The 288,358-nt window shown below is 35.8% G+C and overlaps 1 protein-coding gene across 3 annotated transcripts; it reads right to left on the reverse strand.

Annotated features, from left to right (window-relative positions):
- Positions 1–26,373: 26,373 nt before the first annotated feature.
- On the reverse strand, positions 26,374–190,896 carry LOC149787914 (protein O-linked-mannose beta-1,2-N-acetylglucosaminyltransferase 1-like). Of its 3 annotated transcripts, none has more exons than XM_089974161.1 (26): positions 190,814–190,896; positions 188,010–188,099; positions 177,686–177,763; positions 174,589–174,633; positions 172,845–172,947; positions 170,415–170,473; positions 164,854–164,904; positions 162,762–162,846; positions 161,801–161,927; positions 159,611–159,677; positions 147,291–147,474; positions 146,278–146,387; positions 142,495–142,579; positions 138,829–138,955; positions 137,504–137,573; positions 133,817–133,915; positions 132,348–132,446; positions 94,198–94,274; positions 93,099–93,192; positions 91,732–91,781; positions 87,721–87,847; positions 76,921–77,053; positions 42,792–42,941; positions 39,074–39,244; positions 37,201–37,326; positions 26,374–32,412 (listed from the first exon to the last, which is right to left on the reverse strand). In XM_089974161.1, exons 2-26 carry the CDS (start codon positions 188,044–188,046, stop codon positions 32,316–32,318), a joined length of 2,451 nt encoding a protein of 816 aa, XP_089830287.1. In that variant the 5' UTR covers positions 188,047–188,099; positions 190,814–190,896; the 3' UTR covers positions 26,374–32,315. The 3 variants fall into 3 exon arrangements, with proteins under 3 accessions (XP_089830287.1, XP_089830286.1, XP_089830288.1); XM_089974160.1 differs by having other exon boundaries at positions 190,749–190,882; XM_089974162.1 differs by lacking the exon at positions 190,814–190,896 and adding an exon at positions 186,420–186,477 and having other exon boundaries at positions 188,010–188,090.
- Between the last annotated feature and the right edge of the window lie 97,462 nt (positions 190,897–288,358).

Consider the following 288,358-nt stretch of genomic DNA (forward strand, 5'->3'; position numbering starts at 1 on the left):
AGGTTTGTGATAAGGAAGTTCACCTTTATCACAGACAACAGGATTCCAGTAAACCGTATAGGAACGATGCGTCAGGAGGTACGGAAGTTCAGAAGTATATATTCTTGTTTCACAGGTAATGATGAGTAATTAATTCAATCCAAAATGTCCGTCATGTAATTCACTGTACTCCGTGGCAAGAGAGTTTCGATGCGTTGGATCTCCAGAGCCGTCAATAGATGAGAAGAATGGTCACTCAAGTCTTTATTCAACTTCTTCAACATGTTCTCTTCAGATAATAAGCATCATTAAGATACTTTCCAATTTTTCTTACTGGTTCACCATCATACAATTATCGTGTTGAATCTGACTGGATGACCGTTCTGACTTTCAAAACAATGTTCATGGATCAGAGTTGTAATTCTTTCAGCTATGTCGGCAGCAAAAGAGGAGACTAAATGGCATTCGAGTTCTGGTCATCTCGACATCATGACTGTCTCTTTGTCTTTTTATTATGTAGTGTTATTTTTCTTGTTCTTGCTCAAAGACAATAGCATGGACAACACAAGAGATTTTATACTATGAAATACGTTTATTGAATGTTTCAACAAATTGACAAGTATATAAAAACAATAATCTCTAAGACAGAAATTACTATATATATATATATATATATATATATATATATATATATATATATATATATATATATATATATATATATATGGCCTTTTGTTTTTGTCAATGTGAACGAATGTACTGTCCTGAACTTGGGTTTTCTCTGTGTTAGGTTATATACCAATGTTTATAACAGTGGCTTGATTGTCATGTTAAATGTTGGTTTTAAGTCCACTTTTTTTCTTGAATCGAAATGGACAATTCTTTGCAAGCATTGTCAGTCGATAAAGCGTCACAAATATTTTCTTCACACATAGGTAGAGAAGTATTGATCAGAAAGTGCAATATCTTTTAAAAGAATGAGTCTTTCGTGCACATTTAAAGTTGCAGTAACCATGATATCCTTGGAAATACTGTTCATAATTAGGCCACAATGAATATGCTGTTAAACGAAATTCGAAAAATGCAGTCATTAACACACACACACACACACACACACACACACACAATATGAAGTCCTAATTTCAGTGGAAACATATGGTGTAAAACGTTTCGGTAATCCTCCGAGGTCTGAATATGGTCCTTGATTTCCTTCTACGGAATCTGTTACAGCGCTTCCAAACAAAGTTTGGCATAAATGCGTTTGCTACCTACGTCAGCCAGATTCTGAAGGCCCTAAGTTATTCACAGGAACGTCTTTCTCTTGGATGAAACATTCACACCCGTTTCTAAAAAATAAAGTGACCTTGGAAGAGACTAACTTTTGCCTTGTACAGATGAGGGTATCCTTCAAGGATTTTAATGAATTCTTCAAATGTAATCTCTTTAAAGATATATACTCTGAAGAACAGGGTCCTCATCAAGAGATATATAATTTCTTTGTTCAATATCTTCACCTTTCTCTTGAAAATTTCTTTTCTCAAACATTCTACAGTCTAAAATTGAGATTTTTCTCTTGCAAGGCATGTCTAGACTGCATTGTAGAATTTTTCTTGCAATTCTCTTGGCTATCATTGAATATTACTTTTCAAATTTTGCTTAAATGCTAAGCTCCAATGTGTAAATAGTAAAGTCCATATGTTTACTCGTGGCCAGTTTGATTTCGTAAAAATAGTACGAAAAATATCGTAGACATTTACAGTGCTTAGGTCCAACCACAGGAAGGTAGTGACAGCGGGAAGACTATCCAGCATGTTCTAGGTAAGCTGTCTTTCTCTTCCTCTTCGTGAACAGACACACCAACAAATGATGCATGTGGCTTTATCTCCTCCAAAGTAGACAAATCTAGCTCTGGCTAACTGATTGGGTGTATGTCCATTAAAATAGTTAGGTCATTTCCCTTTGACCGTTTGGAATCGAGTTTCGAAGTCATAGTAGCCAGGCAAAACCAAAGACAACTAGTACTTTTTGATGGGTGCATTTGGTAGATGTTGCGGTGACATTCTGAGTTGTTTGCACAGGCATGAATGGGATCGTATGATGGTACACGCACTTTGACCATGAAAGCCAGTAAAGAGGCAAGGAAGACGGTAATAAATGGCATTGATTTTGCTAGGTAGAAGGGTATGGTACACGCACGGCATGACTTCGGCGTCCGTAGGGTGGTAGCATCGCTTTCCGTGGGGAGTAGTAGTTGAGAGGCCATGCCGTATTGCATTGATGATGTCACAGGGTGCGGCATCGATGTGATCGCAAGGCACAGCATCGCACTCAAGTTTTTCACTGAACTGGAACCCCTAACTCGCTTGTGTTTATGTTGAATGATTCATCGTTCTAGTTCTGCATTTGTAATCGTAAGAGAGTGTCGATCTTGGAAACATTTCCTTTCATATACTAGATCGCAGCGCATCCTTATTGCAAAGCGTTGCGGTCTGGAAGCCTCACTCGTTTCTCATACACGATTTGATCGGGTCTTTTCCCCAAAGGGTAGCAGAAGATTTGGTGATTTTGTAACTGTACAATTTTGTGCGATTGCAAGGTGATCGTGCGAAAGTGTTAATCTCCGGACCGTAGAGTTTCTTTCACGTCTATGTTTATCACTTTTCTTCGCTTGATAGTTAAGTGGCCATACTTTGACTTTGCAGTTAGTATGCATTTCTATACTTTTTTGGACAGCCCCTAGCAAAAATCAGGATTTTGTCTTCGATGTGCTCGTGCGTACATGCAACTAAACGATCTCTTCGATGTATGGGCCAGGGGATGTAAGTGTCCGTGTCAAAGTGCAGGACTCAATCTCCTGAAGGTGATAAGGCTTCGTATAATTTTAGCAAACATTGGCTGTCACGTAAGCTGCAATAATGGAATTTCCAAACTCGTCGGGAAGTAAAAACTCTGCTACTTCTTAGTTATTGACCAAAATAAAATCTTCTCGAACGATGTCCACGTTTCTAATTTGTTTTGCATTGTCGCCAACCCGTTCAAAGTAGCGGTATGGATCTACCACGTACTCCGTCGTCGTTAATCACGGCCGTTGCAATTAAGCACAAATTTAGCAAATGGGCGTCTTTCTTCGTTCTTTTCCAATTGGTCTAAAGTCATCATTCGATGGAACGGTACTTTTCTTTGAATCTCACTTGGTTTTCTAGCGTCCGGAGGGATAACTGCTGATTTCTTATTTTAGTTTTAGAATTGAGTTGACGTTATCTGAGAAAATACTTATGTGGGATTCGTCGACCTTTTGGTAGAGTTATTTGTTTAGAAAGTGGCAAAGTTTGTAGACTTTTAACAATCAGTATCCCAGATCGTAAGCAAGAAACAAATTTGACAAGGTTGGTCTTGGTTACAGATTTCTTCACAGGTTCGGCACAATGGAAACATCAGTTTCCTTGGCAATGGTGTGTTAAGATGAGATGGTACACGTCAGTGGGAGGTGAGACTTTACATTTGATCAAGCTTCTGGATTGACGAATGTATTCCAAGCCGATGTGTTCTGTCAGTATTTGGGGATGTCCTGTACTCTATTTGTACACCCAAGTATACATCAAACATACATTGGTATAAATGGGTTCTTCTTCTTGAGATTTGTCTACGTCATAAAGTAAGAGTGTGGCACTAGTTCTCCCTCCATCTAAACTGTCGCGCAGGTCAAGAAGTTCGACGTGCATGGCGTCTTAACATTCAGCGAAACTTAAAAATTCCGGATCGGTTTTGAAACCGCTGATTGTAGTATTTCCTTCATTTCTACCACTCGGGCGTAACTTCAGGCGTCGTTGGTATGTTTTCTTACAATTATTCCATCGTGTCGTTTCAGAACTGATCTTTCACGTATCGTTGAGAGCAACAAGTAGGGCATCTGTGAAATAAGCATCCATGAAATTCGTAGACGATATTGGGGTCTTCTAATCCCAACCATCCACCGAAAGATGTCCAATTTTCTTTTCGCTCCGTTTCTGGCATGTTGGATCCATTAGTCTTCCCTTTTGCACAAATAATGTAACCAATACTTAGCCTTTTCAGAGCATCGACGGCTAACGAACTAGGAAGTTTGAAAGCGTATGCTGACGAGTGTGTTCTTGGTCATGAATTTGTAGCGGTACAGTAAGGAACACATTATGGCGATGTATAACATTCTTTCAAAGGATCGATCCCTCCGCGCTTCAAAAACAATTGTTGAGATTTTTCAAATCAAATGCGTAAAACGTTCACATATAATCGGCAAATGCTTTAACATTATTTCCTGAAAGTCAAAAGGACTGGAATCATTAGGGTGGTACCAAGCTTTGAAGGATTCTTGTTGTTCAGTGGGCGTATTATCGTGGTTGTAGTAGTGAACGTCAGGAGCGTGCACGAGGATAGCGTCTTGATTGGCTCCCGAATTGAAAAAGTGTGCAAAATACCCTTTGGCCATATCTGCCATCCTAACGTTTCAGGGATTCGACTTAACAGCATAGCCAAAAAACTCTTGGAATCTTTAAACTGTACTTGTCTCACTTTAATGTTGATGATTGTGGGTCCGTTCATGACATTGAGACATTCGGTGCCTTGTTCTGAATCGTATTTCAGAAGAAATTGTCCATCGTATCCCAAGAAATTGTGAGCCATCACCGTAGCATAACGATGGCAGTCTCCGTTATGTTGGATGTCCTCAACGCCCGAAGTCTCGTCGATAGGGCCTATGTATGATCCTATCAGGCAAAATCGGAAAGACTGCTGGTTCCTCTAAAGATAATTTCACGCCCTCCCGATATCTTCCTACTGTAGGGGCTACGAGAAAAGGTTCTTGGATGCACATCTTGCAAGCTCGATGATCGACGCAGAAATTAGGAATGTGAATGCAGGCCTCTTCGAAAATAAAACGATGTCTTTTCTTCTTGTGCTGGTCTTCCTCCAGTTCTGGGTTATAATTTTGGATGTAACATTAATGTTCAAAGTCGACTATTAGATCATAAAAACAGCATAGTTTCTTCCCTTGACAAACGTGTGCCTTGGGGTTATTGGTGCGAATAAGATATCCACAGGTACAGCACAATTTCAATAATTGGCAAGCACTTTTCTATTGTTGACCTTGTGGCATGCAATTTCGTTCGTAACACGTAGTACTGCCAAATTTGCAATCAAAGCGATGAATTAGTTCTTTTCCTTCGGAAATGAAATATTTAGATGATAAGCAATCCAGCATCTCTCTGGCAATCAATGTGATGGTGCCGATGCAAAACTATTGATCATATTTTTTTGTAGTAGTGTCCTTATTGGAGAAATCCTGTGTTAGTGGGAATGACATCGAAATGTTCTTGATGATAGACGTGATGCATTTTCCTCTGGGAAACTGGCCCGGTTTAAAGCACCACAAGCCATCTGAGAATACACTTTCAACGTGTAGCGTGGAGCAAAGACATCTTGAAGATTTTGCATTTCATTAATCCTGCACAAAGTGTCTTTCGAGATGCGTGCCTGCTATAACAGGAGTTCTGCTTCATTTTCTGACTGACTCTGCCCGATTGTCGAATGTTCCCTCAGACTCTATTCCATTCTGTTTAGTTCTTGTCGGCATATGTTCGACCCACTATTATGGCTCGGGCTTAACACATGTGGTCTTGGAAATTGTTTATTTGGACGATGTGTTTGGCACTGCTGATGTCATCTACCAATGAAATATCCAAGCGCAGGCTCCCTTTAGATGCAGAAACGTGGGTTGTGCAAAGTGTTGCTTTCCATAGGTGATGCGAAACTCGTCGTAGGATTCTTGGACGTGTTGAACTTTGTCAATGACTTTGGAGGGAGTCCTTTCTGCCGGGGTGCTAAACTAGACCCAGATGGGTGACTTCAAACTGTCGGGATGAATGGAGTCTCAAACGATCGTTGTTGAAGTTGTTGTAAGGGTTTAACGCCATTTTTCAGCACAATATAGGCTATACATAGTGCCAGTATAAATGGTGGAGGAAGAACCTGGGAAACCCGGGAAAGAACCACCGACCAACGAGAAGCTAATGGCAGACAGAATGGATATGATCCATAACAGTGAAAGCTTTGGACCACTCAGCCATTCGGGGCCCCTCAAAGTATCGTATTATTTGGCCTGACACTGTTTCTAACAAGGAACCACCACAAATCGGTAATAAAACTTTCTACTTTCTGTGACAGCACTTCAGTCGTGAACCCTGTAAATTTTACCGTGAAGGAGCAGCAGGGAGGGCGAACAGCCTCTAATTTATTCACTATATATTTGTCAAAATAAGATTTCAACAACAACTGTCGCCGTCTCTGCTGCCTATTTGTCAGGAGACGGTAAAGAGCCTCTAATTGATTCACTTATATTTCTTCCTACAAAAACACAAAAAATCGTTAAAAAAGTGCGTATCCAGCGTAAAACAACTTTGTTTACCTTTATCGCTGGTATGCTTTTTTTTTCTTTGTCGCGTCGAAGGAAAAATGCGCGATTGTCGGTGACAATTTGGAGGCGCGCCCTAACCCCCCACCCCCCAGCTGCTATATTCCAAAATTCGTATCTAACCCGACTCGATACCGTGTTCGAGGATCATGTAAATGTATTGTTATAAATCCGTGCGGGGTTGATTGGGCATGACTAAATAAATTTCTAAACTTATTTATATCCATATCACCACTGCACCAAGTCTGATGTATATTTCGTAACGTGTGTGTATCAACACCGTTAAACACTGCAAGAATATTACAGTTATCCCTGATCACTTTCGGTATCTGGGTGTATCGCTGGGTTACATAAATCACATCTGTGTTTTTGTGTCTGCCTCTGGAAAATATCCTGGCAGGATTTGATTGTTTATCAGGCATCACATCATCGTGCACAACTAAATTATTAATAAATCCATCAGTATCTTCTACACTTGGTGCTTCATCAATGTCAGTTATAAATTCAACAACACCATCACCGTTTTTATTTAATGATTTTGCACTTTCATTAAAATCATTTAACACTTCGTAGCATCGTTGATCGTCTGCACTTGGTGCTATCAAATACAACTTATCCCACTTCATCCACTTCATTATTAAATTAAGTAACAACTGTGTCTTACCACTCCCAGATGGTCCAATTATAATCATACGAACAGAATTTGGTAGCGCTGCGTGATGCTTAACTGGTTCTCGTTTCCTTGTTGCAGAAAAGTCACTGATTTCCATTAGAATATTATAAAATAAATATGGATTTATATCGTGTGAAATGCAGGGCGCGCACGCCAACAAGTGATCTAACAACCATTACAACAAAAAATAATAGATGCGCGGTTTCGGGCAAGTGTGAGCGATGCGGTACAAAGAAATTTAAATTTATCTCTACTAACAAGTCAGTGCAGTCAGCGCCAAATAAAAAAAAACGAGGAGGTGATATTGCCGCCAAGTTAGGAAAATTACCAGGGGCTCCGTGGGCTAAATACCCAGGAGAAAAACATCTCCCAGGATATAATTATTGTGGTCCTGGAACCAGACTTGATATCAGACTTGATGACCAAGATCAACCAAAACCCGGAAAAGAACCAATAAATGCTATCGATAAAGCATGTCATGTTCATGATGTAGCTTATAAAAGTAAAAATCTACAAGATAGGCATCTCGCGGATGTGAAATTAATTCACGCGCTAAATTCCATCACTGATACATCTTTCAAGGAGAGGTTAGCTAGTTGGTTAATAAAATCTGCGATGAAATCTAAGCTTGTATTAGGTGCTGGTAATTAATTATAATGGAGTCGATTTATTATTCCCCAAGAGGATACTGGAAACGTAGCGCAGCAATTAGTAAACTTGCCAGTGCAGCAAAAGTCACACGTGATACTGCAGCAGATTGGTTACCCAAAGAGGCAATATGGCCAATTTATCTACCGTGTCCTAAGAAAATTAATTTTGCACATTTTAATGTTAGTGTGCCAAATGAAGTTCATCAGGCTGATATATTATTTCTACCACATGATACCGTTCGTCGTCGAACATATAAATACACGTTAACTGTAGCTGATGTTGCAAGTAAATACAAAGACGCAGAACCGTTAACGACTAAAACAGCATCTGAGGTTGCTTCTGCTTTTGAACGAATTTATCGACGATGACCTCTACGATGGCTAAATCTATTACAAGTTGATCCTGGCAAAGAATTTCAGGGTGCAGTATCATCGCTAATGAAACAACATAATGTCAACATCAGACGAGGACATACTGAAATTCACCGTGATCAGGCAATTGTTGAACAATTTAATCGAACACTTGCTGAGCGGTTATTTGGATATCAGTACGCGAAGGAATTCATTCAGGACAAGAGATCTCGCGAATGGGTTGCAAGATTACCAAGTGTGATAACTGCATTAAATAATGAAATTACTCGAACAACCAACATGAAACCGATTAATGCAATTACCAAAAAATATACCCGTACAGCGACGTGATTTTTCAACACAACCAATACTGAGCAATGTCACTGTGAGATATTTATAAGAACCAGGTGAACTTGATGGTGGTAAAAAAAGAGCAACTGATCCTATCTGGAGTATTACCACACACATGATATCTAACATAATTAGATCCACTGGTAGACCAGAAATCTACAGGCTGGATTCAACTGCTCCTCAGCGCAGATTCACACGTGAACAATTACAAGTAATTACCGACCAGATCACTTAACTAGCACCCCAACGTCGATTACACTCAAGACATGTCAGCATCACATTTTGTCGTGCATGACCGCAACTACTATCTTTTCCCTCTACGGTGAATTGTCTTGGATTATTACTCGAATACTGCCACAACATTATACAATTACAGCCCGCACAGTGATTATTCTGTTGTTGTTTCAGAGTCATGATAAATTCAACATCAAGATCAAAATCGCGATTATTTGTTGTCACTCTGTTTGTAACCGGCTAATTTTTTTCTTATTATATCAACTTGACATTTATCGTTGTCATCAGCCATTGACTCGTCCAAGACAATTCTCCACAGTTGAGAAAATCTTCTAACTCGAGACACTGCCAAGTAAACTAAGTTTGACCACTCGATTCGATCATCAACGATCCAAACAACTGTATCAGTAATAGTCAGTCCATGAGATGAATGAATCGTCATTGCGTATCCTAGCGTCCACGGTGATTTATCAGTGCGCAGTGCATCTTCAACAACATTGACATCAACTGTGACAATATCATTTAATACTAAATTCTGTTTTGCGGTCTGTCCTGGTATATCAACGTCAATATTTTGTAGTCGTGTATCAGCTGGTCTATAACACAACGGCACTGGCAACATTGGAAATTTCTCCCGTTGTAATTGAAATAACTGCTGTTGAAGTGTCTCTGACTATCTTTCTACTTGCCACTATCAAATCGTTTGGTTTCCACGTTTTCCAAAAGTCGCTCATTGACGTCTCTGAAATTATTTTACGAATAATTTCACATTAAATTTTATTCGGTTGTAATCTGATTAATGTTTAAAATTCCTTTAACGTTGCATGAAGAGATCTGTGATCGGTATCAATTTCTTCACAATAATCAACAAAATCTTTTAACCACAAATGCGGACATGGACCAACAAAAGGTGGTGGCTGACCGTGATCGCCGCACATAACGACTGCAGTATTTTTTGTTAATAGCCAATCAAGAAATATTTTTAATATATCTTACGATACAGTGCCTATTTCATCCCAAATAATAATTCGCGGAATATATTTCTCTCCCATTCCGTCAGGAGTCCACGCACTACCTCTGTATTTGAAAAAGCTGTGATAAGTACAAGAATTAACTCCTCGTTGTTTCATCTCCCTGGCGAGTCTGTGTGTTGGTGTTAGCACAATCATATCTGAATTTCGAAATGATTCAATCGCTCGAGTTGTCTTACCAGAACATCCCGCTCCGTTCAAATAAACGGTTTTGGATCTGGTGATTGGATCATTCACAGACGGATGAAGCTCTTCAGCGTATTCCAACGATGTCACACGAGCAAATCCTGTCAGATCAAAATCGGGTAATGGACCATTAATTGATACTCTAGTCATTTCATGTCAAGGATGACCAAATATTTTAAAATATTCAGTACACTCGCCCATCCCGAGAACACTTCCCGGATAACACGCAATCATGTCTACGGAAATCATCTCGCTGATATTATACTTGGTATTCCACAAACCGCCGTGTCCATATTCGATACAACTTAACTGAACATCTTCAAGGAACTCAGCGCGTGTTGGTCTCCATAAATTTCTCTCTCGAGCGGCGTGGGCAGCAACCGACGGAACTGTAAAACAATTGGTTAATAACTGCTCAGTGTTTTCTGAATACTTCTATGCGAGTTTTTTCATTTCTTCATGCAGAGATTCTTTACGACATAATTCGCTGTTAGGTCTTACAAATTGATCATACTCACCATCTTCGGAACTTTTAAACAACCACACCGACACAGGGTCGTTTTTGATCATCCGGCTGATAGCATCAAACATTCCACTCTCGGAAAATTCCGAGGACGAGTAATATTTCACAACACGATTTCGTGGAAACATTGTTACTGCGTTAGTCCAAGCGTGAGCGTTATGGTCAATAATTTCAATCGGCGCTCCCTTTGATTTATTCGCTGATTCATATAATACCTCTCCGGTTAATGTTTTTACGGTTATTGGAAACTTTAATTTATTTGATAATTCAGCGACATCGTTTATTGACGCTCCTGTATCCTTAACCGATTCAGCCCATTTGTTTATTTTTTCAAGTCGCAGATCGGTTAAACGTTTCCACGCTTCGCATTTGTAAAATATTCCATTACTCGCTCGGCTACATAATTCAGCCTTGACAATCTCATTGGGGCAAGTTTATTGATTTTTGGCTTTTTATCGGATAGATTCCATAAATGACCGCGGTCACAGGATACGCTCAAGCGTAATATGGTTTATCAATCCCAGTCAACATTCCTGGTTTGGAATCTTTTCTTAACAGAGCGGTTTTTCCATTAGCAAGGACAGGGTCACGTTTGTCACGGATAATACATGTATCGGAATCTTCTTGCACAATAAATTTTATTCTGAAAAAATATTTCTGATTATCAAAGTAATCGATTATCGTTTTCGCTCGTGCATCATTCATTGTAGCGTCCTTGACTTCGTCGACATTGACTTCGTCAATGTTGCGCAAATTTTGAATGTAGACCATACGTGAGATGCTCCATCATTACGAAATTCTTTTTTGGCATTCCTGATAATATCAATCAGATCAATCAGGGCTCGTCTGCCCGAGTCAGGGGTTAGTCTGGCAAGATCGAATCTAGAAGCTTTCCAGGGCTAGATTGGAGATAATCTTTCAAATTCCTCCATATTATATTTAAGACAAACATTTAAATAAGAAATATTATATATATATATATATATATATATATATATATATATATATATATATATATATATATATATATATATATTTATATAATGTCTCAAACCAATCAATGCAAGTGGCGTAAAATGGGATCTGTAACCACCTGTAACGAATCCTGCAGGAAAGAATTCTGCGGGGAATATTCCCAAAGCATTCGACATTCGAATGGTGAGTTAGGACCAATGCCGTGTCTGCGATGTGGTGTTGGGGTCAGGAGTAAAACACAGTTATGCGCATGTTTCGGGGGATAAAGATACCGTGAACTTAAAAGATATTATAACAAAAAACATAACAATGATGCGCTAAAATGTGAGCGCGATTATCTAAGTTTTTAGACAAATTATAAATTAGACAAATACATTATTATATAAAATGAATCAAGAATTTGTCCCACACCCCATCATCAAGAATTACAGCGAATCGTGATGGAATAGTTAGGCACTGTAGGTTGAAAAATCCAGTTGGTTTTGTTACTAATACTGGTTATCTTAGTTTTACTGTTGGTAAGAAAATATATTACTGTCATCGTTTCGTGTTTGAGGTATTTGACGGAGAGATCAAAGACGGTCTTGTGATCGATCACATCAACGGTTTAAAACCGATAATTCTTTATCCAATCTGAGAATTGTCACACAAAGTCAGAATTGTAAATTTGGAAACACTGGATGTAACAATAAAAGCACCAAAGTAATTTTATCCTTAAATTTAAACACAAACAAAATAAATATTTCATTCAATAAACGAGGCTGGCAACTATTTTGATATTTGTGCTCCTTCAGTAAGTCGCAGAAAATATATACAAATCCGCTCTGTCTAAAAAATATGATAAGCAAAAGATTGTTTTTCATTATTGTTAGATCCGAGGGGTTTTATATAAATTTAAGGGACATAACTCCGTTAAGCGTATGTCATGCAATTAGTTCCCCCCTTGACTTCGTCAAGGTGACTTTCAAAAGATGTCATTACCTTTTGCGGGTAATATAAGTAGGATTAAATTCAAGTATTATTTTGCAACAACTGATGTCAACAGTTAACTGTAACGATATACACTACAAACGGGTAAACGGTTCTCCGTGTTACCTGACAGGGAAGTAGTTGTTGTTGTGGGGTTTAACACCATTTTTCAGCACGATAGGCTATACATGGCGGCCAGTATTAATGGTGGAGGAAGAACCCGGAAAACCCCGGAAAGAACCACCGACCCACGAGAAGCTACTGGCAGGCTTTCTCACATGCCCACATTGGCTGAATCTTAGACTCGAACCGCCGCAGACAGAGGTGAGATGGCAGTGATCCGTAACGAAGAGCGCTTTAGACCACTCGGCCACTCGGGGCCCCGACAGGGAAGTAAAACATCTCCAATTACTCCCCGTTGATTTTTTCAAGGATTTTATCAAAAACTGTCAACACGGGCGGGCGTACAATAAATAATATCTTTTTTACAGATAAAATCCTTGTTTTATTAAATTCGGTTGGTTTTCTGGTTCATCTGCATTTTTTCCTGCTATTATATTTAAGAAAAAAAGTACGAAAAACCGAGTGAGATATTTTTGAATTTCCAGGTATCAGTCAGTTTATATACTGTAGCGTCCGAATTATGTACGGGGTTTCGAAACCCAACAAAGTTGCACAACTTCCGCGTTATCACCCTGACGCGGCGACATTTTACACCTCACGGGATTGATTTGGGGGAGGGTGTGCAACTTTATTGAGCATAGAATATAACCCCGTATCTGTCTGTGATATCCTACTGTAAATACATGTAAATACTATGTGTTGTGATGTCCTACTGTAAATACATGTAAATACTATGTGTTGTGATGTCTCTGTAAACTTGCTAAGATGCGGTGGTACCTTAGGAGTTTACAGATGTAAATACATGTAAATACTATGTGTTGTGAAGTCCTACTGTAAACTTGCTAAGCTGCGGCACATTAGGAGTTTACAGATGTAAATAGTGTTATGTATACGTTGTACTGTTCTTACTATACGTCAAACCTACTAGAATGTTATAGAACAATCTAGAGGGGGCACGGTGTATATATATCTGTCTGTGCTGTCCTTATATGTATTCCTCTGAACCCGCTAGCATATCATTTGGTAAGCTAGAGGTTCACATGGGGAATGTTTCGTCTTTGACAAACACGCCCTCTGGGCCTTCTAGACTGTTGTTTGACAGGTTAGGAGCTCACATGGGGGTTGTGTTTCCGCTCCTGAGTCTGGTAGGATGTCATAAGACACCCTAGAGGCTGATATGGGGTTGTGTTGTCTCTGTGTTCACCATTCTGGACTTGCTAGACAACCTATAATGGTGTACAATTTTTTTTCCTTTAAATATATATATATATATATATATATATATATATATATATATATATATATATATATATATATATATATGAATTACGAAAATATCAATGATGTGATTGTTGCTATTAAAAAATTAGAAGAAAACGGAATTAATATATCCGATGAACTAAATCCTGAAAAAATCATGTCTGATTTTGAAACACTACATGAGGATAAATGCGCAGGGCGTTATATTTTGCCTGCTCAGTACAGATTTATAAAGAGGATCCAGACGGATTTATATAACTCGCTGGCTACAGTAGAAGAAGCACAAATAAATGAATTTGTTTCGTTGTCTCGTGCAATTGATAAATTTAGGTTGGAATTAGCCCAAGAATATGAAACAAAGAAGGCAATAAATACTCGCGTAAAACAACTAAAAAAATGTATGTCAAATTGTGAAGTGAATACCTAGAAATGATTTCATCAAGGAAGTAGAATGTCAGTGACGGTAAAAAAAAATTTTTTTTTTTACTTCCCTGACTTTGTCAATGTGATACAGATAACTTCCTTGATTTCGTCAATCTGATAATGTTTCCCTTAGTCGATCGGATTTAATGCAAGAATGCGCGTAATTTAGAATCTGGTCTTTATTACACTTGATCATAGAAATACGTTCTTGCTGTAGTTTATCCATCTGTTATTGGGTCAATAAGAAGTCTTCGTTACCGTACACATCAATAACCAAGTCAACTGGGCCGACTATAAACTCTGTAAATATCTTTTTGATGTAGTTTTCAAGTACTTGCTTGTCGTGTATGAAAACCTTTACATGTGGGTACATTATATAATACTCACTTGATTAATTGTCAGTCCACCTTGTGTGGATATATTTTTTTACCTTCCGAAAATCTTCGATTTGGAAGTGGAAATCTACGATTTCCAAGACTTCTAGAATTTCACAAGTAAATTAATATGTAGTGTTTCACCTCGAAAATCAAGAAGGTGACCGGACTGGTCTGTTAGTTTGAAATTTATTCTGGTCAGCCACGGATTATGACATCGTAGACAGACTGGATTGATCGGCTCTTACACGATTAGAAATCCAGGTGGTATATCTTTCGGGGTGAATGAATAAAGAACAAATCCTTGCTGGACTTGATTTGATATTGTCGTGTCCGTGCTGTAACTGCCATCGATTACATCACACACAAGATTGACCGCGACCACTTCGGTTATATTTACGATTTCCGGGGACACATGTCGGCCTTCTCCTTGTGAGTTATTGTTGTATCGGAGAATAGTTGGCTCCGGTAGTGTTTTTCTGTACTATGCGAGTATATCAGGAAAGAACTCATCAATAATATCAGTAGCGGATTTCTTTAGCTCGTCTACACTATACCAAGGAAGTTTAAAATTCGGTAGATTCGCCTCTGATATTCTAAAGAAGTCTAAAAATTGTTGCTTATGTTTGGTTACACCGTCAACATGATCGATTATCGCCTGAATTAATCGCTGGTTAAAATATTCCATATCGTATGCGAGCTGATTTAATCTCTCAATTTGTCTAATAATTTTGCTGCGTAGCGATGTATCAAAAAGATGTTCTTGGAAAAGTTGCCGTAGTCGCTGTAATTGTCTTCTATGCTCTTGATGAGTTTGAAGTAATCATTGATCTCATCTAGGCGTACACTAAAGTATTTAGCTGTTCCTCTTTGGAGATCTTCTTCAGCAAAAAACCATTTAACATTATCACTACTGTGAAATTCAAATATACTTCCCAACGTTGCATTTTTTAGTCGACTTAAATTATCCTCATATAATGGCAAAATTCCGTTGTATGATTGCTTGTCTGTGACATAATCAGACTTTTTAGGTTCTGCTGGTATCGGTGTAGTCTCCGGTGGAGTTTTAGGCCATCCTAACACTGTTCTGATCGAACTATTATATATATCCACGGCGTAGTCAGGAGAGTTTATTTCGATGGCTGAAGACAGTGTTGGCTCATGAACAGTTATTGTTATTTTGGATTCTTTTCCTGTGATATTTTTTATTTGACGTTGTAATTCCTCATTGATTTCTTCGATTTGATGAGACCCGGTTCTTAACCCAATGACGTTCCAATCGGGAGTGCCATCTTGCTTATTTTTATTTGCAAACACAAACGAATTATTCGCTGGCAATCCACCAAATGATTTTGATCTGATATTGGGCCAACTGTAATATACTTGTAATTGTGCTAACGCGATCTCGCTTACTGGAATCGCAGTTGGAAAATTAATACTAAATTCTGGTTTAGTCGAAATTATTGTTATCATCGAAGTCTTCACCGGATTTGTATTCGCGACTGTCTGATTTGTATTTGCAGCTATATCGAGCAGAGCTCGATGAAGTAATTCCGTCATTATTTATCTTTTGTCTTTTCAAATGACTGGTGTAGTCTTCGTATATCTTAACCATTAGCGCGAATTCGGAATCTGATATTGCTGTATCGTCGAGACTTGATGATATCAGCGACGATAATTTCGAGTAGGCGCTCGTGGCCGCGTTGTTTAACTTGTCATACTCGTTTAATTTTACACTCGCGCATGAAGATATTTTTTTCGAGATTATATTAAAGACACCTGCAATTGTCGTTGATGTTGAAACTGTAATTGTTAGGGCGATTGCAGTTGTCACTGGTGTTAACGCTGATAATACTACTCCAGTGGATGCAACTAACGCGGATACTGAGTATACTATAGCATCCAACGCGACTACACGCCGCTTGTATTTGTTTACTTTTATTGTGCATTTGTCAATGGTATTTTTTTTTAACTCTGACTGCCATTCGCGTACTTGATCGTACCTATATTGCTGCGCAGTTGACTCTGACATCGCCATTATTTACATTACGCGGTAACCAATTGAGGTGTTTCAGCTACAAATTCCAAACACCACCAGTAAGATGTTGCGGTTAATTTCTTATCAGCTGCTTCCAGTATAAATGTTTCTTCGGTTCCCTTGTTTAATATGATAGTTACAACCCCGGAATACTTGTCGGTGGAATGTCGCCAGGGATACGTTGTAAATATCTCAAATCGTGCAGCATTGAACACAGACAGTCTGTACACGCCAGTGACTGTTGCGGTATATTTGATAGTATTATTTTGTTTAGACCATGTTGCGAACCCGGATGATACCATGTATACTATGTTGGTAATATGCCCGGGAGTAACTCCACATGGATTTTAATCAAACTTGTTTTGTTAACGATCTCAGGAATCCCACTTACGATATCCTGCTGTGTTTGTTTGATCATGTCAATGTTAGTCTTGATATCAGAAAGTTTCATGTCAACGGTGGACGGAGTACTAAAGAAATTATCTATGGTTTCATCGGCTTTGTGAAAGTTTCTGCGAAGTCTTGAAAACGCGTTTACGTGAACATCATACTCGGCCCGCATCGTGGATAATTTACCGTCAACGGCGTCAACATAATTTTTTGTCGCGGCATCTTCCGGGGACGTTGGATCTCTTAAAACCTCTATTTTGTTACCGTTCATGCTGAGTTCACCTGTCATTGTATCGCCGGTCTTTTTTACGCGTTCCCCTGCAGCTTTCTGCGTATCATCTCTTAACACCGCGATTGATATCAGCGAATCTTTGATTTTTCCACTGTCAGTGAACACAGGGATGTTACCCGGAGTAGCTCCAATAACCCTACGAATTATTTCATGCCATTTGATATCGCTGGTTTTTAGTTTTCCGTGTCGGTCCTGAAAAATAACAACCTCATCTGGGTCTATCCCGGATAACGATAAAAGATTGTCGATTTCATCCTTGGTAGCATATTTTGATAAATCTACATCACCACGTTTTTTTGTCTTTGAGAGAAGAGATCTTCCGTAAATATCAACCATTATTCTTTAACGATTGTTTAAAAGTATACTCGTGTACGACTTTGTGAGGTGGTTTGGTTGATTTTGATATCGCGGTGAGAACATTTAATACTTCACGGTCACATATTGGTGGATCGGTTAGTGTTTGTGTTGGTAGCGTTGAATACCAAACTGTGGATGGAGTTGGAGTGCTTTGTGCGTATTTGAGGAATTCAACTGGCGGTGCTAACCCATACGAATCGAAATAGATAATTCTACGTGAATGTATCGCGTAAGCAACCCAGTGAGTTCCTGGACCATCACTGTTATCAAGATTAATAATTCCAGTTTCTGGATTATTCGGCTGTTGTGGTAACTGATCTATCATAAAGACGCCTCTGAAATGTTTTATATTTAATTGTTTAACAGCATCGAGTAAATCAAAATTTGACATTGGTGTGATGTCTAGAACCGTCTTGGGTACCATGAGGGCGGAGTTCCTGGAAGTCTTAGGCCGCGTCCCTGTTTTTTGTATCCTCGCCCAGTTGCTTTCTTTAATGCCATTCCAGCAGCGGTTCCAACAGCTCCTAACGCGGTTGCTTTTGCGACTGCGGGAGCGGCGGCGGCAATCAGTACTGGTATTGCTGCGAGAAGGGGAAATATACCACCGGTTTTAACCATATACTTGATGGCTTTTGGAGCGAAATCAAGTTGGGTTCCAGTTTTCGCTTGCTTCGCTTTATTGAAATGTTTTAGTTGAGTTTTAGTCAGCGATAACTTGTTTGGGCCACCATTAGCGATTTGATCATCTATTAGTGTTATCGTTGCCCCACATACGCTCGCGTTTTTTGATTGTAATTTTTCGCCTGACCAGGAGTCAGAGTGACATTAACGTGATAATATGACATTTTATTTAATACGAGATTGATCTAATTGTCTACATGTTTTCTACTGGTGCATCAACGATTCTCATTCTGCCACTAATGCCTTCAAGTAACATTGCTTTGTCACTGAGGATGACGGCGATTGCTCTATAGGGACCATAAACAATTGGCGGACCATCTGTAATTTTGGGTAATGCACCTACGCGAGCTCGGAAGTGTATATCAGCGACAGATTGTTTGGATAAATCAAGATGTTCCAGCGAAAAGTAATAAATCGGATACAAATTTGTAAAATCAAACTGTGATATTTGAGTCCCAGTATCTATATTTATATTATGCGACAGAAATGTCAGCCAGCGATTATATGCGCGCGCCACATGATTTTCTGTAAAACTTAATAATATATCCTCAGATGGTTCTTGTTGCACGTTTATTCTCAATGAAACTTCGGTGACGTCGAGTTTGTCAAATATCATATGTGAACTTTCCTGATTGCTAGCCCGATGATTATCTTGCAGCGCAATAAAAATATGTCGTGGCGCAGAAGCCCCTTGTTGTGATGCTATATGCCAAGTAAATATATCTCTGACGGAACTTTGGATGGCGTCTGTGGTTACTGTTAACCACGATAACAGTGATTTACCACCTTGATTCATAAAAGAGAGTAATCGCGGTTCTTCTGTGACCGATGGAGTTAATACTGGCATCCACAATGAAAGTTTAGTTATATTTACCATACCAGTATCGACACCAGCTCTTCGCCAGATCGCATCATTGTCATCAGTTTTTCTTACGAGCACAACTGTGTGTTTAGCTCCAAAGATGACCTTTCTAACATCTCTGCAAAATCCGAAGATGTGAGAGATTGGAATCGCGCAGGAAAAACTTCTTCGTGTTTTTGACAACATTGTTTGGCGTGTTGCAAATCCCAAGTTGTAAGTCGCGTTAACACCCATAACTACCGGCCTCATATCTGCATCTTGAGCAGAGTTAGAGGTTTTTTTGGTGTTCCTATAATATATTGAATATGATCAGCGTTGTCGGTAATATCTTTGGCAAACATCATTGATGGACCAGCTGATATTGTGTAATCATCAGAATATCTTGCTAGACCAATTATTGTTGTGGCAACATCGACATCATTCTGAATCGATTCGATATTTTTTCCATCAATCATATATATGGCGTTACTAAACAGTGCCATAATTCCATTATTGACAAAACCAACTCGTATATTTGGATCGTATGCAGTATTATCCGCCTTTACAAGTTCACCTTCTACTTAATTAAACGCCTCAGCGGGCAAGAAATATCTACTTGTATCATGAACTTGAAGTTCAATACGCCCTCGTTGATTTGGGTTTTTTGCATCATAGGAATAAAATTGATAATCACGCACCGAGTTATCTCGGTGAACCGGCTCATCTATATTGAATGCTGGGTCGGATATGCGTTTGAACATTTTATATAATTGCGTATTTTCCAAATAGTAATCATTATCGTCTCACACGAAGTCCACTTCCTGCTATCAAATTCGCTGTTATATTTCTTTGTGCGTCAGATTCCTCATCTATCAACGCCGCTCGTTTCTGATTTGCAGCTTGATTTATCACCTTACTGACATCCGCTGGCATAATTTCTGTGCTTTGTAATTTCACCGGTGGTGGTTTTCGTCGCATTAATCGCGCTAGTCTTTCTTTGATTGCCACGAATGCCTTACCAGCAGCACTAACAATTGCACCAGGAGCTTTTTCACCAACAACATTAATGGCTTTCATTGATAATTATTTTGCAAAAGGGCCAATTTTTGGTGCTAACCCCGCAAATAAACCCTGAACCACATCGCCGAGTCCATCTCCGTAAGTTGCTCTATAAATTGGTAATCGTGAGTTTACTGCTCTGACCTGCACGGGTGTATAGTGTCTATTGTATATGACCATGTTATGTTATTTACTACTGTTTAATCACTGTAATCGTCAACGAGTTCATCAATGAGTTCTTGGTAAATACTAGCATCCATGATACCACCTTGAAATAATCGCCGACAAATATCAGCGGCTTCATTAATTATTTCTGGTGAGTTATTTCCAGCTCGTTTTCCTCCTATGAGAACTTCTAACCGCGAAACGTCATTGAAAATATTATCAGGGCAGGGAATAAAACCACTCCCCAAACCCTTGCCGGATGTTTTTTTTTTCATGCTAGTCGGCTGTGTTATTATCGGGGGTGCTTTTAATGGTGTTGACAGATCTGCAGTCACAACAGGGCTTGCAACTCTCCTTGCTTCAACATCTTTCTTAAATTGTTTAAAATCATCTTCGTGTTTTGACGTAACCCGACTAATACCTTTATGTGTAAACACCAACCGTTCCCATTGGTCATACTTTAACAATGGCGAACCCGGCTCCAGGTAGTTTTCATGATTATTAAATTCACCTACAAGTTCAACCGCGTTATCGTAATATTTCATCTTAATATTTTTTGCCACACTCTCCTTGATTGTTGCCTTACCAGGTTTGTATTCCAATGGAGCTTCAGCTCCAGGTAGTGTTTCTGACGCATCTACAAAAACTTCTTCGGGTGGCCTTGTTACAACTTCCCTGATAGCAGTGACCGCCTTAGCAGCTGCTTCAGCGGATCGTTCAGCTGCGGCTGCTAGTCGTCTTGTCGCAACGTTTTGTTGTTGAGCAGTATGCGATAATGATGTGGTAACAGGCTTAAACAATAGTTCAGTTGATTCTGTAAAACCTTCCTTAGCTTCTTGCTGTAATTGTAAAAAAAAAATTTGAAATCATCCTTTACAGGGATATATTTCTTAAGTGCTTCTTCTCGCTCTCTAGCTAGTCTAGCTGTGTAAGATTCCGAATGTACCATTATTGGTATAGCAATTTTTTAATTTAAGACAACAGACGCGCGAATGTTGTTTTCTTTGCGTAATCATTTTTTGTCTCAACATAACAAACATTTAGACAAAATCATATACATATATGAACGACAAAATTACAGCATCAATCGAAACAGATCTTGAAAATTTACACAGTAAATACTGTCTCAATTTGATGGACCCGGAAAAATTAACTAGCATGTACGAACGCGTAAAAAGAGTTGCGTGACAATCTCGCAGAAGTAATGCGCGGCTACTACGAGAGAGAGACCGAGCATTATGACTGGAGAGAGAGAGAGAGAGAGGACTTTGTTGTTGCGAACTTGCAAGATTTACACAAACTCGAAAATAAACTTTATGAATTAGAAATGATAGATAAACGTACACGCGATATCATCAAAGAAATAGAAATCTCAAAGTGGGAAATCCTTAAAATGCTTACAACACAGTGCAAAATTATAATTGTTAGATATGATCAAATTCACGAGATTGAGCCGTTATACAAGATACTCGATAAAATCAAACTTAAATTAAGAGATCGTATACGTGTATTTGATAAACGTTTTAAGATAAGATTTTTATCGAGGAGGTCAATGCTCCTAAACATTATGGAAAAATTTAGTGGAATGTGATTCTCCAACATTGATAATTTAAATTTTTAATTTATAGCCGGAAATTTATTTCAGCAGACGCGCAAATATTTTTTTTTTTCGTACATCGATAAAGGCCTTAATTTTCGAAAAGGGACGCAGAAAGCAGCAGGGAGGGAGCGCCTCCAAATTGTCACCGACAATCGCGCATTTTTCCTTCGACGCGACAAAGAAGCGATAAAGGTAAACAAAGTTGTTTTACGCTGGATACGCACTTTTTTAAAACTATTTTTGTGTTTTTGTAGGAAGAAATATGAGTATATCAATTAGAGGCTCTTTACCGTCTCCTGACAAATAGGCAGCAAAGACGGCGACAGTTGTTGTTGAAATCTTATTTTGACAAATATATAGTGAATCAATTAGAGGCCGTTCGCCCTCCCTGCTGCTGAAGGTTTAAGTGGTGGTTCCAAATTTTCTATAGTGCGTTTTTGCGTTTCTCTAATGTGGTAGTAATTTTCGGGAGCTACTAGTCGACTTTCTTTTAGGAGTAGCCTCTCTTGGTCTTCATGCAGATGTGGAGGGTGCTGATTCATGCTAGCTCACAATCGGTAAAGAAAAAGTTCATGTTAAATGGTGTTTCAATGGATGGACACATCTAGCGATAGTGGGATGAATAGACATGATGATCTGAAGACAAGAGGATATAAGTAACAAGTAGCCATGTTTCACAGATCATTACTACAAGCTTTAGTAAGATGATTAAAATCATCCTGTAAGAGATGGTTCTGGATAACTAAACCTTTCAAGTGACATTTTATACTAGATGAATTCAGCTGAATCAATTGCATCATGTTCAAAACATGATTATAACATTGCAAAAAAATATCTAATTTTGTATTAATTTTTCATAACATATATTCAAGAATAAAATAAAATCCTCCTCTAGCCAATTTCAATAACAGATATATTCTGGAACAATATGGTGTCAGGAATGCCTTATTCAATCTCACAACATTTATTAGTTTAAGAAATACAATTTCACATTTTCCTATAGACCACTCAGGTGGCCCAGTGGTTAAAGCAACATCCTCCGATGACGGAGGTCGCAGGTTCAAACCCCAGCCAAGTCATACCAAAGATATATAAAAATATTACCTACAGCTGTCTCACTAGGTGCTCAGCATTAAGAGGTTAGTGTTAGGACTGGTCAGCCTGGTGTCAGGATAATGTGACTGGGTGGGACAAAATGTTACATGTCTGTGGCATGATGCTCCAGTGCTAGACATCACTATCAACTGTCACAGAGCGGATATTGTAGTGATACAAGTAAAAATTTGTTAAAGATATGTTACAAATCCAAAACACTCACACACAATGTTTCACTTCAGATTAGACCTTACTGAACAAAATTTACAGGACAGCTTCCACAAAAAGTGCCCATAGGAGTGAAAATATCCTAGCAGCCCACCACACCTTTCCATGTTCTGTAAGTGGTCCATCCAGTCCACACCTTTCCATGTTCTGTAAGTGGTCCATCCAGTACTGCTGATGGATTGCAAGACCCATTTGGATCAAGAGGATGGCATAAAATAGGAAAATTCAAATTTCTCCTTGACATGTAGTGCTAAAATGTATGACTACACTAGAAAACTTAGATGTATTGTGGCTCATTAAACTATCAGTTACGATTAATGGTACACTGCATTCTCATTTAGACTGGGTTTCATTTGTAAAGGAAATTGTTTATCATTTTGCTATTACTGTTCACTTCCAAGCCAGAATATGAAGTACATACATCATGTGCCAAAAAACTCCCAAAATTTCTTTTTGATGGCTTATCCCTATTTAGCAAGGAAAATATAAGATATATTGTTACTTTTAATCTACTGGAAATGGCCACAAAAAGATTATTAATCCAAGTACAGATTAGAGGAAATCGATGCTTTTAAAGTAAAGTTTTTAAGCAGGTCAATATATCTCTAATTGGTCATGATTAAGTTTTTAAAATGCAATATACTTTTGTTTTTGAACATTAAACTGCCTGCAGGGCACATAATAAAAAGGGTTCGAGTCTCGGATTCAGCCAATGTGGGTATGTGAGAAAGCTTGCCAGTAGCTTCTCGTGGGTCGGTGGTTCTTTCCGGGGTTTTCCCGGGTTCTTCCTTCACCATTAATACTGGCTGCCATGTATAGCCTATCGTGTGCTGAAAAATGGCATTAAACCCTACAACAGCAACAACAACAATAATAAAAAAGTGCAATAGTGAAGAACACTTTGTCACTATTTGTTTATTACAGCACAGATATAGCATTGCATAATACTCTGAAAGGTCAGTCAATGCAACATGGACCCATCCTGACATATCATAGTAAACTAACAGGTTATGGTCTATGCAGCATAAGTTTGGTTTTGTGTGCATTAATGCTAGTTTTCAGCACAATGAGCAGCCAGAATATCTGGTTCTGTAAGACCCCCCATAAAGAACCTCTGCTGCACTACAAGCTCTATGCAGTACAGATCTAGATATAACATTCCATAGTATATTGACAGTTCATGGCCTAAATGTAACAGACCTGGATATGGCATTACATAATACACCAACATATCATGGTTTATACAGCATAGCCCTAAAATAACCGCTGCATAATACACTGTGAGGTTGAGGTCTATACATAAAAGAGCCAGATCTGTCATTGCATCATAACAGGTCATAATATATACAACACAGACCCAGATCTAATACCACATCATACACAACATACACTGAAAGACCATGGTCTATGCCACAAAGACCAATATCTGACATTGCAGCAAACACTTACAACTCATGTTATAAACATCACAAATATTGGCCATTACATTATACAATAGCAGGTTATGTTCCATACTAATAAATTATGGTCTATACAATAGAAACCATATTTACAACTCAGACTGATATGAAAGTGAACTTCTGATCCACATCCTGGGTACTTTATCATGTCTTACGTCAATTAAAATTAGTAAACAAAGATGACAGAAACAAAGTAATCATTGCACTTCTTAAGTTCAGTCTGTGGTACCACTGATGTGTTCAGATATAATTTGAGAGTTACCATTTATTAAAATTATTCATTGGAATTACAAAGTGCTCATTGATATTTTTGGACTAAAATACTACTTTGGGATAATTGTGAATTCATTCAATTATATCATTGTGATATATCAAGACTAAGTACATCAGTATACTCAAGACCATTGGTATATCAGCACATTCAAGATTGTTGAAATTCATTGGGAAAATGTTTAACTTTTTGACTTGTGATACAACATTTTGGGTTCTGTAGGGTTTAATTCACAATACTTTTAGTTCCTCTTAAATTTTAACTTAGAGAAATAAATTTTTTGATTTTACTAAACTTGTTTGTTTACTTCTGTCAGTTACTTAAAACAATTTAGTTGTAACAGTATGATGCAATGCCAGATCTGGGTCTATCCTGCACAGACCATAGCTTGTCACTGTAGTATGTACTGCAAGGTATCATGTATAGGTCACGACTTATCAATGTATTATGCAATGTTAGATCTGGGCCGATCCTGTATTGGATATGACTTTTAAGTGTAGTATGCCAGATTTGGGTGGAGGTCATGCCATGTCAGTGTGTTACACAATGCCAGATCCAGGTATATATAATACAGACCATTATTTGCGAGTTCTGGTTATATAATGTTTACATTTGGGTTTATTATACATGTATATGCATCATTTTTTATTTCAAAACCTTCACTGTAAGGAAATTCAGTAAAAATGAAATGTATTACAATTGATATTTTCCTATATGTTCTGTTAGGTTCAGTTTTGTGATTTTATTACCATTTTTCTGCACACAATAGGCTAAACATGGCAACTGGTAAATTTGGTTGTTGTTGTTGTTGTTGTAGGGTTTTACGTCATTTTTCAGCACATGATAGGCTATACATGGCGGCCAGTATTAATGGTGGAGGAAGAACCCGGGAAAACCCCGGAAAGAACCACCAACCCACGAGAAGCTACTGGCAAGCTTTCTCACATCCCCACATTGGCTGAATCCAAGACTCAAACCCATGCAGACAGAGGTGAGATGGCAGTGATCCGTAATGGAGAGTGCTTTAGACCACTCGGCCACTCGGGGCCCCTGTAAATTTGGTAGAGGAAGAATCGGGGCAAACAGAAGGAAGAACCACTGAACTTAAGAAGCTACTTGCATTGGCAAGCTGTTTCACATACCCAAATTAACAAAGCTCACACTAGAATGCGGACTGACGTGAGATATGATTTGTAAAGGTGAGCACCTCAGACCCCCTGATACCCCTGTAAGTTTTGTATATAAGATAAATTTACAATAACAGAAAATAAGAAGTCATGAATTAATTGTCTTTTTGCAGTATGTTTTATACAAAAGACAAATGTAACAAAAAAAAAAAATACCTCCAATTCTTCTTTGTTTTTTAATTCAGGAATAGTTAATGGTATGAACAATACAATATTTGTGAGTGTTTAACAAAGCTGAATTCTGTAAATACTGCAGATATGGTCTAATGAAGTTGAGGGTTCATTGTTCATTTACTACTGCATAGTGGAATGATCTACATAAAATAGATATAATGTAACAGATGGCTTTGATGATATGTAAAAACACGAAAACAGGTAATATGAACAGTAATACATCAATGACAACATATCCAAAATCTGATATAAAATTATACATGCATGTACAGCAAACCCTCACTATAATGTACCTCAGCATAACACAGTCCCTTTTATAAGGGGAGTATGGTCACAGCTCTCACTTAATTATGCAATGATAAAAAATATAAAATGCTCCTACATATACACTTGCCTTATGGTATACTTGTATGACTCACTCTACCAGTTTTATAATGGGGCACCAATGTACCATGTATAATGTATCTAATAGGTATATACTGACCTCACCTATAACATGGAATACTTGTGTGAATTCCTCAATCAGCTTTAAAACAGGGGATACTTGTATGAATTACTCAATCAGCTTTAAAACAGGGGATACTTGTATGAATTCCTCAATCAGCTTTAAAACTGGGGATCACTTTATTATGTAAAATATACCTGGTACCCATACACTGACTTCACCTATAACAGGGGATACTTGTATGGATTCCTCAATCAGCTTTAAAACTGGGGATCACTTTATTAAGTAAAATATACCTGGTACCTATACACTGACTTCACCTATAACAGGGGATACTTGTATGAATTCCTCAATCAGCTTTAAAACAGGGAATACTTGTATGAATTCCTCAATCAGCTTTAAAACAGGGGATACTTGTATGAATTCCTCAATCAGCTTTAAAACAGGGGATACTTGTACGAATTCCTCAATCAGCTTAAAACAGGGGATACTTGTACGAGTTCCTCAATCAGCTTTAAAACAGGGGATACTTGTATGAATTCCTCAATCAGCTTTAAAACAGGGGATACTTGTATGAATTCCTCAACCAGCTTTACAATGGGATACTTGTATGAATTCCTCAATCAGCTTTAAAACTGGGGATCACTTTATTATGTAAAATATACCTGGTACCTATACACTGACTTCACCTATAACAGGGGATACTTGTATGGATTCCTCAATCAGCTTTAAAACAGGGGATACTTGTATGAATTCCTCAATCAGCTTTAAAACAGGGAATACTTGTATGAATTCCTCAATCAGCTTTAAAACAGGGGATACTTGTATGAATTCCTCAACCCACTTTAAAACAAGGGATCACTTTATTATGTATAATATACCTGGTACCTATATACTGACCTCACCTATAACATGGAATACTTTATGAATTCCTCAATCAGCTTTAAAACAGGGGATACTTGTATGAATTCCTCAATCAGATTTAAAACAGGGGATACTTGTATGAATTCCTCAACCCACTTTAAAACAGGGGATACTTGTATGAATTCCTCAACCCACTTCAAAACAGGGGATCACTGTATTATGTATAATATACCTGGCACCTATACACTGACTTCACCTGTAACATGGAAAACTTAAATGACTCCTCCAACCTGATTAATAATGAGGCATCACTGTACTATTTATAATGTACAAATATGCAATGGTAACCCAAGTGTAAACATAATGTAAAAATGCTCTGGCAGATTAGAGTCTGCTATTTGTTTGAAGTCATTTATTTAATCAACTTCAAAAACTCTGGTCTGCCAGACTAAGTACGATGCTTGCATTGTATCTGCAGGTGGGTGTGATTTTAGACAAGAAATATAATATGTTCTTTAAAATTTAATCAATTGTTACAAAAGAATTATGTTAAACATGGTGGAATATATTAAATAAATGCCTATAACGATAGGAATGTACAAAAATAAATGCATATATGGAATGTCTAAAAAATTAATAAATAAACTCTTTCTAAATATAACTACAATTTACAGAAAATATTCTGATCTTTATCACAATTATAACACTATAAAATCTACTACTTAAAATGATACTATCTAGATACATTTTATCTATACCCTTGCAGAGACAAGTAAAATGTGTGGGATGGGCTGTATAAATGTACAATGTGGATTTCCTTTTGAATTTTGTACAAAAATGATAAAATTATCATTGGTCGAAACAAGATTCTAGAAAAGAAAAAGATGACCTCAAAATAAATATCAACATTCAATTTTTGGACTTAGCATTTATTTAAGTGGATAGTCGGTTCCTAGTAATAATCAGCTCTTTAATTGGTTTGGGTGGCCAACAATGGATCATTGTTTCCTATCACAGATAGGCTTGTAATCTTTACTAATCCGGTTTCAATATGAGAGAGAGACAGAGAAGGACAGAGAGACAGAGACAGACAAAACAAGAGAGAGAGAAAATATTTTGTTGTCATGAGCTAAATCAACCCAAATATTGTTGCGAGGAAGAAACAAATCCACTATCAAATACAAAGTCAGCAAGAAAATTAAAGTAAAAATATTTTGACAGTCTGCTACATGGCAAGAATAAAAATCATCCAATAATTGATTTGATTTATATAACACAGACCAGTATTTACAATTATGCAAATTAACATGCTTTGAACTATTTTATGTTCATCCACTTGTGTCATTAGCTGATTTGACATCATATTTTCTACTTAAACAGTATTGTGTGAGATCAGTTTCCTAAACAAAGAAAATGTGTGCAATTCAAATATAACAGTAAATGTATACCCTAGTGTATACCATTCAGATTTATGACAGGTTTGTTTAACTAGTGTTACATATATTAGATTTAATTTATATTTGATTTAAGTTCTATTTGATTTTATTTGATTGTTTGTCGGTTTTGGAATCTTTTTATTTTCTTTACATGTCAATATAATGTAATTTTGTTTACAAGAATTTGACGAGAGTTTTAACTTAGATACCTAATAATAGAAATACTCGTTTCTATTTTTGACATAGTTCCTGGCCTTGATTGAGGGTCAAGTAAACAACTTTTTTCTAGAAGTAAAATGATTGGTTCTTATCAAGGACATACAGGAGCTATGTGACTTTTACATGTAAACATGATTATGTCATCTTCTATTTTGCAATACATTTCACAATTAGGCATTTCCAAAATTGCAAAATACTTAGTATTAATAGTGATGTTTAGAGAAAGAGATCTCAAGAGTTCAGGGCTTTTAAACACTTGATGTCAAGCTGTTTTCTTCTGTTGTGACCAGAAATGAACTTTTGAGTTTTTGAATTATTGGTTAATTTTTCTCCAACTTATTTGTACTCTAAAAGAGTAATTAGTTTCTCTGGAAATATTAATGTATTCATGCAGAATTCTTGAACAAGGACATTTATTGAAAATTCTGTTTGGATCTACAAGACCAAAGGATAGATTATTATGTTTCTATAAGGAACTGTAGACATCAAAACTGAATAGGCTACAGCATACGTCGTTGCCTTCCATCTTGGATTCTTCATCAGGATTTAAACCTGGAATCATTAGAACATTTCAATCTTAGGACTTCAGAATGTTTATTCGTAGATTATTCTTGTATTATTTTTGGATTTGATTCTGAAAACCGTAAATTCTCATATTTATTTGTTAGTTTTACAGCATTTTTCCGGGGAAATGAATTATTTGTTATATTTTTCAAAGCTTGTTGTTTTCACTCTTTCTTGTGTTACTGTTTATTCGAGCCTAAACACGTAACACTGGATAAAGTTAAAAAAATTGTAGAGACCCTAAATGAAGCTATAGCAAATCTGCATTTAAGCTGTTCAGATTTTGGTACATATTATACATGGATAAATACCTTAATAAGCATTAAAACATTAATCTTCACATATGGTTTTAGAATTCATAGATAAATGAATTAAACCACACTTTTTTTGTTAATTAGTAAATAAATGATCAATGAAAATCATCATATCAATCATTATAAACTGTACAGAACATAATTTACACAAAATTTCATCACGATGCTGAATACGACATTTGTTGCCTATAAATAATATCTGCTACTGGGAGAAATAATAAGAGTTTTCATGCATTCTCTTTGACAAAAAGAAAACAGAGTTTTCCCTCTCTAAATGAAAAGGTAATGCCACAAATAGCACAAAAACTTCAATTAGGAGTATTGATAAAAGAAGATGTTGAAAGATATATTTTCAATTAGCTACGGAATGCTCTAATTATTCTACAATAATTCATTTTGTTCCAAGATACAGAATATCTTTTTTTCCCAATTAACTTGTAAGTGGTATTTATGTTTTAGGCCTGGATAAATTTAAGTGGTAGAGTATCTGGCTGGTGAGTACAAATTAGAGCCTTGATCAAGGTACTCCTTGCCTCATCTTAACTGGTTATGTCTGTTAATTGGCAAAAATCACTGATAAAATATATTTCCTTTTCACAAAAATATAAAGTCACATTATATAAGGATTATTGTTTTATTTATCTATTGATGCTTGAATTGGTATTTATAACAATGTTACCAAGTGGCTTAAAAAATGACAGAGAATAGTATAACAAAAATATTTTCAAAGTTGTACATGCAGTTTACCAGTCTATGGATAAACACTACAAATGACTTCTAACATAAACTGACACGATTAGTAAAACCTGACAAAATTTGAGTACATAAAGTAATAAATACTTTGTAGTTGTTAAAGTTGTAATAAATCTCCCAAAGTAATTTGGTGCTCACATTTTTTAATTTACTGTAAATATGGCCACAATGAAATTGCCAAAATTCATGAAATTAAGCTTAGAACATTTGAGGATCAAGTTTAACTGTAATTCCCAAACGAAATAAAAATCTATAAATCAATAAATACAAAATTGAAAAATAAGTAAATAAGTAAAACTAAATAAATAAATACTCCTAATTGCAAAAGAAGCAATGAGCTATGTAATAACTCAATGACACATTCATTTCACTATTAACTTGCTACTTATTATGTTTCCATGACAACCAACAGATTATTCAAGTTTTTGGGGGGAAAACTAAATCAGATGGTTTGTTCTTTACTGAAGTGTCAGATCAATCATTACACTGCTCAAAGATGTTTACATTTTTTATACAAGTTCCATTGGTAGGAAGAAGATGTACCATGTTTTCCAGTCAAATTAAATAATGGAATGAACAGGTTATATCATTTGGTACCATCAATGGTATTGGATATACATAATATAAAATAAACAGGAAATCAATGTCTAGCTTTGATCTGTAATTTAGAAAAATGAACTTTCATTCTCAAAACCAGTTACATTTGTTCAAAACATCACTGTAACCTGGAACAATGAACATTCGTAAGATCAAGAATGAAGATTAGAAACCATTTGGTGGTCTGTGCAGTTTTTCTATTAAAGAAAATACTGTTCATCTAATGATAAAATATTTTCAAGTTAAATAATGAAGTTTATGAATAAATATCAATCAGTTTTGTCAGTACTATGGTTCTCTGTTCTCATAAACTTTAACTCTTTCCTGTTTTTATCAAAGCCACATACAATATATGACAGCTATCCAATATAATTTAATATTCATGACAATGTCGATAATTTTACTTCGGACAAAACAGAAACCTTGAGTATAGCAACAAATGGTCACTTTACTTTAAAATTGCAGTTTTAAGAAATAGCACAAGTTTCTTAATTTAATATGCAAGAAAAAGTAAACTAATATTCTCAATAAAATGTTTTGTGTCTAAAAAATTAGAGGTATCAAATCTATACAGGTTTTAACATATCGGATGGTGAAGATTCAACCCCTTTTAAAACAAGACATTTTTATTTTTTTTAAAAACCCATAAAATATATTTATTAATTTAATGTATTAATACATTGTTCCTAGGCATACATTGGTCAACAGCCTAAACTGGTGCGTTTTATCACCTCTTGCTTACACAGCTTTAAACACCAAGCTGGTCTTGGCCTTGAGCTGGCTGTACTTGGAAGGATGTCCCACTAGGTACATATCATTTCCAGCATAAACAAACCTAGAATGAGAAAGAAGTCAGATTGATGCATCATCTAGAAATCTGTGATAAATATGCATCAGAATACAAAGTAGATAAAATGATATATATCACAATATTTTTTGGTGTGGAGACTATTATACAATGCAAATTGCAATACTGAACTAGCAATTTGATATGCATCACAATGAAGCAAACTGTGTAGTCTGCATGCATATCAAAATCTTAGTGACCAAGACTAGAGATTTCCACAACATTAGATTGGTGCATAATCTTCAGAGAACAGGTCATACTCCATGCAGAAACTAAAATGGTATATAATCTTCAGAGAGCAGGTTATACTCCACAGACACTAGACTGGTACATAATATTCTGTAGGTCATATACCACACAGACTAGACAAGTAAATCATCTTCAAAGAGCCAGTCATATACCACACATAGTCTAAACTAGTACATCATCTTCAAAGAGCAAAGAGCAGGTCATACACCACATAGAGACTAGACTGGTACATAATCTTCAAAGAGCAGGTCATACAATAGAAAGACCAGACTAGTAAATAATCTTCAAAGAGCAGGTCATATACCACACAGACTAGACTAGTAAATAATCTTCAAAGAGCAGGTCATATACCACACATAGTCTAGACTTGTACATCATTTTCAAAGAGCAGGTCATACACCACATAGAGACTAGACTGGTACATAATCTTCAAAGAGCAGGTCATACAACAGAAAGACCAGACTAGTAAATAATCTTCAAAGAGCAGGTCATATACCACACAGACTAGACTAGTAAATAATCTTCAAAGAGCAGGTCATATACCACACATAGTCTAGACTTGTACATCATTTTCAAAGAGCAGGTCATACACCACATAGAGACTAGACTGGTACATAATCTTCAAAGAGCAGGTCATATACCACATAGAGACTAGACTGGTACATAATCTTCAAAGAGCAGGTCATACAATAGAGAGACTAGACTAGTAAATAATCTTCAAAAAGCAGGTCATATACCACACATAGTCTAAATTAGTACATCATCTTCAAAGAGCAGGTCATATACCACAGAGAGTCTAAACTAGTACATCATCTTCAAAGAGCAGGTCATATACCATATAGAGTCTAGACTGGTACATAATCTTCAAAGATAAGTCATACACCACACAGTGACCTACTCTCGTATCTCACGTAACATTATTTTGATATGTTTCCTGTTTATCAATGTTCTGTTTGTAAATAATTCACTATTGCAAGAAAAAGAGCATAGAAAAAATTCAGCCTGTGGTTATTTCCTTTTCTCTAATTAATATCACGATGTACAATATCTCACGGTACGCAATGTGATGGATCTGAAATTACTAAATTCAGCCAAACCATGCATTGGAGAAATGAATATTGTGCTTCCTGTGTGCACTAATTAACCATTGTACTTCTAAAGAAAATACATCTACTACAAACATAGTAAACCACCATTTCATGATAATAGTAGAAAGAAATTGTATTCCACATCACTGCAACATCTGTTATTAGAAATAACCTGCTCTTTGGAATGATTACTTTGATATCTAAAGTGAATGAAAAAACTATAAATAGGTATAGGGGGCACAGATACCCACACACAAGAATCTTGAAATATCATCATCTGTAAGGTGATAAAAAGAAATATAAACAATGATGTACATCCGTACCACCAAAATCTGTAACAAATTAATGATGGTTACAAATAGCTATATAAACTTCATCCAAAGCCATGATAACATAAAATGTTTCCACCTCACAAATGAAAAATTTCCTAATATATACTCACAAAATGTAGATTTTCTTTCTATTACATATTTTTAAAGGCATTTATACCTATATTCCATGTATTTTTTTCTTCATTCTGTTTCAATGCAATTAATGGCTGCACTACAACATCAATAAAAAGTTCCAAAATTTTAACATTTCAGGACAGCTACTTTTCACAAATTTAGATTATACATAATGATTGAAATTGTGTAATTTGTCATATAATTGACTGTTTTCATACGAAAATTAATCGATTTGTATTTTCATTAACACATAACTTGCTCAGATTGATGGAGTGAACATTGTTGGCGTGGGGTTACTACAGCAACATAACAGAATGATCCAACAGTCTTTAGATTGTTACGTTAAACAGCTGATTTTAAAGACTGTGAGCTTATTTGTATGGAATCTGGCTCCCGTTTTTGTTTATTTTTGCATTCAGACATGAATTTTGGCAGGCTTGCAGTCACTGCACCCAAATTGGGATCGTCACTTAATTTTGGTTTGCAACTGACGCTAATCAATACCTGATTTCTCCAATGATTTCAAGAATTTTTCTTAAGATCAATTCATCCTGATGGAAGAGAAAGAGGAAGGGTGAGAGAGAGAGAGAGAGAGAGAGAGAAGAAAATAATAAAACGAAATACAGAAATAAAAGGTCTGAAGAATATAAATAAGGGGAAAAATACTTCCTAAATGGAAAAAGAAAGTAGATCCATAAGTGATATCTCCACTGTGACAATAAAAGTGGTATCACCAATAGCAATATAATTTTTCTCCGACATATAATACAATATCCCATTATGCATAGTGACTCCTGTGCAATCTTGCTAACAAATTTCTTGGAATGGATGGATAGATGTCCAGAGAGGACCACAATAAACATGCCCCTGCTTCAAGCCAAGTGGACACAAGGAAACGTTTTAGTTGGGTAATTTTGTCTCAAAGACATTTTACCAATTGTTGCTAATGAAACCAAATGGTTTCTACGGAGACCTCTAAAAGGGCAACCTTTTTGGAATATTGATAAAATATTGGATCCTATATAAGCCATACAACTGCTAGGGGTGCAATTCAAACATCAACTTTGTTAGAACATACCCTGAGGAACATTCCTACAAAGAATTCAAACAACAACTTTGTTAGAACATACCCTGAGGAACATTCCTACAAAGCAATTCAAACAACAACTTTGTTAGAACATACCCTGAGGAACATTCCTACAAAGTTTAATCATACCTGCTTTAGTGGTTGCTCTGTAAGCCTATGGTTGCCAGAGAAACCTTAAAAACACTGTTTGGCAGAATATGTTCAAAGAAATATTTACAGAAAGACTGATCAAAATTCACCTGGAAGTTTTTGGAGAAGTAAAAAATACAGACGAGTTAGAAAGACACTCCAGCACATGTGAATTTAAGTACCATTGAGAAGGATTTAGTTCAACAAAACAATGAAAACTGATCACCACAAATATACTAAGTAAAGGAATCTACAGTATTGGTCAGTGTGGCCTATATTTTAAGATACTATACTGATTCGAATCAGGCTCAAGTGTTGCTTTAATAGTAACGGAAATATCAGTATAAAAAAAATTTAAACATAAATATTATACACCTATGTAATTACACCATGGTGTTTCCTTGGGCAAGGCATTTTAATCAAACTGCCTTGGTAACGAAAAATCCATCTCTATCATGAGACTGGAGGAACAGACTGCTCAGGTGGCCTTGTGGAAGTGCGTCTGCCTTGGATGCGGGGAGATCGCGGGTTTGAACCACGATCAAGTCATACCAAAGACTTTTAAAAATGGTACTAGCTCACTTGGCACTCAGCATTAAGAGGTTAGTGTTAGGACTGGTTGGTCTGGTGTCAGGATAATATGACTGGGTGGGACATCATGCTACATGTCTGTGACATGTTGCCCCAGTGCTAAACATCACTATAAACTGTGACACTGCAGACATCATAGCGATATGACTGCAGAATTGTTAAAGCTATGTTAAAAGTCTAAATCACACATACACACACACACCCATTGGAGGAAAAACTACTTCTGAGCCCAGGATAAATTCCAGTGTCTAGTTTGGTAAAAAGTTTGGGTAACTGATGTGTAAAGACATGTTTTTCTATTCTAAATGTTAAGGCATGGATCCAGGATATTTTTGTTCTTGGATCAATTGAGAGAAGAAGATGGTTTTTAAATCGACAGATTGCTCTCTTTTTCACTGAAAAATATGCTACTTTAAGTGGATGTTATTTCAGTCCAACACCCTCAAAATTTGCCATTGCATGCAAATGAGTGCCTTGTGTTCAAGAATTATACAATCAAGTTACCTGTAACCCATGAATCCCCCCCAAGTGCATCTTTGAATGACATATAATCGTAGGTAATAAGAGTTACAGTAAAACCTATCTTGAGACACCACTCCATCTGCCACAAAAAGTGGTACCTTAAAACCGGTCATTTTTCATAATAGATCTGCAGAGAAGGGACAGTTTTCAGGGATGAAATTAACCTGGGTTCAATAATTTGCAAACAATGACTGTACACCTATATTATTGTTTACTTCTGGTTCAAGCCATAACTGCATTCATCACAAAATAATTGTAAACAGCATTAAAAATGTCATAAAACATTCACTGAGATTTATGACTGTCATATTATTCTGTATATTGCTCTGGTAAACTAGCATGCATCAGTGTATATTAGCTTTTGTAGTATTAACTCAAGACAGTACAAGTCTGGGTATGCTTTGTAGTATTAACTCCAGACAGTACAAGTCTGGGTATGCTTTGTAGTATTAACTCCAGACAGTACAAGTCTGGGTATGCTTTGTAGTATTAACTCCAGACAGTACAAGTCTGGGTATGCTTTGACTTTTCCAGAATAAATTTATTCCATCATGTTCAGAATACCAACCAAAACAAAGAAATAGAAGACAGATTCAATGCTTAATTTTAGAGAATTAAATGTTATGTGAGATAGCAAAAAGTGATTCCAAGATGAAACAATTACCTCAGAATCCACCGATGAAGGTTTTTAGGTTTGTGTTTTTCAAGGGCAAATAATCCAAAACAGCGACACAGCAAAAGCAATTCTTTGTAGAAATTTTCATCAATCATGTAATGTATGACATAGGATCTAAAAGAAAGAAGTAACATTACTCATGATCATATCTGTGTGATGATTTTCTAACGTTGACATTAACTCTACTATGTGACACTTTAATTATGATGTACAACCAGTATATTTATAGGATATCATTTTTTATGGTTAATGCAGTCCAAAGAGCCAGTGAACAATAATCCAACAGCGAATACAATAGTGCCCCCTCCCCCAAAATTCATAATAGAGTAAGTACCTCGCTGAGTATAGTGTCTATGTATAGTCTGGATCCATTTGATTGGTTTATCATTGATATTCAATTTATTTCATTCTCTTACAGTTGTAAGCACATTACCATCAATTATAATGTCAATCCACATCATTAAATAATCTATGCCCATGTTTAAATTAATTTCTGTTGACTGTTAGCATCACTTGATGGAACGGTGAGCAATGTTAACAGATTGTCCCAGATATGTGGCAGGTTGTAATTGACCCCATACCTGTTCAGCATCAGTTTGTGCACAAGAATGTAGATCAACTCTTCAAATAAAAAAAAACACTCAAACCAGGCTTGTTCTTGATCTAGGAATTTTACTGAGTTCCAAGTTACAGTATGGCCAGGGCAAATATTGTGGATGTGCTGTGATACTTCAGACAAGCTTGAACTTGGCCTTCTAGGTTCATTAAAACTTGCTTTCGTTTCCCCAATATTGTCATGATGGCACTGTTTTTCATCTCTCGGACTGATTGTGAAATCAAATGATGAAAAGTATTGCCATAGGCAATAGTTTTCCTTGGAAGGTTGCCATGCGTAAGAGTTTCTAAAATAATGGAATATATAAAACACATGCAGAAATTATTACAAGAACTGGTACACAGCCGAGAAATGTTAACAAAAGCCAAGTCTGATGGATATCCATTAAAGCTGGTTTACCAAAAATCATGTTAACAGATACATACAACAAGATTACACAGCAAAAATCATGCTAACAGATCCATACAACAAGATTACACAGCAAAAATCATGCTAACAGATCCATACAACAAGATTACACAGCAAAAATCATGCTAACAGATCCATACAACAAGATTACACAGCAAAAATCATGCTAACAGATCCATACAACAAGATTACACAGCAAAAATCATGCTAACAGATCCATACAACAAGATAACATAGCAAAAATCATGCTAACAGATCCATACAACAAGATTACACAGCAAACATCATGCTAACAGATCCATACAAAAAGATTACACAGCAAAAATCATGCTAACAGATCCATACAACAAGATTACACAACAAACATCATGCTAACAGATACATACAACAAGATTACACAGCAAAAATCATGCTAACAGATCCATACAACAAGATTACACAGCAAATATCATGCTAACAGATCCATACAAGATTCACAGCTAAAATCATACTAACAGATCCATACAACAAGATTACACAGCAAAAATCATGCTAACAGATCCATACAACAAGATTACACAGCAAAAATCATGCTAACAGATCCATACAACAAGATTACGCAGCAAAAATCATGCTAATACAACAAGATTACACAGCAAAAATGTGAGCTAAAGGTGAAACACAAATTTTCAGGCATATTTTTGATATGTGCATCATCTACATCTGACAACTGGTACAAAAGGTGTTGATTCATCAAACTACAATCCAAATCTGAAATCAAAACATTGCTATTTAAGTAAAGGTTAAGAATTAAGAACATTTCTGACAGAAAAAAATTATAAATTTAAAGATACCCACCCAGAATTCTTAGGAAGACTTAGGGCATATTTATCATCTGGAACAGGATTCTGGCAATGAAGGAGAAGATCAGAATTCACTGGGATTGCTTCTTCTAGGCTGACCATGAGCTGTTTTTCATAGTCTTCTTCCACCAGGCTGCCAAGCCCTTTGATCAGAGAAGCGCCATCTCTAAACAAAAGAGCAGATTTATAGAACTGATTATCAGTATTGGAGAAATTCCAATCATAGGTCATAATTCATGGATAGGAATATGGCTTTGGTTCATGAACACAAAATATGTCTTCAAAGATGGAATTTTCTTATACCACACTACACTGGTACCTTTTCCAATAAAAAACAGGGGTTATCAGGAGCAGAACAAATTTCAATAAAGCATAGTTGCCCATCTGAATGAAAAATCTGGTTGCCCAGCCCCATAGAATCTGGTTGTCAGATTAAAAATCTTTCAGGTAATTGCAACGAAAAAGATAATTAATCAATAATTCAATATTAAGCATTTTTTTCAAATTATATGAAAATGAATCCTGAAATTCCAATTTCTACTTTTCATTGTAAGCAGGTAGATCATTTTATTCATTTGCATCATGACACTTTACCCTCAAACACTGGTTGTCTGGCTCTAATTCACAGTTGTTCTGGACTACTGGGTATTGAATTTTTCTATCCCTGGTTATAAACCAAAAGAAGGCTATGAGCACAGGTAATTATGCAATTAAAAGGTCAAACTATCCACAGAGTATATCAAGGTATTCAACAAGAGTATATCAGGGTATTTAACAAGAGTACTGTGAACATCACATTACGTTCACACACTGTCTTTAATATTCCTATATGTAGATAACTGGAAGTTTCTTCAGTAACCTTAATTTTTGACCCCAAAAATAAATAGGCTTCAACATTACCCCTAGCATATAACCCCTCCACAATGATTCAGATCTGTCCTGTGGAACTCTCAAGTGGAACTAATTTATTTTGCAGAGGCCATTGTTCATCTTTCCATCACAGTGGCCTTGACCTTTAGAATCCAAAACTGACAATACAGTAGAACCTGTCTTAAAAAGACCACCTCTTTAGCCAAACAATTATGATCTCTCAAAACAGATGGTCTCTCATAACAAGTCACAATGCTCTACAATCAATAAATTGTGCATTGAGAATGTGGTCCCTCAAGACAGGTGGTCTCACATAGCAGTGGTCTTCCAAGACAGATTATACTGTATTCTTCCTTACCCTAAATGCAAGTCATCCACAACGTTTGGTCCAGGTATGTGATTATAATTACAGTCAGAGTGATCTAGATTTTTGAACTTTTGATCTTATATCAATAGGGCTCTTCCTTACCCCAAGAGCAAACCATCTCCAAGTAGTTGTGGAAAAATCAATGTTTTTGTTTCAGTCACAGTATCCTTGCCGTGCGACTTTTGACCCCAAAGTCACTAGGGTTCTTCCTTACTGCAAATGCAGCCATTCATAAAGTCTGGTAACTCTATATGACAGAGAACTCAAATAATCCTGTGGAAACAATTTTTCTTTATTCTGTCAGAGGGACATTGATTTTTGACCTTTTGACCCTAAATTCTGTGAATTTGTCCTTACCCCAAGTGCAAGTCATCAATAAAGTTAATATCATGTTGCTCTAACATTTTATACTACAGTCTGTTAACTGCGTGGGTTCGAGTCTTGGATTCAGCCAATGTGGGTATGTGAGAAAGCTTGCCAGTAGCTTCTCGTGGGTCGGTGGTTCTTTCCAGGGTTTTCCCGGGTTCTTCCTCCACCATTAATACTGGCTGCCATATATAGCCTATCGTGTGCTGAAAAATGGCATTAAAACCCTACAACAACAACAACAACAACAACAGTCTGATAAAATATCTTTCCAAAGATAGTATAATTAATACATAGACTCCTGCTCATAATCAGTAAAAAATCAAACTTTTTATCCAAGATCTTGATGAAATAAACCTATTTATTAACTTTAATCAAAAAGAAATGTGATCTCAAAAACCCAGATAGCTAGCTAGCTCAGTTAGCTTGATGCAAGAAGATTAATATATGCAAATCTTAATAATTATCAAAATACCTGTCCAAGAAAATCATGATATGAGGCACTTGGTTCTCAGTGTTAAGTTCAAACACACACAAGATTACCTCATAAATATACTTAGACCTTGCTCATAATCAAACTCAATGAACAATTTCATGATGTAAACTTGTTTACCAAGTTTGATCTGATTCCTATCTAAGATAGAGTCTTATCTTGCAGATGTCATATGATAGTCTTATTTTTTCTAAATCACACCTGAGTCGTAGCATTATGCCTTAAAACATGAACCACACTTGCATGCTATTCTGACTACTGCTACCAACCTGACTCTACAGAAGAACAGTCAACAGTCAAGCATTTAATCCTTATGTTACTGTTAATAATCTAAGACTAGGTCATGGACCAACAATACACTCAGTTGCTAGTTTATCTATATTCTTTTGGTTCATAATTTTCAAGGAAATTACAAATTTTGAAAAGCAGAGAAATGTCTACATTTGGAAGTAAATACATGACTGGATCATTGTTTTTCAACTCAAAAAAAGCATCACAAGTCGCTAAACATGGGTGACTTGCTATTCATTGAGCTGACACTTCTATATTTGGCCCAGGTTTCTTTCTTCTGAGACAGGCAACTCCAGCTGCAATATACATGCAGCTAGCTGCCTTGTATTTATAAGCAAATACATACAACATGAGAAAACAGACTGAGAGAAAACTTTAAGAAATCTATGAATGAAACCTTTTACCACCTGAATTTCAGAAGGATAAATTTTACACAGTGAATTCTTTAAAAAGGAAGTTATACCAACTATCAGAAAAATCCACCCCACCATGAAAACAAAAATGGCATTTTTAAGCACAAGTATAATGACTGGAGATTTATTATAGAATAAACTGATTAATTTAAAAAGTATTGGTAACAACAACAAAAAACAACATATAATAATAATAATAATAACTGGTCAATGACATTTGTTCAAAATCCCAAGTTTGAAAGCTGTACCTCCATTCAGAGGTCACTTGTGTTATGAGGTCAGTGTTGGCATTTTTCCACATGTGCCTGATTAAGACAGGTTTGAATGTATAAAAAGTGAAAGTCTCCACAGTTCCTGAGTTATGACTCATGGGTTACAACCCTGTCAATAAGCTATAGATAATGATTTGCTCTCAAAAAAAGTTTGAGAAAGCAGGGTCTAGTCCATAATCACAGCACTGTCTGAGAAAAATAGAAACTATAGTCAACAAAATTAAAAACCATATTTCACATTTACATAACATCAGCAGAAAATATAACTCATCCTGAAATTTTGAAAATTCTATCACTGTTCTGAATATGAATTTCAAATTTTGTGCTCACATGTTCCTTGTCTATACTGATCCAGGTCTAAAAATAACTACAATTATATAAAAATTCTCTCCATTAGCTTATAAATAGGTGGTATATATATTCATGTACAAGCTGGGTCAAATAGCAAACAACACAGATCCAGACAAACCATTGTACAGAGCATATCACATTCGGTATTGTTTGTTTTAATCCTAATAAACAGCAAAGACCCAGATATACCAACACAGCATGTGACTGCATATCTGGGTCTAGATGGATCCAATGTTCAGGGGAGCAAAAACAAAATTGGTATAATTACAGATACTACATACATTACTTACACATTTGTTAGCCGTGGTCTGCGGAAGAATTGAATCAGATCCTGATCCTCAGGCCTGGCACTCTCATAAGGCTGCCTGTAAACTCTGGACACATCAGGTACCAGGACTTCAGCTGCAACTGGGCTGTTAATGTTCCACCCATACCAGGCCCTGAAATATCATAGCGAGGATTTCTTATACCTTATTTATCTCTGTAAAAAACAGACCTACTTGTGAAAAATATTTACAACCACTGCATAATGTGCCTGCAGACAAAGGTCTATACCAGGAGTGGCCAACCAGGCAATCTTTGGGAGCTGCAAAATTGGATGCAGTATTGGAAAGAACTATCCATATAGTTTTTCAAACATCTAGAAAATGTAAATACGACAAGAAAAATAGAGGATTTATGACAGAGTGAGAAGATGTGTATGATTTTGTGGAGAGTAATGATAATATAAATTAATTTTTTTGAACAGTATTCAGTGTTATTCAGCAAATCTTTATATAAATAAAAAATTATACAAACCAATTATTTTAGCTATGTCATAAAAGCTGCACCACAGGCCTGTGGAAGTTGCATGTGTCTCGTGAACTATGATATGGCCACTTCTGGTTAATTACTGATTATTCTCTTCTACTTCAATTGAAAAGGCTAATAACTAATAATGATCACACGTGAAAATGTTGGAGTAGTTTAACTTTGTGAATTGTTTAAATTTTTACTTCTCTAAGGGTCCAAGCAATTCAAAATAACTGAAAAATAAAGAGGTTTACATGCATTTTCTTTCAGTATTCTTTGATGAAAATCTATCTGGAAGTATCATTACATAGAAAAGAACAGGAAGAGGTATGAGGTCACTGAGCGCCCATAAAATTATAACTGAATGAGAATGTTCCAACTTTGAGAGCTAATGAAACTACAAGGAAGTGTGGCACACTAATGACCTATGTGACCTGGGTCTAAGGGGCCTCCTTTATAACTGTATTTTCAATATTTTTGGAAAGAGAAACATTTTGGGGCTAAGGTAAGCAGCAACCATTTTGAAAGCTATGTGATGGAGTCACTGTACCTCTGGGCAAAATAATGTCAGTCAGCAGAATCAACATCAAAAATAAACAGCACAGTGAAATGCCTTAATCCAGGAACCGGTTACTTATTATACTTAAACAACTTCTGGATCTGCTACAGATCTGAGTATGTATTCATTCTATCATGACAACTGAGTTCAAAAATGGGCACGACAGAAAGGTCCTGATGTCTGAAATCAGGGTAAGCTGTGGGTGTTTCTGCCAGTTACACTGACTTCGTGATGACCAACATTGTAGTCATATGTCTCTGTATACTGATGATTTCAAAGATGGAGACAAAATAGAAGCTGCCATAGCAACACACTATGGCACCATATCCCAACTAGTTAATGGATTAAGCTTCAATTTCCACTTAAGAGATTCCAGCCTTACTAAAATCTTCAAAATGCACTGAAATCTCCGTACAATACAACTTCATCATCTTTTCGGATTTCCTGTCCATATTGAAAGCCTCGCAAAACTTTATATCTAAAAACCCATTAACATCCCAGATTTGATGGAAACATGATTTGCTCATAAAATCTGGGAAAGGTATTCTGTAATGTTTACAGCCAAGTCAAATAAAGGTAATTAAATCGTTGATGCAGTAGCCAAAGCAGTCCTGGAGTCACATGTTTCTGAATTAAAGATTCCATATACCGACCCAAAATATATAGTGGTCCCCCTCATGAACGGTCCCCTGACCAGCGATCAGAATCTCTTGGCATCGACGAGTTTGAGTTCAAAAGTACCCCTCAAGAAAGGCCGCCCCTCTAACGCGACCAGCGGCAAACGTATCAGTGCACAAATGTAAAAATTTACCCCTCACAAGCGGCCATATTTTATTACTACTATGTCCAGACCCAATATTTAATTACGGTAAGGTAAGTAAACCGATTATCTTTCACGAACATCCGATGCCTGTTTCCGGATGTCAGGTTTTTGTAACTGAAAGTGTGGACTAAAGCACGGGAGTCTGACGTTTTATCAATAGGGTAATCAGGTCATATTCCGACCATTGAGGTCGTTGACGTGAGATCGACAACTTCATCATCGAAGCCTACTACTGTGCGCCTAACTACGATACGGGAAGGATATTTTTCCTATTTTTTTTCTTAGAAGTTCAATACAAACTAATCCAAATTCTACATTTTATTTAATCTTATGTTCTTGGTTAGAATTTCCCTCTTATGAAAAAATAACCTGGGGTACATTAGGCCACTATACAGAACATTGCATACTATTGTAATTGGTCATAAAACTGGTACAATTTTTACTTTTTTTGCTAGATAAAGCATTATTTTAAAGCTACGATAACATAACTATTATATACAAATCTTTGATGACTGATGACTGACTTGGGTACTGAATACATTTTTTTATGAATGCCGCGTCTGAACTCGCGCGGAAGAGAGAATTCTCAGGCGATTACGTCATTTTGCCAAGCTATGGCCTCGTCGCATGGAAACATCTTTACGCATGTGCACAAATAAGAACAAAGAACACAGCAAGTAATTTGAATATCTTCATTGTAAACAGCAGGACGTACATCCATGGTCGGAATTACCCTACTGGTCGCAATATCTTTGACAACTCTAAGCTCTAAATTATAAAAGCACAGTTACCTATACTCTTTTTTTTCTTTGTTTTTTTTCTTCTTTCTTTCTTTCCCTTTCCTTTCTAACCAACACACAAAAAGGACTAACAGGGTCACTAAATTCGATTAGGAATACTAATATAACAAAACTTATTATTAAAATGACAAAGCATACGGCAACAGGGGACCTTCATGTGGATGAATTTAAGATACATAGACGTCGCAGGGATACCTCACAAGGCGCCAAGCGAAGTGAACAGGCTTGCGATAGAGTGTCAGAAAACCCCCACACAAAGCATATGGACAAACAAACACCAAAACGGGAACTAACAAAAGGTTACCCAATCTAACTTAAGGATTAACCCAATACTTACACCGTGAGCTGATTAAGATAAAAAAATAAAAAGAGAAGGCCTAACCCGAGAAAGGTGAAACATAACGAAATAAATTGTGGACCCATATTCGGGCACAGCCTATCTCAATTATGATAGAAATAGTTTAACGAGGAACGACACAGAATTGAACATACACATAAAACACTAGGTTTTCTTTTCTTTTAATGCCTAAGTACCCTGTTCTCTCGTTGAAATTATAAATTGATAATAATCATAACGATCATCTTTAGATTCATGAAGGAGATCTTTGAAACAAGGGAAGGAACTCTGATATGGGAGATCAAACTCTTTAGCGGACGAACAACCCTTTAGAATACACTTGGGAACCCAAAAAATACCCCATCAAAATTGAGCTTTAAACTAAAATTTTGATCTAAATCATTTTTTCTAAATAAAACAAACATACACACATTTGGGGGTAACACTAATACATAAATTTTTTTGTTAAGTGGAGGGATCTGTCTGGTGCCCCCACCCCCCAAAAAAGAGAAATCTCTGCCAACATGAAATTACCTTATTTGGTACTATAAATGTGTTCATTTATAGTACCGATAAGGTGATTTCATTCTGTCAGAGCTTTCGTCGTACTTTATTCATAAAACGTCAGACTCGTGGCTAAAGTACATATACCACCAAGGTTATTATTATATTAATGCCGACGTTTGCAGGAAACGGGGACAGTAATGTTTTGATAAAGCCTTCGGCTTCACGCAGCGGATTTTTTATTTTAACTGACGATTATGACCGGACGACATTTTCAAAGATCATACATGGATAAAGATTGAGCTTTGGGCTTCACACCATGTTTTTTAAATTGACAATTAAGACCATCCAAGATCATAACATGATCAGATAGACTAAAAGAAGATTTTGTGGATTTTCACACACACACACACACACACACACACACACACACACACACACACAATTAACCTTGAATGAAACGGTACCAGACAAAGACCGAAAAATCATGTGACACTTCTTTTTAACAAGGTATACCATTTTCAAAAGTTTCATCTTCAAAATCAAATTACAATACTGTACAATTTGCAACATAGGAATAAATCATTGCAACACTTTAACATGTCTCCATGTAAATGAAGAAATAATATTTTAGAAGAAAAAGTAAAAAGTTATTCGACCTGACAATGGGGCGAGTTCACTTGCCTAAAAGTTTTATGTTGGGAAGACTCAAAAAAACAAGATCATAAAAGATGAGAAGACTATTCTGCAGCAGTTGGAAATTGGTTTAAATGGAAAGAGAATTAGTTCAAATACAATAAAAATGTATGTACCAAGATTTAAATAACGTTTCTGAATGGTTTCTTAATGCGCATGATAACAATACCCAACTCAAATTTCACTCCTAAGAATAAGAACCAATAATCTATGTTACCTTGAAATAACTCGGCTTTTAAGACAAGAGGATCATTTTAATAATTATTGCTACTTTTAAATAAAGATATTAACTGCTTTAAGTTACATATAGCTCCCTACTATATACACATACATATACATAAGTGCCTCACCATAGTCTTGGAAAGTAACATTTTTTCAAGGTGTGTCTGTGTGTGAATTATAACTTCACCATAATACGAATATAAACAAGTTATGAGTTAGTACTGGAAAGCAAGATTGGCTGTTCCTTAACTGACTGTTAGTAATTATGTGAAATACCACAAATCAAGTTTCTTGTTGAAATTATTAAAGGAAAGTAGTGCTTCATCAAGCAACTAAAATGTCATTGCTTACCTTGATGAGCATTTCCTCATCATGTATAGCACAATACATTTATTTATTACAACCTTCTACTTCAAAAAGGAAATATGTAGGAAGCTTAAGTCTGTATGGATTCTAGCACTTCCATTACACAATGAAACAACAATTTTCGTCATAGTTTTGCACCTGGGCATGTTCACTGATGCAACTGCTATTGCACATGCCTAGTTTAGAATCAGTATCTACCTAATGACTTGGGGTCTTATAAATAAAATAAATTCTAATGGTCTATAATATGAGATTGCTGTAATTTGCATGAGCTTATACACTTTGGCTCTCCAGCCAGACCCTGACGGGCTTGTGTACTGACAAAAGGGAAAAGCTTAGTTACCTTTTAGTTCTCATCCCTCAATTGTATGATGAAGTGCAGTTACACAAAAAATGTACCTTGGCTTGTAACAGTTTTCTTCTCTGAATTACTGGTCATACTGTTCCTGATCTGACCATTTCACCCACTACTAGCTCTCATTTTCTGGAGTTTTCATGTAATGGAAGCATATTATCTTGTCATGCATGCACTCCACCAACCAGGAAACCCAATAACAGGTCAGATTTATTTGGATGTACAGTACTGCATTTCTCAAGTCATGGCAACATAAGGTGGTATATTAGAGTAAAGCAGAATGCTTACTTGGTATATTATAGTAAAGCAGAATGCTTACTTGATTGACCCTTGCCTCTGCCCTTAGAGGCCATATAAGATTAAAAGCATGGGCTATGTAACATTCCAAACAGAGGCCATATAAGATTAAAAGCATGGGCTATGTAACATTCCAAACAGAGGCCATATAAGGTTCAAAATTAACAGGTTCCACTTAGTCAAAACCTGTTCCTTAAAGTCAGGAGACATACTGAAAATGAAGTATGGTGGTGGATTACTGCCATAATTCTATGCCCATATTTTCATTATATGCTTGGATTTTCTATCAATTATTGCTGTATATTCTATTTTGTATTATCCAATTTTGTATATCTGAATGAAAATAGTGATGTAGATTAGATAAAATGCATACTGTAATTAAGGAGGATGTCACTACAGAGCTGAATTGCTTCGTTTGGAGTAATTTTTTCAAAACTGATTTAAATCTCATTCTACAGGTGAAGAAACCACTCATCACTATTGCTATTTATTTGTAGTTCTAGTATAATCTCTGTTTTTATTATTCATGAACTATTACTTTTGAAAAATATAAAAGTCACTTAATCATCAAATAATAGGTCACATTGACTTAGTTGTGGTATTGGAGGTGAATCATGGTACAAAGATATTGAGGGTGTAATGAAAGAACAGCTGCAAATAGTAAAGTCACTTAAGCGTTCAAAATTGGTCATAGTAACCTAGTTTTTGCATGATAATGTTATATTCAATGAAATTAATTAATACACCAAGTTTCACAAGTATAGGTGAAATACAGTCAAATGTATTCAGTCTGCAATGAATAAACTGCTTGAAATACAAGAGTTAATCATCTGAGTGAATTATGTTGTAGTGACAAGGTTTTTAGTATAGCTAAATTAATTACCTGCATCTAAAAGCAAACTTTCATAAGTGTAGGAGAGATTGTGTCTAATACCAGGAGTGTAAGAAACAAATGAACAAATGAATGAATTAATGACTGAACAAACAAGAGTCCCATGAAGGGACTGATGCTCTATTTGCCAAAAAGAATTTACAGGAATTCAAGATGAGACCATTTCTTCCTTTTAAGTACTGAGTGTTGAAACTGTATCTGATATTATTTAGCAATAAGATTTTAAATCTGTTGTTGCTGATGTCAGATTGACATCATTTTCATTAAGGACCAACAAGACATCATTTAGGACCTTAATAACTTGTGCACAACAGGATTGAAAATATAGACCACACGCTATAAGTGAGGGTGCGACTTAATGAGGAACTTCGTGAAAAGGAAGGGGGTGCCTTCACAGCTAGACATAAAGAAGACTGGACAGTGAGATCAGCAATGCTATTAAATGGTTGAGTATTCATTTTATAATCGCAGTGGGAATAGTTGTCAATATGCTTCTTTCTCTAATGAAACTACTCCCTGTCAGTATAAATTACTTTTATTTTCATGACAGCCAATCTTTGAATGATAATGAAAAACATAATGCCAAGAGTTTTCTACACAATCCTATACATATGTGCATTGCTGAATACCTGGAAAATAGTGTGTATTACATCACTACATTTCGTACAACAAAACAAGATTCCTTTTGTTCAAGAATTAGGTATTTGTTTCATGCAGAAACCATAAACGCTGAACTCAGTTTTGTTTAAAATCATTTTACTAGTAAAATACTGATGTCATGATTTCTTTGCAAGGAACCAATTTGTTCTAGTAAAATACGATTCTTCAATAATATTTATTCTATCAAAATACCTTAGGAGAATTACTACTACCATGTAAATCCAGCCGTCCCAGATTAAAACTGTTAGCTAAAAAAGCTGAAAGTTATCATCCCATCTAGGTGGCAGTTAGCTAGAGTGAACTCCCTTTTCAGTACCTACTGGAGTGGAAACCATGCTCTCTATATGAATGTAACTAAAGGGATGCTGGGAGGGTGTATGTTTGTTATCAGGTAAGTATCATCAAAGAAACAAATCTTGCAAGAAACAATTGATTTCTTCTTCAAATATATTACCTAATCATAATACCTTAGGAGAATAGGTAAGAGGTGCTGGGAGATACATCCCCTCACGCTGGAGAGATCCTCTCTCCCCTAAGGTATTTGAGACTGCTTCTAGATATCCTGACTGAAGAATATGTGCCATATGATAGAAAATAGCTTGAAAAGGGTACATTTTCCCTCCTGCAAATCCAGCAGAAGCTGTTGAATGACCTGGTAACATGACTTGTTGCACCATGGCTATAGGTCACATCAAATCAAGCTGAGCCCTTTGGGATGAAAGATCTCTCAGAAAAATGCTGGAGAATGTGGATTTCGATCTCCAATCGACAGCATGGATAATGTCAGCTATGGAACAGTTTCACTCAAATACTATGCTTGTGGCAACTGCTCCAACCCTGTGAGCCAAAATGCTAGTAAATTCATTTGATCTGGGGTCTGAATAACCCACTATATCCAGGACAGAAGTGTTGTGCTGATATATCATCCTGTTCCTTTTTGAGAGGTAAGATTCATGATCTCTCTTGATGCAATGGCTCAGTCCATTTTAAATATCACTTCTGATTTTGCACTGGGTCCTGACAGGGTCTTTGAGCTGAAGTGTGTAGAGTAAACAGTGATTTCATAATCATTACAAAAGTCTGCTTCCCCACTGATAGCAGCCTGTTCTTAGCGATGAAAGCCAGTACAATCACAAGTCAAACTGACCTTTCATGCTGGAACTGCATGTCATTCAGGTTCATTAATAGGGCATGTATTTCTGCCTGCCATCTCTAATGCATTGATAAAAAGCAAGTCTTATATGAATGGTGAACCAATGACATGGTTCAAATGGTGTCTTGTTCAACCAGGTTAGTACCCATGATAGGTTCTATTTTGCACACAGTGCCAACAATTTGGGCTGCGTATAATCAAAGTTGGACAGTAGACTGTCTGATATCCTCCCTTCCGTGACGATGCAAGGTGTCAGCGATCATGAAACAATAACCATTGATTGTATGAGGTAGTAACTTTTTCTAGTCGATGAGACAGAGGAGGGAGTTAGCTATATAACGTATTGATACCTGCAAAATTGTTATTAGGACCAGAAAAAAGCCAATGTCAATATGACATATTTCTAGTAGGAGTAGTGATGACAAAAAGTTTAAAAAAATGACCACCTTATTGTTCTGTTGTTTTAAGTTTGCATCATTCTACTATTTATATCAAGCAGCTTTTGTCTGTTTTGCTTGGGACTGGTTTTATTTGAAAATTATCATTGTGCCTGAACCCGGACCTTTTATCTGGGTATTTGTTTTAATATTTTATCGTGCTTCATTTCAAATGTACTTTTTTGCATTAATTTCATATTTTTTGCACTGACGGCTTTCCATAGGCTCACAGATGTACCAAACTAAACGAAGGAATGAGCGAATGTACAGTCATTACTACTAACTTGCAAAATGCCAAATTTCCCTCAAAATACAACTGACAAAGGGTTAACATACATCAAAAGAAACTAATGTTTCAAATTTTTTTAATCCAGAAGCATTGAACTAAATATATTTTCATGATTTTCCTACGATATCCACTTGGTAAGATGGTACAAAATATAATCTGGATGTATGTAATAAATCAATTTCTACCATGATTGTTTTCAGCAATTTATAACTGGTTACTCATAGTTTTATGTAATTTAATAATCCAGCTTTTTCTGTAAATGTTGTAAGGAATGCAAAAATCTTCATATTTATTATTATTCTTAGGTGAATATACTCAGCTTGGTTATTGTGTAGCTCCCATCTGAAATATGTTGACAAAATGAATTATAGATACAAACTTTCTTTTGCACAATTCAGTTTGTTACCATAAAACAGAAAAGTACAAACAAGAATCCCTTAAAGGGCTTGTTTTAGTGGTTCAGATCTAAGCAATTAAAATTATCTGCAAAGGAAACTAGACTAATATGCCTTGCCTGAGCTTGGCTGGGTTGATATGAGTGAAGAATTTCCTCGAAAGGACCGAAGCTCTACTGGGCTAAAAGAATTAAACCAAGGAAAGACCACTTCTTTTAAACTGCTTAATATTCAAACCACCTTGGATATTCCTGAGAAACTCCAACATAGTAAATTTGGAAACAAAAATGTTTAGTTAAATAATGAATTAACAAGTTCACAAGATATGTGTAAGTAAGACACAAAATTCTTTGCCGTGGCTGCAAATAGCAACATGGCACTATTGATAGAAAATCATTCAGTTTGTCTCAACCAATATCAGGGTATGCAACACTGAGATAAGTTTCATGAGATCTACAACTATTTTCGATTACTGTTTATACTCATTGTGATATTCATTGTAGGATCTTCAAAAAGAGCCAACTCCGAAAAGGAAACTTAAAAAGAAGGTGTCAAACCTGCAAATAAATGGATAAAATATTTTCATGACTTAGGCTAGATTTTGGTAAAAATAAAATTCATAAATACTCAATGCCCAACTTGGTAATATTATACCATATCACTTACATATATTACATTATCCAAGTCATTATTTAACAAATCAAGGTATATCTGATCTCAAACCTTCATATGTCTTTAAAGTCTATGGCATACAAATCGTAATCTGACAATAATTTGTCTTCATTGTTTTTCACACTGACCACCAGTAAGTAACATTATATATTGTCAAATCTGTCTTTTTCTTTTGTCCCTACTTTATGTTTTTCATTTTTTGCATGAGTTTTCTTTTTCTTATATTATCTATTTTCTCAAAACCAATGCTTAAATTTTCATTATTTTATTTTGTTCACAGTACATCTAAAGAAAAATCAAGATGTATGTATATTAATGCAATGTGGACTGTTTGCTATGATTTTGGTGGCAAACCCTTGTCTCTGCTTGACCATAATGGCACCAACATCACTACTAAAGCCTTTTAGTTTACCCAAACATCAACCCTCATGAGGAAATTTCACAATAAAGATGTAAACAACCTCAGACTTGGACTTTGCATTGGAAATGTCAATATTTTTCTGGATGTATTTGTAAGCAGAGTTAAGTCTGGTTTATTATCACACACAACCATTTGTTTTGAAACTAACACTGAAAATATATCTAACTCTCATATTTTACTGATTACATCTACATGAATATTATTTTGAAAATCTTCTAGTACCACTAGAAGTGAAAGAAGAATTTTTGGCAACACAGATGTCTGATAATGATTTGAAAATTCATTTAAATTCTATATTTTTATCAAACTAGTATATTACTTAATGGGTATATCTTCTGTTACCATCCAGTAAAATCCTTGGCAATATAGAGCCAAGCAAATAAAGACATTAAAGTCAGATTTATGTATACAAACTAAACCAGATATGGCAACTCCCCAAGATATGTAAACTGCTAATACATAAACTCGCCAATACATAAATGAACTGCCTGGTCTAGGCTTAATCTTTTTGTCATCTTGGAATTGAGTGCAACCATAGGATATAGTTTACCTTCTTCTCTCATGTACATTTGTAAATAATTTCTGTTGAATTTTTCATCATCTTAAGGGTTTTTCTTGTGTATTTTTTAAAGTTACCCTTTACCTAGATGTCAAACTGTAAGAAAAATGGTAAAACCCAACTTACATAAAAGCGACTTATGTAGAGGTCCCAGAATGTAACCCTTATGTATCTAGTGGTGTAATACAGGAATGTAACCCTTATGTATCTTGTGGTGTAATACAGGAATGTAACCCTTATGTATCTAGTGGTGTAATACAGGAATGTAACCCTTATTTATCTAGTGGTGTAATACAGGAATGTAACCCTTATGTATCTAGTGGTGTAATACAGGAATGTAACCCTTATGTATCTAGTGCTGTAATACAGGAATGTAACCCTTATGTATCTAGTGCTGTAATACAGGAATGTAACCCTTATGTATCTAGTGGTGTAATACAGGAATGTAACCCTTATGTATCTAGTGGTGTAATACAGGAATGTAACCCTTATGTATCTAGTGGTGTAATACAGGAATGTAACCCTTATGTATCTAGTGGTGTAATACAGGAATGTAACCCTTATGTATCTAGTGGTGTAATACAGGAATGTAACCCTTATGTATCTAGTGGTGTAATACAGGAATGTAACCCTTATGTATCTAGTGGTGTAATAAGATGGCCAAGACCTTCTCAGTGTGAACATCATCAAGGAATGCATGACAGGTGAACAATATGTACCACCATTGGTCTTGACAATAACATGGTCTACAGGTAGGGTTTATATTTCTTGTAACTGCCCCTCACCCACCCCATTCCAAAAAATGGTGGTAATTTTCTGAATATAGAAGATATTTTTGGAAATAAATGTAGGACTTGAAAATATAATGTTAAAGTTTAGTGCATCTGGCAAATTTTCTCCACAGTTGTTCTGATATGAGTGTGAATAATGCATCCAAGAATATAACCTGCTAAAAGGGTACATATATTATCCTACAGGAACTAACTTTAAAAAAATTATTATAACTAGATTTATTTGTTATAACTGTCTGATTTGAAAATGTCTGAATGGAAAATATCAAGCTAAATGTAGATGTAGAATAAAGAATTTTAAATTTGATAGAACATAGTATTAAAAAATTACCTTAACAAACAGCAAAGACCCAGATCTGCCAGCATATTATATGATGAAAAATCTGGGTCTGTGCAGTTTGCAGTTGAGTCCAACTTACAAGTGAGTATATATGGTAGCATATTTCCCCATTTATGTGTACACACAACTGAAAAAAACATATACCCAGGCCCTGTATTCTTGAAAATTGTTAAAGTGTGAATTTCAGGATCAGTTTGAAAATTGTTTAAACATGAAACTCGGGCTCAGATTAAATATCCCAATATTAGATGCGACTGACAGAGTATGACCAGGTAACATTAATGTTGCACAATGGAAACCAAAGTAAAAAAAATCTTGATAGATGAAATCAACATTACTGAATGTTTCCAAACATGAACTTGAGCATGAATTACATATTCAAAAAGTTTTCAGAATATGAGACCTGATCTGTCAACTATATAATGTGTTGAAAAAAAGAAGTCTTATGTTATCTGCTTTACTTATGATTCCTGATCAATAGTGTTCCCCTTGATCTGCCAGCATATAAACTTACATCAATACTGAGCAGCAAAGCAGACAAGGTTCTGGAAAATCACAGGTAACTTTAGAAAATTTCACACAAGAAATAAGAGCAGTGTCAAAAATCTTATGTTAGTTTAGAATTTTTTAAATTTTGCACACGTTTTATTTTATACATTGATTTTAGAAGACCTGGATGCTAGGAGCAAATTTTCTTCATCTATATTAATAATCTGCTTATGATGGGGTTCGTAAATACTGATTGCAGCATAAGCAAGACGAGAACTTGTGAGGGAGACAAATTTGGTTAGCATAAAAACTGTCACTAATTCTTAAGAAAAATAACCTCCATTGTCCTACAAAGGAATATTCATCAAATGAATTTTAAATTTTAATAATCTTAGATATCAAATTTCAAGAATTCAATTAAAGTTTTTAATTTCTTTTTATAGACTTTTAATATAAATCAAGCTGATATACAGTAGTCACAAATTCAAGCATCAGTAAAGTTGGTGATGCCTTCCTTTCAAGGTCAGACTACATAATTCAATAATAAGCAGATACTAATGAACTCAAGGTTCATAAGAAAAATAGTACTCATAAACAAATACAGCTAACCCTGTAAATACGTTTAAATTAGTTGATTCCTCAACACAGAAATCTTAAATGTAAGCATACACTTCTTTGTCAACAGCACATGACAACAATGACCAAGTAAAACTTGTTTGCATTATTAACCAAGTTGGCACACGGCAATCATATGGTCAAAGAAAACTATCTGAATAAAAAATAAATTATCAACCTCCCAGAAACAGAAAATGGAATATGCATTTTATGAGGATTTAAATTTTTAAATATAACACTGCAAATTTCAAAGAACAAAGTGCAGAATAGTCAAAATCATGCAAGCTGTCTACAGTCTTATTTTAACAAGAGATCAGGCTGACCCTATTCTCAGATGTTACTGTGATAGTAGACACATTATTAAAATCAGCTGGAGATGTACAAATTAGTTAGTTATCTTGAATGTGTTATCATGTCAAGAACTATTAAGGCATGCCCTTGATATATGTCTAAATAAAGCCTGTAAGGAGAGTATTTACAAAACCTTTAATCCATTTGATTCAACCAAGTTCTCAATGCCCAAGGCACTTGACACGAGATTCAGATGTCTCGTGCTAGTAAAGTTAACACTTTCATTCTTACATGCTAATGTCCTTCTCTTTTATTGCCATAAATATCAACAATAAATGGTCATTTTAACATGTAAGATGTGCAAATATTGTATGTTCAGCATTGCTGGACATCTACAAAACAGAGTCTATGTCATCATCCAGTTCTTTAATTTTCTTGTCAAGTTCAATAAAAGATGTGATCCACAGACCTTACTGCATGAAACTTTAGGTCAATGAAACAATCTATAAGAGAACAATACATGACCGTTGCCATCAGTACACAGAAAACTGACTTGATAGTTACATGTTTGCTACATTGTACATGTACGATGTCTATGAACGGAACAACATACCGCTCACTGACAGTATCCCAATATAGATGGATGGGAAAAACTCTGCATTGGCATAAGGAATATTCAAAAATATCAAATTTGATATCTATTGTGCCTATTGCCTCTGTCTAAAGTATAAAATGATAAACAGCACCATCCTTGTATATCAAGCAAAGACTTCCTAGTTTGTGTTCTATAATTAGCAATGTTGGGCTTCAAAATAACTTTGGCTAGATCAGTGACATATCTGTGGAGTTCATTTAGGCTATCTTTGTTCTTTTTTCTTTATCAAACAGTTTTTCATGATTACTTACAAGATTTGGAAATAACTTTATTTCTCAAAATTTTTCTGATGGTCTGGATTCCATGATTCTATTGGCAAAGAAAGCAACAGCCATAAGCATTTTGTGGGAATTTCTGACTGGCTGTATATGATTCGCTGACTTGCATTCTTAGCATGAATCTAACATACTGGCATGTGCTATTACATCCAAGAATGCCCCTGCTTTACTAATGGGGATATTTCCATCAGATGGTACTATAAACTGACCATGTAAATAGTGGTTGTTTAACAGGGATGTTCTGAATGCACTTGTATGAAGCATGCCAACTGTGGGATTTACAATTTATCAATGGAATTTCACAACCATAAATATGCTGGTATTGGATGGGGTAAAATGTACTACACGTTAGCAAATAAATAAAATTGCAATATTACATGTAATTTCACCACAAAACACAAAACTAAAAATTTGTCTTGCAAGAAATGATACTGATATTCATTATGCTAAGTACCAATAACTTATGGTACAGGAGTGAAGTCCTCCTCCTAAGAACTACTTCAAATCAAAGAAAATTCTCCCAAACTATAAGAATAATAATATTATCAACAAGATTAAATCTGAGAAATAAAAAATGTTTCATTAATATCACAGTTGCTCTTCAACTCTCGAGAAGATGTGTTTTATCAACTGTAGCACTTAGATAACCAAAGAATATAAATAGACTGATAAGAAAAATAAAAAAGTATCTGCTGTGCACTACAAAGAAATCAACATAAAGATTGCTTACTCTGGTTCCACTCCCATTGTATATTTTGCATAAGGTTGAATTTTTAAACAAAGCTGGATATCGATATTTGATGTGTTATTTAAAGGAGAATCAGGAATGTTAATGCTAAGATAAATCAGTTTTGTTTAAGCATTCAACATGTGCTTGCTAGTATGGTGGGTATCTAGCTCAGTATGATTACCTCAGGTTTCTAGTGCAAAACTTGGCACTCTCAGTGAGTGATAAAAAAAAAAGAAACAAGAGAATCATGAATAGTGCAGTGTTTAAAAGCCCTCTGTGGAGGCATCAGTAGAGTACAGTTCACTTGGGGGATTACTGACCAATTGGTTTTGATAATCTCCATACCTTTGGTCAAGATACTCAGTTGACTTGGGGGATTACTGACCAATTGGTTTTGATAATCTCCATACCTTTGGTCAAGATACTCAGTTGACTTGGGGGATTACTGACCAATTGGTTTTGATAATCTCCAAACCTTTGGTCAAGATATTCATTTGTAACTAAACATAATGTGCAGAAACCATTATTTTATATCAGACTTGCCAGGACTATGACATGTTAACTTTAGTTCCCAAAATCTATGGCTTTCTGAAGCTAGCCATCCACAAATGTTTGGTAAAGGAAATTACTATACAGTAAAATGTGTTCTGCAAAATGCCTTTCAGCCACAATGACAATGACCTTGGATCTTTTAACTCCAAAACCAACAGACCTCTTCCATACCTGAATGCAAGCTATCCACAAGCTTTGGTGATGATACATGTAAATGGTCAAGAACAGACCTTTTTGTGCAGAAACCATTTTCCATATTTCAGTTACATTGACTTTGATCTTTGACCTTTCTGACCCCAAAATTAATAAGCTTCTTTTCTCACTCTATGTATAAGTCATTCATAAACTTTGGTGAAATACTGATTGAAAACTGAAATTTTAGTGCAGAAACCATTTTTCTTCTTTCAGTGCCAGTGACCTTGACATGGATCATTGACACCAAAAGTAATAGGCGTCTTTCTAATCTAATGGGTAAGTCCTTCACAAATTTACGAGACAAGATGGTACATGGTCAATAACTTATATTTTTTTTGCTGAAACTGTTTTTCTTCTCTCAGTCGGTGACCTTGAGCTTGAACCTTTGTATCCAAAATCTATAATCTTCTGCTTTAATCCATGTGTAAGTCACCCAAAAAGTTTTGTCCAGATCCTCAGTGATAAACTAATGCTACTGTACAGAAACCAATTTTTTTCTCTTAGTCTCAGTGACCTTGATCTTTGATTTTTTGATCCCAACATTAAAAGTAATTCACAAATGTTATGTGAGGTACATAATCAATAACTGAAATACTTTTGCAGAAAACATTTAAAACATACAGTCAGTGATCCTTATCTCTTCAAACTTTCGACCACGAAATCAATATGCTTCCTTGCCCCAAACACATGCTATAAATAAAATTTTGTACTTGTCTGCAATGAAGAACTAATGTTATTATGCAGAAACTATATTTTCTTCCAGTCGATGATATTAACCTTTGACCCCCAAATTGATAGGCTTCATGCTCACTCCAAATGCAAGCCATGCATACAATCTGGTCCATGCATGTGATGTAAAAATGAAGATTATTGTGCAGAAATTTTTTCTTATTTCAGTCACAATGCCTTGACTTTGATCTTTTTATCCCCACATTTATAGCTGTCTGTCTTTTTATGCATGGAAGAACTTACCTGTGAAATTGGTGAAGACAGGTGAAGATATGTTGTGGAAAATGAAAAGTTAATGGATAGACATAAACATACAGATGGATAAACAATCTGGATCAGTACAAATTTTAGAAGTCGTAATATATACTAACTTTAAAAAAATGAAATAAAACAAGTTTAGCTAGTCAGACTGTTTTTAATGGTTTCCTTGAAATAAGCAAATTCAGGAACTTAGTATCCATAAAAACTAGTTTAGGAAAAATATTTGTCACAACAGGACAAAAACAGAATTTTAGCCATTTCTGAAGATTTTTCTTGTTAGTTCACAAGCTAGAATTAAGTGAGTGCTCAATAATTTTGACTGAAAAATATGATAAAACCATCAGCTAGCACTGAGATATGTATTTGTATTACAACAAGATAAAATCAAAGCAATGGTAAACAGTTACTTTCATCCAGATTTCCAGATATATCCAATACATGTAATCAGTTTCCCCAGTGAAATATAAATAATCAAACTATAATGAATGAACAGCTCGAAATACAAAAGTCTCTCAACCATAAATATTGGCTCACACTGACCTTGTTTAGGTATGGTTGAGTTACTTTTATCTGAATGTTATGCACATACTGCTTTTAAAAAGTGAAGGTGAAATACAGTCCAAGACATTCAGGGTGTAAGAGACTGCAGCAGAAAATACAGAAAAAAGTAAAGTGTGGAAACTCAGTCCCATTTGACCTAATTCTTGTAAGACTTGATAACTCTCCCTGAGAGCCATTCCCATACAAAAGTTTTTTAAGTGTAGATGAAATAGGGTCCAAAGTATTCAGGGCACAAGAAATGAATGAACAAATAAACCCAAAAGGAACAAATCAATGAACAAAACATGGAAGCAAATTAATACAAAAATGAATGTGGTCAAAATAAATAGTCCCCTCCCAAGTTCATTGGCAAGTTGATAAAAAGTTATATAACACAGAAGTACGATTACAACCATAACTTCCTATACATTTTATTTCAATATGCACAACAGAGCTTAATTTGAACAAAAATACAGAAATAAGATGAAATACTTGAGTCCTGTATCAAGGAAATAATTTGTTTTACCCAACTGGGTCTAGAAACATTAACGCTAAGTAATGTAAAAAGTGTGTGTGTGTTATTTGGATTTTTAACATGTTTAAAAAAAAAGTCATATCACCATGCTGTCTGCAGTGTGGCAGGTTATAGTGATGCCTAGTACTGGGGCATCATGCTGCAGAAATGTAGCATGATGTCCCACCCAGTCACATTATCTTGACACCAGTCCTAACACTAACCTCTTAATGCTGAGTGGTTTATGAGGTAGCTGTTAGTACAAATTTTAGAAGTCTCTGGTATGACTCAGTCAGGGTTTGAACCCGTGACTTCTTGCATATGAGGCAGACGCTCTAACCTTTAGACCACTGAAGCAGTCTATGTTAAGTGAAAAAGTAACACACAATATAAGGGTTTATAATTAATAACCAAGCACTATAATGTCCATTCTTTTTTAACTTTTATGATTACGGTACGTTATCATGCATTAGTAAAATTTTGCAATATGTGAATTCCCTGACTTAAAACTGAACTGAGGACGTATGGATGGATGGGGAAGGATGGGGGTATGGAAATTTAGACAAGGATAATGATTTTACATTTTGTTTTGGGCACAGAAACAAGGTTCATTAAAAATGTCTGAAAACAATCAACCAGGGGACAGAAGCATTCAAATAAAAATAGGCAACAAACCAATGACTATGCATACACTCACCCATAAGTTGAGTCCAACTGCAAACAATAAAGATCCTGATCTACCATACCATAATGCATCTGCAGATCAGGGTCTATGTTGTTTGTTATACTGATAACTTCTAACAAACTGCACAGACTCAGATCTGCTGGCACATTATGCAATGGCAGATATGGTTCTGTGCAGTTTGCATTTGGACTCGTAAGCGATATACAGTACACCGTAATCCCAATTTTGACTGGAAACATGGTCAATTAAAAATCAGATTAATTAGTAAATCTGACAGTCAATCAGAAACAGTTAAAAGTAATGCAAAGTCCTCGTGATTAAAGGCAGAGGTTCAAAACTGGTTGGTCACTAGTAAGATGTAGGCAAAATGTTACTCATAACTGTGATTGGTGGAAATAAGTTACCTACCCCTTGTCATGTGATGCAGAGAACGGTACCATAATATGTTCATTACAGTTCTGATAATGCAAATATTATGCAAAAAAAATTCTATATATGTATCATTATTATATATTCTGAGTCCCACTGGTTTAACACAGGAAGTAATCCAATAAAATTTCTTGCACAAATTGTTATCAAAGTGTACATATTATGAATGAAGTTGAGTCAAAAATAAAATAAACATACCTGCTGCAATACTTATAGATTTTCCCCCACTGCAAATAAATTTGATTCTACATACTGATGCTAACTACAAGTTAGAGTATGTAAAAAAATAAGCTGCTGGCTATTTTGGGTGAACTGATTGTTTTGCCATAGCAAACATGCCAATTTATTAACCACATATCAATCAAACCTGTTCACCTAAGATACCGGACACTATATGTGCAATAACTGTGACAGATTTTAATTTGTTCTTTTGTGGCGTTTTAATCCATTTTTCATAAGCTGTATATGGCAGCCATTATATCTGATGGAGGAAGGACTTGGAAAGACCCTAGATAGAACCAATGACCCTTGGAGAGCTACTGGCAAGCTTTCTCACATACCCCATAATGTTGGTCCAGCTGAGACTCAAACACAAGCAGATAAAGGTGAGATGAGTGTGATCTGTAAAGGAAAGCACCTTAGACCACTCTGCCACCTGGGACCTGTAAACTCACCTTAGACCACTCTGCCACCTGGGACCTCTAAACTCACCTTAGACCACTCTGCCACATGGGACCCTTAAACTCACCTTAGACCACTCTGCCACCTGGGACCTCTAAACTCACCTTAGACCACTCTGCCACCTGGGACCCTTAAACTCACCTTAGACCACTCTGCCACCTGGACCTCTAAACTCACCTTAGATCACTCTGCCACCTGGGACCTCTAAGCTCACCTTAGACCACTCTGCCACCTGGGACCTCTAAACTCACCTTAGACCACTCTGCCACCTGGGACCCCTAAACTCACCTTAGACCACTCTGCCACCTGGGACCACATCTAGACTTAGAAATATTAGTCACAAATAACTAAAAGAAAATCATACCACAGCAAGGTTTTAAAGGAAAATGGCTGAACAGAACATAAAATAGAATGCTGACAAAAAGTTTTATTTCTTCTGTCTTCTATTATGTTATGTAAGAACTTAAAGCTCTGTGATATGAATGTGACGTGAATGCTTTGAGGTCAGGAATACTTCATAAATATTTCCCCATGTGTAACTTAAATAACAAATGTATTCATAATTTATAGACAGAAATCTTATTAGATGAAACTTAAAGACACATTCATTCTATACAACTGTAATAGTTCATAACTGACATATGTTTTATAATGTAACTGGCATAACCGTGACTTCCTTGTTTTGTTGGCTACAAAAATAATATTTAGTGCCAATGAAACAAAAATACAGACCTTACAATTACTGAACCAAAATTCTGAGGAACTTACGTGCCAAAAAATCATAAACTAATAAAACAGGACAGGCATTAATGTGTTACTATAATTCGCCTTCTTTATACCATAGCATAATTTGATTGACCCATATCCTTTTCTAATTTATTGTACTTAAATTTCATAATCTGTGCCTCAGGCAATAATCTATCATTATCAGATTCACTTAATAATCAGTGATTGCTCAGAAAATAGTAAGCATAATGAAAATGATTCAATCCTCTGCTCCTTCCTCGAAAGAAGTTAATTTATCAAATGGTATTCAGACACTTGCAGATAATTATCTTGTATTATAATCTGATTTTTACTAAAGACTGGGAAAATAAATGAAACTAAATTATAGCTTTCACTGTTATATGTTTATGTGCATGATACTATAGCTTCTGCACTTTATTATTCCATGGATTTTACACAAATTTAAGAATAATCAAGCTGCTAGAAAGGAAATTTGTAATTCTGTACTGCTGGTGCGTGTGTGTGATTTGGATTTTTAATGTAGCTTTAACAATTTTTCAGTCATATTGCTACGATGTCTGCAGTGTGGCAGTTTATAGTGATGCCTAGCACAGGGGCATCATATCGCAGACATGTAGCATGATGTCCCACCAAGTCACATTATCCTGACACCAGGCCGACCAGTCCTAACACTAAACTCTTAATGCTGAGTGCCTAGCGAGGCAGCTGTTAGTACCATTTTTGTAAGTCTTTGGTACGACTCAGGTGGGGATCGAACCCAAAACCTCCTGCATCCAAGGTAGACACTCTAACCACTAGGCCACCAGAAAGGTCATCTGTACCTCTGGTCATATCTTAAAGAGTTAAATTTAAACATACTAAACTCCCTCTGTATAATGATCTTCATTATAACAGTTCCTGTTACAAGGTATGAATGATTACAGATCCCATTTTATTAAGTCTGGTTTGTTTTTGTGAGGTTTCGTGCCATTTCCAGCACATAACAGACTACACATGGTGGGCAGACTATCTGGTAGAAGAACTTGGAAAGACCCTGCAAAGAACCAATGACCTACGGGAAGCTACTGGTCAGCTTTCTCACATACCCACAATGTGGAGCCAAGACTCAAACTCAAGTGAACAGATGTGAGATGTGTGAGTGATTTGTAAAGGTGAGAGTATTAGACCACTTTGCCACCTGTGTCCTGTACTTTATTCAGACATGATTTTTCTTCGTTTTAAAGTGGAATTCCACTTTTCTCTAACTTGAATCAGATTTTTCTCGATATAGTCCATTTTTATTATCATCTCTGATCCAGTTTTTTAAAAACGGTCTGTTCGGTCCTATTCCACAACGACCCTTGTAACGTATTTGTTCCATATATTAGTTAGCCCACAACTCTCGTAAAGAGTATTCTGACTGGTCAAAAGTTTAAATCTTTGTGTAATGGAAACTGATGGCAATGGAAAGAAGAAGCGTGCTTGCAAAAAATGGCATCCCGAGTTGTTGAGAAAATCCATGACACGAGAAGTTTATATAAAGGTTTAAAAAATGTATGGAAATGAGAATGACTGGAGCAAAAAATAGACGGAAATTTAGTTGGTCAGTTTATAAGAAAACTGAACATTAGAGGACTGGTATTTTGTGACCTCTGCTCTACGGTAATCGTGGTTGAAAGTGTTTGGAACAGCACCTACAAAAGAAGCTGCATGCGGAAAAATCTGAGCTCAGAATGCATCTGGAAATAGTGCAATTAATTGCTATAAGAAGAAAGATTTATTGCATGAGAGAACAGATGTAGCTCTGTCAGAATATGTGCACTGCACGTCGCCAAGCACCAGCTTGAAAGGAAAAAGGCTCTCATTGAGAAGGAAAAGAAACGATTGCACATGGAGCCAAAAAATTCAGTCAAGAAGGAAGGCTAAAGAAATCTTTGCCAAAGCTGCAAAAAGAGCTCCACTGGCATATCAACAGGTTGTGTCCATTGGAGAAAAAGACAAGTGAATGTATGGGATTATTTGTATATAGTTGATGTACTTGGGTGTTTATTTTACAGATTTGTTATGAAAAGAGATTTGCTGCAAAAAGTGAGAAATTACTTTGACTTAATTACAATGTGAACACTGACATGCACATGAAATGACTTCAGCATCAACAGTATTGAAGAAATTCATGTGACAAAAAATATTGTGAAATTATTCAAGTTGAAAATTTTTGGTAAGTTTGTTAGATTTTCAAATGATTATTTTGTTATATATTAGGATATATTATGATCATAAGTTGCACCAGGAGCATTTATGTTTGTGAAATGCATTTTTGACCCCCTGGACCCCCAGATCAGAGGCACTGTCCCTCGAGACCCTGCAGACATTTAGCATCATGACCCACCCATTCACGTTATCCTGACACTTGGTCTACCAGTCCTAACACCTTTAGAGCTACTTTTATGGTTCCCCATGATAAATCTATTGCTAAAGTCAATGAAGTACTTATAGTGCGAACCCAGACTAGAACACAATTAAACACCTACAATGCAGACCCACACTAGGGCTACTTTCATGATTCCCAATGGTAAATCTATTGTTGATGTCAATAAAGTACATACAATGCAAACTGACACTAAAGCAAATTTCTCAGGGTTCCCTATGGTAAATTACATTGTTGATGCCAATGAAGTAATTTCAATGCAGATCCACACTAGAGCTACTTTCATGGTTCCCAATGGCAAATCCATTGTTGATGCCAATGAAGTACCTACAATGGAGACCCACACTAGAGCAAATTTCTTACGGTTCCCCATGATAAATTACATTGTTGATGCCAATGAAGCACCTACACTGCAGACCCACAGTAGAGCTACTTTCATGGTTCCACACAGTAAATGGATTCTTGATACCAATTAAGTACCTACAATGCAGATCCACAATGGAGCACAATGAAGTCCCTACAATGCAGACCCACACTAGAGCTACTATCATGGTTCCCCATGGTAAATCCATTGTTGTTGCCAATTAAGTACCTACAATGCAGACCCACAATAGCACTAAATCCATGGGTCCCGATAGTAAATCCCCATGCTTATGTTGCATATTCTCACACCATTAACACTACATTCATTATGTATCCTCCCACTGTGAGTGACTGTATAAGTTTGTAAAAGAAAATTAAATTGTGACTGTAATGGAAATTTTTGTATATATGACCTCTGAACCCCTCCACTCAAAGGGACCAACTAGTATACTACTGTCGCAGAATGACTTTTAAATGCATGGGCAAACATACATCATGTTTGGTGAGTTTCTATTCAGTGTTTACTAGAAGGAAACAGAATTATGGACAGATGATAATCGATGATAAATCAATGGGAAAATAGAATCATGGACAGATGATAACCAATGAATGGATGGGACATAGAATTGTGGGCAGATTATAATGGATGAATGGATGGGCAGACAGACAAGTAGACAGACAGACAGGCAGAAGGTATCATAATATTCTGCCACTTAAGAATGGGGATAAAGATGGCAGAGACCTTTATATGCCAATAAGGTAAATCTGACTGAAACCGAATGTGTCAATTATTTATGAAATATGCACTAACTCTTCACTGCAATGAATGCTAACTGTTTATTTTTTTTCTTTAACCTTGAACTGGCACAGGTATTTTAAAAGTAGTTATTTTGTTTCTGTAAAATAATTTCACAAAATTAACTTTCCAAGTAATGAAATTTCTGGATATCACCATTAAATGTGTATATTTGGTAAGTTTATTTTGGACCACTGTCAGGCGATCATCTCACCTTCAACAAAATTTGTTTAAGTTATTTTATAAATGTGTTCATGGAAAATGGATTTCCACAATGGTGTCTGAAAAATGAACAAAACACAAAACTTTACCATGGTACGATGGATTATGGATGAATGGATGGGTAAATGGACAAAGGTAACAATATGTGAGGCAGGCACTTTGAGGCATAAATACAAAAATAAATTAAAATAATTTCTCATCAATAAGGTCATCTTTCTTCAAGGGTAATATGAAACATTCAATTGTCTATGCCTCTGTCTTTCAGCCAATTCATTTGTAATTTCATGGTTTAATTAGTTGCCATATCTGACCATTCATAATATACATTGAACTACAACTAGTGTAAAGCCAGATATGCTATACATCATGTGATGCACTGGTAGATTAGGTCTACACTATTCATGGCAAATCAGGGTCTACATTGTTCATGGCAAATCATGGTCTACACTCTTCAAGGCAAATCAGGATCTACACTCTTCAAGGCAAACTGGGGTCTACACTCTTCGAGGCAAATCAGGATCTACACTCTTCAAGGCAAATCAGGATCAACACTCTTCAAGGCAAATTGGGGTCCACACTCTTTGAGGCAAATCAGGATCTACACTCTTCAAGGCAAATCAGGATCTACACTCTTCGAGGCAAATCAGGATCTACACTCTTCAAGGCAAATCAGGATCTACACTCTTCAAGGCAAATCAGGATCTACACTCTTCAAGGCAATTTGGGGTCTACACCCTTCAAGGCAAATCAGGACCTACACTCTTCAAGGCAAATCAGGATCTGCACTGTTCATCGCAGATCAGGATCTACACAGTTCATGACAGATCAGGTGTGACACGGTTCATGGCAAATAAGGGTTTACACTGTTCATAGCAAATCAGGGTCTACACTGTTCATGGCAAATAAGGGTTTACACTGTTCATGGCAAATCAGGTCTGCACTATTCACTGCAGATCAGGATCTACACAGTTCATGACAGATCAGGGTTGACATGGTTCATGGCAAATAAGGGTTTACACTGTTCATAGCAAATCAGGGTCTACACTGTTCACAGAAAATAAGGGTCTACACTGTTCATGGGAAACAAGATGGCCACTATCACTTAACCGGCTTGAAGCAGCTGTTCCATTTTTTATTGCCGTTTTCATTGATATTTGTGCTTGTTGACTGTTTTCATCTACGTTATTGTGTTCATTATGTATTGGCTGTTAAATTCATATGTGTTTCTTCATCTCCTTGTTTTGGAAATGAGAGCAATTAGACTTTTTCTCAGCTGTCTTGCTCCACTGTTTTTGAACAAACCACCATCACGTGATACTCGCCAGTCAACCCGTTTATGCTACAATGGACCCTCATTAATTGCTTTAAATGATCACTCTTTGGCTCTCCACACTACATTGTGCTCTAGACTAAACGAACTGGGACTACATTCATCATTACCTAAATGTAAACAGAAGCAAAAAAAGAAACGTTGTTTCAAAGCTGGCCAGCGTAGAACAGGAAGAAGAATTCCAGTTATCTCCCTTATTTTGGCTCACCAATTTTAAAATAAATCGACCGTTAATTTAGATAATCTAATTCAAATCCCTATTAATTAGTCAACCTTTGTGTCAACTATCCAGGAGATACCTCTGCGTACTGTATTATTCAATGCCCAGTCAGTAGGACCACTGGAAAAGCGCACAGAAATAGTTAATTTTATAAACGACCAGAATATTGACCTATTTTTCCTGACAGAAACATGACTAAAAACATCAGGTGATGAGCCCAAGTGTGCGGATCTAACACCCACTGGTTACTCCACCAAGTCGTTCTCCTTTAATTCTTGCAGAGGTGGAATTGCTGTCATCACAAAGAACACCATGATAAAACGTCTTAACCACACCACAACATTCAATTTCGACCACACATCGTTTGAACTAGTCCAAACCACACTCACAATGGAGCAAAGGTCAGTCCATTTTTACTGCCTATACTGCCCTCCTCCTAGTACAAAAAACAAGCTGGCTGACTCTCTCTTTTTGGAGCAATTTCTGAATCTCCTGGACTATGGAAATTAAATAGGTGGCAACCTGGTTATGCTTGGAGATTTCAACTTTCACTTTGACTGTCCCCGAAACCCAAATACATCAAAACTCATAGATTCCATTAATGTTTTCAACCTGAAACAGTCAGTTAACCAACCCACCCACAAACACGGTCAGATTTTAGACTGGATTCTTCATAGACCTGATGATAACATTCTACGGTCCTCCCTGGTATCCCATGATCTTGCATCAGATCACCTCTGCATTATATGCCATCTTGACTTATCAGTCTCTAACCGTCCACCTTTATCTGCTACTAAGAGAAACCTCCGTATGATAAATAGAACCAAACTAATGCATGACATCCAAGCTAACTTAACAACTTGCTTACCTCCTACCACAGAACAACTCGATAACTGCCTGCGTTCATTGCTTGACAAACATGCACCAGCTACCAAGTGCAGAGTATCAATTCAAAAGTGTTCTCCATGGTATAGCATTGTTAGGGACCAGCTTTGCACTGCTAAAAGAGACCGCCATAAAGCTGAAAGGCTTTGGCTTCCACCAGACTCACTATTCATAAGCAAATCTATGAAGCCTCTGAGAAGAATGTCACAAATATAGTCCATGCAGCGAAATAAGCCCACTACACAAATAAGATCATGGAAAGTTCCAGCTGCAAAGAGCTCTTCGAGATTACTAACAAGCTAATGTCAAGGAACAAATCTACACCACTTCAACTACCTTCTCTCCAGTCGACCTTCTGGACATGTTTGCAAATTTCTTCTGTGACAAAGTACAAACCATTAGAGATAAGCTTGACACCACAATTTCAATTGACGCGTTGTCACCATACAGTTGGGATACAGAATTTGAGCAACAAGTATTAGCAGCATTTGAACCTGTCTCTATGGATTTCGTACGTACAATCCTGATGAAGAGTGCACCAAAGTCATGTGAACTTGATCCAATTCCAACATCACTGCTGCTTGAGTGCTTAGATCCAGTATTGCCATCACTAACTGATGTTATTAATACCTCTCTCTCATCTGGGGAATTTCCATCATTTTTCAAAACTGCCATTGTAAAGCCTCTGCTGAAGAAACCAACACTAGACCATAACGATTTAAAGAACTACCGCCCAGTTTCTAATCTCCCATTCATATCAAAAATCTTAGAAAAGGTTGTTCTATCCCAGCTTGTATCTCATCTAAATTCAAACAGTCTTTTTAGCAATGTACAATCTGCATATCGCCCTTGCCACAGTACTGAAACTACTCTTCTAAAAGTAGTTAATGACATTCTCTCTGCATTGGATAGCGGAAAGATTACAGTCCTCACCCTCCTTGATTTGTCTGCAGCATTTGACAAATAGACCATGATATATTACTTCACCGTCTCCAGCATGTATTTGGCATTCATGATACAGCCTTACTGTGGATCAAGTCCTACTCAATCAACAGGACACAAATTATATCTGCAAAAGGAATACACTCCAGCCCAGTTGATCTATGTTGTGGTGTCCCACAGGGGCCTGTTCTTGGACCTGTTCTCTTCATTATGTACACTCAGTCGCTCTCAAGTGTCACAGATCATCATCCAGTGTCTCACCAATTGTACGCTGATGACACCCAAATATACAAATCTAGCCACCCAAATGAAGTTGATGCTACCATCCAAGGTGTAGAGAGGTGCATTTCTGATGTGAAATCATGGATGACATGTAACAAGCTGCAGATGAATGATGATAAAACTGAGGCTATTCTGATCACAACACAAAGACTTTCTCATTCACATCCTTTACCTCAAGTAATAAATATCAGCAGCAGTAACATTAAATTCACATAATCAGTACGAAACCTAGGTGTTACTCTGGACAGTACTTTCACACTGCACCAACATGTCATGAACATATGCAAGGCTGCATATCTTGAGATGAGACGCATCAGCTCAATTCGCAAATATCTTTCAGTTGATGCCACTAAAACACTTGTGTGTTCATTAGTACTTTCAAGACTGGACTATTGTAACTCAATTCTGTCTGGTTCATCTCAATATCTGCTCCAGAAACTTCAAAAAGTTCAAAACACAGCTGCTCGGATCATACTTAGAGTACCACGATCAGAGCACACCTCCCCACTGATCTGTACCCTACACTGGCTATCCATTCGATCCAGAATCAAACACAAATTTTTTTCTCTGTGCTATGTTTCACTGTTGGACTCTAGTCCAACATACCTATCCGACCTCACCCATGTGTACACACCAGCAAGATACTTACGCTCCTCTTCTGACAATCATATACTCATTACTCCCACTATGAAAACAAAGTCATATGGACAGCGTTCTTTTGCATACCAGGGCCCAGCAACGTGGAATGAATTGCCCACTGAACTTAGACACAAAGACACAGTGATCACATTCAAGAGGGCTCTCAAAACTCATTTATTTCGACTGCAAGAACAAACGTAAAGACCTAATAATGTTTCCTACCTTAAATATTCTCAGCATGTTTTTTTAATGTTTTCTAATTTCATGGTGTTTGTTTTTGTAATCATATCATTATATGTTTTTTATCTTACAGGTGTTGTCTAATGTTGTAAAGCGCTTAGAGCTTCTAAAGATTATGCGCTATACAAAGTCCTCATTATTATTATTATTATTATTCATAGGAACTCATGGTCTACACTTTCATAGCAACTCACGTTCTACACTGTTCATAGCAACTCATGGTCTACACTGTTCATAACAAATCAGGGTCTACACCGTTCATGGCAAACCAGGTCTGCATTATTCACTGCAGATCAGGCTCTATACAGTCCATGGCAAATGAGGCTCTACACTGTTCATGGCAAATCAGGCTCTACACTGTTCATAGAAACTCATGGTCTACACTGTTCATGGCAAATCAGATCTACACTACATTCCTTAGCAAATCTGGCTCTACACTGTTCACAGTAAATCAGGGTCTACACTATTCATGGCAAATCAATTCTGCACTATTCACTGCAGATCTACAGACATGATTTTGGTGTTCCATCAAAAAAGCTGAAAGGGAGGTTTGGGGGTCCTCCCCCAATGGGGTATCAAGGGGCAGTGACCCCGATCCAGGGGTCCAAAGTCACCCAGCCAAAAATGCATTTAAACTCATAAAAAACTGCTCCTGGTGTAACTTATGATCATAAATTAAACCAAAATAATCATTTGAAAAACTAATAAACTTACCAAAAATGTTCAATTTGACTTCAATAATTTCACAATATTTACTGTCACATGAATTTCTTCTCCAATACTATTGATGCTAAAGTCATTTCATGTGCATGTCAGTGTTCACATCGTAATTAAGTCACAATAATTTGTCCATTTTTGCAGCAAAATACATTATACTTCTCTCTTGTCATAACAAATCTGTAAAATAAACACCCAAGTACATCAACTATATACAAATAATCACATACATTCACTTGTCTTTTTCTCCACTGGACACAGCCTGTTGATATGCCAGTCGAGTTCTTTTTGCGGCTTTGGCAAAGATTTCTTTAGCCTTCCTTTTTGTCACCACTGACTTATTTGGCTCAATGTGCAATCATTTCCTTTCCTTCTCAACGACAGCCTTTTTCCTTTCTAGCTGGTACTTGTATTGGCGACATGCAGTACCAATATTCTGACGGAGGGTTACATCTGTTCTCTCATATAAGAAATCTTTCTTCTTATAGTAATTAACTGCACCTTTTCCAGATGCATTCTGAGCTTAAATTTTTTCCTTATGTAGCTTCTTTCGTAGGTGCTGTTCCAAACTCTTCCAACCGCAATTAACGTAATTCAGATCTTTCTTGCAGAGGTCTCAAAATGCCAGTCCTCTAGCACTCAGTTTTCTTATAAACTGTACAACTAAATTTTCTGTCAACTTTTCACTCCAGCCATTCCCATTTCCATATGTTTTTTAAACCTTTATCTAAACGTTTCATGTCATGGTCTCTGTCAACAACTCATGACACCATGCTTTGCAAGCATGCTTCTTTTTTCTATTACCATCAGTTTCCATTACATTGGATGAATTTAAACTTTTGACCAATCAGAATACTCTTTATGAGAGTCATGTGCTAACTAATATATGGAATGAATAATTTACAAGGGTCATTGTGAAATGGGACTGGACAGACCGTTTATAAAACCCCGTTAAAAGATGATATAAAAAACAGACTATATCAAGAAAAAACTGATTCAAGTCAGGAGAAAAGCGGAATTCCGCTTTAAAACGGAGAAAAATCATGTCTGAGATCAGGCTCTATACAGTCCATGGCAAATGAGGCTCAACACTATTCATGGCAGGCCATACACTTTTTCATGGCAAATAAGGCTCAACACTATTCATGGCAGGCCATACACTTTTTCATGGCAAATCAGGTTCTACATAGTTCATGGCAAATCAGGCTCTACACAGTCCATGGCAAATCAGGGTCTACACAGTCCATGGCAAATCAGGCTCTACACAGTCCACGGCAAAAAAGGCTCTATACTATTCATGACAAATCAGGCTCTACACAGTTCATGGCAAATCAGGCTCTACACAGTCCATGGCAAATCAGGCTCTACACAGTTCATGGCAAATCAGGTTTTACACTATTCATGGCATATCAGACTCTACACAGTTCATGGCAAATCAGGGTCTACACAGTCCATGGCAAATCAGGGTCTACACAGTTCATGGCAAATCAGGCTCTACACAGTCCATGGCAAATCAGGCTCTACACAGTTCATGGCAAATCAGGCTCTACACTATTCATGGCAAATCAGGTTTTACACTATTCATGGCATATCAGACTCTACACAGTTCATGGCAAATCAGGCTCTACACAGTCCATGGCAAATCATACTCTACACTATTCAGGGCAAATCAGGCTCTACACACTTCATGGCAAATCAGGTTCTACATTATTCATGGCAAATCAGGCTCTACACAGTTCATGGCAAATCAGGCTCTACACAATCCATGGCACATCAGGCGCTACACTATTCATGGCAAATCAGGCTCTACACAGTTCATGGCAAATCAGGCTCTACATAGTCCATGATAAATCATACTCTACACTATTCATGGCAAATCATACTCTACACTATTCATGGTAAATTAGGCTCTACACAGTTCATGGAAAATCAGGCTGTACACTATTCATGGCAAATCAGGCTCTACACAGTCCATGGCAAATCATACTCTACACTATTCGTGGCAAATCAGGCTCTACTGTTAAGTATATTTGGTTTAATGTATATCTGATTTAATTGTTTGTAAGTTTTAAAATCTTTCTTTTTTTTAAACTTTATTACATGTCAAAATAATGTAGTTCTGTTTAATAGGAACTCGTACTTTTTCCAGAAAATAGTTTGACCTTGACTGTTCATTTCTGTAAACATAAGGCTGACCTGGTTCCCGACCTTAATTCAAATTTAGTAACAGTGATGTCAACAAGTCCTTTTTTATTTATTTTTATTGTGGGAGTAATAAGAGTGAGATCAAGGCTGTATTCGATACATGACCCTAGGCTTGTAAATAGTTTTTAGTGAAGTAAACAAGTTTTTTTATTTTTTATTCTTAGAGTAAAATGATTGGTTTTTATCAAAATCATACTGGGGCTACATGATTTCTTATATGTAAACATGATCACATGATCCTGTTTCGTAATTCAGGCATTTCCGAAACTACACATTAGTCAGTGTTAATAAGTGATGCTTAGAGAGAATTTAGTCAGTCTGGGCTTAAAAACGCTTGATGTCAAGTCGTTTCATTCTGTTGAAGCCAGTTTTCGAGTTATATGTTAATTTTTCTTCAGATTATTTGGATTCAAAAGGATTAATTCTTTTTGCCTGGAAATATACATGTGCTCATACAGAATTCTTGAACAAAGACATTTCTTAAAAATTTTATTTGGATTTCCAAAACTGGAGGATTAATCATTGTGTTTTACAAGGAACTGTAGACAACCACACTATACAGGATACAGCATACGTCGTCTTCCATCTTGGATTATTTGTCAGGACTCAAACTTGAATTCATTAGAACATTTCAATATTAGGACTTCTAAAATTTTATTTGTGGATTATTTTTGGATTTGATTCTTAAAACTGTAAGTTCTTATTTTTTTTTATTTTTACAGTATTTTTCCAGGGAAATAAATAATTTGTTAAATATTTCAAAGCTTGTTTGTTTTCACTCTTTCTTGTGTTGCTGTTTATTCAAGCCTAAACATATAACATAAGACTACATAGTTCATGGCAAATCAGCCTCTACACAGTTCGTGGCAAATTAGGCCCAACACTATTCATGGCAAATCAGGCTCTACACAGTCCATTGCAAATCAGGCTCTACATTATTCATGGCAAATCAGGTTCTACACAGTTTATGGCAAATCAGGCACTACACAGTTCATGGCAAATCGGGCTCTACACAGTTCATGGCAAATCAGGCTCTACACAGTTTATGGCAAATCATGCTCTACACTATTCATGGCAAATCAGGCTCTACACATTTCATGGCAAATTAGTCTCTACACTATACATTCAACTGATAACTTTAAGGTAGTCTCTTTATTTCAAAATCAACTATGATGTCACTTTTTATATACATGTATTATTGTAGCACTATGAACTTGAGGGCACAATTGTGGCAAAATCACATTGATGTGCCCTTCTGTCTCTTATTAAATCAAAAAAATAAAATGTACTTATATGGTTCTAATAATCATGTGTAACAAAATGATAAAGTCAATGAAAAGGATAAATAACCTTTAGGAAAGCTTCAGTGACTTATGATCAGTGTCATAACTGTGTCATGTTGAAAACTCTTCACTCACCAACATACCATTTCTTTGTAAAATTACAAAGAAAAAAGTCTGACATTCAATCAGTGAGCAAATTTGATAAATTTTATTTACTCAGCTATTATTTTGTGGGTAAATTATTTTCCCATACTTTTCTATATAAATACCCTTACCTGGGGACAGGTATTCAACTGAGCGAAGTGCAAGAAAATGCACAGCAACCTATAAGTTGTAAGTAATTTAGGATTGCTTGGACCCTTTCCTATGTTAAAAATATAATTTTTTAAAAAAACATTTAATACTCAACATTTCCGCAATCATCTTTTTGTGAACTGGATTGACTCTGATCTGCAGACATACTCAAGGCAATAACATTCTCCCTCAACAGTGATGAAAGTAATGACTACCACCCACCTTCTATACAATGTTTCTTTATACACACTGTAATATTGTTGCAGGTAATAAATACCTCAATCAATGGAAGTTTTGTGACTGTATGCATGGGGATGAAGAAGATAGAAATATATAGGATCAGAGAGATCTGAATCATAATGGAAGGGATTCGCAATGGAGGTGGATGATGAAAGGGGGTTATAAGTCTACATAAATATGACAAGGCAGGAAACATGCCAAGACACTATGCCATATTCCTGCCATTTTAAAGTTTTCATTCCAACAAATACAAAATGTTATGCCAGCCATGACTTGAACTAACAGATTCCTTATTTCTGTTATCAATAACTAGGATTTTATCTTGCCTGCAATGTGTAATTCTTGCTTGTTACAGTTGAGCTCCCCTTCAATAATTAAGTTCCATGAAGCCTGTACCTAAGTACTGTCCACAGCTAGCCTACTCAAGGATGATAGGATACATGAATACTTTTAATAGAATATAAATTGTAATGAACTAAATATACACACTTACATCTTTCCCTATTGATTCTTAGTAGATAGGCTGGTAAAATGTGTTGACACATTGACAACCAATCTGAATTTTATAACAGGTTAAAAAAGTCCAATTAATTATTTACTCACCTGTCTGAACAACAGGCCTTCATCTTGCCCTTCATATATTTGTCAAACACTGATTTTTTCAGCATAAAGGCCAGGCCAGGAAAATCCTCAACCCTGTATACAAGGCTCCTGTTACCAGAGGATGTCTCAAAACCTGCAATGCAATGACTACATCAAATATTCATTTTCCAGCCTCTTTCTACATTGAACAGTCATTCTCCAGTGTGTTTCTACAGAGAATATTCATTCTCCAGTGTGTTTCTACAGTGAATATTCATTCTCCAGTGTGTTTCTACACTGAATATTTATCAGTGTCTTTCTTTCGATAATAAATTACCAAATCAGTCTTTAGAAATCTATCCAAAATTTACCATTTGAAACTCACATACTTATCTTACTAAATTCATCCAGAAAAGTGTGTGTAGGTGTGAAAACCATCTACTTTAGTACTTTATTAAAATCAGAAGAAAAAAGATGCAAATGAGGGGTGGTCAATACAGTTATGTATATTTCTACAACTTTCATATGTATTTGCCTGCCTTAGCAGGGGATGCTGAGATACCCTCTGTCTGCCCAGCAGTCTGTATGTACATTACTATCTATCCTCCTAAGCTAGTGATTATTCATTTTTGTAGTTCTATCCCACTTGGGACAACTGTCTGTGAAATTGTGGGGGTACATTATTGGCTCCTTAGGTTACAAGTAGGGTTTTTTTAAAGGTAAGATATACCAAAATTTCAATTACAATTACATTTTTCAATATTTTCCAATCATGCTTTACATATGCAATTACTGCATTAAGATGCCTCATATATGTCATGAAGTTCACACTAAGACCCCTTGGTCACTGTCTTTGTGTTCGGTAAAGTGGAGGAGGGAGCGAAATATGGTGATGGGGTGGTAGATTATGTGATAAAAAGCATCAAGGTTTATCATGGCAAACAACTGCAACTGCTCTAGTTTCTTATTCTTTAAGTTGATAATTTGTTTTCTCTACAGAAGTGCTATATTTGTTGTGTACAGTACAATCCAGTTAATCAGGACACTTTTATTCCTAATGCTTTCATTCTGGATTACCATGGTCCCCCTCATGAATGGCACCCCTGACCAGTGGCTACCCACTCTTTAAGTCCCGAATCCCTTGGCACCCACAAGTTTGTTTTCAAAAGTACCCATGAAGAAGGACCACTCCTCAAACGCGACCAGTGGCAAACATATAGCTACACAAATGTAAAATTTACCCCTCACAAGTGGACACATTTTATTATTAATATGTGTCCAGAGCCAATATTTAATTATGGTAAGGTAAGTAATCTGATTATCTTTCATGATGTCTGTTCCTGGGTGTCAGGTTATCGTTATTGAAAGAAGTGTTGGCTACAGTACATGTACCACTAAGGTTATTATTGTATCATTAATAGTGACATTTGCTGGAAATAGGGTCAGCAGTGTTTTGATAGAGCTTTGGGCTTTTTTTAAACTTACAATTACAACCGACGTAATTGTCAAGATCATAAAATAGTCAAGACAGGCTCAAAATAGATTTTGTGGATTAACACACACACACACACACACACACTATAGAAACAATTAACCTTGAACAAACAGCGTACCAGATAAAGACCGAAAAATCATGTATCACTTATTTTATAACAAGGAATTTCATTTACAGAAGTTTAGTCTGCAAAATTAAATAACAGTACTGTGCAATTCGCAACATAGGAATAAATCATTAAAACACTTTAATATGTCACCACTAAATGAAGAAACAATACTTTAGAAGGAAACGTAAAAGTTACTTGACAAAAACATTTTATATTGGGAAGACTCAAATAAACAAGATCGTAAAAGATTAGAATATTCTATAGCAGTGGGAAAATGAAGTAAATGGAAATCAAAATTATTATAAATATGGAACAATGTATGTACCAAGATTTAAATGTTACTGAATGATTTTGCAATGCGCATGACAACAATACCCCACTCACATTTCAAACCTGAGAATAAGAACTATTAATTCATGTCACCTTGAAAAAACTCAGATTTTAAGACAGGAAGAACGTTTTAATAATTAATGCTACTTTCAAATGAAGATTTTATAATAAATGCTTTAAGTTATATGTAGCTTTCCTACTATATACACAAATACACATGTCACAAATATAGTCCCCCACTGGAAAGGCTACCTGTCTTATAAGGCCACTTTCCAGGTGCAGAAGGGTTGGTCGTATAAGAGAGAGACCACTGTAATAAGGAATCCATATTAAAGAATCATTTTGACAATCACGGAAAATAATATAATCCATTATGTGCAATGAAGAGGGCTGGTGAAACCCATGGGTTGAAATTTGTGTGCAACAATGAGGCTCTACAGATTTCAAATTTTGACCCAGAGGGTGAGATTTCCCTATCTCACAACAATTAATATAATCTGTTTCTTTTAATTTATTTCTCATGGGAAAAGTGTTGAAAAGAAAAGGATGGCAAATCTTTGGTATAAATATAACTTTAAAAATTATTTTTAAAAAAAATGTATTTTAATTAGTGAAAGCAAAATAAGTTTAGGTAACAATTTCTAGCAAACATAAAAAGTGACTGCTTTCAGTATGCAAAATTTGTCTTTCCAAAAATATAGAAGCAAGAAACACTGCACATGTTCATGGCATCATAAGCATAATCAGTGAGTGCTCTCATATGGGTTAAGAGTATCCTACACGCCTTTCTCACATACTAGGTAAATTGAATGACACACAAATATGTATGAAAGAAAATCTGTTCCCAATTACACTGTACTAGACTTTTTGTATTTGCATCATATTTAGTAACCTACACTTCGCAGTAACCTGCGCACCTGATTTTGTCTTATTTCAGTATGCTGTCTTATTTCAGTATGCTGTGAGCCCAGTTTATATGATCTCAGTATGCTGCATGACTCATTTGTCTTATTTCAGTACGCTATGTGCCTGATTTGTCTTATTTCAGTATGCTGCATGCCTGATTTGTCTTATTTCAGTATGCTATGTGCCTGATTTGTCTTAGTTCAGTATGCTGCATGCCTGACTTGTCTTATTTCAGTATGCTATGTGCCTGTTTGTCTTATATCAGTATGCTATGTGCCTGATTTGTTTTATTTCAGTACACTATGTGCCTGATTTGTCTTTAATCAGTATGCTATGTGTCTGTCTTATATCAGTATGCTACGTGCCTGATTTGTCTTATTTCAGTATGCTGTGAGCCCAATTTATCTTATCTCAGTAAGATGCATGCCTGAATAGTCTTATTTCAGTATGATATGTGCCTAATTTGTCTTTCTTCAGCATGATATGTGCCTAATTTGTCTTACTTCAGCATGCTGCATGCCTGATTTGTCTTATTTCAGTATGCTATGTGCCTGATTTGTCTTAGTTCAGTATGCTGCATGCCTGATTTGTCTTATTTCAGTATGCTATGTGATGTTGTTGTGGGGTTTAACACCATTTTTCAGCACACGAAAGGCTATATATGGCGGCCAGTATGAATGGTGGAGGAAGAACCTGGAAAACCGCAGAAATAACCACCAACCCACAAGAAGCTACTGGCAAGCTTTCTTACATACCCACATTGGCATAAGCCGAGACTCGAACCGGCGCAGACAGAGGTGAGATGGCAGTGATCCGTAAAGGAGAGCGCTTTAGACCACTCGGCCACTCAGGGCCCCGGTATGCTATGTGCCTGATTTGTTTTATTTCAGTATGCTATGTGCCTGAATTGTCTTATTTCAGTATGCTATGTGTCTGATTTGTCTTATATCAGTATGCTGTGAGCCCAATTTATCTTATCTCAGTAAGATGCATGCCTGAATAGTCTTATTTCAGTATGATATGTGCCTAATTTGTCTTTCTTCAGCATGCATGATATGTGCCTAATTTGTCTTACTTCAGCATGCTGCATGCCTGATTTGTCTTATTTCAGTATGCTATGTGCCTGATTTGTCTTAGTTCAGTATGCTGCATGCCTGATTTGTCTTATTTCAGTATGCTATGTGATGTTGTTGTTGTGGGGTTTAACGCCATTTTTCAGCACACGAAAGGCTATATATGGCGGCCAGTATGAATGGTGGAGGAAGAACCCGGGAAAACCCCGGAAATAACCACCGACCCACAAGAAGCTACTGGCAAGCTTTCTCACATACCCACATTGGAATAATCCGAGACTCGAACCGGCGCAGACAGAGGTGAGATGGCAGTGATCCGTAAAGGAGAGCACTTTAGACCACTCGGCCACTCGGGGCCCCGGTATGCTATGTGCCTGATTTGTTTTATTTCAGTATGCTATGTGCCTGATTTGTCTTATTTCAGTATGCTATGTGTCTGATTTGTCTTAGTTCAGTATGCTACGTGCCTGATTTGTCTTATTTCAGTATGCTGTGAGCCCAATTTATCTTATCTCAGTAAGATGCATGCCTGAATGGTCTTATTTCAGTATGATATGTGCCTAATTTGTCTTTCTTCAGCATGATATGTGCCTAATTTGTCTTACTTCAGCATGCTGCATGCCTGATTTGTCTTATTTCAGTATGCTATGTGCCTGATTTGTTTTAGTTCAGTATGCTGCATGCCTGATTTGTCTTATTTCAGTATGCCATGTGATGTTGTTGATGCTGTTGTTGTGGGGTTTAACGCCATTTTTCAGCACACGAAAGGCTATATATGGCGGCCAGTATGAATGGTGGAGGAAGAACCCGAGAAAACCCCGGAAATAACCACCAACCCACAAGAAGCTACTGACAAGCTTTCTCACATACCCACATTGGCATAATCCGAGACTTGAACCGGCACAGACAGAGGTGAGATGGCAGTGATCCGTAAAGGAGAGCGCTTTAGACCACTCAGCCACTTGGGGCCCCGGTATGCTATGTGCCTGATTTGTTTTATTTCAGTATGCTATGTGCCTGATTTGTCTTATTTCAGTATACTATGTGCCTGTTTGTCTTATTTCAGTATACTATGTGCCTGATTTGTCTTATTTCAGTATGCTGTATGTCTGATTTTGTCTTATTTCAGTAAGCTGAGTGCCTAATTTGATTTGTCTTATTTCAGTTTTCTGCATACCTGATTTGTCTTATTTCAGTATGCTATGTGCCTATTTGTTTTATTTCAGTATGTTGTTTACCTGATTTGTCTTATTTCAGTATGCTGTGTGCCTGATTTGTTTTATTTCAGTATGCTGCATGCCTGATTTGTCTTATTTCAGTATGCTATGTGCCTGATTTGTCTTATTTCAGTATGATATGTGCCTGATTTGTCTTAGTTCTGTATGCTGCATGCCTGATTTGTCTTATTTCAATATGCTATGTGCCAGATTTGTTTTATTTCAGTATGCTATGTGCCTGATTTGTCTTATTTCAGTATGCTATGTGCCTGATTTGTCTTATTTCAGTATGCTGTATGTCTGATTTTGTCTTATTTCAGTAAGCTGTGTGCCTAATTTGATTTATCTTATTTCAGGTTTCTGCATGCCTGATTTGTCTTATCTCAGTATGATATGTGCCTGATTTGTCTTATATCAGCATGCCATGTGCCTGATTTGTCTTATTTCAGTTTGCTATGTGCCTGTTTGTCTTATTTCAGTATGCTATGTGCCTGATTTGTCTTATTTCAGTATGATATGTGCCTGATTTGTCTTATTTCATTTTTCTGCATGCCTGATTTGTCTTATTTCAGTATGCTGAATGTCTGATTTTGTCTTATTTCAGTAAGCTGTGTGCCTAATTTGATTTGTCTTATTTCATTTTTTCTGCATGCCTGATTTGTCTTATTTCAGTATGCTGAATGTCTGATTTTGTCTTATTTCAGTAAGCTGTGTGCCTAATTTGATTTGTCTTATTTCATTTTTCTGCATGCCTGATTTGTCTTATTTCAGTATGCTATGTGCCTAATTTGTCTTATTTCAGTACGCTGAATGTCTGATTTTGTCTTATTTCAGTAAGCTGTGTGCCTAATTTGATTTGTCTTATTTCAGTTTGCTATGTGCCTGTTTGTCTTATTTCAGTATGCTATGTGCCTGATTTGTCTTATTTCAGTATGCTATGTGCCTAATTTGTCTTATTTCAGTATGCTGAATGTCTGATTTTGTCTTATTTCAGTAAGCTGTGTGCCCAATTTGATTTGTCTTATTTCATTTTTCTGCATGCCTGATTTGTCTTATTTCAGTATGCTATGTGCCTGATTTGTCTTATTTCAGTATGCTATGTGCCTGATTTGTCTCATTTCAGTATGCTGTATGTCTGATTTTGTCTTATTACAGTAAGCTGTGTGCCTAATTTGATTTGTCTGATTTCATTTTTCTGCACGTTTTATTTGTCTTGTCTCAGTATGATATGTGCCTGATTTGTTTTATTTCAGTATGCTGCATGCCTGATTTGTCTTATTTCAGTATGCTGTGTGCCTGATTTGTTTTATTTCAGTATGCTATGTGACTAATTTGTCTTATTTCAACTGATATTTTGTGATTTTTTTCTTCTTTTTATTCCTTTAAACCAGGTGTGTGAAACTTGCAGCCCATATGCAACCCAGTCCTTCACATTGTGCAGCCTGTGGCCATGTAGGCAGTCCTTTTGAAAATATGCATTTTAACTAACAATTATTCCCTTTTTCTGCATTGTTCTCTAATGATGTTTTATGTATCTATCACAATATCAACTATCTTATTTAACAATATTATAACAACCATGTAATAATAATGTTATTAGACTGTAATATAATAATTGTGTTGGTCTTTCAGATTTAATTATTAAACTGATTTTGCTCATGCAGCTCACAACCTTAAACATTTTATCTGTTTTGGCCACCAGCCAAAAAAGTTTGGACACCCCTACTATAAACTGTCTTTAACACAAAAAGTCATACAGATATCTGTCATAAAGAATATATGTCACTATAAAATCAAGAAGTAATTTATAGAAATCAGAAATGATTTAAGTAAAAAAAATTAAGTTTAGGTATAAAAAGAAATGACACACTGGCATTTACAATTATCTGATATTTTATGTCTTAGATTTATTTAAAAATTCAGCTATAAATTATGATGTCTCAAAGAGCCTAACTATTGCATTATTAGGAATACCAAGAAAACTGATGGAAGATCTCTGCATTTTCTGTTCATAACATTATGAAGCAATAATTTCAATTAAATTAAACTATTATTTGTTGCAGAAGCATAAACATAAATGGATAACTCCTAGCTCTTGGAAAAAAATTTTAAAAAATGAATAAAAACACTTTTAACATTAAGTTGTTGACAGAAAATAATCTGATGCAGAAAAAATTAATAAATTAAACATTTATCTCTGCTCAATGTGATTTTAGTTTCAGCCAAGCAATTTAATGAATGACATGCTACAGAATATTGTCTTAACACAAAAATCACTTTGTGGTTAAATTAAAGCAGTTTCTAAATATATTTACTAGACTGATTCATTTTCAAAGTAAAATTACCAGTAGATAAACAAGAAATCAATTCTATGCTTGTATTATTTACAATGATATTTTTTTGTTTGGCTCATTTTTTTAATAATATACAATGTGAAAATGGTTCCTAAGTACTAAAATTATGCATAAAGCATGCAACAATTAATTTAAAAGAACTTTAAATCTATACCTTTAAAATTGTTGCATATTTTAGATTTAATTTATATTTGATTTAAGTTGTATTTGATTTGATTTGATTGTGGGTTTTGGAATCTTTTTATTTTCTTTACATGTCAATATAAAGTAATTTTGTTTACAAGGAATTTGATATTTTCCAGAAAAGTCAGTTTGACCTGAATCTTTCTATAAATACCTAAAAACAGAAACAATTGTTTCTATTTTTGGCTTAGTTCCTGGCCTTGATTGAGCGTCAAGTAAATAACTTTTTTCAAGGAGTAAAATGATTGGTTATTATCAAAGACATACAGGAGCTATGTGACTTTTACATGTCAACATGATCACGTCATCGTCTATTTTGCAATTAGGCATTTCCAAAATTGCAAAATACACCTCTCCCTCAATAAATCATACACAACAGGGTCCACAAACATAGACTACACTATAAAAGAGTTACCGCGGGACCTCCAAAAATTGAAAAAAAATCGCTTTGACATAGAAAACACCGTAAGGAGGGGGGAAACCAGCGTTCGGGAACTGGGCTGTTTAATGACTGAATCCTCATTTTACAATCACATTGATAATAATTTTTAATAATGCACTTTTTCTAATGAAGTTGTTCATTATTATGTTAAAAAAACAATTTTTCATCAAAATATCCAACATATGAAAGATCGTTCCAACTGGTTTGAACAACCATCAAGTGTACACGAAAATCTGTGCATTACGTCACTGCTTTTTGTTTTCTTTATGAATCTGGTTCCCATAGTGGTGTTTAATAGTATCTTGCCACATCAGTAGTCCATAATTTGGGAACTAGACTAACTGTTGATACACCACCAAACAAGATTCCTTTTTATCAAAAACACACGACATTTTTTCGTGACAGTTAGTACAATGTTAAGGTTGTGATTTCACTGGGAGTAATAATGAAATTTCTTATCACCCCTGAGGATATCTCTAAATGCCAGTTCAAGAATTCTCTGAACCTCGCTTGCCCACAATGGTCCACATCTGTGAAATCAAGCTTGATATTTTACGAAGTATTCATTTCACTTGGCTGCCTTGTTATCTATGATCACAGTTATGAAAGAGTCGGTTAATTTATGGTAGTTTCTCTTACATACACAATAACGTTTACTACAGTGTTCGACTGATCAAATGAAGTGAGTTCACCCGACATATGACCGAGGCCGCTAGATTTTAAGTTAGTCCAATTTTTCTGCCTTTTAACTTTTCTTTTATTCCACCTCCTTTTTTTAATTCAAAATTAACATGATAATACAAAGGAGGCCAGCTTTCAATTCAGTGCAACAATACAATAAATACTTCCACAATTCAGTTATCAAAACATGGTCAGCACTTAATTAGGTTCTCAGAGAAACGCTCATGGACATAGCTGTTACGGTAGATTGACGCATTGTATGTTTAATTACAAGAGGACATACTGCATTTATGATGATTACACTTAAAAGGAACTAAAAGATGGAACTAGAACAAAAATTTCAATTGATAAAAAATTATTTAATTTGTATTTATTTATTAAAGTACTGCCTCCACTCTGTGTAAGTGACATTTTCATTTATCTAAATTTCCTTACATATCGTTAAGTGTGGTGTACTAGGAATGTTGTTTGGAAAGAAAATGTAAAAAATTGTATGAGCTATTTTTAAATTTAATATTTCATAGTGTTCATTAAAATTTCCAGGTCCTATCTAACGTTTTCAACAATAAAACGAGCGATACATCAAAGTTTCCGTTACCAATTTTGATCACGATTTTCTTCAAGTTCAACAAATAGGGATACATTTTTGGTTTTTTTTCGGGTTTAAAAAATGGGAGCCACGGCTGACAGGGCACGAGTTATTGAAGGATTGGTGTACTTAGTATTAATAGTGATGTTTAGAGAGAGAGATCTCAGAGTCCGGGCTTTTAAACATTTGGTGTCAAGTTGTTTTCTTCTGTTGTGACCAGTAAAGAAGTATTTAAATTTTGGAGTTTTTGAGTTATATGTTAATTCTTCTTCTGATTACTTAGGCTCTAGAAGATTAATTCATTTCTTTGGAAATATTATTGTATTCATACAGAACTCTTGAACAAGGATATTTCTTGAAAATTTTATTTGGATTTCCAAAACTGGAGGATAAATTATTGTGTTTTTACAAGGTACTGTAGACTTCAACACAGTACAGACTACAGCATATGTCATCACCTTCCATCTCGAATTCTTTGTCGGGACTCAAACTTGGAATCATTAGAACATTTCAGTATTAGGACTTCAAAAACTTTATTCGTGGATTATTCTTGTATTATTCTTGGATTCAATTCTGCAAACTGTAAGTTCTCATATTTACAGTATTTTTCCAGGGAAATAAATTATGTCATATTTTTCAAAGCTTGTTGTTTTCACTCTTTCTTGTGTTACTGTTTATTCTAGCCTAAACAAGTAACAAAATGTAACTTAAAATTACTTATGCATATAGCATATGAGATTAAAAGTATTTGTAAATCTATACTATTAAAATGTAACATTAATAAGACATTTTTATTCTATTATATTAAGTTATATATGATGGTACAAGAATGTAACTTTGATAAGAATATTTTTATTCGATTATAAAATTTAAATATGATTTTACAATTAGATTTTAACATATAATTTGAGTATCAGTGTTTCTTTAATTGAGACACTTGTTTCTATGCTTTCCATGTTAACTTATAAGCATACAAAATATGAAGTAAATATATTAGGTGGTTAATTATAGGAATTGAATGGCTTATGTTTGAGACTTGCTTAGGAAAGTAAAAGTGCATGTTTATTTTTTAGACCTGCTTCTGAAAGCAAAAGGGCACAGGCATTAAATGGCTTCATTCTGAACCTACTATGAAAGCAAAAGGTCGTGGGAATTGTATGGCTTATTTTTTAGACTTACTTTGAGTGCAAAAGGTTATAGGAACTGAATGCTTTTGTCTTATTTTTGAGACAAACTCTAAAAAGCAAAAGGTCATATTAACAGCTTATATGTCAGACTTACTTCTGAAAGCTAAATGTCATAGGAATTGAATGGCATATTTTCAAGATAGGTTTATCTTTGAGGTCAGCTTAGCACTTGCATTTTTTGAGTATAACAAACTATCTGAGATTAAATAACACAACAAAAAGCTAAGATAGTGACACAAGACAAAAAGAACTTACCATTATAATTGAAAGCTGAGATGGCAAACAAAGTTTCATCCCTTTCAAAGATAGGGGCACACTGTGCCATGAAATAGAGGAAATCCGAGGCAAGAAGAAGTTCCTCTTCCAGTACTATCACGTGTGCCTGTCAATTCATTAATATATAATGCTACGTAAAAGCTCACTAAATACTTGAACATATTTTTATTCTTAAGTGAAAAATCCATATGAAATTAACCAACTGTTATGTGTTTGCTTACCTTCCCATTTGATGTGCCCTCTTACTGATTTAAAAAAATAAAAAGCATCAAGGATATAAAAAATGCACAAAACGTAGTAATTTCATTCATGAATTTATAACTCTGATTTGTCATCAGAGGGTCCAAACAGTCATCTTGTTTGCTTTTTAACCCAACAAACCACTCAGTGACCTTTTCTGATTTCTAAAACTCCATTTTTAGTAAATATTTTAAAGTCTGCATCCAATATATACAATGTTTAGTTTTAACATTCTAAAACCAATGAACAAATAAAAAAGAGCAACTTTTGTATATATGTATTCCAACTAAATCACTTCTGCTGTCTTACTAAACAGATTTGACCACACAACTATGGCAACCATAATATTAAAGAAACTCCAATTTTGTTCGCAAAGCCAACAAGTTGACATTGTTAGGGACCCTCTGCAGACAATCAGGTTAGCATTGACAAAGTGTTCATTTTTTTTATGTCCTGATGATTTTCATATCAAAAATCGGTATAAGGTATAAACAAACAAGAGGGTAAGTGAATACTATAGATTCTAGTTATCACTTGACATCAAAATGCAATATTTTGTTTAATAATTCACTCAGATATGTTCAAAAGTATGACTTACATTACATTATGATACCCTGACAATATATTCATGCTCATACTTTGTGTTATGTTGATTATGCTCATACCTTGTGTTATGTTGATTATGCTCATACCTTGTGTTATGTTGATTATGCTCATACCTTGTGTTATGTTGATTATGCCCATACCTTGTGTTATGTTGATTATGCTCATACCTTGTGTTATGTTGATTATGCTCATACCTTGTGTTATGTTGATTATGCCCATACCTTGTGTTATGTTGATTATGCTCATACCTTGTATTATGCTGAATATGCTTATTATGCTCATAATTGGTGTTATGTTGATTATGCTCAAAACGTTACATTATTGTGCTCATACTCTGTGATTATTCATATATCTTCTGTCATATTATTCTCATACATTGTGTTATATTGTGCTGACACCTTGTATGATTTTATTATGCTCATAATTTGTGTGGTATTATTTGTGTAATAGCAAAAATATGAGAGAAGTATACAAAACCTCATAATAACGAACCAAGTCAATAATTATGATTTGGTCTGCATGTAGGTTGTATCTGGAAATGATTATGAAATATTTCTTTCTACAATAATGATTATTCTCACTATTTCAGATGGTTTCAGAAACAACAATATTCAATCAAGAAGTTCCTTTCCTATGTCAATAAATAGTCTTATTTTTTGTAAGACTGTAAGTTTTCAACAACAGAACTACAACAACTTGATCAGCTAATGGAACTACAACAACCTGTACAGCAATGGAACCTGTACAGCTAATGAAACTACAACAACCTGTACAGCAATGAAGCCTGTACAGCAATGGAACTATAACCTGTACAGTAATGGAACTACAACAACCTGTACAGCAATGGAACTACAACAACCTGTACAGCAATGGAACCTGTACAACTAATGGAACTACAACAACCTGTGCAGCAATGGAACTACAACAACCTATACAGCATTGGAACTACCACAACCTGTACAGCTAATGGAACTACAACAACCTGTATAGCTAATGGATCTACAACAACCTGTACAGATAATGGAACTACAACAACCTGTTCAGCAATGGAACTATAACAACCTGTACAGCAAAGGAACTACAACAACCTGTACAGCTAATGGAACTACAATGACCTGTACAGGTAATGGAATTACAACAACCTGTACAGCAATGGAACTAGAACAGCCTATACAGTAATGGAACCTGTACAGATAATGGAACAACAACAACCTGTACAGCTAATGTCATTACAACATGTACAGCTAATGGAACTACAACAACCTGTACAGCTAATGGAACTACAACAACCTGTACAGCAATGGAACTACAACAACCTGTATAGCTAATAAATCTACAACAACCTGTTTAGCAATGGAACTACAACTACCTGTACAACTAATGGAACTACTAAGACAACGATCTCATAAAATTTAAGCTGACAGTTATTCTACAGGCCTGTGAAGAATGCTACAATGTGTATGACATGATTTCCATAACTTTAATTCAAAATGTTCACTATTGATAAAAAGTACCAAACATTTTTACAAAGTCATAATATCATCACTGCCATCACTGCTGATAAAGTGAATGTGCTTTTATCCAGCTAACTGCTAATAATGTGCATGTGCTTATGTCCATCTAAATGCTAATAATGTATCCATGCTTATATCCAGCTAAATGCTAATAATGTGCCTGTGCTTATATCCAGCTAAATGATAATAATGTGACTGTGCTTATATCCAGCTAAATGATAATAATGTGCCTTTGATTATATCAGCTAACTGCTGATAAAGTGTCTGTGCTTATATCCAGCTAACTGCTAATAATGTGCCTGTGCTTATATCCAGCTAAATGCTAATAATGTGCCTGTGCTTATATCCAATTGACTGCTGATAAAGTGTAAGTGCTTATATCCAGCTAACTGCTAATAATGTGTACATGCTTATATCCAGCTAACTGCTAATGTGCCTGTGCTTATATCCAGCTAAATGCTAATAATATGCCTGTGCTTATATCCAGCTAACTGCTGATAAAGTGGATGTGCTTATATCCAGCTAACTGCTGATGAAGTGGATGTGCTTATATCCAGCTAACTGCTAATAATGTGCCTGTGCTTGTATCCAGCTAAATGCTATTAACGTGCCTGTGCTTATATCCAGTTGAGTGCTGATTAAGTGTCTGTGATTATATCCAGATAACTGCTAATAATGTGTCCATGCTTATATCCAGCTAACTGCTAATAATGTGTCCATGCTTATATCCAGCTAACTGCTGATAAAGTGATGTGCTTATATCCAGCTAAATGCTGATAAAGTGGATGTGCTTATATCCAGCTAATTGCTGATAAAGTGGATGTGCTTATATCCAGCTAAATGCTAATAAAGTGTCTGTGCTTATATCCAGCTAAATGCTGATAAAGTGGATGTGCTTATATCCAGCTAAATGCTAATAATGTGCCTGTACTTATATCCAGCTAAATGCTAATAATGTGCCTGTGCTTATATCCAGCTAAATGCTAATAATGTGCCTGTGCTTATATCCAGCTAAATGCTAATAATGTGCCTGTGCTTATATCCAGCTAACTGCTGATAAAGTGGATGTGCTTATATCCAGCTAAATGCTAATAATGTGCCTGTACTTATATCCAGCTAAATGCTAATAATGTGCCTGTGCTTATATCCAGCTAAATGCTAATAATGTGCCTGTGCTTATATCCAGCTAAATGCTAATAATGTGCCTGTGCTTATATCCAGCTAACTGCTGATAAAGTGGATGTGCTTATATCCAGCTAACTGCTAATGTGCCTGTGCTTATATCCAGCTAAATGATAATAATGTGCCTGTGCTTATATCCAGCTAAATGCTAATAATAATATGCCTGTGCTTATATCAAGCTAAATGCTAATAAAGTGTCTGTGCTTATATCCAGCTAACTGCTGATAAAGTGGATGTGCTTATATCCAGCTAACTGCTGATAAAGTGGATGTGCTTATATCCAGCTAACTGCTAAAGTAGGCAGAACAAACTCTATAACAACTTAGTATTCAAAGACTTTTTTGAATTTTTAAAATGGATTGTTTATTGAAGATTTATCTGTAAGCTATCCTTAAGCTGTGAGGGTTTGACACCAAATGTTTACATGTACATAACAACTGCTACTTACAGCTAATGGATATAGTGTCCAAACTGCTTCTAAAGCTTTGTTCATTTGCTCTGAAAATTTAAGTGGTTAAATATGTTTAATGTCCTGTCCATTATTACTATAATACACACTGTCTGACTCAAAAGATGTCCAAATGATATTAGAGAAAAAAAATTGGTTGAACTGACAATACTAAATCATGATTGTAGCTCTGTTGTTTACAGATAACAACAAAATGATCAAAAAACAAAAGACTGAGTTAATATGATGAGTTACAGGCAATAGCTATAGAATGATCAAAAATCAAAAGGCTGAGTTAACATGAGCTACAGGCAAGAGCTACAGAAAGAACCAAAACCAAAATACTGGGTTAATATGATGAGTTACAGGCAAGAGCTATAGAATGATCAAAGCAGGATTAGTATTCTATTGATAAATTAACTCGGTAATAGGAAGATTTGATGATTTATGAATTTATGCTGTTATGGATAGCACATATTCTTCTTTTAAAATATATGAAAGAATTAGCTGATATACCGATAATCAAATTCAACAGGATACATTTTCATTAGACAATAAAAGTCTTTATAAAATTTCCCAAGATGCTCTATCATCCAAGATTTTAATCGTGAATATTTAGAAATATGAAACATATAACTTAATGCAATCTGACTGATGAAGGCATCAATAGTTCACCCTAGTTTAGACTTAAGAGTCAAAATCAAAGGGACAGAATTCATTTTACCCTAAATATGGCCCAGAAATCCCTTGGTCAGATTTGAAATTTGTAAATACATTTTAACATTCATATAATAAATGGAAGAAAAATGATTTCAAAGTTTTGCAGTTTGATCCACGGTCACAGAGACTGATATAGAAAACTGTAAACTACATAAAAAGAAATAATTTAACAAAGGGGCAAATGAATTGTAGGACATAATCATAAATTCAAAGTCTTTGAAATCTGATATGAACAGAAAAGAAATTATAAAAAAAATTATACACCACTCAAGCTTAAATGATTTAACATTCATTTTGCCTGGTGGAAACAAATCTACTGTAGTTTCTTTTATCATCAAGAGCAAATTTTATAAAACTAACAAAACTGATAGCGAACTAATACCATCATATAAAAATCTATTATGTTCATACACATCTATCACAGCTTAATATTAAATTATTGCAGTATGATTTGCAGATGGAGTGACTGAGCTGAATGAAAGCATGGCAGACATATTTTGACTGTCTGGACTGGTTCATGACTTTGTACATACTTCATTGCAGAAGCTGAATAATGAACCAGAAATGACCGTGAACAAATGCCTGTTACCTGAATATGTGATGCTACTATGGAGAGAATGGTTTCTGATACCAAAGAGACCTGTTACCTGAATATGTGATGCTACTAGGGAGAGAATGGTTTCTGATACCAAAGAGACCTGCTAGTTCTGCATGTTCTGGGAACTTATCATCAAATGCAACCTGTAATAAAGAACAAGTTACTTGACTTCTACGGAAGAAAATTTTATAAATCAAACTGAAAAAAATACAATAAACACTACATCATCGAACTGTCATATCAAAATATATTTTGAAAGTCCCTTTCACTTGTTGTGACCTTGACATTTGAGCTATTGACCCCAAAATATATAGGTGATTTTCTTGTCTCAAAGACAAGCAATTTAGAAACTTATGTTTAGTCATGGTCTGTGGCTATTTTAAAGAAAGAGTTTTCTTTCCTGCAGTGCCTCTATTCTTGACCTTTGAAACCCCAAATCAAAAGGTGTCTTTCTTGTCTGAAAAGCATGCCATCTACAAGTTTATTCATGTCATGTGGTACAGTACGTAGCTTTGTTGAAATAATTTTTCATTTTTTTCTGTCTCTGTGACCTTCAGCTTTGACCTTTCGACCCCTAAATGAACAGGTATTTTACTTGCCTCAAATTCAAGCCATCTACAACGTTTCATCAAAGCTGGTGATATAGTCCTTAAGATATTGCACAAAGCCATTTTTCTAACAGCCATTGTGACCTTGATATTTGACCTTTTATACCCCAAAACAAAACATATCTATTTTATCTCAAATGCAAACCATTTAAAAAGTTTGGTCAAGGTGTCTAGAATACAAGTCAATTTATTGTATGGAAAGATTTTCCTTCATAAAGTCCCTGCAATATTGATCTTTCAATATTTTGAGCTAAAATAGTGCTCTTCCTTGCCCCAAAATGCAATATACTTACAAAGTTTGGTAACAGTAGATGGTGAACAACTCGAGTCATTGATTGGAAATGAACGGGAACATAGTTACAGACATATGGTATCAGTGTGTAAAACAATAATGATGAACATAATTACTTAACTGTCACTTACAACATGGATTATAATAGTTAAGAAAAATAATGGAATCAGTAAGTTTCTTTTCACTCAGATCTAAATAAACTTGAAAAGATTAACGGCCTAGTAAATAGTAAGTTTAAAAATACTTACCACAATATATTTTGGGTCAACCCCTGGTTGCATTAGTGTTGTCTCTAATAATTTGACCAAAGCATTGTGGTTCATACCTGCAAGGGAAGTAATTAAATCTTGCAGTCCTGTCAGTGTTAGAGTGTCATTAAACTGTACAAGGTATTGACCCCACGTTCATTTTACTGATATACTCACAAATATATTGATCATGTATGGTTTGCCTAAAGAAAATTATTGCAGGAAAGGAAATTCTGTTTCTTTGAGAATACCCATCCAGTCATAGTAAAATACTGTCTCTGAATGCAGCTGTCTTTGATTGATGCAAAAAACCTTTTCGGATTGTATGTCAAACACATGAAGGGAAGTAACTCTACATACTACCTCCCCCCAGGTGAGCACCTGAAGCCCAGAAGTTTACCAATTTAAGCTTGAGCACATTCTATAGGATGCTTGCTTTTGCATGGAAGGATGGGAGGGACAGATATTAATATGACTAGGGAACCATAAAAATTAATTTCTCCATCAAATATATTACTCAATTATATTAACATTGGCAGAATAAGCATGAGGATGAAACACTTGAGCACAAAACCTCTACTCACCTCACCCTGTAGAAGCATGATGACTGCTCTGCTGAAAGGATGAATGTAGTACAAACAAAGGCCATTTGTTTATATTAGTGCAAAGGAGATCACTGTGGGGTCCAGCAGCTGGCTATTGCCTAATATGCAAATTCTTCCCCAACAAATCTATGAGGTCATGCCTTGGAAACAAGGTTATGCTTTCAAGGAACATGGCATGATAACTGACTGGGCAGCAACCAGTGACCCAGTGAAATTCAGCTCTTTCCTTTACAAGGGCATGACCATTAAATAACAGCTTGGAGAACAAGGTGAATGAATTGGGCCAGGATAGGTCAAAACTGTAAAAGTTGGACAGACCTTTGTTGTAACCAATATCTTTCCTTGATGTTTGAACATGCACAAAATCATGTCATCATATACCTTGATGATGTCAGGGGCTAACCTTATTCCTCAAAGTGCAAAAGAAACAAGCTGATCAAATGGGGAATGGAAGCTATGAGTGGTGTAATGTGGTAACTGTGACAACAGTAGGTGAAAATCCACCAATTTCTGTCATTCTTTTAAACTGGAGTTCCTTCTAGCTGTTGAGATCTTATCCAAGAATGATGATATGTTGTTGTTATTATGGATTTAATACCATTTTTCAGCACAATATAGGCTATACATGGCAACCAGTATGTTTGGTGGAGGAAGAACCAATGAAAAAAGGGAAGCTACTGGCAACATTTTCTCACACAGATTCAGCCCAAGACTCAAACCCCTGTAGACAGTGATGAGATATCAGTGATCTGTAAAGGCGTGCCCCTTAGACCACTTGGAGGGGGGGGGATGCAAAACTTCTTTGTACATAAGGTGTACCTGACAAGGTCCAAGCATTAAGGAGAACTTTCTCAAAACATGGAGTGGATAATGCTACCTCAGCTGCTTGAGCATTGTGAGAGTTGCTATGACTTTCCTGGGTACATCTTGTATACGTTTGAGTAGATCAGTGACCCAGGATCTATCCCATCAAAACATGTAACAAAAACTAATTGCAAGCCTTGATCCTCATCTTCTGGATTAGTTTTGGTATTAAATGCATTGGGGGTAAAAAAAAAAGAGACTGGCCCATATAATCTCACAGCCGATTGACATAGCATTTATAGCCTTGCCCTCAAGGTCCTAGGATGAGGAGACCAAGGCAGTGTACTTACAGATAATGACATGCAGTTGGACATTTTCCAAAGACATTCACTCCCTGTCTTGCTTTTTTGCTACTGAGGCAAGAAGAAGAGGAATTCAGTTGGGATCATATCTGATGATATAAGTGACCTAAGATCAGGTGCCTATAATGTGAGGATGCATATTAGGGTAACTAAGACTGGGCATGTCCACCTCTGTATTGAGCAGGCAGAAGAGTTTACGAAACTCCCTTGCTGTCATGTATGTCCTGGTGGACAGCCTCAACACATGATGACACAGTTGATATATCTGGGAGGAAGATGAACCTGGATGAGGTGAATTTGAGACCTTGATGAATGAAAAGGTCTGACTATTCCACATCCACTATCAACTCTCATATCCTGAACCAAAACCAAACTTATACAGGCAGAATGCAAACTAAATAATGTGATGTGATGTGATGTGATTTTTGATTTTTAACGTAGCTTTAACAATTTTTCAGTCATATTGCTACGATGTCTGCAATGTGGCAGTTTATAGTGATGTCTAGCACTGGGGCATCATGCCGCAGACATGTAGCACGATGTCCCACCCAGTCACATTATCCTGACACCAGGCCGACCAGTCCTAACACTAGCCTCTTAATGCTGAACGCCAAGTGAGGCAGCTGTTAGTACCATTTTTTAAGTCTCTGGTATGACTCGGCCGGGGATCGAAAACCCACGACCTCCCACATCCGAGGCGGACGCTCTAACCACTAGGCCACCGGAGCGGTCAAACTAAATAATGACAAAACTTATAAATACAAAAAGCAGTCATCTTAGTTTATAACAATTTATTGACACAGTAATTTAACAAGAATTTGTAATTCTACGTGACCTGTTTTTGATTATTCCGATTATAAAGCAATTTTAATAGCATACCGGGTACCATAATTCATATACAAGTCGATGCAATTTCAATGACATAATCCATATATAAGCCGATTTGGAGTATAAGATGAAGACCTGACTTTCAAGTCAAAAAGTATTGACTTATAGGCCGGAAAATACTGTATGGTCTGAGGCCACATGGTTGGTAACCTGGCAGGGGCAAGGAGAGGTACTCTGTAAATAGTTACTTCTCTTTGTCTAGATTATAGATGGAAAGGTTTTATTTTTGTCTTTTAGTGAGGGCTGAATTTAGAAGTCACAGAGATTGTTTCCTAATGCTAATGTGATCGGGCAGTTTATTCAACTGAGAAACAGGAGGGCTTAGTTTCACCTTTGGTTCAATTTCTTTCCAGAATGTACCAGCAAAGATATGAAACATGCAAATCCTTTATGATTATCACTCTTATGTAATTAATCACCACAATGAATACAATGAAAAGAAATACATCTGAAAAATAGAGTTTTCCTTACAATTTGAATACCCTTAAATTATTCACCGAGTTTTACAAATTTACTGTTTTGGATCATGTATTAGTCCAGGTTTCCTCCAACCTTCTCCGTCCTTTGCTTCATATTTGGACATTTATGTTGTGGTCAAAGGTTCCAGTGCATCCCCTAACGAAATACGGAATTGGCCAAAATCATGCATGGGTAGCTGCTTACTACTGGGTTTAGCAAATTAAACCTACAGTGGAATAAAATACACCTCGTGGTTTGGCAATCATGTGAGCAGAATCTGTTCCTAAATACTTAATTGGTTGATATGTTCACTTATTAAAATTACAAATGATGCTGTCAGATTTTATAATGTTGCTGTTATAGGATTTAATGCCATTTTTCAGCACAATCTAGGCTATACATGAGTTGTTATTATGGGGTATAATGTCCTTTTTTGGCACAAGACAGGCTATACATGACGGCCAGTATAAATGGTAGAGGAAGAACCCTGGAAAACCCCGGAAAGAACCATCCACTAACATGAAGCTACTGACAAGCTTTCTCACATATCCACATTAGCCGAGCCTGAGACTCAAACCCACTCATATAGCAGAGGCGAGATGACAGTGATCCGGAATGGTGACTGCTTTATACCACTTGGCCACTCAGGACCCTGATTTTATAATTACAAACAGTTTAAACAGTTATGTCTGAGAACACTGATTTCAAAAAGGTTGTGTCTGAAACAAGGTTACCTAATTATGCAAGCCCTATGTAAAGTGACCACCCTATGTTGCAAGTACTGATTCAGCAAATTTCAATATTTACAATGGTGACGCACTTTATCTTAGAGCACCAATATAACCCATTCAAATATCAAAAACAGTTTGGAAAGATTAGAGGAAACATGGACCATTCGTTTACCATGAATTCATTTATTTTCAAGGGTAAGAATTTCCATGGCAGACCTGCCACCCCTGACGAGTCAATCTCAGTAAGGCAGTTGATTTTTTCCGCAAGATTGACCAGTTTTCAGTAAGGTGTAATAAAAAATCAATAACTGCTATTGTAAAGCTGGAAAACATAATTAAAAATTTGATGCAGTGGCGATAAACATTATGTTCAACTGAAAAGTTTGTGAAGTATGTGTATACTTTATTTACCCCTAGTACAGTTGCACAGACTCTATTTCCAAATCATATGCAACTCATGGCTTGTTCCTATCTCTCAACTTGACGTAATTCTTGGAAATTGTTTTTCCATTTCACATGATGACGGTAATCATATCTAACACCATGAGACATATAAAAATTAGCATGTGATTTCAATAAACATAATTGTGTCCTTTCCAGCTTTTATTCACAAGAATCTGAATACTCCTTTTTATTCTTATGTGTTGATTATTAACACTTTTTAGAAGCTTATTTTCCCTTTCATCTTAAACATGCATCGTTTTCTGGATGCAATTTTTAAAAATTTAATATGCAGACACTTTGCATGAACAAATAGGTGCAGTTGAAAGTGTCTGGGTTGCTGCTGTAAAGTTAGTCTGGTTCCCTGACTAATTTCACAAATTCTAATATGAAACCCAGATGCAGATTAAACAAGGATGAACCAACTATCCAGATTTTTGTCAACAATAATTTTTCCGTTGTTTTTACTAGCATGCCATCAGTCCGTATTTTAAGGGTAATTTTCATAAGACCCATGGCAAAATCGTAAGGGTTGGCAGGTCTGCCATGGTCGTAGAAAATGTTTTAGCAGCATCAATACTTAGATGTGTGAATCAAGGACAGGTGCTATTCTTTGCAAAGAAGAATCACATTTTTTAATTTGTTGTAAGTAGCCACCATAAGAATCCCAAAAATTGGTACAACACAAAAGATAATTAATTTACAACAATGTAAATGTGCATGCACAACTTTACACTGATTGATGTCCAATTTGAATGGTTTGCTACTTAGATTACATTACACAACCCTAATTTGCAAGTTAAATAACAGTTGCGTTCAAGTGGCATGTGAAATTATCATCATAATTAGGAGTTATGCTTGTGATTGGCAAAATAAATAAAATAGTGCAAAGGCATACATACAGTGGAAGTAAAGCTCTATGGAGCGATCAATCAAATGTTGAAAAACTTCAATGTTTTGGCTTTTGAATACAACACTATACCATGTCTGCTGATGTCACCTATTGAGGAATGAATGCCAAATCTCTTAATATTACCTATAGAGATTTGAATGCCATGTCTGTTGATATTACCTATAGAGATTTTATTGCCATGCCTGTTGGTGTCACCCATAGAGATTTGAATGCCATGTCTGTTGATATTACCTACAGAGATGTGAATGTCATGTCTGTTGATATTACCTATTGAGATATAAATGCCATGTCTGTTGATATTACCTATAGATATTTTATTGCCATGTCTGTTGATGTCACCTATAGAGATCTGAATGCTATGTCTGTTGATATTACCGATAGAGATTTGAATGCCATGTCTGTTGATATTACCTATAGAGATTTGAATGCCATGTCTGTTGATATTACCTATAGAGATTTGAATGCCATGTCTATTGATACTGCCTTGGAGAGTTGAATGCCATGTCTGTTGATATCACCTACAGAGATTTGAATGCCATGTCTGTTGATATTACCTATAGATATTTTATTGCCATGTCTGTTGATATCACCTATAGAGATCTGAATGCTATGTTTGTTGATATTACCTATAGAGATTTGAATGCTATGTCGTTGATATTACCTATAGAGATCTGAATGCCATGTCTGTTGATATTACCTATAGAGATCTGAATGCCATGTCTGTTAATATTGCCTTAGAGAGTTGAATGCCATGTCTGTTGATACTACCTAAAGAGACTTCAATGTCATGTCTGTTGATATGACCTTAAAGAGTTGAATACCATGTCCGTTGATATTACCTATAGAGATCTGACTGCCATGTCTGTTGATATATTACCTATAGAGATTTGAATGCCATGTCTGTTGATATTACCTTAGAGAGTTGAATGCCATGTCTGTTGATATTACATATAGAGATCTGAATGCCATGTCTGTTGATATATTACCTATAGAGATTTGAATGCCATGTCTGTTGATATATTACCTATAGAGATTTGAATGCCATGTCTGTTGATATTGCCTTAGAGATTTATTGCCATGTCTGTTGATGTCACCCATAGAGATTTGAATGCCATGTCTGTTGATATTACCTATACAGATTTGAATCCCATGTCTGTTGATATTACCTTAGAGAGTTGAATGCCATGTCTGCTGATATCACCTTAGAGAGTTGAATACCATGTCTAATCATATTACCTACAGATTTCAATACCATGTCTGTTGATATTACCTTAGAGAGTTGAATGCCATGTCTGTTGATATTACCTACAGAAATGTGAATGTCATGTCTGTTGATATTACCTATTGAGATATAAATGCCATGTCAGTTGATATTATCCATAGAGGTATGAATGTCATGTCTGTTGATATTACCTATAGAGATCTGAATGCCATATCTGTTGATATTGCCTTAGAGAGTTGAATGCCATGTCTGTTGATATCACCTTAAAGAGTTGAATACCATGTCTAATGATATTACCTTAGAGAGCTGAATGCCATGTCTGTTGATATTACCTATAGAGATTTGAATGCCATGTCTGTTGATATTACCTATAGAGATTTTATTGCCATGTCTGTTGGTGTCACCCATAGAGATTTGAATGCCATGTCTGTTGATATTACCTATAGAGGTTTTATTGCCATGTCTGTTGATGTCACCCATAGAGATTTGAATGCCATGTCTGTTGATATTACCTATACAGATTTGAATGCCATGTCTGTTATTACCTATAGAGATCTGAATGCCATGTCTGTTGATATTACCTATAGATATTTTATTGCCATGTCTGTTGATGTCACCTATAGAGATCTGAATGCTATGTCTGTTGATATTACCTATAGAGATTTGAATGCCATGTCTGTTGATATTACCTATAGAGATTTGAATGCCATGTCTGTTGAAACTGCCTTAGAGAGTTGAATGCCATGTCTGTTGATATCACCTACAGAGATCTGAATGCCATGTCTGTTGATATTACCTATAGATATTTTATTGCCATGTCTGTTGATATCACCTATAGAGATCTGAATGCTATGTCTGTTGATATTACCTATAGAGATCTGAATGCTATGCCTGCTGATATTACCTATAGAGATCTGAATGCCATGTCTGTTGATATTACCTGTAGAGATCCGAATGCCATGTCTGTTAATATTGCCTTAGAGAGTTGAATGCCATGTCTGTTGATATTACCTATAGAGATTTGAATGTCATGTCTGTTGATATCACCTTAGAGAGTTGAATACCATGTCTAATGATATTACCTAGAGATTTGCATACCATGTCTGTTGATATTACCTTAGAGAGTTGAATGCCATGTCTGTTGATATTATCAACAGAGATGTGAAAGTCATGTCTGTTGATATTACCTATTGTGATATAAATGCCATGTCAGTTGATATTACCTATAGAGATCTGAATGCCATATCTGTTGATATTGCCTTAGAGAGTTGAATGCCATGTCTGTTGATATTACCTATAGAGATGTGAATGCCATATCTGTTGATATTCCCTATAGAGATCTGAATGCCATGTCTGTTGATATTACCAATAGAGGTATGAATGCCATGTCTGTTGATATCACCTATAAAGATCTGAATGCTATGTCTGTTGATATTACCTATAGAGATCTGAATGCCATGTCTGTTGATAATACCTATAGAGATCTGAATGCCATGTCTGTTCATATTGCCTTAGAGAATTGAATGCCATGTCTGTTGATATTACCTATAGAGATTTGAATGACATGACTGTTGATATCACCTTAGAGATTTGAATGTCATGTCTGTTGATATCACCTTAGAGAATTCAATACCATGTCTATTGATATTACCCAGAGATATGAATACCATGTCTGTTGATATTACCTTAGAGAGTTGAATGCCATGTCTGTTGATATTAACTATAGAGATCTTAATGTCATGTCTGATGATATTACCTATAGAGATTTGAATACCATGTCTGTTGATATTGCCTTAGAGAGTTGAATGCCATGTCTGTTGATATTACCTATAGAGATCTGAATGCCATGTCTGTTGATATTACCAATAGAGGTATGAATGCCATGTCTGTTGATATCACCTATAGAGATCTGAATGCTATGTCTGTTGATATTAACTATGGAGATCTGAATGCCATGTCTGTTAATATTGCCTTAGAGAGCTGAATGCCATGTCTGTTGATATTACCTATAGAGATTTGAATGTCATGTCTGTTGATATCACCTTAGAGAGTTGAATACCTTGTCTGTTGATATTACCTATAGAGATTTGAATGTCATGTCTGTTGATATCACCTTAGAGAGTTGAATACCATGTCTGTTGATATTACCTATAGAGATTTGAATGTCATGTCTGTTGATATTACCTTAGAGAGTTGAATGACATGTCTGTTGATATTACCTATAGAGATTTGAATACCATGTCTGTTGATATTACCTTAGAGAGTTGAATGCCATGTCTGTTGATATTACCTACGGAGATGTGAATGTCATGTCTGTTGATATTACCTATTGAGATATAAATACCATGTCAGTTGATATTACCTATAGAGGTATGAATGTCATGTCTGTTGATATTACCTATAGAGATCTGAATGCCATATCTGTTGATATTGCCTTAGAGAGCTGAATGCCATGTCTGTTGATATTACCTATAGAGATCTGAATGCCATGTCTGTTGATATTACCATTAGAGGTATGAATGCCATGTCTGTTGATATTACCTATAGAGATTTTAATGCCATGTCCGTTGATATCACCTATAGAGAGTTGAATGTCATGTCTGTTGATAATACCTTAGAGAGCTGAATGCCATGTCTGTTGATATTACCTACAGAGATGTGAATGCCATGTCTGTTGATACTACCTATAGAGATGTGAATGCCATGTCTGTTGATATTACCAATAGAGATTTTAATGCCATGTCTGTTGATATTACCTTAGAGAGTTGAATGCCATGTCTGTTGATATTACCTACAGAGAGTTGAATGTCATGTTTGTTGATATTACCTATTGAGATATAAAAGCCATGTCAGTTGATATTATCTATAGAGGTATGAATGTCATGTCTGTTGATATTACCTATAGAGATCTGAATGCCATATCTGTTGATATTGCCTTAGAGAGTTGAATGCCATGTCTGTTGATATTACCTATAGAGATGTGAATGCCATATCTGTTGATATTACCTATAGAGATCTGAATGCCATGTCTGTTGATATTACCATTAGAGGTATGAATGCCATGCCTGTTGATATTACCTATACAGATTTTAATGCCATGTCCGTTGATATTACCTATAGAGAGTTGAATGTCATGTCTGTTGATATTACCTTAGAGAGCTGAATGCCATGTCTGTTGATATTACCTACAGAGATGTGAATGCCATGTCTGTTGATATTACCTATAGAGATGTGAATGCCATGTCTGTTGATATTACCTATAGAGATTTTAATGCCATGTCTGTTGATATTACCTTAGAGAGTTGAATGCCATGTATGTTGATATTACCTACAGAGAGTTGAATGCCATGTCTGTTGATATTACCTACAGAGATGTGAATGCCATGTCTGTTGATATTACCTATAGAGATGTGAATGCCATGTCTGCTGATATTACCCATAGAGATTTTAATGCCATGTCTGTTGATATTAACTATAGAGATCTCAATGCCATGTCTGTTGATATTACCTATAGAGATCTGAATGCCGTGTCTCTTGATATTACCTACAGAGATGTGAATGCCATGTCTGTTGATATTACCTATAGAGATTTTAATGCCATGTCTGTTGATATTACCTATAGAGATCTGAATGCCATGTCTGTTGATATTACCTACAGAGATGTGAATGCCATGTCTGTTGATATTACCTATAAAGATTTGAATGCCATGTCAGCTGATATTACCAATAGAGATGTGAATGCCATGTCCGTTGATATTACCTAAAGAGATTTGAATGCTATGTCTGTTGATGTTACCAATAGAGATTTGAATGCCATGTCTGTTGATATTACCTTAGAGAGCTGAATGCCATGTCTGTTGATATTACCTATAGAGATGTGAATGCCATGTCTGTTGATATTACATATAGCGATTTGAATGTTATGTCTGTTGATATTACCTACAGAGATGTGAATGCCATGTCCATTGATATTACCTAGAGATTTGAATGTCATGTCTGTTGATATTACCTATAGGGATCTGAATGCCATGTCTGTTAATATTGCCTTAGAGAGTTGAATGCCATGTCTGTTGATATTACCTACAGAGATTTGAATGTCATGTCTGTTGATATCACCTTAGAGAGTTGAATACCATGTCTAATGATATTACCTAGAGATTTGAATACCATGTCTGTTGATATTACCTTAGAGAGTTGAATGCCATGTCTGTTGATATTATCTACAGAGATGTGAAAGTCATGTCTGTTGATATTACCTATTGTGATATAAATGCCATGTCAGTTGATATTACCTATAGAGATCTGAATGCCATATCTGTTGATATTGCCTTAGAGAGTTGAATGCCATGTCTGTTGATATTACCTATAGAGATGTGAATGCCATATCTGTTGATATTACCTATAGAGATCTGAATGCCATGTCTGTTGATATTACCAATAGAGGTATGAATGCCATGTCTGTTGATATCACCTATAAAGATCTGAATGCTATGTCTGTTGATATTACCTATAGAGATCTGAATGCCACGTCTGTTGATAATACCTATAGAGATCTGAATGCCATGTCTGTTAATATTGCCTTAGAGAGTTGAATGCCATGTCTGTTGATATTACCTATAGAGATTTGAATGACATGTCTGTTGATATCACCTTAGAGATTTGAATGTCATGTCTGTTGATATCACCTTAGAGAGTTGAATACCATGTCTATTGATATTACCTAGAGATATGAATACCATGTCTGTTGATATTACCTTAGAGAGTTGAATGCCATGTCTGTTGATATTACCTATAGAGATCTTAATGTCATGTCTGATAATATTACCTATAGAGATTTGAATACCATCTCTGTTGATATTGCCTTAGAGAGTTGAATGCCACGTCTGTTGATATTGCCTATAGAGATCTGAATGCCATGTCTGTTGATATTACCAATAGAGGTATGAATGCCATGTCTGTTGATATCACCTATAGAGATCTGAATGCTATGTCTGTTGATATTACCTATAGAGATTTGAATGCTATGTCTGTTGATATTACCTATAGAGATCTGAATGCCATGTCTGTTGATATTAACTATGGAGATCTGAATGCCATGTCTGTTAATATTGCCTTAGAGAGCTGAACGCCATGTCTGTTGATATTACCTATAGAGATTTGAATGTCATGTCTGTTGATATCACCTTAGAGAGTTGAATACCATGTCTGTTGATATTACCTATAGAGATTTGAATGCCATGTCTGTTGATATTACCTACGGAGATGTGAATGTCATGTCTGTTGATATTACCTATTGAGATATAAATGCCATGTCAGTTGATATTACCTATAGAGGTATGAATGTCATGTCTGTTGATATTACCTATAGAGATCTGAATGCCATATCTGTTGATATTGCCTTAGACAGCTGAATGCCATGTCTGTTGATATTACCTATAGAGATGTGAATGCCATATCTGTTGATATTACCTATAGAGATCTGAATGCCATGTCTGTTGATATTACCATTAGAGGTATGAATGCCATGTCTGTTGATATTACCTATAGGGATTTTAATGCCATGTCCGTTGATATTACCTATAGAGAGTTGAATGTCATGTCTGTTGATATTACCTTAGAGAGCTGAATGCCATGTCTGTTGATATTACCTACAGAGATGTGAATGCCATGTCTGTTGATATTACCTATAGAGATGTGAATGCCATGTCTGTTGATATTACCTACAGAGAGTTGAATGTCATGTCTGTTGATATTACCTTAGAGAGCTGAATGCCATGTCTGTTGATATTACCTACAGAGATGTGAATGCCATGTCTGTTGATATTTCCTATAGAGATGTGAATGCCATGTCTGTTGATATTACCTATAGAGATTTTAATGCCATGTCTGTTGATATTACCTTAGAGAGTTGAATGCCATGTCTGTTGATATTACCTACGGAGATGTGAATGTCATGTCTGTTGATATTACCTATTGAGATATAAATGCCATGTCAGTTGATATTACCTATAGAGGTATGAATGTCATGTCTGTTGATATTACCTATAGAGATCTGAATGCCATATCTGTTGATATTGCCTTAGAGAGTTGAACGCCATGTCTGTTGATATTACCTATAGAGATGTGAATGCCATATCTGTTGATATTACCTATAGAGATCTGAATGCCATGTCTGTTGATATTACCATTAGAGGTATGAATGCCATGTCTGTTGATATTACCTATAGAGATTTTAATGCCATGTCCGTTGATATTACCTATAGAGAGTTGAATGTCATGTCTGTTGATATTACCTTAGAGAGCTGAATGCCATGTCTGTTGATATTACCTACAGAGATGTGAATGCCATGTCTGTTGATATTACCTATAGATATGTGAATGCCATGTCTGTTGATATTACCTATAGAGATTTTAATGCCATGTCTGTTGATATTACCTTAGAGAGTTGAATGCCATGTATGTTGATATTACCTACAGAGAGTTGAATGCCATGTCTGTTGATATTACCTACAGAGATGTGAATGCCATGTCTGTTGATATTACCTATAGAGATGTGAATGCCATGTCTGCTGATATTACCTATAGAGATTTTAATGCCATGTCTGTTGATATTAACTATAGAGATCTGAATGCCATGTCTGTTGATATTACCTATAGAGATCTGAATGCCGTGTCTCTTGATATTACCTACAGAGATGTGAATGCCATGTCTGTTGATATTACATATAGAGATTTTAATGCCATGTCTGTTGATATTACCTAAATAGATCTGAATGCCATGTCTGTTGATATTACCAACAGAGATGTGAATGCCATGTCTGTTGATATTACCTATAAAGATTTGAATGCCATGTCAGCTGATATTACCTATAGAGATGTGAATGCCATGTCCGTTGATATTACCTAAAGAGATTTGAATGCTATGTCTGTTGATGTTACCAATAGAGATTTGAATGCCATGTCTGTTGATATTACCTTAGAGAGCTGAATGCCATGTCTGTTGATATTACCTATAGAGATGTGAATGCCATGTCTGTTGATATTACCTATAGCGATTTGAATGTTATGTCTGTTGATATTACCTACAGAGATGTGAATGCCATGTCCATTGATATTACCTAGAGATTTGAATGTCATGTCTGTTGATATTACCTATAGGGATCTGAATGCCATGTCTGTCAATATTGCCTTAGAGAGTTGAATGCCATGTCTGTTGATATTACCTATAGAGATTTGAATGTCATGTCTGTTGATATCACCTTAGAGAGTTGAATGCCATATCTAATGATATTGCCTAGAGATTTGAATACCATGTCTGTTGATATTACCTTAGAGAGTTGAATGCCATGTCTGTTGATATTATCTACAGAGATGTGAAAGTCATGTGTTTTGATATTACCTATTGTGATATAAATGCCATGTCAGTTGATATTACCTGTAGAGATCTGAATGCCATATCTGTTGATATTGCCTTAGAGAGTTGAATGCCATGTCTGTTGTTATTACCTATAGAGATGTGAATGCCATATCTGTTGATATTACCTATAGAGATCTGAATGCCATGTCTGTTGATATTACCAATAGAGGTATGAATGCCATGTCTGTTGATATCACCTATAAAGATCTGAATGCTATGTCTGTTGATATTACCTATAGAGATCTGAATGCCATGTCTGTTGATAATACCTATAGAGATCTGAATGCCATGTCTGTTAATATTGCCTTAGAGAGTTGAATGCCATGTCTGTTGATATTACCTACAGAGATTTGAATGACATGTCTGTTGATATCACCTTAGAGATTTGAATGTCATGTCTGTTGATATCACCTTAGAGAGTTGAATACCATGTCTATTGATATTACCTAGAGATATGAATACCATGTCTGTTGATATTACCTTAGAGAGTTGAATGCCATGTCTGTTGATATTACCTATAGAGATCTTAATGTCATGTCTGATGATATTACCTATAGAGATTTGAATACCATGTCTGTTGATATTGCCTTAGAGAGTTGAATGCCACGTCTGTTGATATTACCTATAGAGATCTGAATGCCATGTCTGTTGATATTACCAATAGAGGTATGAATGCCATGTCTGTTGATATCACCTATAGAGATCTGAATGCTATGTCTGTTGATATTACCTATAGAGAGTTGAATGTCATGTCTGTTGATATTACCTTAGAGAGCTGAATGCCATGTCTGTTGATATTACCTACAGAGATGTGAATGCCATGTCTGTTGATATTACCTATAGAGATGTGAATGCCATGTCTGTTGATATTACCTATAGAGATTTTAATGCCATGTCTGTTGATATTACCTTAGAGAGTTGAATGCCATGTCTGTTGATATTACCTACGGAGATGTGAATGTCATGTCTGTTGATATTACCTATTGAGATATAAATGCCATGTCAGTTGATATTACCTATAGAGGTATGAATGTCATGTCTGTTGATATTACCTATAGAGATCTGAATGCCATATCTGTTGATATTACCTATAGAGATTTGAATGCCATGTCTGTTGATATTACCATTAGAGGTATGAATGCCATATCTGTTGATATTACCTACAGAAATGTGAATACCATGTCTGTTGATATTACCTATAGAGAGTTGAATGTCATGTCTGTTGATATTACCTTAGAGAGCTGAATGCCATGTCTGTTGATATTACCTACAGAGATGTGAATGCCATGTCTGTTGATATTACCTATAGAGATGTGAATGCCATGTCTGTTGATATTACCTATAGAGATTTTAATGCCATGTCTGTTGATATTACCTTAGAGAGTTGAATGCCATGTCTGTTGATATTACCTACGGAGATGTGAATGTCATGTCTGTTGATATTACCTATTGAGATGTGAATGCCATATCTGTTGATATTACCTATAGAGATCTGAATGCCATGTCTGTTGATATTACCAATAGAGGTATGAATGCCATGTCTGTTGATATCACCTATAAAGATCTGAATGCTATGTCTGTTGATATTACCTATAGAGATCTGAATGCCATGTCTGTTGATAATACCTATAGAGATCTGAATGCCATGTCTGTTAATATTGCCTTAGAGAGTTGAATGCCATGTCTGTTGATATTACCTATAGAGATTTGAATGACATGTCTGTTGATATCACCTTAGAGATTTGAATGTCATGTCTGTTGATATCACCTTAGAGAGTTGAATACCATGTTTATTGATATTACCTAGAGATATGAATACCATGTCTGTTGATATTACCTTAGAGAGTTGAATGCCATGTCTGTTGATATTACCTATAGAGATCTTAATGTCATGTCTGATGATATTACCTATAGAGATTTGAATACCATGTCTGTTGATATTGCCTTAGAGAGTTGAATGCCACGTCTGTTGATATTACCTATAGAGATCTGAATGCCATGTCTGTTGATATTACCAATAGAGGTATGAATGCCATGTCTGTTGATATCACCTATAGAGATCTGAATGCTATGTCTGTTGATATTACCTATAGAGATTTGAATGTTATGTCTGTTGATATTACCTATAGAGATCTGAATGCCATGTCTGTTGATATTAACTATGGAGATCTGAATGCCATGTCTGTTAATATTGCCTTAGAGAGCTGAATGCCATGTCTGTTGATATTACCTATAGAGATTTGAATGTCATGTCTGTTGATATCACCTTAGAGAGTTGAATACCATGTCTGTTGATATTACCTATAGAGATTTGAATGTCATGTCTGTTGATATCACCTTAGAGAGTTGAATACCATGTCTGTTGATATTACCTATAGAGATTTGAATGCCATATCTCTTGATATTACCTACGGAGATGTGAATGTCATGTCTGTTGATATTACCTATTGAGATATAAATGCCATGTCAGTTGATATTACCTATAGAGGTATGAATGTCATGTCTGTTGATATTACCTATAGAGATCTGAATGCCATATCTGTTGATATTGCCTTAGACAGCTGAATGCCATGTCTGTTGATATTACCTATAGAGATGTGAATGCCATATCTGTTGATATTACCTATAGAGATCTGAATGCCATGTCTGTTGATATTACCATTAGAGGTATGAATGCCATGTCTGTTGATATTACCTATAGGGATTTTAATGCCATGTCCGTTGATATCACCTATAGAGAGTTGAATGTCATGTCTGTTGATATTACCTTAGAGAGCTGAATGCCATGTCTGTTGATATTACCTACAGAGATGTGAATGCCATGTCTGTTGATATTACCTATAGAGATGTGAATGTCATGTCTGTTGATATTACCTATAGAGATTTTAATGCCATGTCTGTTGATATTACCTTAGAGAGTTGAATGCCATGTATGTTGATATTACCTAAAGAGATGTGAATGCCATGTCTGTTGATATTACCTATAGAGATGTGAATGCCATGTCTGCTGATATTACCCATAGAAATTTTAATGCCATGTCTGTTGATATTAACTATAGAGATCTCAATGCCATGTCTGTTGATATTACCTATAGAGATCTGAATGCCGTGTCTCTTGATATTACCTACAGAGATGTGAATGCCATGTCTCTTGATATTACCTATAGAGATTTTAATGCCATGTCTGTTGATATTACCTATAGAGATTTGAATGCCATGTCTGTTGATATTACCTAAAGAGATTTGAACGCTATGTCTGTTGATGTTACCAATAGAGATTTGAATGCCATGTCTGTTGATATTACCTTAGAGAGCTGAATGCCATGTCTGTTGATATTACCTATAGAGATGTGAATGCCATGTCTGTTGATATTACCTATAGCGATTTGAATGTTATGTCTGTTGATATTACCTACAGAGATGTGAATGCCATGTCCATTGATATTACCTAGAGATTTGAATGTCATGTCTGTTGATATTACCTATAGGGATCTGAATGCCATGTCTGTTAATATTGCCTTAGAGAGTTGAATGCCATGTCTGTTGATATTACCTATAGAGATTTGAATGTCATGTCTGTTGATATCACCTTAGAGAGTTGAATACCATTTCTAATGATATTACCTAGAGATTTGAATACCATGTCTGTTGATATTACCTTAGAGAGTTGAATGCCATGTCTGTTGATATTATCTACAGAGATGTGAAAGTCATGTCTGTTGATATTACCTATTGTGATATAAATGCCATGTCAGTTGATATTACCTATAGAGATCTGAATGCCATATCTGTTGATATTGCCTTAGAGAGTTGAATGCCATGTCTGTTGATATTACCTATAGAGATGTGAATGCCATATCTGTTGATATTACCTATAGAGATCTGAATGCCATGTCTGTTGATATTACCAATAGAGGTATGAATGCCATGTCTGTTGATATCACCTATAAAGATCTGAATGCTATGTCTGTTGATATTACCTATAGAGATCTGAATGCCATGTCTGTTGATAATACCTATAGAGATCTGAATGCCATGTCTGTTAATATTGCCTTAGAGAGTTGAATGCCATGTCTGTTGATATTACCTATAGAGATTTGAATGACATGTCTGTTGATATCACCTTAGAGATTTGAATGTCATGTCTGTTGATATCACCTTAGAGAGTTGAATACCATGTCTATTGATATTACCTAGAGATATGAATACCATGTCTGTTGATATTACCTTAGAGAGTTGAATGCCATGTCTGTTGATATTACCTATAGAGATCTTAATGTCATGTCTGATGATATTACCTATAGAGATTTGAATACCATGTCTGTTGATATTGCCTTAGAGAGTTGAATGCCATGTCTGTTGATATTACCTACGGAGATGTGAATGTCATGTCTGTTGATATTACCTATTGAGATATAAATGCCATGTCAGTTGATATTACCTATAGAGGTATGAATGTCATGTCTGTTGATATTACCTATAGAGATCTGAATGCCATATCTGTTGATATTGCCTTAGAGAGTTGAACGCCATGTCTGTTGATATTACCTATAGAGATATGAATGCCATATCTGTTGATATTACCTATAGAGATCTGAATGCCATGTCTGTTGATATTACCATTAGAGGTATGAATGCCATGTCTGTTGATATTACCTATAGAGATTATAATGCCATGTCCGTTGATATTACCTATAGAGAGTTGAATGTCATGTCTGTTGATATTACCTTAGAGAGCTGAATGCCATGTCTGTTGATATTACCTACAGAGATGTGAATGCCATGTCTGTTGATATTACCTATAGAGATTTTAATGCCATGTCTGTTGATATTACCTTAGAGAGTTGAATGCCATGTATGTTGATATTACCTACAGAGAGTTGAATGCCATGTCTGTTGATATTACCTACAGAGATGTGAATGCCATGTCTGTTGATATTACCTATAGAGATGTGAATGCCATGTCTGCTGATATTACCTATAGAGATTTTAATGCCATGTCTGTTGATATTAACTATAGAGATCTGAATGCCATGTCTGTTGATATTACCTATAGAGATCTGAATGCCGTGTCTCTTGATATTACCTACAGAGATGTGAATGCCATGTCTGTTGATATTACATATAGAGATTTTAATGCCATGTCTGTTGATATTACCTATAGAGATCTGAATGCCATGTCTGTTGATATTACCTACAGAGATGTGAATGCCATGTCTGTTGATATTACCTATAAAGATTTGAATGCCATGTCAGCTGATATTACCTATAGAGATGTGAATGCCATGTCCGTTGATATTACCTAAAGAGATTTGAATGCTATGTCTGTTGATGTTACCAATAGAGATTTGAATGCCATGTCTGTTGATATTACCTTAGAGAGCTGAATGCCATGTCTGTTGATATTACCTATAGAGATGTGAATGCCATGTCTGTTGATATTACCTATAGCGATTTGAATGTTATGTCTGTTGATATTACCTACAGAGATGTGAATGCCATGTCCATTGATATTACCTAGAGATTTGAATGTCATGTCTGTTGATATTACCTATAGGGATCTGAATGCCATGTCTGTCAATATTGCCTTAGAGAGTTGAATGCCATGTCTGTTGATATTACCTATAGAGATTTGAATGTCATGTCTGTTGATATCACCTTAGAGAGTTGAATACCATGTCTAATGATATTACCTAGAGATTTGAATACCATGTCTGTTGATATTACCTTAGAGAGTTGAATGCCATGTCTGTTGATATTATCTACAGAGATGTGAAAGTCATGTCTGTTGATATTACCTATTGTGATATAAATGCCATGTCAGTTGATATTACCTATAGAGATCTGAATGCCATATCTGTTGATATTGCCTTAGAGAGTTGAATGCCATGTCTGTTGATATTACCTATAGAGATGTGAATGCCATATCTGTTGATATTACCTATAGAGATCTGAATGCCATGTCTGTTGATATTACCAATAGAGGTATGAATGCCATGTCTGTTGATATCACCTATAAAGATCTGAATGCTATGTCTGTTGATATTACCTATAGAGATCTGAATGCCATGTCTGTTGATAATACCTATAGAGATCTGAATGCCATGTCTGTTAATATTGCCTTAGAGAGTTGAATGCCATGTCTGTTGATATTACCTATAGAGATTTGAATGACATGTCTGTTGATATCACCTTAGAGATTTGAATGTCATGTCTGTTGATATCACCTTAGAGAGTTGAATACCATGTCTATTGATATTACCTAGAGATATGAATACCATGTCTGTTGATATTACCTAAGAGAGTTGAATGCCATGTCTGTTGATAATACCTATAGAGATCTGAATGCCATGTCTGTTAATATTACCTTAGAGAGTTGAATGCCATGTCTGTTGATATTACCTATAGAGATCTTAATGTCATGTCTGATGATATTACCTATAGAGATTTGAATACCATGTCTGTTGATATTGCCTTAGAGAGTTGAATGCCACGTCTGTTGATATTACCTATAGAGATCTGAATGCCATGTCTGTTGATATTACCAATAGAGGTATGAATGCCATGTCTGTTGATATCACCTATAGAGATCTGAATGCTATGTCTGTTGATATTACCTATAGAGATTTGAATGCTATGTCTGTTGATATTACCTATAGAGATCTGAATGCCATGTCTGTTGATATTAACTATGGAGATCTGAATGCCATGTCTGTTAATATTGCCTTAGAGAGCTGAATGCCATGTCTGTTGATATTACCTATAGAGATTTGAATGTCATGTCTGTTGATATCACCTTAGAGAGTTGAATACCATGTCTGTTGATATTACCTATAGAGATTTGAATGTCATGTCTGTTGATATCACCTTAGAGAGTTGAATACCATGTCTGTTGATATTACCTATAGAGATTTGAATGCCATATCTGTTGATATTACCTACGGAGATGTGAATGTCATGTCTGTTGATATTACCTATTGAGATATAAATGCCATGTCAGTTGATATTACCTATAGAGCTATGAATGTCATGTCTGTTGATATTACCTATAGAGATCTGAATGCCATATCTGTTGATATTACCTATAGAGATCTGAATGCCATGTCTGTTGATATTACCATTAGAGGTATGAATGCCATGTCTGTTGATATTACCTATAGGGATTTTAATGCCATGTCCGTTGATATTACCTATAGAGAGTTGAATGTCATGTCTGTTGATATTACCTTAGAGAGCTGAATGCCATGTCTGTTGATATTACCTACAGAGATGTGAATGCCATGTCTGTTGATATTACCTATAGAGATGTGAATGCCATGTCTGTTGATATTACCTATAGAGATTTTAATGCCATGTCTGTTGATATTACCTTAGAGAGTTGAATGCCATGTATGTTGATATTACCTACAGAGAGTTGAATGCCATGTCTGTTGATATTACCTAAAGAGATGTGAATGCCATGTCTGTTGATATTACCTATAGAGATGTGAATGCCATGTCTGCTGATATTACCCATAGAAATTTTAATGCCATGTCTGTTGATATTAACTATAGAGATCTCAATGCCATGTCTGTTGATATTACCTATAGAGATCTGAATGCCGTGTCTCTTGATATTACCTACAGAGATGTGAATGCCATGTCTGTTGATATTACATATAGAGATTTTAATGCCATGTCTGTTGATATTACCTATAGAGATTTGAATGCCATGTCTGTTGATATTACCTACAGAGATGTGAATGCCATGTCTGTTGATATTACCTATAAAGATTTGAATGCCATGTCAGCTGATATTACCTATAGAGATGTGAATGCCATGTCCGTTGATATTACCTAAAGAGATTTGAATGCTATGTCTGTTGATGTTACCAATAGAGATTTGAATGCCATGTCTGTTGATATTACCTTAGAGAGCTGAATGCCATGTCTGTTGATATTACCTATAGAGATGTGAATGCCATGTCTGTTGATATTACCTATAGCGATTTGAATGTTATGTCTGTTGATATTACCTACAGAGATGTGAATGCCATGTCCATTGATATTACCTAGAGATTTGAATGTCATGTCTGTTGATATTACCTATAGGGATCTGAATGCCATGTCTGTTAATATTGCCTTAGAGAGTTGAATGCCATGTCTGTTGATATTACCTATAGAGATTTGAATGTCATGTCTGTTGATATCACCTTAGAGAGTTGAATACCATTTCTAATGATATTACCTAGAGATTTGAATACCATGTCTGTTGATATTACCTTAGCGAGTTGAATGCCATGTCTGTTGATATTATCTACAGAGATGTGAAAGTCATGTCTGTTGATATTACCTATTGTGATATAAATGCCATGTCAGTTGATATTACCTATAGAGATCTGAATGCCATATCTGTTGATATTGCCTTAGAGAGTTGAATGCCATGTCTGTTGATATTACCTATAGAGATGTGAATGCCATATCTGTTGATATTACCTATAGAGATCTGAATGCCATGTCTGTTGATATTACCAATAGAGGTATGAATGCCATGTCTGTTGATATCACCTATAAAGATCTGAATGCTATGTCTGTTGATATTACCTATAGAGATCTGAATGCCATGTCTGTTGATAATACCTATAGAGATCTGAATGCCATGTCTGTTAATATTGCCTTAGAGAGTTGAATGCCATGTCTGTTGATATTACCTACAGAGATTTGAATGACATGTCTGTTGATATCACCTTAGAGATTTGAATGTCATGTCTGTTGATATCACCTTAGAGAGTTGAATACCATGTCTATTGATATTACCTAGAGATATGAATACCATGTCTGTTGATATTACCTTAGAGAGTTGAATGCCATGTCTGTTGATATAACCTATAGAGATCTTAATGTCATGTCTGATGATATTACCTATAGAGATTTGAATACCATGTCTGTTGATATTGCCTTAGAGAGTTGAATGCCATGTCTGTTGATATTACCTACGGAGATGTGAATGTCATGTCTGTTGATATTACCTATTGAGATATAAATGCCATGTCAGTTGATATTACCTATAGAGGTATGAATGTCATGTCTGTTGATATTACCTATAGAGATCTGAATGCCATATCTGTTGATATTGCCTTAGAGAGTTGAACGCCATGTCTGTTGATATTACCTATAGAGATGTGAATGCCATATCTGTTGATATTACCTATAGAGATCTGAATGCCATGTCTGTTGATATTACCATTAGAGGTATGAATGCCATGTCTGTTGATATTACCTATAGAGATTTTAATGCCATGTCCGTTGATATTACCTATAGAGAGTTGAATGTCATGTCTGTTGATATTACCTTAGAGAGCTGAATGCCATGTCTGTTGATATTACCTACAGAGATGTGAATGCCATGTCTGTTGATATTACCTATAGATATGTGAATGCCATGTCTGTTGATATTACCTATAGAGATTTTAATGCCATGTCTGTTGATATTACCTTAGAGAGTTGAATGCCATGTATGTTGATATTACCTACAGAGAGTTGAATGCCATGTCTGTTGATATTACCTACAGAGATGTGAATGCCATGTCTGTTGATATTACCTATAGAGATGTGAATGCCATGTCTGCTGATATTACCTATAGAGATTTTAATGCCATGTCTGTTGATATTAACTATAGAGATCTGAATGCCATGTCTGTTGATATTACCTATAGAGATCTGAATGCCGTGTCTCTTGATATTACCTACAGAGATGTGAATGCCATGTCTGTTGATATTACATATACAGATTTTAATGCCATGTCTGTTGATATTACCTATAGAGATCTGAATGCCATGTCTGTTGATATTACCTACAGAGATGTGAATGCCATGTCTGTTGATATTACCTATAAAGATTTGAATGCCATGTCAGCTGATATTACCTATAGAGATGTGAATGCCATGTCCGTTGATATTACCTAAAGAGATTTGAATGCTATGTCTGTTGATGTTACCAATAGAGATTTGAATGCCATGTCTGTTGATATTACCTTAGAGAGCTCAATGCCATGTCTGTTGATATTACCTATAGAGATGTGAATGCCATGTCTGTTGATATTACCTATAGCGATTTGAATGTTATGTCTGTTGATATTACCTACAGAGATGTGAATGCCATGTCCATTGATATTACCTAGAGATTTGAATGTCATGTCTGTTGATATTACCTATAGGGATCTGAATGCCATGTCTGTCAATATTGCCTTAGAGAGTTGAATGCCATGTCTGTTGATATTACCTATAGAGATTTGAATGTCATGTCTGTTGATATCACCTTAGAGAGTTGAATACCATGTCTAATGATATTACCTAGAGATTTGAATACCATGTCTGTTGATATTACCTTAGAGAGTTGAATGCCATGTCTGTTGATATTATCTACAGAGATGTGAAAGTCATGTCTGTTGATATTACCTATTGTGATATAAATGCCATGTCAGTTGATATTACCTATAGAGATCTGAATGCCATATCTGTTGATATTGCCTTAGAGAGTTGAATGCCATGTCTGTTGATATTACCTATAGAGATGTGAATGCCATATCTGTTGATATTACCTATAGAGATCTGAATGCCATGTCTGTTGATATTACCAATAGAGGTATGAATGCCATGTCTGTTGATATCACCTATAAAGATCTGAATGCTATGTCTGTTGATATTACCTATAGAGATCTGAATGCCATGTCTGTTGATAATACCTATAGAGATCTGAATGCCATGTCTGTTAATATTGCCTTAGAGAGTTGAATGCCATGTCTGTTGATATTACCTATAGAGATTTGAATGACATGTCTGTTGATATCACCTTAGAGATTTGAATGTCATGTCTGTTGATATCACCTTAGAGAGTTGAATACCATGTCTATTGATATTACCTAGAGATATGAATACCATGTCTGTTGATATTACCTTAGAGAGTTGAATGCCATGTCTGTTGATATTACCTATAGAGATCTTAATGTCATGTCTGATGATATTACCTATAGAGATTTGAATACCATGTCTGTTGATATTGCCTTAGAGAGTTGAATGCCACGTCTGTTGATATTACCTATAGAGATCTGAATGCCATGTCTGTTGATATTACCAATAGAGGTATGAATGCCATGTCTGTTGATATCACCTATAGAGATCTGAATGCTATGTCTGTTGATATTACCTATAGAGATTTGAATGCTATGTCTGTTGATATTACCTATAGAGATCTGAATGCCATGTCTGTTGATATTAACTATGGAGATCTGAATGCCATGTCTGTTAATATTGCCTTAGAGAGCTGAATGCCATGTCTGTTGATATTACCTATAGAGATTTGAATGTCATGTCTGTTGATATCACCTTAGAGAGTTGAATACCATGTCTGTTGATATTACCTATAGAGATTTGAATGTCATGTCTGTTGATATCACCTTAGAGAGTTGAATACCATGTCTGTTGATATTACCTATAGAGATTTGAATGCCATATCTGTTGATATTACCTACGGAGATGTGAATGTCATGTCTGTTGATATTACCTATTGAGATATAAATGCCATGTCAGTTGATATTACCTATAGAGCTATGAATGTCATGTCTGTTGATATTACCTATAGAGATCTGAATGCCATATCTGTTGATATTACCTATAGAGATCTGAATGCCATGTCTGTTGATATTACCATTAGAGGTATGAATGCCATGTCTGTTGATATTACCTATAGGGATTTTAATGCCATGTCCGTTGATATTACCTATAGAGAGTTGAATGTCATGTCTGTTGATATTACCTTAGAGAGCTGAATGCCATGTCTGTTGATATTACCTACAGAGATGTGAATGCCATGTCTGTTGATATTACCTATAGAGATGTGAATGCCATGTCTGTTGATATTACCTATAGAGATTTTAATGCCATGTCTGTTGATATTACCTTAGAGAGTTGAATGCCATGTATGTTGATATTACCTACAGAGAGTTGAATGCCATGTCTGTTGATATTACCTAAAGAGATGTGAATGCCATGTCTGTTGATATTACCTATAGAGATGTGAATGCCATGTCTGCTGATATTACCCATAGAAATTTTAATGCCATGTCTGTTGATATTAACTATAGAGATCTCAATGCCATGTCTGTTGATATTACCTATAGAGATCTGAATGCCGTGTCTCTTGATATTACCTACAGAGATGTGAATGCCATGTCTGTTGATATTACATATAGAGATTTTAATGCCATGTCTGTTGATATTACCTATAGAGATTTGAATGCCATGTCTGTTGATATTACCTACAGAGATGTGAATGCCATGTCTGTTGATATTACCTATAAAGATTTGAATGCCATGTCAGCTGATATTACCTATAGAGATGTGAATGCCATGTCCGTTGATATTACCTAAAGAGATTTGAATGCTATGTCTGTTGATGTTACCAATAGAGATTTGAATGCCATGTCTGTTGATATTACCTTAGAGAGCTGAATGCCATGTCTGTTGATATTACCTATAGAGATGTGAATGCCATGTCTGTTGATATTACCTATAGCGATTTGAATGTTATGTCTGTTGATATTACCTACAGAGATGTGAATGCCATGTCCATTGATATTACCTAGAGATTTGAATGTCATGTCTGTTGATATTACCTATAGGGATCTGAATGCCATGTCTGTTAATATTGCCTTAGAGAGTTGAATGCCATGTCTGTTGATATTACCTATAGAGATTTGAATGTCATGTCTGTTGATATCACCTTAGAGAGTTGAATACCATTTCTAATGATATTACCTAGAGATTTGAATACCATGTCTGTTGATATTACCTTAGCGAGTTGAATGCCATGTCTGTTGATATTATCTACAGAGATGTGAAAGTCATGTCTGTTGATATTACCTATTGTGATATAAATGCCATGTCAGTTGATATTACCTATAGAGATCTGAATGCCATATCTGTTGATATTGCCTTAGAGAGTTGAATGCCATGTCTGTTGATATTACCTATAGAGATGTGAATGCCATATCTGTTGATATTACCTATAGAGATCTGAATGCCATGTCTGTTGATATTACCAATAGAGGTATGAATGCCATGTCTGTTGATATCACCTATAAAGATCTGAATGCTATGTCTGTTGATATTACCTATAGAGATCTGAATGCCATGTCTGTTGATAATACCTATAGAGATCTGAATGCCATGTCTGTTAATATTGCCTTAGAGAGTTGAATGCCATGTCTGTTGATATTACCTACAGAGATTTGAATGACATGTCTGTTGATATCACCTTAGAGATTTGAATGTCATGTCTGTTGATATCACCTTAGAGAGTTGAATACCATGTCTATTGATATTACCTAGAGATATGAATACCATGTCTGTTGATATTACCTTAGAGAGTTGAATGCCATGTCTGTTGATATTACCTATAGAGATCTTAATGTCATGTCTGATGATATTACCTATAGAGATTTGAATACCATGTCTGTTGATATTGCCTTAGAGAGTTGAATGCCATGTCTGTTGATATTACCTACGGAGATGTGAATGTCATGTCTGTTGATATTACCTATTGAGATATAAATGCCATGTCAGTTGATATTACCTATAGAGGTATGAATGTCATGTCTGTTGATATTACCTATAGAGATCTGAATGCCATATCTGTTGATATTGCCTTAGAGAGTTGAACGCCATGTCTGTTGATATTACCTATAGAGATGTGAATGCCATATCTGTTGATATTACCTATAGAGATCTGAATGCCATGTCTGTTGATATTACCATTAGAGGTATGAATGCCATGTCTGTTGATATTACCTATAGAGATTTTAATGCCATGTCCGTTGATATTACCTATAGAGAGTTGAATGTCATGTCTGTTGATATTACCTTAGAGAGCTGAATGCCATGTCTGTTGATATTACCTACAGAGATGTGAATGCCATGTCTGTTGATATTACCTATAGATATGTGAATGCCATGTCTGTTGATATTACCTATAGAGATTTTAATGCCATGTCTGTTGATATTACCTTAGAGAGTTGAATGCCATGTATGTTGATATTACCTACAGAGAGTTGAATGCCATGTCTGTTGATATTACCTACAGAGATGTGAATGCCATGTCTGTTGATATTACCTATAGAGATGTGAATGCCATGTCTGCTGATATTACCTATAGAGATTTTAATGCCATGTCTGTTGATATTAACTATAGAGATCTGAATGCCATGTCTGTTGATATTACCTATAGAGATCTGAATGCCGTGTCTCTTGATATTACCTACAGAGATGTGAATGCCATGTCTGTTGATATTACATATAGAGATTTTAATGCCATGTCTGTTGATATTACCTATAGAGATCTGAATGCCATGTCTGTTGATATTACCTACAGAGATGTGAATGCCATGTCTGTTGATATTACCTATAAAGATTTGAATGCCATGTCAGCTGATATTACCTATAGAGATGTGAATGCCATGTCCGTTGATATTACCTAAAGAGATTTGAATGCTATGTCTGTTGATGTTACCAATAGAGATTTGAATGCCATGTCTGTTGATATTACCTTAGAGAGCTCAATGCCATGTCTGTTGATATTACCTATAGAGATGTGAATGCCATGTCTGTTGATATTACCTATAGCGATTTGAATGTTATGTCTGTTGATATTACCTACAGAGATGTGAATGCCATGTCCATTGATATTACCTAGAGATTTGAATGTCATGTCTGTTGATATTACCTATAGGGATCTGAATGCCATGTCTGTCAATATTGCCTTAGAGAGTTGAATGCCATGTCTGTTGATATTACCTATAGAGATTTGAATGTCATGTCTGTTGATATCACCTTAGAGAGTTGAATACCATGTCTAATGATATTACCTAGAGATTTGAATACCATGTCTGTTGATATTACCTTAGAGAGTTGAATGCCATGTCTGTTGATATTATCTACAGAGATGTGAAAGTCATGTCTGTTGATATTACCTATTGTGATATAAATGCCATGTCAGTTGATATTACCTATAGAGATCTGAATGCCATAGCTGTTGATATTGCCTTAGAGAGTTGAATGCCATGTCCGTTGATATTACCTAAAGAGATTTGAATGCTATGTCTGTTGATGTTACCAATAGAGATTTGAATGCCATGTCTGTTGATATTACCTTAGAGAGCTGAATGCCATGTCTGTTGATATTACCTATAGAGATGTGAATGCCATGTCTGTTGATATTACCTATAGCGATTTGAATGTTATGTCTGTTGATATTACCTACAGAGATGTGAATGCCATGTCCATTGATATTACCTAGAGATTTGAATGTCATGTCTGTTGATATTACCTATAGGGATCTGAATGCCATGTCTGTTAATATTGCCTTAGAGAGTTGAATGCCATGTCTGTTGATATTACCTATAGAGATTTGAATGTCATGTCTGTTGATATCACCTTAGAGAGTTGAATACCATTTCTAATGATATTACCTAGAGATTTGAATACCATGTCTGTTGATATTACCTTAGAGAGTTGAATGCCATGTCTGTTGATATTATCTACAGAGATGTGAAAGTCATGTCTGTTGATATTACCTATTGTGATATAAATGCCATGTCAGTTGATATTACCTATAGAGATCTGAATGCCATATCTGTTGATATTGCCTTAGAGAGTTGAATGCCATGTCTGTTGATATTACCTATAGAGATGTGAATGCCATATATGTTGATATTACCTATAGAGATCTGAATGCCATGTCTGTTGATATTACCAATAGAGGTATGAATGCCATGTCTGTTGATATCACCTATAAAGATCTGAATGCTATGTCTGTTGATATTACCTATAGAGATCTGAATGCCATGTCTGTTGATAATACCTATAGAGATCTGAATGCCATGTCTGTTAATATTGCCTTAGAGAGTTGAATGCCATGTCTGTTGATATTACCTACAGAGATTTGAATGACATGTCTGTTGATATCACCTTAGAGATTTGAATGTCATGTCTGTTGATATCACCTTAGAGAGTTGAATACCATGTCTATTGATATTACCTAGAGATATCAATACCATGTCTGTTGATATTACCTTAGAGAGTTGAATGCCATGTCTGTTGATATTACCTATAGAGATCTTAATGTCATGTCTGATGATATTACCTATAGAGATTTGAATACCATGTCTGTTGATATTGCCTTAGAGAGTTGAATGCCACGTCTGTTGATATTACCTATAGAGATCTGAATGCCATGTCTGTTGATATTACCAATAGAGGTATGAATGCCATGTCTGTTGATATCACCTATAGAGATCTGAATGCTATGTCTGTTGATATTACCTATAGAGATTTGAATGCTATGTCTGTTGATATTACCTATAGAGATCTGAATGCCATGTCTGTTGATATTAACTATGGAGATCTGAATGCCATGTCTGTTAATATTGCCTTAGAGAGCTGAATGCCATGTCTGTTGATATTACCTATAGAGATTTGAATGTCATGTCTGTTGATATCACCTTAGAGAGTTGAATACCATGTCTGTTGATATTACCTATAGAGATTTGAATGTCATGTCTGTTGATATCACCTTAGAGAGTTGAATACCATGTCTGTTGATATTACCTATAGAGATTTGAATGCCATGTCTGTTGATATTACCTACGGAGATGTGAATGTCATGTCTGTTGATATTACCTATTGAGATATAAATGCCATGTCAGTTGATATTACCTATAGAGGTATGAATGTCATGTCTGTTGATATTACCTATAGAGATCTGAATGCCATATCTGTTGATATTGCCTTAGAGAGCTGAATGCCATGTCTGTTGATATTACCTATAGAGATGTGAATGCCATATCTGTTGATATTACCTATAGAGATCTGAATGCCATGTCTGTTGATATTACCTACAGAGATGTGAATGCCATGTCTGTTGATATTACCTATAGAGATGTGAATGCCATGTCTGTTGATATTACCTACAGAGAGTTGAATGTCATGTCTGTTGATATTACCTTAGAGAGCTGAATGCCATGTCTGTTGATATTACCTACAGAGATGTGAATGCCATGTCTGTTGATATTACCTATAGAGATGTGAATGCCATGTCTGTTGATATTACCTATAGAGATTTTAATGCCATGTCTGTTGATATTACCTTAGAGAGTTGAATGCCATGTGTGTTGATATTACCTACGGAGATGTGAATGTCATGTCTGTTGATATTACCTATTGAGATATAAATGCCATGTCAGTTGATATTACCTATAGAGGTATGAATGTCATGTCTGTTGATATTACCTATAGAGATCTGAATGCCATATCTGTTGATATTACCTATAGAGATCTGAATGCCATGTCTGTTGATATTACCATTAGAGGTATGAATGCCATATCTGTTGATATTACCTACAGAGATGTGAATGCCATGTCCGTTGATATTACCTATAGAGAGTTGAATGTCATGTCTGTTGATATTACCTTAGAGAGCTGAATGCCATGTCTGTTGATATTACCTACAGAGATGTGAATGCCATGTCTGTTGATATTACCTATAGAGATGTGAATGCCATGTCTGTTGATATTACCTATAGAGATGTGAATGCCATGTCTGTTGATATTACCTTAGAGAGTTGAATGCCATGTTGATATTACCTACAGAGAGTTGAATGCCATGTCTGTTGATATTACCTACAGAGATGTGAATGCCATGTCTGTTGATATTACCTATAGAGATTTTAATGCCATGTCTGTTGATATTACCTTAGAGAGCTGAATGCCATGTCTGTTGATATTACCTACGGAGATGTGAATGTCATGTCTGTTGATATTACCTATTGAGATATAAATGCCATGTCAGTTGATATTACATATAGAGGTATGAATGTCATGTCTGTTGATAATACCTATAGAGATCTGAATGCCATATCTGTTGATATTGCCTTAGAGAGTTGAATGCCATGTCTGTTGATATTACCTATAGAGATGTGAATGCCATATCTGTTGATATTACCTATAGAGATCTGAATGCCATGTCTGTTGATATTACCATTAGAGGTATGAATGCCATGTCTGTTGATATTACCTATAGAGATTTTAATGCCATGTCCATTGATATTACCTATAGAGAGTTGAATGTCATGTCTGTTGATATTACCTTAGACAGCTGAATGCCATGTCTGTTGATATTACCTATAGAGATCTGAATGCCATGTCTGTTGATATTACCTACAGAGATGTGAATGCCATGTCTGTTGATATTACCTATAGAGATGTGAATGCCATGTCTGTTGATATTACCTATAGAGATTTTAATGCCATGTCTGTTGATATTACCTTAGAGAGTTGAATGCCATGTATGTTGATATTACCTACAGAGAGTTGAATGCCATGTCTGTTGATATTACCTAAAGAGATGTGAATGCCATGTCTGTTGATATTACCTATAGAGATGTGAATGCCATGTCTGCTGATATTACCTATAGAGATTTTAATGCCATGTCTGTTGATATTAACTATAGAGATCTGAATGCCATGTCTGTTGATATTACCTATAGAGATCTGAATGCCGTGTCTCTTGATATTACCTACAGAGATGTGAATGCCATGTCTGTTGATATTACCTATAGAGATTTTAATGCCATGTCTGTTGATATTACCTATAGAGATCTGAATGCCATGTCTGTTGATATTACCTACAGAGATGTGAATGCCATGTCTGTTGATATTACCTATAAAGATTTGAATGCCATGTCAGCTGATATTACCTATAGAGATGTGAATGCCATGTCCGTTGATATTACCTATAGAGATTTGAATGCTATGTCTGTTGATGTTACCAATAGAGATTTGAATGCCATGTCTGTTGATATTACCTTAGAGAGCTGAATGCCATGTCTGTTGATATTACCTATAGAGATGTGAATGCCATGTCTGTTGATATTACCTATAGCGATTTGAATGTTATGTCTGTTGATATTACCTACAGAGATGTGAATGCCATGTCCATTGATATTACCTAGAGATTTGAATGTCATGTCTGTTGATATTACCTATAGGGATCTGAATGCCATGTCCATTGATATTACCTATAGAGATCTGAATGCCATGTCTGTTGTTATTACCTGTAGAGTTATAAATGCCATGTCTGTTGATATTACCTATATAGATTTGAATGCCATGTCTGTTGATATTACCTATAGAGATCTGAATGCCATGTCTGTTGATATTACCTATAGAGATCTGAATGCCATGTCCATTGATATTACCTATAGAGATCTGAATGCCATGTCTGTTGTTATTACCTACAGAGATCTGAATTCCATGTCTGTTGATATTACCTTCTGCGATTTTAATGCCATGTTCATTGATAGTGTGACCCTGCTATAACACGGTAGTTGGGAACCATAAAGCCCGACCACGTTATATACCAAACCATGTTATATGCAACCAAGTCAGTTAGCTGAAGAAAATGTACTCCCCTCAAAATTGGGGGTGGGTGGTAATAAATGCGAGCGGTAAAATATATGCTTCGTTGGCACAGTTACCATCTTAAATTGATGCATATTAAATGAGAAATACACATGTAGTAAAAACAGAGAACACATAATATAATAGTTTACTTCATTTAGAGAACCATGAATTGGTTCATATACATGAATCCTGTTTATATATAAATGTCTAATGTATAGAATGAATAGAGTATCAACACCGTGTACTCACCTGTGAACCTCATCATATACGTTGAATCCATAATACAAGTGATTCCATCGAAAATATGCACACACACAGCTTTAAAATATTCAATGATTTTTGTAACAGGTCATATTGGTTTGAATTCAGTGGAAAAACACAGCACAATCATGTAACGAATAACGTAAATAATTGTATTGCATGATTGAGACTGGTATTTTTTCCATTTCCTGAGTACGTTTTCATAACAGTTGGTGCTTCAAAGGTAATCTGTTTCCTTTGACATTTCAGCAAACTGTTTTATCTGGGTACATTTTTAAAAAGGAATTGGCCGTCGTTTAGACTATTCTAGTTACTGTCCCTCCATGCCTAGTGAATAAACCAATAAGTAAGATGTATTTTTTTTTACATTTGTGGTAACAGCGTGATGCTACCTTCCACACATGCATCAGAAAATTAACAAAGGGTCAATGGATGATAGAAATGCAGGTGTTCTGATGACAGGGATTATTACAGAAAACGTGAGTGTTCTGAAGGATATAATTCTGAGTGGAAAGAAGAAGAATTTTACTTACCATCCACATACAAATGTCAGTCTTTGTAAATATATTAATTACTAGCGAGCAGATGAAAATCCGATGAAAGATAGATTACGAGACAATGACTTGTCCGATTGATCTATGTTACCAGAAATGTCGACAACAAAAAAGCGGATATTTGACAATACACAGAACTCATGATAGATGTCAAGACAAGCAGATTATAATATAACAATGCACTGTTTAGATGGTTTGTCATTATGGACAAAGAATTTGTTTATGTAACAATCGATAAATTTCAATTCAATCATTTATATCCAGTTTGTGGCTTCCTATCATGGGGCCTCTGAATTTCTGCACTCCAAACCAATGGTGGTATACAAAAGTTTAAACAGCCAACAATGTCATCAATAAATAAGAAGAAGAAAATACTTTTTTGTGTACGAGAAAAATGCATATAAAATTTCAGGAGCCAAGCCACGATCATCTTGTATTATTCATACGCGATCTCTACTCCAAAATGAGAAGCAACTTTTTACATTTTTTTCGTACTTTTTAAGATTTTTTTTGCACAAGAAAAATACATGTATATGAAATTTCAGGAGCCATGCCACGACCGCGCTATATCTGAATTTGTGTTATAACAGAGAGAGCTATAGTGGGGTCACATTGTATTACCTGTAGAGTTATGAATGCTATGTCTGTTGATATTACCTATAGAGATCTGAAAGACATGTCTGTTGATATTACCTGTAGAGTTATAAATGCTATGCCTGTTGATGTTACCTAGAGATATTTGAATGCCATGTCTGTTGATATTACCTACAGAGATGTGAATGCCATGTCTGTTGATATTACCAATAGACTTTAATGCCATGTCTGTTGATGTTACCAATAGAGACTTTAATGCCATGTCGGTTGATGTTACCTTTAGCCATTTAAATGCTGTCTGTTGATATTACCGATAGAGACTTTAATGCCATGTCTGTTGATATTACCAATAGACTTTAATGCCATGTCTGTTGATATTACCGATAGAGACTTTAATGCCATGTCTGTTGATGTTACCTATTGAGATCTGCATGCCATGTCTGTTGATATTACCTATAGAGATTTGAACACCATGTCTGTTGATATTACCTATATAGATGTTTTAATGCTATGTCTGTTGATATTATTTATAAAGATTTGAATGCCATGTCTGTTGATGTTACCTAAAGATCTGAATGCCATGTCTGTTGATATTACCTGTAGCGATTTTAATGCCATGTCCATTGATATTACCTATAGAGCTCTGAATGCCATGTCTGTTGATACCGCCTTAGAGATTTCAATGCCAGGTCGGTTGATATTACCTACAGAGATGTGAATGCCATGTCTGTTGATGTTACCTATAGAGATCTGAATGTCATGTATGTTGATATTACCTATAGAGATTTGAATGCCATGTCTGTTGATATTACCTAAAGAGATTTGAATGCCATGTCCATTGATATTACCTTCAGAGATTTTAAAGCCATGTCTGTTGATACTACCTATAGAGATCTGAATACCATGTATGTTGATATTACCTATAGAGATTTGAATGCCATGTCTATTGATATTACCTATAGAGATTTGAATGCCATGTCTATTGATATTACCTATAGAGATTTTATTGCCATGTCTGTTGATGTCACCTATAGAGATCTGAATGCCATGCTGATATTACCTATAGAGATCTGAATGCCATGTATGTTGATATTACCTATCGAGATCTGAATGCCATGTCTGTTGATATTACCTATAGAGATTTGAATGCAATGTCTGTTGATATTACCTATAGGGTTATGAATGCCACATCTGTTGACATTACCTATAGAGACTTGAATGCCATGCCTATTGACATTACGTATTGAGATCTGAATCACACCACATAAACTTAGAATGATCTCTATCCATGGAAAACTCGAATCAATTTAAGTATCAAATAATGAACTAATTATAAAACTATGTATAATGCAAAATGTAGATTAACAACCTAAAATAGGTTAGGTGAGCTAAAGTAAAATGAGAGGGGATCATTGTTGTTCTAAAGAAAATAAGTGGGCTCTTTATCTTACAAAACTATCTTTATAAGTACTATTTAAAACTTAAAATCAATATTAAGTTTTACATTCCAGTTGGAAATGTTTTCAACATTTTGGAGGAAGAGACAAAGATCAAGCAGAAAATAACAAATAAACCTATGCTGATTTTAAATGGTACTATACTGTATTTTATTCTAAAAGATAAAGAAAACCACAAATTATAGTTGAAATTTGTATACACAAGGAAGTTATCATATGCTTTAAACAATGGATGATTTTCAAAAAATGTTATTTCCAATATCAGAAATATGTTTTACTTTTTTAGTTTAAATGTATTTCATCTGAAGTGGAATAACCAATAGACTTTAGAGAACTGAGGAAAAGATGTGTTCTGAAAGTAAGATGCAAGTGATCTGAAGTGGAATAACCAATACATTAGAGAACTGAGGAAAAGATGTGTTCTGAAAGCAATATACAATTCAGAAGCATTGTATGAATAATAAAGGTTTACTTACTTCAGTGAGGTATCAGTCAATACAGTAGGGACTTACCTGGCATAATAAGGATGGGTGTACTGTAAATAATACCCTTCTCCAGAGAGGTTGGGGTTGTTGTTGTTGTTGTAGGGTTTAACGCCATTTTTCAGCACACGAAAGGCTATACATGGCGGCCAGTATTAATGGTGGAGGAAGAACCCGGGAAAACCCCAGAAAGAACCACCGACCCACGAGAAGCTACTGGCAAGCTTTCTCACATACCCACATTAGCCGAATCCTAGACTTGAACCCACGCAGACAGAGGTGAGATGGCAGTGATCCGTAACGGAGAGCGCTTTAGACAACTCGGCCACTCAGGGCCCCTCTCCAGAGAGGTATCAGTCAATATGGACTTACCTGGTATAATAAGGATGGGTGTACTGTAAATACTGTAAATAATACCCTTCTCCAGAGAGGTATCAGTCAATATGGACTTACCTGGTATAATAAGGGTGGGTGTAGTGTAAATAATACAATTCTTCAGTGAGGTATCAGTCAAGATGGTATGAACTTACCTGGTATAATAAGGATTGGTGTACTGTAAATAATACCATTCTTCAGTGAGGTATCAGTCAATATGGACTTACCTGGCATAATAAGGATAGGTGTATTGTAAACAATACTGTTCTTCAGTGAGGTATCAGTCAATATGGACTTACCTGGTATAATAAGGATAGGTGTACTGTAAACAATACTGTTCTTCAGCGAGACATCAGTCAATATGGACTTACCTGGTATAATAAGGATAGGTGTACTGTAAACAATATTGTTCTTCAGTAAGGCATCAGTCAATATGGACTTACCTGGTATAATAAGAATGGGTGTACTGTAAACAATACCATTCTTCAGTGAGGTATCAGTCAATATGAACTTACCTGGTATAATAAGGATAGGTGTACTGTAAACAATATTGTTCTTCAGCGAGACATCAGTCAATATGGACTTACCTGGTATAATAAGGATAGGTATACTGTAAACAATACTGTTCTTCAGTGAGGTATCAGTCAATATGGACTTACCTGGTATAATAAGGATAGGTGTACTGTAAACAATTCTGTTCTTCAGTAAGGTATCAGTCAATATGGACTTACCTGGTATAATAAGGATGGGTGTACTGTAAACAATACCATTCTTCAGTGAGGTATCAGTTAATATGAACTTACCTGGTATAATAAGGATAGGTGTACTGTAAACAATATTGTTCTTCAGAGAGACATCAGTCAATATGGACTTACCTGGTATAATAAGGATAGGTGTAATGTAAACAATACTGTTCTTCAGTGAGGTATCAGTCAATATGAACTTACCTGGTATAATAAGGATAGGTGTACTGTAAACAATACTGTTCTTCAGTAAGGCATCAGTCAATATGGACTTACCTGGTATAATAAGGATAGGTGTACTGTAAACAATACTGTTCTTCAGTAAGGCATCAGTCAATATGGACTTACCTGGTATAATAAGGATGGGTGTACTGTAAACAATACTGTTTTTCAGCGAGGCATCAGTCAAGCCCACTGGCTTTATAATTGGATCATCCATGTGAGATGCTACAACAGAAACATATCTCAATAGCACAAAATATCTCTAACTTGATAATAAGATAACAAATACTTTCATATCTGGCAGACAAAAACAAACAATGGAGCATTTAATGTTTAATATTAAAAAAACACAGTATTATTTTTTTAACATAAATGCACACTTTAGACCACTAAGCCTACCAGGGCCCCGGCTAAAAACAATACCATTTAGTATAAAATCACCCTAAAAGTCTTGAAACAGATGAATAAAAACCAAACATTTCAAAACAATTTTTTATATGTTGAATATAACAAAACAATTATGCTTAATTTCTATGTATGTTGTGATAACAAGAAATTCAGCCACCTGCATTTTATGGAATAAATGCAGTTGGCTTTGATATCATTCATTACATATGTCACATGTATCTGACAAATTAATTTTCGATAATAATCAGAAATGTAAATATTCTTTCTTGGATAAAGATCTGCAAGATATTTATCATTAAAATTTTCAAATAAGAAAATGAAATTAGTTTTCTATTAAGGGCTGTTCCAATTAAACATAGCATGGTACCCTGGGACGGCAGTTTTTTGAAAATATATGCTTGGATACTTTGATTCACAGAGTTCATATTACAATTATTAAGAAAATTCTAAATTGCATCTATGGGTGAGTACCCTAAATTAAAAGTGCCTTGAAGTCCCTGGGTACCTTGTATGTTTTACTGGAACAGCACATAGCCACTCTGGTCTGACTTTTCATTACATCAACATTATTTCTTTCACACACAAACATATATTTATCTTGACAATTTGTATTTCAACTTTATGGTAAAGTTAACACAGGTTGATTGCAATTTGTTTCTTGAAAAGTAAATCCTGTTTTCATTTGAATAAAAGATTCTGCTGTTAAATTATTTCCAATACATTCCACAATTTGTTTCTGGTTGCTCTTTGTTACTATTTTTAAGTCAATTTTTCAGCATTTTTTTGTCATTTTTTAGTACAATTCATTCCTTAACATTGACCTATAAATAGTTTAACTCAGCCATATTTTGTATGGAAAACAATTTGTGGGTAACTGAACACTATACAAACAGTGCAACAACTAAATATTATAACATACTGAAATGTATGGACATTTTAGAAGGTAAACATTAGGCAGCCCAAGACTGGCAATACATGGCAGCCAGTATAACTGAAGAAAGAACCTGGGACACAATTTTCTGATTTCTTGATGTTACACATCATTTGTGAAATGTAATTATGTCCATATTTCATTACTCATAAATCTTATAAATAATGTAATTGACAAGCTGATTCTGCAGATTTAAATCTTTAGTGAAGTCAGCAGAATGAAATAAATAAAGTATGGAGGTTTATGGCATACTTACAGTCACAAAATTCACCGTAACCATCATTTTTAGTACAGAATGCCCTCTTATCCTCATTCCTGGCAAATGGTGGGTCTGGAATCACTTTTAAGCCAGTCACTGAAATGTACATTTAAAAAGATAATATTGTCTGACGGATGATCATAGTATAAATCGAATAAATTTTGTTTGTGATAAGCAGTTTGTGTAAGATGATCCAACAGATTATCATACAAATTAAACCGAATAGGTCAAATGCTGGCATGGTAGTATCTAAGGCAAAAAAGCCAATGGAAACTTCTGACCTTTGATGAGTGGCCACTCATCCATACAGATTTCAGAACTAAAGATAAAACCTGGGATGGCAGAGTTGCAAAAGGATTCCTTCTTCCCTATGCAAGCCCAAATCAATTTAATGTTGCAGAGTAATAGTTCAAATAGTGAAGCCTCCCAAGACCAAAATAATCAGAACACCATAAAAAAAATTGTTTTGGTTTAATAAGGTTCTGTTTTCATGTAAGAATGAGACATGATCAGGTGTCTTCTCACAGTCAAGTAAATGCTTATAGGTCTGGGCAAAACATCAATAGCCAGCTCAATCATATCTGTCATAATTAGGATTTCATTGTATCTGTATATGTTTCATACGGTGAGTTGTATTTAGAGTGCATGGCATAAGGCAGTTTAAAAATATAAAGCTGGTCACAGACTGATTAAGTTGTGGAGCTATAGGGTTCATGTAGTATAAAATTTACATTTGGGACTGAAAGCTTAGTTGGGTGTTACGAGTGGAGGGGTTTTGGTTATAGTCAGTTAAAGTGAAAGATGAGAATAAATGGAACAAGAACAATGATTCATTTTCAAGGTAATATGAGTACCAGATAATCAAGAAATGGGTCACATACGCCTCACCACAGTGTCTGAAAACTGACTTGAATGAAAACTTGATGAAGGCAATCCAAACAAACATATAACCAAATAAATACATGAAAAGATGCCAAACAGATACAAGAAAAGATGCTAAATAGATGTGTGAAAAGACAAGGGTAAAACTACCATAATAACTCTATTATTACCTTCTCCAGAGTGAAATGTCCTCAAATAGAATTGGCTGGAAATGTACCTATGCATAAGCAGAGGTCACTAGACCCCAGCATACAAAAGCTAGCAATAATAGATTCAGTATTTCACATGATGTAATGCAACACCTTATGATGTAAGCACACTGCAACAGCACCAGCTGGAAAAGGTAATAACCATAACCAGATGTAGCATCCTGGAGTCAATACGTAATGCTAAATAAATTCATGTAGTTAACCAATCAGAACATGAGAATTTATGGCCCGTAATATGGTAGGACAAAAATTATTAAAATTTAGGCAAGTGTCTATAAGAAATGCATATTTTTAAATACATTTTCTGCCCAACAGTTACATACCTGTCACACTTCATTACATTATTATGTACAAATAAGCAGAGCAACAAAAAAAAACTATCCACATAAAATGCATTCATGTAAAAAAATTGCAATGTAAAGGTTCCAATTACAAATGGACTTGCGAAGCACTTTGTCTTATCAGTGAACAGCCACTTCATGACTTTCAAATGTACACATAAACTCATATGATGCCAAATCTTATGTCACTGTCATTGCAATAGTGAATATATGTATTGCAATTTGCCACATGAAGCAAGACAATATACAAGGAGCTTTTGGTTGAGTGTGTGTGTGTGCGATTAGGATTTTTAACGTAGCTTTTTTAAAAAAATTCTGTCATATCACTACAATGTCTGCAGTGTGGCAGTTGATAGTGATGTCTAGCACTGGGGCAACATGCCACCAACATGTAGCATGATGTCCCACCCAATCACATTATCCTGATACCAGGCTGACCAGTCCTAACACTAGCCTCTTAATGCTGAGCACCAAGCGAGGCAGCTGTTAGTACCATTTTTGTAAATCTTTGGAATGACTCGGCTGGGGTTTGAACCCACGACCTCCTGCTTCCAAGGTGGATGTTCTAACCACTAGGCCACCGGAGCGGTGAGCTTTTGGTTGATATTTCAACTGTAACCACAACCAGCATATCATCCAAAAACAGATAATGAAACTTGCTGCACCCTGCATGTCAAGCATAACCCTTCAGTTTATGGTAAAATGGTGTTGTATCCAGATTTATCAACATACCAGGCAACATGGCTAAACTTGAGAAACTGACCATATAAGGCACAAAAAAATGTTTCCTGTCACCTCACCATCACTATTTTTGGCCACTGACCCTAGCACTTTTCCCCTGCAAGGATTAACACACAAAAAAAAAATTTTTACAAAAAAATTCCTGAAATTAATTTGTGCATCCAGTTTAGCCTAGTACTTTATATGCTTAGTACATTTTATATACTAATCATTATCATATATATAATGTTTTTAAAATATGGAGAAAAAAATTCAAACCTACCTATCCTAATTTTAAAACCAGTGGAACAGGAAACACATACTTTTGGGGGGCCTAACAGAACTTTAAACATTGATTACTGTATAGAGTATCAATGGATGGACATATGTTACGACCTTATGCTTTTAAAATAAGTAACAGAAAAGAGTAAAGACAACAAGCTTTATACAATTTAACAAACAATTAATTTTCCTAGAATGCAAAGTGAAAAATGAAGAAAGAAAACTTATGGTATTGCGAATTATTTCCAAAAATAATCAAATAATTAAACACACAAGTCCTAGTAATAAAAGGTCCTGAATAGAACTCAGTTCAAGCTCCAAAGAGATCCAAAATTGAAGGCACTGATGTGTCTGTTATGGTCTGTGAAGTGCTGATGTGTCAGCAGTCTCTTGATGAATCACAGAAATATTATTCCAGGTTTCAATTCAGAATAAATACCAATGAATGTCTTTATACAAGAATTTTGTCACAGCACTTTTGTATTTCCTGAGAAAATAATCACTTGAATTCAATAATTTGAAGAAAATAAAATTCAGCCCAAACTGGTCACAACATAATACAACTTAAAGTGCTAGATGTTAAAGCATAACTGGTAAAATCCTCAAAGTCACAAGATAATATAGTTCTCTGCTTGACCTCAGGTTACAATTAGCATTTTCTAAAAACAACCATTACCTAACAGAAAACGACCTTCTAGACTGATCTAATGAGCTTGTTTATTTACAACACAATAGCCTACAAAATTCACTTAGGGATCTCCAAAACCCTGAGCCTGATCAACATATTTATACCTTCTTGTTTACCTGAATAATAATCCTGATATTAAGCTCATTTAGATTGAGAATATTCAAGCTATTATTAGTTGTTTAAATAAATGAAAAAGAAAAAAAAAAAATAGTCAGTCAGGTCAAGCAAAAATGAACTCAATTTTGAGGAAGGTCAAGACCAGCAAACAATGTTACATTACTATAACATGTAATGAAATATAAAAAAATTAAACTAACAGACAAACAATTAAAGTAAATTACATAACACATATGAATATGCAATTTGCACCCTTTTGCTATGCCTCTCAATTTACTGTGTTAAAATGAATTTGAGATGGACATGCAGATGTCAAGATGGACTGCTAAAAAGTAATATGCACTTCTCTGCTTTCACAGCAGGGGCATTCAAAACACATTCTGGTAGAGAATAACAATGTGAGCTTATGTGTATTTAGTTCTCTATCAGTCTACTGTATACTTACATTTCTTTGGAAGACACAATGAATCTTTCAAAGGAGTTGGCCAGTCAGCATCAATACCAGAAAAACTAATCTGAAAAACATGAATTCTATATAAAGCCATTCTTCAATTGTTTCCATGGACAAAATGTAGTCCATGTAGGAGAAACGTCATCTTGACCTACTTTTGATTTTACTGAGTGGTGCTTTTTAAGATGAATGCCTACAAGAAGTTTCATAATTGCAATATATATGGACTTAAAAGCAATGGCTTGCCATTATTGGTGCCACCACAACACAACTGGAACATGGAAACCTCTGCAATATCTATGAACACACATTCAATATTAAAAAGCACATACATGATAAAAAACACCATGTTCTATGAATAGAGATGAAATAAAGAATTTATTGAGCAGATAATTTTATGTTGATTAGGCTAAAGTTAGCACAGCATGTTAATTTGGTTGTGCCAAAATTCAGCACTTCCTACATTTATATGTTATTGTGGTGTTACAAGCTTGCACTGCTGTCCAGTGAAAAATGTGAGGTTTTCTTGTACTTCTGCCCGCTGGACAGTATTGGTTTCAATTTACATTATTTTATTAATTCAACAGATGCTTTTCTGGCAAAAAGAATGATCATGACTATAAGCTATAACAACAAAACCCCTGTCAACTATCCCTAACATAACACTAACAAGTTAATGCTATTATCTCAAACTGTATGTCTTTAAGGCTGCAATCTCTTATCTTATTTTGACATTCACAAATTTAACATGGCTACTTTTTTCAAACTAACACCCCATTTAATTTGGTACAAGTGTCCCTCAATCTAAGATGATGCTGGAATTTCCCAAGAAGCTGCCAAATTTTATGTCCTGAAAAATGCTGACAAGGTTGTCTATCAAGCATATCATTCCAGATCTGGGTTCTATTTAACGTCAGACACAAACATTGACTTGTACTGTATTTTTTAATTTTCCTCTTTGTCTTGTATGTTTCTTTTGAAACTAATACAACTCTGATTTATTGCTAAATAATGCACTTCTGCATTTTCCTTTTAAAGAAATTTAGTGAACATCCTAAAAACAAAAAAGTGAGTCATACAGGGAAAATAAACTAAAAAACATAGTAACAAAATGTGAAAAAAAGGTTGTCACTGTTGAAATTTATGACTAAACCCATAAAAGCATCTATGTGACAAGGTTGATACCAAATTTATCAAAATATGTTGCAGCTGCATAAGATGATAAAAATAAATTGTTAAAAGCAACAACTCTATCCAAGATGGGTACTGATGAGAAGATAAACCCCATAAAAAGGATCTAGGTCTATGAGACAAGGTACCTTTTCATATGGTGTAAATCCATCAATTCCTTTCTGTCCCACAAAATACCAGACATCTCGAAACTTCAGGTTCTGAATCTGGCTGCTTCCCAGCTTGTTTAACAATTCCTTAGCATGGAATTGCAGCCTGAAAGTTATAGTTTGGCATTCTGATTTGGAGAGATAACAAAAAGAAAAACAAGGGCTCTGGAGAACAGTATATCTCACATTTGAAAGTCATTAGGATATTTTATAACTTTTAAAAAAATCTAACATAAAACTTTTTTTTTAAATCTTGATACTTTTGCTAATGATGAATGCACTTATGCCATTATGAAAGTTACATGTATCAGGTTAGAGTGTCCACCTTGGATGCAGAAGGTCATGGGATCAAACCCTGGCTGAGTCATACCAAAGACACACAAATGGTACTAGCAGCTTCCTCACTAGGTGCTCAGCATTTAGAGGTTAGTGTTAGTGATATGACTAATATTTTTGAAAGCTACATTAAAAATCACACACACATTGGTATTCAAAAAGTTAAGATGCATGTACTGTTACATATATCTATTTATTTTAATACAACTTTTGGTACATGACTATACCTATAATGTGTGTAACTTTGTTCAGGAGTGCAATTATAGTGGTCTTCTACAAACAACATAATTAGTTAATATTTTTTGTCCATGGGGTATAGATTCTATTTTTTTTATATTAAGCTATAAATAGGTGTTGACAAGTTCAACTGAACCTTTATATTGAATGTGTTGACATGATTTGGGGTAATTTCTCTTTGACTAGTGGGGTCATGTGAAATCTTAGAATTTTTTTTATTAGTTTGTACTGGCTGGGTTCGGTCATGTGAACAGGTATTGTGAAAGATTAGACTGAATATTAGTATCTGTCACATTGGGTATATTGTGACATATAGTTGTAATAGACACTTGATGGTGTATATAATGGACACTTGAAGATGTATATAATAGACACTTGAAGGTGTGTATAATAGATACTTGAAGGTGTATATAAGAACAGAACTGAGAAATCAAATTCATTCCTATTTTGGATTCATTTCTATTTTGGATACCTTGTTTTATATGTTAAAATCAGTCTGCAAAAGTGTTTAATATTGTGTTTAGATAAACTGAGATGAAACATTTGTTAGGATTATTCATTGAAATTACAAAGTGTTCATAGACTAGAACATTCTTCTGGGACTACTGTGAGTTGTTCAAATTAGTTCTGGACAATGCAGTTGTGATACATACATCTGAGGATCTGAAAATCATTTGAAACATTTGATTTTTTTGGACTTGAATAAAACATTTTACGATTCATTTGGACTTGAATAAAACATTTTACGATTCATTTGGACCTGAATAAAACATTTTATGATTCATTTGGACTTGAATAAAACATTTTACAATTCATTTGGATTAAATTCACAATACTATAATTTTTTCTTACATTTTAATTTTAAAACTTTGATAATGAAATTATTTGTTAAGCTTTACAAAACTTGTTGGTTTAGTTTCTTTCTGTTCCTTACTTTGTGCCCATAGAGTTGTAATAGCAAGTCATTCCTGAATTATCTATTCTATATTTCCAACTGCATTTTACAAACATTCCATGTAATGTCTGCTCTAAGGATTTAGAGGGGCCCCAAGTGGCCGAGTGGTCTAAAGCGCTCTCCGTTACAGATCACTGCCATCTCACCTCTGTCTGCGTACGTTCGAGTCTCGGATTCGGCCAATGTTGGTATGTGAGAAAGCTTGCCAGTAGCTTCTCGAGGGTCGGTGGTTCTTTCCGGGGTTTTCCCGGGTTCTTCCTCCACCATTAATGCTGGCCGCCATGTATAGCCTATCGTGTGCTGAAAAATGGCGTTAAACCCTACAACAACAACAACTAAGGGTTTAGAAGAAGAAAAAATATATTATTTTTTGCAACACTGCTGTTCCAACACAGGCAATGATTACCTAAAATTGCAGTTTTGACTGCCATGATGAAATATGGAGGACAAGACTCATCCTGACTCTCTTTACCAACAACCCTGTAGCTTTTGGGCAAGATGGAGGTGTTATGATGTGAATGTACTGTATCATGCAGTTCATTATTAGGGGTATACTATAAGGCAGTATACTCTCCTGGACAGTGTTATAATCACTTTGTCATGCATTCATTACAGAGGCCTCACTATAATTATAGGTTACGGCATCTGTATGGGAAAATATGAAAAGTTTTTTGGTACGGATACACTGCACGACCTTGGGAGCGTAGTATATCTATCCAATAAAACATGTTCATATTTTCCCATATAAATGCAGTAACCTTTTTATTATATGCTCATTTTCTTATTCTACCTAAGGCTTAATTATATAAACAAAAATACACACCAAGAAACAAAGTAACTTAATTTATGCCATATTCCAAACTAAATACACAAGCACAAATTCATCAGTACACAGCAACAACATTATTAATGCACATATAACTCTGCCCAGATAACTTTCAACTTAGTCACATGCCAGACATCACCGTCAAAAGAAAATGGCATTTTGATCTACATAAAATTAGAGTCATACACATTGCAACAACTTTTCGATTTGGTCTGGAATGAATAGATTTTGTTATTTTTTTATTCTACTAAATTTCACAGATTATGGACTGAATTTATCTGTGTCAGTTCTACATGAAGTAGGATCTGTTTTGTGCAGCAAGGAAGCAGCATCTAGACTTATCTGCAAGTGTGTTTCTGTTCTATCACTGAATGTTCGGAATCACAATGTGGGGAAAAATATGAACTCTTTCAATTGTAATTATCAAAAAGACACTATGATATATAATGTTCATTTCATTTTGAGTTCAGTAAAGAGTACATTATTGCACTTGGAATGTAGTCAAAATTACAGTACAATTTCAAAAAGTGTAATCAAGCTTTGGAACCCACGACATGGCTCATGTAATTCAGACTTGCAAAACTAAGAAAGTACATTTTGAGGAAATTCAGGATGTAAAACTGTAAGTTTAATTTTACCATTCTTATTACTAGCTAAAGAAGACAAAAATATTGCATGATTCTGACAATGTGAAGTTAACGGAGACAAAAATGAGCATATAATAAGGTGGCATATTGTGTGACTCCCATGGACAGTATTATAATGAGGGAGTACTGTATCATATACTGCATTACTGGTGATCTCACTATAAGGCACTCGACTACCTCATGGACGGTGCTATGAGTACTGTATCATGTATTTCATAATAGCAGGTCTCACTATAAGGTGGTATACACCATGGTCCCCATGGAGTGTGTTATGTTGTTGTTATTGTGGACTTAATGCAATTTTTCAACCCATTACAGGTAAAGATTGACTGCCAGTATATCTGGTGGAGGAAGAACCTGGGAAAACCCCTGGAATATCCACCAACCCACAAGAACCTAATGGCAAGCTTTCTCACATACCCACATTGGCAAAGTTTAAGAATCAAACCCAAATAGAGATGAGATGTCAGTGATCTGCAAAGGCAAGTACCTCAGCCACCCAAGGCCTTGTCAGTGTCATAAAGATGGACTAGAGTATGATGTATTTCATTACAGGGGTCTCTCAATCAGGTGGTATACTCTATGGTTCCCATAGACGATGTCATAATGAGGCGTACTGTAATACTAAATGAAGTTTAACTTACTTTCTGGAAGCATCATCAAATGCAACTCCTAGTATTATGTCATCTGCAGATAATGATTCCAGGAAAACTTCCAAATTGATACTCTCTGAAATTACATAAATGACATATTACCGTGAAAGTACTTCTATTCTATAACCAACAGAACTAATCATACTTATCTGTGCATATTATTCAACATTTATATTACTTTGGACGATGAGATTTGCTGGTGAGTGCACATGTACTGATTTTGTTTTATACATGCATGTACAAATGCATGGTTCTCTGCATAAAATTAAAATATAACCAATCACTGTGTATTAGGAATAACCAATCACTGTGTATTAGGAATAACCAATCACTGTGTATTAGGAATAACCAATCACTGTGTATTAGGAATAACCAATCACTGTGTATTAGGAATTTCTCATTTAATATGCAAAAGTTTAAGTTGGCAACTGTAACAACGAAGTGCATAATTTTGCACTCTCTGACCTCTACCCCCACCTTCATTCCATATAGTCAAGATAGATGATACTCATGCAACATTTTCTTCAGTTATCTAACTTGACCTGATATTGAACAATCCATCACATAACATCATGACACAGTGTGGACCATGACCATCGAGGGTTTCCAACTACCATTTTCATTTTATTGATGTTGCTGTACAGCACTCCTGGATGCAAATGGAGATTCTTCAGGCCAAACTTTGATAGTGGGCACCTACACAGTATTTTTGTCTAATACATGACTGCCATATCCCCCTCCCACTGTAAAAAAAACCCACATTATCTGCCAAAAATACCCCAAAAGTCGTCTAGAGACAACATATCCCACCACTGCTTATGCAAAGACTTGTAATGAGAGTACCCAATGGTAAATCACTCTCAATTTATTAAAAGGCATATCTGCACAACTTGCATGGCATGTATACAGAGCTATCTCAAATGGTTTAGCCCTGGAAACAATGGTATAGATAATGGATGAATAGATGGACACATGCACCAAAACATTAAAAATATTGAAGTTTAAAGTAAATTTTTAGCAAATTATGCTTCTTCTATAATACTTACCTGATGACATTACATTAGAATAACTATCTTTGCTACCTTTCAATTTAGCCCTCTTAGAAAGATGAGAAAACATCTTTCTGTTGATATAATAAGGGAAGAAACTCTTATTGGTTAATTCCCCTTTCTACCTGCGAGGTGGCTACCAGTATATTTGGTTTAAACCATTTTTTTTTTACTTGAGTGAGACCTTAAAGGATGTTCATATTGCAGAGAAGGGTGTGAGGGATTATTTGAAATATAACTAGGTAAATGTTAAAGAAAAAACAAAATTTACTAACAAAATTGCTTTCTCCTGCAAATATATAACCTGCTCACGTCAGTAGAATAGATAAGGAGGAGGAGGAAATGCAGAGCATCCTACCTGTCTCACCAAAGGAGAAGCATTCACTACTAACAGATGAAATTCTTCTAACTTTAGTTAGGCACAATGTAAAACCTTAGTTACACATATGCAAGATGTCCTGCATATAACAGCTAGAGAAAGTGTTTGGAGGATGCCATCCAAATAACTCTATTATGTCTTAAAAGGGACATTATGTTTGAATGCCAACCTCATCAAAATTGGACATAATTTGTCAGCCTCAATTTCCTCTCCACAACTGAAGATCCAAAGACTTTTTCTCATAAGGCATCCCTGACAAGGGCCAGGTGTGAAGGAGGAGTTTCTCGGGACACAGATAGAACAGTGGTGATCCAGGCTGGTTAATCAGGGTGAGGATCACCATGACTTTCCTGGGTATGTCTGTTGCCAGGGACATCTGATCATTGATCCAGGGTTTGTCCAAATGAAGAGGGGTCATCAGAACTAAATGGCAATCACTTCTGGCATCAGGACTGATGGAGAGAACGTCACATTCCCTCCCAGCTTACTGATAGGGCATCTATGGACCATGCTTCTGGGCCTGGAAAGCAGGGGGAAAAGGAAATTTATTGTCCCACCTTGTCAATAAAAGATCTCTCATCAGGTGGCCCTATGAGGTGCAAACTGGATTTAATGTGGAAGAATGGTGAGACCATTCTGAGTGAAGTAGCTGTCGTTTCCTCAACAATGAGTTGGCTAAATGTTGAGCTGTTCTGGTATATGGTGGACCTGAGTATTTATCTAGTACCCAAAGTAAACCCATATCATGACACAAAGGTCTAGTAATTTTGTCCCTCCTTGTTTGAGAAGCTACAAAACCACAACCAAATTGTCTGACAGTGTTAGGATTATATGTCTGCACAAAGTTTCTACCCAATCATCGGATGCAACTGACAATAGCTTTAATTTTTAGGAGCGTGATGTGATGATCCATCTCTTTCATGTCCACTTGCCATTGACCATCATAAGGTCCGGCAGCAAGTGTTTTTCCCAACCCAACAGTCTGGTATCTGTACAAATCATGATTCCTGGTTGTGGGTTTTTGATGGGTATTCCTGCTGTGAACCACTTCACGTCTTCTACTGCTCTGAATCTCTTGCATTTGTTGCTCCATTTTTGTAATGAAAGAGAATCAACAAACAAGTGCATACAACAATTATATAAATAAAATTGAAATAAATGACAACCATGTTATAAAACAAAATAATTAGAGTAAATGCACAAAGACAGCACCCAGGAAATTTCACCAGTTAAAATTAATGTTGCCATTCAAAGTCAGATGTGATAAAAATAAATGGTACAAAATAACTGAAACAATATCAATAAATTTACCAAATTTTACAAAAAATATATGTGCCATATAAAACATTTTTACTTACTGTACATCTGATAAATAAATGTGGATGAATAAATTTAACATATACAATTTAATGAATTAAGCGGATTGTCTGGATGATATACTAGCATGTGAAGCAAAAGTGAAAAAAACTGCTTTAAAGTGGATATACTGGTAGCCACCCAGTGGGTAGAAAGGGAAGCTGAACTGTAATAGTAGCTTCCTTTTGTCTATATAAATAAGCAGACAGAAAGATGTTTTCCATCTTTTCAGGAAGGCTGGATTCAAATGTAGCAACAAAATTATCTTAATGCAATGTGATCGGACAATATATTTGCTGAAGTAATGTGAATAGCAAATGGCACATTTGGACCATAAGCTAATACATGTACTAAGATTTAAAGAGAGATTTGACATGGATCTTGTGTTAAGCTATTAAAATTAATGTGTGAATCATAGATGGAAGAACAGACAAAGAGATGACAATCTTTAAAATAATGAAACCAAACATTATAAACAGAAAAGGGCACATCTACATTGCCAGTCCAATAAGTGTATACAGATATTTTAAGTTGTTTTGGAGTTCTTCTTCGGAATGTAAAGCATGGATAATGAATGAATGAGAGGGAAAAAAAGGAGTAAATCATACAAAATACTGAAACTGAATAATTTTGAATAGCAAAAGGTACATCAGGACACTAGTCCAATATCAACACTAATTTTCATAGAAACCCTTTTCATAGTCTGTGAGTAATGCTTCTAAAAATGAAAATGTTTGCGGACAGTCAGTCAGACAGACAAGATTAGCAAATGTACTCACTTATAACACGTGTCAAACTGAAAACTGCACAGGCTGCCATCTGCCATTGCATAACGCACTGGCAGATCTGGTTCTGTGCAGTTTGTTAGGAGTAATCAGGTGAACAAACACATTACAATATTGCAGATCAGGATCTTTATTGTTTGCAACTTGACTCGACTTATAAGCAAGTAAAGATGGTACTGACAGATTGACAAGAAATGGCACTTACCTTTATCATACGTATCAAAGTTAGATGCCAAGCTTGGCTGTCCTGTTTCTGGATTAACGACCACAATATTCAGTCCTCTTCCAGCGCCATTCACATCTTTAGCCATTATTCTAAAACAGGATATTTGGATTGATAATGTTATACTGGTTTTAACATGATATGGTTATATCAATAATATATGTTGGATAGCATTAAACAGTTTCCTTTTGATTTAGGATCATTCAATGACAATGTAATTTACACAATATATATTAAATGTTACGGTGACTATTTAATTTAGATTAAACATGACTTGTAATGATATTATATCTAAGGGAATGATACAAATCAGCATTACTTACAGTTATCATATATACTCAAATCAGCTTTACTTACAGTTATCATATATACTCAAGTCAGGTCCAACTGCACAGACCAAGATCAGCCATTGCATACTGCACCAGCAGACAGGGAAGTTAGCAATTTATTTGGAGTAATCAATAGAACAAACATCACTGACCCTGATCTCCTGGAACATTTTATGATGCCAGCCAGGGCCAATGTTCTTTGCAGTTGAACTTGATTTGTAAGCAAGTATATATGGTATGTTAAAGTGTATAATGATCGATGGAGTTTTATGTCATGACCAATTTCCTTAAAATAGATTTGATCATCCTTCCCAAACATGTTGAAACAAAATATTTTAGGTGCAAGATATTGTATCATATTGATCAAGGAATAATATCATAACTAATGTACAACACAAAGCATCCTTCTAAGCGACCATTCCAGCATTTTACTCTATGTTCCTGTCACTTCAATACATATTTGAAATAATTACCATAATAATTTGCATGCAAGAAATATACATTTATAATCAAACAAATCAAATGGTTGATTTAAGATCAAGCCAAATTGCTCTTTCAATAGTATTATATAATATGACCACTACAAATTAATAGTTAATGATGACATTCACTTGCTTTAATGAATATCCTATTAATAACATTTATCATAATATGACAGTGACTTACATTTGACTGCTGACACAAATCTGAGGAAATACCTCACTCTTTTCACCCGTGTACAACATGAGAGGAAAAGTGTCTGCAGGACAGGGATCATTACGTCCACAATTGAGAAGATTTTCTCCCACCTTAAGCTCTGCACTAGGATGCAACTGAGGAAGCATATCCTTTTCTAAGCTGACTGGACCCACTAGAAGGAAGAGAAGAATAATAACATGTTACACAACTTACCTTGTGTTTATAGGGAATGTCATTTCATAAAATAATTCTGCTGAACGGTTTGTTTCAGCTGCTCTCCAAACAGAATGATTTTCAAACCAAAAGAAGTTGCTACATTTTGTGTGAATGTGCAAATTATTCCTCAAATTAATGCATTCGTTTTTTTGATCATTTTCTATGCTGATGTAAAACTAGTGCGCATGCAAAAACCTGGAAAGTAGGTCAGTGAGACATACTTAATTTCAACTTAAAGATATATTTCTATTTCTTGACTACATTTTATAACATATTCTGAGAAGTCAAATTTTTCTTTTAAAACACTTAACATTCATGACAATGGCCACAATAATGGCAACAATGACAACACAAAGAACAATGATAACACAAAGAGCAACCTATATTTTGTTTGTTAGATAAAATAAGCATTATCTTCCCACACGATACAGATAATCATGCTTAGTGTGGATGAGTGATGCAAGTAAAATGGAACATCAGCTGTGGCAGAATGTATGCATGTATAAACATAAAACAAACAATACTGACAAGGGCTATGAAAAATGAATGAGGGCAAAACTCTAAGACAAAGGTCATCTGAGTCTGATGACAGAACAAGAGACAAATGTTCAACTCATTTTAATAATGTCTTCCAAATTTCAAGGTAATCCATCAAACTCTATGGGACTAATTGCACATACAATACTTATCAGAAGGAGAAAAAAACATAACACCAAATTTCAAGATAATTCATAAACATGTGTGGACTTTTTACAAAAACAAGATAGTTATAATCTCTCTCTCTCTCTCTCTCTCTCTCTCTCTCTCTCTCTCTCTCTATATATATATATATATATATATATTCAACTCTGGAGAATGAAACCAATTCTCCATGTTCACTGTATACTAATAATGACTGCCAAGTTTCATGGTAATTAATCCAAAGCTATGGTACCATACATGCCAGATCACCACCCCAAGAGGTATAAGCATAATTATTGCTATTACAAGTGGCCAAAAAGTGTAATTTGGTTGTAAAAAGTGTCATCTATATATTACATGCCAGAATTACAGCAAATAAGATATATTTTAACTACTAGCCTGGTTTAGTAGCTGGTAAAAATTCTTATCACAAATGGCTATATCCATATGGATTAGAACCAATACTCACGTCAACTAGTCTACATGTGTAACTTTGGTTGAATGATCACGAACTGGAATCCTACAATGATCATGGTCAGGTAGGTGCTCAGAGTGCTGATATAGATTACTCTCATATTCTTCTTTTAAAGTTTGTAAAGCAGTTTTGATTTCTCCCTTTTTCTGATCAAACATGTTTTGTTGAAAAAATCAATCTACTCCAATGTTTTCCATCATATAACATCTACAACACACACCATAAAGAATTTATCTTAACAACTGGCACCATTTTCTTTAAAAATATAGAAAGGGTTAGTAGCAAATATCTTTCAGAAATTTCAAAGGTTTTTCAAGATTCAAAATCATGGTTCTCAAGGTCCATTATTACATTAATTTTGAAGGATACAGAAATGAAAAACAAATAAGTTAATACTTACTATACTTAATATGAGAAATATTTTTTTTATTTTTTTTATTTTAAAAACAGTCCATAGTATGATCACTGATATAATTCACATTATACTACACATCCTACATCTGTACAGTCACTGAACAATGTTTATTTTACAAAGTCCACACTATTTTATAGTGAATTTATTCATTCTTGTAGCTTATCATCAACCTATTTTTCAAGTGCTCCAAGTTCAATGATTTTGTCCTTCACACTTTTCCTCAAACTATTTGATGTTGTGATGAAGGAAATTTTCCATTGTCTCTCTGCTTCCAATGCATAATGAGCGGCAGCAGCTGTCATTGCCTGAATGTCTTTTTCAGTACATGCCTATCTTTTCTTTAACTCTACTAGTTCCTGGTCCAGTGCTTTTCTTTTCTGTCCTCTTCTGTTTTGCTCAAGGTTTTTTCTCTGCTCTTGTCTAAGTATATGATATACCTACTATACACACTGCCTGCATTTATAAGCATTTTTGGTGTTATATCAATCTTGTGTATTCCACCAGCATTTATCAACCCAGATGTCATGGTATTAACACTGTGATAATAACCCAGATGTCATGGTATCTTAATACTGTGATAATAAACCAGATGTCAATTTGTCTTAAAACTGTGATAAAAACCCAGATATCAATCTGTCGTAAAACTGTGATAATAACCCAGATGTCAATCTGTCTTAAAACTGTGATAATAACCCAGATATCATTGTATCTTAATACTCTGCAACTAACCCAGATGTCAATCTGTCTTAAAACTGTGATAATAACCCAGATGTCATGGTATCTTAATACTGTTCTAATAACCCAGATGTCATGGTATCTTAATACTGTGCTAATAACCCTGATGTCATGGTATCTTAATACTGTGCTAATAACCCTGATGTCATGGTGTCTTAATACTGTTCTAATAACCCAGATGTCATGGTATCTTAATGTGCTAATATCCCAGATGTCATGGTATCTTAATACTGTGCTAATATCCCAGATGTCATTGTATCTTAATACTGCTACTAGCTCAGATGTCATGGTTTCTTAATACTCTGCAACTAACCCAGATGTCAATCTGTCTTAAAACTGTCATAATAACCCAGATGTCATGGTATCTTAATACTGTGCTAATAACCCTGATGTCATGGTATCTTAATACTGTGCTAATAACCCAGATGCCATGGTGTCTTAATGTGCTAATATCCCAGATGTCATGGTATCTTAATACTGTGCTACTAGCTCAGATGTCATGGTATGTTAATATTCTGCAACTAACCCAGATATCAATCTGTCTTAAAACTGTGATAATAACCCAGATGTCATGGTATCTTAATACTGTGCTAATAACCCAGATGTCATGGTGTCTTAATAATGTTCTAATAGCCATGATGTCATGGTATCTTAATACTGTGATAATAAACCAGATTGCATGGTGTCTTAATAATGTTCTAATAACCCAGATGGCATGGTGTCTTAATACTGTTCTAATAACCCAGATGGCATGGTGTCTTAATGTGCTAATAACCCAGATGGCATGGTGTCTTAATACTGTTCTAATGACCCAGATGTCATGGTATCTTAATACTGTGCTAATAATCCAGATGTCATGGTGTCTTAATACTGTGCTAAAAACCCAGATGTTATGGTGTCTTAATACTGTTCTAATAACCCAGATGTCATGGTATCTTAATGTGCCAATATCCCATATGTAATGGTATCTTAATACAGTATTACTAGCTCAGATGTCATGGCATCTTAATACTCTGCAACTAACCCAGATGTAAATCTGTCTTAAAACTCTGATACTAACCCAGATGTCATGGTGTCATAATAATGTTCTAATAACCATGATGTCATGGTATCTTAATACTGTGCTAATAACCCAGATATCATTGTATCTTAATACTGTGCTAATAACCATTATGTCATGGTATCTTAATACTGTGCTAATGAACCAGATGGCATGGTGTCTTAATAATGTTCTAACAACCCAGATGGCATGGTGTCTTAATACTGTTCTAATAACCCAGATGGCATGGTGTCTTAATGTGCAAATAAGCCAGATCTCATGGTATCTTAATGTGCTAATAACCCAGATGTCATGGTATCTTAATATACTAACAACCTAGAAGTCATGGTGTCTTAATACATTTCTAATAACCCAGATGTCATGATGTCTTAATACTGTTCTAATAACCCAGAGGTCATGGCATCTTAATACTGTGTTACTAGCTCAGATGTCATGGTATTTTCATACTGTGCTACTAGCTCAGATGTCATGGTATCTTAATACTTTGCAACTAACCCAGATGTCAATCTGTCTTAAAACTGTGATAATAACCCAGATGACACAGTATCTTAATACTGTGCTAATAACCCTGATGTCATGGTATCTTAATAATGTGCTAATAACCCAGATGTCATGGTATCTTAATGTGCTAATAACCCAGATGTCATAGAATCTTAATACTGTGTTACTAGCTCAGATGTCATGGTATCTTAATACTGTTCTAATAACCCAGCTGTCATGATGTCTTAATACTGTTCTAATAACCCAGATGTCATGATGTCTTAATACAGTTCAAATAACCCAGATGTCATGGTATCTTAATGTACTAATAAATCAGATGTCATGGTATCTTAATACTGTGCTACTAGCTCAGATGTCATGGTATCTTAATACTCTGCAACTAACCCAGATGTCAATCTATCTTGAAACTGTGATAATAACCCAGATGTCATGGTATCTTAATACTGGGCTAATAACCCTGATGTCATGGTATCTTAATACTGTGCTAATAACCCTGATGTCATGGTATCTTAATAATGTTCTAATAACCCAGATGTTATGGTATTTTAATACTGTGCTAATAAGCCAGATGTCATAGTGTCTTAATAATGTTGTAATAACCCAGATGTCATGGTATCTTAATACTGTTCTAATAAACCAGATGGCATGGTGGCTTAATACTGTTCTAATAACCCAGATGGCATAGTATCTTAATACTGTGCTAATAACCCAGATGGCATGGTATGTTAATACTGTTCTAATAACCCAGATAGCATGGTATCTTAATACTGTGCTAAGAACCCAGATGGCATGGTGTCTTAATACTGTTCTAATAACCCAGATTGCATGGTGTCTTTATACTGTTCTATTAACCCAGATAGCATGGTATCTTAATACTGTTCTTATAACTCACATCTCATGGTATCTTAAAACTGTGCTAATACCCGAGATGTCATGGTATCTTAATACTTTGCTAATAACCCAGATGTCATAGTATCTTAATACTGTGCTAATAACCCAGATGTCATGGTATCTTAATACTGTGCTAATAAACCAGATGACATGGCATCTTAAAACTGTGCTAATAAACCAGATGTCATGGTATCTTAATACTGTTCTAATAACCCAGATGGCATGGTATCTTAAAATTGCACTAATAAACCAGATGACATGGTATCTTAAAACTGTGCTAATAAACCAGATGTCATGGTATCTTAATACTGTTCTAATAACCCAGATGTCATAGCATCTTAATACTGTGCTAATAACCCAGATGTCATGGTATCTTAATACTGTTCTAATAAACCAGATGGCATGATGTCTTAATACTGTTCTAATAACCCAGATGTCATGGTATCTTAATATTGTGCTAATATCCCAGATATCATTGTATCTTAATACTGTGCTAATAAACCAGATGGCATGATGTCTTAATACTGTCATAATAACCCAGATGTCATAGTATCTTAATACTGTGCTAATAAACCAGATGGCATGATGTCTTAATACTGTTCTAATAACCCAGATGTCATGATGTCTTAATACCGTTCTAATAACCCAGATGGCATAGTATCTTAAAACTGTGCTAATAAACCAGATGACATGGTATCTTAAAACTGTGCAAATAAACCAGATGTCATGGTATCTTAATACTGTGCTAATAACCCAGATATCATTGTATCTTAATACTGTGCTAATAACCCAGATGTCATGGTATCTTAATACTGTTCTAATAAACCAGATGGCATGATGTCTTAATACCGTTCTAATAACCCAGATGTCATGGTATCTTAATACTGTGCTAATAACCCAGATATCATTGTATCTTAATACTGTGCTAATAAACCAGATGGCATGATGTCTTAATACTGTTCTAATAACCCAGATGTCATAGTATCTTAATACTGTTCTAACAACACAGATGTCATAGTATCTTAATACTGTGCTAATAAACCAGATGGCATGATGTCTTAATACTGGGCTAATAACCCAGATGTCATGGTATCTTAATACTGGGCTAATAACCAAGATGTCATATTATCTTAATACTGTTCTAATAACCCAGATGTCATAGTATCTTAATACTGTTCTAACAACCCAGATGTCATTGTATCTTAAAAGTGTGCTAATAAACTAGATGTCATTGCATCTTAAAACTGTGCTAATAAACCAGATGACATGGTATCTTAATACTGTGCTAATAAACGAGATGGCATGATGTCTTAATACTGTTCTAATAACCCAGATGTCATGGTATCTTAATACTGTTCTAACAACCCAGATGTCATAGTATCTTAATACTGTGCTAATAAACTAGATGACAAGGTAGCTTAAAATTGTGCTAATAAACCAGATGACATGGTGTCTTAATACTGTTCTAATAACCCAGATGTCATAGTATCTTAATACTGTGCCAATAACCCAGATATCATTGTATCTTAATACTGTGCTAATAAACCAGATGGCATGATGTCTTAATACTGTTCTAATAACCCAGATGTCATAGTATCTTAATACTGTTCTAACAACCCAGATGTCATAGTATCTTAATACTGTGCTAATAACCCAGATGTCATGGTATCTTAATACTGTGCTAATAAACTAGATGACAAGGTATCTTAAAACTGTGCTAATAAACTAGATGACATGGTGTCTTAATACTGTTCTAATAACCCAGATGTCATGGTACCTTAATACTGTGCTAATAAACTAGATGACAAGGTATCTTAAAACTGTGCTAATAAACCAGATGACATGGTGTCTTAATACTGTTCTAATAACCCAGATGTCATCGTATCTTAATACTGTGCTAATAACCCAGATATCATTGTATCTTAATACTGTTCTAATAACCCAGATGGCATGGTATCTTAATACTGTTCTAATAACCCAGATGGCATGGTGTCTTAATACTGTTCTAACAACCCAGATGGCATGGTATCTTAATACTGTTCTAATAACCCAGATGGCATGGTGTCTTAATGCTGTTTTAATAACCAAGATGTCATGGTATCTTAATACTGTGATAATAAACCAGATGCCATGGTGTCTTAATAATGTTCTAATAATCCAGATTGCATGGTGTCTTAATACTGTTCTAATAACCCAGATGGCATAGTATCTTAATACTGTTCTAACAACCCAGATGTCACAGTATCTTAATACTGTGCTAATAACCCAGATGTCATGGTATCTTAATACTGTGCTAATAAACTAGATGACAAGGTATCTTAAAACTGTGCTAATAAACCAGATGCCATGGTGTCTTAATACTGTTCTAATAACCCAGATGTCATAGTATCTTAATACTGTGCCAATAACCCAGATATCATTGTATCTTAATACTGTGCTAATAAACCAGATGACATGATGTCTTAATACTGTTCTTATAACCCAGATGTCATGGTATCTTAATATTGTTCTAACAACCAAGATGGCATGGTATCTTAATACTGTTCTAATAACCCAGATGGCATGGTGTCTTAATACTGTTCTAATAACCCAGATGGCATGATATCTTAATACTGTTCTTATAACCCATATGTCATGGTATCTTAAAACTGTGCTAATACCCGAGATGTCATGGTATCTTAATACTTTGCTAATAACCCAGATGTCATATTATCTTAATACTGTGCTAATAACCCAGATGGCATGGTATCTTAATACTGTTCTAATAACCCAGATGGCATGATGTCTTAATACTGTTCTAATAACCCAGATGGCATGGTATCTTAAAACTGTGCTAATAAACCAGATGACATGGTATCTTAAAACTGTTCAATAAATCAGATGTCATGGTATCTTAATACTGTTCTAATAACCCAGATGTCATAGTATCTTAATACTGTGCTAATAACCCAGATGTCATGGTATCTTAAAACTGTGCTAATAAACCAGATGACATGGTATCTTAATACTGTGCTAATAAACCAGATGACATGGTGTCTTAACACTGTTCTAATAACCCATATGTCATTGTATCTTAATACTGTGCTAATAACCCATATATCATTGTATCTTAATACTGTGCTAATAAAACAGATGGCATGATGTCTTAATACTGTTCTAATAACCCTGATGTCATGGTATCTTAATACTGTGCTAATAACCCAGATGTCATGGTATCTTAAAACTGCTAATAACCCAGATGTCATAGTATCTTAATACTGTGTAAATAACCCAAATGTCATATCTTAATACTGTGCTAATAAACTAGATGGCATGGTGTCTTAATACTGTTCTAATAACCCAGATGGCATGGTATCTTAATACTGTTCTAATAACCCAGATGGCATGGTGTCTTAATACTGTTCTAACAACCCAGATGGCATGGTATCTTAATACTGTGCTAATAACCCTGATGGCATTGTGTCTTAATACTGTTTTAATAACCCAGATGTCATGGCATCTTAATACTGTGCTAATAAACCAGATGCCATGGTGTCTTAATAATGTTCTAATAACCCAGATTGCATGGTGTCTTAATACTGTTCTAATAACCCAGATGGCATGGTATCTTAATACTGTTCTTATAACCCATATGTCATGGTACCTTAAAACTGTCCTAATACCCAAGATGTCATGGTATCTTAATACTGTGCTAATAACCCAGATGTCATAGTATCTTAATACTGTGCTAATAACCCAGATGGCATGGTATCTTAAAACTGTGCTAATAAACCAGATGACATGGTATCTTAAAACTGTGCTAATAACCCATATGTCATGGTATCTTAAAACTGTGCTAATACCCAAGATGTCATGGTATCTTAATACTTTGCTAATAACCCAGATGTCACATTATCTTAATACTGTGCTAATAACCCAGATGGCATGGTATCTTAAAACTGTGCTAATAAACCAGATGACATGGTATCTTAAAACTGTGCAATAAATCAGATGTTATGGTATCTTAATACTGTTCTAATAACCCAGATGTCATAGTATCTTAATACTGTGCTAATAACCCAGATATCATTGTATCTTAATATTGTTCTAATAACCCAGATGGCATGGTATCTTAATACTGTTCTAATAACCAAGATGTCATAGTATCTTAATACTGTGCTAATAAACCAGATGTCATGGTATCTTAATACTGTACTAATAAACCAGATGACATGGTGTCTTAATACTGTTCTAATAACCCAGATGTCATAGTATCTTAATACTGTGCTAATTACCCAGATATCATTGTATCTTAATACTGTGCTAATAAACCAGATGGCATGATGTCTTAATACTGTTCTAATAACCCAGATGTCATGGTATCTTAATACTGTGCTAATAACCCAGATGTCATGCTATCTTAAAACTGTGCTAATAAACCAGATGTCATGTTAATACTGTGCTAATAACCCAGATGTCATGGTATCTTAATACTGTGCTAATAACCCAGATGTCACGATATCTTAATACTGTGCTAATAAACTAGATGTATCTTAATACTGTGCTAATAACCCAGATGTCACGATATCTTAATACTGTGCTAATAAACTAGATGTATCTTAATACCGTTCTAATAACCCAGATGTCATGGTATCTTAATACTGTGCTAATAACCCAGATGTCATGATATCTTAATACTGTGCTAATAAACTAGATGTATCTTAATACCGTTCTAATAACCCAGATGTCATGGTATCTTAATACTGTGCTAATAACCCAGATGATATGGTGTCTTAATTTGTTTCTGAAATGGTATAATAATATATGAGGTGTTCAACAACAAACAAACTGTCTTGACTGTACTGATTTTAAAATATAACTCTATATATGCCCTCCAGTTTTGTTATGGCAAGTGTAAATCACAACTACACTAAGGTAAGTGTAAACTACTACACTATGGCAGGTGCAAACTATTACACTCAGGGTTAGAAGCACATTTTTTTTAAAAATTACTATCATTGGTAATAGATATAAAGAGAATTGATATTATGCCATAGGCAGAGAGGGATTGATATCCCAACAAGTCAACAGCCACATGTATATGTTCACTTCAAGTCAATAATGTTTGCTAAGTTTCAACATCCAACCCCCAACTTGCACAATAGTTGCATTCCTATGAGTGAACACATAACTCCAACTCGTCTAACTCAAAATTTTGGTTTCATTGCTTTTAATTTTCACTGAAATATAAGTAATTCAATTAACTTTAACACCATTCATTTTAGCTATTTAATATCATAATTTTTCTATTTTTCAGTCTTCACTACTAAAGATAAAATAACAAAAGCCATATGAAATCACATTAATGCAAAATTTTAGTAAGTCAAAATCACACAAGTCTGAGGACACCTGCACATACATATATACATGTATATGAGAGGGACATATATGCCTAAGATTATATGCCTCTGCCATACTCATGGTGAGGCATGATTCTGCATAACTATCCAACTGAATAATTCTAGATTGATGATTCATATTTATGTACAAATAATGAGATATTTCTAGGCATGTTTTGATAAATGCCAGAAGTGCAAACAAAATTTTTTAACAACTAATTTTTCAAGTAAATGCCCTGAAGCAGATAACACCATTCATGTAAGCACAATTAAATCTGCATGGACTAAATACATGTGCACACTCCTGTTAATTTACTTCTTCTGAAACTGGAATCCCAATCTAACTTAAATTTCCAAAATGGAAATGGCAACTAGTTTGATAATCCAATTCGCATAAGAACTTGAAAGATATTCAGGTATCTTATATTGCACTGTCACCATATTCCTGACACAACTTTCACAATCACATTGATAGCATATTACTGACACAACTTTCACAATTCCATTCATATCATGATATTATTGATATAACTTTATCGCATTGATATCATGATATTACTGATACAACTTTCACAATCACATTGATATCATGATATTACTGATACAACTTTCACAATTCCATTGATATCATATTACTGATACAATTTTCACACACTGATATCATGATATTACTGACACAACTTTCACAGTTCCATTGATATCATGATATTACTGATACAACTTTCACAATCACAATGATATCATGATATTACTGATACAACTTTCACACAATGATATCATGATATTACTTATACAACTTTCACAATTCCATTGATATATTACTAATACAACTTTCACAATCGCACTGATATGATATTACTGATACAACTTTCACAATCACATTGATATCATGATATTACTGATACAACTTTCACAATCACACTGATATCATGATGTTACTGATACAACTTTCACAATCACACTGATATCATGATATTACTGATACAACTTTCACAATCACATTGATATCATGATATTACTGATACAACTTTCACAATCACATTGATATCATGATATTACTGATACAACTGTCACAATTCCATTGATATCATGATATTACTGATACAACTTTCACAATCACATTGATATCATGATATTACTGATACAACGTTCACAATCACAATGATATGGTATTACTGATACAACTTTCACAATCACATTGATATCATGATATTAGTGATATAACTTTCACAATTCCATTGATATCATGATATTACTGATACAACTTTCACAATCACAATGATATCATGATATTACTGATACAACTTTCACAATCACAATGATATCATGATATTACTGATACAACTTTCACACACTGATATCATGATATTACTGATACAACTTTCACAATCACATTGATATCATGATATAACTGATACAACTTTCACAATCACAATGATATCATGATATTACTGATACAACTTTCACACACTGATATCATAATGTTACTGAAAAAACTTTCACTATCTCATTTTTTGCATGTTTTATATATGATGTTGTATCACTTCAGGGCATCACACAGAATAACTACATCACAAAAGGCTAAGGCCCATTATGTTCAATCCATTTAAATGAGCAATTTTTTAAAAATTAGGAAATGGATGGATGGATGCAAGGATGCATGCATGCATGCATGTATGTAGGGAGTGGCACTAGTAAAGCTGGTAGAGTATCTGACTCATAATCCAAGAGTTGTAGGTTTGATACCCACCCAGGCCAGCCTAAGTATGCCGCCTCAGCATGTCCTTGGTGAAGACATTTATCTCCCATTTCCTCAGCACAATGTGGCCAATAATGTGTTGAAAGTGCCGTTGAAACCAAGCAATTAACATTTATGCATTTAAATTTATGAAACTCACTGAGCAGCTTCAACCTAATATTTCCTGAGAGAAATCATGTGATAAATAACTGACTTACAAGGTACTGTGAAACATCCTGCCTTTTCTAGTGAAGGGGCATACTGTTTGTTAGACTTTTTTTTCATCTGCAAAGGAATGGAATGAAAGTTGAATAACACTTCTTATAGTCAAAACTATTCATTTTGAGGAAGAGTTGCATATCAAATGTACAAAATTATAGTAAAAATCTGAATTAAACAAATCTGAATAGTATGAAGTGTATACAATATTTTTTAATTCAAAAACTGTTATTATCAATATGTTTTTGCAAGTGAAAATGGAAGGGTATTTTTAGCAGAACATAAGATAAGAATGAGTTGAAAAAAAGTAAATAAGAACTGAAGATCTCTAGATCTATCAAGCAACAAACAATATATAAGAATCATTTGACTTGTGGGATTACACTGAAAAATGGGAGTTTCAACTGTTGCATTTGTATACTAAATTACTAGTTATGTATTAAGTAACACCCAATCCATTAGAAAGAGACAGGCAGACAGAGCAAGAGTGTGTTAGTTTTTATATTCAGTAAAATACTGTAGTTTTTATTTTGACCATGACCATGTGAAACAAGAAATTGCCACTAAGATGGCCACTGTCTCTTGCCCTGTGATATCAAGCAAGTGCCAGAACCTTTTTAAAGCAGTCTAAATCTGCTAACTGTCAAATGTGACAAAGCCTTTTTTGAAATCTGGTTGAATTCAAACAAAAGATTTTGATTCTGAACTGTCAAAAATACAATGGGGTGCAAAAGCTATTTAAGTCTGCCAAGAGCCATACCTATGTCAGGTATAGTCAAAATCTGGTCATGGTAAAACTCATTTGAGATGATGCTGAGAAGAATATCAGTAAATGTGGTTGAAATTAAAAGAAATTATGTAAATACCAAGGTGTTTATAAGAAAGAGTGAAGCCTAAATCGTTCAAGGGATATAACTGTAAAAACATAAATATTGTCAAGGTCATATCAGCAGAAAAGTCAGCAGAGACTTTGGAAAGATGAAGCTACACAATCAGATCAATTCAAATCAAATAGAAAATAGGAATGCAGCCAGAACTGTGAATGCCAGTGATCACAAGCCATATGATGCTTATTAGGATTAATCAAGGGTCATAACTCTGTAAGAAATTTTAAAATTGTATTCATCACTGAACTCATCTGAGACCTTGCTGAGTTGAACTTCATAGCCAGTGAGATACCTACTGTAAGTCAATCATGGGCCATAACTATGTATAACATGGACAAAATCTAGCCATCACTGATCTCACAAAATCTTATCAAGACAAAGAATCACTGTGAACTGGACTGAAATCAAACAAAAATTATGAATGTAAAAATGCCCAAGACCCATTGGAATATCTATTCCAAACTGAGCCAGGATGATGTCGGTTAGAAATAAAAACCAAATCTGCTCATTGTGGAACTCTACAAAGCTCTTGGGGTAAGATGAAGATTCACAGCCAAAGTTGGTTTAAATCACGTACGTGCAGAATGTGCACATCATCAACTAATATTTTAAACTATTATTCATGACCTTGATGCTACAAACTTTATTTGAAATTTACAACAGTGGAAGCCAGAGTCTTTGGAATGTTTTTTGTTAGCAATGCCCATGTTACATCAATCAAGGGCTATAACTCTAAAGAAATATTCACACAATGTGCTCATCATCAAACATTTCCAAAATCTTATTGAGATGAAGATGCACATCAATGTGGTTAAAATCAAATAATAAATGTTATAGCTATGGTGTTCACAAGGCTGTCAATTTGCCATAACCCAAACAAATATATGAATGTAATATTCAAACCTGTCTGAGTTATGGTTATTAGGAAGTTCAAAGGCAAATCTTGGTGATATCTAAACATAAATTTTAAAACTATTTTGCTTAAAAGATGGAGACCATTGCCATATAGCACTGGATGTAGAGTGAACACAAAGGTCACCATGGGAGTAATTCTCATATGCAGAAGTGATGTTTATTGGATATGGTGAACAAGATTTTGTGAGAAATTATTTTTGGGAATGTCTGATTCTGTAGCAAAATTGCATTTCTAGGACAACTAGGGTTGGGAGACCCAGTGTCTGGTAGATTAGGACAAATTAAGAATTTTGCAAGGTACATACAATCTGAATCTGAATTATTTACAAAATATTATACAGAATATCTTTTTATCCAGCTTTCATCAACAGCAGAGTATATACTCACAAATTCAATGGCATAACCACTCTGTAGGCCCTTCTGGCCAATGATCATGTAGGAGTCTCTGAATGTCAGATCTGAGATTATCTCCCCTCCAAAGAGCTTCAGCCACTTCACACCATCAGTCTTCAAACTAAAAGGTCAAATATAAAAAAATCTATATATGGATGATTGTAGTAATGATAAAACAAAATTAACATAATTATCTTCAAGTAGCATGCATTCAGCTGTGAACAGTTCAAGCCCAGATCTGCTATAGCATAACATCCAGTCCATCAGTGTCTATGATCATTATCATACTTGTTATTTCTTGCAAACTGTAGGGACCAAGATCTGACTGCACATTATTATAAAAAATGAACTTAGCCTCTAACATGAAATGTCCTACTTAGAGTCACTCAATACCACTGAAATTTGGCTTTATGTAGAGATACAAAGATAAGGATTATTCTGAAGCTGTCATAATTGCAGTCTTTCATAGAAGTAGTCAACATTTCTTAAAATCTGAGCATGATATCTATTTTATTGCTTGGAGAGTTTCTTTTACTTTCGGTCTGGTCATATGCTATTCATAGCTTATGTAAAAAAAACTATAAAGCTTACATACAAAGGATACCAAAATTAAGCTACATGAAGAGATAGAGTACGCTCTATGTTACTAGGACCCTAGTTGGCTACTTTGAGGTGTCCTTGGGAAATGCAATTACTCACATTTCCTTGGCATGATATAACCAATAGTGTGTTAACAGTGTTATTCAAAATTACAAACACAAAACCTATGTTATCAGAAATGGGTTAACATCACACACACAAATACTTGTTGAATACAATAGTCCCTCTCTATACTATCCACAGGAACAGTTTATTATCAGGCATTCATTATAGTGCTTATAAGATATATTTAAATCCTGAAGAGAAAAAAGATAAAAATGAAATTAAGAAATATTTTAAAGGGAGGACAATTTACTTTTCTGTCATTTCATCAAAGCTGGCTGCAATCATGATGTTCTCCTGCTCCACTTTGCTCTTGAGGTAGTGAACCAATGAATATTCTGAAATCAAGAACACACAAAACTGAAATATTCAACATTTATGCCGATTATAGAGGAATGTATAAAGAATTTAAAATGATGACATGATATTATCTGAGGAAAAGATAAGAAATTTAATCTTATTTACCAGTTTCTACATTGTCTGCTATTTGTGTACCCTCTTACCGTACATACTTTTAAGTAGAGTCGAACTACAAGTTGCATGGACAATGATCTGCCACTGCATAATGCAACGGCAGATATGGGTCTATGGAGTTTAACAGGAGTAATCTGTAGAACCAACAACATTATGTGATGGCAGATTATGATCTACGTCGTTTACAATTGGACTGGACTTGTGGGTGACTATATACAGTAATTTTCTTCCACTATTAATTCATACAAAAAACAAGAAAACTCCTTTTTCTGAGTCCACATTTCAATTACCTATAAAGTAAAAAAAACCTGAACAATGAGCTATCTAAAAAGCTTTACTACAAGGATTAATCCATGTTGTTGACTGAAATACAAATATATGAAAAAATGTACAGACATGCTCTTGGACACAAAATTGTTCATTAGCTTCTTCCCTTGCAAGTTCCACAAAAATTTCTTAATTTTTTTCTTATATGAAGTTAGCACATTTTCATGGAATGAGTTCAAAATTACAATTAATAATTTCATCACAATTATCTGTATATTTAAAAATAAAATGAGTAAAAGGTAAACAAAAACTTTTTGAAGATTAATGGACAGGAATATTTGTTATAAATTTGCAACTGTACTTGTATACATAAAGCACCTCAACTAGAGTCCTACTGTGTGTGTGTGTTTGTGTGTGTGTGTGTGTGTGTGTGTTGTTGTTGTTGTTGTTATAGGGTTTAACGCCATTTTTCAGTACAAGATAGGCTATACATGGCGGCCAGTATAAATGGTGGAGGAAGAACCCGAGAAACCTCCGGAAAGACCCACCGACCCACAAGAAGCTACTGGCAAGCTTTCTCACATAACCACATTAGCCGAATCTGAGACTTGAACTCACGCAGACAGAGGTGAGATGGCAGTGATCCATAACGGTGAGCGCTTTAGACCACTCGGCCACTCGGGGCCCCCTGTGTGTGTGTATGTATGTATGTATGTATGTATGTATGCATGTATGTATGCGTGTATGATCAAGCATGAAAAGCAACTCCACCATAACAATCTTTTTAAATGTATGCAAAATGTTCTATTTTTTCCAAATAAGTTCTCAGGAGAATTCTGGCATATTTCAGCAGAAAAATAGTCAAATATTATTAACCCTTCCAAATAAATGAAAGCATGTGCTAGAACAAAGGTAAAGCTATTCATTATACAATAAAAGGAGTCAAATTTTTATGCAAAATGTATTCTGTTAGAATGTCTAAGATTTTCTCTGATGATACATCATCATAAAGTTTCTTAACTGAGTTGAGTCCAAAGCAGCACTCAATATTATCAACAGTTATTAAACTGCAAACTGATTTATATACCAAAGGTTTAAAGCTGGTTTAGAAGGCTGATACATAGATAGTGACAAAACTGTGCAACAGAAGTTGTATGATGAGGTTTGAGACCTGGATTTCAAGCCAGTACTGTATGTACTTGCTTGTTAAACAAGGCAAACTGCAAAGAAATCCCGATCTTCCATAGGATAATGTGCCTGCAGATCAGGGTCTATTGTTTGTTTTATGGATTACTCCTAACAAACTGCACAGACCCAGATCTGGGTCTGTGTCGACTGCAGTTGGACTTATCATATAAGCAAGCATAGATGGTATACAATGAACAAGTGTCTTCCATAACCTTTATGAAGGATTCGAGGATTCTGCTAAATACCTTTTAACAGAGTTATGGTTCTGCTGTCACATAAGTGACAGGAACTCCAAACATATCAGGGTGAATAGTTTAGGTATAGTTGTTTAAGAAAATTTTATTTTGAAATCAAATTTTTCTAACGTTGTTGCATAATTAATAACATAAATGAGATTTTAACAATAAACTACTCACCATCTAAATATGTATCGAATGTTTGTGTGTCGATAACTTTTCCTGTTTTATCTGCAAAATAAATTGAAATAAACTTAAAATATCTGAAAACATGCATGAAATCTGTTCAAATTGTTTCCTACAATTATCACATAATCATTTAAAATAAAAACTGTTTTCATTACCTAACAGTTCCATTAGTTCAGCACATCTACATGGCACTGTCAAATGTATGGTTTTTCTGATGTTACCTATTTGGTAATGAAATTCAACTTATCAATTCCCTAGTAAAATTTATGTTTGACAGGGTTTAATATAAAAAAACAACCAGCATGTACTTCCCCTAACTGAAGCAATCCCACAGTTCAATCAATGATCAAGTATGAAAGGCAACTCCACCATAACAATCTTTTTAAATGTATGCAAAATGTTCTATTTTTTCCAAATAAGTTCTCAGGAGAATTCTGGCATATTTCAGCTGAAAAATAGTCAAATATTATTAACATGGAGAAAGGATACATGAAATTTTATGTCTGACGTTATGAGGCTAATTTCTGACCTTCAAAATGAATCATGATGGATCTTTATAAGCAAACCCTTTACAGGTAGCTTGATGTGAAAGACATTACAAAAATACATCAAATTTCCAAACGTAGATACTGTCAGCATATAATATTTGTTATCGCTTTCATCAACCCAACAAATTTAACTTCACAGTAATGACTTATCAGGCCCCACTATAGTTATTCCAGGTAGCAGCTGCAATTCTACGATGCATGACTCACAGTAGTATTAACTGTAGTAACTAGTACAATCATTATTATCATAGCATGTGCCATAATCATCTTCAAACTCATTACCACTACCACAATTATGATCAATGTAACTGCCCTAATCATCACACTCATTGCTACTGCCAGAATCGTCAATGGCAATGCCCTAACCATCACACCCACTGTCACTTCAACAATCATCAACATCATTGCCACTGCAGCACTCAAATTATTTTCTTTTTGACACAGGCCCTTGGCTCATAACAGACCTGGCTCCTACTTGCACTAGTGATAACAGGCAGAATACTAGTGATAACAGGCAGAATTAGTGAGACACCTGCTTTATCAGTTGACCCAAACTACTTGCAGTTTCAAAAGGGTGGGACCATATAACTCATGACGGCCCCTGCTCTCATTGCCATGAAAAGGCTTCCATTCATGGGGAATCAGACTTTTACAGTGAAATACCTGTCTAAGCTGTATGTCTACAGGTCCCAGTGTGAGCTCTGACGAGGTACTTAAAAGGACTGAGCTGGTGCAATGATGGTAAAAAAGAGGGCAATGATATATCGGCACACTTTCATCCTGGATATACTACCTTACTTGTCCCATGTGCTGGAAATAATCCCACATCAAATGAATTTGCTATGCATTTCAGCTCATAAAGTTAGGGCAATTGCCTCAAGGATTGCATTTTACTGAAAATGTTACCTGGCGTTATCCATGATGTGGGATGGAGGTCATAGTCCCATTTTTCCAGCTTTTATCTCAAAGATCTTTCATCCCAAAATGATCTACTTGACCTGTAGGACCTATAGGGTTATTTGACCTGTTTGACCTATAGCCAAGGAGGTTACCAACCTGGGTCATTTGACCTATTGGACCTATACCCAAGGAGGTTACCTTCCTGGGTCATTTGACCTGTAGGACCTATAGCCAAGAAGGCTACCTTCCTGGGTCATTTGACCTGTAGGACCTATAGCCAAGGAGGTTACCTTCCTGGGTCATTTGACCTGTAGGACCTGTAGCCAAGGAGGTTACCTTCCTGGGTCATTTGACCTGTAGGACCTATAGCCAAGGAGCAACACAGATTACCTTCCTGTGTCATTTGACAGCTTCATATGGATGCAGCTACACTGGATTTGCAGGAGGGAAACATTTTCCCATTTAAAGCCACTCCCATAAGGTTGAAGTATATTCTCCAGTCAGGTTATCCAGAAGCTGCCTCACATACCTTGGATTATTTGTGCCACATTGTGGGAAATATTCCCAAATCAAATAAATTTGTTATGTATTTCAGCTTGCAAAGTTAGGACAGTTGCCACATGTATTGCATTTCATTGAAACTGTTACCTGATATTATCCATACTGTGGGATGGAGGTCAGAATAGACTTTCTCCAGCTTTTATCTCAGAGGTCTTTTATCCCAAAATGCTCAGCTCAACCTGGTAGGACCTATAACAATGGAGCAACATGATGCCTTCCTGGGTCATTTGACCTGGTAGGACCTATAACAATGGAGCAACAGGATGCCTTCCTGGGTCATTTGACCTGGTAGGACCTATAACAATGGAGCAACAGGATACCTTCCTGGGTCATCTGACCTGGTAGGACCTATAACAATGGAGCAACAGGATACCTTCCTGGGTCATTTGACCTGGTATGACCTATAACAATGGAGCAACAGGATACCTTCCTGGGTCATTTGACCTGGTAGGACCTATAACAATGGAGCAATAGGATACCTTCCTGGGTCAATCAACAGCTTCATACAGATTTGGATTAATGACTTCCACTGGATTTGTAGGAGGGAAATAGCTTTCCTTCTGAAGCTGCTCCCAGATGGTTTGAGTATATTCTCCAGTCAGGTTATCTAGAGTTATCTAACTCCCTCCAACTCTTACTTATTCTCTTAAGGTATTATGATCAGGTAATGTATTTGAAGAAACCAGTCTTTCTCTAGTAGAACATGTTTCTTCAATAGTACTTACCAAAGAATAATACACATATACCCTCCCAGCCTCCCCCCCAGTCACATCCATATGGACAATGTGCCTCCAACTCCAGTAGAAATTTAAGTATTCACAGGATGTAGCATCTATCCCAGTATAAAGAGAGATCACTCTAACTGGCACATAGGAGGGCAGATGACTAAGCTTTTTACCTAAAACATTTTACCCTGGGAAAGCTGGTTTTGTGAGACAAATACATTACTTGATCATAATACCTTAAGAGAACAACTACAGTTCTCTTAAGGTATTATGATCGAGTTATGTATTTAATGAAAATAGGAAATATCTTGTACTGCCATCCAACCAAAAATTTCTGCCTGCAATTATGAAATCTGACTTTTGACATTATATCGTGCATTATACATTGATTGTAATGTTCTGAAGACTACTAGATAACACTCTTGGTAGCAGAAATATCAGTTTGGTCTTATTCAAGTCTGCATGCATAAATTTAACAGAATTTTATTTGCATGAATCACACTTAATGATCATGATCAACAGTTTTCGTCAATCTACACCCAACCAATTTGTAACTGTTTTTAAATAAATCCATGAGCTCCAACATCCAAGGTGGATGCTTTAACCACTAGGCCAGATGAGTGGTCAATACATGTATGAAAAAAATTTATGCCCACAAATTATTTAGGTTTTTTTTAAAATATCAATCATGTAAGACCATCAACACTGATGCAACAACAAAAATTCCACTTAGAGGTTTTGTTGACTTATAGAATATACTGGTACAGTAAAACCTGTCATGAGCGACCTCTGCTATGAGCGACCACCTGTCATTTCCGACCACAATCGTAATGCACGGATCGGTTTTACTATATAAACGCTCTGTTATGAACGACCACCTGCTGAACGCGACCAGCGACCACGATTTCTTGGCAAAATATGCATTTTGACACTGCTATGAACGACCGCATCGCCAAAAAATCAAAACAGATTGACACCACTGACTTTAACTTAATCCTTTGTAAACACTAGAGCTCGGGATAAATGTAGTAAGCAAACAAAGTGCACATTAAATAACACTGTAGTTGAACAACCATACATCGGGATAAACACCTCTAACCATCATTTAATCCTTTGTAACAAAGACTGCATAAATAGCAAAGATTGCTCTAATAAAGTATTTAAAAATAATTTGTCTTGCTACAGTACCAGTTTTGTGAAATTTACAACTCCAGCGTACGGTGTCATTTGTAAACTGCAGTAAACCAGACTAAAGTACATGTCACTAACCGCCATTGTAGTGCCGCAGTCATGTGAATAGCCAGTAAGAGTAACATCAAAGGGAGTAATGATGGATATACGCAGTCAATTTAGAGGTTTGTATTTTTCTTTATCTTTATGAAAACTCACAAAACGCCGGTAGTCCTTATGTCCAAGTGAGAAATCGTTTGAAAGGGCTTCAGTGTTGGTTTGAGTACGTCGTTTGCTTTCCAGTTAATCCATAATGCCTGGAGGGTGAATGAGCTCATTGTCTTTAATACTAGTAAGTGAGAATCATTTCCAGATTTTTTTAAAATTATTTTTTATTTCTTTTGTTAGTGTTTCACCAAGCCACAATCTGTTTACGTGGGTGCAGATGGTCGGAACATTTGTTTATCGAGCTATAACGCTGTTGATTTAAACTTCGTCTCAGAATAAATGTATTGTTTCTTGATGAGTTAATAATGTCTTTTGGTTTCATTCATTGGTACATAATATATATTTATTCCACAATTCCCCAAAACCTGATCAAAACCGATAGTCTTTGTAACGTCAACACTAATAACAACGGCAGAATCTCCACTGAAAAAAAGAAACATTTTAACGCTGGAAGAAAGGATTAATGTCATTGAACGAAATGAAAAAGGCGAGACCACTCGCAAAATAGCAGTCAGCTTAAGCGTCGGTAAAACGCAAGTTCAGAATGTAATCAAAGACAAGAAGTCCATTAGAAATGAATGGCAGAAAGGTGCACAAGCACAGATGAAATATGCCACGGCACGACGGACAGTTTACGGAGATCTCAACGAGCGAGTATGGGAGTGGTTTTGTGTTGCAAGGAGTAAAAACATACCAGTAAGTGGAAAGTTGATTCCGGAAAAGGCAATAATTGAGATACATGTTCAGACCAAATAGCTGAGTAAAACATGTCAACAAAAAAGTATAATGGATTTCTTTTAAAAAAACAAGTGAATAAGTGTATAAAATAAGATATATACATCATATCTAACTGTTCATTTTTTGTACATATTAATGTGATGTTGAAATATAAATTTTATTCTCGTTGTTTGATAGATGTATATCTTTATTATATAAAGATATTTTGAGAGGAATGCATGCAATATTTAACAAGATTCATGAATAAAGGATATGATGCATGTACAGTGAGTATGGGTATTATTTATTTTTCAATAATGCTAACTATTGACCCTGAAAACCAGTCCATTTTCACACACCTCTTATGAGAGACCACCTGTCTTGAGAGACCACTTTTGGTTGGCAGAAGGGGCGGTCTCTCATAACAGGTTTTACTGTATAATGACCAGGACCTTATGTGAACATCATTCCATGTCAATACTTTTCTATCTAAAAGAGTTCTTTTCTATCAAAAAACGGTTCCAAAATTAATGGCCATTTGATAATTTTGGATATAACAAAATGATTTTCAGGGTCTCTGTTATATCCAGTGTTTGTGTGAGTATCTAGAAAGTCAATAGTGATATTATTATCATACACGTAAATTACTTACAGTATGAACTCTTTTAGTCTTTTTATTAGTAATGCACTAGTAAATACTTACGATCAATAAAAATGGCATTTATTCCTCTCTGACCATTATCTCTTGCAGGACTGATATAGCTGAAAATATGGCAAGAAAGCTGAGTATGCATTTTATCTAATCACATGCCAGTAATTGATCACTTGACATTCATATTTATTAGCATCATACAGTGTAACAATGTAAGTGTGGATTCATTGACAGTAAACATTTTTGCAAACCGACAATACCACCACCCACATTTTGGAACAATGGGTAAATACAAACAAATTACACCAACAATTTGTGTGCACAACATAATGTAGAAAATATAAACAGGCTAGTCAGGTCTCTCCACATACATTATTTTACTCTTGGCAACCTGTATATGTTTTCAGTTAATCATAAAAATTCTGTATTGCACTGTAACAAAACAATTGATAGCTGAACTTGAACCTAGCAAACCCAATTTCAATAGGCTTCTGTCTCTATACATCTGTAAGGCACATATGAAGTTTGAGAAAAGAAGAGCACAGGAAATTAATATTATGTTGCAGAAACCACTGGTCTAAGGGCAGATGGATGGACAGAATGACTGACCAACTAATGACTGGACAAATGGAAAATATGATAATCACTATCGCTATATCCACTGCACCTTTGGGTAGGAGGATAAAACTTTAAAGTAAATGAGCCTTCTTTATAGCATTTAATTAATACTTCCATGAACATATCGCTCATACATGATCTTAGTTTATCAATTTACATACATGTAAATATTTCCTTGTTATCAATTTACATACATGTAAATATTTCCTTGTTATCAATTTACATACATGTAAATATTTCCTTGACATATTTCTAGTAGGTGATCTTACTGTATCAATTTACATACATGTAAATATTTCCTTGGACATATTTCAAGTAGGTGATCTTATTTTATCAATTTACATACAAGTAAATATTTCCTTGTTATCAATTTACTTATGTGTAAATATTTCCTTGTTATCAATTTACATGTAAATATTTCCTTGGACATTTTTCAAGTAGGTGATCTTACTTTATCAATTTACATACATGTAAATATTTCCTGGTTATTAATTTACATACATGTAAATATTTCCTTGTTATCAATTTACATACATGTAAATATTTCCTTGAGCATGTTTCTAGTAGGTGATCTTACTTTATCAATTTACATACATGTAAATATGAGCCTTATCAATGTCTGAAAGTATGCCCAATGCTAAAATTTGTGGCACACTGCATGTAAAAAGCATGATGTATATCGGTGTTTGATAACTGAATGCATAGCCAATTTTTGGTATATTCCAAACTAAACTTCACTTTTTGTGCAATACATTTCTTTTTCCTTGTTGGTGAAGACATTTTCAAGATGCAATACCGAATGATAATTCAAATAAGTGTCTGTGATGCATGCACAGAGGAAAATTCCAGTTAGGCCCCAGTTCCTCCCAAAAGCATTTGTAAAACTACTCTTATACATATAGATTAAAATACGCTAAAATGCTTGCTACTGGGCCAACAGTACCAATCAGCTATAGTTCCACTAATATCGTGGCCAGCAGTACCAGACCATTTCAGCAACTACTGACATCATGACTAGCGCTTAACGGGAAATCAGTTATTTTATTAAAGATTTAAAACAATTGAGATTTGGGGAATTCGTGATTTTCTTGCATGCGGCATGAATCAATGAATTGCTGAAAAAGTCGTGAAATTCACGGCAAAATCATGAGGGTTGGCAGCTATGCTGTTGGTTTAAAGCTATTTTTCAACACACAATAAGCTATACATGGCACCCAGTATTACAGGTCGAGGAAGAACCCAAGAAAACCCCTTTAAGAATCACTGACCCATGAGAAGCTTCTGGCAACCTTTTTCACATACCCACACTGGCTGAGCTCAAGACTCAAACCCATAAAGACAGATGTAAGATGGCAGTGATCAGTAAAGGAGAGTGTTCAAGACCACTTGGCCACATGGAGCCCACTTTATTTTATCTTGATCTGTTTTTATGGAGTATTTGACAAAAATTCTAAAACAGTTTAAGCTGGTTAAAACAAAATACCTTTTAAGTAAAAAAAAATAAACTTAATACTAGTAAAACATGCATGGACCCTAGAAAGGCAAGGGAGTAGTCACACCTTGATACAACTTAGAATTTTGTATCATTTTCATATGAACTCTTTGAGCAATCAAAGTACCCAGCATACACTTTTTTAAAGTGCCTTCCCTGGGTACCAATGTATGTTTAAATGGAACAAACCTAATTCATAACAGAATAATCACGAGAATATAATTAGCATTTCACAGTTTGCTTTGTTTCACACACATACATAGAACATAAAATGTGCAAAATAAATGCATGCAAGAACTGCATTCTTGTATGATTTAAATAATTGAAAAAAAAAAAACAATAGCTTACACCAGTCATAATCCTTAACTTACATGGTATCTTCAAAACAAATAGTTGGAGCCTCATTCTTCTCCAAGCCTGTTTTCACATAGAATGCATACTGTCCATAGGGGCACTTGAGACCACATTTAGTATCTAAAAAGTGATTAGAACCAACAATGATGTGTTATAGAAAGGTAATAAGATCAGAATAATGAAATAGGCAATGATCATGTAGCTCCCTTATGGGACAAGTTTCAAACCTCCCCAATTTGCACCTAAAAAGATCTATTTTACCACAATATGCCTATATATCAAATCTGTCCCTATTTCTTCCCTCAAACAAGAGGCCATCCCTTTTTTAGGCCATATTTTAAAATACAAAAGGGGTCACCTCAAAAGAGGGTGACCAGTCTAAAATCTTCTAGCATAAATAAAAACCACGCTGGCAAAGTATGCTCAATAATTGATTTTATCATTATTCTTTTAGAATTTAGACTGATTGCACTCTACCATGTCACAGAGTAAACATGCAACTTAAAGTCAAAATACATTTGTTTGCAGAGAAGAAATAGTAGTTTTCAATAATTACAGAAATTTCCAGCCCCCCATTACAAAACTGTTGTTGTTGTTGTAGTAGGGTTTAACGCCATTTTTCAGCACAAGATAGGCTATACATAAATGGTGGATGAAGAACCCGGGAAACCTCCGGAAAGAACCACCGACCCACAAGAAGCTACTAGCAAGCTTTCTCACATAACCATATTAGCCGAATCTGAGACTTGAACTCACGCAGACATAGGTGAGATGGTAGTGATCCGTAACAGTGAGCACTTTAGACCACTCGACCACTCGGGGCCCCCCCTACAAAACTGTTAAACTTCAGATCTTACTTGAAAATATTTTGAATAATGAAATGGCTGTGTCTGTTCATTTTGTGCAAGAGTTTCAAAACTTGACTAACATATGATACTTGAAATACTAAGTAAACATTTAGGATGGTAGGGTCCAGCTAGAGGAAGAACATATTGGCATCATTCAGATGACTAGGTCTTGTCAGTAAGTTTGTATTTTTTTTATTATTTTTCTTTCCAGATACCTACTCATAAGTTTTGGAAAACAGTCTTCCATTGTTCTGATATCAAGTGCAGAAACAAACTTGCTACTTATGCATCTATGACTTTAACAATTTACTGGACAATTAGTACCATGTTCCATTTATGTCACTAGTCTCAATCATGTCTCGGTCACTGAATCTGACTAGCAATACCTGATCCATTATATGTAAACATAAAATGTCAAAACCTGCACTACTTTATGTTTGTGTCAACCGATACTTCAGTCAGAGTAGACAGCTGCACAGAGCCGATACTGGTATCTTGAAAATGTCATTACAATATTTATCACAGACATGACCTTAAAATGTGTTTCATATGATTAAACATGTCACACATAAGAAATACATGTCTTGTGTTGAAATACTTGCACACTGTAACTGATGTGTATGTACAGTGCAGTTACACATGATAAACCATGAAGATAAAATCTTTCCAGTAGTATTTAACAAGTCATCATATCCTGAGTGAGTTACAGGAAAAGACTCTTCTCCACTTCAGTTTCTTTTGGCATCATATATGGCCAGAAAAAGAATAAATAAAAAATAATACTGTTAACAATCTAAAATATTCAATGGAATAGAGTAAAAATTAAGAGACAATGTTTTAAAATCCTACAAAAATTCTGCAAAATGTATGTCAGTACTTTATTTACCATCTACTTTTTTTAACTGAAACCTACCTGGACTTTTCTCCAGACCACTGACATCCCATACTTGACGGCTCTCTATCAAATTAAAATTTACATGTTATATGCCAAGGAAATCACACTCTTCATATATTGCCTCTACAAAAGAGATTAAGCATTAAATGGCTAGACAAGAGAATGTGACAGCTTACTGACCATGTGTGGGTAGACAAATGAATGTAATAACTAACTGATCATGTGTGGCTGGGCAAATGAATGTGAAAGCTAATTGTTTATGTGTGGTTTGAGAACTGAATGTTATAGCTAATTGATCATGTGTGGCTGGGCAAATTAAAGTGATAGATAACTGATCAAGTGTGGCTAGAATGTGATAGCTAATTAATCATGTGAGGCTGGACAAATAAATGTCCTAGCTAACTGATCATGTGTGGCTAGACAAACGAACGTGAAAACTAATTGATCATGTGTGGGCAGACAAATGAATGTCATAGCTAATTGATTATGTGTGGCTGGGCAAATGAAAGAGATAGCTAATTGATCATGGGTGGCTAAACAAAAGAAAGTGATAGCTAATTGATCATGGGAATTTTTATGTTTGAGACTTGACATTATTCATGATATTGTAGCTGAAAAACAACATTTTATGTAAAGGTAGAAGTTATGAATTGTCTAAGTTACGAAGACTAAATGCAGACAATTTACAAATCCTACTTAAATTTTTTTATGGTAATTGTAAAGTTGAAGTTTGTAGCTGCTTTTATTATGCTGTTTTAACTTTGTTCTGCACACAATAAAAAATATTTTTAATATAGAATCCATGTTCAAAACATGTGCACATAATATTATATGACAACAGAACCCAGTGATTAGTGATGAAATATAAACATTTACGTTTACTCATAAATCACCAGTTCAAAAAACAACAAGAGGACCATGTGGGCCTAATAGTGCTCACCCAGATAGTTGACATACATAAATTGGTGAATGCAAATTCACACAAACTGAAACTGTAGAGAGGAAACAAAAAGTTTGCAGCATATAGCTGCTACAGTATGTTAATGTTAGCATTATTTATATTCTTTCCTGCACCATATATAGTAACACATTCTTGGTGGAAAAAAATATAAGTCATTTAGGCAACCAGCATTCCCCCCAGATCTATCCATGTTGCTGTAGACTTGGCCCTAATTCATCCCTCCAAAACTGTTCACAGCCCAATCCTTAAGTAATGAGCTGATGAGCAGACAATACATAAAAATAGGCTTTGTATCTTTAATGGCAGCTTGAAAATAATGCGAGTACATAATTCTATTCCAGATCATAGTCTCTAAGTGTCCAACTTGTCAATTATGAGTGATATAAAGGAAAGAAATCTTGTTTATACTGTTTTAATCATAGTGTACATGTGACAGCAAGATAAACATCTGCACTCTACATTTTTCAACCTATAAAAGTGTAATATTAGCATGAATACATTTGGGAAAAGACTAAAATAGTTTTGAGTTTGAAAGGATTGCATAATGTTTGTCTAAAAGGCCTGAACAAACTAATTATTTTTTAAAGATGATCACCAGAAGAGGGGAGGTGGAATGTTCTTGATGAAAGAATTCATTAAGTGATATGAGAACAGAAATATATCTGCTTTCGTTCAAACTCATTCTTTTTTTTAATTTAAAATAAATACCAACACCCAAATACAGAAATTGTGCCAGCATCAACTGAACTGTGGGATATTTGGCACAATTATTTTTATTTTATTTGGGCCAACCTGTCATGAACCGCAGGATTCCCACAAACTTGTATTCCAGAAGCCACAATGAACAAGACATCATAATAAGTCATTTAGTGAAAATCCATTTCAACATGATCATCCTTTCTGGAAGAGCAAAAGTTCCACTGGGATGGCCATATCAGTAGCCCTGGTAGCACCATTTTCATTTATGGCTAACTAGAAGTTCGCATAAATGTATGTGTCAAGTTTTAAGCCAATCCTCGCTATTTAAAAGAAGTAATGATACAAGCTTGTGTTAATGAACAGACAGATGACCATCACATTAACTCTTCTGGTCTAAAAATATTTCTGTATATATATATGTTATCAATACAACTCTAAATTTAGCTTGACAACAACAAAAATGCCTCTGCCAGAACGGGTAAAGTTAGAGAAATTGTACACTTTTAATCTATGTTTGAAAAGCAAAATGAACAAGTGCAAGTTAAACAAATGGCAAATTACTCTGTAATCAATTTTTGTTTCCATAAACTAATGACTATTTTACCTGTACTTCAATTTATGGATTGGGATGTGGTCCTACCATTTCCAGAGAAGGATTATTGTTTGTTAGATATTTATTTAAATTTGCTGTTTGAAGGATGTACAAAACCAATGAATATTGGTGCCCCCAAAACAAGGCCAGGGCCTGTGTGTAATGTCAGTTCATAATATATTAATGAGAAACTTTAACCAAAACCTTAAAAGATATTTGATGAATAAACCAGAAGGTGATATGTCTCACTTCCCACAATGACTCCAAAAATACAGTTAATTAATGAAGAAATGTGGATATCAAAGATTTCTGTCATCAATAATTTGAGTTTCATACTTTTCATGCCTTTCACATCAACAATGAGAATTATCAAAATTGTAAATATAGCTTTTAGTAGCACATTTAATAAAAGAATTCTGCTAAAAAATTCTCACCTGCAAACCTTATCCCATGTAAGATTCCAACAACCTGACCGAAAATCTAAACAAATCGCAATGTCATTGTTTTGACTTATAACAAACAAAGTGACTCTTTTATCTCATTATGTACAACAACAAAAAAAAACACTTGCTGATGACATGCATTATGATCCTTGCTTAATTTCCATTGTAGATTAAAATAGAAATAAATTTTTTTTAGAGTTTACTTTTATATTATGTGAATATACTGGAGCTAGAACCAAGGAAAATAACAACTACAAATTTTTTTACCATTATTTCTACAGTCTGTACACTGTTTTAGTAAGATTGTTTTTGAAGGTTTGTTTTAAAACAACCATTCAAAAAAGATACACCTCTAAAATCCAAATCACACTCACACACTCTAAAATGAGTTTCAGTGAAAATGTAAAATGGCATCCTTACTTGGAATTCTGGCCACTACTGATACAAGATAGAGACACAAGCAGGCAATAGTCAGCAAAGTACAGATCTTCTTCATGCCTAAAATAAATCAAAACAAAAAAAAATCAAATTATTAAATACAGAAATGGCATGGATGGTTCAGGTAACAGTAAATTAAATAATATCTTCTTTTAACATAATTTGCAATTGATAGCCCTCAAAATACATGCAACTTTAATGATATATATTTCAAACCTTGTTTATTTTTAATTCTTACCAAATAATTGAATTAAAAATTCATACAATATTTTGATAAAAATATTAAAGCAATTACCTTTAATAAGTGTTCTCTACTGAAATGATTTTGTTTTAAGTGCTACACAGCTGTCAAAATAATTATCAAGGGAGGCAACCAATCTAATTACCTCAGGATAAGAATTTATGTCCCTTTATATATTCTGATTGCCTGGTCAAAATTACTGTAAAATTTAGAGTGTCTTATTATTATGATATTATTAAAAACACAAACTATTGAATAATCAAATCTGTCAGAGTCAAATATTATAATGTGTAAATAAATGGAGCCCAAAGCAGCCAAGATGTGTGAGATGTTTACTGTTACTATATAATGGGAAATACACTGACAAAAGACAAACATGTAACATGAATTTGTAGCAAAATGTAAAATGGTATCATATCTTTGGCTTTAGACATCTTGTTCAACCATATAACTAACGATCCACTTTGTTCCGCATAAGTGACCCTTTGCTTGCAGAGATGGGTGAGAGAGAACATTTATTTATGGTGGCCCAATTCTAAGAATCATTCCAATTTTAATGAAATTAATTTCAACTGCATTTTCTAATGGGAGGATAACCCAAAATAAAACTATCCACAGAGTTTAATACATGTGGTAGACTGACCCAAATCACCTCAGACCCTGCATTATCACTGTTTTGTGGTTGGACAGTATGTGACCATTTCACCAAGAGACAAAAAGATTGATTAAGTACATGTAACCAGTATTTCTCCAGGGGCTAACTATGCAAATTATTTAAAATGTGAAGGATGGACGATACATCAAATCAGAAATATACTAATGAAACAAACTAATGCACAGATGGCAGTCAGATGGACCTACCTGTATTACCAAGGTTATATTTATCACATGAAATGAAATTAAAAAATGTGAAGAAAACATATATTTTACTTTAAAATATTCTAAGATCTTCGCTAAATAAATGAAAACATTTAATGGACTGGAACTCAACTTTATAAGTACATTTCCAGGATTTTGAGATAAGACCATTTCTTCTTTTTAAATGCTGAGTGTTGAAACCATTCTCTGATTTTCTTGAGTGAAACAATTGTCAAATTAGTCACTATGACAGCCATACTGGATGTAAGATCAACACCATTTCATTCAGCACAAACTGGACACTAACAAAGACTTTTGGCAAAAACTTCATGATGATATGACCATCAATTCAGGAAAGCTAGTGACAAAATTTTCAACATGGTTGTGGCAGCTATATTTGAGGTCAGTTTTCATTCAGGATCAACTGTATACCATAATTAGTCTACTGGTTAAAACCCATTTCTGATATGACTTTCCATATGCAAGAAGCAAGATTTTCAAGATGGCTGCCATGGTGACCATACTGCATGTCAAATCCTCATAATTTTCGTGTCATACCAAGTAAACATCAAAAGCAGATTTTTTGTGCAAACCCTGTCATTGATATGACAATTTCATCAAGGTGGACTAGCAATGGTGGCGCTCTACAGTTTCGTATTTTGCATAAGGTTAGGATTTTAAAGAAGAAGAATTTTCCCGGCTTTCCTCACTGGTTATACTGGCTATTTAAAAAAGACCTTGTATATCTTAGGTATAATGCAAAGAGCCTTTAATTCCCTATATTTTGGTGTATTATTGATAAGTGTACTATGGGTTATAGAGTATACAGCTTGGCCTTACTTCAAATGTGCACCTTTCAAAAAAGTGCTAGCTCTACTTGGTCATTTTCACTTCCTGAACTTCAGAGGTAAATTGTATAAAAAAGAGCCGATAACTTTTTTTTTACATTTTATATATTTGGTAATTCATTCATTGCACTTTCAGAAGCTGGTATTGTCTAGTCTGGCAAAATTCATTTTCCCTATTTTAATAGCTGCTATGTATAGTGTACTTTAGACTAATTCAGACTGATTTTTTAGCACAAGGGAGCAGTCATTTTAGTTAGCAGTGTGCTTAAATCATGTAAAATTTCCAAAAGTACAATATCCAAAAGAAATATCATCCACATTACATTAATGTAGCATAGAGGTATGCCAACATTCTCTCCACTGTGCATGTTTTAAATGCGAACTACTTCACCTTACATACGTCACTCTCTCAAAAGTACATATTATCTGGTGAGCGCCCCCAATTAAATGTTTAAGACAGCGACTGTGGCAGCCATACTGGAAATAAGATTGACGTAGTTTTCATTTAGGACCAAGTCTTCTGGTGAAAACTCCATCGGTAGTATGACTTACGATTCAGCAGAAGTGGCAAAAACAAGATTTTTGAGATGGGCATAATGGTGGCTATATAGGTTATCAGTTCAGAACCAGTTTCACTTAGGACCAACTAAACACCACAGGAAATCTTTTAGTGGAAACCACATGCTGATATGACCATCTATTCAGGTGAAGTAGCAATAACGAGATTTTCAAGATTGCTGCTGTGGTGGCCATATTGAATGTTCAAGCAGCATCATTTTTAATAAGCTGCATTTAGATCTAATGACATGTATATAAAGTTTGATGGCAGTTTAGAAGAAGTAGCGCTAACAAACTTACCGCTAATGACAGACTAGCAAGCAGTTAATAGATCTGCCCATAAATTCCAGAATAGCTAATGACAGACTAGCAAGCAGATAACAGATCTGCCCATAAACTCCAGAATAGCTAATGACAGACTAGCAAGCAGATAATAGATCTGCCCATAAATTCCAGAATAGCTAATGACAGACTAGCAAGCAGATAACAGATCTGCCCATAAACTCCAGAATAGCTAATGACAGACTAGCAAGCAGTTAATAGATCTGGCCATAAATTCCAGAATAGCTAATGACAGACTAGCAAGCAGATAACAGATCTGCCCATAAACTCCAGAATAGCTAATGACAGACTAGCAAGCAGTTAATAGATCTGGCCATAAACTCCAGAATAGCTAATGACAGACTAGCAAGCAGATAATAGATCTGCCCATAAACTCCAGAATAGCTAAAAATCCTTTTCAAAAGAAGACACAGTGCAAAGACATATTGAAGAAAAGAAATTGCCAGCATGGAAAAATCCTCTGAACATTATACAGTATTAACAAGACTAATGATACACATAAATTTATCCATTGCACCTCAAGAAACAAGTCTCTGAAAAACTTAAATATTCAAATATGAACAGCCTCTTACAGATTATTAGTAAAATCCTTAAATGAACAAATATTCAAGAAATATTTTGTTATCTCTTCTGACAAAGACTTGGATCATGCAGGGTTCTCCCTGAGATTTTTGTAAAGGCATCTCTGACTTCATCGCTTCAAATCACATGGCATTTTAAGCATGTTGGGCCTGAAATGCTTAGAAAAAGTACAGTTGCGATGTTGAGCTTATGGGGTGATACTTTGTCTATTGCCAGTCTGTCCGCTATTGCTGTAATCTGAAATGTCCATTTTTAAGTTACTGTGTTTCAAATCTACAAAAAGTCGAATGGCTAATTGTTTGATCAGTTGATTACTTTTGTTGCACCAATATATTCATTCCTCATTAATTATGCCAGTAATGTGATGAACAATGTAAAACCAAAAGATGCATTAAAAAAATGCCTAGATGGGGTACTTCACAGCAGTTTGAGTAAAGTATTCAAGGTCAATTTTAAAATCAAGGCATGCCAGGGGAACATCAGAGAAATAAAATCAGAGGAAACATGCAGACTGCTATAAAGATTTTGAGTACAGGTATATAAAAATATATTTATAATTCTCTGCCATGTGATGCATAATAATAATAATAATAATGACCTTATTTAAAGAGGGTAATAGAATTAGCTAAATTAGCTAGAGCTTCACATATATGAAAAAGCACAATATTCTGAATATAATATATTAGTGATAGCATCATGTGTGTCAAGATCCGTAAGTGATAAATGATGTGTTACTTACATCTATAAGGTGCTTTTTGTTATTGAAATTAAGAAGCAAACAATATGTGTCATTATCTTGCACTGCATTATTGATTACATTATTTTGTAGATACAAGCTTCAATGTAAAAATACTTTCAATATGGCATGAAAATTTCACAGTACATTTAATCAAAGTTAGGGATGCAAATTTTTCACAAATGTCAAAACACATACAAAGTATGCAATAACAAATGATGGCATTTAAATGAATCTATCTGAAACTCAACCTTTTCCCCAATCTTCAAGTTAGGCTTACAGCGGCAGCTATTTATATTAAAAATGTTGACACTGCACATGCTGTACCTCACTCAATGTGCCACTGTTTCATTTGCTGTACATCTTTTACCTCTTATTATAACAGGAATCAATTTATAAGACATGTCTTTGTTGACATGTTAGGAACAACATCTAGGACATGTCTTTGTTGACATGCTAGGAACAACATCCAGAACATTGTTGTGCTAATTCACAATTAAAGAAAATCATTAACACAATTAGACCTATGACCTGGATATGTGCACTGCATGTAGGCTCTAAAATAACTGTGGTTTTAAAAACTTGAATAGGTGTTTGTTTTAAAAAAATACTCATCAAAAGTTCTGCTAATTAAAATGTTTTTAAAATGTAAATGTAAAATTTAAAGAATAGTTTGTATCATCAGCAAATGAACCTGATGTGCAATGCATGGTGCAAGCTGTGCCACATCATTGGAAAAATCACCCATACTTTAAGCAATGAATTAGCTGAAAACAGTCCTTTTAAGCAAAGGAAATATATCATAGACTGTAACAGGTCATTTCTGCAATACTGACAGTAAACTAAACTAAGCCATTTACACATGTAAACCTGTTAGCCTCAATCAAACTGGAAACTTTCTGCGCCAAACTCAAATACAGAAATATTTGGGATACATGTAGCAAGGTAATTTAAGTAAGAAATTACTATGTACATTTTTTGGGGACAAACTCTCATATAACAAGAACTGATAAGGGATCACTTTATAATGATTATACAATGGATTTTCGCCTGTATTTCTTCTATATAAAGTATCTAAATTGTCAATGCAAACTTTATGTGGGCTGTGCAAGGCATAAAAGAGTAAGTACCAATGATATGGAGGGATTTTATCCATAGTCACAATAACCATTATTGATACTTGAAATGTATATAACCATGACTTGTATGCATACAGAGAAATACTGTATATATTTGCTTATAAGTTGAGTCAACTGCAAACAAAAAATATCCTGATCCAACATAGCATAATATACATGCAGATCAGGGTCTATGTTGTTTGTTCTACTGATTACTCCTAACAAACTGCACTGAGCCAGATCTGCTGGCACATTGTGCAGATCTGGATCTGTGCAGTTTGCAGTCAGACTCATATTATAAGCAATTATATATATGGTAAGTGATGACATATTTAATTTTTATTGTTTGTTAATTTTGTATTTATTATATGCTATTGGTTATGTAAAATTATATTTTTGGGGCCAACTTTGTCCAAAATCAAATCCAATGTCTACCTAATTAGGATCATTCATTTTTTTAAAATCTGTAAACAACTAATACACAGTTTGTATTTCTCTGCAAGTTTAATTTAAATATCAGGATCACTATCTTGGTCTGAGTCAAGGATATTATGATTATCATGTTGTTTATTTTACTTTTAGTGTCAGACTTTGTCTAAATATAGTTTGGAGTGTTCTGGAAATAACTTTTGTCCTACACCCTGGCTCTTCGTTTGTGTCTTAGTTTTTTTCTACAAACTTGCTTCTCTAGAAATTATTCATTCGAGATCTTGAAGCAGAATTATTTGTTATGTTCAGTATCTGATATGGGCTGGAATTTATGTGTTCAGTTTATTTATTAACTGGAAATAATAATATTCGTGGATAGACATTAACTGGGAAGTATAGTGAATTCGACCAAGGAAGCCCTGGATTATAGAACCGTGATTCAACAAGAAACTGTTGGCACGTCCATTACAATTCAGGCCACTGGTACATTAGTACAATAGAGACTACTGGCCACTACAAGCACATTAACACCTTCAGCATTGGAGATTATTTGGAATGCCACTAAGTTTATTAGGAACTTTATTCATCAGGATTTGTGTTTTGTTAGATGTTGACAGCTACAGCCATATTTAAAGGTAGACTGGCATCATTTGTATAACTTAAAACTCTTCAGTCCAGGATGCTTTCTATCAAATATGATAAGTGTTTTTTTTTAAAAGAATTCAATTAAAAGACTTTATACTTAGTAATGGTGGGCATATCTGATGATGAAATAACACAATTTTCCAAATTTGAAAGCCCATAACGCCAGAATGCCTTCTGTCAAGTATCACCAAATTATCCTGAGCAATTTCAGGGAAGCAGTTTTTGCTGGAAGCTTTTGCTTCTCATAATGGCAGCCATATATAAAGAATGATTGGTATCCTTCACACAAATCTGAATATAATTTCAATGCATAACATAACGTGTCTAAGTTCAATGCAAAATCCAAAAGTACCATAAGGAAAAATAAGGAATGTGTACAGTTTATTATGTTGTTGTTGTCAGTGTAGGGTTTAATGCCATTTTTCAGTGCACGATAGGCTATACATGGTGGCCGGTATAAATGGTGGAGGAAGAACCCAGGAAAACCCTGGAAAGAACCACTGACCCATGAGAAGCTACTGACAAGCTTTCTCACATACCCACATTAGCCGAATCTGAGACTCAAACCCGTGCAGACAGAGGTGAGATAGCAGTGCTCCGTAACGGAGAGCGCTTTAACCACTCAACCACTCAGGGCCCCAGTTCATTATGTAACTAAACAGTATTTGTATAAATTTTAAACACTTAGAATTAAGATTCCTTATAAATCTGACTACAGTAAATAATTCTTTTGACTAAAGCATGAATAAATGCACTAATTCTTTTTACTACAGCATAAATAACTGTACATACTTCTTTTCACTATAGCATGAATAACTGTACATAAATCTTTTGACTCCAGCATGAATGACAGAAAAGAATTCTTTTGACTTCAGCTTGAACTGTTAATAAACAAACTGTCATTTTATTTCAGGACTAGGCAATACAATTCACTCATTAGCTGATTGTATTATGATAGTCTCACAACACGGTCATGCCAGATGCATGATGGCAGCTTCAATTATTCCAGTTTTTAATAACAGTGACAGATAATCTGAACAACTACAAGCTGTAAAACTGGCAGCAATGATTAGCAATTTCATTAGTCACATAGGTAAATTAACTGATTTATAACATTTTGTGAGAAACCTCCTTTTTTAAAAACCATTGTATTCTTCGTTTCTCATTTGTGAATCTGTCTTGATGGAGTAAACATCAGTTGGCTACTGTTTACCCTGGATTAAGCCATGCTTGTGCACAGGAAGCACTGAACACAAACATAAGAAAAGGCTTGATGGCTTTATTGTGAATGGTTCAATAATAATTAGATTAACAATTATCAACTCATTAAAGAGCAGACATCTTTTAAATATAAGCTGAGATGAGAGTGATGTGATTGACTATAGACTCAAATAAAATGAACATTCACAAATATCAACAATTAGCATCCTTATTCATTTAAAGCAAGACAGTGATAAGACATTTTTTTCTAGAAGAATACAACACATCTTACCAAATTATATAATCCAATTCTTTGTCATTTTTATGTTAAAACTTGGTATTTCTTCAATAAATGGGTTAAATATTTTAAAATTTAGAAAGGAATGCCATGACCATGATATATCTGAATTTGTGTTAGAGCAAGATGTGTTATATTGGGTTTCGGTGCATGTTATTGAGTATGAGCTCTGTCACTAGGTTAATTCCACGCCTTATGTGGTGCATGTTTCAACAGTGTATTCAACAAGCCCAAATGATAAACAAGGTTAGAAACATTACATAAATTCTACACCAATATTAAGTATAAACAAAACACCAACACCAAATCAACCTAGTCCTGATACATAAAATTTTGACCAGTTAAGAAAGAACAAATAAGGAATGGACTGTTTTCTGACCAACATGAAAACAAATCATAAAGATGAATAAAAACTTTTGAAATATTATGCTGTATAAATTAAGTGCCCAGCTATAAAACTGCACAAAATATTTAGATTTGTACTAAATAAAAACCCATCTCAAGAAATATATTTTCTCTTTCACCAAAGGGTTTCCTTTTTGGTGGATCAAGGTGGACACTTCTCTTTTCATCAGCATCACTTTCATGCCTCAATTTTGCATTTAAATTGGTGTGAATGATTGTAACAAGTAGTAAGAGATAAGTCCAATTAGTAATATCAACAAAACAGAACTGTTTCTGTATCTTTAGCTGAAATTAAGAAATATATTCTTTACTTTTTTAGGTGATATTTACACTTCGTACTTGACTCACCCTATTAGTAATTTCATCTTGACTTGCTAAGTTTGTAAAATAGTCCATTCCAAATTTTAAGCTACTAAATACTGAACTTCAATGTGAAAATAAATAATGAATTTAAACCTCGTTATTCTTAAAAGTTCATTTTCAGTGGTGACCACTGCTGTAGTACACTGAAAATCTGAAACAAATATCAAACTTCATTACTCCATTTGCAAAATTCCTTTGTTTTCAATTCTGACATTTTGGTCCAAATTATTAACATAATGACTGGACATGGTCCCAAATCCAGTACTTACAGTTTAACTATTTTTATGAAACCATGGGTGGCAAATGACTGGACATCAGTTATGTATATTTAATTTGTATTGTGTGTAAGTCCACAATTTAAGAATGTAAGAGTCATTTTGTAAACAACATATAACATAGCTATTTTTTGTTTGAGTGTAGCTTATATTTTAAGATAATTATTACTTGTAGGTTAACATGTTTATTTAAATTTGAGTTCAGGACATTGGTTTTTCCCTCAGGAATTCCCATTCTACCTATGTATGCCATGTTCTTTACTACAATTTAAGTGAAATACCTTACCTTGTTTAAAACTTAGAATGTTCTGGAAATGAGCTTTTGACCCTCATCATGGTACTCTTATTGCATTTTGGGTTTTTATATTAAGGTTCATTCACTATTTTCTGTTACTTAATTTTAGACCACAGAATTGCACCCAAATCTAGTGCTTACCACTGAACCCTTTTATGAAATTATGGGTGGTATAAAGGATGTACATGGTACCAAATCCAGAACTGAATGCTGAACCCTTTTATGAAACCATGGATAGCATGACTGGACATATCAAATCCAGTATTTAAAGCTGAACCATGTTCTGAAGTCATGGGTAGCATGATGATTGGACATGGTACCAATACCAGTACTTACAGCTGAACCTTTCTATTAACCCTGGGTACCACAGACATTCTCTGAAGTAGTAAGAGGAGACATTTAGTTTGCCACATTTTTTGTGCCAAATTCAGGTTCACAATGAATATTCTACAACATATCTTACTCTGGTTATATTTTTCCCTGTCCTTCAAGAAAAGATTATAAAAATACAATATAATAAACAAACCAAAACTTAGGTTATATGGGCAGTTTCATAAACATACTTTGTCTTCTAATTTTAAGACTACCAACACATAAATAACTTTTCATTTTTAATGTCAGATCCAAAACTTCAAAATATAAAACTACATGCCCCTTAAGTTTTGTAAACCAAAGACATAAAATACTCCTTACTTTTAGTGTTAACTTTTGTACTGTGCTTGTTAAAAGTGTATTGCACAGAATGAAAAATAGCAATTGTTCTGTATTTGGTTCCATGTAATGACCAGTGGCAACCTTCTGCATATTACATGAAATTTCTGTTATTACATTGATAAAAACTGTTACTATGAGAATACCTGTTAAATTTACATATTTAGTACCATGTTTGTATAAATAAAAGGCATATATTTTATGATTCAATTATCTGAAATAAAATTTCAAGTGTCAATTATACTGGCCCTCATGAAAATGCAACAGGACACCTGAACTTCTAAAAGCAAGGTTACGATTGTTTGATTTACAAGTTCATCCATAAAGAGATATCAAATTTATGTTCTATAATAAAGCTTATTTCGATTAATTTCTCAAATGTTAACAATCTTACTCCCTTACCCAATTTTCTGCAGAATCTTCGAACAGTCCTGAACATCTTTCTGGTTATTCAAGCCAAGAGGATCCAGTGATTTTTGAGCAAATTTGATACTATAATGAAAAAAAGGACTTTAATCTATTGGTGGAGTATTTATTTCCAATCAGTTGAAGCAACTAAATAAAATTTCATTACATTGAGTTGTCTAATTGTCAACTGACCATTCCAAGGCAGTTTCCTCAATTTCAGGCTTTCAGTACAATGTTTCCCTGTTGTTGTTTTTTCTTCAACAATATTGGAAATATCACACGACTAATGAACCTCTAATGTGATGGACATGTTGCTATTGAGATTTGAGTAGTCATATGACTCATCTGAGTTTCTTCTAACCCATCCCACCCCATTTCTTATATTTTGACATTTCTGATGGGGTGTAGAAATGCAAATGGTGAGTTCCAGGGCAAATTTCATCAATAATGAAGTTTCTTCTTGTCTGTCAGTGGATTAAAGATATTCTCGATTTCTGAGAAAAGAAATCATATGCCTATCAATATCATGCAGGTATATCTCAATGAAAGGTCTTTCAAGTTTGCTATGCTGGCTAGCAAGCCGCTACCCAATGCCATCACCACATGATGCCAGCAAATTCCAACTTTTCGATAGGCAAATGACTCGGACCAAAACATAAATTTCCAAATATCAAGAGTCAGAGAAAACTCAGATTATCATGTGACTAGCAATGCAAACTGTGAATATCAGGTCAAATTTCATCATCACTGTCTCATCTGCCAGTGGATTAGAGGCATAGCGAATACAATACTTACAATTTCTGAGAAAATAAATCATTTTTCTATTGTTTTCATTCAGGTATGACTTGATACAACATCATTTAAATTTGCTAGGCCCACTAGTACATGGCTACCCTATGATGCCACCACACAGTGGAGGCACAGAGATCTCACTAGGATTTTAAAACTAGGAGTCCAGAACTCCTATTTTTACCAAAATAGTCCAACCAACAACAGTTGCCATCCCCATAAGCATATTGGGCATACCTGAAGTGGCTAAATGTCCAGATGAGAAGAACCATTGGTTGTCTTTGAGTTTAATTTTCCAAATTCCTCACACCACTGACTGGCTCGTTTGTCCATTTTAGTGAGACTGAAATTTGTCAATTTAAGGAAAGGCCTTATTCCAAACATGAATACAGGCATTACCTCTTTCTTACATTTGGCTACTGTTCCATCCAAACTATCAATTTTAGCAACTTTAGCACTCTTCTGAATATCATCACAATGTTCATCAATCTGCTGTTTAAGCCCAAATTACTTATCCAAATTTTACAAATGGCATTTCGTCTTAGTCTCAACATGTCTTGATTTCGAGGTCACATGCACTACTTATTCTGCTACATTAGGAAATAACACAATATTAATGAAAGCTAAATTTGTTCATTTGATGTACTCTTATAATGACATGTACATCTCTGGGTCTTTCTGCCTCTGAATTCAGTCACTGTAAATATCATTACTATGCAGCTAGTCAAAGTCTTTAAACATGCCACTTAGCTATTGCATCAGGTTCTTTTGATGTACTCTTATAATGACAACATGTACATCTGGGGACCTTTCAGCCACTGATTCTGTCATTGTAAATAACAGCACAGCTAAAATGATCATTTGATCAGCACATTTTCACACTCAGCAGGATTGGCAAGCCTTTGAATTTGCTGCCAAACTATTGCGTGCATAAAGAGGACTCCTGCATAAGATATTTTCTACATAACAGATAAAAAATATGCATCCAAATAATCGTGATTAAGCGTTTCGAAGACCTTTGAGGCAATTCCAACTTTTCGATAGACAATTAGCTCTGCCACCACACCTTAACATAAATGTCCAAATATCTAAGATGGGATGGGAAAGGTCAGAGGAAATTCAAGCTATGGTTCGTTCCACACAGCATTATGAATGATTATCTGCATGTGTTAATTCTCATTGAATTTTCATATCTGTGTCTCAAAATATAGTTAAAATTACTGAATTTGTTTCATGCCTGAATAATTTAAATGCATTTCATATTGAGACTGCACAAAACCATTAATTTGATACACGCTGAGAAATACTGTTCTGTGAACATGTAATCCACCATGTTCATCCAGAGTTCTGGAAAGAGTCCATAACTGATACTGCAAAGAAATCAAACAGAAGCAACTACATTATGGCCGAATATAGCCAAACAGGAAAGCTGATCACTCTTTAATAAGCAAATCGACTATATCGACAACTTTGATGTAAACAAACCACCCAGTCTGGTAATGTATTTAATGAAATGCGTTACGCTCTATGAATAGTCGAATGGTGTTGAAATGCTTCGTGCGCTACATTTAATGAACCTGAAAATTCGCTGACCAACAGACGCGGATATCATTCGCGATGCTGTGCGGTATGATTTACACTAATGTGGTACAAAGTACAGCAACTCTCAAAACACCGTGCAGCATAGTTCTACATGTAAGACCTCGACGAATATTTATAGCTTTGGGCGTCAGGCACTAAAACAAAAATAACATATGTTATGTCTTACATTGCAGGACTAGGGGCAGTCACAGGGGTTCGTTACAAATAAAATTAGGAGTCTAACCTGTAACAATATAACACGTTATATTATTACAGGTTAGACTCTTAATTTTATTTGTAATGAACCCCTCCCTGTTGATGAAGTAATGCTAAGAAAACCTATCGCCAGCATTCGCTGCATACATAAAGACATTTCCCAGTCATTGATTCTTTTTCATTTGGTATATAAATATGTTCCTTGTCTTTACTCTCATTGGTTTTTATTCTCTATCTGACGATAAGTATATGCCTGAAACAGATACTTCTTCGACACGTTGTTTACCTATCAAAGTTACAGAATTGAGGAAAAAAGCCGTTCATATCCGATCGAAGGGTTAAGAATCAAACCAACAGCAGGAAGCCGAGACTTCCATTTTATGTTATTGATGGGTACACAACAAACGGATCGGGTTTTCAGAACAGACCCGTGAACAAACAATCAAATATTTTTCTGAAAGTCACATTTCTAAATTCATATACATGAACAGATTTCCTACAAATTTTCATTTATATGACATTAATAATTGGATTGAGTGAAAATCCCAATTACCTTGAGTTCTCTGTCGTTGAATGTTCTCCATCACCAGGGTACTTATAGAGTAAATTCTCAATGTCTAGTCACAAAACAAAACAATGAGTTTTGTCCGGAAGCTGTTCACTGAATGGATTACTTCTTGCCCAACAAAAGGCATGTAAGGCAAATACCGTACAGCAGGCTCTGCCCAACCAAACAATGTATTGATTGTATATTGAGAAATATCTACATCAATAACCTTTATGGGTGGCTTCCTGAACAAAATAAAACACATATAAGGCAAAATATCTTACAGCAGGCTCTTCCCAGCCAAACCAGATAATGTGTGATGAAAAATGCATGCTCCAATAACCTTTAATGGCATGGCTTCCTAAAGGACACAAAAAGCCTATGAGGCAAACTATCTTAATGGCAAAATGTCTTACAGCGAGGTCTGCCCAACCAACCAGGTATTGTTAGTGTGTTGAAAAAGACATAACCTTTACGGGAACAGTCTTCAGCTGTAGATCTTTATTTCTGATGGGGAGTCGTAGAACAACTCTGGTGGGCTTCATCTCGCCCAGATGATGGGGTCGAAGGTCACGTTTGTTCGGAGGACGGTATTTGTTTACTTGCAGTAAGGGAAGAAGAAAAAAAAACATGGATGGCACTCTACAGTTTCGCATCATTAGATTCTTAAAGAAAAAGAACTTCTCTCGGTTTGCTCACAGGTTATCCTGGACGTTTAAAAATTACATTGTATATCTTCTGCATTGCTAAAAGAACTTTTAATTTCCTCTATTTTAGTGTATGATAGATTGGCGTATTTTGGGTTATAAAGTATCCAGCTTGGCCTTACTTCAGACGTGCATCAAATAGATGCTAGCTACTCTTGGCCATCTTGACGTATCAGTCCCTAACCCTCCACCTTTATCTGCTACTAAGAGAAACCTCCGTATGATAAATAGAACCAAACTTATGCACGACATCTAAGCTAACTTAACAACTTCCTTACCTCCTACCGCAAAACAACTCGATAATAACTGCCTGCGTTCATTGCTTGACAAACATGCACCAGCTACCAAGTGCAGAGTATCAATTCAAAAGTGTTCTCCATGGTATAGCAGTGTTAGGGACCAGCTTCGCGCTGCTAAAACAGACCGCCGTAAAGCTGAGGGGCTTTGGCTTTCCACCAGACTCACTATTCATAAGCAAATCTATGAAGCCTCTGAGAAGAATGTCACAAATATAGTCCATGCATTGAAATCAGCCCACTACACTACTAAGATCATGGAAAGTTTCAGCTGCAAAGAGCTCTTCGAGATGACTAACAAGATAATGTCAAGGAACAAATCTACACCACTCACAACTACCTTCTCTCCGGTCGACATTCCGGACATGTTTGCAAATTTCTTCCGTAACAAAGTACAAACCATTAGAGATAAGCTTGACACCACAATTTCAATTAACTCGTCGTCACCATACAGTTGGGATACAGAATTTAAGCGGCAACCATTAGCAGCATCTGAACCTGTCTGTATGGATTTCGTACGTACAGTCGTGATGAAGAGTGCACCAAAGTCATGTGAACTTGATCCTATTCTAACATCACTGCTGCTTGAGTGCTTAGATCCAGTATTGCCTTCACTAACTGATGTTATTAATACCTCTCTCATACATCCGGGGAATTCCCATCATTTTTCAAAACTGCCATTGTAAAGCCTCTGCTGAAGAAACCAACACTTGACCATAACGATTTAAAGAACTACCGCCCAGTTTCTAATCTCCCATTCATATCAAACATCTTAGAAAAAGGTTGTTCTATCCCAGCTTGTATCTCATCTAAATTCAAACAGCCTTTTTAGCAATGTACAATCTGCATATCGCCCTTGCCACAGTACTGAAACTACTCTTCTAAAAGTAGTTAATGACATTCTCTCTGCGTTGGATAGCGGAAAGATTACAGTCCTCACGCTCCTTGATTTGTCTGTAGCATTTGACACAATAGACCATGATATATTACTTCACCGTCTCCAGCATGTATTTGGCATTCATGATACAGCCTTACTGTGGTTCAAGTCCTTCTTGGTCAACAGGACACAAATTGTATCTGCAACTGGAATACACTCCAGTTGATCTATGTTGTGGTGTTCCACAGGGGTCTGTTGTTGGACCTGTTCTCTTCATTCTGTACACTCGGTCGCTCTCAAGTGTCATAAATAGATCATCATCCAGTGTCTCACCAATTGTACGCTGATGACACCCAAATATACAAATCTAGCCACCAAACTGAAGCTACCATCCAAGGTGTAGAGAGGTGCATTTCTGATGTGAAATCATGGATGACATGTAACAAGCTGCACATGAATGATGATAAAACTGAGGCCATTCTGATCACAACACAAAGAATTTCTCATTCACATCCTTTACCTCAAACAATAAATATCAGCAACACCAACATTAAATTCACACAATCAGTACGAAACCTAGGTGTTACTCTGCAAAGTACTCTCACATTGCACCAAGATGTCATGAACATATGCAAGGCTGCATATCTTGAGATGAGACGCATCAGCTCATTTCGCAAATATCTTTCAGTTGATGCCATTAAAACACTTGTGTGTTTATTATTACTTTCAATTCTGGACTATTGTAACTCAATTATGTCTGGTTCATCTCAATATCTGCTCCAGAAACTTCAAAAAGTTCAAAACACAGCTGCTTGGATCATACTTAGAGTACCACGATCAGTGCACACCTCCCCGCTGCTCTGTACCCTACACTGGCTATCCATTCGATCCAGAATCAAACACAAAATTTGTTCTCTGTGCTACGTTTCACTGTCGGACTCTAGTCCAACATACCTATCCGACCTCACCTATGTGTATACACCAGCAAGATACTTACGCTCCTCTTCTGACAATCGTATACTCGTTATTCACACTATGAAAACAAAGTCATATGGACAGCGTTCTTTTGCATACCAGGGCCCAGCAACGTGGAATGAATTGCCCACTGAACTTAGACACAAAGACACAGTGATCACATTCAAGAGGGCTCTCAAAACTCACTTATTTCGACTGCAAGAACAAACTTAAAGACCTAATAATATTTCCTACCTTAAATATTCTCAGCATGTTTTTTAATGTTTTCTAATTTCATGGTGTTTGTTTTTGTAATCATATCATTATATGTTTTTTTTTATCTTATGGGTGTTGTCTAATGTTGTAAAGCGATTAGAACTTCTAAAGATTAGGCGCTATACAAAGTCCTCATTATTATTATTATTATTATTATTATTATTATTATTTTCACTTCCGGACTTATAAGGTACATTATAAAAGTAGAGCAGATAACTTTGTCTACATTTTACATAGTTTGTAGTTTATTCATTGTACGTTCAGAAGCTATATTATGTAGTCTGGAAAAAATCATTCTGCCTATTTTAATAACTGCTACAAATTGTGCACTTCAGACTAATTCAAAATGGTTTTCGAGAAAAGGGGAACAGGTATTTTAGTTGTTATTGTTGTTGTTGTAGGGCTTAACGCCAGTTTTAGCACAAGATAGCTTATACATGGCGGCCAGTATAAATGGTGGAGGAAGAACACTGGAAAACCCAGGGAAAGAACCACCGACCCACGAGAAGCTACTGGCAAGCTTTCTCACATACCCACATTGGCCGAACCCGGTATTTTGGTTAGCTCTGTAATTCCATCGTGAATATTTCCCACAAATGCAATATCCAAAGAAAATTAAGCAATAGCACATAAAAATAGCTTAGAGATATGCCAACATTCTATTTGTTGTGCATGTTGCAAATGCAAACAACTTCACTTGTCAGTCTCTCATCATTACATTATATATGTAGAGAGCTTCTCTTAAGGACCAGGAGGTCTGTAGGGAACAAGAAGGTCCGTAGGGGCCAGAGGGTCTGTAGGGAACAAGAAGGTCCGTAGGGACCAGAAGGTCTGTAGGGAACAAGAAGACTTCTGAAGGGTCCTTCGGCAGACTGAGAGAGAACCGGGCTATGCAGGGTGGCTTCTTGGTCATTTGATGAAAGGAATGAAACCGGAAATAGATCATGTTCGTCAAGATACGTATGTTCTATTTTTGAACGAATATAATTCAATGTAACAGCATCAGTGAAAATCGATAATATATATATACATTCAACTTGTGGACAAACATCGACAGTTCATATTTGTGTTAAATTATATACATTGATCATCCATTGTGATAGATTTATATTATTAATCTTAATTGTTAAACACTTTGATTCTGATTTGTTTACCCATTGATTTTTTTCATTTCTGAGTAGTTCCATTTAGGAACTATATCATTTACTTGTATCAGTTGTTGAATATCTTTATTTGATAATAATGATGATGCCAATAAAACTATATGTGGACCAAGGAGATATCCATAATTATAACGATAAACAAGCCACATACGTCAAAGTAAATGGTGATAAAATAGAAGGTAGTTTAGATACGGAATTCTGTAACATCAAAATCTTTCATATGTTTCACCTTGATATGAATATCTATATTGTATGTTTAACTTTTTCCATCATTGTAGATTATAATGATCATTTGTAAACAATATATTCCATAGCTAATCTGTGTTCAGTATTGCAGCTTGTAATGATAATTTGTAAGTAACATGTTACATAGCTATTTTTTTTAAATCCATGATTGTAGATTATATATTTTGAAATAATGATAATTTTTAAACTATAAATATGTTGTTTACTTGGGTTTGAGGTCTAGACCTAAGATTGATCATGACCTTGTAAGGTTCCAGAAAATAAACCTGTTTACAGTTTGGGGTAATTTTCCGTTGGGATGATTGAATTGTATTGCGACATAGGTCAAATGGGCATATATTGCGACATAGGTCAAGTAGGGTTGTATTGCAGCATAAAGTTGTGTGGATACATAAAAGGAGAAAGAATTATACATTTATTCATTGCTATTCATATCATAATATCAGTCTTTGATTTATGTTCAATTATATTTTGGCACGATGTATTAATTTAAATTATAAATCGAAATGATAAAGTCTTCATTGATTCTTGGACTTAAATATTACTATTGAATTATTGTGAACTCATTCAAAAACATTCTGGATAATATCATTGTGATATACGAAGACTTAGCACATAAGCACATTCAAGATTGTTTAAAATCAGCACTTCCGATGTTTTAATTAATTCGGAATACCGCTGGAACTCATTAAGGGCACTTGATATGTCTGGACTGGTGATAGAACTTTTAAGATTATTTGGGATTTGATTCACAAAACTGTAAGTCCCACTTAAATTTTTTCATTTCATAACAGCGAATTAAATTATTTTTTGATTTTTTTCTAAACGTCTTGGTTTTTTCCTGTTACCTAGTTTGATACCACAGAGTCGCATCAACCTACAGAAGACAATGACCTAACATAAGATATACGTGTATATACCAATAGCAAATATAAAAGAAATACCAGTGTAAATAATAATAAGTCATTGAAGGACTTAAATCCCAACTCAATAAAGTTTATTGGAGGTCTTACCAGGAAAGAGATTTCAACGCTCTTAAGGGAAAATTGATCAGCACACCAATACTAAAGTTGTCAGAGTTGAATGAATCGTTCGGATCTAGAATTGATGCGTTCGACATGGGGAGGAGCAGTTTCTCTGCAGGAGCAAGAGGGGGTTAAGTTACCTGTCCCTTATGCATGTCGAAAATTGCTGCCTCAGGCGCAAAACTACTATGTGATCGAAAATGGTGTTTGGCAGTAGTGTGGGGAATAGGAACATTGACACGTACCTCTTCAGAAGGGACTGTGTCCTTGAAACCGACCACCATACCCTAATCTACATTTAAACATAATGAACGTTTATAATGCATTCCTTCTACTAACTGTGAAAGACCAAAGGTCTTGGACCAATGGATTTGCATGATACTGAGGATCGCAAGGGATCCTTCGGTGGCCTGGGAAGTGCAGGTCATAAGAGGCAGTTCCGTCACCAATGGATGGTAACTGTGGAATCGGAAACATCATCGACTGGACATCACGAGAAAAATATTATACGTTCCATTCTTGAAACATTATGATTCAATATCATTTTACTTGTGAAAATGTATTTCATTAAAACTGTGAAAGTCAGATTCATTGTCACAATATTAGTGAAAATCAATCATGCGCCCATCATATTTGTTGATGAACCATGTAGGAGTTACATTTGTTTATTAACTTAATCCTTTGGTCATAACATGTTAATATATCCCAATGTGTATAATTCCATTTAATATATACTTAAGTCTGAAATCATAACATGTCAATAGATCCCAATGTGTATAATTCCATTTAATATATACTTAAGTCTGAAATCATAACATGTCAATAGATCCCAATGTGTATAATTCCATTTAATATATACTTAAGTCTGAAATCATAACATGTCAATAGATCCCAATGTGTATAATTCCATTTAATATATACTTTAGTCTGAAATCATAACATGTCAATAGATCCCAATGTGTATAATTCCATTTAATATATACTTAAGTCTGAAATCATAACATGTCAATAGATCTCAATGTGTATAATTCCATTTAATATATACTTAAGTCTGAAATCATAACATGTCAATAGATCCCAATTTGTATAATTCCATTTAATATATACTTAAGTCTGAAATATAGAAATGTATTGGCGAAATAATTTTCATATTTTTTCGTTAATATATTTTCACGTGTGAAACGAATATCTTTATACCTTCACATTTGAAAATATCAGACTTCACATCATGTCATGCGTAACAAAACTGAGCATTATGTCAGCTAGAACAACTAAATAGAAACTGCATTACTTTTCAGAGATGGAAATTCATTTTTGCTGAAGAAATTTCCCTTTACTTCCTGGGCATAAATCATAAACCCAATGTAATTCATTGCTGAATTGGATGTGCTTTGTGGTGAGATATGATCATATAGTTTACAAATTAGAATTATTTACGCAGATCATTCCAACCCTGTAACTATCTTACGTCTCTCATACATGAACAGATTATGAATTTATGGAAACGGTAGGTTGCTGATGAGTGAGTTTAATCTTCTTTGCTTCGATTATGGATCAAGTTTTTATATAATAAAATATATTTTCTTTTCCTGTGTAAATATCAGATATATTTTATCTTGTTGTAACAAAACCAATATATTTTAACTCGTTAAAATATAACGCTAATTTGGTACCACATGATGAACTATATAAGTAGTTAAGTGGGATACATTAGCGACAATGGGAATTAGCATTACAGACCCCCCCCCCAGGAACGATTAGCGACAATGGAAATTTAACATGGAGAAAAATCGTGGGTCAGATTAGCGACAAGGGGAATTAACATGGGGAATAAATCGTGGGTCACTCTAGCGACAAGGGGAATTTAACATGGAACTATAGTGTGGGTCTGTCTAGCGACAAGGGGAAATTAACATGGGAATAGAGTTTGGGTTTGTCTAGGGACAAGGGGAATTGAATATGGGATTTTTTTTTTTAAAAAGTTTTTTTTAAATTTAAATTTAAATTTAAATTTAAAAAAGGGGGTAGGCAATTGAAAGACTATCTCTTTTCGAGAAATATGGCTGGCCCTGAAAAGGGCCTTTGGGTTTATGTTAATATTAATATTAACATAGATGGCATTTGTCACATCTTCTTCTTCTTAAACTCCTTCTAACTGCCGGTCCATACACAAGTACCCTCTTGAGACATCCTTGTCTTTCTATGTAAACTCTCCTCATCCATAGACTAGTATCTGTCCTATCAACAACAGTCCACTTGGACCTGACATACATGAGCATGTCCGTCCTAAACATCATGGAAGACACAAGGGTGGATGACTCAACTGTGGTCCACATCTTGAAGCGACGAGAATAGGTGAATCAATGCAGTGAACTGCGCTTATTTATAGGTACAGGAAGGACTGAAACGGATTGAATTCATTCACCAATCCGAACACGCGTTACAAAATTCAGTCAGCTCGCATCCAATCCGAAGAGAGCAGTCTGTGACGTCACGTGCTCTATATAGATTCGTTAGCGCTTGTGTGCAGTCAATCTATGCGACAGTGATTCAACATGACTGAAACTCAGAAAACGATCCATTGGGGTGCACCAGCAGGGGAGACTGCCCAAGGGAACCCGGACTTACTTTCAGAAGAGGTACATTGGGATTTTGTGGATTTTCTTACCTCGCAAGAATTTGTTCCGGAACCTTCGTTACCTTCTTCATTACCGCAAGTGGAGAATTTTAGACAGAGACAGAAAGAAGAATTGGAGAAATTTATGCAACGACAAAAGGAAGCGGAACAAGCTTTTCTCCTACAGCAACAGCAACAGCAACAAGAAGAGGTAAGAAAAAAACAACAGCAACAACAGCAAGAAGAAGTAGCAGCAAAGAAACAAGAGGGTGAAAATCAAAGGGCTACGGTACTGTTGGACATTTTAGCGGAGTTAAGAAGTCTGAAACAAATGTATCAGACTTCTTTATCACGACCGAAGAGAATACGACCTTCCCGAGCTAAACACGCCAACCCTGTGACTAAGCCTATCGTACCACCCTTAGTGATTTCAACCCAATCATCAGAAGTAGGCCTTGCCCGTGGCAAAAGCTTAAGGCAGTTAAAGTTGATTGGTTAAACTCACTCCTACACCAAAATAAAAAGGCCCTTTTCAGGGCCATCCACATTTCTCGAAAAGAAATACAATTTCAATTTGCCAATAACTCAAAAATAAACCCCACCCATTTTACCCTTATAGTACGTGTCTGTGTATGAGTGCGTGAGTGTAGCTTCTTATTTTAAAATCAAAACTCAAAGACACTTACCTTATATCATTCATGTATTCTTTTATCCATTTTTTACAATCCAATTCACAGCACAACACTTTAATTAAAAGTTCATTGACTTCTTCTTTCTCCTTGTTTAGTCTCTCTGTTTTTTGAATTTCTTCACCGTTTTTTCCTCATTTTCTTCCCTTCTTCTTTTCTTCTCCTGTTTCTTTGCTTCTTTTAAATAGAATTGTCTTCTTTCTTCCTCTGAAGAATCCCTCTCTTCTTTCGAAGAATCCCTCTCTTCTTCCGAAGAATCCCTCTCTTCTTCTGAAGAATCCTTCTTTTCTTCTGACTCCTCTTGTTTCTTTTTTGGGCAATCTGGAGACCAATGTCCTTTTTCTTTACAATAATAACAGGTATCTTGACTTTTGTCTTTTTTAGCCCCCTTTTTTTTTTTCTTTTTTGACGGTCTGGACACTCTGAAGACCAATGCCCTTTCTTCTGACAGATATAGCAAGTATCTTGACTTTTATCTCGAAAGGAAGGAGAGTAGTCCGTCGGCTGGTCTGAAGAGAATTTTCTAATGACCCCTCGCAAAGCTCTGACGAAACGTTCCATCTGGGTAGTCTCTTCCATCGTTGTGCTCGGCTTGAGAGTGAAATGAATAGTGAAAGGACAAGACACACACCCTTTTTATATGCGCTGGTTTGCCAAGACTATAAATTAGTCTATGGTGTTTAAACTTGAGTCATTTGACGTTTTGCACTCAAGATGAAACGATCCTATTCATTCGAAAAGAAAGAAGAAGAAAGTAAGAGGCAGAAACGTGATCTATCGCCTCGTACCAGGGCCGAAATCTTGGCACAAATTCATGCCAGTGATTTTGAAGAGGACATGAGTGAACCAGAATTTGAAACCTCTAAACCAAGTTCACCACCCTTAGTCAATCCTGAAAAATACTATTCCATTCGAGAGACGGAAAAGCGCTCCTCTAGAAAATTTAGAACCACGGCTTACACCTACACGGTGAAGTTTAAAGATTTCAAGTCCGACGTACCCTTGGAGAAAGCAGAAGGGTTCATCACCGAGATGTGGGATTCTTTGCTCACTGCACTCAAGCGACAATGTCAAGCCAAAGAAGACGATCGCTTGACACTATCCATAGATCACGACGGTTTGAAATCCCCTGTTTGGATCGAGTTTAGCAGACCCGCAGAACTAACTCCTTCCAAAGTCATGGACAAGATTCAACACGTACAACAATCTAATGACCAGTTTGACATCACCGATGGTAAAGCCACACTGAAAATGGCTCACGTCTCTCCTCCTCAAGGGACAGGACGCAAAAAGATGTTATTGGTGGACGACCTTCGCAACACCAAAAAGAGTCTCGTCCGAATTAACAACCCTCAAGACCAGATGTGTTTAGCCCGTGCCATCGTGGTGGGACGAACCTATGCCAACAAGAACGACACGGTAGAATGGAAAAGAACCTGGAAAACTATTCAACGATGCGATCGAGCCAAACAACGAAACGAAGCTGAACTCCTGTTACAACAAGCCGGACTGTCCAAAGACACACCCTGTGGCATTCCTGAGATGCAAAAATTGCAAGATGCCCTAGCTCCACGCTACACCTTGAAAGTGCACCCTCAAGAAATGCGTGGAACTCTGTTGTTTCGAGGCCAAGAATTTAAGGACGGAAAATACATTCATGTCTATTATCACGATGAACATTTCGATACCATTACCAGTATTACTGGATTCCTGGGATACGGTTATTATTGTGAGAAATGTGACTATGGTTATAACAATCGAGAGCAACACAAGCATTGTGGAATGAAATGCCCAGGATGTTTGGCCTCTCCACCCTGTCTGAGCGAAGGACCAGTGCCTTGTTCAACTTGTCTGCGCACGTTTGTCAGCCCTACCTGTTACCAACAACATTTGAAGACGCAAGGTTCACAGCAGAAATGTGCTTGTCAACTGCTGACATTGTGCCCTACGTGTGGACAAGGCATACGTACCAATAATGCCAAGGAACACGTATGTTCAGGAAAGAAAAAATGTCACATTTGTCACCACATCGTGGACTTGGAACATCAATGCTACGTGCAAAAATACCAACCCCCACCAGAGAAAGAGGACGGTCACAAGAAGAAAGGCAATTTCATCTTTTCGATTTCGAATGCATGCAAGAGACCGGCATTCACATTCCTAATTTTTGCGTGGCTCATCGAGCGTGCGAGAAGTGCATTCAAGAACCTATCTTCAGTCATTGCCCTCACTGCAGCAAGATTCCTGGAGGACGTGAAAAAATCTTTCGGGGACCGAACACGCTAGCCGATTTTGCCCAATGGGTCTTAGACCCCATCGACAAGACGTGGAGCCAAGAGGACATCGAACGTTACGGAGATTGTCATCGTCATGCCACGGTGATGGCTCACAATTTCTCCGGATACGATGGACAGTTTCTTCTCAGATACTATACGGAACAAGGCACCGAACGTCCTAAAGTGATTTTGAACGGAGCCAAAATTATTTTCATGCAAGTGGAACAAGTGCAGTTTAAAGATTCGATGAGTTACTTGGCCATGCCTTTGAGCCGAATGCCTAAAACGTTTGGAATGACAGAAATGGCTAAAGGGTACTTTCCACACTTTTTCAATACGGAAGCCAATCAACACGCCGTTCTACCCCATTTGCCTGAGGCTCACTATTACGACCCCGACAACATGCGTACCGAACAACGAGAAGCTTTCTACGCTTGGTACCAGGCTCACGCCTCGGACCCTTTCGACTTTCAGGAAGAAATGCTAAAGTATTGTCGTTCCGACGTGGACATTTTACGACGTTGCTGTGGAAAATTTCGAGAACTGTTCATGGAACACGGAGGGGTCGATCCTTTGAAAGAAGCTTGCACCATTGCCAAAGCGTGTTCCTTAGTGTATCGACAACGATTCATGCCTGAAAACACCGTGGCTGTCATCAGTCCTCAAACGACCCACTTTGTCAAACGTCAATACTCGGTCAAAGCCCTACGTTGGTTACATTACTTGTGCGACAAGGAAGACAAGTGGATTCAGCATGCCCGCAACGGTGGGGGCGAAAAGACCATCGGAACGTATTCGGTCGATGGCTGGGACTTGGAAAACCCCAAGATCGTGTACGAGTTTAACGGTTGCTTATTTCACGGATGTCCCGTCTGTTACCCTGACCGTGACACTAAAAATCAGTTTTTGCAATGAACCATGGAAGACTTGTACCAGGACACTTGTCAGCGACGCCTGAAGTTAGAACAGCAAGGATACCAAGTGGTGGAAATGTGGGAACACGAGTACGATCACCGTTTGAAAACCGATCCCGAGTTTAAACGCCTCGTGGAAAGTTACCAGTTCATGGACCCGTTGAACCCGAGGGATAGTTTGTACGGAGGAAGGACCAATGCCACCTGTTTGCTGTACCAAGCCGACGAAGAGAAAGGAGAAGAAATCAAATACTTGGACGTGTGTTCGCTGTATCCCTACGTGTGCAAATATTGTCGCTTTCCCGTAGGGCACCCGCAATTGCTGACGGAACACATCGACCTGAAAAACATTCGACAATACGAAGGCTTGATCAAGTGCAAAGTTTTGCCTCCCACGAACCTATACCATCCCGTCTTACCTCACCATTGTCAAGGCAAACTGATGTTTCCTTTGTGCCGTACTTGTGCCGAAACGTGCAACCAGGACCAACCTTGTCAGCACACCCAGGAAGAACGTGCCTTGACGGGAACCTGGGTTACCGTGGAATTGTTCAAAGCTCTGGACATGGGATACCAACTGTTAGAAGTGTACGAAATTTGCCACTTTCCCAAGACACAACAGTACCACAAGGGTGACCCTACTCAGAAAGGCATTTTCGCCGACTACGTGGATGCCTTTTTGAAACTGAAACAAGAAGCCAGCGGCTATCCTTCCTGGTGTCACACTCCCGAAGACCAAATACAATTCAAAGAGAAATACTACGCACAAGAAGGCATCTCTTTAGACCACATCGAAAAAAACGAAGGCAGGCGATCGTTTGCCAAAGTGATGTTAAATTGCTTGTGGGGTAAAATGGCACAACGACCGTGTTTACCCAAGACGGAATATTTGACAGAACCTTCCCGCTACTTCCAGATGATTCACGACAAAACCAAATACACGAAACACGTGGACGTCGTTCGAGAGGATTTGATCTTGGTCAATTACGAAGAAGATCTGGACTTTGTACAAGACGACCCTTTTGGAAATGTCATCATTGCAACTTACGTGACAGCTCATGCTCGCTTAAAATTGTACGAAGCTTTAGAACTGTTAGAAGAACGCGTCCTGTACTTTGACACGGACAGCTGCATTTACATCCATCACCCGATTCAACATCACCCTAACATCGAAGGAGACCGTTTAGGAGCCTGGACAGACGAGCATCCCGACGACAAGATTCTAAGTTTCGTCAGTGGCGGCCCCAAAAATTACGGCTACGAATAGCGGGACAAACAAGGAGAAGTGCACACGACGTGCAAAGTGAAAGGACTGACTCTGAATCATCGTACCAGTCGAGTGGTCAACTTTGGGGTGTTAAAAGAAGCCTTGCAATCGGGAGAGGATGGAAACTTTAAAGTGACCACCTATCAACCGAACAAGATTGTACGTTTACCCACTCACCACATCGTCAGTCGTCCCTTGGAAAAAGTCTATCAAATTGTATACCAGAAGCGAGTGCGACTTCCCAGTCACTTTACGCTGCCGTACGGTCACGTCGGTATTGGTCTGTATATAAAAAGGAACCCTAGGCAAGATCGATAGTTCATTGTTCATTGAAGTAACTTACCATGTCGTTAACGAAGAAGAAGAAACCAGATTGGTTTGGCTTGGACCCAAGAGGTGACCCAGTATGCACGAAGTTATTCAAGGAAAAAAGTTACTTTTCAACCTGTGTTAGTGACGGTGCCAGAAGAACCCGTCACCCAGGACAGGACTGTCGTGGACAGGCCTGAAAGACCCTTTCGGGAGGACACTTGTGTGACCTTACTCCTACTATAGAACTGGTTAGAACTTTACCCAAAACATGTGGTTGTTGTACAGACACTTGTGTTTATTCCACGTTCATGGTTATCATGTGCCTTTTATTCTTGTACTTAAGCCTTTGGCTTTTATGTATTTTTGTCTTTCGTATTCATGTTTGAAACATTCAATAAACGTGTTCTGAAAAAGTATATAAACTCTTGTCTTGTTTGTTTTCGTGTCACAAGTGACATTTCTCACACCATGGCTACCTCTGCTGTCTCTGCTCCCTCTTCCTCTACTGTCAAAGTGATCGACGAACACTTAGATCGTGCCAGTTGGGAGGCTTTGTATCTTCGCCATCCTTTTAACATGTTCATTGCTGGACCTAGCGGTTCAGGCAAAACCGAATTCGTCAAACGTTTGATCGAACATAAACATCATTTGATCAATCGGCCACCTCAACGGATCGTGTGGTGTTACAAAGAGTGGCAATCGGCGTACAACCTCTTGCGAGAAAGTCAAGGCGATTCCATCGTGTTTGTGGAAGGCATTCCTAAAGAAGACGGCGGCATCGTCTCTGACTCCCGTCAAACCCATTTGGTCATTTTCGACGACATGTTAGGAGAAGACGAAGAAAAAATTAAACTGTGGTTTACGCGCAAAGGGCATCACCGTAATGCCAGTGTCGTTTACATCACCCAAAATTTGTTTCAACAAAGTAAAGCCCATCGCACCATCAGTCTCAATGCGCATTACGTGGTCTTGTTTAAAAGCCCTCGAGATAAATCGCAAGTGCAAGTCTTAGCCAAACAGTTAGGAACGCCTTGGCTGACTCAGGCGTACGACGATGCCACTCAAACGCCACACGCCTATTTACTCGTCGATTTGAAACCTACGACTCCCGAGGATTTGCGATTTCTTACCCACTTGTTTCACCACTGGTGCCAAGACGGAGGGCCTGTCCTGTACACGTCTCCGTCCTCGACTTCATTTCACTCCCCATCAAAAAATCTATAAAAACCTCAGACCCTTTTTCGTCTGTCTCACACAGTGTGAACATGACGTCCCTTCAGTCGCATCTTCCCGTCAAATTGATTCGTGCCTTGTATGGCATCAGTCGAGAAAAAGATCCACAAACACGAGCTCGTGTCTTAGAAGCTAGTCTCAAAGAAGTCTTACGATGGTTCACGGTGACGGCACGTCAATTACTCCAAGGAATCATTCAGATTCCTCATCAAACCAAACGCTTTTTCGATCGAAACAAAGTCGCTTTGGTCCAACTGGCGGATCCCCGCATCGACACTCAAACCAAAAAACAAATCATTTTGAAACCTGGAGGGAGCGGTACTCTAGGAGGGGTCATCATTCGCTCACTCTTAAGATGGGATCCTAATGCCCCCAAAGTTATCCCCAAGACAAAAGTCCAACGAAGCCCCAAGAAGAAAAAGACCAGCTCCCCAAGGAGAACTTCTCCAGTGGCAGGACCCTCCTCTGACCAGACACCACCCCGGAAAAAGAAAAGAAGCTCCCACAAAAAGAAACAGAGAAAAAGTCCCCAGAAAAAGAAAAGTCCACAGAAGAAAACTAGTCGCAAGAGAGGCACTTCGGCCAGGACGCAACCTTACACTCGCAAACCACGATCTGCCACGTCGGTGACTGTGTCTCCGGCAGCCTCACGTTTATCCACTTCTCCGTTGATGACACCAGGAACTGAAGAGTACTTGGAGACGTTGATCACACCAAGAACTTCTCCGTTGATGACCCCAAAAAGAACTTCCCCAGTGGCAGGACCCTCCAATTTAGTGGCAGTGGCTGCTGCTCACAAAGTACCTTCTCCCAAAATCAAAGTCCATGAAAGATCGGGCATATTACAAAGTTTACTGGATTTGTCCAAGCAAGAACTGGCTCGATTTAGTCCGTTGCGTACCCTGCACGACGTGTCATGCCTGTCCTCAAACTGATACGCCGTAAAGACAATCAGTGGCGACGCGTTCCAGTATAAAAAAGGCCTGTGACCAAGTATGGTATCAGTGTTTTTTTTTTTGGTGCTCCTGAAGACTCAAAGATGTCACCCCCCAGAAAACCCCAAGGAAAGAAAAGGAAAGGACTACCACCACGTTTAGCCAAACATGGGGACATGTTATCTGTCCTGTCCAAAGCTTCTCCACCCCTACGAAAAACACTCATTCAAACAGCCTCCAAAGAGGTCATCGATACCGTGTGCGAATGTTGTTTGAATGTTTTGAAAGGCACGATCCCTTTGTCCAAACACCAGAAACAATGCTTAGGCAAACATCGTCACGTTCTTCGCCAAATGGTTCGAAAGAAAATTCCCATTCGTCAAAAAAAGAAGATGTTAGTGCAACGTGGAGGCATTTTGCCTCTCTTGTTAGGCCCCATACTGAAAGGAGTCTTGGGAACCATGTTGGGAGGACTGGTGGGAGCAAGATAAAAAGGCCCTCGGAAGTCCCAAGATCTCAGAATCGACCCCTGACAACCCCATGGAAGGACGAAAACTAGCTTTAGTGCCTTACAAACGATGGATGGAATACCATCGGTGGCAAGAACAACGCACCCCGCATTTACCTCCCAATCCCCATTTGAGCGAGATGTCCCAGTTACAACACGAATTACAGTCCTTGATGGATCGCCAAAATTTGTCCGAAACAGAAAAATCGCAAAAGTACGGCCAACTCTTGCAACGACTGCAACTCTTTCACCAGAAAGCTTTAGACGAAACAGCTCTATCCACTCTGAAAGATTTTAAGACCTTGATGAAAAGTCCAGCACCATCACCAGTACCAGTACCAGTACCAGTGACCAAGACAGAAAAAGGAAAAGAAGAAGAAGAAGAAGGGTTTCAAACTCCACCAGAAAAAGTACGCAAGTTAACAACACCACCTACCTCCAGAATTGGATGGATTAAAAAGATGATGGCCACCCCTTCTTCCTCACAAGAGAAAAAGAAAGTGAAGACAGAAGTGAAGACAGAAGTGAAACAAGAACTGATATCCCCCACTCAGACATCCTCCTCCTCCTCTTCAACACCTATTGCCGGTCGCACACGCAAAGCATTGCAATCCAAGAAAATACCCCAAGAGAAAAAGAGTAGCATCCTCCAAGAGTGGGTGCCTTACTAACACACCAACCAACACAAAAAAATGGAAAAAGTCTTAGCCAGCATTTACTACGATCCCTCCCATCCTGCAGGTTAAGCAGGAGTTCAAAAATTGTATCGTGCTGCCAAAACGCGACTGAAAAGTCTCAGTTTACCTCAAGTGCAACGATGGTTACAAGAACAAGCTACCTACACTTTACACAAACCCATTCGACGCAAGTTTGCCAGAAGTCGCACCCGAGTGGAAGGCATCGATCATCAATGGCAAGCCGATTTAGCCGATGTCTCTCATTTGGCCAGCTACAATCGTGGCTACAAATATTTGTTTTGTGTCATCGACGTCTTTTCCAAATTTGCCTGGGTCGTACCCTTGACTTCCAAATCCAGCAGCGAGTTAGTGCGAGCCCTGCAACGAGTGTTGAAACAAAGCGGTCGTCACCCTCTTCGATGGCAAACGGACAAAGGCACCGAATTTCTGAACCAAGCTTTCCAAAAAGAATTAAAGAAACGTGACATTCATTTTTTTACCACCGAGAATCCCGAAACCAAAGCCAGCATCGTGGAACGTTTTCAACGCACTTTGAAAGAACGCATGTGGAAATATTTTACGCATCACCACACTCTGAAGTACATCGACATCTTACCGCACCTGGTGCAAGCGTACAACCAATCTTACCATCGAAGCATCGGACGTGCCCCGCAAGACGTGACTCCCGAGAACGAAGTGTTGGTGTTTGAGCGCCTGTTTGGTACGTCCCCGACGAGGGCTGTCCCCGAGAAAAGTGGAGAGTTGGCCGTAGGAGATTGGGTGCGCATTGGCAAAACCAAACGCACTTTTGATAAAGGTTACTTACCTAACTGGACGACCGAATTGTTTCGCGTCACTGGACGAGTGCATGGCCGTCATCCTGCAGTCTATAAATTGGAAGACATGAACGGAGAAGTGCTCAAAGGAACGTTTTATTTGCCCGAGTTACAACGTGTCACCAAAAAAGAAGACGACGTGTACGACATCGAAAGCATTCTCGAACGCAGAACCCGTAAAGTGGGCAAACGACGTGTCAAAGAAGTCAAAGTACGTTGGAAAGGATATCCACCCAGTTTTGATTCTTGGATCGACGCTTCACAAGTCATCGACTATAAAAAGAAGTGACCATCATGCCTTTTCACACAGACGCAGCTACGTCGACCACTCCTCCTTCACCTAGTTCTTCTGTGCAAGATTTACAAAAACAACCCTTGTGGGTGTGGTGTGGAGAACGTGTGCCTAAAACGCAAATCGTCTTTTTCTGCCAAATCTTCGTGGTGTATTGTGTCATCGGGGCAGCCATTGCCAATTTGAGTTTGCAACAAGGAGACAAACAATTGTGGACCATTTTATTGAGCAGTTGCATCGGTTACCTGCTTCCTAATCCCTCCCTGAAATTCACCTCGAACGGGAACCCCGGGAACCTTGTGTCCAGTGCCAGTGCCAGTCACCACTTCAACCACAACCAGAACCCCATTTTGGGCGGAGACACGCCTCTGACGTCCATTAATAACCCCTCGGACAGCCACAGAACTCTGGAATTATGAGTCACCAAAACCAATTTTACTTAACCTTACCCAGTGACAGTTCCATGGAGGTGTTTCCCCACAACACGTTGTGCTGTTACACGGCCAAATTACCTCAGGCCATCCCCTTAGATCACGAAGCCCATTGGGAAGTGGCTTTAGTGGAAATCATTCACCCGACCCAAGTCCTCAATGTCCTTCCCAATCAAAATTTTTTTGATGTGGAAGTTCATGACGAGCAAATGCAACAGTGGATGGATAGCAATGTCAAATATGACAAGAAAACCCGTACACAAAAGTACACCACCTATCACTTGTTCATTCCCCCAGGCTATTATTTTAGTGGTCAACATTTGGTCAGCACCATAACCTCCAGGTTTAATGTCGTGTTTCTGAAAGCTTTGGAGCATGTCAACAAAAATGTCACCATGGAGTACCACAAAGCAGCTCGTCGCTTCTTGATGAAATTTGAACGAAGTAAAATCCTGTACATTTTATTTTGTCCTGAATTGTATGACATGTTGGGCGGAGACATGAACCTGAGAAAGACCATGATCAAGAAAAACGAATTACCCATCGTTTACGACAACGAGTCTTTCAGCAAGTTATTTCGTGCCCCGGTAGAACTGAACCAAGGACTGAATTTGATGTTTGTGTATTCCGATGTGGTGGAGTACAACGTGGTGGGACACACCTCCGTACCGTTACTGCGTGTCATTCCTTTCAAAGTAGATTCTGCCACGAACACTGACGAGGAAGGTGGAAACACTTACCACGTCCACCGCGAATTTGTCCATCCTCACTATTTGCCGGTCAGCAAGTCGTATTTGGACACGGTCAACATTGCTATAAAAGGAGATCTGGGACAAAATATTCCATTCACCAAAGGAAAAGTCACGGTGAAACTCCATTTTCGAAAACGGTTCTCTCACGACTCGTAAGTAAGTCATGTATCCAGTGTACCGAGGGGTTGCTCGACAGCGAGGACACGGTTTAGGAGACATGTTAAAATCGGCCTTTCGTTCGGTGGCCCCAGTGTTGAAACGGATGGTGACACGCGGATTGCACGCTTTGAAAGATGCGGCACTGACGCAAGGCAAAGAATTTCTCCAAAATGTCATCATCGACAAATAAAACCCTAAAGAAGCCTTCATGAGGGCAGGCAAAAATATCTTGCTGCAAACGGGTAAAGACATTTTGGGCCGACAAGACACACCTATAAATGCCCTGCACGCTACCGAGTCAGGCATTCAGCAAGGACAAGGCAGAAAGAGACGACGAAGAAAACACCCTTTCACCAGACTTCAAGCGAGAAAGGCCAAGAAAAGAAGAACCGTTCGAGACTTAGACGTTTTCGATTATTGAGAAAGAACAAAAAAATGATGCACCGAGAATCTTGCGCTTGTTCCAAGACGAAACTGGATCTGTTTGCCATGCCCCCCACGATGATGACAATGCAAGAATCCCAGTGGGTGGAATTTCACCCCGTCTCCTCACTGACGGATTCCGCTCCCATCGAGTTTGAAATCAAAGGACAGCCCGAAGATTACATCGATCTGAATAGCAGTTACTTGTACCTGAAAGTCAAAATTCTAGATAAGACTGGAGGTGCTATAGACGATGAAGCAGTAGCTCCCGTCAACAATTTCATACATTCCTTGTTCAGTGGAGTGGACTTGTACTTGATTAACAAACTGGTCAGTAGCAGCATGGATACTTACCCTTATCGTGCCTACCCGGAAAATCTCTTGACGTACGGAATAGATGCCAAGAACACTCATCTCAATGCCTGTGTGGTATGGGAAGCTGACGAACCTACCAAGTTTGAAATATTGGAAACTGATGAAAAGAAAGACAACAATGATGGATTTCTAGAACGAAGAAAGAGAATCACGGGAGCCGACACAAGTTTAGAACTGATGGATCGTTTGCATTTGGACATGTGGTTGCAAGAAAAGTATTTGCTGAACGGGGTGGATGTCCCCCTGAGACTGAATCGTAGCAGTGCCGCTTTCCATTTGATGGCTGATAGTGACGGTTACAAAACCAAAATCCTAGAAGCCAGACTCTACGTACGCCGTGTGGAAGTGTTACCTAAAGTGGAAAACGACATCAGTCAGACGTTGAGCAGAACGACTGCCAAGTATCCCATACGACGCGTGGAAGTGAAAACCTTCACCATTCCCAAGGGACAGCGATCCATGATCGAAGATCATCTGTTCCAAGGACAGTTACCCAAACGTTTGATCGTTGGTATCGTCGAGAATACAGCCTTCAACGGAGCTGCCGAAAAAAATCCTTTCTACTTTCAACACTTTGGCGTGTCCAAAATCGAAGTCAGTCGCGATGGCAAGACCTTGTGTACCCGACCTTTCGAACCTGACTTTACCAAGAAGAATTACTTGAGATCGTACTTGTCCCTGTACGAAGCCACCGGACAGTTAGGAACCAATACCAGTCACGGTAGTACGTACGAGGATTATGCAGGAGGCTACGCTTTGTGGGCTTTCGATTTCACTCCAGACCAAGGCAGCGACGAGGGACATTTCCACCCTATAAAATCCGGCCAGATTCGTGTGGAAATTCAGTTTAAAGACCGAGACCCTGATGAAACGGTGAACGTCATCCTGTATGCAGAATTCGATAATACGATAGAAATCAACAGTTTGAGAGAAGTCATCCTAGATTACTAGAAACCATGGAAGACTGTTATCCCTCTTTACCTAGTGGAGAAACTTTTAGTGTTGGATTATTGTTAAAAAATGTTAGAGTTGTTGTTGTTTAGTGTTAGGTGATTTTTGAATAAAAAATGTTGTGTTTTGAAAAAATTGTTTGATGTTATATTGTTGGATTATTGTTAAAAATGTTAGTTGTTGTTTAGTGTTAAGTGATTTTTGAATAAAAAATGTTGTGTTTTGAAAAAAATGCCTTTGTCTTTTGTTTAGCTATAAGAATGTTGGATTGATGCTCTTTCATTTCTTACTATCCCTCTCATGACACTCACTAAACGTTGCGACTCAAAAACCGTGTGGGGGATGTTTTCCTTCACATCCGCGCTTTGACTTTAAGAACCGGGGTTGTTTCCAGTCTAACCATCCATTGTCGACTCATCCTCCTAAGAAGATGTGCTCCAAACTAGCTAAGCTCAACGAAGCCTACGTGAATTTGCATAGGGTCAGACACAGTCTGATACCGAAGCCAGAAGAAATAGAGAATGTGAGAATGTTAAAAATCACTGAAGACCTGATAGAAGAGCTCTTCAGAGAAGAAATGAACAGGGAAAAAGAAGAATGGACAGAGAAGTACAGACTTCAGAGACAGCAGCAACAGCAGCAACAACAACAACAGCAGCAGCAACCTGAAGCTGACAGAGGCTTTGTCGATTGTCGTATCGACACCAAAGAGTTCTTCTTCTCTTTTCGAAGAAGCAGACCTATCGCCAGAAAGTCTATCCTCAGAGGACATCGCATTCTTAGAAACTAAAAAAAGAATGCCATAGCAAACAAAAAAAAGCCCTTTTCAGGGCTACCCCAATACTCTAGAAAAGAAATAACAATCCATTTGCCAATGTGTGTAGGTAGAGTAGTGTGAAAATTAACACTAACTCTTTTTTAAAAAAATGTGAGGGTATGTGTTTGTGTGTTTGTGTTTGTAAGTGGTTAAGTAAGTTGGTATGGATAGTAGGTTAAAATGATGTCTTTTTTTTTGGTGTTTGAGGTGTAAATTTGGGGTTAGATTGGATTGCTTTGCGTATGTGGATAGTCTATTGAAGTGATTTATAAAAAATTTTAAAATAGTGATGGGTAGCATAAAAAAGTGAGTGAGTGTTTCTTTTAGGTCCGCGCGTTGTTGTTTTTTGGTTATGATCTAGGTAAGATCAATTTTATGTTTTAGGGGGATGTTTTCCATCACGTCCGCGCTTTCACTATAAATTGAAACTCGCTGGGCAGTCTAGCTACCCTTGTTGATTGATCAACACAAGAATGAATAGCAGAATAAGCAAACTTCTTGAACTCCAGATACATCTGGAATATGTCAGGCGCCTGTTAAATGAACTGGCCGCGGAGGCTATAGTAGAAGAGGAAAGAATGAAGAACGAAGAGGAGGAGAGAAGACAGAGGGAAGAGGAGGAAAAGAAACTAGAAGAGAGGATGTCGTACAATATTCCCGAGACAGAGGATTGGGGTGTTGAAGCGAATCATCCTCCCTCTGCGTTCCCAAGAAGAAAGGTGAAAGGAGACTGGGGAAGAAGATGCGTGTGTGGCGCCAGGCCAGGAAGGTGCAACCATTAGATAGGTGCATCTGGAGTTCAAAAAAAAAAACAGCCCTTTTAAGGGCTACCCAATACTCTAGAAAAGAAATAACTATCGATTTGCCAATGTGTGTGTGTGTGTGTGTGTGTGTGTGTGTGTGTGTGTAGGTAGAGTAGTGTGATTATAAACACTAACTCTTTTTTCATAGTGCGAGGGTATGTGTTTGTGTGTTTGTGTTTGTAACTGCTCACGTACGATTGTGTGGATAGTAGATTATGGATTTTGTTTATTGTTTCTTAGCGTATGTGGAGAGTATAGTTTGGGTTTTGTAACCGCTCACGTACGATTGTGTGGATAGTAGATTATGGATTTTGTTTATTGTTTCTTAGCGTATGTGGAGAGTATAGTTTGGGTTTTGTAACAGCTCACGTACGATTGTGTGGATAGTAGATTATGGATTTTGTTTATTGTTTCTTAGCGTATGTGGGGAGTATAGTTTGGGTTTTGTAACAGATCACGCACGATTGTGTGGATAGTAGATTATGGATTTTGTTTATTGTTTCTTAGCGTATGTGGAGAGTATAGTTTGGGTTTTATTATATGAAATGAGAAAAGTAGGGAGATGTTTTCCTTCACGTCCGCGCGTTGCTGTTTCTTTGGTCATGATCTAGGTAAGATCAATTTTATGTTTTAGGGGGATGTTTTCCTTCACGTCCGCGCTTTCAGTATAAGAACCCACCACGTTCGTCGTTGGAACCATTCTACAAAGAAGATGGCTTCTAACCAAATGGACAAAATACAAACCTTGCAAGACGTTTTAGACAACTTAGGAATAATGGAACAGATGCTAATAAGACTCGTTGAAGACCATTATTCCTATAGTCCCCATCGTGTAAAGATGGAAATTAATAACTTAAGAAAAGCAAAGGACAAGATTAGTGGTGTAATGAAAGAGATAAAGGAGGAGAAGGAGGATGAAGAGGAAAGAATAAGAATACGCAAATGGAACGAAAAAATTGAAAAAGAAGAAGAAAATGAAAAGAGGAAGAAAGAAGAGAAGGAAGAGAAGAAGAAAGAAGAGGAGGAGAAGAAAAACAAGAAAGAGAAGAAGAGTGTAGGAGATAAAATAAGAACTTGGTGGAGAAAAAGAAGAAATTAGAAGAAGAAGAAGAAGAAGAAAACCCAAAGGCCCTTTTCAGGGCCAGCCATATTTCTCGAAAAGAGATAGCCTTTCAATTGCCTACCCCCTTTTTTAAATTTAAATTTAAATTTAAATTTAAAAAAAAACTTTTTTTTAAAAAAAAAATCCCATATTCAATTCCCCTTGTCCCTAGACAAACCCAAACTCTATTCCCATGTTAATTTCCCCTTGTCGCTAGACAGACCCACACTATAGTTCCATGTTAAATTCCCCTTGTCGCTAGAGTGACCCACGATTTATTCCCCATGTTAATTCCCCTTGTCGCTAATCTGACCCACGATTTTTCTCCATGTTAAATTTCCATTGTCGCTAATCGTTCCCGGGGGGGGGGGGGACGGTCTGTAATGCTAATTCCCATTGTCGCTAATGTATCCCACTTAACTACTTATATATGGGGTTAATGTAGAAAATATAATATATATTTTATTCATATTTTGTGAAAATTCCATACTTTGATCTTATCCGTTTATATACTGGATCATTTGTGTTTATTCGTTAAAATTTGATCACTTCCATTTGGGAACTCTATCATTTTCCTTTATCCATGTTGAACTTTATGTGCATCGTTTTGTGATATCCACTGTTAGACTTCATGCACACGAGTAAGGTGTCAGATTCGGTATTCATTCAAATGCATTATAAATAAATGTCTCATTCACATAATGTGTTTAGTGTTTTTGCCAGACCTAAATCAAACCGACTTCATATTACAGAAGGGACTTTCAGTAATTCAATATTTTCGGATCTTATGGAAAAGTGGAATTTCTTAATTGATCATTTAAAGGACAACATCAATTTGAAACCCTAAGACAATTTAGCTCTTCCCATAATTTGTATGCATCAATCGTTAAATCTGTTAAGTAAGTTTGTAATAAATATCATGCATGGTCATTGGAATACGCATATTATTTTGTATTTATGTATTTATTTATCTACCTAAATCAACCAGTCGATCAATGACGTTTTCTGTCCATCTCACTGTTTCGAAAGTCTGGTTTAAATCTATGAAATATACAACTGTCTGTCAGCCTGTTTGTATTTTCATATGTATATCTGTCTGTATCATTACTGTTTCTTTCCAGCCACCTATTTATGAATTTACTCTATTTATCTCATGGCCATAGCCATTTCTGGATCTTTAATATGTGAAATATATTAGAAACACATGTATCATTCTTAAACTAATCCTTCTCTTTGACATTGTTATGACTACATATAAATCTAATCAACATCAAATAACAATGTCAGCTACAGGGTAATAACAAACAAATAAAAACTATTGGCTGCCAGTTGTTACCATACTTATTACGATAACTATATTCAATAGTCGTCGTTACAAATGACCATGCCCTTGCAAACATGATCAAACACAGGCTTGTGTTCAACGACACGGTGAAAGCACGTTATTTCAAACCTAGGAGAACATCTGTACTGTGCTAAATGATTTATTTATGTTTGTAAGAACTGTGTTAAATGGCTTTAAAGGTGTGTTAATTAGCCTTATATTCAGTACATCACAAGGCTGACCAGTAGGTGCACTCTTATTGTTTAGATAACTGCCACCTACTCAACCAGTTGCAGCATATGCTACGTACCCCAGCCACATACATGTATAATAAACCAGTTTTCTTCATCGAGATTAAACATACCTCAACAATAAAATTGTTGCAGTTTTCTAAATCAGACTGCATTGTGTGTTTACTAAACAGTGGTTAGATTGTCAAAGGATACAAAATGTAAAATTTTCAGACTAACAATTGAATTAACTGGGTCTTAATATTGGATGTTTTATCTCATGCTTAATTGCTTAAAGCAAGACATGAGAACAGGACTGGTGCATCCCCCCGAGAGGCGTTGACTACTGGCCAGTGGGAGGCTAACACTGGCCAAGATGGCACTGGGTACTGGGCATTTTCTCAATTCACTTGCTATCAATCGACCAATCACTGGTAACAAGGCTTTAACTACATTCGAATTCTGACCTTGCCGAACCAATGTGTCTCCCTTTGTGATAATTTTATTGAATCCTACTCACTGGCCAGCAATTGATGTGTTAACCCCAGAATCAGATACTTTGCCGCTATAATCAATACATCAAGAATGAAAACCCTACTTGTTCAGTGTTCCTGTCTAATCCCTACAAGGTTTGTTGACACGTACGAGCCAGTAATAAGTATGATATGTGTCTTATCCCCATGTCACCATGGTCAAAGGGAATGAAGGGAGCCGCCACCAATCTCATATTCTGCAGTGAGGAAAGGAACAGTCTCGTCTTGCATATATGGAGACAGAACGATGAATCGGTTGTTCTCCTGGTCTAGTGTTTGTTGCTTTGATTTACAATGCTAATCTGTCGAAGGAAGATGATTTATAGACAACTGATTTGGTAATAAACGGATCTGTATTGGAGGCATTCTGCGAATTCAGATATCAGGGCTCAGAACAAAATCTGATCTTCTGCTGCTTCTCTACTCAGTTATTGTTCAAGGCATAAAACAGAAGATAATATAAAGACAAGAGGCAGTCATATAGCAGATGGCAATGGTCAGTTCTATGTTTTTAGGCGTCTACATATAAGGTGCATTTGCCTGATGGGCCTTTCAATCATCCCGCTCTGGATCAGGTAGCACAAGTAGGTATATCAACCGGGTCATGGATCCGCAATCCCGTGAAGTCGCTTGAAGCTATGCTCGAACGCTGGTTTCCATAGATTCACATGCCAATCTCTTTGCAGCGGCCTACTTTAGACTGTTTATAGATGAGTTGAAGTCAGTAGCCATCTTGTAGATACATCTGGAGGATATAGCGAAGACAATGATGCACTCGCTTTCGATACCAATGGCACCCTCAGAGGAAATTCACACGTACATAGGGATGCTGATTTAGATACATCAAAGGTCTTCCTGGAACATATGTACGATATGCTGAGGGCGAATCTGCTCTAAGCGGTCTTTGTCGATGGTTTAATCCCTACAGCGGCCTCCGAAGATCTCAGGTATAAATAACGCCGGCAGTTGACCACGGTCCCAGACTCCGCTAAACTCAGTTATAAGTGTCATCAGCTCGTGAGGTTTATATGTTTCTCGCTTAAATTTTTTTAGCAGCGATCCCATTAGAACCATTCTCAAGGACTCCTTCTCGCCATTCTTTATTTAAACGGAGAACCACATCCTCTTCTGTCTAGCTTCCCTCACCCGACGTCTCAGTAGGTGCCTTTTTCATCGGCCAGTCAAATGTAACAGACGATGCTTTAAGTACTGTAATTTTTCACCATTATCGGATCCAGACGTTTTAAAAAGAATACAATTCTTTTAACAATACATTATCTTCAATATCAAAACATTGGTAGAGGATTATGTTGTAAAACATGAAAAAGTATGTTTTTCATTGTCCACAGTTCAAACTAAACACAAACATTTGAGTAAATAAAACGATGAAAATTAAATTAAATTCATGCTTCCTTTCTCCATCAAACTCCTTTCTATTTGTGCACATGAGTCAATGATCCCTTCTTTGAATTCTTATTTTGAGCCATGTTTTCCAATATGATATGTGCATACGCTAAGCAACAGTTTTATGGCTTCTGAACTACCCAGAAAACCGTTGTTTTTTTGTTTTTTTTTGGGGGGGGGGTTGTGGTGATATCCACACTGTATATGCATTACACAGGCCGAGCTTTACATCTTTTGTCGCATTCTGATTAGTCGATAAAAAACTAGATAGGGGTCAAACTAAGTATAAGGTGCCCTGAATTGCTGAGCATCATAATAATAATAATAATAATAATAATAATAATAATAATAATAATAATATATAATAAATAATAATAATAATAATAGAAGAAGAAGAAGAATGGACAGTGCAGATTGCACAAGTCTTATCATCCTTTCACGAAAAACCAAGATGTGGTGTTAGATGCTCCACTCAAAAGGTTTACCATGCTGTTCCATCCGTGTGATGGTGAAGTGGGTGCTCAAATAAAAAACAATTTCAGCCGTATTTATGACGAGAATCTGTATGGAAAGATAAAAGTGTTTAAAATGGGTACCGATATATAGAACTTTGGTTTTGTTTCGTGTTTTACAGTTTTTTAGTAACAAGACATTTGGACTAAATTGTCTTACCGATGAACACACTACGTTAGCTATCCCGAGCTAGTTCGATGCTAGGATTCGAAACCACACTATTTAGGTCACGAATCTGGCGTGGTAACCACTGAGACATCGCATCTTCCCGAGCCTCAGTGATAAGAAGATCAATCATTTTTAATTTAACAACTACTTAGATGATTTTGTTTTCAACGCTTTGTCGTTGGTATCTAGATTTATGTGTGTTCCAACAGTAGGAAAATGTTAAAGAAGATTAATTGAGCCTATTCCGAGAAACGTATGGCTATATGACGGGTACACTGCATGCCGTAAAAAGAACATATCTTACGCATACAGTTGGGACATTACGTTCCCTCTTTATATAGTTTTGAAATGGACCCTTCCTTAAGATTTTATCTCTATTGGATAGAGGCGATCCACGAAGGAAGTCCTGACGAATTTCGTCGACAAGAATAAGCGAAATTAGGGGGTCCCTATTATACCGGGTATGAAAACACGTGCACAAGTGGGACCATTTCGGTTCATTACTTTTACTATTTGAACCCATTCTAAGAGGATTTTGATTTCAATACTTCTTCAGCGTAATCTAACCCGGTATCGATTCCAACAGAAGGAAAAGTTTAAAGAAAATTAGTAGAGCCGATGTCAAGATTTTCTCGTTAGATGAAGAAGTTGGGTATAACACATATCGTAAGAATATTATATCTTACATGTAAAGTTGGCCTTTATATCGAGGTGATAGAGGTGATCCATAAAGTAATTTTCGTTTCATATAAACTAATATTAGTTTCGTTAACGTTTATGTTTAATTTTAAATATTATCCGGCTTCGTAGTGCCGTCTAGCACCTTAGCTTGGGTCATGTGATTCTGCCTGTGTGTATATATATATATATATATATATATATATATATATATATATATATATATATATATATATATAAAGAGAGAGAGAGAGAATTATAAATATACACCAGACAGAACCATGTCTGGTGTATATTCATAATTTTCTTTAATTAATTATATATATCTTGAATTATTTCATAGGAATTAGAAATGACTGTGTAGTTAAATAAGAATTAATTACTAGGTCGTCATGCGACCGTGTCTGCTACACAAGAGTGCACATAACACAGATTGAGTAACATCATTTTTTGTGATGTGTGCTTAGTCATGAGGGAATATCGGCTCGTGTGTACAGGCAAGGCAGTGGGTGCCGTTTACCAGCGGTCCTGGGTTATAATCTCCATAGAACATGAATTTAAAAAATTCTAACCTGTATGAAAGTATTATATATATATATATATATATATATATATATATATATATATATATATATATATATATATATGATATATGATATATATATATATATATATATATATATATATATATATATATATATATATATATAGAAAGATAGATATACACTTACCGATTCTTGCTGCGATGGTGGTCTGTTATCAAGCGTTATTGTGTAAAGATGACCCGTTGCAAGTGAAGTAATATAACCTTTCGATGGAGCAAGCACATTTGCTCGTAGTTCTACGAACAGGAAAGGGACAGGCTATGTGAATTTAAAAAGTGTAGGGACAAGGACTTTCGTCCACAGAGATACGGGCGGTACAAGTCTCTCCAAGAAACGCAAAAATCTTGCGACAATACATATTTTAACTGATGATCTCTCTTTTCTCATCATTTAGCACTGTTCGTCTCTCTGTGTGTCGATCGTGATCGAGTAACGACACACGACCACGACCATGCCGGCGACTCAGGCAGCTACAGAGTCGGCGACTCCACAACCAAGTCAGCAACACAGTTGACGACTCTGCGACTCACTCAAGGACCCAGTAGGCGACTCTGCGACCATGTCAACGACAAAATCGTCGACTCTGCGACCCAGTCGGCGACTCTGCGACCAAGTCTTTAGGCCCTGTCTTCGTCAATGCGACCAAGCTGGCGAATCTGTCGGTGACTCTGTGACATAGTCATTGACACAGTCGGCGACACTGCGACCTAGTCGGCGACTGTGAGACAAAGTCAGCAACACAGTCGATGACTCGGCGAAATAGTCGGCGTCTCTAAGACCCAATCGGCGACCCGGCGACCACATGACACCCAGCCGATGATTCTGTGACTCACAGACAACTTAGTCGGCGACTCTGCGACTCACTCAGCAACCCAGTTGGTGACACTGTGACACAGAAATTCGTCAGGACTTCCTTCATAGGTGGACCCTATCTCCTAGAGATAAAATATCCATGGAGGGTTCATATCAAGACAATATAAAGAGTGGACTTAATGGTCCACATGTATATAATCTTACCGCATGTAATCTGCTCGACTTCCTTTGTTTAGTAGTTTCTCGAAATCGGCTTAATGAATTTTCTTTAAACTTTTCCTGCCGATTGAAAAGGACATTATTTCGAAACAGTATAAGAGGTGTTGAAATCCAAATCCTCTAAGTGAGGTTACCATGAGTAGAAACTATTGATACAGTTTATTATTTTTCATACCCATTACCCCCTTAAGCGTTCCCTATTTAGCTGTTCACGTCACAACTTCACAACAACACTGTTTCTCCTTATTCCCTTTCAGTAATTTATCGGTAGTATTTCACGCCTTGAAAATATACAATTCAAACACCCTATACAGGGAACTATTTTACCTGCGCTACCTCACGCCAGGCAAATCATGCTTTTAAGCCTAATTTCGCATATAACCTTGCACCATATCTACCATTATAACAACAACACAAGATGTCTCCAGACAACGGAACCGTCCCTTCACCCATCACGAATGTTGCACAAGCACTCACATAATCGTTACATATAGTTAGGTTTTAATAGGGACTACTCCCAGGGACACTTATGTGACTCTGACCTGAACTCACTATAAAATGAAACCATGCCATCCTGGAATCTCAACAACACTGCAATCTGTGACGTTTTCCCCTAGCAATTGGCCAATAAGTCAGGCTGAGTACACCGACTTCCCAAAATCAACCAAGTGATCACGTAAATCTACTAATTCCTTAAAATGGAATGTTATATGCAAATGGCTGATACTCCAGACTTATTACAATATCAAAGATGGGTCTATGTAAAACCTGTATAAAGAGTGGACGTATTAGCCCAAATGTAAAGGTAATATAAAATCTTATGTCATGTGTTGTACTCGACTAACTTTATCTAGCCGAGAATTTCTCGAAATTGGCTCGACGTGTTTTGTTCCACTTTTCTTTCTGTTATGTACGTTTTATCCAATAAGCGTTGTAATAAAAATGCTCTTAGTGGAGGTTCAATTAATGCAAAAGTTTGATACAATCTATGAACATTTTAATGTTTTTCATACCCGGTACCCATCGTTGTTTCCTATCAACGATATTCGTCAGGACTTCCTTCGTGGGTGGACTCTGTCGCACAGAGATAAAATATCAAAGCCGTTCCATTGTCAGAACTCTCTAAAAAGGAAACGTAGAGGTCCAACTATATACGTAAGGTAGAATACTCTGATCGCAAGTATTGTGCTCGACCTCTTTCATCTAACCGCGAATTGGTTGAAATCGTCTCGACTAATTTTCTTCTAAGGTTTCCTACTGTTGGGATTAGTTACTCTTTGCCGTCTGTCTAAAAGGGTTGAAATTAAAATTCTGCGAGTAAGGGTTCAAGCGTCGCAATGTTTGGATGCAATATATTCATAGATTAAAACGGTTTTAAAACTGCTTGCATCCGTAAAGACCTTCCTAGTTTTTCGCTTGCATTAGACAAACACCGTCAAAAACACCTTTGGGAGTTAAATATATCTCTGTTTAGAAGATATCGTACAATAATAAATAACAAGATCATTTTAGTGGTGAACTGTAGGAACCAGGACTGAAGAGGTAATCTGCTAATGAACTTTGTTACAGTTATCATATATTAATCTCCGGATTCCAAAGGTCGGGTCGACGAATTTTCTTTAAACTTTTCCTACATTTGGAAGAGATCCCATACTAGATATTCTCTGAGAGGACTTGAAATCGAGATATTCTAGTCAGGGGTTCAATAATTACAATCTATTCAATCGATCCAAAATCGTGCGTCTTTTTCGTACCCGGTGCCCATAGATTGCCATTTTCGTTGATTCCTCTCGATGAGATTCATCAGGATTTCTCTCGTGGCTCGACACTATCCCCTAGAGATAAAATGTCAGTGAAAAGTCCATGTCAAAACGCTTTAAAGAGGAGATCTATTGACTCACCTGCATAAGTAATATATTATCTTCTTTCCGCATATGTTGTACTCCACCCCACCCCCCACCCCCACCCCCATGTAACCCCAATTTCTGAAAATCGGTTTTTCGAATTCTCTTAATGACTCTGGCTTTTGTTGAAACATATTCCTGAATAGAAACTGTCCATCAGAAGTTGCAGTCAAAATCGTTTAGGTTCGGGTCTAATTCGCACTAAGTATTATTAGATTTGACTCACACTGAGCGTGTTTCATACACCTGCCCGTATGCTTGTTTACCCAGTTCCAAGTACATCAAGACAACATTCGATGTCAACTGAGGGCTTCCTAAACCCGTAGATACTTGAATAATTCTTCTCTAAGCACATTATGATCACATAAGAGAAATCTCCAAGTTCTCAATTGTATGTTGTTGCTTTTTTTTGTGGCTTCACGTATACTTGAGTCATTAGTAAGCTTTTCGAATGCAAATACTAATATTTCACGCCATGCACAGCAGGACGCGACCCCGACATCTAACACAACTAATTAATCCTATTTCAAATTGCTAATTATGTATACCCACCAATATCCTAACCCCTTCATCCACGTAGCCCTCGATTTGTCTCTAGTCAGCTATATATAGCTGGCACCAAAGAGCACTGTTATTTCTCTAACTTGGTTAGAAGATCACCAATGCATGACCTGAAATGCTTTTAATTTTCAATAAGTAAGATACAACCAATTACTTATGGAACTGTGAATAAGGAATGAATACCCAGCTGGATGTGAATAAGGAATACGTAACCAAAAATGAATGTGAAATAGTTGAATCCGAAATAAGTAACTGGTTACTTATTCCTTATTCAATCGGTAACTGGTTACTTATTCCTTATTCTATCGGGAATAAGGAATAATTAACCAACTTTATGTCAATCAACAGTACTGAGAGAAAGACTTGAAATTTTTAGACTCAAAAGGAAAATGTGACAAACTTACGCTGAAAGGAAACCTAGCCTAACTCCAAATTCTGACTGAGTGTTGCAAACTAACTCTTGCTTCTTTTTAGCAAACAGCGCACAACCATAGGAAACATTTAAAAATAGAGCCACAAAACATTTGTAACACGTCAAAAAAACTGACATTAAATATTTTGCATCTCACTAAATCTAGGAAGACCCAAGCAAAGCCGCATTCAAATTGTAAAGTGTTTCTATGTTGGGTATGTCTTTAAAAAAATTATAAAAATGCACCCAACCATTCTGTCTTCTGTTTTAGTCTGCGAGTATTTTGGTGAATATGTTATTATGTATTTTTGATTTAATTATATATGATTTAATATATATTTATTTCAATTTAATTGTTTGTCAGTTTTAAGTTTTTTATTTTTCATATCATGATTTATGTATTGTAAATTTATTCACTAGAGATGATACTTTCTTTTAGAAAATAGTTTGACCTTGACTGTTAGTTTATAAACACCAGGTGTTGATCGAAAGCTTGACCTTGTTTCAGAATTTGTAGCAAACTTCATAAACAAGTTCTATTTTATTTTAAAATGATTGGTTATTTCCAAGGTCATGATGGGACTTTGTCTTTAAGATATAAACAATTTGTTATTTTTTTCTTCTTTTTTTCTTAGTGTAACAATGATTGGTTTTCGTCAGGGTCATACTAGGTAAACGTTATTTGTAACAAGTACTTGCTTCTATAAACTTCCAGAACATGATCACGTGACCCTTGTTCACATTTTAGAAAGACCATATAATCCATATTTTGGAGAATTAATCTAAGTATATGCTGGGCTGTTAAACAGTTGTATGTTGTGCTGTTTGGAGTTATTTCAAATTACTTGGTTTGGAGTCATTTCAAATTACATGGATTCAAAAGGATTAATTCCATTATTGTTCTGGAAAATACGTGTGCTAATGTGATATTGTGGAACAAGGACAATTCTTTTATAAAAATTTATTCAGCTATCAGAAACCGGAGTGATAAATTTTATTTCTACAAGGAACTGTAGACTTCAACAATACAGATTACAGCATACGTCGTCTTTCATCTTGGATTCTTCGTCGGGATTCGAACGTGAAAACAGTAGAACATTTTGTTTTTAGGACTTCACAAATTTTATTCTTGGATAATTCTTGGATTGTTTTTGGATTTGATTCTATGAAACGGTAAGTTCATATGTTTTCATTATTACATAATTTTTCCAGGGATATAAATTAGTATATTTGTTCAAAGCTTGTTGATTTCACTCTTTCTTGTGTTACTGTTTATTCGAGCCTAGACAAGTGGCATAAGAATGTTTAATCACTCTTACACTCTTCTCTTCTTTCACTCCATGCGTGATAGTGTATAGTTATGTTTGTGTATGTGTGCTCACTCCTTTTTTCTCCTCTCTGATAGTGTATAAAATATAGCTGTATGTGAACACTCCTACATATTTCTCTTCTTTCACTCCATGTATGATAGTGTATATTTGTATGTGGACTCCCGTATTCTTATATATACATATGTTTTTGTGTATAGTGCATAAGGTGAGCTCGCCGGGGCGTTTTTCATGAAGCGCAAAACCTGAGACTGTGCTGGAGGTATATGAATATCATGACCTTTACCAGCGTAATCTGTGCGTAAATATATACAAGGATTCCACCTCTGTTTGGTGGTTACTAGGTCTAGATGTGGAACTGGAAGTGCTGGTCAGTCAAACGGCGTATTGGTGACTAGGCGCTGGTTAGTCAGACGACGTATTGTTTAGTAGACATTCGTACCCAGTCAGTATGATAATGTATGTGCGTATATGTAAGCTCTCCAACTATTTTAGTTGGTTAGTAGGTGCAGATGTTGATCAGTGCCTTTCTCAGGATCATGGTATGGTGGTGTATAGTTTAAGACTGCTTACATTTTCGTGGATTTTTATTTGTACGTGTGAGAACTCCAAACCTATTCGGGGGTGGTAGTATCTTTGTGAATTTGTTAGCACCCCTATCCTTTTCATGGATGTATTCGTGTATGTGTGAGCACTATTAACTTTTTAATGGATGTTTATGTGTATATGTGAGGACTCCAACCCTATGCAGGGGTGACTGTATATTAGTTTATGTTTTAGCTTTCCTACCCTTTTCCTTGGTTGGTAAGTGTCAGTGATGGCCAGTCAAACGACGTATTGATTGGTCAGTGCAGGCGTTGGGCTGTAAATATTGTTTAAACATTACCCTATTTAGAGTGACAAGATGGTATGTCATGTTAACGATAATGCTCTACTTGTCCCTATATAGTCATAGTTATGTTAAACATATGAACATCTTTTAGCATAACTATTCACCGTGTCCACAGAGAACACAATGTTATATATATGGGCACCGAAACATGAAATTCTCATTGTACCCATATTATCATTCTGTAAACCATTTCCATTTGTATAGTGATCAAGTGGTAAATAATCACCATGCATCATCATATGTATATGGACTAACACAAAATCCCTCTGGGGCCCCGAGTGGCCGAGTGGTCTAAAGAGCTCTCCGTTACGGATCACTGCCATCTGCGTAGGTTCGAGTCTCGGATTCAGCCAATATGGGTATATGAAAAAGCTTGCCAGTAGCTTCTTGTGGGTCTGTGGTTCTTTACGGGGTTTTCCCGGGTTCTTCCTCAACTATTAATACTGACCACCATGTATAGTCTATCGTGTGCTGAAAATGGCGTTATTGTTGTTGTTGTTATTTTTGTTATTGTTGTTGTGGGGTTTCTCATATACCCACATTGGTTGAATCCGAGACTGGAACCGGCGCAGACAGAGGTGAGATGGCAGTGATCCGTAACGGAGAGAGCTTTAGACCACTAAACCCTACAACAACAACAACAACAACAAAGTATCCAAAGTCTCACAATAATATTAAACCAATGAACTTATGGAATTCCCATTGTCCCCTTATGGAATTCCCATTGTCATATCAGAATAGGAATTTTCATTAACTGAAATAGTGTGGAATACTGCAAAAGCTGCCTCATCGACGGATCAGTCTACACCATAAACCAGGAACGGAAAGAACGGTTTGTAGACATGTCTAGAGACCAGGATGCTCAATGAGTACACGAGAGTAGTATCCCAAAAAAATAGATTCCCCATTCTAACTTCAGGTTTCACGCAGAATTTCCAGTCTTTTCAATAACTAATTTATTTTAAATAATGATTTATTTTTAAGTGCACAACATTCATATTTTCGTTAAATAAAACATAAACCTTATGTGACGTTGATTTTGTTTTAAATGTCTCTTTCGTCTTGCTTAACACAAAGTATATGCAAAGTATGCGCTATACTGGCATTATTATAAATCACAGGAAAAAATGCCTTCCTCTGGTGTATTTCTGTTTGAAATGTCCCGCCCCCCCCCCCCTTCTCTCTCTCTCTCTCTCTCTCTCTCTCTCTCTCTCTCTCTCTCTCTCTTGTGATGCACAGTAATAGACTTTTTAATGTACAAGGTTATGTCGTTAGGTATGACAGGAATATGAATGTTGTCGACACAGTACCGGTAGGTTGTCAAATTTAAACGGATATCTATCTACAAATGTAAATATACGATTGTGCCCGTCAATCACGTTTCCTTTATAATGTATATCGAACTTTTCTACATTTGAAGAATACTCTATGAATGATATTTGCCAGCCATACACAATAACACCTCAGCTTTGTGGATATTCTATCAGATGTGATGTTTATCATTACAAATATATGCGTGAAATCTTCAAATCCGGCTTTTTATTTTTCATAGAAGAGAAAGAGAAGCGATTATGACATTAAGTACATAAAAAGAGACACGTTAGCTTTATTTGTACAACTGACTTTTCTAGTTTACATATTTGATCCCTCTCTCGGACTTTCAGTTTTGTTTACAAGTGTCTTAATGCTGATTTTCCATAAGCTGGAAAAATAGAAAAGAAGATGGAATATGGACCTCAACCAAGGTCTGAAAGAAGCAAATCATTTGTTATATTGTTTCCACACATTTGCAGAATTTTTAGAACTGGTAGAAGACAGAGAGGTTCCGAAAGCAGGTGTAGATGAGTCTGTCTTAAAATTATCCAAAAGAAAAACCATGCGTCAGAATGATATGGAAATTAATGCGGACTTTCTATAAATGGAATAAATAACCTATGAATGAAGTAAATATGAGAGGACACTGGAAACAGGATACAGGTTTGCGTCATTCATTATATGCAAAATGCTGCGCCGTGCATTTTTATTAACTAATGATACCATCCATAAATTAAACGGATCGGCATCAAAACCAGCGTAAATCTGATAAATTTTTCGTTTTCAGCTTAGGCCCTGTTTCCCCATTTTGTTAGGAATATCAATGAAAATGTTTCTTTTTAACGATATCTATTACACAAGGAGAAAGCTTGCCAATCATAATTTATTTTATAACTCAGTTATTTGAAATTTCTCTAATTTTAAAATGTTATGCCACATGACGTTACAGGTGCATTTATGAATGAATAAATGAATTCATTAATTAGCACTCTGAAGTACAGTAAAAATTCTTCTCCCAATTCAAATACGGATACGAGAACACTAAACTAAACATATCAAACATTTTTGACGTACTGGTACAGTGTATTTGTTTTCATCAGATGTATCGTATAGAATACAATGTTTATTCAAAATACGCCGGTTTATAAAATAGAAATAAATTATAATATTTAAACAAAACCAACAACAATAAAAAAACTAATTTATCCTGCATTCGAATTATGCGACAATCGCATGAAATATTAAGGAATGCGAAGTGCTGCAAATATGTGCTCATTTACGTAAGGGATTGATGACGTCATATAGTCCACAGACATTTCCTAGTTTATATTAGACCACCATCTCACTAGCCTATTACAGTAAGTGCATGATTTAAATATTGTAAAGGGATTTTCAAATTTAATTTCTAAAATTTCGTTTACAATCATTTCTATCTACCAACAAATTAAATTCTATTTTGTGAAATTAAAAACGAATTCAATCCCAAACTATGTGAATCGTTTGAGCAGCACATATGTCGTTTTCTATCATTGTAAAGAAAGGTAAAAGTGCTCTAAAATGAACGTCAGGTAATAACTATCGGCCATTCATACGAACAATATATAAAATTCAGATAGGTGTGTACGCAATAAGGATAAATGTCATTTTCCTTATGACAGCAAGTCTAGACGGTAAAGAGTAGCGAGAACAGCTATTTTGTACACGTCATACGGTTGAAGTTAATTTTTCTTGGGACCACAAAAATCTTCCTCTGCATAGGACAGAAAGTGAATAGTACTGACAACAGTTACATGCGTCATAACCTTAAAAATCACGTATCCTGTCTTTATCACACTGTATTATACACGTGCATGTAAATACTTTTTTAAATATCGGGTCATGGAAAAATGGATTGCACAGAAGACTTTGGGAATTATTTGATCGAGTTCATTGAAAACACACGCCCAATGTTAACACCTGAAGATCAGCTAATGTTTGTTTGTTTTGTAGAACATCTGCACACATTATACGGAAAAAAGAACAATTAGAACAAGCAGAAGGCAGGAAGCTGATTAGAGAAGAAATGACATTTTTTTTCTGTTTTCTTTTTTGAAGATAAACACTGATTTAGAAAGAGATCAGCAGATGGAGATGGATATGAATGGAGGACATACATCAGATTACTATATTTAGATCATAGAATGATTTCACAAGCAGCATAAAAACACTTACATCGATGACTAATTTTTGGGCATGTAGTTTGAGCAAACTGGAAAACTGAAAGCAGTCTGTTGTAGATGATAGCTTGTTTACAAGGTCACATTTTAGACTTGATTCTTCCTGTACCTGTTGATAATATTCTAAAGTCTTCATTGGTGTCCCACTGCTTCCATCAGATCACGTCTGCGTCATACGCCATCTCACCGTATCGGTCATTTACCCTCCATCTGTGTTTGATACTACGCTAAACCTAAGTATGATAAATAGAACCCAATTAAGGCATGACATCGAAGCAAATATGTAACATCATTTTGTTTTCCAATTTCATTGTGTTTGTTTTCGTAATCATGTCTTTGTATATGTTTTTATATATTATCTGTTATTGTAAAGCGCTTGGAGCTCCTAAACAGTAGGCGCTGTACTTAATCCACATTATTATTATTGTTATTACTATTATTATTATTATTATTATTATTATTGCTGTTATTATTATTATTATTATTATTATTATTATTATTATTATTATTATTTTTGTTCTTGTTGTTGTAATTATTATAATTAGTAGTAGTGGTAGTATGTTGTTGTTGTTGTTGTTGTTGAAGTTAAGGCTGCAGATACCAGTGATAAATCAAATGTGAAATTTTATAATCGCTTTTTAACTATTAAAATAATTTAATGCACACAAACGTAAACACTGAACATTTCAGAAACAAACATTAAAACAGCAAAACAAATAAATAAAACTGAGGAATATTTTCGGCAAAACAAAATGGACGATCTCTCGGGTATGGAAAAAAAGAATGAATAAATGGGTGGATTGTTATAGTAATCATGTTTGATTTTGTCAAATATTTATTGCATGGTTTTCATAGTTTGTATGCATTGTGTATATTTTTTGTATATATATATATATATATATATATATATATATATATATATATATATATATATATATATATATATATATATATATATATATATATATATACCATCTGTGCCGATTCAGGGCACATGCAAAGTTATGCAATACATAATGGAATATTTATACTGAAATTGATTAACATGAACACATCTATAAAAGATATGCCATTACTAGACCACATTCAAAATAGTTAAATTTATATTGTATTTGCTTTTGTTTAGAAAAATCAGAATTAAGAATGTTATTTTCGATGAATCAATACCAAACAACTTATGCGGAAAATACTAAAATTATTAATGTGTGTTCAAGAAGAAAAATATACAGATTAATATATAGGATTTAAAACGTGTTATCACTAAAAGACATACAGCTTCATTAATTCACAATTTTAACAAATACAGATTTTACGGTGGTTACGAATCAAGATTTGTATAAATATTCTTTGATATTGAGCCTTAATTTGAACAAAATCATCAATTAAAAATTCAACAATTTGTTTTTTAAGCTCAATTATACTTAACGACCAGATTTTGTAAACTACCCGCTCTGGAAGATAAACGTGTTGAGCATACTTATTTATACTATAGAACAATTGTTTCTAAATAATTGCAATAGATTCGAAATGAACTATATCCATAAGAATTTCTTTCTTCAATATTTTGCATAAAAATTTTGTAAAGTGGATGAACGAAATTACAAAATGGATATTTGACAGAACTAAGCATTCAATGTTTTACATACAAAGGTATTAACAGCTAAGTGAACGTATATACACTGACTTGCCTGAAATAGAACAATTTTAAAAAAAAACTCATCTTAATGTAAAATATTGAGGATAATAAATGTTTTTATGCTTTGCAATCATTTTTAAAAACTATAAAAGAATATTGCCATGAGCCATAAAAGGCAGTCTGTAGATACAAACAAATTGACAAGTGCCCCATAGAAACAGAGAATGTTAATTGAATTTTTTTAAATAAAAATTCGATATCTCCATAAATGAATATAAAATTTAAGGATTGTGAGACAACTTATATGTCAGAGAAAACTGAATGAAACAATATTAAACATGTTTCAATAACTGAGAGAGAGAGAGAGAGAGAGGGGCGTACATATTGACATGATAAATATTTTTCGATAAGACTTAATGCCTACAAAAATGAAAGGCATCACTATCGCATAATAAAACATTTTGTTTTAATAGCGGTGTCATAATTTATAAGCAGATATAAAAGTAAAATATACTTTCGTTAACAAAACTACTGGAACGTTTTCAGTACACCGGAGGAATTTTCAGGACACAAACGACTAAGTTACAATTCATATACTTTGAAAGATGCAATGCCTAAAGAGGGTTATGTCGTAAGTTCAAAATAATATTGCCATTGAAAAGTTGCGTTATTTATTGTGATTTCAAAGTATCACACTGATATGCTTGATTAGCACGGACAGAATGTCTGCCAGACAGAGAGCTGTCCTCATCAATAATGTCATAGGTCAGGGGTTCGTGAACTTTTTTCTAGGACCAATTGAATATTGATGAGGGTCTCGGCGAATCAATTAATTATCTTTTATAATGTTGACCGTAACGTTAGATAGTTATTGCAACCTTTGCGCGGACCACCTGAATGGAGATGGAGACCTACCATTTGTCCGCTTAACTAAGTTTGAAAACCTCAGCCATAAGTAATCTGTAAGTAGGTAAGAGGCCATGGATACGTGTTGTGCATTTTAAAATATTCTGGGCATTAAAACAGTCAAACACATTCCATCAGAACTTTGTAGTTCAAATTAATGAGCAAGATACAAAACAATGTTCTCGGAGCAACCTATTATTTCCAAGATATTGCTGGGAAAAATACTGCACGAAAAATTAAAACCTAAAAATGAAACACCTATGATTCATACAGACAAGGATCAAATACATTTGGTTTCAACAAATACACGTTGTATCTTGGAGGAAGAAAACACCTAAAAGAGTGTCAGAATGAGAGGAGCAAGTATTTGTCCGTCAAGTCACTTATTATACACAGAAGGTAAGATATTCGACTGCGATCGCTTAAGATATAATTATAGAGGTCCTACAGCACACACATAGGATTCAAAGGGATGTAAGGCCCTCCAATACGGAAATTTACGGAATTATGCGGAGCTTATCGAAGACGATGAACTGCGTCACTCCTGTCGCCTGAAACATGAGACTCGTTCACACCCATACGGCGACCGTATTAGAAAAGAAACTCCCGTTTCGTTTGAAACGCCTGTTTCATTTGGTCGGCCTGGTGTCAGGATAATGTCACTGGGTGGGACATGATATATGTCTGCGGCGATATGACTGAAAAATTGTCAAAGTTACCTCAAAAATCTAAATATCACACACACACAAACACGCACAAACACACACTAAAGTATTAAAGAATACCTAACTGTGGAGCACAGGATAATATTTTATAAAAGCTATTTTCAGTCTTGTCTTCACCACGTCAACACCATATAGATTAAGGCTTGTAAAACAAATATGTTATAACAGTTTTCTTCCTAATCTCAAAAGTTAGCTGTATAAAAAAAAATTATTTTTTTTTCTTCTGGTCGAATCACTTGGTGCTGTCTATCCATAGATGTTATAGAAACATCATCAGTGTCTTCCTTTTATCGCAGTTGTTTGGAATGGATGCATTCTGATAATATCTAACATAACAGAGGTTATGGCAAACAATGTTGTATATTTATGTTTGTATATACGATGTAAAGGCGTTGTTTTCATGTTTAGCTGTCTGTGTGCATGTGTGAAGATAAATTTTTGCTGTCATACAGGTTTCTATTGTTACGATTATGTGGTCTTAAACTAGGTAACAGAAAATAAAGAACTCAAACAAGGCTTGTAAAATTCAACAAATAATTTATTTACATAGAATACAAACTTAATTGTAAACAAACTTACAGTATTGTGAATTAAAACCCAAAAGAGTCCTAAAAGTGCCATCACAAGTTACAGATGTATTCCAGTGGTGTTCCCAACGAGGCAGCTCCAAGTACAATTTTGATAAATCTTTGGTATGACTGGACTGGGGTTCAACCACACGACCTCACGCATCCGAGACGGACGCTCTAACTAATTCTGCCACGAGAGCTATCCTTTACTAGTAAGAAACTCATAGCGAAATTATGTAGAGATAATTAGCATTCTAGAGTATTGACATAGAAATAGTGAAGAAAACAAGGTCAATAGGTTTCAAACGGGTTGTAGAAAATTCAGTTTGCTATTTGTTTTCCTAATGCTATCTCTGGGTTCGATCCTCGGGCTCGGTTAATGTGAGTATTTGAGAAAGCTTGCCGGTAGATTCCCGTTCGTCGGTAGTTTTTGTCAGGGTTTTCTCGAGTTCTTACACCATCAGTAATACTGACCGCCATGTAAAGCCAATCTTGCGATGAGAAATGGCATTAAACCCATAAAAATAACAACAGGGGTAATGAGGCTTTAAAATCAATTACACGCTACAAGAAAGGTCTTAGTGAATCGACTATTCTTCTCAGTTAGCCGGATGTTTTATCTGCCAAAAACTTACCAATTTGCCAATTTGCCAAGTATCACCGCGATTACTTAGTTTGTTTAAGAGAGTCGACGTTATTCCACTCGCATCGGAAAGAGATTAAGTGACGTCCTAAAGTATAATGACAGATACTGTTTGGTATAATATAAGTCACGTTCTTATTCCAAGAAGCATATATAGGAATGCAAATCAGTCCCCAAAGAGTTAACTTTGAATAACAAATATATTTTAAGATTTATGTCTCTGTCATTAAAATTCTTTCTAACGTTTCCTTCTGCTTCCAGATGTATTTTAATCTTCAATCGGTTTTAAGTGACATTTATGTAAACTTGTGGTTCAATGCGTCTTTGGTAACTGACAATACAGTTTATTTATTAAGCTGAAGACAAAACAGCTTTGAAATAAAATATCAAGCAGCAATTGAACACGCAGTATTGGGAAACAGCAAAACAAAAACAGAAAATGGTTACAAGTGGCAATATGGAACAAATTTCTACTAGGTTATAATTTAATTAGCGAGATCATTGGATAATTTCAAAATACCATCCGATTTATAAATATTTCATACATTTTCTCATCAATCCATTTTTGATATCTGCCGAACATAAAGTAAAAGAGCATGAGCATAAATTCATTAGGCATACAATTTTTGATTTCGGAAGTTGCTGCAACAATGTCATAACGCTAGATCAAAATGTAAAAACAAAAGTTTTTTTTGACACTAATGATCTCTACATTTCAAGTCTGTATTAAAGTGTGTCATATCCAACAACATATGTTTTAAATTTAGGACTGATTATTTAAAGGAATTTAGCTCCAGTTAATTGAACAGGTAAATTGTTTGACCGTCTCTCCTCGATAGTATCATGAGGCTTCGTTTCGTAAAAGTGGAGTACACAACGTTATGGAATGTTCATGCCCGAGTTAATGTAATACACATTGTTCACGTCCGTGTATATTTAGTGTTAGTACTCTTAGTTTGACTTAGCATAACATATGATAATAACTTCCTACATCACCGGCATTGTAAACGTATGATCTGAAATGAACCCCAAATTGTCTCGACGTCAATTTTAAGAACTTAAGTCACACAGTTCTAATTTTAATTGATTTAGAAAGCATAAAAATATTTGAAACAAACAAGTTCCCTACGGCGAGGAGCCTACTAATTTCTACTAAATGCTCGTTGCTTTGATTACGCTTTTCATACAAGCAATGAAGCAACTGTCGAAATGATGCCAATATAAGTACAATAACGTGTTGAACTAGCAAAGAAGTAACTTTACAATTGGTTCCAATCCCATCTTATTATGCTACTGTGTAATCCATGCAACGATGAGGCTATTAAAGAAATCATTCTCAAATGTACTGTTTTTTTTTAAACTTTTGCAACGAAGGAAACATTTTTGCATCCAGGTAAAGCAATTTGTGTAGTCAAACCAACTGGAGTGTTTACCAACCACATACATTGTTATATGCCCTGCTTTAAACAAATGTCTCTAACCTTTAGATTGACCTTTTCAATGATTTCCTTAAAATTTCTCTTCAAGTGGTTTAACTAACTGTGCTCTTTTAACTTTGATCACTTTTCAAACATTCTTGCATAATAGCTTTTTGTTTGATTTCTATTCACTACTACACACGTTTTTGAAGCTTCAATCAGTTTTTCATACATTTCAATGTCATATTTCGCGGTTATTGTTGAACTGTCACAACATTTACGTAGCCACCTAATTATATTTGTTATTGTGTAATGTGATATTCTTCATAAACTTATCTTGCCTATCAATTGAACGGTTCAGTCTTGTATATTGTTTGTTATATATATATCCTCTGGTATCATTGGGGCTTACCTATGACTAGCGGTTCGTTTTAATAGGTTTTTAGTTGGTGTCATTTGACTATGCACAGACTTTGATATGGTAATATGCATTGGTTTTACGATTCTCCAGTATCCCGAAATATTTGTTTTCTATTCTGAACCACATGTGTTATGGCAGCAATATATTGTAGACATCGGTTTGCTTCATTGTCAGTATTTCATCATCACCATCACCATCATCATCATCATCATCTTCAGTCTCCTGACCTAGTGTGGTCGTCGAGGCACTGTGCTGCTGAACATCTGACCAGTTCCCTCCACTTGTTTCGATCATATGCCAATGCCTGTGTCTCCGCAAAACTTTTCCTGGTCCATTCTGTGATGTTGTCAGTCCACTTTTTCTCTGTCTAGCTCTCCTTCTGCCACCCTGGACGCTGCCCTGTATGACTGTTGTGGATAGACTGTTGGCTGTAGTGACATGGCCATATCATTTCAGCTTTCTGTTTTTGACGGTGGTGAGGAGGTCCTCATATTGGTCTACTTTGCACCTGATGGTGTTACGCACTTCTTCATTTGTGATGTGGTCCATGTAAGAGATGCCAAGGATGGTTCTGTAGCATCTCATTTCAAGTGACTGGATTCTTCGTTGTAATTCTTCTGTCAGGGTCCAGGCCTCACATGAGTACAAAAAGATTGAGATGACTAGAGCTCGCAATAATCTGATTTTAGTTTTCAGACAGATATTCTTGTCTCTCCAGATGGGTCTTAGCTTTGACATAACTGCCAATGTTTGTGCTGCTCTTGACAAAATTTCTGCTCTTGATCCCTCTTTGGTGATTATGGAACCAAGATATTTGAACTGGCTCACTGTTTCGAGCTCATGTCCTCTGACATTAATCTTGGCTGAGATTTGTTTGCCACTATTTGTCATCAGCTTTGTCTTCTCAGCGTTTATCTCCATGTCAAATCTGGAAGATGTTTCATCCAGGTTCTTCACTAATGTGGCAAGCTCGTCTTCACTGCCTGCCAGCCCATCAATGTCGTCTGCAAAGCGGAAGTTGGTGATGTTACGCCCTCGAATAAGTAGATGTTGAAAAACGTGGGTGACAGGAGACAGCCTTGACGCACTCCCACTGTTGTCTGGAATCAGTCCCCCAGAGAACCTTGGGCGATTACTGCACTGGTAGCCTTGCGTACAGCTGCTTGATGGTATTGGTTAACATTTGGCCCATGTTATACTTCTTCATTGTGGCCACAATGCCTCATGCCACACTCTGTTAAAGGCCTTTTTGAAATATATGAACACGTGATAGATGTCTTGTTGGTGTTGCGAGTACTTTTCACACAGAACCCTGAGATTAAATATTTGTTCTGTTGTGCTTCTTCCACTCCGGAACCCAGCCTGTTCAGTATTTAATTATGTCTTAAAGCTTGACCTTCCGGGTTGTTTCTCAGTTGAAATTGGTTATAAAATTTTGTTTCACCACTTTGGGTGATCTTCAAACAATCTGTTACATAACCGGATCTTTTATTGTTGCTCTGTGGATTCTCTATCTCTCTCTTATATATATATATATATATATATATATATATATATATATATATATATATATATATATATATATATATATATATATATATATATATATATATATATATATATATATATATATATATGTGTGTGTGTGTGTGTGTGTGTGTGTGTGTGTGCATAATTGTGCATCTTTCTCTCTATCTCTAAGGTGTGTATATTGAATACTTAGAAAGTGAAAGACAGTTTTGTATACTGACATTCTGAATAGTTCCTCTAATCTTGTTTTGTTATATATATATAAATATATATATATATATATATATATATATATATATATATATATATATATATATATATATATATATATATATATATATATATATATATATATATATATATATATATATTACTATCCATGTTTTTCTAGACCTTGATGACGAAAGGCAGAGTAAAGATAATGTAGGTAGAGTAAAAATAATATAGATAAAGATAATATATTTAGAGTGAAGATAATATAGATTACAATTTTCGTATTGACCATATAACCATAAACATCGTATCGACCATATAACCATAAACATCATCTTCATATTAACGACTTTATAATTTCTCAGTTCAAGATCAATTTCTGTTAACATTAAAAAGAATTAGCATTTATCAAATATAAAATATATGTGGTCTCATTTATCCTGACTGTAAAGGGCACCAACAGGAATTAAAAATAGTCATTACAAATGGAATATAAAACGGTGCCCCAATGCTAGCTAAGTGAGTGATATATTCTTTCCTTTCTGTATATTTGTGAAATGAATTCATATGCGTTAGTTATAATGTCAGTGTGCTAATTCTTGCTAACAAAGCATCGTTTGCATCAACTATGTGATGTCTGACCGTTTAATGAAGAATTTACTTGGTATATTTCATCATGATATGTCAAGAGGGATATATAGGAATACAGATCTGTTCGTTAGGTAATAACTTTAAATAACTAATATATTTATGTGCAAGATGTATATCACTAGCATTATATTTGTTCGCAGCACTTCCTTTAGGTTTCATTCAGATATGGGTATTTTTAGCCTAACATTTCGATTAAGTGGCATTCATGTCAGCTGGCGGTTAATTGATTATGTGATTAGATACATCACGTTCTGTATGGAGAAAGAAAATTAAACAATAGAAAATGCATCACGTGTTGACTATGAAATCAATGTAATTCCATCAGATTTTGGTTCATCCTTTGATGATTAAAGTGAAGTAGAACATAATGGATTTTGTCTTACAATGATGACATAACATTATGTCTGTGTAATCGGTGAAAGTAACGGGTATAATGTTAAATCCAGCAAGGCTTAAAGCTATCCGACAAAACTATAATCCGTACATTTGAGCATACCTTAGATATACATAGTGTTCGTGTTGGTTGGTGTGTAAAGGCTACAAGGTTGTGCTGGACTGAAGCATTTAACACGCCCTTCTTTTCATGCTTGTAAGGAGTTACTTATGATATCTACTTATTCAGGTCATTTACTTCCCTGCATTTGCGATATATAAATTGTGATCGCGTTGAGGGAATTTAATATTAACTATTTAGAATGATATCTGTGATCTTTTAATATTGTGCAAAATGGTAAATAGGTTTCTATCTACTTTCACGTCTTCGATTCTTTAAAAAGGTAACAATCACATTTTTCTTGTAGATTCACTGTGTAAGCAGTACTTTGTTTACCGCTAAGATATACAATTACATTGCCTTTTCAAGAATATATTGAGAGCAACTTATATCCATAACTGCAAACTAGTGTCAGATAAGTAGTTTCTGATTTGAAAATATTCAAAATTCTTTTTTCCATCACTGACAAGACAAATAAAATCAAGTTATGAGCTTTATTTCGCTATTTTAACATTCTGCTGCATTCTCCGATCACGCCACGTTGCAAAAATCATACAGCAGAGACATCCAGTAATTAGTTTATATTTTATGTACCTCCTTTTTGTATTTATTAATGTTCTGATTCAATATTAATATTATTTCCCCTTCCCACGTCCGAGTTCACTTTTCAGTATATCTTTATTGTCATCAACTATACCTGTCATCTGTATCACGTGAACATCTTAATGCGAAAGTCTGTATATATATATATATATATATATATATATATATATATATATATATATATATAACACTTTTTTACACAAACGTTTCCTTGCGAATTATCTAAATCCATTTATTCATACTTTTGCCTAACTCCTCAACATTACGTTATACTAAGTTATTGTTACTAACACCTTCTCTCAATGTTTTATTTTATATCTGGCTAAAATTGTTCAAAGATAGACTTTGATGGAGATATCATCTACCAGCTTTTTGATCTATTCAAATCGATAATAAATACATCGTGAGTAGTTTTCGAAAATTAAATTCTGCTTCGATTTACATAAAGTTTGTTTTAGTAGTCCTCTGTTCGTGCTTTTTCTTATTTCGGTGAATTTATTCCATTAAGTTAACTCTTCCACGTCTGTGAATGAAATCTAAAAGAAGTCTCAATTATATCATAACTGAATCAGCATTAATGCCATTCGTTTTAATTAGAATTCTATGATCAGACTTGTAGGCTGTACCACCGTATCTACTTTTTTATATAGCATTTTAATCAACTTCATGTTTTTGAATGTTGAATTGTATACTCCGCCATTGCTGATAAAGAGATATTTTAGTGTTGTCGTTTCCATACATGATTTCGGAAAAGCTTTTCTTTTATAATTGCTTTTGTCAGTCTACTAATTGAATAATTACGGCTCTAGATCAGCATCTCAGTAGTACTAGCATCCCCAACAAGACGAATAACGTGTTACTTTATTTATAGGTTTTTAAGAGAAACAGAATAGCAGATAGTGCCTTCATTGCAATTTACGAGAATTTTAGCCAGTGTCGTAATGTAACATATAAACACCCTATATTCTTAGGGGGGAACCTGCAGCCCACTATTATGCTTAGCATCATGTCAATTTTAGAAAGATTTAGGTATAGAGGTTTTAGTTCATATCAAGACCTCTCCGGTGGCCTAATGGTTAAAGCATCCGTCTCGGATGCGGAATATAATAGGTTCGATCCCCGGCCGAGTCATAACAAAGACTTGAAGAAATGATACTAACAGATGTCTCGCTTTGCGCTCAGCATTAAGAGGTTTGTGTTAGGACTGATCGGCCTGGTGTCAGGATAATGTGACTGGATGGGACATCATGCTACATGTCTGCGGCATGATGTCCCAGTGCTAGACATCACTATAAACTGTCACAATGCAGACATCGTAGCAATATGACTGAAAAATTGTTAAGATACGTTAAAAGTCCAAATCACACACACACACTCTCAAATATCAAATGTCCTGTGTTGAAACTCAAGCAAGAACCGTTTCTACTGGTAATAATATTTTGAAAGTAATATAAAACAAGATATCACACTGATATTTGGTCAGATTCATCTTATATATATATATATATATATATATATATATATATATATATATATATATATATATATATATATATATATATATATATATATATATATATATATATATATATATATATATATATATATTAATATATATATTAACATTTAATAAAAACCAGTAACGTTTCCGTCTCATCAGCGAGTACTTAGTTTGACTAGATTTTGTAACATATAATATATTAATTTTTTGTTATCAATGCCAAACCCCTCCCTTACCTTTTCCTAGTAGTATTTAAATGCAACTCGCTATTTCATCAATGGAGAGAAGCAGCAGTTTAAATTAAGGAGTTTTCTTTCTGTGTCAGTAAGATCAGATGATGTAAATTTGTCTCTCAATTTCACCTGTTCTGTTTATGCTATCTTATGAGATCCTTTTCTAATTAGCATAGCTTGTCCTAATTTATGCTAAACGAACATGTCTTGTTTTACATTTACGGAGTTAATTTATGTTCAGTCATTTTCAAATGACTTTAAAGTCAATTTATGATTAACCGCAATTGTGCTGGTTTATATTTATCCTGCGACACTTTTTCATTGCCGCAAAGGTTAATTAAAACAACGAGTACATAACGATTATATATATAAAAACAGACAGACAGACATATACATATCAACACCATGCAGAAAGGAAAGTGATGAATCATGGATCATACAGCAGCTTGATCACGTTAACATATTTTTTTAATACGAAAAAATGCAGGATTTATCCTTCTTACTCTGCAGACATTGGATCCCGGGTATTTACGTTATGGCAAACATCGCCTTGCCTGCACGCACCAACACCTGTCTTCTTGGCCATGCGCACATCACCGAAAATACGATGCTACAAAGTCGCTATATAGACTTTAGTGCGTAGCAGATACACCAGCATATCGACCCAGTAAATATGTCCTATCTAATTATTCTATCACTCACTCCGGATAGTCGGAATCTCTATAGAGTACGAATTAAAAAGTATTAAACCTGTAAGATAATACTTTTTACCCATATTTAACAAATTTTCTTAATGTTATCAAGCATTTTCTTGTCGGAATCACTAATGCCACTTTCCACTGTATTCTGATTACACACACACACACACACACACACACACACACACACATATATATCTATCTATATCTATATATATATATATATATATATATATATATATATATATATATATATATATATATATATATATATATAATCTCACTCTTAATATGAAAATAAATATTTATCAGATTCCTCCAATTGTTTGTATCAAAAACTGAACACAACAAAAATAACGATGCTGCTCCGTATGTTAAGGCATCACTGAGTAATTATAAAGTAAACAAGATTATATGCCCTCTACTTGACCTGGTTCAAAATTATCATTTTCTGAAAATACACCTGAAAACTAATAAGAATATTCCATTCTGGAAGATTCTTAATGATGTCAGAATCAAGACTTTCCCATAGCTCTAATCGAAATAAACATGTTTGCTTTAATAATGATCAGAATTTTTAACCCACACTCTTTCTTAGAAAAATATTAGCTATGTATTTTGTTGTTTACAAAATAAATGTCGCTGGTCAGATACAATATGAACGTGTTTTAAGACAAGGTCAAGTACAAAATACAGATGTGTACAACATATAAAACAGTCAACAAACAATACAAATTAAATATACAGAACAGTGTACTCACTGATTTGTTTTGCCTAATCCATTATCTGCTGCTTTTGTGTGCACTAATCCTTGATATTGGTCTGTATGATACTTGTGTCACATCTGCACTTATTATATTTGCTTGTACATGTTTGATTAATGGAAGACAATTGAGAATACCTTTAATACCATCTGTGTCTCCATCAGAAACAAAGAGCTATTTTTATTATGATTAGTATCAGTATTAGTATAAGTTGTAGTAGTAGTAGTAATAGCAGCAACAATAGTAGTAGTAGTAGTAGTAACGCGTGCTCTATCAAGTTTATATCACTAGGACCGTTATAACTATATGTGAAACATATATGCCAAACAACGACCTTTGCATTACACCTGATATTTGCAGATACACGCTGAATTAGTAATTTTGTTTCATAAACCATACATTCAATTGTGGTTTTTATGGCAAAAGTTTCGAATATCTCGGCTTTAAGTTTGTTAGCTATGACAAAGCTTCGACAAAGGGACGTTAAGCAGGATAATCGCTTTAGCGAGATCCTAAGTCCAATGCAAAAAAAAATTAACAGTACGAAATTCTGTCATAGCCAAATTTAGAAATGATGACATGACTAAGTGTTCTAGAGTACTGACTTAGTGACCCGCCAGGTTACAGAGAATATTATTTCAGATCCTCAAATGTACGTATCACAGTGGCATGTCTAGAATTCCTTTGAATAATTCACAGTAGTCACAGAATAATATTATATTCTAGTCAAATGAGCTATTTTTAGTTCCAATGAATAATCCTAACCAAATATCTCCTCCCAAATTATCACAAAACAACATCCATCAAACACATCAGCAGTCTGATACCAACGTATGAAAATAGAATCCGAAATAGGAATGAATCTAAATAGAAATGAATCTGATTGCCCACTTCTCTACTTATGCATAACCTCAAGAGCCTATCTCACAATATACCCCACGTGACAGATCTTACTACTCGATATAATATTTTAAATACCTACTCATGTGACCCAACCCATTGAATGGGGAATAACTTGATTCTTCTAAGAGCGCACTTGACTTAAACCCTCCAGCCAATGAGAAATTACTCCAGTTTTCAGCAGGTTTTATTATTAGAAACCCGGCAATATCTATTTATAGAGCCTACGTAGTCTACACTGACAATATCTAAAAATAGAATTATATACCCGAGTACAAAGAATGATCTATCTAATATCCTGATTACAATTTATACTCATGAATAACAACAACATATATAGACCCAAGAGTTACAAAGGTATAGCTATACATAACACCATAACAATATTGCTCAAGCATTCGTATTATATACTAACACAAGATTCAGTGTATTATTTACTGTAAAGAGCATCATTATTGTGCATTGAAATATAAATAACTGTTCTAACGAGGATTTGTTCTCGAATTTTAAAAGCTTAGGAACTCATTTACAGAGTTTCTACTGGGTCGGCAGTGATTAAGACGCGTCTTTCAGATGCATGAGTTTGTTTGAAAACTGTATGGTAAATCTGTTCTGTGTTATGAATATCTATGTTTTTCTAACTTTCGGTATATGATTGCATATACATTATGTGCACTGTTTGTTCATCACTGCAGATTTTGGTGATCCTCTGTGGACAGGTTGTTGTGTAACTTCTATTTTAAGATATTTAGAGTGCCTGTAGATTGGCTATAATCTCTAATTAGGTATATACGATTATTGATAATAATAAGAAACCTGTTTAATAGTTTGGGGTCTTTTCTCATTGGATAGGTCGACCTTTTGGGCTCTTAGAAGAATTACGTTATTTCCCTTTTAACTGGACGGTCAGTTGTGTTCTTATACGACGTGGGGTATGGTGAAATGTAACATAGTGAGTAGGATAAACTTGTTTTTAATGGTCGTATGCGTCTAAATTAATTGACCTGAAGAAGTTATTTCATGCCTATTTCATATGTTACCGCTTAATAACAGTCTGCATATGTGTTTAATGTTGTGTTTAGATACATTGCGCAATGGATTAAATATTATTTTGAAACTTTTGCAAAATTATTCAAAGGATTTCTGGTCAATGTCATTATAATATAACAGAACATTTGGCTAACCCGTACATTCAAGGATCTGGAATTTATTCGGAACATCCGATTCTTTATGACTTGTGACAAAACGTTTGGATTATTTTGGATTTAATTTGAAATATTCTAAGTTCCCCTTAAATTTTCAATTTTTGACTTTCATAATTACAGTATCTATTAGGTTTTACAAAACGCTATGGTTTTGCTTTTTTATGTTACTTTATAACCACAGAGTCGCAACATCCGTGTCATTTAAAATGTATATCATTGACGACACGCTTCTTATCTACCGATCATTCATATGTACCAATTATAAGTCGATATATTTGTGCATACCAGTAAAGCTGACTGACTCTTTACAAACCCAACAATAATCAGACAAAATACAATCCTGAAACACATTCAATTCTTTGCGCATATAGCCGGATGTTCGTCCAGCAAATAATTTACCAATTCAGAAAGTACCACTACTATTACCTCCTAGTCTCTTTCTGAGATTCAAATTTATTCGACTCGCACTGGAAAGAGACGATGATATTCCGAATAATATGCACGTGTGAAAGAACATCGAATTGATATGCTTTCCTTCATTTAGTTAAGACGATTCAGCTACGTCAAATTTTCATTCATTGGTCTCATCGTATACCTAACAGTTCTAAATATTTTTATTTTTACGCACGGTATAATAATATTTGCAAACTAAGAATCAATTTGCATCCACTTAATAACGTCCTAAAGTATAATGAAAGATCTGTTTGATATAATTCATATGCCAAGAAGCAACGATAAGAATGCAAATCAGTCCTTAAAGTGTTAACTTTAATTAACAAATATATTTACTTTCAAAATTCACTGTCGGTAAATTTGTTTCTATCATTTCCTTGTTTTCATTTAGATGTATTTTAATCTTCAATCGCTTTTGAGTGACATTTATGTAAACTTGCGGTTAAATGATTCTTTGATTGATATATTATATATATTTTTTTATGATCGAGGCGAAGACAAAGCAGCTTTGTAAAAAGCTCAAACAACAATTATGTACACTATATGGGGAAATACGAGAAACAGTTGTTGTTGTTGTTGTAGGGTTTAACGCCATTTTTCAGTACATGGCGGCTAGTATTAATGGTGGAAAAAGAACCCGGAAAACCCCGGAAACAACCACCGACCCACGAGAAGCTACTGGCAAGCTTTCTCACATACCCTCATTTTACTGAATCTGAGACTCGAACCGGCGCAGACAGAGGTGAGATGGCAGTGATCCGTAACTGAGAGCGCTTTAGACCACTAGGTCACTCGGGGCCCCCACGAGAAACAGTTATTGTTGTTGTGGGGTTTAACGCCATATTTCAGCACACGATAGGCTATGCATGGCGGCCAGTATTAATGGTGGAGGAAGAACCCGGGAAATCCCCGGGAAGAACCATCGACCCACGAGAAGCTGCTGGCGAGCTTTCTCACATACCCACGTTAGCCGAATCCTAAACTCGAACCCACGCAGACAGAGGTGAGATGGCAGTGATCCGTAACGGAGAGCGCTTTAGACCACTCGGCCACTCGGGTCCCCCACGAGAAACAGAAACATGTTTATGTGTTCAAGCGAGCTGAAACAAAAGGCAAATGAAAGTCGCATACTAAGAGTTCAATAATTTGAAAGTAAATTAACTAATGACTCAAACAAAATTTTACGCTTTAGATACTTAAACGTCTTAGGCAATGAAACATTTGACAAGGGGAAGATCAGATTGCAACGGTTTGTTCTTTTCCTTCAGGTTGACATTCTCAGTACTGGCCCACAACCCTCTGAGCATTAGAGTGCTGCCCAGTTGTGATCACATAAACCTGTTGTGTTTCCTTGAGATTTCCTGTGTTCAGTGGAAGACTCTATACACACTTGAAGCTCGATGACATTATTATTCATTAAAACAATACTAGTGACATGGATAAAACCTAAATGAAAAATTGTCTTTAAAGCAAAAGTCACGTCAGAGACACTAACATCCTAACTGTAAGTACCTCAGGTATTTTTATGCACAACTTTCTATTATTAATGATGACCTTCGTTTCTAATTTTATGTAATCTAAATATTTCCTGATAGTACAATACGATGAAACTGTATGAATAAAATTTATATATTTTTACATAAAGGAAATGAAACCGGCGCAGTTGCAGGATATTGATTATATTTGCCTTTTGCGAGATTTAAAGAATATAAAACATTACAATGGAGTAGTAATCACTGTTAGCAAAATATTCCTTACATTTACCTTAACTAAACAAAAATTCCCAAGCAAAAGAAAGTATCAAAGAAGTATAATACATTATTAAACAGAATTATTTTAAAAATTATTTCAGTAAACATTCTATGGCTTGTGACTTATACATACATGCATGAATTCATTGATACATGCATGCATGAAATAACGCACATACGCGCTCACATACACACAAGCACATACATACATACATACATACATACATACATACATACATACATACATACATACATCCATGCATGCATGCATGCATGCATGCATACATACTTCGGTACCAAAGTCGGACATGCTGATCATTCTTGGTGATTTTAATGCCAGAGTTGGCGCGGATAACATCTCATTGGAGGGAGTTATTGGTAGACATGGCATTGGGAACTACAACAGCAATGGACATCTGCTCTTGAGGATTTGCGCAACATATGATATCCTGATCATAAACACCATCTTCCGCCTGCCTAACCGTAATAAAACAGCTTGGATGCACCCACGGTCCTAGATGAAATCGACTACATCTTAGTACGTAGGAATGACAGGCAGCATGTCCGTCTGTCCACGGCCATGTGTGGTGCTGACTGTTGGACATACCAAAGGCTACCGATTTCCAAGATGAATCTCAGAATTCAACCTCCCAGACGCCCACGGGGAATTAAAGTCCCAAAACGACTCAACATCTCCAGGCTGAAAGTCTGCAACAATAAGCAATCTCTGTCTGAAGCTCTGACAAGCCAGATAGAAACCACATACTTTGATATCAACGACGTAGAGAAATGATGGGCGGCCTTCAAACATCTGGTGTACTCTACTGCATCTGAAACCCTTGGCGTAACTGCACGAAAGGACCAAGACTAGTTCGCTTAGAACTGTTAAGAAATACAGTCCCTGCAAGAGAAGAAACATCGTCTCCATCGTGCATACAACATTGTCTTGATGTCCGTTGCAAAGAAAGATGCATTCGACAGAATCTGCCAAGCTGTGCAGAAGAAACTGCGCGAGATGCAGGATACATAGCTGAGCCGAAAAGCTGATGAAATCCAGTCCATTGGCGACAGACACGACATGAAGAATTTCTGTATTGCTCTTCGTGATGTTTATGGCCCAGTAACATCAGGCACAGCCCCACTCTTCAGCTCCGATGGCAGCAAATCTCATAAAAGAGAAGGGGATAATACCGGAACACTTTGACGGTATCCTCAACAGACCCTCTTCCACCAACGATGAAGTGATCAACCTTCTACACTAGGTGGAGATCAACGATAGATTTGCTGACCCTCCAACAGTGCTGAAAACTCATAAGCCCATTTAGCTCCTATTTAGTGGGAAAGCTCCAGGAGCAGACTCCATCCCAGGTGAGATCTACAAGTCTGGTGAGCCTATGCTAGTGGGAAGACTAACATAGATTTTCCGTGGGATGTGGAAGATGAAACGCATACCACAGTAATTCAAAGATGCATCCATCATCCACATTTACAAACGCAAAGGCAATCGCCAATCCTGCGACAACCAAAGATGAATCTCTCTACTCTGCATTGCTGGCAAGGTCCTTGATAGGCTACTGCTGAACAGACTCACAAAACACCTTGCTCATGACCTAGTGCCAGAAAGTCAGTGTGGCTTCAGAAAGGAGAGTGGCACCATCGACATGATCTTTGCTGCCAGGCAGATGCAAGAAAAGTGTCTTGAACAAAATGTTCAGCTATACAACACCTTCGTGGACCTGACTAAAGCATTCGACACTGTCAGCCGGGCAGGCCTTTGGAAGTTCATGGCCAAATTTGGATGTTCAGAAGTCTTCATTGAAATGGTGAGACAGTTTCACAATGTCATGCTTGCCAGAGTCAAGGACCAGGATAACTACTCCAAACCCTTTGCATTTACGAATGGTGTGAGACAAGGATGCGTTTTAGCCCCCACGCAGCCTCATGTTGTCCGCAATGTTGATGGACGCTTTCAATGACAGCGATGTTGGAGTAGGTCTCCTATACCGTCTGGATGGGAAGTTGTTCAACCTGAGGAGGCTTCAAGCTAATACCAAAGTCCAAGTTGAGAATATTCGCGACCTGCTGTTTGCAAATGACTGTTCCCTCAACTCCGGCACGGAGGCAGGCATGCAACAAAGCATGGACCTTTTTTTCCACAGCACCAACTTCGGACTCACCATCTCTACCAGCAAGACCGAGGTACTGCATCATCCAACTCCTGGAAAAGATTACATGATTACATCACTGTCAATGGACAAAAGCTCAAAAATGTAGATAGGTTCACATACCTCGGCAGCACCCTCCCATAAGCAGTCCACATAAACGATGAGGTGAACACCAGGATTTCCAAAGCCAGTATAGCATTTGGCAGACTCCGCTCAAATGTCTGGGATACTAGAGGCATCAAGCTTGCCACCAAACTCAAAGTCTACTCAGCGGATGTTCTCCCCACCCTCCTCTATGATTGCGAGACATGGACTGAACCACTTGCATATGAGCTGCCTGAGAAAACTACTGAAAATCAGATGGCAGGACAAGGTACCGAACACAGAGGTGCCCACTAAGGCTGGCATGACAAGTACCCACACCATGTTGTGCAAGGTACAACTCCGATAGGCTGGCCATGCCGGTAGAACGCCTACCTAAGAACGTCTTCTATAGAGAGCTATACCAAGGCAAGAGATCTCTAGGTGGTCAAAAAAGAGGTACACGGACACACTCAAGGCTTCGCTGAAGAACCTAGGCATTGATCCTGACAGCTGGTAGAGTGTCGCTGCTAACCGAACTGCTTAGAGCGTCAAGGCAATGCTGGTGCGGAAGCCTTTTAGCAGAAAAGTCTGTTGGACGCAGCTGAAAAATCCAGGAACAGCAGTTCTGCAACTCCCGGTCAGCAACCTGTACATCCATGTCGATAGTGCAACACACACTTCCGGGCCCGGATCGGACTGATCAGCCATCTCTGGACCACCACCCTAAGTGAATCGATAACATTAAATGGTCCTCATGGACACCGATGGACGAACATCATACATACATACATACATACATACATACATACATACATACATACATACATACATACATACTTACCTACATACATACATACATACATACATACATACATACATACATACATACATACATACATATATACATTCATACATACATGCATACATACATATATCCAAATGTTTGGAGGAGATCCTCCAGTTTAGTTTCGATTTTTGTCTTATTGATTGTTCTATACCCTGAACAGTCATTTTTTCCCGCAAGTTTACAAATACCGTTACAGTTTCAGTGTCGACAAACAATATAATCGTAAACATGTTCATAGAAAGGATTTTCAAATTCATTTCAAAACCACTTTCTCTTAGCACGAGAAAGAATTGGGATGTATGTACGACAAGCTAGCTTTATTTTCGTTTATCCAGACTTTGAGAGACACAAATAGGAATTGAAAATAGACATTGCAATTTGGAACATACAATGGTGCCGCAATGCTGGCCAAGCGAATGATATATTTCCTTTTTTCTCTACTCAAGTACATTATTGATAACATCAAAGTCAGCCTTACTTACATTTGGCTTTAGTGTGGCCACAATATATGAATACAACGGCAATGGTTATGCTGCATGTTTTGTTGTAATGGCTAGACTTTTAGTGGATGTGACCATACCGGGATTTACGTAATGGCATCCGTTTGCTTTGGAATCCTATGCAAATGCCAACAAGCCTAATTCAATAAGCATGCTGTATCCTGTTTTATCTTTTAATATTGTTTTTATTAAATATTAGTCTCATTCTTCATTTTCTAACAATTTCCCTAGGAAATCACAGAGCAAAAATATTAAAGATTTTTCAAGGACTGCAATAAGGCGCAGTAACATTTAATTTACCGAGTTAATGTGCTGATACCTTGAAGATACGACCAAAGTTGCACCTATGTAATGATAAATGTTGCACCTATGCAATAATAAATTTGCTTTTTCTGCATCTGTAGAAACCCTTAAGCAGAAGCGCAAAGTTTTGTTGCATTTGCTTTAGTGTGCTAATAAGTGCATGCTACGCATCTAATTGCATTAACTAAGTGAAGTCCTAACGTATAATGAAGAATTTGCTTGGTATATTTCATGTTGATATGTCAAGATAGAGATGTAGCAATGCAAATCAGTTCCGTCAGGTAATAAAATTAAACAACAAATATATTTGTGTGCAAGATTTATATCACAAGTGTTTGTAACGCTTCCTTAAATTTCATTCAGATGTGATTTAACTCTTTAAGTGACGTTTATGTCGATTGTTTATTAACTAATTCTCTGATGACTCACGTTAAATACTGAACATATTGAATAGAGAAAGAAAAACAAATAGAAGAAAAAGCATCATGAGTTGCAATACGGAATAAGTTTGTATTTGATATTCATATAATCAACAAAATATTTGGATAACTTCTAAATCCTGACCTATTCAAAATTACCTCTTACACTAACCAAATTTTCTAGCCATCCATACTACTGCATACATTATTTAATGATATAATAAAAAAAGTATATATTCGTACACAGAAGTGTACATTGTTCTCTTTATAACAATATTATAAAGATATATTTATTCACCATACATGAATAGAATAATGTCCTTTTGTCAAAACTCTCCGTTTTAGCATCTATCTAAATTAATGTCAATATCATTCAAAAGATAATAAATGTATTCCAAATCAAGAAAACAGAGATAATACATTAAGAATGTTTCTCAAATGACTGACAGTAATGGTTATTTGTTTTCAAACCTGATGACAAAACAGCTGTGAAGGTAAAGATTAAACAGCAATTAAAAGAAACAGCATGCGGCAACATCAAAGCAAAAATCATCTTAAATCACAATAGAGAAATAGTTTATTGACGGCAAAATATAATTATACAAATTGTTAGGTAACTTCGAAATTCTGTCCGGATCTCTAAATATTTCATACATCAACCGAAGGTACAGAGCTGTCAAACAAAAATGAAAATAAAAGACGATCATGAATTCAATTCATGGGTAGAAAATGTCGGAATTAGAACGTTACGATGATGTGTAGCTAGATTTCCATTTTAACAGAACTGGCATTTCATATATACCAAATCTTCAGATTTCATAGTTGGCCGAAAATTGTCATATCTAACATGTTTCAACTTTATTTACATGTAATGCTGATCATTCTGTATCAAAACCTAAATCGCTCTAATTAATGTCATAAATACTATGTTATTGTTTCCTTTAAAGGAACAACCGGATTGCTTTCAATGATGATGGAGTTAAGTGCAATATAGATTGTTAATATCTGAACCTATTTGATATAAACTGTTAATATACAGGTCTGTGTAATGTGGATATTTAAACATGTCTGAATATTAGTGTGTTGAACAATAAATTCTTTATTAGATAAGAGTACGTCATTGCATCCTCTCAATGTATTCCTCATGCACCTCAATACACTTTCTCAGTTTGACTGTCCAATTATGAAATGCCATTTTGTAGTCACCTTCGGTATGTTGTTAATACAACTGGAACACTGCAATTCCAATTACATCACTGCTGTCAAACCGTCTACCCCTCCTCGAATCGTGGATATCAGGATTCAGCCAAAATCAATTGGAGCTAAATCAGGGTTGTATGAATGATTCGGCAAAGTGTGGATGCTTAGCTCTTACAGGAAGTCTATCATGACATCAAATGTATGAGCCGGTAAGTTGTCAGAGTGTAGATGGATATCTCGTGTACTGTTGCAAAGAAAGATAGTTCAGCTATGTTTCACAATTCTTAAGGCCGAAAAATGTGCTGTTAGAATAGCATAGTCAGGTTAAGAGAATTTCACGACTAGGCATTCGAGAAATGTGATATTGTGTGTTTTACTTTTTTTTGCCGCTTCGCGTCCTTACCAGTCACCACAGCATCGTCCAACCCCCCATGACTTAGTAAGCAAGTAATTTTTAATGTAGGGCCAGTGGATGATTAGCATTAATGATAAACGAAAGGGAAGATAGGTTCAGTTGACCTTTTTGTCTGAAAATCATCTACACGCTTCCTTATCTATGATCGGAAATGTCAATGATTTTTACATTTCCGCCTGCACAGTCTCCGGTTCGGCTGTGCGAACTATTCTCAATTGCCACCGAATAGTTTGTAGTTGTTTTGAGACTGCTTTGTGCCACTGCAAGTAGCTCTGTATAGACACGTATTCGCGAGTGCAATCATATCAAAATTAAATGTCTAGCACCACCAGAGACCGTGTTTACTATCGATACAGCCACGACAATAATTCATATCGATGCACCTATGATGATCATTGTTGCCATTCCAGCCAAAGCAAGACCAACCGTTGGTGCAGTGGCAAGACCACACATAGCATCTACCAACAAACACTCACGTTTGTATTTCACTATTAACGTGATTTCAGTTTCGATTTTTTTTTCTCATATAGGAAACACTCAGTGTGGGTCATAGTTCTTCTGTTAATACTATAATCGCGTAAAATAGCACTACTGGATGACCCTGTCCGATCCAGGTGCAATGCGCACACGTTCTTCTAGCCAATTACCATTTTTACTGGCACAGTTTTCATACAATTATATAAAACCTCTTATTGAGGAATAGTTAATTTTCTGCCAGTTGTGCGTTCTAAGGGTAAACGACCTTTTCATTTTAAAACACACCGATTACACCTATACCTTTTATATCTAACGATCGTCTTTGCCCAATAACTGTTACCCAAACAAGTGATCCTTGTTGAATAACATTCCATCCTAATAGAGTCATTGTTGGCATAAAATATTCTTTGATGAACTTAATGTAAACTTATCCGGGTTGGGTTCATCGGTTAATGACTCTTCGCCGTTATAGAAACAATGCCGTCGAGTGTTTGCACCTGGTGGTGCAGTCAACGCTTGGGCTGTCACATTTAGGTTTAAGTTTATAAAAAATACTTACGTTAAGGAAAATAAGTCGACTATTTGTTATGGTTAAGATGATAATATCCTTCTCCTTCTTTACTTAATACTCAATTAATTTTGCTCATTGATGCTATTATGCGATCTGTTTGTCTTTTATCGTATCAGTGAATGTGTCAACATAGGCTTTGATAAACTTAACCGACACACCAGCGTCTCTAATTTCAGTGCCATCCCAGATACAGTTCCAACAACTCCTAACACCGCAGCTTTTTACATCCGCCAGAGAAGCTGCTGCTAACAACGCTGAAATCTAAGGAATCGAAATATTCTACAAACTTATTGCATGTATCAAAGCAGATTTGGATATTTTTAATCAAACCGAGGTGTTATTGTGCTTGGCCGCATTTAAGCTGAACGGGTTAGTTTTGAATGAACCACACTAAGACATTTTCCAGTTAATTTTGCTGAAGAAAATTTCATTGTGACTCCTCAATCATTTTTACTTCTTCCCAGCTGACTTTCATTAAGGTCCACCCTCACTTCTTGATACGACATTATTATTTGACAATGTAACAAATTTAATTATGAATTTCCACAGATCAATCGATGACCCTCATTTGGTCACCATCACCCTCCAGCAACAGAGTTTGTCAGAAATTATCACAGCATAACATCTGTAATTATCAACAGCTGGAGCTGCTGGGTGCATGGAAATGTATGTCGTCGACGGACTGTCTGAACAACTCAAGGTGTTCCAGTGAAAGGTAATCAGTCGGGTACAATGTACGACAGTCTTGTTGGGAAATTTGTAAACTAGTGTCGGTATTTGATGCTGGTCTGTGTATGACCACACATCTTGAGATGCACGTGCTGTATGAGAATTATCTACTGCATAGGCAAGCCGGATTTCTTCAGAATGGTCCTGATGACCGTTTAACCACACAAAAGCTTCCGTTACTCCTAAGTGTCAACTATCATCTTAGTGTGTACTTGACGTATCTCTATTTACATTTTGAAACGCCACAAACACATATTTTGGTGAAGAAATGCCACCGCAGGTACTTATTTACCAAGTGAGTCGTCCAACGTTACCAGTTGATTGGTGTGCACCTGCGGTATATGCGAGAAACGACAGTGTTTGCATGGTTCCCGACTGCATAAAGTATAACAAACGTGATTCTGGAGTTAGTGAAAGTTCTAGCACAGACATCCACAAAGTCAGTGTTGACCACTCAACTTCTTCATTGATATTTTGTATGTCGTATGCGCCATCAGAAAGTTCAATAATGTTCCTGGTGGCACCAGTACATGCTGAAAACAGACATTAGTTACCTGCGGGAAGGCCACCAAACGGATGTGATCGGATATTAGGCCAACTGTAATAATTCGCAGCGATGCTAGTGTGATATCAAGCATGCGTGATTCACTAGCAGTATCAGGTGCAGAAAATGTCACACTGAATTATGGTTTCATTGACGATATTGTGATCATCGTTTGTCATGATCTGGGTTGTATTTACAGGAATCTGTTGCACGGCAGCATAGAATTAGCGCAAAACATGAAGTGTTTACCCACGAAGCGTTTCAATCGTTTCAGAACTCATCATCAGTGTACGAACTTCGTTCGTCGTATACATCATTGATTTTTTGAACAAATTGATGCATCAGCGAGCCATGACTATTCTGTCCATAATGTCATTGGTAAGCAATATATGGCAAATCGGTGTGGCTTCATTAATGACTATGGTTCGTTGTTGTCCGCACAAAATGAAATCCACATGTGTTTCCAATCGATTTGCTAGGTCATTAGGGTCATTCAATCCGTGAAGACCTCCTTCTTTTGGTTATGTTTGTTTTGTAGCAATTTTTGTTGCTAACTCTTTTACCAATGGTGTTACACTACTTTGTTGCCCTCGTATGGGTGCAGCGGATCATTTGGGGATGACGTTTTCGTTGTCTTAATTCTTTCGGTGATGGTGCACGTTTTGGCTGAATCAGGTGTGGATGTTTCAGGTATGCCTGATGCGTGATACTGTTGTTGTTCATGATATGCACGTTGATCGTCTTGCATACGTTGTAGATCTTCCTCTGTAACATATTTAGAGTCCGAGTCTCTAGGAAGTTGTTGTGGTTGTAATTGCATCACTGGTTGAGGTGTGTATCACCCTGTTATAAATTCTGTCCATACAACGTCACCTACTTCAGGTCAGGTCTTCCGCTCTAAAATGCATTCTACATGCTTCCACCGTTAACCGGTAGTTTATTTATTTCCATTAAACTCCCTAAATGCCATTTTAGGCTATTCTTTATCCATGTAATTATCATGTGACTTTGATAGAGGTTTTATCATGTGTTTGATCCTATTGCTAGGTTTGCGAAGAGAGTCACGTATACAATTTGTGAAGCTCTTTCATCAAAGTATCGAACCGGTAATTTCATCTCCAATTTGTACTCAGATGGCAGGTCTGGTATCCCTGTAGATGCGTCTCTAATGTCTTCATTGAGTATATGGATGTTTTTCCAAGTACACAAAGAAGCTTTTCCGAGGTCTTCTGTGAATGTCTCACTCGCCTCTGGCAAACGCGAAATCGTCTCCGGAGATGTTCTATCTTTTTATCCTTGCTTCGTTGAAATATCTTACGAACATGACCGTGTTCTTCTTCTATTCCATTTAGCGCTGCTTTACGGTGTCGCTTCTCATACTCTTGTATGACATCACTGGCACATATTCGATTATTGTTAAAATTATTACATTGACGCGGAGGGGACATGTCCATGCCTAGACCGGCATGATCTTCTTGCCCCTGCAAGTTCCAATCAAATAAATAGTGAGTAAACTACAACTGATCCTTAGTGATACTCACAAAAATTCTACGAAATTCATTCCATGTGTGGTCTGTGGCACATTAAGTCCGATGAATACTTCCATGACTATGTGTGGTAATGCCGCGAAATATCATCAACATGTTACGGTCGTCTCCCACTACTTTAGGCATCTGTAAGTATAACTGAGCCAAGTAAATCACTACGTTCTTTTATGCCAACCTCGTGAAAATATTTGTGCTGGATTAACTTGGTCTCAAGCATCAATACGTCGTCCTACGATATAAGATTGCTTCGTTCGAATCCAAATCGGCAACTGCAGGTGCATCATCCATGGTCGAAAAGACATTGATGATGGCGATCGCACCCTTGTCAATCAGGTCGCTTTTTGATAGTCTTTTAAAACGTCATAACACGGCTGACAATTTGCTTATGATGCAATCACGGACATCTATCCCACTTCAACCATCGTAAAACTATATTCAACAACCGTTGAGTTTATCCTGATCTAACTGTGACAATGATCAGTGCACAAAATGAGTTTAAAATATATCACCATTCTTTGATAGTTTGTGTGCTGCCTGTGCAAAAAAGTCATTGACGGTGAAATCTTTGATTATTTTTAAGTGTTTGTTTTTTCTAAAAGCATCTGAGAATTCCTTTTTCATGATGTCATTGAAAAATATAGTATATAAGACAATCATGTCTTCATACTGTGTGCGATGTTGTATGCAGCTCGAGTTCAAACACGTAATGGACGAACAGTGATTATTGGAACTTTTGTCCGATGTAAAGCATCTCACTTCTATTCCATCGGCCACAAACTCGCAGGGTTTAAAAAACCAGTCATGGGTGATATCGCTGCTGCATTAACAAAATTACCGGGGACATCAGGCAGTAAATATAATTGTGAAAAACACATTCCTGGATACAATTAATGTGAGGTCGGTACACGGCTTGATTACGACTCGATTATAACAATCAACCAAAACCTGTTGAAGTACCTATGAATCGTGTCGATCCTTCCGTGTTACTGACATGACCAAATGTGTCCAACATCAAACGATATCCATGCACGTGAACGTGCAGACGTGGCTCTAATTCATGATTTCATTGAGGAACCAGGTGTTGGAGAACTAACCACAAGATGAAAAAGTAAAAGGAGCTCTTCTTCAAAGCCAAGATTGCACTCGCAGGCTCTCCATCTCGCGGACAAAAGTCAAAAGCAAATAATATTAATATAAACAAATAATGGACACACAATGTCGGATGTTATCAAAAATTCTACATTCCGAGTGAATATTGGGGAGTTCGAAGCCGCCGTGGAAAAGTCACTCATCGGATTGCTTGAACATGGTTGGCCACACAAGTTCTTTGGCAAATGTACTTGCCAGTACCAAGAAAACCTTGATGTCCAAATACCAAACAAGGTCCATCAGCGTGATCTTTTAGTTCTTCCATATGTCATGTCATTGATCGACAGTGTTGACTGTGCACCTAAAAGTACACGTTAACCCATGTATATGGTGCCAGCAGGTACAAAAATGCAGAGCCATTGACGTCAAACGATTTTGCAAGTGTTGCAGATGCACTCGAACGCATTTATAAACGCTTTCCCCTAATACGGCACAGCTGTTACAAATGAATGATGGTAAAAAAAATTATTGGATCTGTAAGTGCCTTGTTGACAAAACATCGTGTGCGAGCTCGTGCTGGATATGTCGACTTTCATGATGACCACGCTATTCCAGAAAGATTTAATCGCACACTTGCAGAACGATTATTCGGCCATCAGTAAGCACAAGAATTGTTGATGAAGCTTCAATGGTCTCTCAAATGAGTAGCACATATTCCATTAATCATAGCAGCACTAAACAATGAAGTCATATGCACGATTTGATTACAACAGCGTGATGACCAAACGCGTAGGTAGTGATTCCGTCGGGGAGTATCCATCGCTTAGTATCAAGCGGGGACAAAATCACTTCAGTGTATCGGTAAACCCCATGCGATGTTTCTAATGCTTTATCATATTTGAAGTTTGTGAGAATTTGCGTCGGTCTCGAAGACATTCCATGTGCATATTGTGTTTGAAATCCTTTTGCACAGTTATACGTGGAACACCTTTTGCCTTTTTAAAGCTCATGGAGCCTACACCGGTGGAACTGTAAGTTCCCACCACAACAGAGTACATTTTATGTCGCAGTCCCATATACTTTTCGAATGGTTTACCTGCACACTCATCCTTGAACTTACAAACAACCTTTCCATTGCTGTGACTAAACAACGGATGTTCTTTCGGATAATCACTGGTATCAAATTCATCTACGAAACAACGTTGTGTCATGTCTGCGTATACATCGCATCATTGCATATTCATTGGGGTTATTTTAATCCTGATACATGATGTAACTGTTAGGAGCAGCGGACATACCCATCCACGTTTATGTTATTCGCACTCGTATATATATGACTCTACATAGAAATCACGCCACGAAAAGATAGCTCAATAAATAGATGTTGATCAATGTCGGTGACCAATTCCAACTCGTTGCTGGCGTTTGACACCAAATTCGAAGCCAACCTGGTGACTAAAAGTAATGTGTAGGATTTAACTTGTTCAGGTGCATGGCAGTGTCATGAAATTTAACTCAAACACATCAGCTGGCAGCAATACATTAGTGGGCAGATACAGATCATGATGGGAATGTTTGGTCGTTCTTGAAAGCAAAACTCGTCTTCTTTGTGTCTTGGAAGCGGAGCTATCAATCGGCATTTATTTTATTTATACGTTCAAAGAAACAAACAAGTTCTAACAAAAATACTCAGATTTTTTCAAATACTCCTCGGATTTGACGAGACATCACATCTGGTAGCATTTTTGTTTCCGCGTGGTTTCCTCTATACATGAATACATGACCTGAAATAAACGACATTCATAGCTCGACGGTCATTTTTAGAACGTTTGATTATGGCTGAGACAGAGTGGAAGTCGTGATGCCTGTAATGTACAATATGATGGATTACGTCTAATAAAGTCGACAGAACATTATGTCTGTGTAATCGAGTCAGGTATTTGGCAGAAAAATACTTTTCACACCGTAAAATACCATCATTTACAAAGCATTTTCAATCATTTCTATCGCGTGTGTCTAATAAATTTTACATGGAATGAAAATGACAGCCATTGATCATTCACGAATTCCTACTGTCTGATACAAGTTTGGATAGTGCCCTTGAAAAGTGAAATCTAACACAAGGATGGAAATGATGAAGAATGCTCGAGGTTTTGTCTCAAAATGTATAAACTACAAGGATATAACATTTCTAAATTATGCATATATGTATATATGTATGTATTGATATTCTCCAATCCTTTATCATCGGATACGTTTGTGCCCAATTTAAGCATCAATCCAACTTTGTATTATATGATAGCACGATGTATATATATATATATATATATATATATATATATATATATATATATATATATATATATGTGTGTGTGTGTGTGTGTGTGTGTGTGAGAGAGGGAGAGAGAGATCATTGTATCGCTCGTCAGTTCGCTAAAATGATGTCCATTGTTTGATACGAATATAATTTACGTCTATTGACGTTTTCTAAAGCTGATTTTTCGTCTTGCATTAATGGGAAATCTCCATAAACACGTGAAACTTGTTGCCAAATTATTATTCCGATGAACAATATTCAGCAACTAAAAATAAAGGTAAAGACAAAATGACACTTCGAATTTGCAAGGAATACAAGACCATAAATAAACTACATTCCAATTTTAACGGCCATATTTAGAACTTTTCCGATGGAATTCATTTTACTTGTGGTTGATTGACAACATGATGGATTTCATCGTATAAAGTCGACAGAACATTATGTCTATGTAATCGAGGCAAATATTAGGCAGAATAATACTTCTGACACCGCAAATTACCATCATTTACAAATCGTTTTCAATCATTTCTATCACGTATGTCTAATAAATTTTACATGGAAGAAAATGACAGCCATTGATCATTGACGAATTCCTACTGTCTGATACAAGTTTGGGCCGTGATCTTCAAACGTAAAATCAGCCACAGTGCACAAGGATGTAAATTACGAAATACGCTCCAACTTCTGTTTCAAAAATTAATAGCTGGAATATGGAATAATGGTTTTAACACTTATGCATATTTATATGTTTTTTTTTATTTGCAAACATTTTTCTCTGTATATGTTTATATTCAGTTTATATATATATATATATATATATATATATATATATATATATATATATATATATATATATATATATATATATATATATATATATATATATATAATATATCTGTGTCAGTGTGTGTGTCTGTATGCGTGTGTGTGTGTTTGTGTGTGTGTGTGTGTGTGTGTGTGTGTGTGAGTGAGATATAATGTATCGCTCAGCAGCCCACTCAAGCAACTTACATTGGTATATATAAACATGATGGACGTCGTCTATTGCCTTCATATAAAGCCGTTGTTTCTTCGTGCGTTAATGAAAAGAAAAAAATATATTAAAAAAGGTGAAACACAGCAACTATGGGTAACGAGAGGTATTTATTTCAAACGTTCAAATCACTGGAACAGTGTTTGTAGCAGAATGTTAAGCTTTAATCTATGTTTATCCAGAGTTTAACAGAACAACTAATCAACTTCTTTTCCACCTTGATATATATTCCGTGCTTTCTGGCACTAAATTATATTGACGTTAATATATCACTCATTGACTAGGAGCAAGCAACTTGTCTATTTATTTTATGTTCAAATGAATGGCCAGCAACATGTATAACAGATTGATAGCAGATTTCTTACTGTAACCCTCGTGATACTATTAGAGGTTTATGTTTTATGTTCTGATGCTTTGTTTTGTGCATATTCGCATAGAACATGTCAGTTGTGACATAATTCTCATTCCAAATTCAAGGCAAAACGGCCAATTCAAAACATCGAAGATAAAACGCAAAAAAATGGATTTGACTTTGGTTAGATTGCAAACGAGACAGACATACTTACCAGTACACGAAATAAGCGTCTAGAAATTGCTCAGTTTTTGGTTATAATGTTATGAATATGGCCTTAAAAATATTTATCATATTTCAGTCCAGTAAATTATCACATTTCTATCACTTGTAAAATCCCCTATTTGACATCAAATGTATGTATGTTTTATAGATATATAAAATTGGTTTTCTCTAATTGAAATCGCCGCGGTATGTTATACTATCAGATACAGCAACAAGAATTAATGTTATTATTAATGTGATTTAATGTATATCGTCTCTAATTAAAACCATTGTATAATGTTTTAATATCAGAAGAAGAAAAAAATAATCCGATATTAATCAAATTACTATATTTTCTCTAGAAGTATTTCGCATCAGTATGTTAAAATTAAAATGTTCATTTTTTGGTGTTTTATATTATGTCCCATTTCCGATTGACGAATTAAAATTATCTCATTGGAAGTGATATTTCATCATTATTATTAGGCTCATCGGTTCATATTAATACAGGCATCAGTTTGACAATCTACAGTTTCTATTGGCTGCCGATTCGCCAAGAATTCTGAGTTTTCCTATCAATATCGAATATTACAAATCATATTATGGACGAATCCGCATATGGTCTAGAAGTTTGGTCGTCTTCAATGAACCTTCAGTAATTTTTAACCATCAATAACTATTTACTGACTACTTACTTTTGGTTGAAACAATCTATAATTTAATTTTGTCAGAAATTCAATAGATATTTTATTAAACGACATTTTTGATGTTAGTCCACCGTCGATAAATCCATGCAGTTCTAACCATGTCGGATTAATTAGTATTGGTGGTCTTGGCCATTGGGGCCATTGGATGATAATATAATCTCCTCACGATGGGTTTTCAATGTTGATCCACAACGCTGATATAACATTTTAGTGCTTTCTTTTTACCTTTAATCTGATATTCAAGAAATAACTTCCACTGGGCCATCACTTCGGTATAGGCCTCAGTTTACTCTGCCGAGGTGTATTTGCCCCCTTAATATGTTCTTTTACCTCTGATACATCTTCTGAAACAATGTCAGGTAAATCAAGGGCTTTTAAATATTTCTATTAACATCGACTTTTTCGTGTTCAGATGCATATTATCCTAAATGATTAATTGATTATATGAATCTATCGCCATTACGATCACGAGTTAATTTCGGCCAATTATATATGTATTGTATCTGTTCTCATTTTATTCAAGAAAATCAATTTCGCCTGCAAATAATTTTGAAAGATGATTTTCAGGAATATAATTTTTATAACTTTTATCATCATAAATAATATAAATAATTTCACCATTCTTATATGTAATACTCATGGTTATTGGCAGAAGTAATGATTCTGCAATAAGTTGGACATATGGAAATTCTAATTATGACGATATAGGATGATCTGTGAATGGTTGGTTATCATATTTCTTTAATCCGAGAATATCATATTCATGGGTATATTCAGTAAAGCATATAGATATCAGCCGATTAGTAAATATTTCCAAGATTTATTTTCTTCAACAATGGCAGAACAAAATGGTGTAGCATGATCTTCGGCATTTGGAGTTCTGATCCATCTATACACATTCACATTTTTCTGCAAACTGTTCTCGTTCGACAATTAAAGCTCTAATCGACGCGATGGTTAATGGTTCTCTGAGTCATGGCTGTAAATTAACTGCCAAAAATATATTTTCATTAACGCATCTAAATCCATGAATTGCTTTTTTAGTGACTTCAGATGAAACTAGTCCATGCGATAATACATTCCACATGCAGCTCCGTCAATATAATCACCTTCGAATTCATAATATCCTTGACCGCCCTCATGTTAATTCATAATAAAATTTATATTGTTCAGTCATATTGTTCATAATTGCTTTGCGCATTCTATTATGTGCAATTCTTTCTTATATGTGTTTTGAATCTTTAAACGCACGCTTATCGCCATTTAATGATAGGCGTATAAATATTTTAAATTACATTGAATAATAACCCCGTCGGGATACCAAGTGCTTCGATAGCCTCGTTTTCTTTTTTTAAAGTGAAGTGATATATATTTTGTATTTATATGTATTTATAGTCTTTACTTGGGCAGCGATTAAAGTAAACATTTGGGATGTTGGTCGCATGTAACACTTGAGTGTGGGGTTCAGTTAACTGATCTGTACTTCCATTTACATTGTTAATATCACTATTAAATTTATGGCGAATATCACCTATTATGACAGATTCATCGTCCGATGATTCACACTCAGACAGCGGAGATGAGTTTTCTTTTGAAATTGCAAATTTGTGTTAGTGGCAATATTGAGAACGCGATCATGTTCCTGCACTTTCTTAAATATACGTTGTGCTATTTTTTTCTTCAATTGTATCAAGAACCGACGCGGCAGAAATAATGACACTAAAAGTAATTCCATTTGCTTCATTAATCTTATAAGCTGCACTAAGCGACGCTAAAGGTGTAAAGGCTGCAGTAACAATTGCAGATATTCCATACGTAGTTCCATCAATGATAATAATTATTTGATTATATTTTTGTTTATTTTTTTGTATGTTCCTGTATGACTCGTTTTATATCTGATTGACAGAAACTTATTTGACATAATTCCAATGGGAAACATTTGATACTATTATTAATTTCCATGGCTTAATGGTGAAACCTTTAGGTGCCTGACATTTTAAATGTCCACATTTTCAACTGAAACATCATCACACATTATCCAGCTGGTTCGCGAATATCGCCTGAACTCGCCTCACCTTTCGAGTCTACAAGTCAATATGGTGATTCATCTTCGCTGGTCTTAATAACTGGGTAAAATTCAATTTGTGCCCACGTTGCATCGTATTGTCCATAACTTGTTAAGATATACATCAATCAAGTTGTTATCGGTGTCCAAGAGACATTTGTGTAATGTTTAATTGTAGAGTTGGACTTTCTTGCCAGCAGTGAGGCATACGTGTTTCAGAAACATAAGCACTTTTCATTTTTTGCATTTTAATATAGATTGTGAATGTTGTAGAAATGTTACATAACACGTTAAACAATAACGTCTGAGCAGCATTCCGGTAGGTTCACCAGTCACGTTACCAAATATTTATATGACAATGTTGCCACAACCTTAGTGCAAGGTTGTTGCAACGCTGAATTTGTTTTTAGCTGGAGACCTTTAGGAAGTCTATAATTAAGCAAATCGGCGATCGTTTAACGGCATTTAACGAGAACACCAAAGCAACGTCTGGGGCTGCTATCAACATATTTCTTTACTAACCGCATGTGAAGATAATTTGTGTGCTACAGATAATAGTCTCTGTATAATCAAACCGACGCCAATAATCAGGAAGAATATTCTTCATGAAACTGGGTGTAATTTTAATATTTAATATGCAAAATCAGAATTCGGGAAGGACCCGCATTTATAATAGAAACTTTAGGTTATCAGTCTTAGGTCTCTGATACTTTGGTCTCTAAATATAAAATTCAGCATCGTTCATGTAGCATCAACATCGTCGCCGATGTCATCAAGAACTCTGACAGTAATTTCATAAATATGATCCGCGTGTAATCAACACCATATAAAGTGTGCTTTGGTACAAATACTTGTTCGTCTCCAAATTGTTCCGTCAGGATATCAGTTAATCTAACAGATATATGGTGATGTATTTAACGTATTAATCTGATCTACAAAATATAAGTTCTATGAATATTACGAGATCCTAACTGCGTCTTAGATGTTTAAGTCCCTGACGTAAACGTTGTTTGTGTAAATCCATATAGGCATACAATTAATGTACCTAGCGTTGCTACGACTCCAGTCGGAATAGTAATTGTCGAAGTTGCATTTGAATCATTATATACCGTATCCAAAATAGGTATAGTAATTTTTTATTCCTGCTAACGTGTAGACGTTATATTAACCAGCAGGAATTATCCAAATAACAATCGGACAATTACTTGATTGTGTATCACTGTAAGCACTAGATGAAATTGTATACCATCCTACCACGTGCGAGGTTTCAATTAATGCATTTTCAACATTGTTAGATGAATTATCAATAATGAAATATAATGTAAGATTGTCTCCAGTGGACACATTTGGCTGCAAAATGTTGTGCATGATTATTAATAACTATTAATAATTAGATAATGACTCCTAAATTCGATTGGTTTGAACATGATACCATTGCGGAAGTCAAACGAGCAAATAGACCAACAGAATTAGAATGCTGCGACGTATAACTTCATTGATAGATTGGTAAATTGTCTTCTTCAATTTGGACGTGACGAGCCAACATGAACTTGCTCAGAAAGTGTCTGGATCTTATTTGGACGCGGGCACAATTATTAATAATAAAATTATATTTTTCCACAGCGATCCAAAGCTTGGCCATCATAAAAAACGTCGTAATGGCATTGCCACTGATCTGTCATTGACAGGTTTATTATGCCGCAGATAGATCATTTACAAGCACTATATTATTCAATGTTACTACCGAATATTGTAATAGGTGAGATGCCGACATAGAAATAACTGGAAAAATATTTATTCGTCTCCACAAGGAACATCTCACGAGTAATTGCCGCAAATAGAACCGCAGACGCTTGCTTTTATCCAAAGTCTTTGTGTCGTCTCATGATACTCTTTCAGTGACAAATGCATCAACTGGATATGGGATTTCTTTAGAACATCAACTTAGCAGCGAATCTAAGCGAGTTTATGGCAAAATATCGTCAATGGTAAATTCGTTTATGTAATATCACGTTTATTATACAGTTATGAATATTCTCATGAAATGAAGGTCAAATTGCCAGACCGGTCACATGGGTCAAAAGGAAGTGAATTATAAGTACGATCATAATGCCTATTTGGATATCTGCAACGGTTATGAAGTTGCTCCAATCACGATTGGCAAACAAGTATTGGCAGACATAAAGGCCTTAGACAAACATACTTTATTGAAGTTGATCGGGCTCCAGATCAGATTCAGAATAAACGGTATATTCCCATTCATGTAAATGGAAATTAAACTACACGTACAAATACATCGATTATATAGCCCAAGATAAATCAATAGCCGATAATGGATCAGTTAATTCTATTGAGCCGTTGGTGATTTGAAGTCATTGGTTTTACAAATGATGGTATAGTCCCGTTAACCAGAAGTATTTATACATATATTTGGTCATTATTATCTGCCCTAACAATGGAATGACTATAAGTGGCGGAATGGTACTTGGAGTATCACTAGATGATCCATCGTATGTTGCAACGTCAAAATTATTTTAATTTGCATTACAATAATAGTACAGAACTTCTCGTGACAAATTCTTATAAACGTTGCAATAAGAATTCGACGCAATAATCTCGAAGATGAGTTCTGAAACTAGATTTAAGTGTTGGAAAGTCACTACCGTCATAACCGCCACGGTGTTTTATTATTTATTTATTATTTACATGTTGCAGATAGGTCTGCAGTTGATAAAGCAGATACACCTGTTGAAACTAAAGTATCATGCACTAAGGTCTCAGAGACTAAATCCACCGTTGATAAACCTATTCTCGATAAAATAGATAAACCTCTTGAGACCAAAATATCAGTTGATAGACCTATCATTGATAAATATATGACAGAAACAAGTATATTAAATGTTAAAATATTTAATAATTCGAGGTTGATTTACAACTGCGGTATCAAACATTTATTTTCGATAAAATTTAATAATGACTAAAGCAACTTTCAGTAAGCCCAATATCCCTAAAATATTTTCTTCTGTCAGAAGAAAATGAGTTTTCACGGGCTGAACAAGGAGGACACATCCATGACAAAAACATCTGAGGAAGAACCAGGAAATAGTCTACGGTCCGAAACTACCATATATACATGATCAGAATCATCAGAAGTCGTAGAAAACCTAGTCGATATATTAACGAATAAAATTAATAAAGTTACTTTCCGTATATGGTACTGGTCCTGACGTGGTGGAAGAGTTCATAGTAGGATGTTAGGATAAAAGATTGTATCAGAGATGTGGGTAATGTTTATTACAATGATGGTTGAATTTGTAATAATGCACGAAAGTTAGTATATACATGGATGATAATAAATTTGCTGTTAGGAAAAGGTACAGGTTTAAACGCTAGGACTCGTCGGCCTGGTGTCAGGATAATGTAACTAGATGGAAAATAATGCTACATCTCAACAGCATGATGCCCCAGTGGTAGACATCACTATAAACTGCCACACTGCAGACATCGTAGCAATATGACTGAACAAGTGTTAAAGCTACGTTAAAAATACAAATCACACATTTAAACGTATTAAAACAATTGATGGAAACTTATAAAAATATGATAATTCTAACATGACACCTGAGGCTAAAGCAGGATCTAAAATACCTGAACTACGGTCACATAATGCTGGCGAAATCCCAAAATTCCCAGACTCTATTACAAACGTAAAACCCCCAAAACTTTGTTAAAATAATAGCCCACGTTGTTTAATATTCATAACACAACGATCAAATTTAATGAAAATTATAAATTGAGGATGATAAGAACAGCATTTCGAATTGAAATTATTATGTTTTTCATATCGGAAATTATGATCTACTATCTTGACACTACGGGTACAGGAGAAAGTATTGTTATGATCATAAACTAAGTAACAGAAAAAGCAAAACCAACAAGTTTTGTAATATTTCACAAATAATATAATTATCAATGTTATAAAATAAAAATTTTAGAAGAACTTACAGTCTTATAAATTGAATCCAAAACAGTCCTAAAAATATAGTCCAAAAGACTCGATTATTTCGAATGAATTTCAGATCTTCGAATACACCGGGCCGCGAACTTCTTGATGTATCCAAATCACATTGTCCACAACTCATTCGAATAATTCACAATAGTACCAAATAATATTTTAGTTCAATGAGCACTTTGAAACTCAAATAAATAATCTGAACAAGTCGCCTTTCAAATAATATCAAAATACAAACATTATATATGTCTGCAGACTGATATAAAACTGACTAAAATTGTCCAGCCTTAGCAACTTACATACAATCATAAGAGTTGAAAACGCATTTTGCTACTACAATGATTAAGCAAGATATTAAATCGACAGATTGGTTATTATCAACTGCCGCAGCAGCAACCATTGAACATCCAGGAATAATAATAACAATATTATCAATATTATTTCAATATACTACGGCTGGAATTGGATTTCTTGCAAGAAAGATTATAGTGTCAATTGTGGTGCTAGTACCAACAGCAATCGCCGCAGTAACTGTTGATGTGAATCTAGTAGAAATAAGCGTGGAAGTAAAACTGTTGGAAGTACACGTAGTGGACCTAATAATAATTAGGCCATTTAAGAATAGTACTATTTTTATCTGATTGACGATCTGAAACTTAAAACTCACGATGCCGACCAGCCCAGAATTTTAATTTTTCCTATAACATATTATTATTACACTCAGTCGACGATGGACGTCTGGAAATAAAGACTCAGAATGTCCATATACGGCTACTACATAGAAAAAAGGCCTTGTCAGATTTTAATTCATAATTCATTTAACAATAATGCTGTCACAATATGAAACCAGACTGTATCCCAGTAGATTTCACGTCGTTAAATGGGCCCAAAGGAAAAAACACCGTGGTTGTTTCCAATAATCAATCTACGGCAGACAAAACCAACTTCTATCAGTCAGATTTCTGAATTTAGGCCCATATGGTGTTATTGTGCCAGAATCAACCCTATTGGTATTTAAAATTAATCTTGATGCAACTTCAACGGCGGATGACCAATTACAGATTCAGCTGGTAGACTTTATATAATGGTGGTCTAGCAATCATGCCACGTCGACCTTTCTAAATGTGAGGGTACTAGCATACAATTTATGGACGATTATGTGTTTTTGTCTTTTATCAAGATTTATTGTTAAACCGATATGAAATTAACAATTCAGTTTATCAAGGTATGACCTTGGTGCCAACGACGATGTTACTCGAAGGCGAACTGGTGCTACCGGTGCAGCTTTAAGTGCAACTGCCATCACGGCTGCGGCAGATGCCTATTCGTCTCGATTGTGTATCCCATTTGATGTAGAAGTTGTTAACGATCATTTTCCATTTTATCAAAATGGACTTACTGAGAGATTTTCGCTAGACTTAGTTTTCAACGCATGCTCATTTTCGATTCGGTCCGCATTACTAATGCCAAATATACAATGACATATAATATGGGAATCTAAGACAGTTAACTAGCCAGAAGAATCTTCTTATATGGTGTCACAGAATAAGGCAAGAAATAACTTGGTTTTGCCTTAGAACGATTTGATCATTTTCGTAGTACGTGCGTACAACGTTAACTAGAGCGAATACTTTTTTTTAGGAAAGCAACTGAACTAACATGTACCTCGTCGTAGACAATATTGCGGCGATATTCACTAAATGCATGGTAAGCACGGGTATTTTAACCTTATACTCACTCTCCAGTGGATTTAAGGCAAGTTGCGTTTCTAACTGACACACTTGTCAAGGAGTGAACGTTCTCTATGTGTGTTCTCCAGCCATAAGGGTAGGTGTTAAATTTATGTTTTATTTGATAAGTGAAACGTATTCAGATTTTAATGTCTTAGCGTGAAATGATACATGTATTACGACGCAGATTTGAAACGTTGTGAACTTTTGAATTACAAGTTGCTATCAGAGTTTAATTTAGCAGCACATATCTATAGATATTAATCCTGAAACTATTATTATGACCAGTTTGGTTTTATTGTAGCTGTTTAGGGCTGCCTGTAGCTGTCTGTACGTATGTATATATGTATGCATGTGCGCATAGTGGATCCATGATGGGAGGGTGTAACCGATACAAGTGGGCCAAACCAATCTAGGAAAAATGTGTGCTGTCGGTGCTTATGTGTGTGCGGGTATCTCAGGCTATCTATCTTGCAGTCTGTGTGTTGATATGGAATATGATGTAACCACCAAGGCCATACGAAGACGAAACCTCTAGTCTGTAAACTTGTGTGCATTGTGGATCCATGAAGGGTGTATACGGCCAATACAAGTGAGGGCCAACCCAAGAATTCGAGAGAGCCGTATGGTTTGTCAGAGGACACAATTTGCAAGTTTTATAAAGATGTGTATAAATCATACGGCTGTACAAATGACTGAGTCATATTTGTTTCAATTGGTAAATTCAGTACAATTGAATCATTTTGTTTACATAAGATTTGAATCTTTATTTTTGAACCTCATTTACATTCCAGGAGATTATTTGAATCTCGCTTTCATTGGAATCGTTTTTGTTTCCCCACTTGTAAATGTTTGGACAGAGTATTTGAATGAGACGTATGTTTGGAGCGTGAAAGAATCGCTGTATTTGTTATATATATATATATATATATATATATATATATATATATATATATATATATATATATATATATATATATATATATATATATATATAATTTTATTCATTTTTTATATAAATTAACATCATTCATCACCTTGTGTTATGTTGTCATTCGATCCCGGCATCCATTCAGGTCTGTCCTGTTACATATGGGATCAGCACTTGCTGGAGCACATATTTAGTATACGATCACAATTCATTGACATATACTTACATAATTCTGCGACATTGACGAACACCATCACATAAATCCGAGACTACATGGATTAATCTAGGCACATCAAACATTTACTCGAGATAAGAATTCTTAGTACAATCCAAAAATCAATCGAGTAATTGCAATCATTGTGGGAGTCCCAAATCGATCATCTGGACAGAGTCTTTATTATCACCTTGAGGAAGCTATGATTTTACTCGTGTTAGGCAAAAAAGTAAAACCGAAAATAATTCTCGTCATATAACCGTCATGAAACAGAGAATGCAACAGATGAATATCACTTCTGATAGAAACGAATGCTGAAACGGCTCGTGTATTAACCTGTTACATCTACCTGATCATGTACTCGCAGATTTGAATGCCACAAGGACGATCAGATTATACCAACAAACAAGTTAATATTACCACGCTTAAGTAATTGCACCAATATAAAGCCAATTATTTTAGTTCGCTTCAGCCACACTATACCACGATGATAGGTCATCGCGGATCTGGAAAAAGAATATTTTCGTATAATGCAGTTTAGAAATACTTTAATGATCGTATGGATAATATTTATCTGCTACAAAATGGGGTTTTGTCATCGTGGTTTGATTTCACGCCCTGGTAAATCTCATATAAATACAAATTCACTTAAAAGAAAGGTCTCAGAGACCAAAATCTCTGCAGAACCTCATGTTATTGATCCAGCTGCACTTGAACTTAATGAAATTATTGACCTCTCCGGTGGCCTAGTGGTTACAGCGTCCGCCTCGGGTGCGGGAGTTTGTGGGTTCGATTCTAGAAAATGACCATCTATATTCTTGAAGAATAATTTGAATCAGATAAACCGACCAGCGATGAAGTAGCAAGCGCACGAGAAATACTTTACAGTATTATCTTACAAGATTGAACAAAAATATTGACCAAAATTTAACAGCCGATCTTCATCTATTATCTGAGGAAGATCTTATTTATACAGCTAGTCTACTGAGTAATTGCTGGGGCAACAACTAAATACCTTGGCATAATTGTCACAGAATTAGGTCAAAAAATAATTTGGTTTTGCCTTAGAACTATTTTGACTATTTTTCATTGTACAGGCGTACAACGTTATCTAGGGTGAATAAGTGTTTTTCCAGGTAAGCGACTGTTAATCATGTACCTCGCCGAAAATTACTTGCGACGATGGACATTAAAAGCATGATATGCACGTGTATTTTCCCTGAATATTAATCACTCTCCAATGGATTTAAGGAAGATCAATTTCTAACCAACACACTGGTCGTTTTGGATCACGTCTAGGAGTGTACGCTGTCTGTTGTTCTCCAGCCATAGGGGTAAGTGTTAAATTTATATTTTATTTGATATGCGAAGTTTTATTCAGTTTGTAGTGTCATATCGTGTAATTATGCATTTATTACAACGCAGATTTGAAACGTTGTGAACTTTGAATTACAAGTTGCCATTAGAGTTTAATGTATTAACATATATCTAGAGATTTTTTCAGAACCCATTATTATGACCAGTTTGGTTTTATTATAGCTGACTAGAGCTGTCTTAAGCTGTCTAAAGCTGTTTAGAGCTGTCTGGAGTTAGGGCTGCGTGCTGTCGATATGTGTTCACGTACATGTGGTGGATCCACGGAAGTAGACGTAGTTAATTCAAGGGGGCTGTATGCTGTCTGTACGTGTGTACTGTACATGTGGTGGATCCGTGAAGGGTGCGAGCGGCCGATAAAAGCGTGGGCCAACCCAAGAACTCCGTGAAACTGTGCGGTTCATCAGTTCATGAATCGTACGACTGTACAAGGGTCGAGACGCGTATGTGTGTCCTGTTATTGTTATTGTGAGGTTTAACGCCATTTTTCAGCACACGATAGGCTATGCATGGCGGCCAGTATTAATGGTGGAGGAATTGTGTGTCCTAATTGTTGTTTCTATTGGATACATTTTTTAATAACATTATTTGAATCTTATTAGTTGTATTCCTTGAGATTATGTGAATCAATACTAGGAGTCTTAATTTTCAATCTTTATGGGAAAACTCAGAATTCTGGACGAATCGGCAGTCAGTAAAAGAAACTGAAGATTGTTAAACGGATTTCTGTCTTAATATGGAGCAATGAGCAGAATTAATATCGCCAAAATATCACTTCCTGTGAGATAATGATATATTGAAAATCAGAAAACTGGACAAAATAGAAATCAAAGGGCCAAAAAATAATTATTTAAAAAATAGATTGAGTATACATATCACACATATCGATCACACATCGTTCACACATATCGATCACACATCGTTCACACATATCGATCACACATCGTTCACACATATCGATCACACATCGTTCACACATATCGATCACACATCGTTCACACATATCGATCACACATCGTTCACACATATCGATCTATATATTTATGCACTCATATACGATCAACTTTTGGATAGATAAATAAATTTGATACCACCATATTTAATGACAAAGGCTTGCAAATGATCAATACATACAAATATGCATTTTTAAAAACGTCATTCTTGATTCAGGTAAACACAACTTCGACTCTATTTCACAACCTCCATCCTTGTGTATAGGATAGAGTTTACATTTGAAAGGAAACATTTCTAACATATTACACGACAATATTAAAACACGTGAATGGTCATTTGCTGTTATAATCATTCCACGAAGTGATTTCGAGACATACGTGACAGAAGTGATTCAGGACTCAGGGTAAATGATGTTTACGATGTCACAAGTAACATTCTGCCAATTATTTGCCTCGATTAGACCAGACAGAATATTGTCATCATGTTGTGCTCCACTTTTATTATCAAAGACTGTTTAAATGGACTACAATGAGATAAAATAACATGAATGCAAATCTAAAATGACTATCGAGCTATAAAGGATGTTTATTTCAAGTAATATGTGCAGCAAGCCTCGTAGAAAAATAAAGGTTATTGTGTTGTGTCTCCTCCAACACGACGGGTGTTTGAAATGTTCCGAATATTTTGTTATAATTTGTTTGTTTCTTTGCACATGTCAAATAAAGATAATTTGTAGCACATGCAGCAAGCCGGACACCTGCCGATATTAAAGAACCATTTTAAGCTCGAAAAGATGTGTGTAACAAATGTGTTGAAATCGTGAAGCTACTCAATCAATTTTGAAGAGATAGACCAGCTACGTTTGAGTGAGATTGTCATATGTGATGAAAGAAGGATGTTTCGTTTTTGAACCCGAATCAAAATAAAATAAGAGTTTGGATCGGCCAAAATGAGTAGAGACAACAAATCGCTCGTCGCATTCCGACTGTGAAGAGAGTTTTCTACGCATTGTTTTATGATGCAAAGGCAGATTGATTAAGAATCACTGTTGAACTTTAATCTATCCTGATTAAAGGGAGAAACTACAACATAGTAGTATATGTATTATCTATGTTTCCTTGCCTGTGAATATATAGGTTATCTGTTGAATAAGATTGACATTAATATAGAATCATTTAAGGAAGTTATTCCAGTCATGCATAGGGAACTTTTTTCTTTTTAATGTTAGTATAAGGAGAACATTTTACGTTCTTCTTTTTATTATTATTAAGTAACATACGGCTGGATGAGGAGCTGAGTGCAAGAGACCTTTTTGGATGCGATCAGGATTTCAAAATTATCAAAAATATTCTTCATTTTGATAATGTCAGTAAGAAACTTTTTCTCATGATGCAATGTGATGTTTTTCTGTATTCATTTTTTTTTTCTTTACTTTTTCTTTCTCCGTACAGTACATTCGATTGCTGTTATTGCTTTTTTCGTTTTTGACATGTGTTTTATCCTTATTGTCGTAATAAATAATATCTAATGTCAGTCAGCACAGAAGCAATTTAACAAACGCCTGAGATAAAAATGTCACTTAAGTGTAATTGAAGGCTCGATCACACCTGAATGAGAAATCAAAGGAAGGGTTACAGACACAATTTAAAGACAGTGATATAAATATTGTACTTAAATATATTTGTTATTTAAAGTTATCACCTGACGGACTGATTTGCATCCCTATATCTGCCGCTTGACATGGGATCATTAATCATGCCATGAAAATCCATTATTGTACGCTAGGACTTCACTTTGTGCCAATGGATGCTTAGTTTGCAAATATTATCACAATGAAACAAATGCAACCAGATACAGAAAAAGTAAATTTATTATTAAATAGGCGCAACTTTTGTTGTATCTTCGATGTATTACCGCTTTAACTCAGTTAATGGAGAGTTACATCATCCAGATGTAGTCCTTAAGAATATTGTTTCTCTGAGATTTCCTGGAGATTTGTTAACTAATGAAACATGAAACTTGTATTCAATAAAAGCAGAGGGTCCAGCTTAAAGACAGAATCAAACACTGACGATCATGAAAGCCGACACAAACACACACCCATATTTAAGGATAGATGAAATAGCCTGTAATATGCAGGTAGATATTTCATTTGCTTATTGTAATAAGACTGTTGTATATATCCCCGAGAAATGACTATATTAAATATATATATCTCTCTCTCTCTCTGCAGTCGAATCCTGAGAAATTCTCTCATGAAACTTGTAGTCAGCCACAATATGAACCATCTCGAGCAATTCGAGCAAAGAAGAACAATATGCTGTGAATTAGCTGACTTTTTTGGTAGTTTGAGAGCATTCGTCGTTCAATCATAGATCTAATTGCCAAATAGTCTGTCCCGGTAACTGCTTCAATTAATTTCAACATCTTGTCATATTTCTGCCCCACGAATTATATTAATTTTCACCTGTATTCCAAATGAAGAGCGTAATTTTGTCCATGCAATACAATTCATATTTACTGCAATTGCTTCCGTGATATTATTTATTCCACACGTTGAATTGATTTTATTAGCTTATAATTTATAACATTTCCACGTGTGAATTTATTAATGCATGATTTTTCTATCGCACACTCTCTAGACATATTTGACGTTTCAAACTTTCTCTTTGTATATGTTCAGAGTTAATTTAATTTGCAATATTATGTCCTGGTGAACTTTGTATGTGGTTGCGATAAATGATAAATCAATGCTTAGATAATTTACATGGACTATTTTAAGAACCAGGGCGAGTATAATTGATATGACCGGATATAGCTATTGTCAGATCAAAACAGTGTTCATGTAATTCATTTCGTTCAGGGATTATTAACAATTTATATTTCACTGTCAATGACATGTTCGTAAATCTCGCGAAGGTCATAGCAAATGCAATGAATTTTTACATATTTTGCATTTCATATCATTTTCCATTATTAAGACTAATGCTGGTGTAATCATCCATCTGGCATAAATCACACGTATCGTCAAAGTGATTGTCACTTCTAATGTCATCGTTTAAAATTAGGAAACAAATTGATGACGACACATGCTATGTATATATGTGGTAGGTAGGTAGGTAGGCAGGCAGGCAGGCATGTATGTATGTGTGTGTGTGCATGTATGTATGTATGTATGTACATGTGTGTGTGTGTGTGTGTGTGTGTGTGTGTAGGTAGGTAGGTAGGTAGGTAGGTATGGATGGATATATGGATGGATATAAGGATGGATGTATGTATGCAAGATACGCACTTACAATGAAAGTATCAATGCATTCAGATACACTGCATTAATTAACACTGCATTAATTAAATGGTTGTGTAGTGTGTAGTAGGTTAACAGAGGATTCTGGAGCGTAGTGATTCTTGCAGTATTATGAACTCTTCGCGTAAAACTTAAAGAAAGGGTTAAATTGAGAAATTCAAAAACTGTCTCTATATATGCACCTCTGTTTACTTCCTTTACGTACAATTGTGATATTGGAAATCTCAGTACTACTACAAATGGAGATCATAAAATGAGGGAATGTACAAGATGGATATTTGACTGTACAGACTGTTTGACATTACACGTTGACGGGAACATTGGAAAGTAAACTCGATATATCCGTAAATATTTATATAATAATTGAACCATCTTGCATCCAACCGGTTTAAATGACTGAAATAATAATATCCAGCTATATCGACCTGGTAATTATGTTTCGATCTGGTTGGGCTATTGTTTATAAAGATTGATTGGTACCGCTATGTTGTAATTAAAGATCTTACAAGATTGGTATCATCACAGATAAACAGATATCACAGAAATAAACTCATTTGTAATAAAGGCCTGAATTTTGTGTATACATCAAACAAATTATCGAAACACAATGAAGTATGTTGCAATGTAACTAACTCGATAGATATCATGTATAAATAAAACTCAGTTATAACTATTAACGCCAAATAAAACTCACGTATAGCATAAATTGTGTTGCGTAAGTGTCAATGTATGTGAATGTCAAAATTGACGAATCTCGGATGATTAAAACAGCAAAGTACGGTCAAACAGGGTTTCACGTTTACTTCATATCAGTCCAAAAGATAAACAAGTCAATAGTTTGCAAAGGAATAGATTGCATTCAATTACTTTTAAAAGGTTGTGAAGTTTGCAAATACAGGTTACTAAGAAATAAGACCGAAAAATTCATAACCATACAACAGTCAGAGATAAAAATGAGCAAAGTTTAAACTAAAAAAATATATATAATGTCCGTGGGAAAACAAATAGAGACTAAAAGATCCATGGCTGTGACCGACCCTTAATAGGGATATATAGAGGTCCTGTACATACTTCATTTTAATTTTGTTAAATTTTAAATACACTCAGGATGAATTCTTTCATAACTTTTCCGATTACTGCTCAAGCAATGTTGATTTATAGGTAAAATCAGAAGGAAGATCATATGTGTGTGCGCGCGAGCGCGTGTGTGTGTGTGTGTTATACGTTCGCGTAAGGACATTTAGGGGAAGTGTGATTGGGTCTCAACAAATTGAGCCAGTTTCCTTCAAAGTCCGTACGTATTGGCTTTTCTGTATGAATTTTCCCCACCCTATCGTACCTCCCTGTACATAATTAGTATGCTATCTTGTTGTTAGTGATATGACTGATTTCAATTGCTTCAGATTTGAGGCGTTTTGATCCGCAGTAATCTCTTAAAACATCGTACGGATTGTACAGTTTCCTAATTGCTTTATAATGCCTCTTGTCTCAGTGTTTAAATTACCAACACGTGTACTTGACATATTTAGTTGAAACAGTTATTTTATGCTGTAAATACATAGTCAGTGTTCGGCTCAGTATATATCATTCATGTTTATGGCAGTTGCAGCCTCAAAAATTCTTTATAATACGGTATGTCTCATTGTTCCATTTCCTAGCACGTTTACTCGATAGACTTTGTCCAAATGGTTATGTTATGCTGTAAATATACAGCAAATTTTTAGTTCACTGCATATCATTCATATTCAATGCAAAGTCACGAAAGTGGTCAGAGAGACTTACGGGATAGTCTATAAAAATGCAGTAAAAAACAATTCAGCAACGACAATGTAAAATTATCATGATACGTATATATATATATATATATATATATATATATATATATATATATATATATATATATATATATATATATTAAAGGCTAAATTTTAACTTTTAGCACACATATTATTTTGATGCCATTTTACTAATTTTGCTGTCTTGTCTTTTAACATGCTGTTAATGCTGACAGTGTGCATGCTTCGAGCAATGGAACTACCATACTCGTTACTTAAATGGGTTGCGTGTACTGCTTTTGTGATCTTTAATCTCATGTTACCTTTGGAGCTGTAATTTTTATACGTATTTTGTTTCACTGTAAATATCTATTATATGTGTACCTATCTGTTGAAACATGAAATACTTTTGTTATATCATGTCGGTGAAATAGCTCTTAGAGCTAGTGTTGTAGGCATATTGACCCAGACCATCGACGTTAAATGAAATTTATTGTACCTTATATTTAATGATTATGCAGCGTCAACACTTCAATGCATAATCACAAAAATCTTCAAGTACGTAAAACACACATATGGCCTGTCCCAACCAATTCGCTTCCTTAATAAGCAATCTTTACAACGTTTGTATTTCGGTTACCAACGTCGTTTCTTGATTTTTTTTCAATCATGATTATATCATTTAGTGGTCACAAGTAGCACAACAGTAGATTATATATGGAGAGGAAAATATAAAGAAATTACTGGAATTATATTTTTTTTATTTTATGTATAAATTTACCTTAGCCTTGCAGAAAATTGTACTACTTTAAATTTCAATTTACTCCAGAACTATCGTCTTTACCCACTCAAGAGTTATGTTTGTTTAAAAGATGTTGTACACTGAGACATCTTTTGTCGAGATCGGATCTCTTTTGAACATTTAGGCAGGCTAATTTCATTCGAAATTTGTACATGTCTGATCCATGCATACCTCCTGAAAGATGAACCTCAACCAGACTGCATGCTTTGGTAGCGTCCACTGACAGTGGAACAACCAACTGTGTCGACTTCCACCCTGTGTGACAGAGGTTTTCTGAAGTGAACTTAATTATGAAGCAGTATGGTTTTAATATCTTTGACGTTTTAAAAGAATGTGGATTATATAGCATAATCGACTCTGTATTTTATGAGTTTTATATACTGTTTTCGTTTTTTATTCACCATAAACAATTTTAATATATTCACCTTTCATCTTTATTATGTGGAACAACACGTTTAAATTTATTTGGAAGAAGCAATCATCATAAAGTTATTTTTGCTACGTTTACATTTCAATTCATTTTATCTTAGACATGTATTGGTATATATATGCTGCGAAGATTGCATACATTGAATATAGAAAGTATTTTAAAATATTATTGTACTTGAAATGTGTGTACATTTGACCTATGACCTCTCCTAACCTCAGGAACCCCACGAGATGACAAGCGAGGTTGCTACCACAAGATCAACAAAATACTACACCAAAATCTCTATCTCACCCTATGCTTTACCGCAGATTTTATATTTTAAAAAAGCAAACGGCTATCGTCACTGTCATCTAGTATAAATAGAGAGCCATGGTATATAGAATAATATACAGACCTACAGATCTTCAGTCCTGTAGGATACGAAAAATATTACTTTGTAATTAGTTTGTCGAAGGACGTTATAAAAGTGGCTGTTTAAAACATGGTTAGTCCTGAACACATGTGACCATGAAAGTAGGTTTAAATCAATCTTCCAATACCACCAATAGCATGAACAGAGCCTGGCTTTGTGTTATATATTGTAGCTTTCATTATTAAAACAGACTGATGCCTTTTATCTGACATAGTTGACAGAACTTAGAATCAAATACCTGTAAAATAATGCTCTTCTTTGAACTGTCTAATTATAATATCTCTGGTATCGCATTTAAATTGTCATCATCTAATGTAGATACTTGTTACCATTGCTTCCGGCACAGTAGAGGGTACGTTCATGGATTACCGTATATACTCGGAATATAAATCAGATCCGATAGCACACTACACAGACCCAGATCTACCATCACATAATGAGCCAGTAGATCCGGATATATGCAGTATGCTAGGAGTAATCAGTAGAACAGGCAACTTAGAACCTGATCTGCAAGCGCATTATACAACAGAAGGTCCGAGTCCATATTGTATGCAGTTAAATTAGACTTATAGCGAGTATAGTCGGTAATTACTGGTCTAAATTTTATGTTTCTTTAAGTTATCACAAAGCGAACGTTTTCAATAAATAAATGATGTACGTACAGTGTATAGTATATGTCCTTCACTTGAGAGTAATCTTTGTTCACTTATAATAAAATAATTTAATGACATGTGATATATAATATTGTGTATGTAATTTTGGTTTCCTTCCCTTGCACTTAATATTTCTTCCCCAAAATGTTGATCTCCCTACAGCCTGTACAGTGAGATGATGTCACAAAGATTAACTTGATGGCCTATTACAAGTTGGGAGAATTCCATTTTCCTCTCCTCCTAAGTTAACGGTTACATACGATTAATAATGCAATATAATATACGATTAATAATACATTATACTACTGTATACGATTAATAATACACTATACTAAGTTATCAATAATACACTATATTATGTTATTAATAATACACTATACTATACAATTAAAAATACACTATACTATGTTATTAAAAATGCACTATAATATACGATTAAAAATACACTATAATATACGATTGATAATACACTATCCTATACAATTAACAATACACTATACTATACAATTAACAATACACTATACTATACGATTAATAATACACTAAACTATGTTATTAATAATACACTATATTATGTTATTAATTATACTATACAATTAAAAATACATTATAATCTGCGATTAATAATACACTATACTATACGATTAAATAATACACTATACTATGTTATTAATAATACTCTATACCATACGATTAATAATACACCATATTGTACGATTAATAATACATTATAATATACAATTAAAAATACACTATTCTATGTTATTAATAATACACTATAATATACGATTAATAATACATTATAATATGTTATTAATAATAAACTATACTATGTTATTAATAATACACAGTACTGTGTTATTAATAATACACTATACTATACGATTAATAATACACTATACTATACAATTAAAAATACACTATTCTATGTTATTAATAATACACTATAATATACGATTAATAATACACTAGATTATGTTATTAATAATACACTATACTATGTTATTAATAATACACTATAATATACGATTAATAATGCACTATACTATATGATTAATAATACACTATACTATGTTATTAATAATACACTATACTATACGATTAATAATACACTATACTATGTTATTAATAATACACTATAATATACGATTAATAATACACTATACTATATGATTAATAATAAACTATACTATGTTATTAATAATACACTATATTATACAATTAATAATAAACTATACTATACGATTAATAATACACTATACTATACAATTAACAATACACTATACTATACTATACAAATTGCTTTCACTTTCCTGCAGAGGTAGGTTGCAAACAGCATATGTTTTCATGATATTTTACATCTTCACGTCAATGACTCTAGAGCAGTCATCTTTCATCTATCACAGCCATATTACTGGGCGCTAAAATACAAAATTAAAGACTAACTCAGCTGAATCTGTTCTGCTTCCACGGTAGTAAGTAATGCCGCTCAGAATAATTTTTCTTTGCTCAAACATTGTCGAAATCTGCAGAAATATCCATGATTAAGAATTGAATCTTTCGGTTTTTACGTTTTATCAGTTTCGAACATAAATCTGGTTATGGTGTTTAACATCGATTGGGGGAGGGATTCATTTTTTAAAGCACTCTTGTTTATCAAAGTTCATTATCCACGATTTTACATAAGAATGCTGGTATTGCCATGCATTATAAACAAATTGTTAATTGTCGTTCACGATGGTTACGAGTCTATGCTCTTAAAAAAGTAGCAGAAAAGAGTGAAGGCAACATGTTTTGTAAAATTTAACAAAAATTTATTTCCTTAAGACACTAAGTGAAAAAGAAGAAAACAAATTACGGTATTGCGAAATAAGTCCAAAAATAATCCAAGAATTATAAACACAGGTCCTATCAATGAAAAGTTCTAAGTGAATCTCAGTTCGAATCCTGATGAAATTCAAGATGGAAGGCGATGTAGTGTCCACAGTCTCGTTGAATCACACAAATATTATACCAGTTTTGAATTCAGTATGAATTCCAGTGACTGCCTTTGTCCAAGCATTATATCAAGGCACTTTGGTATATCTAGGGAAAATAATCCCTTGAATTCAATAATTTGAAGAAGATAAAATTCAACCCAAACTGGTCAAAATACAACTCAAAATACACAACTAAACGTGTCAAAATGTATAGCCCAACTAACAAACCTTTATCAGAACATTAGTTATACGACGAATTACGATGCAAAATACATCCCCGTATGAGAGTCAAGATTCATTCTCCTAGAAGTAAATAGAAGTTTGTTATCATATGGAACGCGCTAAACATCAAGTAGTCCACCTATGACCTTGGCTCAACTTAAAATTCTTACTCTGAGAAAGATATATTAAAAAAATTGTTTACCAAAACTGTCACTGATTTTGGAACACGGTCAGCAACTAGATACAACGTCTCTCATAGAGGATAAAGAAGCTATTATTAGTTTTTTTACATCAATGAAATAAACAAATATATATAAAAAGGTCAATCAGGCCAAATAGAACTGAACTCAGTTCTGGACAAGGTCAAGTCCAGTAAACAATGTTGCATAACAATAGAATGTAATAAAAAAAAATGTCAACCAACAGACAAACAATTAAATTAAATATACATAACAACCATGACCTGGAATAATGCCCAGCAATCAGTTGTTGTTGATGATGTTATAGGGGTTAACACCATCTTTCAGAACAAGAATGCTATAGGCCTACATGGTGGCCAGTATAAATGGCGGAGGAGGAACCCGAGAAAACCCCGGAAAGAACCACCGACCCACGAGAAGCTACTGGCAAGCTTTCTCACGTATACACATTAGTAGTTAAGTGGGATACTATAGGGACAATGGGACTTAGCATTAAAAAGACCCCTGGGACACTTTAGGGACAATGGAAATTTAACATGGAGAAAAATCGTGGGTCACTTTAGGGACAATGGGAATTTAACATAGAGTTTGGGTCTGTCTAGGGACAAGGGAAATTAACATGGGAATAGAGTTTGGGTTTGTCTAGGGACAAGGGGAATTGAATATGGGATTTTTTTTGATTTTTTTTTAAAAAGTTTTTTTTAAATTTAAATTTAAATTTAAATTTAGAAAAGGGGCAAGCAATGGAAAGGCTATCTCTTTTCGAGAAATATGGCTGGCCCTGAAAAGGGCCTTTGGGTTTATGTTAATATTAATATTAACATAGATGGCATCTGTCACATCTTCTTCTTCTTCTTCTTAAACTCCTTCTAACTACCGGTCCATACACAAGTACCCTCTTGAGACATCCTTGTCTTTCTATGTAAACTCTCCTCATCCATTGACTAGTATCTGTCCTATCAACAACAGTCCACTTGGACCTGACATACATGAGCATGTCCGTCCTAAACATCATGGAAGACACAAGGGTGGATGACTCAATGAGCGGGTACAAACACAAACACACAAACACAAACACACAAACACATACGCTAAGAAACAATAAACAAATCCATAATCTACTATCCACACAATTGTACGTGAGCGGGTACAAACACAAACACACAAACACAAACACACAAACACAAACACACAAACACATACGCTAAGAAACAATAAACAAATCCATAATCTACTATCCACACAATCGTACGTGAGCGGGTACAAACACAAACACACAAACACAAGCACACAAACACATACGCTAAGAAACAATAAACAAATCCATAATCTACTATCCACACAATTGTACGTGAGCGGGTACAAACACAAACACACAAACACAAACACACAAACACAAACACACAAACACATACGCTAAGAAACGATAAACAAATCCATAATCTACTATCCACACAATCTTACGTGAGCGGGTACAAACACAAACACACAAACACAAACACACAAACACATACGCTAAGAAACGATAAACAAATCCATAATCTACTATCCACACAATCGTACGTGAGCGGGTACAAACACAAACACACAAACACATACCCTCACACTATCTTAAAAAGGAGTTAGTGTTTATATTCACACTACTCTACCTACACATTGGCAAATTGATGGTTATTTCTTTTCTAGAGTATTGGGTAGCCCTGAAAAGGGCTGTTGTTTTTGGAACTTCATGGACACCTGGTTAATGGTGGCACCTTCCAGGCCTGGCGCCACATACACATCTTATCCCCCAGTTACTTTTTACTTTTTTGGGGGAGAGAGCAGAGGCAGGATATGTCGCTTCAGAATCCCAATTTTCGCTCTCTGGGATTCTGAAATTTATTCTTCTTCTCTTCTTTTCCTTCTCCTCCTCCTCTTCTTTGTTTCTTCTCTCCTCCTCTTTGTATCTTCTTTCCTCTTCTTCTTCTTTATATCTTCTCTCCTCCTCTTCTTTTTTTCTTCTTTCCTCCTCCTCTCTTATCCTTCCCTCCTCCACAATGGCTTCCGCGGCCAGTTCATTCAACAGGCGCCTGGCATATTCCAGATGCACATGAAGTTCCAACAGTTTAGACAGTCTCGTGTTCATTTTTGGTGTTGATCAATCAACAAGGGTAGCTAGACTGCCCAGCGAGTTTCAATTTATAGTGAAAGCGCGGACGTGAAGGAAAACATCCCCCTAAAAAAACATAAAATTGATGTTACCTACATCATGACCAGAAACAACAACGCGCGGACCTAAAAGAAACACTCACTCACTTTTTTATGCTACCCATCACTATTTTAAAATTTTTTATAAATCACTTCAATAGACTATCCACATACGCAAAGCAATCCAATCTAACTCCAAATATACACCTCAAACACCAAAAAAAACATGATTTTAATCTACTATTCATACCAACTTACTTAAGCACTTACTAACACACAAACACATACCCTCACATTTTTTAAAAAAGAGTTAGTGTTTATTTTCACACTACTCTACCTACACACATTGGCAAATTGATCGTTATTTCTTTTCTAGAGTATTGGGGGTAGCCCTGAAAAGGGCTGTTTTTTTTTTTGTTTGCTATGGCATTCTTTTTTTAGTTTCTAAGAATGCGATGTCCTCTGAGGATAGACTTTCTGGCGATAGGTCTGCTTCTTCGGAAAGAAAAGAAGAACTCTTTGGTGTCGATACGGCAATCGACAAAGCCTCTGTAAGGTTCAGGTTGCTGCTGCTGCTGCTGTTGTTGCTGCTGTTGCTGCTGTCTCTGAAGTCTGTACTTCTCTGTCCATTCTTCTTTCTCCCTGTTCATTTCTTCTCTGAAGAGCTCTTCTATCAGGTCTTCAGTGATTTTTAACATTCTCACATTCTCTATTTCTTCTGGCTTCGGTATCAGACTGTGTCTGACCCTATGCAAATTCACGTAGGCTTCATTGAGTTTAGCTAGTTTGGAGCACATCTTCTTAGGAGGATGAGTCGACAATGGATGGTTAGACTGGAAACAACCCGGTTCTTAAAGTCAAAGCGCGGACGTGAAGGAAAACATCCCCCACACGGTTTTTGAGTCGCAACGTTTAGTGAGTGTCATGAGAGGGATAGTAAGAAATGAAAGAGCATCAATCCAACATTCTTATAGCTAAACAAAAGACAAAGGCATTTTTTTCAAAACACAACATTTTTTATTCAAAAATCACTTAACACTAAACAACAACTCTAACATTTTTTAACAACAATGCAACACTAAAAGTTTCTCCACTAGGTAAAGAGGGATAACAGTCTTCCATGGTTTCTAGTAATCTAGGATGACTTCTCTCAAACTGTTGATTTCTATGGTATTATCGAATTCTGCATACAGGATGACGTTCACCGTTTCATCAGGGTCTCGGTCTTTAAACTGAATTTCCACACGAATCTGGCCGGATTTTATAGGGTGGAAATGTCCCTCGTCGCTGCCTTGGTCCGGAGTGAAATCGAAAGCCCACAAAGCGTAGCCTCCTGCATAATCCTCGTACGTAATACCGTGACTGGTATTGGTTCCTAACTGTCCGGTGGCTTCGTACAGGGACAAGTACGATCTCAAGTAATTCTTCTTGGTAAAGTCAGGTTCGAAAGGTCGGGTACACAAGGTCTTGCCATCGCGACTGACTTCGATTTTGGACACACCAAAGTGTTGAAAGTAGAAAGGATTTTTTTCGGCAGCTCCGTTGAAGGCTGTATTCTCGACGATACCAACGATCAAACGTTTGGGTAACTGTCCTTGGAACAGATGATCTTCGATCATGGATCGCTGTCCCTTGGGAATGGTGAAGGTTTTCACTTCCACGCGTCGTATGGGATACTTGGCGGTCGTTCTGCTCAACGTCTGACTGATGTCGTTTCCCACTTTAGGTAACACTTCCACACGGCGTACGTAGAGTCTGGCTTCTAGGATTTTGGTTTTGTAACCGTCACTATCAGCCATCAAATGGAAAGCGGCACTGCTACGATTCAGTCTCAGACGGACATCCACCCCGTTCAGCAAATACTTTTCTTGCAACCACATGTCCAAATGCAAACGATCCATCAGTTCTAAACTTGTGTCGGCTCCCGTGATTCTCTTTCTTCGTTCTACAAATCCATCATTGTTGTCTTTCTTGTCATCAGTTTCCAATATTTCAAACTTGGTAGGTTCGTCAGCTTCCCATACCACACAGGCATTGAGATGAGTGTTCTTGGCATCTATTCCGTACGTCAAGAGATTTTCCAGGTAGGCACGATAAGGGTAAGTATCCATGCTGCTACTGAC

The sequence above is a fragment of the Sinohyriopsis cumingii genome, chromosome 11 (genome assembly GCF_028554795.1).
Source record: "Sinohyriopsis cumingii isolate HCF-2022 chromosome 11, ASM2855479v2, whole genome shotgun sequence".
In the NCBI taxonomy this organism is placed as follows: Eukaryota; Metazoa; Mollusca; class Bivalvia; order Unionida; family Unionidae; genus Sinohyriopsis; species Sinohyriopsis cumingii.

Coding starts and splice junctions, on each gene's coding strand:
- LOC149787914 (XM_089974161.1), bottom strand. CDS start 188,046: ATGTTCAGGACTGTTCGAAGATTCTGCAGAAAATTGG. Junction 146,388..147,290: donor ATTTGTGTCAGCAGTCAAAT/GTAAGTCACTGT, acceptor ATCCTGTTTTAG/AATAATGGCTAAAGATGTGA. Junction 91,782..93,098: donor TAGTAGCATCACATATTCAG/GTAACAGGTCTC, acceptor TTAAATTTTCAG/AGCAAATGAACAAAGCTTTA.